The sequence below is a fragment of the Talpa europaea genome, assembly GCF_964194135.1.
Source record: "Talpa europaea genome assembly, chromosome: 1".
Taxonomy (NCBI): Eukaryota; Metazoa; Chordata; class Mammalia; order Eulipotyphla; family Talpidae; genus Talpa; species Talpa europaea.
In genome coordinates this window covers 131,219,483-131,479,730 of record NC_140073.1, presented here as the reverse complement: position 1 = coordinate 131,479,730, position 260,248 = coordinate 131,219,483, and the positions used below count along the sequence as shown (strand labels likewise).

At 37.9% G+C, this 260,248-nt stretch overlaps 5 protein-coding genes across 6 annotated transcripts; 4 read left to right on the top strand and 1 right to left on the bottom strand.

The window, feature by feature from the left end:
- Positions 1–21,509: 21,509 nt before the first annotated feature.
- On the top strand, positions 21,510–78,703 carry ALS2 (alsin Rho guanine nucleotide exchange factor ALS2; the record flags this gene model as incomplete). Of its 2 annotated transcripts, none has more annotated exons than XM_084245027.1 (33): positions 21,510–21,529; positions 22,726–22,880; positions 24,401–25,344; positions 28,394–28,751; positions 30,747–30,915; positions 32,027–32,123; positions 33,612–33,689; positions 34,897–35,079; positions 37,331–37,502; positions 39,343–39,541; positions 42,001–42,066; positions 46,742–46,904; positions 49,478–49,609; positions 49,788–49,916; positions 50,270–50,340; positions 50,668–50,734; positions 51,509–51,711; positions 51,831–51,896; positions 52,619–52,717; positions 53,549–53,713; positions 55,123–55,234; positions 55,471–55,548; positions 59,817–59,950; positions 61,358–61,522; positions 64,838–64,955; positions 67,692–67,849; positions 72,302–72,424; positions 72,891–73,067; positions 74,140–74,185; positions 75,559–75,620; positions 76,405–76,554; positions 76,764–76,860; positions 78,665–78,703. In XM_084245027.1, the coding sequence occupies 33 exons, from the start codon at positions 21,510–21,512 to the stop codon at positions 78,701–78,703; spliced, it is 4,995 nt and encodes a 1,664-aa protein (XP_084101153.1). The 2 variants fall into 2 exon arrangements, with proteins under 2 accessions (XP_084101153.1, XP_084101152.1); XM_084245026.1 differs by having other exon boundaries at positions 61,355–61,522.
- A 6,891-nt stretch (positions 78,704–85,594) lies between these two features.
- On the top strand, positions 85,595–121,650 carry MPP4 (MAGUK p55 scaffold protein 4; the record flags this gene model as incomplete). Its single annotated transcript, XM_084242803.1, has 21 exons — positions 85,595–85,670; positions 86,810–86,931; positions 90,424–90,501; positions 92,888–92,968; positions 94,052–94,183; positions 94,845–94,926; positions 96,917–97,002; positions 98,430–98,501; positions 98,953–99,149; positions 102,530–102,594; positions 104,345–104,362; positions 105,960–105,998; positions 108,978–108,998; positions 111,640–111,654; positions 113,031–113,072; positions 115,075–115,245; positions 116,995–117,075; positions 117,486–117,579; positions 117,969–118,077; positions 120,464–120,598; positions 121,421–121,650. 21 exons carry the CDS (start codon positions 85,595–85,597, stop codon positions 121,625–121,627), a joined length of 1,923 nt encoding a protein of 640 aa, XP_084098929.1. The 3' UTR covers positions 121,628–121,650.
- Positions 121,651–123,780: 2,130 nt separating this feature from the next.
- On the top strand, positions 123,781–141,922 carry TMEM237 (transmembrane protein 237; the record flags this gene model as incomplete). The annotated part of the gene is made up of 13 exons (XM_084259499.1): positions 123,781–123,798; positions 125,008–125,039; positions 125,663–125,673; positions 126,812–126,868; positions 128,710–128,847; positions 131,798–131,918; positions 132,660–132,817; positions 135,414–135,537; positions 135,834–136,025; positions 138,103–138,176; positions 138,817–138,910; positions 140,031–140,152; positions 141,855–141,922. 13 exons carry the CDS (start codon positions 123,781–123,783, stop codon positions 141,920–141,922), a joined length of 1,209 nt encoding a protein of 402 aa, XP_084115625.1.
- A 2,836-nt stretch (positions 141,923–144,758) lies between these two features.
- C2CD6 (C2 calcium dependent domain containing 6) lies at positions 144,759–235,603 on the top strand (the record flags this gene model as incomplete). The annotated part of the gene is made up of 15 exons (XM_084259488.1): positions 144,759–144,962; positions 149,462–149,551; positions 152,579–152,630; positions 154,243–154,298; positions 160,505–160,627; positions 163,908–163,952; positions 165,106–165,174; positions 167,059–167,138; positions 178,379–178,525; positions 182,041–182,146; positions 183,958–184,024; positions 185,000–185,043; positions 186,153–186,446; positions 222,579–226,247; positions 235,328–235,603. 15 exons carry the CDS (start codon positions 144,759–144,761, stop codon positions 235,601–235,603), a joined length of 5,322 nt encoding a protein of 1,773 aa, XP_084115614.1.
- Positions 235,604–238,755: 3,152 nt separating this feature from the next.
- Positions 238,756–257,709, bottom strand: STRADB (STE20 related adaptor beta; the record flags this gene model as incomplete). Its single annotated transcript, XM_084259479.1, has 11 exons — positions 238,756–238,899; positions 239,390–239,432; positions 240,146–240,390; positions 240,547–240,651; positions 240,945–241,116; positions 242,845–242,968; positions 244,038–244,146; positions 245,047–245,168; positions 245,980–246,079; positions 251,657–251,737; positions 257,620–257,709. 11 exons carry the CDS (start codon positions 257,707–257,709, stop codon positions 238,756–238,758), a joined length of 1,335 nt encoding a protein of 444 aa, XP_084115605.1.
- Positions 257,710–260,248: the final 2,539 nt, after the last annotated feature.

Below are 260,248 nucleotides of genomic sequence, written 5' to 3'. Positions count from 1 at the left end.
CAAAATCCATATATCATCATTTATTTCTGCCAACATCCAAGGAAGGAGGCTTTAAATAAAAGAACAATAATAATAACAGCAGCTACCATGTCAGAGCTTGGCCTGTGCCAGACTCCATGCTGATCCTCCAATTCCATAATAATTAAGTGCCATTATCATCCCCACTTTACCATGGGGATTCTGAGTCTTAGCAAGTTTAATAAAATTCCTCAAGGTTACTAAATTAGCAAAGAGTATAAAGTATCTATAAAAATCCCAAAATACTAAATTTTGTTTAGTGAGGAGACACTGATCTTTGTATTTGCACAAAGAACACAAAATCTCAGTTTGGTCACATTCATCATTAATTATTAGGCATAGATTAAAATTAGTTATCACTTTTAGAATGAACTACTTACAGGTAGCTGACTCTAGTTCATTACTTAGTTCATTAACTCTAGTTCATTAATTCGACCATCATCCTTGGTCCAGATAAAAGCTAAAGAGTACAATTCCTCAATCCTTCCTGGAGCACTTCCACTTTGCGTGCTGAGAGTGCTACCTGCTGACAAGAAGCTGAACTGCGAGCACTTGAGATGGGGTCTCCTTTGTTCTTTACACTCACGTCTTTGTCATATTATTATTGTTTAATAGCGTGCTATTTGTTTACTTGTATTTAGATTCTACAATGATGTTGATGTAAATTTCAGTGTTCTATTTTGTCTGCCTTCAAGAACCAGTAAGCTTCAAAACTGAGGAGTTATTGAGAATGTATATGGAATAAAAATGGCCTTATATCCAAATTTCGCAAGTCTTATTAATTTAAGAAAAGAATTTCTGGACTTAAAGGATTTCTGTTCAGAAATGACAAATGCCCCAGTTACCAGTTTTCTAGTTTAAATTCTGTGCTCTGATACTAAATTCTTATTTCAGATTCTTGTCACATGTTGGCCTTTACTTTAAAGACACAGTTTAGGGCCTCCCCGGTGGCGCAGTGGTTGAGCGCTGGGTTGCGAAGCTGCCGGCGACCTCTGCGGCGCTGGTTCGATCCCCGGCTGCTCCCCGGCCACCAGAGGAGGGTCCCACATAGCGCGCAGACCTCTCCTGCCGCCCGCTGCTCCCCTCAGCAGTGTACTTCGGTCCTTCTGTCTGCTCTACTCCCCGCTCTGGCTCTGGTGAATTCTCTTACCCTCCCGCGCTTCTGACTGTACCCAGTGCATGTATAAATAAAACAAACAAACAAACAAATAAATAAATAAAACATGCCTCTATAAAAAAATAAAAATAAAAAAAAGTTAAAAAAAAAACTAAAAAAAAAAAAGACACAGTTTACCTGTTGTGGATCAAAACTGTTAACTACAGGGCCTCCCTGGTGGCGCAAGGAGTTAGTGCAAGGAGTTAAGCATCAGCACTATGAAGCTATCCACAACCATAACAACATGAGTTAGGCCCCCAGCCAGGGAGCTGACCCACAAGGCACAGCAGACCTCTCCTATCTCCCCACTGCTCCCTTCAGCAGTGTATTTCAGTGGAGCTGCCTGTTTTGCTCCCCACTCTGTCTCTGGCAAATCCTCTCACCCCCCGCCCCCCATCTCTGGCCTGCACTCCAGCTCTTGTATGCATAAATAAGTAAAACTTTAAAAAAAAGTGCTCCCATAAACTTCTTTAACATTAATGGCTTTGAAGTTCCTTGCTCTGTCAGAGTAAAATGGTCTAACCTGGAAACATCCTTTTTCATGCACACTTCAAACATCTGCCAATACTCTTAAATATGTATGTAGTGTGGGTACATAAATACAAATAACCACAACTAACAAAATCTGACTTGTAAATTTCTGATACTCACAAACTGTGTGACTTATGCTCTGAAATTCCCTCTCCCTATCTGGACCTCAGGATGCCTGAACCTTTTCTATTCCTCATTCTGGAAAGTAGTCAGTCTTGTATCGACAGCACCGCTCTGTGGCCAAATGGGGAATTGACCAAATCAACCTTTCTTCCCAGCTTCTCTTTCCTCAAGAGAATGTTCCTTGAAAATCCTACATCATTCCTTCCACCACACATTCACCTCAATTATTTGAAGTGAAAAATGTGGACTTTCACCTAATTTGGACTTTGCCACTCATAGCCAAGGTGATTCCCCTCAGGCAATCTCTTTCTCAAATTTACACATCTCCTTTTTAAAAAATCTTTTTTCTTCTTCCCACCCACTTACTTCATAAGTATTTCTTGTTTCTCCAACTCTCTTTATCACATACATAGCAGTAACCAGAGCTGGGCCTAATGTTTTGAAATTTAGAGAGGGTTTAACTGTTGTGGGTTTTTTTTTTTTTAATAACACTATGTAATTTAGGGGAACAGGTTTGCATCTCCTCAGACGCATGTCACCATACCACACCCACCACTCATAGTCTCTTACCATGGACCACTGGGCCCCTCCACACTTCGTTTCCACCCTAACTCTCCCTCCCCCTCTATCAGCTCTAACCATGTTTTTTAAAAATCAGGTATTTAAAAAGCTGTGCAAAGGGATTAGGCCACTTCTCAGAAATACTGTCTCCCTCCCTGCTCCCAGCCCCCAAGAGCCAGTGGCCTGGTGGTCACAGAGCCTTCAGTAATAGCCAGGGAAAGTTGATGGAGCTTAAGAACCAAAGTAAGAGAGCAAATTTTGAAAAACTTAAAAATGAAAGGGAAGGAGGGAGGAGAGGAGGCAAGAGGGGAGTAATAGAGGAAAAAGGAAGAAAGCGGAGGAAGGGAGGGCTTAGCCTGGGTGGTCCCCTTGATCTGCTTCTTTCCTCTCTCCTTCCCTCTGCCAGTGCTCCATTGGGATGAAGGACAAAGGTGACATTAAAAAAAAAGGCCACACAGTCGTCAAAATGATCTTCATGTGATATTTTTAAAAATCACTAACATTTTAAATAAAAAAAACCTGAGGCTTTTTTTATATCCTGCAGTGACTGCAAAAGATCAGTCATCTCCAAACAGCCAAGTGGCTGTGGGTGCCAGGTGCCCCTGCAGGGTGGGTTGACAAGGGTTGGTAGTGGTATGAGAACCGATTGGTGGGGGTGCACATATAGACATTTTCCCAAATTGTAGGGCTTTGGTTAGCTTTTTCTGATTCATTTAAAATATGAGAGGATGCTCTGACCCATGTAAGTGTAAGGATACACGTTTTTCCTCTTGCCTCAGATTCCAACACAGTTGGACAGGTGCAGTTTCCCACTCACCCACCCATAATCCCTCTGATCTCCAGAACTCTACTGCATTCATCGAATTCGTCATCCCTGCCCCTTAAAAACTTGCTATTCTTTACGTACCAGCATTTCATGCAAAATGACTCACTCATACCAAGGAGTTTTTCTTCTTTTTTAATTACAAAGCACTGTAAAAGTTTTGCTCTCAGCTATATTTTCATTGCAAATGCACATTATCTGAACGGCTATTATAAATCAAATAACATTTGTATTTTAGTCAAGGAACTAAACCATTACTTATCTCACTCTTTCTATGAGAGAACGTGTTCTAAATTATAAACAATGCACTTGCAAATAAATATTTGAGACAACATTTTTTTTTGGTAGGAGCCTAAATGCTTTCTTTAAATGTTTATAACAGTTTACAAGTTATACATTGTAAAACATGAAAAGAGGCCATTTAGCCTAAACTACTGTTGTTTACATTTAGCAAAAATATAAAAGTGACTTATGATGCCCAGCTTGATCAGTAGCATAGCTTTTTCAACAAAACTGAGACAAGGAAAGAATAAGAGAGAGAGAAGTGTAACATTATTGAGCACATATGATATGAAAATTCCAATACAGAAATTTTCATTAAATTAAAACATACCTATATGTCATAATGTAAGACTTATAAATATATGCCTCAACAACTCTCAGATAGCCATGTGCTTTCATGCTAAAAATAACAAGTTAGCATCTGCTTACCTACATCTGGTGATTAGTCATTCAATCCACTAATTATTTTTTGGTATGAGTAAGAAGTATTGCTATTTAAATCACTCCCTCAATTTACAATATGTCATCAACAGGTCTCTGCTCCTTATTTTGATCATTATTTGTGTGCATGAAGTTCAGCCACATAGTTAAGTGTTCCCAGATGTCAGGAAGAGTTGACCCTTTTTCAGCCACTTGGAATTTAGCATCCATCTTTTAAAACAAAAGTCTAAACTGTTTTATTTATTTTTTAACTTGGGAGAGAAATGTAATCTAATTCAGTAAAATTAAACAGTGTTTCTGTCTCACACACAGCCTCTACTTTGATGGTTAAGTAGAAAAAGATACACAGCTTACAATTCTACTTTGAAAGCCCAGAAGATCTTTTTGTGGTATATTTTTAAAATTCTTCTTTGATCATTTCTGATTAAATATCTACAAAGACCCCCCCCCCACTTACCTATGTAATCAAGTCCAAATTCCTTTTCTTCACTTTTCTATCCTGCCCCATCCACCACACTCCAGTCAACCATTCTTCACTGTGGCCACGCCAGTAGCCTCACTGTCTAACAACCTTTCTTGCTGGTTAGACTGACCTTTTCGTGCTTTTTATCTGACATGTGTCCCCTCCTCTATTGTACCCATCCCTTCTTCAAGACCTGGCTGAGGGGCCATTTCTGCTCTGAACCTTTCTGTGCTTCTTTGATTCGTCCCTTCCTGCCCACCTCAACCAAGGCTGAATTCTTGAACCACTGATTGTCTGAGCTGTTCATTCTAATTGCTATTTTTATTGTTTTCTAACAAGTTGGTAAGTATGTTCTTCGACGGTATGAACTATGTCTTATATTCCTTTCAGATTCCTAACACATGGCTGTTAAATTAAAGAACAGCATTTATATGTGTGTGAACACATTCCTACTCCCACACAAGCATGCAAACATACAGAGGACGGGAGACTGGAACCACTGTCTACTAATTGTTCATAGTGATGTACTCTGGATCTACTCTATATGCTGGCCTCACATGAATCTTATTCTCAGTTTCAAACACCAGCCTTTATTGATCCTGTTCCTTAATTTCTGTCATCTTGATCATCTCTCTTTTGAACCCTACCTTTTATCTTAGTCCTGAACTCTTCAATACCTTGATCCAATGGGGATTGAATGGGGGAGGCAGGAGGCATGGACAGAGGGTTTGGAGTTTGAAAATATAGATTAGAGGCTTGGATTTGAGTCCTCTGCCACTTACAGTAGTTCGATTAATCTGGACAAGTCAGTGGGCCTCAGTTTCTTCATATGCATTTTAGGAATAATTATACTTATCATAGGGCTGTCTTGAAAATAAAATACATGTATGAACAGTGCGTAAATAAGACTAATGTAAAATATATCACATTATTAATATTTGCACAAACATCATTAATTTAATTTAATTTTTAAAGATTTATTTATTCAGGCATACAAGAACTGGGGTACAGGCCAGATGCGCGTGAGGGTGAAAGTATTCACCAGAGACAGAGCAGGCAGACTGACTGAAATACACTGCTGAGGGGAGCAGCGGGCAAGGCAGGAGAGGTCTGCTCTGCCATGTGGGATTCTTGCTGGCCAGCCAGGATCGAACCGGTGCTGCAGAGGCTGTGGACAGCTTCCCAGCACTGCACTCAACCGCCTGCGCCACCAGGGGAGGCCCAACATCATTAATTTTAGATGCTGCATCACATACCCCTCTCCAATTCAATCAGAGGAGTTTCCAAAGAGGGTAAGGTTTCCTTACCCCCCATCTCTGTGGATTATCCCAGGGTAGGTAAGCCATTCAATCCTTTGAGTCAGGGAAGATCTTTGTACTGGATAACCTTCAAAGATAGGAAAGTGGGCAATCAAAGATAGGAATCAAAGATAGGGCAATTAAAGATAGGAAAGTGGGCAATCAATCAAAGAATAAAAACTAGAACTAATAGTAACAGAGCAGCTGGCAGAAGAAGGGAGTACTTATGTCTTATTCTATGAACTGCATTTCAACAGATTGTTAAGTTGCTAGATCTCAATAAACAATTTTATTCAACAGTTACTAAAATGCAAGGCACTGTGCTAATCTCTAGAGAATTGAGAAATAAGAACAACACTGGGAGTTTAGCATTTCATAAGACATGTAGGGTTGTGCATGTAATACATGCCATGTAAAAGAGCCTATGTTTATATTTAACAGCACTTTATATTTATAAGTAAACCCAGATTGTGTGCTGACAGTATTGAGTCTATATCAATATATGGAGAGATATGTTTGGAAAGCACCCCTTCCTTGCAGGGCCAGATTCTTTCCAATAGGAAATCTAGGTTTGTTATCATTTCATCTAATGTGTTGTTTTAATGCTTGGGTTTTAGGTATCTATTCTATACCTTTACTACACATCCTTTCTGGCGATTGCCCTTGTGTTTTATTCCACTTCACGGTAAAACTTCTTGAAGGAGATGTCTCCCGTTAATCTCTCTTTAACTCACGTCCAGCAAATCTTTTGTGTCTACTGCTCTACTGAATCTGCCTTTGCCAAGCTGTCAGAGAGTCCATCTTTTCAAATCCAAAGGCTACTTCTCAGACCCTATCTTACTTATTTGCTTAGTGACATTTAATATCATTTATCTTGCCACCCTTCTTAAAAACCTCTTTGATTTTAGTGAAGAGGGTACTTCCCTAGTTTTCCTCTTACCTCTTTGGAAACTCCTCCGCAGTTATCTTTACTAATCCTCCTCTGGTCAACTTCCAAATTTGGGTGGACCCACTGCTCAGACCCTGTTTTACCTATAATTTCCACCTACATAATTTCTAGTCCATTTAGCTTTGAATGGCATTTACACACATTCTCAAATCTCTATCCCCATCATAACTTCTCTCTAGAATACCAATTACCAATTTGACATTTCTACTTGAATGCCAAAAAGGTACCCTAAAGTCAAAAAGGTATCCATGTCAGAAACATATCTCTCAAGCCACACCAAGATGCTTCACCTTAACCTAAGCCTTTAAAACAGAGCTAGATTACAACACCTTCTGTTCCAGGGCCTCCAGTGGTTCCCCATATCACTCAGATTAACCCAAAGTCTTTTCTGAACCCAAAGGACCCTCCCCATTACTAGATCATTATCTACCTGCCTTATCTTCTACCTGCCTTTCACCCTTTTCTCAGTCAGCTTTAGCCAAACTAATCCCCACCCCCTCCAACCTTGGCAACTACTTGTTCTCTTTGCTTGAAGAGGCAGATAACCATGGCTCCTGCTGTGCTTTCACTTCCTTTCAGATCTCTGTTCAGATGTCTTCTTACAAGACAGACTTTCCCTACTCCCCTCCCCATACATTCATTTTTTGTATAATGATGTTTTGGTTAATGATGGACCACATACAGCCAATAAGCTACACCATGCAGCCTACATGTGTAGGAGGCTATGTCATCTAGGTTTGTGGAGTTACACTTCATGGCATTTGCACAATAATGAAATTGCCAAATAATGAAATTGCCTAATGACATATTAGGCATTTATATAGCATGCATAGAACATTTATATAGCATGCATATGCTATTCTAAGCACTTAGAATATATTTAATCCTTACATCACTCTATCCTAATTTTATGAATGAAGAAATTGAGATATGTAGACATTAAATTACCTGTGTCAAGATCACAAAGTTAGTAAGTACTGGAGGTGAGATTGAACCTAGGCTGCCTGGCTCCGCATGTGCTTTTTACCTGCTACACTATTTTGCCTTTTTATAGTCTCAGTCACCACCACATTTCTTCCCAATTGCTTCAGTTATTGTTGCAAACCAACCATCCCAAAACTTGGTGATTTAAAGTAACGATTGATTATTTCTTAGAAAATAGGGTCAGGAATTCAGACAGGGCTTGATTAGCCTGTTTCTACTCCACTTCCACGTGACCTAAATCTACTCATTGTCTCATATCAGCTGAATTTTCTCTTAGTATATGGCCATTGACTTCTCCCAGGGGGTCCAGATGTTGCAAGTTCTTTTTAATGCCTTGATTCAGAAGTCTCAGAACTTCATTTCTGCCATTTTCTATCAGTTTAATAAAAAAATGAGCAAACTAGCCAATATGCAGGAGAAGAAATGGATTGAAGCCCTTGATATCAAGAGTATACATGGAGGGAGAAACTGATGATTGCCATCTCTGAAGACTATCTTCTGCCCACTAGAGTGCAAGTTCCATCACTTGCACTCTCTAGTGTCTAGAACAGTGCCTGGCACATAGTAAGTGTGCCATATTTAACTCATAAGTTTAAGGGACATGTGAAAAAGCCTGAGAACATAAAGGGAAGGTCTTTATGGAGTAGAAGGAAAACCCAGCTGGAGTTTGTCCTAAGATAAAACTGAAAACTAAACTCTTCTTCACATTGGAAAGTTGTAAAAATAAGTAAAATGTATATTTAGACAACATTTGTAAAGTTACTAATTGAAACAGTGCAGAGTGGCATAGAATGAAATTTTTTCCTCCAATTTTTGTTCCCAGTTCTCCTCAGTGTCAGTCATTTTCTAATGTATCCCTTTAGAGCAAAAGATGCATATACAAAGACAAAGATATATGTCCACTCTTCCCTTTTTTTTCCTCCCATGAAAACACACACACATACAACACACAAAGGTAGAACATCATATACATGCCTCAGCATGTAACATTTTTCCACTTAACCTAACTTCCAGATCATTCCATATCCATATCCATCTCCATATATAGCACACTCTTTCTTTTAAATAGAATGGTTCCAATCATAGGCTTCCAAAATTAGGAGCTGACTTCTGGTTTCAGTAGACTTAAAAATGTAAACATTGCAGTCTGGGTTAAGGAAGATTGGGAGATCAGAAAACCAAGGTAGAAAAGTAGGAAGCTAAATGTAGGGTAAATGGTTGTCAGGCTTTTCTGCCCTCCTGCCATAAGGATTGATGATGGATCTCTGCAGTCCTGAATGCATGCCTGGTGGTGGACACCTGGAGCAGGATATGGGCATACATAGGTGGGATTCACCTGGGCTAAGACTGAGCTTATAAGGATGGCATCATGGGGATGCCAGCAAGCAGAACCATCACAAGGAGGTAAAGAGTGAAGATTCCCCAGGGGTTGGGAGGCCTGCCAGTGTCCTGCCTCCCCCCACCCCATGTACCTGGTAAATGCAATAAAAGCCTGAAAAAGTCACTGAGGGCTCCAGGACTCTCCTTTACCTGTCTGCATAGGGTCATAGAGATCCTGCTCTGGCCCTTTCTGCCCCTACACAAAGGAAAGATGGGGCAGGTAGCAATAGACTTAGGTACTGAAGAGTAACTAGACAGGTGGACATTGAAAATACACAACAGAAGGAATAAATAATGGTGTCTCTAAGGGGGCTGGAAGTGATTCTGATTTTAGACAGAGGGATTAAGCTCGAGAGGAAAGACTACCTCTTTAGGGAGAGAATGAGGGAAAGGAAGGCTGTGGGGATGAGAAGGTTTTGTAATAGTGGCCTCTGGGAGATACGGAAATTCATCCCTAGGGATCTCATTTTCCTCAGAAATGTAGGAGACAAAGTTCTTTAGTTCTAATTTTCACCAAAGGGGGCAGTTGAGAAGAGTTAAGTAAGAAGTTAGGAGTTGGGAATAGCAAGGGACAGGACTAGAACTTCTGAGTAGGAATGGGTAGAGGGCTGTTTGAGGCTTCCCAAGTTTGCCTGTCCACATGGAAGACCTTACCAAAGTTTTGGTTTGTAGTGTGTCAACTCTCAGGATTAAGCATTTTCCAATACTGGCGCAAGAGTGGACAAGGTTAGTTGACTCCTTGCAGAATGATGATTTTGCAAGTCGCGGAAAATCAAAGAGGCAACTGAGTTGAGCGTGTTGGTGAACATGACAGACCATCTACGCATAAGCGCTTTGGACTCAGACTGTCCACCTCTCACTGTGATCTGAACACAAGCTTGCAGGTCCCGCGATGGTACACTGCCAAGCATCAGAGTTAGCACCCATTATGTGCCACGAGTGGCGGCTCCGGAATACCTTCTTAAGTGGAATTCGGGGCTGCAAGCTGTATTAGGCTGAGACTGTGGCTGCGACAAGATGGCTGTAGTAAAACCGTGCTGGACAAGTAAACTGTCTTTATTAGATAGCATGTTGGAGAAAGCAGAGGAGGGGCCAATTCCTTTCCTCCTACAGGTTCCTTACTAGGGGCTTGCAACTAAGTAAAAACAACAGTGTAGACACTCGGGCCAAGTGGAGCCGCGTGGCGATGACGTCATCGCGGGGGCGGGAAGAGACTACCGTTAGACTACAGTCCATACAAGCAGTTTGAAGATGTTTAGTCTTTGCACTGTACAGAGCAGCCGATTCATACTTCTATCTTTGTAGTTTAAAAATAACAAAATATTTGCAGCTCCCAAACACTCTCGCCACCCTGTTACCATGGAAGCGCGAGGGTAGCCAGGCCCCGACGACTCCATATTACGTCATCGCTTCAGCGCGTTTCCGGATTCGTGGCTCCGCCCTGTCCTAAGGGAGGGGTAATATACCCGAGAACTGCGCCCACAGTACCTTGAGCGCTCGGCTAAATTTGACCCCTATCGCACGCCGTCGACATCTAACCCCGCCTAACTCGGAGGGCGATCCCCGCCTGCCTTTACAGTCTCACGCCGCTCTGCAGCCCCGCCCCTGCCCGGGCCCCGCCTCCCGTGAATCAGCTGATCTCGCGGACCCTCGGGGCTGCCAATCCAGCGCCGGATGCAAACCGCGGTGCTGCCGGTGGGGCGTCAGGTGAGCGAGTGTGGGGCCCGGGCGGCCCCTTGACTTCTGAGGGCTGGTCGGTCGGGGCCTACTGTGGGCGGGAGGTGGGGCCCGGGAGCGCGCTGCGGGAGCCCGTGGACACCGCGCCCGCGTCCTCCCCATCCAGCGCCCGCCTGCTCGCCCTGTGCTGTCTGTCCGCCGTCCCGGCCCCCGGTTCTCCCTCTCGCTCCCGCCCTCCCTGCCCAGACAGGCGCCACTGCAGTGGTCTCGGGCGCGTGAAATTCCTTCACATACCCCCTTCCCGCCTCACCCACGCTGCCTTCCTGCCATTCATCGATGAGGATTTATTGAATGCCCACTCCAGGCGCTGGGCAGATAAACCCGGTCCCTGGCCGCGGACCTTGGTGAGTGTCTTTGGCGGGTTTGCTCCGGGGATGCAGGTCGCGGTGGAGTGTGGCTGCATCGAGGGCTTTGGTGGTTTGCAAAGGCGGTTGTGGAAAAAGAAAATGGCTTTAATATTGAGAATTGGTAGTTTTGCCAAGCCTTTGGGGTGTCAGTAGACCTATCAAGGATGTGGTTAGTTCTTTTGAGAAGCGGAGCAGCAAAGTAATGTAGGTACTATCATGAGGAAATGGTCCTAACGATGCTGTTTTTCTGGGTAATGAGGGTTATAGAGTACTTTGGAGATAAGCAACTGTAAGTTGGCAGATGTATTGTCCTATTGCTCAGGGCTTTGATGATGAGAGAAAAGGAAAAACACACTGGCTGAAGTCACATATCCAAGTTGGAAATGGAAATTACTCTTGGACATAAACGCAGAAACTTCGTCTTTTAGATTTGTTGGTGACTGTAAATGTTTTAAATAGGCCTTAAAGAATAAAGCGTGTGTGTATGTTCGTTTTGAACAGATACAGAAATTCAGCAAACCTATTGGTCCAATATTTTTCTTTTTTTCAACTTATAAATCAATTTATCATAATGATTTGGAGTGAGCATTTCACTTTTAAATTAACAGCACTTAAAGATTTATAAACTTTAGAAATTTTTCCTTTGCAGTGAATTGCAATGTTTAATCTTAATAGTATAACCATTAAGGTTAAGATCCTTCACTTTGGAACTGGACATGCCTGGAATCACATTCACTTACATCAGACTTTGGGCAAGTTAGTTAACATCTCTTCCTCAGTTTCCTTATCGCTAAATTGGGGGTAATAGTGCCTTTAGATTTAATGATTCATGTATTACATTTATTACACTGCCTGGTACTTGCATTCAGTATATTTTACTGAATGTTCAGTTTTATGAATTATGAATTTCTGTTTCCCTCATAATGCAGACTCATTTTTTACTAGGTGGTGGGAAAGAAAACTTGTAATTTTAAGAACTATAGCTCACCTTTAAAAATTTAGGCATAGTTCTCAGATAATTATATGATACATGGACTTATAGTTAGACAAAATATGGTTTCAGCTTGGTTTGCAGTAACAGGTATTCCATAAGAGCATTTTAATGTGGAAAAGATGCTGATGGAGTTTATATCTAGGTTAAATTTATTAGTTAACAAACTGTAATTACCACTAGTAGATTCAAGGTTTGTAGTTATGGCAAGAAAAGTTCAAAGCTATTTTGCAGTACAGGTTTTCCCCACTATCCAAAGGCACATTGTGCCTATTGATTTGGTTTGGTAAGGTATTTTTTGGTCTGACTGCTGTAACCATTAATTTCCATGGAAAATTTCCAAGCATACCTAGACCCCCCCCCACCCCAAAATAACCTACCAAATTATAATCAAATAGAAACATTCTACTTTTGCATAGTGGGGAAAACCTATGTTGGCATTTGAAGAGATGATGCAGAAAATTAAGTATCAAACAGCAGTTTGAGAGGAATATTTGAGTGGAATTTATTAAACCTTTTAGAATTTACGGTGTCAATTGAAATACTTTGGGCTAAGTAAAGAAGCAAATGGTATGTTAAGAATTCACTGACACCTGATTTTAATTTTTGCCTGATTATGTGGAAATGGTACTAATCTTTTACCATTTCATGAAAAACATAGGTGTAATGCAGTGTTGCTGGATCCATTTAAAAGATATTTCCAAAGTGTATGACTAACTTGTACAAACCTTTAATTCTGTATTAACATGAAACTAGAAGAAAGACTACTTAGTTACAGTGCTAGATTGAGCCCTTTTCTCAGACACTGAGAGGAATGCTATGAGATTTTAATGATTTCTAAATCATTTAGCTGTTTTTTTTAAGTTTGTGGAATTAAACTTACTGAATATTCCACTTGTTTGGGTTATAGAACTTTCTGGTAGAGTTTTATTTTAACAAAATCATTTTAACTCCTCTACACTGATGACCAATAATTCAGAGTTAGTAATAAAAAAGCAGTAGATTTCATAGGATATCATTCCTTAAAAAAAAACAACATGGTAACCATCAATAAAGTAACATCAAAATATGACTTGATTCTTCATTTTCCTATCTTACCTCCTAATTAATATGTAATAGGTCTGTCTTTGTATTATGTCGGTGTTTGCCTGCATCACATGGTTGGTAAAATAGCTGAACAGTTGATATGTAGCTGAACTAACTGATCCAAGTGGATCAAGTAATATTTAAATCACTGCGGTAAGGAGCACTTTTGGGGAGAACTCTTGTAGATTTACTCTTTTGTGGATTTTTTTTTTTTGAAGAAAATAAATACTTTTTCACCTCCAAGGAGAAAATTACTTTGGGACCATTTAGGTCAGTTAACTGCCAGCAAATTATGTCCAAGGAGATCAGCTTTTTAGTCTCAATAATTCCACAAATTGATCATGTTTCTTTTAATCATTACATATTACTTAAATATGTGTTTTTTGAAGCATCATACAATTCTTTGGTTCACATGCATTCCCTATAAAGAAGGTGATGGTTAACCCCAAACCCTAAATTTTTGTTGACTTGAATTCTTAACTAAACAATTGCTTGGGCAATTGCTCAAGCAAACATGTAACAAAGATGATTGCAATAGCTTTTAAAATAACAGCACTCTAGAACAATCGGGCTATACTTTAGTAAGGAAATAGATAAACTATGGTTTATTCATGTAAAGGAACACTATCCCCTAGTAAAAATGAATGAACTACATCGATGTTTATCAACCTGGCTACATCTCAAGTAGATAAAATTAAGTTAAAAAAAAAGTTGCCAAAGGATACATATAGGATGATACACTTACATAGGGTTTTAAAACAATATAGCATACATTGTTTATTGATACATAAGAAAGTGCATAAAAACTTAGGACAAACTTGGAAATGAGACCTTTAACTTTAGGAATAGTGGCTAACTCTAGAGAAAGAAGGTTTGAGTGGAGCTCCCTCATAGCTATGGATAAACTTTTTCTTCTATTGTAAAGATAGTTGAAGCAAATATGAAAATATGTTAATGTCTGTTAAAGCTCAGAGATGGGTACCCATATTACTCATTATTATTATTTAAGTTTTTGAAGCTAGCATTTTATAGTTTTTATTTATAATCAGGGCTCTTTCCTAACATGCTTTCTTTATTTTACTTTCTAGTCTCAAAGTAGTATATTCTGGGAAAACAATTATTCTCTCCCTACAATAAGAAAAGACTGCCATTGCAGCTCCACTGGTATAGCTTTTCTAAGGAGAGGAGACAGACCAGTTAGTTGTTTGTTAGTTTTATTTTGCTGTTTGAATTGTGCTCCTAGAAAAATGTTTTTCTTGGGAATGAGACTTGATCCTCCCAAAAGGCTGCAGAGTAATATAAATTCTAGGAACTCTTGGGAAATTCCTAGAATTCTGGTTCCTGGACACTAACTCTCAAAGTATAAGTAAGCAGTTTGTACCATAAAGCCCTGAAAGGGGTTTGGAGAGAATGATTCAGATACAAAATTACTACAAGATAGCAAGTAGTCCTTAATACTTATTTTTTGTACCAGTTACATTCTATTACATTTGTTGTAAACTTTGAGTTTATATTGCTGGTATACTAGTTATTGCTCAAAGAAAATTTTCCCTCTACAAGTAACTTAACTTTAGGAATAGTGGCTAACTTTAGAGAAAGAAGGTTTGAGTGGAGCTCCCTCATATCTATGGATAAACTTTTTCTTCTATTGTAAAGAAGTTAGTAACTTGACAATGTTAAATGATTGAGTAATGAATAGTAAATTTAATTGCTGATCTTTAATGTAACCTAATTGTTAAACTTGTTAAACAATATTTTCATCCTTAATCAAAAATACCATTACTAGTACTTTAGTGAAATGTTTTTTTGCCATGTATATTCCCTGTGGCTGCTTGATGTCCTTAAACACTAGATGTTATCAGCTAGTAAAATAAACCAACATACTTTGATCTGTGTTTTTGTAAATTGCCTTTTTTTTTAAAAAAAAAGTGGCCATTTTAATAAAGTAATATTAGTAAGATACTAAAGGAATAAACAATTTATATGAGTAATTATACTCTATTGTGTAAAAACAGGCACAAATTATTGTAGTACTGTAACAGGGTGGTCCCCAGGAAAGGGGGAGGTTCCCTGCCCCACCCAAGGGAGGGTGGAGCTGAGCAGGAAGAGGAGAAGCTGCAGAAGAGACTGAGAAAGGAAGGAGCAGGATGGAGCCAGGAGACATGTGAAGATCTTTTGATCGTGGACTGGGTGATACAGATGTGGGTGAGACCCGTGGGGAGGTGACAGTGGCAGCTTTTATCTTGATGTTGATTTTGCTCTTTTCCTTCCGGGCTTGTCTGGTTGTTTTTGACCCTTTTCTGTGGGTCCCCACTGGAAGGTGCTTTAGACTTGCAGCAGGCTTTGGGGCCTTGTTCTGGGCCAATCCCATTTGGATGGACTTTTACCCACGAGGGGACGGGTAACTTTGGGTGCTTGATTTAGAAACTAGACTCTTTGCCTTACCTGTATTGTTTCCTAGTTTTATTAAAGTTCCTTCCCATTAAAGTCTCCTATGTTTTGTGTTGATGCGGCGGATGGCAGAACCCATTTAGAATAGGCAGGTTTGTGGGGTTTAGGATGCCCCTCTCCCTGTCCTATAACAGTACCTGGAAATTTGAAAATCAATTACTAGCATTATAATATCTATCAAAATGTCTTGTGGGAATTATTAGTAATCCTGAAAAATGCATTTTTAAAATATGCAGTGGTTACAAAAAGGAACTGAATGGGCATTACTGGGCTTTTATTTTGTGGTATTGAACCTCGCCCCATTTGCCCCATGGATAATGTCCATTTTAGGGGATTCTCACAATCAGTTGAGTGCAATTTTAGTAGGTTTCAGGTTGAAATTAGCAAGTCATAAAAAAAGAGACTAAAACCTTAGTGTTTCTGTTTACACCAAAAATTGTCTCCTTGTGCTAAGGAGAAAGGGATTATTCTTTCTTGGGTTATCTAACATTTGTGACGTTACTTGAAATAACAGTGTTTTCCTTGTTAGGGAATATTAGCAAGTCATGTATGAAAGTTTCTATTATAAGAAGACACCTTCCTTTTATATCTTTAGAGACTGGAAATCTATAGATTGGAGATTTACATTTGTAGATTGGAATTTAAAACCAAGGGCTTTGTCTTCTAGTGGAGTACTCACTCAAAGGCTGCAGAGTTTGTATGAGTGGGTACTGTGGGTTCAAGAGTGCACCAATGAGTAAATCATAGTTTTTGACTTCCAGGAGTTTATCATATATGTTGCATCAATGACTTAGTAAGTAAGTGCATTATCATCTTAGTAACAACATTATAAATAATAAGTAGCTTTCTAGGCCAGCCTACTGACATTATTCCCTGTGTTAATTTACCGAATTCCAGAACTCTGGGTCAGGATGTAAGGAACTATTATTACATAGTGGTATCATTAAGGTTGAGATTTGAAGTGGTGGTTGCTGGTTGGTTTGTAGAACCTTCAGTGGAGGTGAGTCCTCCTCAGTCTTTGTTAGTGGATGGTAAAAGCTATAGTGGCAGGCTATCTAGAAAGGAGCAGTTGTTGGTGTATGGATATGATAAATCAGATGTTTGAATCAAAAGGTGCCTTAATCCATGTGCAGACACATTGACTGAGCCTCTAAAAGCAAATGTTTATTAAGCATTTGCTGTGTATAAAATATAGTCCTCGCTTATATTATTATTTACTGCATTTGTAACAGGGTGGTCCCCAGGAAAGGGGGAGGTTTCCTGCCCCACCCAAGAGAGGGTGGAGCTGAGCAGGGAGAGGAGAAGCTACAGAAGAGACTGAGGAAGGAAGCAGGATGGAGCCAGGAGACCTGGAGGAGGCGCATGGAGCCTAGAGACACGTGAAGAAACTGTGCTTGTCTTTTGGTGGTGGACTAGGTGACACAGATGTGGGTGAGACCCATGGGGAGGTGACAATGGCAGCTTTTATCTTATGTTGATTTTGCTCTTTTCTTTCTGGGCTTGTCTGGTTGTTTCTGACCCTTTTCTGTGGGTCCCCACTGGAAGATGCTTTAGACTTGTGGCAGGCTTTGGGGCCTTGCTTTGGGCCATTCCCATATGGATGTGTAACAGGGTGGTCCCCAGGAAAGGGGGAGGTTCCCTGCCCCACCCAAGGGAGGGTGGAGCTGAGCAGGGAGAGAAGAAGCTGCAGAAGAGACTGAGGAAGGAAGCAGGATGGAGCCAGGAGACCTGGAGGAGGCACATGGAGCCTAGAGACACGTGAAGAAACTGCGCTTGTCTTTTGGTCGTAGACTGGGTGACACAGATGTGGGTGAGACCCATGGGGAGGTGACAGTGGCAGCTTTTATCTTGATGTTGATTTTGCTCCTTTCCTTCCAGGCTTGTCTGGTTGTTTCTGGCCCTTTTCTGTGGGTCCCCACTGGAAGATGCTTTAGACTTGTGGCAGGCTTTGCGGCCTTGCTCTGGGCCAGTCCCATTTGGATGGACTTTTACCCACGAGGGGACGGGTAACTTTGGGTGCTTCATTTAGAAACTAGACTCTGCCTTACCTGTATTGTTTCCTAGTTTTATTAAAGTTCCTTCCCCTTAAAGTCTCCTATGTTTTGTGTTGATGCGGCGGATGGCAGAACCCATTTAGAATAGGCAGGTTTGCGGGGTTTGGGCTGCCCCTCTCCCTGTCCTATAACAGATTGACTTTTACCCACGAGAGAACGGGTAACTTTGGGTGCTTCATTTAGAAACTAGACTCTTTGCCTTTCCTGTATTGTTTCCTAGTTTTATTAAAGTCTCCTATGTTTTGTGTTGATGCAGCGGATGGCAGAACCCATTTAGAATAGGCAAGTTTGTGGGGTTTGGGCTGCCCCTCTCCCTATCCTATAACACATTCACACTATAAACTCTGGTTTACTTCGTTGTAATAAAATGTAGCCAACTCAAATGTTAAATAGAAAGTGTCAACGACTGTGTGAAATTTATCCAAGTCTCTCTATGTCCAAGTTCTTTTACGGCATTGTGATAAAATATGCTCCTCTGTTATTGTCGTCCTTATCTTAGTGTCTTGTCATTCTCATTGCTAATTGTCTTCCCATTTTACATTGGGGTTGCCCTGTGACAATTACTCTTGTAAACTATAATTCTTGGCGATTATTTTGCTATTAATCAGTTCATCTATTGATAGTTTAAACCGGTAAAATGAGACAAAAGACTAAGACTGGAAGGGCCCATCTGTAGTAGTTTAAGTCTCATGCCTTTTGGGTTCTATCTGCTTTATCAAGACATAAGGACAGAATATTTCTTAAGGAATACTCCTTAAGAGCAGGAACTTGATTATTCATAAAAACCTAGTCTCTCTACAGAGACTTAGTGAGCATTTGTAATATATCTGGACCATGCTAACCAGTTGGGATATTTCATTTGAATTTGGAAAAATGAGAGGTGGTGAGAAATCAGGTGGCATAAGGTGTACTCTAATTTAGGAAAACTTGATATTCAAAAATATGACACTATAAAAGAAAAGTTGACTATTCACTTTGCCATAAGATTCTCAACATTTTGATTGTCAGACAGTAGGTCATAATTCAGTTAATACACAGTGAATCAGTTGTGATGGAGGATAAGGGTAGAAACTGGAAAGGAGGTGCCATGAGATCAGAAACCTGGCTCACACAATGCCCAGAGCTGGAGGTGGGGGTAGAAGGAATTAGCATAGCCATTAACCCAGCTATAGGAACTGAGATCCTTAGGCGCCAATGCCTAGATCACAAAGCACAAGACCCAAGCAGGTATCAGATTGCTGTAGGGGATGTGTGGCCCCTTTCAAATTCTACAAAGTTTATTCAAAGTCCACAACAAACAAACCACTCCACTAGGGAGTGAGCCCCCCCTCCCCCCAAAGAAAAGGCTATATCAGTGCAGTCTCTGCATTGACACGGGTAGCAATCCTTTTGCCCACCTGTGCCTATGCAGGTGCTCCATTTTGCCAACTCCCTGTCGTTCTGCAATGCAGCAGCCTTCCTGCCTGCTTGTGGCATGTTCCATGCCAGGGTTTCTCTTCATGACCTCCCTCAGCAGAGGCAGCTCTCCTCAAGGCTCCCTGCCTGTGACCATGTAGGCCTCTCTCTTAGCAAAACTATTTCTTTGGGGGCAGCCCCCTCTGCCCATCTATGCAAGTGTCCTTTATTTTTCTCTCCCTTTTATAATAAGCCTGCCCTTTTGGATGTAACTAACATCTCTGTGTCATGGAGAAACTCGCCTGGGTACTCGCTGGTGCTGGCCGAAGGGGAGCTCTGGTGAAATCTTTCCCAGAGTGAACGCAAGGACCCGCACTCCAAACCCAACAACTCCAAAAAGGACATCAGTTGCATCAAGTGAGATATGCTTGTGCATAGCCACACCCTCCCAGTTTTTTCTGGTTTTGCTGGCTGTTGTTTTTAACTTTAGTCAAGGAACAGTTATTCCTTGATCACTGATAAACACAGGTTAGATCTTGCTTTAAATTTTCTCTGTATTGCAATGAACTGTACATTTTACTGAAAGTTAATTACTATTGCAACAGGGTGGTCCCCAGGAAAGGGGGAGGTTCCCTGCCCCACCCAAGAGAGGGTGGAGCTGAGCAGGAAGAGGAGAAGCTGAAGAAGAGACTGAGGTAGGAAGCAGGATGGAGCCAGGAGACCTGGAGGAGGCACATGGAGCCTAGAGACACGTGAAGAAACTGTGCTTGTCTTTTGGTCGTAGACTGGGTGACACAGATGTGGGTGAGACCCATGGGGAGGTGACAATGGCAGCTTTTATCTTGATGTTGATTTTGCTCTTTTCCTTCCGGGCTTGTCTGGTTGTTTGTGACCCTTTTCTGTGGGTCCCCACTGGAAGATGCTTTTAGACTTGTGGCAGGCCTTGGGGCCTTGCTCTGGGCCAATCCCATTTGGATGGACTTTTACCCACGAGGGGATGGGTAACTTTGGGTGCTTGATTTAGAAACTAGATTCTTTGCCTTACCTGTATTATTTCCTAGTTTTATTAAAGTTCCTTTTCATTAAAGTCTCCTATGTTTTGTATTGATGCGGCGGATGGCAGAACCCATTTAGAATAGGCAGGTTTGCGGGGCTTGGGCTGCCCCTCACCCTGTCCTATAACACTATCACAGAGTATCAAGGATCAGTTAAAAATCATATTTATTAAACTAATAGTGTTTATTAAATCTATTCAGCTATCTTTGGTTTATAAGACACCATTCATCCAACTTTGATTTAAAATCTTTCTAAAATATGTGACCAAGTGACCGAGTGGTTAAGGCAATGGACTGCTAAAATCTTTCTAAAATAAGCATTAGGTAGAAAGTAATTTCCTCCAGATATACAGATGGGAAACGGTAAGAAATCACAGGCAACCTGGAGTAAGCAGATGGATCTTACATCACTCCTACCGGCACAGGCTGTTTCCAGAGCACAGTGACCATGCCATGTCCTTTTCAGAAAAAGTCACAAATTTGGCCCCAGTGTTTTTTGTGGTCCACACCAATCAAACCTTATTGCCTTGATTTTCATGCCCTTAAAAATGTCAATTTTTAGTTGAAATGCACTGAGCATTTCAGCCACCTGTATGTTACTATCTTTATATTAAACATTGAGTTTCTAAACTGATGGGTCATGATAGCTGTTTTTTTATCACTCTTCTCTGTTAAATGGGAGATTTTAAAACATATATTTTAAAATTCAAGCTTTTTTTTTTCATGCTTTGTTTTACCATAAATAACCTAAAGGTCTTTATATATATGGTTTTGATTTAAGGTCAATTTGGGGGAAATGGTACTTAGTTTTTATAAATGGAAAACTTCCCATTTTAATGATTTTTTTGTGTGTGTATTACTGAAAAATATAAATTAAAACTACTGGAATCTGGTACATTCCTGAAGAATTTTACAATTTTTCATTTACTTGGTAATTATATATTCTTGTATTCCAGAAACATTTTAAAAGTAACCAGAATGCCTATGTGATGAACACACAACACATTAAGTTTACAAATTGCACTTCTTTATAATAAAATAAAAAATCTTTTGCCTGACAAAGTACAGATTAATCCAAGGTAGTCTTTCCTTCTTTGGCATTACAACTGATGGTCAACAGGCATTTCTATAAACTCAGTGGGCAGACTCAGCCTAGAAATCCCACTTTGGCAGGCAGGGTCTGAAATAGTTTAAATTCACTGCATATTTCTTGCCCAGTGAATGTGCACTTGTTAGAGATTGCCTTTCTTTTTTAAATGTAAAGGGTAAACTACTAAAGTATTCTTTCATTGCTCTTTATGCTTACCTGTGTTTTACTATTTAGGACTTTCTGCGTCATATGTAAGGAAGGAATGATTTGGTGATGGGGTGCTCCCATTGACTGATGGACTCAAAGAAGAGAAGGTAAAACCATTCTTCCTTCTTCCCTGTTCTTCCAGGAAAACACAACAATTCCACATTTGTGTAGTTTCTCTTCAGTTTAATTTTCTTGCTGATGTTTATAATGTAGGAATTGTGACTTTTGTGTTGACTGGTAAAGAGAGAGGGTTAAAATAAAGCTGATTAGTGAAATGCTTTGTTGCCAGATCCTTTTTTATGCTTATAAAGGCACTGGATGTCTTAGTTTAATCATTTGAAGCTTTGAAGCCACTTTTTGCACAAATAAATTCAGGTTTTCAGAAGTAGTCTTATTAATTGTAATCATCGTCTATCCTTAGAAAACTAGTCATAGAAGGCATTTAAAAGGGAGAATTAAAATTTGCAATTTCCCTGTCATCAAATTATGGTTATACCTAATTACAATTTAGAAGATTATTTAACAAGAGTTGAGAAATTCCTGGAAATTATAAAGAAAATAAAAAGTATTTCCTTGCCTTATTAAAATGTTGGCATCCATGTTCTATGAAATGTGTTGTGTTCTATGAATATGAAGTAAGAAACTATCAATGGCAATACATAGAAGATCTTTGTGAAAAAAGGAAATCCGGCTTATCTTAATGAAGCCATATGTTTTGTGTTTTTTTTTGTTTTTTTTTTTAAACCAAAGTCACCAGATAGAGTTCTTTGGCTAGAATGTGAATAAAGTATGAAGGATTTTGTTGGTAATTGTTACAAATTTGATTCGTAAATTTAAATAGTGATTATAGAGCATAAACTTAATGTAAAATGAAATATGGATCCCTAGTCTGTCTCACCGTCTGCTTTTTTTTGCCAAATTAAAAACTAAAATTTAAAAATAAGATAACCATTGAAAACATGGATATCATAGCTTTAATTTGTAAATAAGGAGTTACTGTATTAAGAAGTTAGAATCTTGACATTTTATGCTAGTAAATCATAAAACTCAAAAAAAGCCCAGATTTTGTTTGCTTCTTAGAGATAAGTAATTTGTTAATTTAGATTTTCTTGAGGCCTTTTATATAAATAGTTGTTTCATTTCCATTTCTGTGTTACAAGCAGAGCATAAAGTAGGTGCTAGTTAATCTATCTGAGCTAGTCACTCAAGCTCTAGTAAGAGGAACAGATCTCACAGAGCTATTAAGATCAGATACAGTTCTGAGCTGCAGGAGCCATTAAGCTGTTTTTCTTTGTGTTTGTAGCTCCACAGAGGCAGAAGGGTCCAAAGAAAGAGGCCTGGTCCATGTCTGGCAGGCAGGATCCTGTTCTGTAACACCAGAGAGATTGCCAGGCTGGGGAGGAAAGACTGTTCTTCAAGCAGCCCTTGGAGTGAAGCATGGTGTTCTTCTGACTGAAGGTATTGAAAAGAACTGCTTAACAGACACCAATAAACACTAACAAACATCTGAGGCTGAAAGAGAAAGTAAGGAGAGTTACTGGATACCAGGGGTTCTTTGTGAACTTTGTTGGAGCTTATGCTCCTTGTTTTCAAAAAATGTTCTTACTTCCTTTATCAGGAAACAGATTCTTAAATTTAAGATAAACCGTAACTAGAAGAAAAGGAAAAATTATAGTTTTAATTTTTTTTTTAAATTGGTGTTTGTTTGTTTGTTTGTTTTTAAGATTTATTTATTTATTTATACAAGCGCAGGGTACAGTCAGATGCTCAGGAGGGTGAGAGAATTCACCAGAGCCAGAGCAGGGAGCAGAATAGGCAGAAGGACCGAAGTACACTGCTGAGGGGAGCAGTGGGTGGCAGGAGAGTCTGCGAGCCATGTGGGACCCTCGCCAGGCTGCCGGGGATCGAATTGGCGCTGTAGAGGCTGTGGGCAGCTTCGCAACACAGCGCTCAACCACTGCGCCACCAGGGAGGCCCTATAGTTTTAAATTTTATAGTACTAATTAAATAAAATTTTATAGCAATAATTTTATTGTAATAAGTACAGGAAAAGTTAATTTTCTGAAAACTTGGTTAAAGATTCTTTTGCTATGACCATTTGCTCATTAAATGTATCACAATAATTATGCTAATAATCACTAGTGCTTATTAAACAGTTTTGTGTGCCAGGCATTGAACACTACTATTTACACTTAATGGGTAAAAACTGAAGATCAGAGAGGTTAAATAATTTTCCCAAGTACACATGGCTTTTAGAGTATCAGAGTCAAGTTTGGAACCTAGAGTCTGATCTCAAAGCCAGCTTTATAAGCCACTCAGCAGTGCTGTTTCTCAGTGCGGTTTCTCCAGGCATAAATAGAAGCTCATGAGAACATATAATAAAGGTCTAAATCTATAACATATAGAAATATAGGCCATCATTTATATAGAAAGTTGCCTTTAATTTTAATGACAATTTACTAACTAAATCATGGCAAATTTGACTTGGGCCAGGACTGCCATCAATGTTACTGTTATAAATTTCTGCTCTGTAAGCAAGTATTAAGGTTTTAAATTTAAGATATACCATTAAATAATGCTTCCTTATAGGAACTATGGGAAGACAGATTCTAGAAAACAAAGCTAGATCATTATCATTATTTTGTCTTTAAGTACTTGGAATCTACTTCTGTAATAGTCTATGATGGCAGCCATTAGTAGTGGATCAGTGCTAGAATTTCTAAATTGAGGCTTAAGGAAAGCTGTAATATCCTTTATTTGAGAATGGACTCCTGAAACTTGCAGAAATTTTTACTATATTTTACAATGTTAAAAGAGGTTATTAGAAGGTGGATAAATATGAAATATGCTTGAACCAAATCTCTAAATTGGCTCTTGAAAATTAAAAAAAATCCTATTTTGTTAAATGTAGAGGAAACTAGAAGTTTGCTAATAAAAGTTCTAACTCCCACCCTCCTCCCTTTTTTTTAAACATTCAGATGGTGAGGTCTACAGTTTTGGAACTCTTCCCTGGAGAAGTGAACCAGCAGATATTTGTCCGAGTAGCCCCATTCTAGAAAACGCCCTGGTTGGGCAACATGTTGTTACGGTGGCCTCAGGGAGTTTCCACAATGGAGCGGTGACAGAAAGCGGCATAGTATACATGTGGGGTGACAACTCTGCAGGCCAATGTGCAGTGGCTAACCAACAGTATGTTCCAGAACCAAATCCTGTCAGCATTTCTGATTCTGAGACCAGTCCTTTGTTAGCAGTCAGAATTTTGCAATTAGCATGTGGCGAGGAGCACACTCTGGCATTGTCAATAAGCAGAGAGATTTGGGCATGGGGTACCGGTTGTCAGTTGGGCCTGATTACCACTACTTTCCCAGTGACAAAACCACAAAAGGTGGAACATCTTGCTGGTCGAGTAGTGCTACAAGTTGCCTGTGGTGCGTTTCACAGCTTAGCACTTGTGCAGTGCCTCCCTTCCCAGGATCTGAAGCCAGTCCCAGAAAGATGCAACCAGTGCAGCCAGCTCTTAATTACTATGACTGACAAAGAAGACCATGTGATTATATCAGACAGTCATTGTTGCCCATTAGGTGTAACACTGTCAGAATCCCAGGAAGAAAACCAGGCCAGCACTGCCATCAGCCCCTTCACTGAAACCCTTGAGAGTCAGGGAGAAGTATTTGAGAATACTCCTCCTGTAGAAAAACATGTACCTGTTGCTACAGAACTGAATGTTGAAAATGTTCAGGCCACAAGTGGTGGTGATGCTGTTTCCTCCCAACAAGACGTCATGGGAACTACTGAAGTTTCTTCTGCCAGAAATACACCATCAAACCCTGACACTCAGGCTGTAAACGAGTACATGCGGAAACTGTCAGATCATTCAGTAAGAGAGAACTCAGAGAAAAGTGAAAAACCAGTGTCATCTCAGGTACCTGCTAAATTTTATTATATAAAGGTATTTCTGGAGTTGAACCATCTGAATTTTCTTTAGGAACTTAAATTGTGTAAGATTTGGTAGTGTTTTTAATTTTTGGAGTTTCTCTATAAATCTGTCTCATGTAAGCTTAGATAAAGAAAAATCTGGATAAATTCAAAATTATGTTGAAATTCTGGCTCTTTATGATGTTGAAAGAGGGCCTATTGAGCTAGTATATTAAGTAACAAAATCCCATTTTTTCTTCGTATTTCCTTCCATGGCTAAGGTACTGAATTTTGATGGCAAACCCTCTCCTTACGAGTAGTTTAATCTGTTTAACTATATATTTGCAAAGATCCCTCTGGCCTGTTTTGTGCTGTTCTTCAGATTTTGTAGAGAAAAGTCCTTTCTTTCTTTATCAGAGGAGGTTGCTATGTGGCAAGTCCCTATTGTGGGGCAAACTGTAAAAAATATACAGCATTACATATTACCTGATTTCTTTCTGCTATACCTGTGGGCCTTACTGGGCTTTATTGGATTGGGGAGAGGATTGATATTTTCTTCACCTTATTTAAACCATTCTCATTTGAACACTTACCAATGGAAAAAAGCTATTTACCTGTAGCATATATTAAAGTTTGACTCTCTGTGCTTAAAATTTTTTTTAAGGGATAATAAATTTTTTATTCTTAGTGTAAACCTTGTAATTTTGCTTTCATCAAAAGTCTAAGATAAAATGAAACAAAACAAGAACATATGATTGTAACAGAACTTTCCTGTGGGTTTTTCTAGCTTTTGAAACCTCTTGATATAGCCTCTTGATTTGTTATACCTGTTGTTTATTCTGTCAGAATGAAAACATGACTTAGAGGTGTTTTAAAAAGTTTTTATTTCACATTGTGCTCACAGAAGCTTTTGAGTATTTTTATTTTTTAAATTAAGAATAAACTGTTTGGAGAAAGGTGTTATAAAAATCTAAACAAAACAAAAATCAGATTTAAACAGAAACATATGTAGAAAATTCTTAATTCTTGTACATGGTTATAAGAAAGTTTGACTCTTTGAAAGTCATTTTTCCAATTTATTAAATATGAAGTTAAAAGTTTATTGTATACACTTTGATTATCATCATTGAAATTGCATTTTCCTTGGATTTACTATGTTAAACGTGGAAAGTTTTTGCCAGCTAACCTGTATTAATTTTGGCAGTGTGGGTTTATACTAAGTTTAATCTAACTTTTGTAAATAGCGTTTCAATCAAAAAACTAATTCATTAAATATATAGTTTAGGAAAAGTTTTTTTCTCTTCTGGCCAGATATAAGTTAAAGAGTACCTCACTTTTGTGAAATAAATCAAATATGTGGCAGTGAGGCTTATATCTCACTATTAATTTTTTTTTAATTTATTTATACAAGCACTGGGTACAGTCAGAAGCGCGGGAGGGTGAGAGAATTCACCAGAGCCAGAGCGGGGAACTGAATAGGCAGACCGATTAAGTACACTGCTGAGGGAGGCAGCGGGCGGCAGGAGAGGTCTGCGCGCCTCTCACTATTAAATTTTATTATAGGTTGACCCAGACTCCTAAAATTATGTCTTTTATCAAAATTCCTGTTTATTTTTTTGTTTGGTTTATTCAGTGTTGTTAAATATAAATCGAGGAACCAATTAGAACAATAGTTTAAAGCTTATATAAGGTAGAATTTTGCTGATTTTCTTCCACGTAATGGTAAGAACCATCTAAAACAGTCACCCCTAAATATCTTGCTGCTTCTATTAATAAGCCTTTGAATACAAAGGGTGGAAATAGTGATATAACTTGTTCTGTACACATCATGGGAACTGTATTATTACGGAAATAATAGATTTTATATTATTCTTTTGTTTTATATATTATTTTATTAAATATTTTAAAGATTTTCTTGCATAGAAATAGCTTTTCTCAATTTGGTATTTAGTCAACAAAATGTACTGAGTATCTACCACATGTCCTTCACTATGCTAGGTAACAGGAATTATTTCCTTTAAGAAAATGAGAAGTCGGTGTTAGTTTTTGTTGATTTTGCTTTTTAATGTGAGACAAATTAAGGAATGTATATATACCCTTTGGGACTTGTGGTTAGAATAGAAAGCAAATTTTCCATTGGGACCTATGCTGTTAAGCCAAGAGCTTTTTTGTGTGTTTAGTAGGTTTTATAATGACTTTTATTTTTAGTAGACAGTGGTGCTTGACAGCTCAGAGTAAATTTTAACTGATTTCCCCATAAGATATTAGAAAACTTTAGTTTGACTTTTCAAGTACAGCTATGAACACACTAATAATATTGGTTCCAAATGTTTAATTATTAACTCACCATGCTTATGCTCCTTGGTGGTAAGCGCAAAGGTGATCCTTCAGTTTACCTTGCCCCCCTGGGTCATGAAAAAGAGCTCATTCAGGAGATAGTAGAAACTTGAATTTAAGAATATAATTTAGGGACTGATAGGTCAGAGGGTTAACTTGGTTTTTGGCCTGTAAATTCTCTACCTGTAGTTCCTCTTATAAAACATTTTGGGAAAAGCATTTTCTTTAATAATTTTTTTTCCTGATATTTCTTAGCAATCTGTGAAAATTCTCCTACAAGTGATCAGTAATAAAGTTTGCATCTTCTCAATCTTCTACCCAGGGCTGTCACAGTGCTTTTCATATCAAAGGCAACAGTTTCTATACCTTTCTTCCCTCTCTTCTGTGCTGAATTTTATAAAGGCAGCTGAAGCTTATTTTAAAATATGATGGGAAAGCATAATACTTAAACAAAAGGAAGTACTTTTGAGAGGGAGCTGTATTTTGCATTTTCATTTCCATATAAAGCATTAAATCCATGAGCCAAAGGGGATCCAATCTTTAAATTGGAGATAGAGATCTTTTACTGTTGTTTTAGGTTCTATTTCCAAATAGTAATAGGTATTAAACTCTGTTTATATTGATTATATTGTTTATATTATAATAAAACTCTGTTTTATTGATTACTTGTATAATGAGATTACATTTTTATATACTTTTTTTATGTGTGTATATTTTAGCCTCTTGTAGAAGCAGCAGTTCCTAGTCTTCATAGCCCACCAACCACAAGCACCTCAGCCCTAAACAGCCTAGTGGTCTCATGTGCATCTGCTGTTGGTGTGAGAGTGGCTGCCACATATGAAGCTGGAGCCTTGTCTCTTAAGAAAGTCATGAACTTTTATAGCACAGCCCCCTGTGAACCTGGAGTTCAGGCAGGCGGTAGTTGTATAGGCCCAGAAGGTCTGAAAGATAGCAGAGAAGAACAGGTTAAACAGGAATCAATGCAAGGAAAGAAAAGTTCAAGTCTTGTGGATATCAGAGAAGAAGAATCAGAGGGAGGCAGCCGAAGACTCTCCCTCCCTGGATTATTGTCACAAGGTAAGCTGATACCCACATTTTGTGAATTGACTTTTGGTGACTCCAAGATGCTCCTGACACACAATTTATTATAAGTTAGCTTTCCTAATTGCTAAAGCTGACATTTTGATGTCAACTTTAATTTCGGTCATTTAAAAATTGCATTATTTCTCTGCTGTAGAAGTAACTTTAGAGCCTAATGTTTTCATGAGATCTGCTTCTGTTTATTAACCTTACGGATCTTACTGTTTTGGGATATAGCAATAGACTCCTTATTTCCTATTTGGACTCTAAACTCCAGATAGATGAAGTTATATGTGAGCATTGGATAAGTGAGGAGTTATTGTACTTGACCCTGAGAGTGAAGATTAAAACTTCAGTAATAAAGAAACTTCATTTTCTGAAACCATTCGTTAAATACATTTAGAGTATTAAGAGTACTGTGGAGTTGGTTCTTTGCATTTCTTAATCAGTTCAGAAATTTCAGTCATCTAGACTTGTGCTTATCAAAATGTGACTGCAGACCAGCAACATCAGCAGCATTTGGGCATTTGTTAGAAATGCATAATCTCAGGCTCTCCTCCAAGCTTACTTCATCAGAATATGCCTCATAACAAGATTCCCAGGTGATTGGTGTGTACACTAAAGTTTGAGAGTATTGAATTAGACCTGGAGTTATCAAATCTTTTCTGTAAAGAGCTAAAGAGAAATATTTTGTGATTTGTGGGCTACACAATCTCTGTTATAACCATTAAACTTTGCTGTTGCTTAAAGCCATCAGATAATACATAAATGATTGAGCTAGGCTACATTCTATTAAAACTATATTTACAAAACAAGTGATGGACTGTATTTGACCCATGGGCTGTAGTTTATCAACCTCTGCTTACTCTGTCTTGTCCAAAACTCTAAAGTTAGTCATCCTAGACTATATCGAAACTTACCTTTTTGCTCTGCCCAATACCATTACTCATTTTATTAACTTAGGCTACTGAGCTCTTCTGTTCTAGTGTCTCCTATGAGTTTCTCATTGCACTTGAATTTTCATTTATAAATAAAGCCCTTAGTCCCAATTAATTTGAAAATGTTTTGTCTGTGTGAAATGCCTATATACATAAACATAAATATGTGTATATATATCTGATCAATTAAGCGTGAAGAGAACCTCATGTCAGAATGTTCTTATTCTGAAATGTCCCTTAACATTTTCAGTCTAGGTATATTTGAGATCGCCCTGAACAATAACTGTGCAATGTTGATTTTTGTGATATTTTTGGACCATAGGGAATATGCTGCACCACTAATGGACTTATTTCCTTAGGTTAAATTTTACTTAATAATCCAAATTATCTTTGGTAAATATTTACATGTATTATTTCTTCCCTCTTTTTAAAAATTATCTGGAGCACATCTTTGAGTAGTAGGTTTATTTGAGTCTCCATATGTACAAAAGTGGATTGTACACTATTCTTCAGAAATGTTAATATTAAGATTACTTTTTGTTGCCTCCAAGTTAATGACCAATTTAGTAAATCTATACTTGGTAACATTTGATGATTTTCTTCAAAACATCCAGTCACCAAATTGACTAGAAAGCTTAACATTTAACCCTGCTTTGAAATGGGAAAAATGTCCATCAGCCTTAATGTAATATTATATTAAGTATATTCTTTAGAATATAAGGTCACACAGACATCCTACATAAGATAAATGTTATACAGAAAAGTATTCTGTGGCCAAGTGTTTAGAGGTTGGGCTGAGTTAAAGAAATTTTAAGTAGGGCTTTTAATTGTAGGACTTGTCAGAGTCTTTAGTATGTTAATGTGTATGACTCTACAGGGTAGGTAGTGGGAGGAGAGAATGTAATAGGCAGCATTTACTAAACTCATTCAACAATTAAATTCCCATTTTTTTGCAGAGAAAATTTTCACAGATACCATGTTAATGTTTCCTTGAAAATCAAGGTTATTAAAATGATGTATGTCCTCAGCCTATCTCTGTCTGGTTTGTTTTCAGTTTCCCCCAGGCTCTTAAGAAAAGCCACACGGGTGAAAACACGGACAGTGGTTCTGACCCCCACATACAGTGGAGAAGCAGATGCGCTTCTGCCTTCTCTGAGAACAGAGGTGTGGACCTGGGGGAAAGGGAAGGAAGGACAGCTGGGGCATGGCGATGTTCTGCCCAGGTGAGTGCTGTCACTGCTTACTGTTAAGAATTGGCTTAAACAACTAACTTCTCTCCTGTGAAGGTTTCTAAATCTCCATTTCCCTGTGGAGGAAATTTGGTTCCTCCTAGCTCCAGATTGTAACACACCAGGAGCTCTGATTAAAAACAAACAAACAAACAAAAAAAACCAAAAAAAACCCCTATCATCTTAGTTTTGAATTGTTCCCAATGATGAAGGACTTATCGGAGTGTTCAGGGTAAGATTGTGTATATTGGAACACTTGAATGCTTCAAATTTTTAACCTTTAAGAAAAAAAAAGACAGTTTTTTTAAAAAAAGATTTATTTATTCAAGAACCGGGGTACAGGCCAGATGTGCAGGAGGGTGAGAGGATTCACCAGAGATAGAGTGGGAAACAGAACAGGCAGACTGTCGAAGTACACTGCTGAGGGGAGTAGCGGGTGAGACAGGAGAGGTCTGCTGTGCCATCTCCGCGGCCGGCGGGGATCCAACCTGCACTGTAGAGGCTGTGGACAGCTTCACAGCGCTGCACTCAATCGCCTGTGCCACCAGGGAGTCCCAAGATAGTTTATTTTTAAACCTTAAAAATGTATCTCTAATGCTGCCAAAATAACTATAACCACACAATCATGTCTGTCCATGTATTACAACAGGGAAAAGCTGTAGTTTTTCTTTAAGAGGAACTCATATTAACAAATTAGGTATTTGTGGGTCTTGTGAGTGTGTAAGTGGAATGACTACTTAGCCAGTTAATAAAAATGTTCTTAGCAGAGTAAAGGAAACCATGGGATTAAGATAAAATGACTTCTGTGAGTATATTTCATTGCATTCTAATTCTACTCTCTACCATCATGAGTCATTCACAATTTTATGATTCTTATCCAGTTCTGAATTATGGTGGTTAATTAGTTACAGATTGACAAAGACTAAATTAAAACCATTCAGAATTTGTAATTTTTAGAAGCAGTTTGAACATATATCCAGTATTTTTAACATTTTCTTTTGAAATGTTTGTTTTTTCTTGAAAGCACTTTATAATCTGAGACAGGCCATGATTTTGCTGAGAATACTTATTACTTTGAGTTTCTGTGTGTGTTTCTTTTTTTAAGGCTTCAACCACTGTGTGTAAAGTGTCTGGATGGTAAAGAAGTCATTCATCTGGAGGCTGGTGGTTATCATTCTCTTGCATTGACTGCGAAATCCCAGGTAAGCAAAACTATTAAAAGCTGATCTTAATTTCATGTAGGCCAACATGCCCAGATTAGACCATCCTTTTGTTAAGTATCTGCAGTACATTTCAGCTAACAAAACTGTGTCATCTTTGATTTTTCTAATGTGTTAAGTGGTGCTATTTCCATTTTACAGATGAGAAAAGGGAGATTAAGAGAAATTATGTAACTAGTCTAAAACTAGGGCACCTGAAAGTGACTCCCTGAACCACAAAAACCATGCTCACATACATAAATTTTCTTAGGAAAAGTGATTTTTAAAAGTTATTCTTTCACCTTTATCTTTTGTGGGAGTCAATAAAGATTGTGAACCCTCTAATATTTTAAATTTCACATAATAAGCTAGTCAAAAATTTAATATAACTGTATAAATATAAATATAAGTAAAGAAAATGAGTATTTGTTGTTACTAATATGGTGAATCATCCTAAGGGCATAAAGAAGAGATTGGGAAGGTTTTCAGTTATAAAATAAACATAGAAAAATAAATGACATATAAATAAGAAAAAAAATGTTCATAATTACAACGAAGGGATTAAGGACATAGGAATAATTTCAATAAGAAATGTGCAGAGATGATATGATATAAACTTCACAACTCAGGTCAAAAAGAAAATAGGAATTCTATTTCTAGATGGACTAAAGGTATAGATGTTAAAAAAATTAAACCTTATTTATAAAACATAATAATGAAACCTTGTAAGAACAAATTTAGGTGATTTCTTTTCCCTATAACCTAAGAACTAGAAAAGAACATGACATCAAAACCAGAAATCAGAAAGAAGTTGTTTGTCTACATGATAATTCAATAGTCCTGAACAGCAAAAAACACCACAAACAAAATTAAGATACATCACAAACCAGGAAAAAAACATTTGCAACATATATGCAAAGTGTTGCTATTTTGCTACATGAAGACAACCAAATGATATTTATATGCCCTTCATAAAAGAACTAGAAATGGCTAGTAATGTATGGAGAGATATTTAATCACCTAGTAAGCAAATTTAAAACACCAGTTAAATATTTTCTCATTTAATACTGAGTGTTGGTGAGGATAGGAAAATTCCTGGGATTAAGACCTGGCTTTGCCACTTAGAAATTTGTGACTTTGGGTAAGTTAATTCACTTCTCTGGGCCAATATCCTTGTTTGTAAAAAGAGGATTGTTGTGAGATTCAACATTATTTAGTACACAGAAGTGTCAAGAACAACGCCTGGCAGGTGGTAAACACCTGAAAAGTGTTAGTTACTATTAGTCCTTGGACTCTGTCTCTTCATAACTCTGCCTTTTATTTCTGTGGCCTTGTTTTAAAAGTAATGTTATTAATATTTTTTGTTTTACTGTAATATGTGTATAACTATTGGTGTCTGTGTGTACATATGCAATGTATATATTATTAATGCCCAGAAATCACATGTAAAATCAGGTAACTTTTGCTTATTTTCTTGTGGTTTTCTGATAGATTTACTCATGGGGTAGCAATACCTTTGGTCAACTTGGGCATTCTGATTGTCCGACTACAGTTCCTCGTCTTGCAAAGGTACTTTTGTGAACGTGACAATTTATAGCAGCATGTTCCAGAATTCTAAGCTATAATACTTTATATTTCTCAAGTATATGTTTTTAAAAATTAGAAGAATTGTGTATCTGTAGCCTAAATTTGTTTCTATGTACATAAAAAATTTTTTTAGAAAACGTGAAGTCTCTTGTTTTCAGGCTAATTCTTTTTTGATGTATTTATATCTTGTTTTAGCTTCCATTGTTGATTGCATATTCATAGCTTTTGTCTTGTATAAAGTGAAAATGAAAAAAGTTCTTTTAAAACAAATGCCCAGGGACCTCCCTGGTGGCACAGTGGTTGAGCACTGGGTTGCGAAGTTCTGCAGTGCCGGTTCGATCCCCGGCTGCTCCCCGGCCACCGGAGGAGGGTCCCACATGGCGTGCAGACCTCTCCTCCCGCCCGCTGCTCCCCTCAGCAGTGTGCTTCAGTTCTTCTGCCTGCTCTGCTCCCCGCTCTGGCTCTGGTGAATTCTCTCACCCTCCCGCGCTTCTGACTGTACCCAGTGCTTGTATAAATAAATAAAAACAAATCTTAAAAAAAAATAAATAAAAATAAAAAGAGTAGTAGTTGATTTAAAAAAAAATTAAAAAAAATAAAACAAATGCCCACTCTTTGATATCATTTAATTTTGACTTTTGCATAATTTCACTTCAATATTACGTAACTTAAAAAAAAAATCACACATATAGGTATAGTGGTAAAATCTTTTTGTAATCATTTTCTGTAGTGAAGTTAAAAATATAGGTGGTTTATTTATTGTTGTGAATTGGCTTTAGTTTATATAAGTCTGTTGAGACATTGGTAGCTTCTACTCCCTTTGATACAATTTTAGAGCAGTGTTTCTTAACCTTTTTTCTGCCCCAAACCCTTGAGAAAATACTAAGTTCTCATCAATAATATTGACTCCTTATACAAGGTTTGTTTTGAGGTGAGGAAGTGGATGGGAATGTGCTTGGTGCTAGCTTCACAGAATGGAATATGGAACTCATGTATTTGTAAATTGATTCTGATATCTCCCCATCCCAAAACGTGCTCCTTCCACTGAGAGTAATAAAGACTAAAAAGGTTAATGTCTCAATTTCAGGAACAAGATCCAAATATAAGTTACAGTTAATACGTATCCTGTAGAAATGAAATTCTACCTGATGTCTTATTTTGGACAGAAAATATCTTGCTGTTTTTGCAGGTTAACAGTGAAAATGGAGTTTGGAGTGTAGCTGCAGGCCATGATTATTCCCTATTTTTAGTGGATACTGAAGACTTCCAGCCTGGGTTATATTACAGCGGCCGACAGGACCCTACAGAAGGTGACAACCTTCCAGAAAATCACAGTGGTACTAAGAATCCAGTTCTCCTCTCCTGTAGTAAGGTGAACAGGACTTGGATCCTAAGGCCTGAATTTTATAATACATGAGAAATCTTTTTGTTTCTGCTGTAGTTTATATGCCTAACGATTGTTAAGTATTGACTGCTATATTTAAAATTGTAAACTCTTTCCGATTTCCCTTCACTCTTTATCTTTTTCTGCCTTATTTCTCTCCGCAGTACATCTCACCATCTAATACACTATATAATTTGCCTATTTTGTCTGTTGCTTGATCTCCTTAACTATTAAGAGAACAGGGATTTTTGACTCTGTTTGTTACTGTATCCTCACAGTAAATACTTTATCAGTCTTTATGGAATGAATACCCTGTGTAGGAATGTTAAAAAGTACATTTCACAGTGAAGTTTCCTGACTGCATTCATAGAGCTCTGAGAAGTGAATTAGAATAGAAATAGAGTAGATGAATTTTTAACTTAGTGTAGAAAGTAAACATTGCAAGGTCCAGAGATGGGCTCCTGGTGGGCCTGGGACCACCAGCAGTGCTTTTTCCCATCTTCTAGATTTTCATTCGATTCACTTTTTCATTTGTTGATATGAATTTCTTTGCTTCCCTACTTCTCTTGTTTAAAAACTTAAACCAGTGGCCTGTTTCTGGTTTCCTTTCCCCTACTTCACATCCTCACAGTGGTATGCTGCAAGATTAACCTTCAAAGCTAGCATATTCTTGTTCTTACTGAATAACATATTCTTGTTCTTACCAAATAGCATAATCTGTTGACTGTTTTTAATCTTTTGTGTTTGTTTTTTTTGGCTAAGTACATAAGCTGCGAATGTATAGGGACAAAGTCTCTTGCTAAAGGCAACATTGGCTAAGATTTGGCTCTTGACCTATATATAGTCTATTGTTCCAGACATACCAACTGACTTTCTGTAGTTGCTGGCTCTGGCACCACATTCCTCATGAAACGTTCCACACACCAGGTTGATAAAAGGGGTGAGGCTCTAATATGTGTCTCTAGTTGCCACAGAATGTTAACAGTTTCAAGTCTACAACTTGGTTGCTTAGTTTAATAGGGATATATTCAGGCTTCTAGTGCTTTTGTTCATTGGCATCATAAACAAATGATAAAAAGTCCTTTTTAAAGAAAATCCCTTTAAGCTGACCATAGAACTGAGGCATACAGCAAAGGGGCGGGGGGGGGGGGGCAAAACCGAGAGGAATGAACACAAGGGGATATGGTAGCAGAACTATGGGGACTGCAATGATATAAGAAAAAAAGAGTTTATGCTGTACTTTTAAGAGATAGCTAGTGCCTTCATATTTTGATATGCAGTATAGCAGTCCTCTCTGCCTTATTTATCCTATTACATGCAAAAAAGAAGTCCTGAGACCTGTGTCTGTCACTGGGGTCTCTTTATATGTAGAGTTTCCATCTGTGGTTCTGTTATAGGGCAACCCCGATATTAAACGGGTTCCTGGCTGTGGGTCCTCACCCGCGCGCTTTAAAGGGACTTATGAATACTCCACTACAGACACACGCAAAAGGGTTAATAAAAGGTTTATTTACAAGAGAAAAAGAAATAAGGAAAATGTACAACTCAGGGAGAAAATAGGGAAATAAAGTCTTTAATGCGTCCTACCCGATCTGACGACCTGGAAACCCAAAGTCACTCTCAGAGCTGGCTGGACGCTGCGAGCTGGCTGAGAGCCCAAAAATGGAGAGCCCCCAAAGCCCACGTGTCTGCCTTTTGTATCCACCTGGCTGCTTAACCCCACCCTCAGGTCCCAGCCACCTTCCCTTTGGTGGTGATGGGATTTGGAGTTCCCAGTGTCTTTGGCTTTGACCTGGGGTGGGGGTGGAGTCCACAAAGCCTATATGGAATTTGCTTTGGGACATCCTTTTCCCCCTAACAGTTCCGAACACTTTTAATGTAAAAATAATAGGTATTGTGGCAATACATAAAAGTATGGCTGTATTAGTTTTTATGTGTATGTGCGTGTACGTGTGTGTGTGTGTAGAGGGAGAGATCGATCTAGATGTACATATATAACAATGATGTACTGGTAAACCAATTCTAAAACAAAACAAAAACGCTTCCCTGTAATGTTTGCCAGTTTCTTGATAATTTTACTATTTCCAGTTTCAAGCTACCGATGGTTTAATATATAACTTGCAAAATTCCTGAGCACTCACCATTTGGTTCTCATTAACTGATACAAGCCAGTTTCAGTGTCTAACTCGTTACTAACAAATTATATACTATCTTTAATCTTTTTCATCGTCTGTTTCAGCTTGGATATATAAGCAGAGTGGCTGCAGGAAAAGACAGCTATCTAGCCTTGGTGGACAAAAACATTATGGGATATATTGCCAGTCTCCATGAGTTGGCTACCACAGAAAGACGGTTCTATTCAAAACTAAGTGATATCAAATCTCAGATTCTCAGGCCTCTTCTCAGTTTAGGTAGGTCCTTACCTACAAGATAAAACAAAGTTCTTGTTTTGTCTGTTCTTCTTACCTATATGACAAATAAATCTTGAATTATGGTTTACCTCTTTTTTTGCTTTCTCTTCTGTTTGTCCAAAGGCAGTCAATATCTTGCAAACTATCTCCACTTTATCAATAGCCCAGCAGTCCCTGTTCCACCATACCACTCCCAGAGCTCTTTTTATTTGTGGAGGTAGAAATTGGAGCTTTCAGAATATTTGTGACAGAGAGGCAGAAACAACTTTGGGAAAGTTGATGCTCAGAACTATATTTCTGACCAATACTTCTAGCCCCTCTAGTCCTCATATTTATTACATGCCCTGAAGTTTTCATTTCCTTTGATCTAATTTTTAGAATTATATCAAGTAGAGATTGTTTGGATTTACAAGTAGCCTCTTAAAATTGTTGCTGAAATCCAGGTAAGGGTTTTAACCCACAATTGGCATGAGTTGATTAAACTGATTGCTTTTTCTTTTTTTTTTTAACCTTTACTCAGCGACAAAGAGATATTGAAGGTAAGGCAGTAATAAACAGAAAGTGGGTCAGTAGTCCTAGAGAGAATCTATTGTCTGGGGTCTCTAGGAGATTAGAATGGAATATAGAATAGACTGAAGGAAGGGTCTATTGAAGATCAGTTTCTTCTATTTCAGTTTTTCTAGGTTTGGCCTTGCATTCAGAGCATGGAGAGGAAGAGGTTTGGTTTGGTTTTGTTTTGTTTCCTTTTCCTCTGTGTGGGGGCCTAAAATTCAGACCAGCACCTGGTTCTTAAATTCTGCCATGTTTACTATGTCAATTTTGCCACATTACAATGACATTTGGCTTGTGTGACTCAGCTCATTGTTTTTAATGGGAGAACATTTACTTTCCAATCAATTTAGTCTTTCTGAATATAATCCCTATGTAAATTGGAGGTTATCTGCATTTGTTTTTGTTTTTAATGTTTTGTTTGGTTTTTGTGTTAGGGCATTAACCAAAACATTGTTTTGCCTTTTTTAAATGCAAATTACCTGTTCTATAAATTCCCCTCCAGTGTGTGGGCCCAGCATGCTAAGTCTTTGGCTAGGGGAAGGGGAAGGGAGGGATCCAAACTGGAAGCTTTCTGAATTGTTCTAAAAGGAAGCTGATATCTACCTTTTTCCTGTTCTGATTCCTGATTTCTATGTTAGTCCAATAGACCTTACCCTCATTGCTTGGAGACAAGTCCAAGAAATGAGAAACACTGACCTAGAATAAAGCAGATAGTTTCCCAGTGCACTCTATTAAGTTCAGAGCAAACTTGGCCATGATTTTTGGCTTGCCCTCCCTGCACTGAGGGTTGGGCTTGCCCAAGAGGGGAAAGGACAAAAGTCAGTACAAAAGTTGAAAATGTTAACTGGGATATAACTATAGAAATGAGTTTAATTCTTGGCTGTTGATAACCAGTTGTGTGAAATTAGATAATTCACTTCCCTTCTTCTGCCTCCAAATTATGTATCCTCAGAGTGAGAGGACAGTTGGATTAGCTAATTGGTTCTCAAATTTGTTGGATCTTCCGAATCACCTGGAACACTTTTCTTTTCAGTATATCGATCCTGGGACCTACTAATCCTAGTCAGACTGACCAGACTGAGACAGAATCTATAGGGTCTCCGTGAACGTATCTGATAAGTTCTCAAATGTGTAGATTCTGTGACCTTTGAAGTTGTTTGCTTTAATTTAACACTATTTGGGTTCCATACTTGAGATTACTTCTCAGGAATTCTTAGTTGTTCAAATAGTTATACGTTATTCAAGTAGTAAGTCATGACTTATCATCTTCATCTTCATTTTTCTACAGAGAATTTGGGCTCTGCAAGTACAGTCCAGCTGTTGCAGGAGGTGGCAAGCCGATTCAGCAAGTTGTGTTACCTAATTGGTCAGCATGGAGCCTCACTGAGCAGCTTCCTTCACGGGATAAAGGAAGCCAGGAATTTGGTCATACTGAAGCATGCAAGCCTCTTCTTGGATAGTTACACAGAGCAAGTATCCAGTCCCGTGTCATGTTCAATCTCTGCAGGGTTATTCTGCCAAGGAGAACAGCTCCTTAATCAGAGGAGACTAGATTAGGGAGAGTGATATAAGGTAATAGAAATTGCAAAGCAGTATTTTAATCTTAAGCCAACTCTAGTTCTGCATTGCTAAAACTTTAGTTTTTCTAAGGGGAAAAAAGGTTTAAATATAAAAAATTCTCATATTCTATATCGTAGCAGCATGATTGATAGTATACTTACATGAAATGTACTATAGTTAATATGGTTCTTTGGAGAACTATTTTGTTTAAATAAATCATACTAAATTTGAGGAAATAAGTAAGACTAATGGTTCATTGTAAATATGGAGCCGATTCAAAAATGAAACTATCTGAAAAATAAAAATGTTTCTTCCTTCATAAAATTTAGGATAGTTATACAACATTGTTTTATTTTTTTTCAAGTAAAGATATTCAAATTACATTTTAAATATTCTCACTGATTCTTAATTTGTATTTTGACATGATGTGATGCATAATTTGTGTTACTTTAATGGACTCAGTTATGCTATTGATCTGCATTTTCCTTACTTAACTTCATACCTCATCCATCTCACAAGTGATGACTGAGCACTCACTAAATGCCAGGCACTGAGTGCCACTCCAAATCCATAGCAACACAGCTTGGAGCCTTTGAAAAGCACCAGCCTTAAGGACTTCATGTTCTGTCAGTGTTGCATTTAGGTTATTTATAACATAGGTAATGTGTGTTTATTATCGAAAGCTATGCAAATAAAGACAATCAAAAAGCTAAAGTTACCCACAATCCTCCCACTAGAAGTAATCTGTTAATAACTGTGATCCTTTTCCCTTCAGAGTTTTACATATGTGTGCAGATAAATGTATATGATTTTGATTCTAAGCAAAATTGAATGTATTTGAAGCTATTGTTGAAAGAAAATACCTTGGTCAGAGTGTCTTCACTCTTCATCTTTAGGTTTGGCCCACGAATAAAACATAAGTTGATATACCAATTTACTTTTTTAAAACTACATTTATGTGAAAGTTTCAGCTTTTACTAGAATAGCTTTCCTTGACTTGTAATTATCTCCTGATCTGTTTCACTTTTTTTCCCTCTAATTCTTGAGGACTTATGCTCAAAAGTGCTTGTATTTTGATACATTGAGCAATTTATTAGCATTATAATTTATTTATATAAATAGGCCAAGTAAAAAATCCTAGTTATTTATGTATTTAAAAATAGGCTTAATTGTGATAAGTCATATAATTTACCATCTTTTTTTTTTTAATATTTATTTATTTATAGAACAACTGGGGTGTAGGCCAGAGGTGTGGGGAGTGAGCACATTCACCAGTGACAGAGTGGGGAGCAGAGCAGGCAGATCTACTGAAATACACTGCTGATGCAAACAGTGGGCAAGATAGGAGAAGGCTGCTGTACCATATGTGGGTTAGCTCCCTGATTGGGGATTGAACTCATGCCTCAGTGGCTGACGATAGCTTGATAGCGCTGAAACTTTTTAACCCCCTACACCACTAGGGAGGCCGTAACGTACCATCTTAACAATTTATAAGTGGCTAATACCTTAGGCTGTTTTAAATAGGAATTTGTTGGGTCTCCCCGGTGGCACAGCGGTTGAACGCTGGGTTGTGAAGCTGCCCGCAGCCTCTGCTGCGCCGGTTCGATCCCCGGCTGCTCCCCGACCACCAGAGGAGGGTCCCACATGGCGTGCTGACCTCTCCTGCCGCCCGCTGCTCCCCTCAGCAGCGGTACTTCAGTGTACTTCAGTCTTTCTGCCTGCCCTGCCCCTGCTCTGGCTCTGGTGAAGTCTCTCACCCTCCCGCGCTTCTGACTGTACCCAGTGCTTATATGTATAAATAAATAATAAATAAATAAAGCTTGCTTCTTCAAAAAAAAAAAATAAATAGGAATTTGTCTTTTCTCTCAAAGTCAGTTGATACCCTTTGTCATGCCAGGAGTATGGAAGAAAAATATATGGTTCAAAGTGGTATATCAGTACTTAACCATTCTAACACTGTCTTGCACAAGTTCTTTAAACATATTTTCTACCTTTTCTATTGGTCATTTAATTTAATTAATTGGAAAGCCTAAAATGAAAATTTTCATTAATAACCCAGCAATTTGAATCATATTTTCTCAAGTTTGTAAAGTTACCAAATAAAATCTACCAAGTAAGTTCTAGTATCCTTTGCATACCTTAAGGTGTTTTTAAAATTTCCTATTAAGTCAACATCTTTACTAAGTGACATTTTACTCTGTTGTGATTATAGCTTAATCTTCCCTTCTCTGCAGTCCTTTACAGTTCATGAATGTTGACATCACAAAAGTTCTGAAATTCATTAGTGAGACACCAGAAATATCTGTTCCAGATGCTGTTTGAAAATTCTGAAGAACTAATTTACATTTTAACACTAATGTACTTGTGTTTTCTTTTTTTGCTCAAGGTATTGCACATCTATTACAAATTTCCTGGTTATGGGAGGATTCCAGCTTCTTGCTAAGCCTGCCATGTAAGCAAATGCATTCTCAACAGTGATCATTCTAATAACCAAAGATCATGTGTTATAATCCTGTGTATTTTTGAGTGCCTAGGAAAAGCCTAAATTCAGTCATTTTGCTGAACAAATCAATAGGTAGACTTTTACTAACTGTCTTATAAAGGACAGATAATAGTAACCTCTGATTATCATTGGAAGTAGTATGGTGTTGCAAAAGGCACAGCATCTGTGTCCTTTAATGCTCCCATTATTATCCCTGATATTCTGGAGAACTCTCTTCACTTCAATGAACTTTACTTTTTTTTATCTGTAAAATGGGAATTTTCTCTCCTTGATTATGAGGAATAAATAACATAGGCACTGATACACAGAAAGGTGCAAAGTGTTGTGCAAATTTAGAATTTTGTGTATTTAGCTTCTAATAAGGAAAAAAGCCCCTTATATGAGCTTAATCTTTCTGAACTGTGTAGTTTCTTGACAATTGTTGACCTAACAACAAAAGCAGACTTTAAAAATTCAGTTATGTTTTTATTAGAAAGTATTTTAAATATGTACCCATGACCCAGATCTACCAAACACTGTGTTTTGCCATGTTTGTTTTTGATCATATATCCGAATAGAGAAATGACATCCTTATCTCCTTTCTGGTTTTAAAGGAAATGCTTTTAAATATTTAACCATAAAAGATGATTGCCTTAGGTGTTTGATAAATATAATTTATAAAATTAAAAATCTCCCTTCTCTTCCTAAAAGCTGAGGAGGAACTGATTTTATTGTTGATATTATTGAGTTCCCAAGATACTATGTATGTTAGTTTTTTTTAATACATTGCTTGATTCAGTTTCTAATATTTAAGATGTTTGCATCTACATGAATATGAGATTTTCCTTTCCTTCTGAATTTGCCCATTTTTGGTAACAGAATTGAATTAGCATTGTAAAGTAAATTGAGCAACTTTCTACTTTCTGTAGTAGTTTGTATAAGATAAGTATTATCTGTACTTTGAAGACTTAGTAAAATTCATGTATAAAATGTGTGGACTTCATGGGGGCATTTTTTTGTGGGGAGTTTTAAAAATTGCTTTAGTTTCTTTAATAAAAAGTTCTGTTCAGGTCTTTATTTCTTCTTACAGATTTTATTATTTAAATTTTTCTGAAAAGTAATTCATTGCGTTCCTATTTCAAATTTATTATCATAATATTTCCTACCTTTCTCTTAAAATGTTTTCACTTCTATAATAACTGTAGTTTTATCCCTTATTTTCCACTCTTGTTAATCTGTTCATCTCTTCCAACTTCATTAGTTTAACACTTAATTGGTTAAATTTTCAATCTTTTTATTTTTTGAATCACCTAAGGCTATACATTTCTAATTATTGCTCTAGCTATATCTAAAAGTTTTCAGGGCCTCCTCCGTGGCGCAGTGGTTGAGCGCTGGGTTGCAATGCTGCCCGCGGCCTCTGAGGCGCTGGTTCGATCCCCGGCTGCTCCCCGGCCACCAGAGGAGGGTCTCACATGGCGCGCAGACCTCTCCTGCCTCCCGCTGCTCCCCTCAGCAGTGTACTTTGGTCCTTCTGCCTGCTCTGCTCCCCACTCTGGCTCTGGTGAATTCTTTCACCCTCCTGCGCTTCTGACTGTACCCAGTGCATGTATAAACAAAACAAACAAATAAATAAATAAATAAAAACATGCCTCTATTTAAAAAAAAAAAAATAAATAAAAGTTTTCATAGTTTGCTTTTATAGTCATTCAGTTCTAAATGTCTAGTTTCCATCAAGATTTCATCTTGGCTGGTCATGTGGTTATTCATTTCCACAGTATAGAGTTTGGCCTTGTTTTTATTTTTTTATGTCAGAACAAAGGTTGTTATAGTTTAACTTTATGTACGAATTTTAAAATCCTTGATTTTGCTATTTTGTTGAATGATAGGATGACAATTTTAGTTTGCTTTCAGCCTTTCTTCATTGTATTGTAATGTTTTTGTATATTCCTTCTAAGCAGCAAATGGTGGATGGACTTTGTTGCTTTTTCAGTCTGAGAGCTTCTGATTTTTAGCTAACAAGCTTACATTTATTAGAATTTCTGAGTCTGCCTTTATTATAGATCTGTATTTGTAATCATTAAAATTTATTTAACCATGGGTATTGGTGAAATGCTGAACATTGGCCTAAGAAAATAGAAATGATTGCAGCCAAACCCATAATTAAATGAAGCAGAAAAGCTGGATAGTTATTTTTGCAAACAGTAGTGATGAAGAAAAGTAAATTGAATTACAGGAGGATGTAAGAATAGAGGGAAACTGGCATTTAAATGGAGAGGCTTCTGGACTTCTTGAAGGACCATGGCAGCTGCCTGCTGCCTTGTTATGTTTTTGTTTTTCTCTTGTATATCCCCATTCAATCTTGCCAAAATCAGACAGACAGAAAGCGTGAGGAAACCTTTTTTTGCATCTATAGTGGAGACCTTGGCCACAGACACCTTGGCAGCAGATATTAAGTTTGGAATTAGTCATTTCCCCAGTGTTGGTTAAAGGACCCTACCTTTTGGGTTAATAACCATAGTTAACTATGAATCTGGGGTTAATTAAATAGCTAAAGGAGTAATAATAGCTTTGAACTTTAATTTACAAAATCAGTATTTAAAATTTTTTAGAGAACAGTTTAAGAACTTCTAGAACATAGCTAGTGAACCTAGGTAGCAGTTATTGGTTTTGCTGTCAAGCTGGTTTATCAGCTCAAGCTGTCAGCTGGTTTATTCCTTAGCTACTCACCTCAGGCTAGCCTGGTGGTTTAATTATGTAGAGGTGTGTGGGTGTGTTAAAATATACATAACATCATTTTAAAACCATGCCTAAGTATAGAGTCCTGTGGCATCAAGTATATTGATGTTATATAAACCATCACTGCTATCTGTCTATACACAAAACTTTTTTATCATTCCCAGCAAAAACTTTGTACCCATTTACAACTTCACCTTCTCTCTGACCAGCACCTGGGAACTTCTACTTCTTTTCTTTGAATTTGTCTCTTCCAGGTACCTCATATTGGTAAAATCATACTGTATTTATCCTGTTTCTTGTGCCTTATTTCCCTAAGCATAATGTTTTCAAAGTCCATTTGTGTTGTACTATACACCAAAATTTCATTCCATTTGTGGATAAATAATATTCTGTCGTATGTTTGTGTATCTGTTTTGTTTATCCATTCATCTGTTGATGGACAGTTGGGTTTTTTCTATTTTTATTATATTTTTTGAGTAACAAGTACTACCTTAATCATTTAAATAAAGCTGAATGTTGCTATTATTAGATGAAAATCACCCAGGGAAGATAAGCTAAACAGTCTGTCTAGTTCAGATTTCCTAATAGTACATACGAGCCACTTTTCTGAAAGTATGTAGGCAAGGGCATGAGTGAGTCTTGAAAAGTAATACGTCTCACAAGCATTGGAACATTTCTGGTCTAGTACTGGACATTCAGGAGAAATATGGTCAGAGGGGGTTTGTGTTCACCATAAACTACCTCCTCTCGGGAGCAGGTCAAAGCAGAACACCTCTGCAGGGTTGAAGGTGAGCCCTCAACTGACATCATTAGAGCATGAAGGAAGAAGGAGGACCATATAAATAAAAATCTGGGCCATGCTGCCCAGCGTACTCTCTCAGATCTCTGAATTGCATTATAAACAATCCACTTTGTGTCATTGTACTTTTGTGTTCCTTGAAGTTCTACATATTTTTCCTCTTTCCAAGACAATATTCATAATTTCCAGATTAAACATCTCTATTCCATAACTATCTAAAGAATTATAAAAGGACTCATTGTTAGTTGATAGAGTGTGACATAGTTTTATTTGAGATCTTATAGGTAGGAGTTGTAGTGTAACGCCTGTAATGCACTCCAACTAATGCCTAGCACATGATCGTTGCTAATTAAGTAGCAGATAATTGCTACTATTTTATTATACCAACTCTTATTTTAAACCTTTTAAGAATTTTGATCTAGTGAACATAGTTTCAGTGAGTTCTCAGTAGCATTAACAATTGCAAAGAAATGTAATAGTGAAACTATATAAATATGAATATGAAACTGAATGTTGGCTTTAGTTTGAAGTGCTTTTGAAGATCTTGACATTGAAATCTTCATATATAATTTGCTTTGCTGTTTCCTGTTAATTGCAGGTTGTGCAGCTATTTTATTTTTCTCCTATAATAAACTTTCATTAGGCAATCAACAATTGAAGGAAAAATATCTAAGTATTTTAATATTCTTTGCCAATTCTTTTGGAGCAAAGGGCTTTATTTTTCCTATAGCATTTCTGTTTAGTACAACTGATGAGAGCAATGTGTTACCACCTTTTCTTGTTGTGACAATTGGCTTTGAAATTAACAGCTTATGTTGTCACCTGGTTTCTGATTACTCCCTGTGAGATGCATGATTCATTTCCTTCAGCATTAGGCATGAGTGTGTGATCTTTCATGGAGTTCCAATTGCTACTATTTGCTTCTTTTCATATTCAAAAAGTCCCATTGTATAGATGCTTTTAATTATATCTAACTCTTTTCATTGTATTTATCTTCCACTCTTATAGCCCCTAAAAATAGGTATAATCTGGTTAAATTTTTCTGTTCAATATCATGTGTTTGTCAATTCCTAAATGATTAACTGAACCTCTGTTTTTCTCTATCTCCAGTGATTTCCTAAATAAAAACCAGGAACTGTTGCAAGATTTATCAGAAATGAATGAGGAAAACACACAGTTGATGGAAATACTGAATACCTTGTTTTTCTTGCCAATCAGACGACTTCATAATTATGCAAAAGTTTTGTTAAAGCTTGCTACTTGTTTTGAAGTGGTAAGCACCCATGTATACCCTCCTTTGGACACTTGGGAATCTGAGGTTCACAGTTGTTTGTTTGAATTATGCCATCACAAGATCTAAAACCCCACTAATTTAATATTTGTCTAGTTAAATTTCTTGAAATATGTGTCTAGTTCAATTTCTTTTTCTTTAGAGAAATGAAAGAAGAAGGTATGACTGTAGGTAAATTAGTTTTCTTTGGTATGGAAATAGCTTCCACTGAGGACCTTATCAAGATTAATTATATTCATTTTATGAAACTGTGTCTAAAATTGAGACCTAGCTATGAGGGCTACTCATTCAGTAGTTGTTAAAGTTTATTGAGTACATACTAAGTATCTTTAAAACCCTGGCTTTCTGTACAAGGACATACACCTGTGAGGCAGTGCTATCACACCACCTGGCCTGGGCTTGTGATCACTGGTGCCAGGTGTTTGGGTCACCTTAGCATGTGCTATGAGAAATCACCACATTCAATTTTTCAAAGGTTGGCTAGTCTACTTTCTTGTAGAGTCCTAGAAATTAGGTAGAGTCCTAGAAAATTACCACTGCTCTAGGATCTGAATGCATTTTAAACATAGTCCTGAGGCTAACCTTTGAAATTATACTGAAATGTATAGTTTCGTTTTGTTTCCACACTGAAGGGTCCCTTACAGTTTAGAATCTTTTTAATCTTGGGATCTAGCGCCTCATCTGGTCACATTTCAGTCTCCATAGTAGCCCAAGAACTGATGTGGGCTTTCTGCATTTGGTTCCTCTGTGGCCTTGTGGTTTTTTTTCTTTACTTTCAATTTTGACAAATTGATACACTTTTAGCTACCAAACAACCCACTGAGATGCAGATTTCATCTCAAAATGTCCTCAATCAAAAATCTTCCCGTCTAGATCAGCTTGGAATTATCTATTATTGTACTACTTTCAATCTCACAGGCCCAACGCTATGTAAAAACATCCATATTCATTTAATTTGGCATTCAGGACCCTTCACAATCTGATACTCCTTTTTGTACTTATCTTGTACTCCATATCCTACAAGTTAGTTCAGATTCCTGGCATGTAGCACTCAAAAGCCTTTCTAGTTCCTTCCTGCAATACCTCTTCATCTATATTCATTATGGGAAATCTACATTTTTATTAGGTGTGGAAGTAAAGATGAATGGCTCCTTCGTAAGAATTAAGTCAGTGGCACCAAACTGTACTTAAACAGTCTGTATTCCTTGCTGCCATGCACTTGGTGGTTTCACTTAAAAATATTCTTGATGAAGCAGTAAAAATTATTACTTTTATTTAACTTCAACCATTGAGGATATATCTTTTTAATATTGTGTGTGATGAAATGGCAAGTACTGATAGAGCAGCTTTGTTGCATACTGAAGGATGGCAGTCTCTCAAGGAAAAGTGGGGCATTTGAGTTGAGACCTGCTGCTTTTTTCTTTAACTAGAAAGAGGAATTGCCAGATAAACTATGATTATTCAGAGTTGATTACTTGGCAGATATTTTCTCAAAAATAAGCAAATGAGCCTGTCTCTTCAAAAACAACTTATAGTATTTATTGACAATGATAGACTATGAACTTTCAAGGAAAAATTAGAATGTGGGAAGTGTATTTATTACAGTGATCTTGACAGTTTCCCAATACTTAGACTTTGATGACATTGGTTATGTTAATATTACTAGCATGTGACTTTATAGCAAATGTCTCAATATCTGAAAGATCTGCATAATTCAGTAAACCAGTATTTTCCAAATTTCTAAGCATATGTTACAAAAACATGCATAGATAAAGATATAGTCTGTTTAAGATAGAGCTGTGGATTTTAATTAACAAAGTATAGTAAGTTTGATGGATGTAACTTCATTCTACATTTGAACTATTCTTTAAGAAACTGCCACTTAACAAGTTTAATACAATATCAAAGGGGAGTATCCACAATTATTTGAAATGGCTGTTAAAATGCTCCTCCCTTTTCCAATTATATAAAGCAAAATTTTCTTCATATATTTCAACCATTTAACATACAATGTCAGAGTGAATGCAATAGCAGATAAGAAATTCCAGCTATCCTCTTTTAAACTGGGATAATAGAGATTAGAATAATTGTAGAACAATGTCACTTTCACACTAAGCAATGTTTTTTATTTTGTAAAATATTGTTATTGTTCATTAAAATGTTATTGTATTTGAAACAAATACTTTTTTTGTTTTCAATTTTCCTATGTGGTAAATTTCAATAGATATACTCTACCTAAGCAAAATAGCAGTATCCTAAGACCAAAACATTTGAGAACTCCTGTCCTATGCTGAGTTTTTTCCTACCCTCCTCACTGATAACTGCTAGTATTTATTTCTGTCTTCCTTGGGTTATTTCCCTATTTCATATGTATCTGTATGTAGTGGAATTTTACGGAACCAATCTCCTTTGCTCAACTCCATTTAGTGTGTCATGTCTGTTCATAGGCTGAGTTTTATCCCTAAATTTAATAGTACATATCTAACCACACTGGGGCTATGGATTCTGGACAATTGTTTTATTTTCTTTTCCTCCCTTTAATTATTGGTCTCTAGACATCTCCAGAATACCAGAGACTACAGGATTCCAGTTCTTGTTATGAGTCTCTTGCTCTCCATCTCGGCAGGAAAAGGAAAGAAGCAGAGTACACACTGGGCTTCTGGAAGACGTTTCCTGGGAAAATGACGGTAAACCATGCCAGCTGACATTACCCCAGCAAATAGCAGGCGTATCCATACAAGCTGTCTTGATTTTCCCTGTTCCTTACTTGTTTGTGGTGGTAGTGCTATAATGTTTAATGACCCTTTTTAGCTAAGGGTGCCCTACATCTCACAACCATGGCTTTGTATTTGTTTTTAATTCCAGGATTCCTTGAGGAAGCCAGAGCGTCGATTGCTGTGTGAGAGCAGTAACCGAGCCCTGTCCCTGCAGCATGCTGGGAGGTTTTCTGTGAATTGGTTCATCCTTTTTAATGATGCCCTTGTCCATGCCCAGGTAGGCCAGACTTGTACCTTAAAAGCCCTGGGACTTGGTCCTGTACATATTTAATTGTACCATTAGTTTGTGTTTTTTAAAAAAAGCTCTTATGATTTGCTCTAACTATTGAATAAAAGAGAATATTTAGCTTTCATTTGTGGTATGGGCCAGGCTTGAGGGAGTTTTTTAGTTTGCAGCCTGAATGGGTCCTTGCAGCAAAGATGGTGAGGCCACTGACATTAGCTGTTTATGGGGACTGTGGCAGAGATGGTGGCACATACAAGGACTTGACCATTTGAAGGGGGCTATGCAGTGGAGACGCTAGGGCTACATGGGCTTTCTCAGATGTATCTTGATGTTTTCTGTTTCAGTTCTCCACACACCATGTTTTCCCATTGGCCACTCTATGGGCAGAGCCACTTTCTGAAGAAGCCGGTGGTGTGTAAGTGTGCCTCCCACCCCACACCAGCTCTTCCCCTCTGCTTCCCAGATTATTTCCTTAAACATGAAAAACTGCTCAGGTCTCCCCATTCTGCATGATGAGACTCATCTCCTCGGCACATAGATAGTAAAATGGCCAGCTGTGAAGATCATGACATGATAGGAGGTGGGGGAAGGGCCTCTCTCCTTTCTAACATCCCCATTTTGAACACATTTACACTTAAGTGAGTGCTCCTTTAGAAATGATCAAGTCGCTTTTCATGTTTGAGGACTGATATAGTAATGACAGCTTGTCACACCTGCTGGTATTTCCCTATGAATGTTTTAGGAATGGCTTAAAGATAACTACACCTGAGGAACAGTTCACTCTCATTTCATCAACACCCCAGGAAAAGGTTAGTATACTAAGTTATTTTCTTTCAATCTTTGTCCTGGTTATTCCTGTAGCTTGCGGTAGTAAGAAGAAATAAAAATTACTGTTTAGCAAATGATTATGTTTGAAAAATCATTAAAAACAAAGACTTGATTATTTTATTTTATTTTGTTGTGACTTAATTCTAGAACAGTGAATTCCTAGAGCCAGTCATCATTACTTAAGAAAAGCATTAGGATGTTTATAGCAGCACTATTTATAATAGCTAAGCTATGGAAACAACCCAAATGCCCAAAAATGGATGACTGGATCAAGAAGATACACATACACCATGGAATATTACTCAGCATTCAAAAAAGATAAACACATGCAATTTGCAGCAACATGGATGGCACTGGAAGGGATCATGCTCAGTGAAATAAGCCAGAAAGAAAAAGAAAAATACCGGATGGTCTCACTCATAGCAGGAATCTAGAAAACTTAAATAAGGGACCAGGAAAAAGAATAACTATAAAAAAGAAAATAACAAAATCAACAAATAACTATGAACAAGAGACACTCTATGGGGGGCTAGGGGGCGGGAAAAGGGGGGCTTGGGGTAAAAATAAGGGGGTTATAATTGTATGGGGAATATAAAAATAAAATTTAAATTAAAAAAAAAGAAAAGAAAAGCATTAGGAGACAAAAATTATTCTTGCCACGGAAAACTAGCAGGAATTAAAGCAATGCTACACTGTTGCCCACTGGCATTTGCTTTTTGCTTTTAGACTTATTGACTTTTGCTTTTTGCTCTTAGACTAAGTGGCTAAGGGCTATCAGCCAAGCTGTGGATCAGGCTTTGAGGGGAACATCTGACCTTCCACCTTATGGAAGTGGCAGCAGTATTCAGAGGCAGGAGCCACCCATTTCTCGCAGTGCCAAGTACACTTTCTATAAGGATCCTCGCCTAAAGGATGCAACTTATGATGGACGCTGGCTTTCAGGGAAGCCTCATGGCAGGTGAAAATGTTTAAAATTTATGCCTGGGATGAGGGTGATAGTCTGGTTACTGAAGAAATGTTGATTATCTGAAATACTTCATTAATTGACCAATATTATTCTTTGTTTATGCATTCCAGAGGGGTTTTGAAGTGGCCAGATAGAAAGATGTATTCTGGCATGTTCAGGAATGGCTTGGAAGATGGGTAAGAAAATTGTGTAAAACATGAGGGTAAATTCAGCTTCAATCACAAATCATGTTATTTTGTGCTTAAAGTTATTTTTAGTGACAATTAGTAGATTGTTGTTTTATAGAAATGTATGCAGTATACTAGGGCTCATTATAATGCAGATGTGTGAACATGAGAGAGAAATCTGGGATGCAACCTTGATTTACCTAGAGCAAATAATATACCTTGATAGGCTTGTGAAATTTTGATGAAGTAATTTACTGTATAAAAAAGATTTTATGTAAATTAGGTAGGTGATTTTTTTTTTTTAATGTATGTGATAATTCAATTTTTATCTCTGTTAGGCTTTTGAAGGAATTTTAGAATAAGTAGAGACTTAGTTAATCTGATTTACCCCCATTATTATACAAATGAGGGTATCTGGACTTACTCAAGGTGATATGGCCAATTAGTGACAGAGAGTAATAGGACCAGGTTTTCTGTTTTCCATTGGACTTGTGATAAAATATCTAATCTCTTTTAGTGGAGATTGTGTCACTCCTCTAAAGCTTGTGAAATGGCTTAGATAATAGAGCTTAAACTAAGGTCCCACTTATCCCTTTTCTGCTAGAGGTAAATCTTTCCTTTGTCCTCCTTGTTAAAATGCTTACTGATGTGTTATCTATTGATTGACAGATACATTCAGAAGGGAAATTGTTATAAATGCATCTTCTGATGTTTTTTATTCTGCTTGGCAGGTATGGAGAATATAGAATTCCAAACAAAGCACTAAACAAAGAAGACCATTATGTGGGCTATTGGAAAGAAGGAAAAATGTGTGGTCAAGGAACCTACAGGTAATAACATTGGGAAGGTTGTTGGACTGATACTGCTTTTGCAAAGAATCATGTGAACTTAAATGTTTATGAAGCCAGAATTTCCAAGGAATAAATTATTCTCTTTTTTTTAAAGATTTATTTATTTATGCATACAAGAACTGGGGTACAGGCCAGAGATATGAAGGGCGAGAGGATTCACCAGAGACAGAGCTGGGAACAGAACAGGCAGACTGACTGAAATACACTGCTGAGGGCAACAGCGGGCGAGTCAGGAGAGGTCTGCTGCGCCATGTGGGTCTCCTCCCTGGCTAGGGATCAAACTCCTGCTGCAGTGGCTGCTGCTAGCTTCATAGATTGTGTCTTAACCCCTTGCACCACTAGGGAGGCCCCAAGTAAATTATTCTTATGACTGAATCTATATAAAGTCGTCTTTGAAGATCAGTCCCTCATCTTTCACAAGATGAAAATATTAGGTTATTTTTTAATTCTTAACTAAATTTTATAAACTATACATACTTAAGTTGCCTAAATATCGGTAAAATTATCTTATATTTGTTATATGACTCTAATGTGGACAAACACTTCATTCTCTCTTAGATTACTCACTATTTCCTTTTCCCATAAGGTACTAAACACATTTTTCTCCAAGTTAATGCAGAATATCATAATGTTTAAACTTCTTAGCCTAACTTATTAAAAAATGAGATTTTTGATTTGTGAAAATAACTATATAAAAAACTAATTATCATTGCCAATGAGACATGAGTATAGTTTTGAATTTCCTAAACTTGTCAATATGAGCATCAGAATTCAATGTGCTGTGATCTTTATCCATTCTTCTAACCACAGTTATGCCTCCGGTGAAGTGTTTGAAGGCTGTTTTCAAGATAACATGCGTCATGGGCATGGCCTCCTACGAAGTGGAAAATTGACTTCCTCTTCTCCCAGTATGTTCATTGGCCAATGGGTAATGGATAAGAAAGCAGGATATGGTGTCTTTGATGATATCACTAGGTATAGTATTCTGTTTGTAATGTCAAAGTTTAGTGTGAAAGGATAAGCTTCCTATACTTCTCCAAAAGCAGTGATGATTTTATAAAGAGTGTCTTAAGTTGACAGGTGTTGAGAAAATTTTTAATAAGACAGAGTTGTCAGGCATCATTTATTTTATCCTATCCATTTTCCTATGAACTAAGTAATAGGTTACTTGTTTACAAGATTAGGATCATTTTGAAATTTATATAGGTACCAATGTTGAAATTTTATTTATTTTATTTTTTTAACATTTATTATTATTTATGTATATAATAACTGGGGTGTAAACCAGAAGTTCTGGGGGTGAGAGGATTCACCAGAGACAGAGTGGGCAGCAGAACAGGCAGATCTGCTGAAATACTCTGCTGAGTGGAGCAGCAGGCAAGAGAGGAGAGGTCTACTGTGCCATGTGGGTTAGCTCCCTGGCCGGGGATTGAACTCATGCTGCAGTGGCTGGTGCTAGCTTGATAACGTGATGGCTTGATCGCGCTGAGACTTGAACTTCTGCGCCACTAGGCAGGCCCATGATGTTGAAATTTTAAAGCTTCATATTAGAAAGCTTCTGGTGTTTCAAATTTTCATTAATCTTACAGAGAAAATATTAATGCAGTCAGTTGATATTAGGGGTACAAGGTTGGGGACAAACCAAAGGAAGTTCCCTTTGAGGTCATAGAGTGATTTCTAACCACCTTTCTGCTTAGATCTTCCTCTCAAAGACTTGTTACATGCCAGCAACCCATTAATCAAACTTAATAAAATTTAATTAGCTAAACTTTAGAGAGGCATGTAGTTCTTTTATTTCCATAATTGATTTGACCTGATTTGCTTTTTGCTTTATACTTATTTCCCCCTTGGGTTATTATCACAACTGTCATAGAATTTTTTAAAGTTGCTGTTGTTAAAAGCTCCAAACAAACAGTTGTCTTTCCAGTGGAAATTAGTAAGATTTTGAGTGGTAAGAGTTTATTTTATGATAACTCCCTTTTTTTTTTTTTTTTTTTTTAGTTAATGAACTTTTGGTTAAGGAAAAATTGTGCATAGATTGGATTCTACCTATTACCTCTTGATTGAAGTTATTTAGAGTTGAATTCTGGTACTCTTTTTCAATGATATGTTTTAGAGTTATCAAGGAAGCGCATGGAGGATATACAGATCTGTGAGGTAGAATATGATATAATAAAGTCCTGAGAGAACATTACTCTGAATAAGAAATCTTTTACTATCATATTGTGTCATGTTTGAAGAGATAGTTAACCACTCTAACTAGAAAAATGAAACAGATTCCTACCTAAGGGTGATGCTTGTATTTCGAATGTAATGATTGATATTCCCTTCCTCATCCTTGACTTTTCTGTTTTCCTTTCTCTTCTCTCTCTATTTTTATTCAGGGGGGAAAAGTATATGGGAATGTGGCAAGATGATGTATGTCAAGGAAATGGCGTGGTAGTGACCCAATTTGGATTATACTACGAGGGCAACTTTCACTTTAACAAAATGATGGTGAGTGGCATATTTGCATATAGTTACTATATAGTAACATGTAGTTACTATTTACTTTTTAAAATGCCTGTGTCCTTAACTTTTTAAATCATCTTTTTATTAATGTTCTACCTTTTTAAAAAACATTTTTTAAACTCTTAAAATTACTTAAAGCTTTGGAGGATATGGTTGCATGTAATCTTAAATTAATCTGCATTTTTTGTGAATTGGGATTTTTATTTTGTTTCTTCAAACAGGGAAATGGAGTTCTTCTTTCTGAAGATGATACTATCTATGAGGGAGAATTTTCAGATGACTGGACTCTTAGTGGAAAGGTTGGAAAACTTTTTTCTCTCTGTTATACAATCTTTTTTTTTTTTTCCCCAAGATTTATTCATGCATACAAGAACCGGGGTACAGGCCAGATTCGTGGGAGCGTGAGAGGACTCACCAGAGACAGAGTAGGGTACAGAACAGGCAGACTGACTGAAATACACTGCTGAGGGGAGCAGCAGGTGAGACAGGAGAGGTCTGCCACACCATGTGGGTAGCTCCGTGGCTGGCAGGGATGGAACCGGTGCTGCAGAGGCTGTGGACAGCTTCACAGAGCGCTCAACCGCCTGTGCCACTAGGGGAGGCTCCCTCTGTTAAACAATCTTTTGCTGATTTTTTTCCTTGACTTTTTAAAATGCTACCTTACGTAGCAAAATAAACTCATCCATTTAAAATGTACAGCATATGCTCGTGTTCATGGCCCTTTGTTTCTGGGGAAATTTTTGATTACCGTTTAATATTGAGTATTTGTGATTGGTTTATTCAAGTCTTTTGTTTCTTCCTAGTTTAGTCTTGGTAAACTTCATTGTTCTAGAAATTGTCCATTTCTTCAAAGTTATCAAATTTATTGATCCATAGTTACTCATAGGTTGCTTTGTATTTCTGTCATCTCTGGCAATTTCTCCTTTTCCATTTCTAATTGTTTGTTAATATTTTCTCTTTTTTTAGTCTAGGTAGAGGTTAATCAATTTTTTTATATTCTCAAATAACTTCATTTTATTGATCTTCTGTATGGTTTTTTTTATTTCTACTTTTATTCCTTCTTCCACTAGCTTTGGGACTTGTTTGTTCCACTTTTTCAAGTTACTTTAGATGTATTAAGTTGTATATTTGAGTTTGAATTTTTTTTCCCCCCTTCTTAGTATAAGCCTATATTACAGTTATTTTCCCTCTTACAACCAATTTTTAATCCAATAGTTATTTAATTTGTTTTTGTTTACATATTTAAGATTTTTCCATTTTCTTTAATTAGTTGATTTCTAGCTTTTTGGCATTATGGTCAGAAATAGTACTTGTTATGATGTCAGCCTTTATAATTTTATTGACTTGTGTCCAACATACAGTTTATTCTTACAAGTGATGCATGTGCACTTTAAAAAAATGTACAAGCTGTGGTTTTGGGGTGGAGAGTTTCTTAGCTTCTCGTGTAACACTATTGTTGTCTTATTTATTCTCTGGCTTATTGATCTCTCCATAGTTGTAAGTGAAATATTAAAATCCTCTAGTGTTTTTATGTTGTTGTTGATATCTCTATTTCTGTTAATACTTGCTTTATAAATCTTGGTATGCCATCATTTGGTGTATATATATGTTTATGAGTGTTATTTCTTCTTGTTGTATTAGGTCCTTAATCATAATGTAATATCCATTTCTATCTCTTCCTATCTTTTTTAGTTGAAAATCTATTTTAGTTATGTAATTGCTCTTGACTTTTCTTGACTTTTCTTTCCATTAGCTTGTAGTATTGTCTTCAAGCCTCTAAGTCTTTGTTTATTTTTGTGGTCAGATGAGTTTCCTATTAACAGGAGAGAGTGGACTTTGTTTTGAAATCCATTCAGCCACTGTTCCTTTTAAAAATGGTGAACTCAGGGCCTCCCCTGGTGGCGCAGTGGTTGAGCACTGGGCTGCGAGGCTGCCGGTAGCCTCTGCAGTACCGGTTCGGCTGCCTGCGAGGGTCTCACAAAAAAAAAAAAAAAAAAAAAGAGGTTAACTCAGGCTATTTACATTTAAAGTGATTATTGAGACATAAGTGCTTGTTGCCATTTTGATATTTGTTTGACTTTTAAAATTTTTTTAGTTTGCCTTTATCTTTATTTTTTGACATCTTCCCTTTATATTTTGTTTAGTTTCCAATTCCATCCTCTTTCGTTTTACTTCTGATGATTTTTGGTTGAAGATTATATTGTGGTTTATGTATGATGGATTATTTGTGGCCCTTTGGGTAGTTTTATCTCAAATTTTTATGTTCTTACTCTCCTCCACATTGTATAATTTAGGTGTCTTATCAATAGATTAATTTCATGTTGCTTTGTAATAACCTCTGCAGTACTCTCATGTTCCACTTGATGTTAATTTAATGTAGTCTTTTAATTTTTGTTTTTTAGTGAAGCCTTACCCTTGCTTTGTCTTGAATGATAGTATGGTAGGATAAAGTGTTCTAAACTGAAAATCTTTTTCTTTGATTACTTTATATATCTCCTGCTATTCCATTCTTTCCTCTAAGTATTTCACTGAGAATTTCATGGTTAGTTTGATGGATATTCCTCTGTAGGCTTACTCTTCTTTCTTTCAGTGTCTTTAGTATTCTTTTCTTGCCATTGGCTTTCAACAATATGATTATACTGTGCCTTGGATTATGTCAGTCTGATACAATTGTGTTTGGAACACTATAGTTTGTTTACCACATTGAGATGGTTGTTTCTTTATGTAATTTTTCCATGCCTTTCTTTTTCTTGTTACCTCTGGGGCTCCCATGATTCACATATTATTTCTCTCCAGGTTATCCCAAAGAGCTCCTATACTGTTTTTGTTTTCTTTTTTTCCTCTATTCTGGTCTGTGCTGTTTACCAGTAGTACATTCAAGCTTCCTGTTTCTCTCTACAACTTAGATTTGTCTGCTGATGAGGCCCTGTGATTTTTTTAATTCAGTTGGATTCTTGAATGTATTAAGACTTCTTGGAATTTATTATTTTTCTCCAGAATTTGTGGAACGTTCTTCTGTCTCTTCATTTTTAGTTTATATAGGTTATAATAAGGAGTTCCCTTTTCTTGTCTTGATAAATATAGTCATTTACAAGTAGCTGGGTATAAGCCTAGGTTTTTTACCTAGGCTTTGGTTATCTGTTATTTCATAGACTGATGCCTTTATACCTGTTCAGTTGACTGAGGCACTGGTACCAGTAAGGGGTAGTAGGTAGGAACTGGGTCACTAGGGCGCCAGAGGTTCACCTCCAATGAGCATCAGGGATTCAAGCTTCTTACAGTGCTTTCGGTATCCTAGGTATATGATACCTCCTTGGCTAAAACATCATTATCAGTTGCTTGCAACCTCAACTTATAGGCTTCATGAAATAGTAAGCAGTAGATATAATACTGGGAGACTATAATTGAGACAATGCCACAAACTGGGAATTGTTCTCTTGCTTTTCAAATTTGTAGCCTTACTCTGGGATGTTTGTTTCTTTTCTTTTTTTTTTAAGATTTTGTTTCTATTTATTTATACAAGCACTGGGTACAGTCAGAAGCGCGGGAGGGTGAGAGAATTCACCAGAGCCAGAGCGGGGAGCAGAGTAGGCAGAAGGACCGAAGTACACTGCTGAGGGGAGCAGCGGGCGGCAGGAGAGGTCTGCACGCCATGTGAGACCCTCCTCCAGTGGCCGGGGAGCAGCCAGGGATCGAACCGGCGCTGCAGAGGCTGCGGGCAGCTTTGCAACCCAGCACTCAACCTCTTTGCCACCGGGGAGGCCCTGGGATGCTTGTTTCTGTTAAGATCCAGGTGCTTCAAACTCTGGTTAGGGAGAGCTTTCAGTCATTGTCTCAGTTTTGGCCCTGGGTGGGGTAAGGCATATATTTCACATATCACAGTCTCAGGCTGCATATAATAGTCCTCTTATGAGAAGACACAGGTGATGGATCTGGCTCCCCCTATTGGTTCAAGCTCCAACAGTTCTATTTTGGGAACCTCAAGCTCAAGCCAGTAATCATTACTCTGCACCCTTATTCCTCTAGATAGAATGTTCTGGAGAACTCACCAGTGACGTCAATGGGCCTGAGTATTACTTTGTGAGAAGTATTTGCATTTCTCATTCCATTTCCTTAGTTCTTACTGCTCTGTTCTGATTTTCCATTCAGATATTCCACGTCTTCTTGAGTCAGTTTTGGTAATTTGTGTTTTTGTTTTTTATTTCATCCAAGTTATCTACTTTGTTGTTCCCTTAGTATTCCTGTCTAGCCTTTTTATTTCCTGTATGATTGATATAATTCCATTTTATTTCTTTTTTAAAGGTTCATTCTTGATTTCGTAATTTTATTTATTTTTCTTGATCAGGCTAGTTAAGTATTTATTAATTTTGTATATCTTTTTAAAGAAGTAGCTTGGTTTCATGGACTTTCCTCTTTTTTTTTTTATCCTCCTCCTTTTGCTTTTTAGAATTAGGCACTGATAAACAGTTAATTAAAAAGGAACATGTTAACCATTTAATTTTTTTCTTTCTCCTGATTTTTTAAATTAAAAATCCTCTGATTCCACAATTTCTCTGACTTTACCTAGGGAACACTTACTATGCCAAATGGAGATTACATTGAAGGTTATTTTAGTGGAGAATGGGGATCTGGAATAAAAATCACTGGAAGCTACTTCAAGCCTAGTTTGTATGAAAGTGATAAAGACAAACCCAAAGTTTTGTAAGTAAACTAATATTAATTCTGGATTAATTATTGAATGTTTTCAGTTATCTTAAATATTTTAAATGTAGAACATGTCTTTTATATATCTTTTTAAAAAAAACAAAGTGTTATCTCCTTGAATTGTTAACTAATAATCCTATGTATGATTAAATCTATAATCTTGGCTTAGAGTATAGCTTTAGAGAATATATATTTAAAATAAAAATTAAAGTAATAGTTTTTTGTGTGGAGGGATGATTGAAAAGAGAGCATTCTTAAATGGAACCATAACACTTGATTTTTAAATGTAAAGGTCAAGCCTGTGCATTTACCAGGTAGAAGAGTTTACTGTGTACTTAAGGGGGGGGAGGCAAAATCTAAGTCTCTAAGTATATTATGTTCTTCCACCAAGTTTTTGGAAAATAGGCCTATTTTCCTTTATTGATTTAAGTTTTGTTTTTATACTTTGGTACCATTTCAAATTCTTTGTTCTGATGGGAATTTGATCTATTTTTTAATTCCATGTTTATTCTAGATAGGTAATGCATCTCATAATTCTTGTTTTAATAGGAGTCAACTTTACAAAATCAATTCTGTAAAATTGTAGAAAGCAAGGGAGTAAATTCTGATGGCCTTTGAACTTTTCAATTCAAACCCTTTAGTCAGTATCCAATAAACCTTTTTTTTTTAAGATTTATTTATTTATTTGTTTGTTTGTTTATACAAGCACTGGGCACAGTCAGAAGCGCGGGAGGGTGAGAGAATTCACCAGTGCCAGAGTGGGGAGCAGAGCAGGCAGAAGGATGGAAGCACACCGCTGAGGGGAGCAGCGGGCGGCAGGAGAGGTCTGTGCTCCATGTGGGATCCTCTTCCGGTGGCTGGGAAGCAGCCGGGGATCGAACTGGTGCTACAGAGGATGCGGGCATCTTCGCAACCTAGCACTCAACCGCTGCGCCACCAGGAGGCCCTAAACTTTTTTTTTTTAAGATTTATTTTTATACAAGAACTGGGGTACAGGTCAGAGGCACGGGAGGGTGAGAGGATTCACCAGAGACAGAGCGGGGAGCAGAACAGGCAGACAGACTGAAAGCACTGCTGAGGGGAGCAGTGGGCGCGAGAGAAAAGGTCTGCCGCGCCATGCGGAAATCACCCTGGCCGACTGGGAATCGAACCTGCGCTGCAGAGGCTGCAGCACAGCGCTCAACCCACTGAGCCACCGGGGAGGCCCAGTATCCAATAAACTTTGAGTAGTTAAATATCATCCCTTTAAAATTTGTAGTCCATGTTTTTAAAATAGAACAACTGTCAATCTAGGCATTTTTTGTCAAAGAACCATACCCAGTTATATATGAGAAAGGTTCTGTTCTTCAGGATTTGTATACAAAAGAAGTAATTAATAAAAGTTTGACCTAACTTTATTAGCAGGAAGCTAGGAAACCTAGCAGTGCCCGCTGATGAGAAATGGAAAGCAGTGTTTGATGAATGTTGGCGTCAGTTGGGCTGTGAGCACCCAGGCCAAGGGGATGTTTGGAAAGCATGGGACAATATTGCTGTGGCTCTGACTACCAGTCGGCGCCAACACAGAGACAGGTGAGTGAACACCTGCCCAGCATAGAGCAGAGCTTGGTAGGAAGAGGAAACTTTAACACCAAGTAGTCAGGGCTTGCTGCATTTGATGTAAAAGTATAACTTAATTTAGAAGTCAATGATGTACTTCTGTTTGTGAGCAAGATAGATAAAACACACACCCCTTTATCTTCTACTGAACTCAGCTATGAAACCCAGGAAGAATACATGGAGAACTATTTGAAAACTCTGAAAAGTAAACATCAACAAGTGTATTCAAAATGTCACTGAACCAGTGGTGAGTTTACTGGTTTTCTGTTTTGTTTTTGTTTTTGTTTTACTTAAGTTTCCCTCAACTTGAACACAGTATAACCAGAAATCAACAAGTAAGCACTATTGTGCAAGCAAAGATCCAAGAAGATCCCCTCCTTTTGGCTCAGAATATGGCAAAGAGATTCCTAAAGCTCAAATAGCAGAGCAGATACACTGGATTTTTCTTTTTCTCCGTTTTCTCATGCCCCAGCCTCCAGGGAGTTCTGTGGCCAGTGTAGTAATGGCAGAGCTGGAGCACTCATGGCCAGGATGTTTGCAAGAGTCAAAACTCTAGAAAGAGTGGAATCCTTTTCTCTCATTGGTGAATCCTCAGGCCCAAGAGTCATGGCCAAACCATATTGCCTTTTGGCTTCTCTCTGTTTTCCTTGCTGGCATAGAAGTAGGCAATTTTTAGCTAGAGAAACCAGAACATGTTGGGGAGGTAATGGAGAGAGACAAACTCTGGATACTAGCCCTGTAAAGTGGTTTATGAATTCCTGCTTTCACATCAGACTCATACTCATACTTACACTCGTACATGTGTGGATTTGGTCCTAAATAGCATATCAAGTACTTTGAGAACTGACTTAGTGGTTAGGCCCCTACTTGCATCCCAGACTGACCATTGAGAGGTGTACTCACAGATCAGACCCAAATAGGACTGCAAGGTATATGAGAAGTGAACTGACTTTGGAATCACAGTTCCCAGAAGTCTGAAACACAACTATCAGCTGTTCCAGAGATTCCCATAATCACCTACATGTTCAGTGATTCCCTAGAGGGGATCAGAAGACTCAACATATAATTGTACTCACAAGTAAGATATTGCAGTAAGGATCCACAGTCAGATTACAGGGGAAGAACACACAGAGTTTTGAGCAATCCACGTGCCAGCTTTCCATGCTCTCCCTTCTGTGAGGGGTCACTCCGAACACACTCCCCACTCAGTGGTAAAATATAAAAGGTACAATTTTTCTGCATAGGGAAGCCCAATAGAGATTCAGTGTCTAAGGATTTTACTGGATGCTGATTACATAAGCCCTCTATGCTTAGCAATGAGCAAAATTCCTTAGTCCCAGAAAGAAAGCATATGTTCACCATAAACTACATTGTTCAACAGATTATAGATAGCAAAATACCTTTGTCAATTAAGAAATGTTTCATATCAATACCGGAAACATTCAGAAGCATGGTTCCCAGATTTCAGCCCAAAGCCTACATTCATATCTTTCTAAAGAACAGTTCATGCCTACTGTGCTTATTACTCTGTTATGCCTGTCAGCATTCTCCACAAGGAGACCCAGAATCTCATATCATAACACTCAAAATGTGCAGGAGACAAGACAGTCAAAGGTAGTTATTAGACATCAAGAACAACCTAACACAAATTTTGGAACTATGTGAGAAGAACTTTAAAGCAGCTATTATTGAAATAAATAAGCAATCACAAACATCTTTGAAACAAGTACTGAAATTTAAAGTGTCAGCAAAGAAGTAGAAGATGAAAAGGAGAATCAAGTTAAAATTTAATTTTAAAATAAAAAAATGCAATAACCAAAATTTTAAAAAGCACACAGACCAATGGAATCGAATAGAAAATCCAGAAACTCAATAGCAGAATATACAGGGGAAAGCAGATGAATCTGAGACCTTGAAAATAGCTTAAAAGAAATTATCCAAACTGAACTTGAAAAAATGTGGCAAAAAATGAATAGAGCTTCAAGGACTTTTCCATTCTAAAAGCCTTATGTTTGTGTCCAGAAAGAGATGAGAAAAATTGTGGGTATTAGGCAAATATTTGAAGAAATTATGGTTGAAAACTTCCGAAGTTTGATGGAAAATATGAGCCTACAGATTTAAGAGGCTGAGCAAGCCACATCCTGGAGAAAACAGATATTCATATACAGACATATAGGGAAACAAAGCAACTCAAATGGCTGCATACTTATCATCAGAAACCTGGGAGGCCAAAGAGAAGTGGTCTAACAGTTTTGAAGAGCTGAAAAATGAATTACAGATGTGCTTTTTCATTTCTCTTTCTCTGTTCTTTATTTTCTCCCTTTTTTTTTTTTGCTTCTCTCCATCTGCCTTTCTTCACATTTACTTGCCTGAGAACTCCCACAAGTATTGTCTCGCATCTAACGAACTTGCTAATCCCTACAGTGTAGAAGTCAGTTGGTGGGTTGTTTTTTTTCTGTTTTTGAAATAATACACAAAGTTCATAATTTTTTACCTTCTATCATCAGTAGAAGAAATGCAAACTCCAAGAATTAATGCTACGGACTTGCCCTTATATAATGCAGACAGTCAGCCTTCACTGATACAGCCTGTTAGACATTGAGACTTCAGTCCTCCAGTTAGCTTTGATTGACTGTTTGCTGGGTATTTTCAAGAAGTGAGAGTGAATGAACATTTATATAAAAAATCATGTTGCTACCATATGTATCTTATTTGTTTGTCTAAAACAGTGGAGTGGTGATCGTGCACTGTTCTTAGCTGGTAATAATCTAATAATAGAGTGCCATTACTAAAAATCTCTGTTGATTACTACTTTTTTTTTTGTGTCTTAGTCTTTTCATCCAAAGCTTCTCTTTACCCTTTAGGTACTTGCTGTAGCAACCTTATTATCTCCTTACTCATTTTCAGTTCTTCCTTTGTCCTTGGATTTGTTTTTCTTCCTCCTTAGCTCTCCTTCTCCCTTTTATTCCCTTCTCCTGTGACTAAAATGTCTATTACAATTTTTCTCTTTAAGCTAATGTTATAATATTTCCCAATATCATGGTTTATGTTAGCACAAAATCTTTATTAATATTTTATAACTGATACAAAGTAATATAAAATGTAGCTTTGCATGACAGTTACATAGACCTTATTGCAGGTCAGTCACTATTTATGAGTTCATTTGGGCCAAACACTGCAAGGGGCTTCCCTTCATCCCTCATTGGTGAGTGTGTTTCATGTACACTTTATAGTTACCTAGCTTTATTGATGTGAATGTCTAACAGGCTTCCTTTTCCCTTTTTATAGTCCAGAAATACTAAGTCGTTCACAGACTCAGACACTGGAGAGTTTGGAATTCATTCCTCATCATGTTGGTGCCTTCTCTGTGGAAAAATACGATGACATCAAGAAATATTTAATAAAGGTAAACTAGGGTCACCAATACACTGGTATTGGTTGCATATTAACCAATGCAATATGCAACCACCACAGTGTGACATTCAAGTCTATTCTGCTACTCCAACCCTATTTTCACTTTCTTAGTATTTCTTTTGTGAATTCTTGGGCCACTAAATGCACATTTCTATATAACGACTGCACTGTTAGGACAATAGAACTTAAGTTTTCTAAAGTGTTCAAGTGGGTGCTTAAGAACTGGGTTAGTTTAAAATGGCTTTTTGCCATAATCATCAAAACTGCATGGTATTGGAACAAGAACAGACACACAGACCAATGGAATCAATAGAAAATCCAGAAATAAACCCACAGATTTATGGTCAACTAATCTTTGACAAAGGAGCAAAGACTATGCATTGGAGCAAAGAAAGTTTGTTCAATAAATGGTGCTGGGAAAACCGGGTCACTACATGCAAAAGAATGAAGCTTGACCACTACCTCACACCATACACAAAAATCAACTCAAAATGGATTAAAGAACTAGACATAAGACCTGAAACCATAAAATACATAGAAGGAAATATAGGCGAAACACTACGTGATATGCACATCAAAGACATCTTTACAGACACATCACCCAAAGCAGTGATAGTGAAGGCAAAGATCAACAGCTGGGACTACATCAAATTAAAGAGCTTCTGCACAGCAAAAGAGACAATAACAAAAACAAAGAGAAACCCCACCAACTGGGAGAACATGTTTGCACACAACACTAATGATAAAGGATTGATCAGAAAAATCTGCAAAGAGCTGATGAGACTCAACAACAACAAAGAAAATAATCCTGTCAAAAAATGGGCAGAGGAGCTAAAAAGAAACTTCTCTGAAGAGGAAATGCAAATGGCCAACAAGCATATGAAAAAATGTTCAACATCACTTGTAATCAGGGAAATGCAAATCAAAACTACCATGAGATACCATCTTACACCAGTGAGAATGGCACATATTAAAAAAACTAGCAACAACAAATGTTGGCGAGGGTGTGGGGAAAAAGGAACTCTCCTGCACTGCTGGTGGGAGTGCAAACTGGTCCAACCACTATGGAGAGCTGTGTGAAGATTTCTGGACCTACTAAAGATAGAGCTTCCATATGATCCAGCAATTCCACTCCTAGGTATTTACCCAAAGGACACAGAAACATCAATTCCAAAGAGCACCTGCACCCCTATGTTTATAGCAGCACTGTATACAATAGCTAAGCTTTGGAAACAACCCAAATGCCCAAAAATAGATGACTGGATCAAGAAGATGTGGTACATATACACCATGGAATATTACTCAGCATTCAAAAAAGATAAACACGTGCAATTTGCAGCAACATGGATGGCGCTGGAAGGGATCATGCTCAGTGAAATAAGCCAGAAAGAAAAAGAAAAATACTGGATGGTCTCACTCATAGTGTTATAGAGCAGCCCCGATTGAACGGCTGTGGGTCCTCACCCACGCGCGTAAAAGGGACTTATTAGTACTCCACTGCAGGCACACACAAAAGGTTAATAAAAGGTTTATTTACAAGGGAAAAGGAAATAAGGGAAATGTACAACTCAGGGAGAAAATAGGGAAATAAAGTCTTTAATGCATCCTACCCGATCCGCCGACCTGGAAACCCAAAGGCACTCTCAGAGCTGGCCAGACACTGTGAGCTGGTGGAGAGCCAAAATGGGGGGGGTCCCCAAAGCCCACATGTCTGTCTTTATACTCACTTGGCTGCTTAACCCCACCCTCAGGTCCCAGCCACCTTCCCTTTGGTGGTGATGGGATTTGGAGTTCCCAGTGTCTTTGGCTTTGGCCTGGGGTGGGGGTGGAGTCCCCAAAACCTGTATGGAATTAGCTTTAGGACATCCTTTTCACCCTAACAATAGCAGGAATCTAGAAAACTTAAATAAGGGACCAGGAAAATGAATAACTATAAGAAAGTAAAAATCAAAATCAACAAAAAACTATGAACCAGAGACACTCTATGGGGGTGGGAGGCAGGGAAAGGAGGGATTGGGGTCTAAATAAGGGGGTTGTAATTGTATGGGAAATATAAAAATAAAAATTATTAAAAATGAAATAAAATAAAATAAAATGGCTTTTTGTTGGTAAAATTAGCACCAGAGATTATAAATAAAATAGCCTGCCCTCATGCTTTGGTTATATCTCTCTATTTCTCAAACTCTTAAAGATCAGCTACAGTTTGAAGTATGACATACATTGATATGGGGAACAAGAAGGAATAGTAAAAGAAATCAAGGGAAGGCCTCCCCGGAGTTTTATGGGTTAAGTTTCAGCACCATCATCACTATGGCCTAAGTTCGATTCCTGGCCAGGGAACTAACCCACATATGGTGCAGCTGACTGTTCCTGTCTTGCCTGCTGCTCCCCTTAGAAGTGTATTTCAGTAGATCGCCTGTTTGCTCCCCATTCTGTCTCTGGTAAATCCTTTCACCCTCTGCACTTCTGGCCTATACCCCTGTTCTCCTGAACATGTCTGAAGCTATTTTCTCATAATGTTGAAAGGATTCTTTGATTAAAAATATTAGGGATTCCTAGTCTATATTATTTGAGTAAACTCAGCATTCTCAGAAAAGTTAAAAATACTTGCATTTTTCTGTCCCAAAGTTGATTTATAACATTTTGAAAATTGTTTATGAAGTTACTTAATGCTTAAATGTTTCTGTTTTCAGTGCGCATTGACTTCATTGATTCTCTTCCTGTTCAGGCCTGTGATACTCCTCTGCACCCTCTGGGCAGGCTCATGGAGACACTAGTTGCGGTGTATCGAATGACATACGTAGGTGTGGGTGCAAACCGCAGATTACTGCAAGAGGCTGTGAAGGAGATCAAGTCCTACCTTAAGCGAATTTTCCAGTTGGTGAGGTAAGAGATCTTTTCGTTTAAGTCTGTAAGTTGTGGAATCTTCACCCTGAATCTAGATATTACAGTTCTGTGAAGAATCAGTAAGGTTCCACTCTAGCATAGAAATTATTCATTAAGAGAATGGTTTTAGGGCCTCCCCAGTGGCGCAGCGGTTGAGCACTGGGCTGCAAAGCTGCCTGCGGCCTCTGTAGTGCCGGTTCGATCCCCGGCCACCGGGCGAGGGTCCCACATGGCGTGCAGGCCTCTCCTGCCGCCCGCTGCTCCCCTCAGCAGTGTATTTCGTCACTCTCCCTGTTCTGTCCCCTGCTCTGGCTCTGGTGAATTCTCTCACCCTCCTGCACTTCTGACTGTACCCAGTGTTTGTATAAATAAATAAATAAGTAAATAAATAAGTAAGTAAATAAATAAATAAATCTTTTTTAAAAAAAGAGAATGGTTTTACTAATGATAAAGTACTGATCACAAAAATCTACACAGAACTGATGAGACTTAAGAAAAACAAGGTAAATAACCCAGTCAAAAAATGGGCAGAAGAGTTAAAAAGAAACTTCTCCAAAGAGGAAATGCAAATCAAAACTACAATGCGATACCATCTTACACCAGTGAGAATGGCACATATTAAAAAAGCTAGCAACAACAAATGTTGGCAAGAATGTGTGGAAAAAGGAACTCTCCTGCACTGCTGGTGGAAGTGCAAACTGGTCCAACCACTATGGAGAGCTGTATGGAGGTTCCTCAATCTGCTAAAGATGGTGCTCCCATGTGATCTAGCAATTCCACTCCTAGGTATTTACCCAAAGGACACAGAGACATTAATTCAAAAGGGCACCTGCACCCCTATGTTTATAGCAGCACTGTATACAATAGCTAAGCTTTGGAGACAACCCAAATGCCCAAAAATAGATGACTGGATCAAGAAGATGTGCTACATATACACAATGGAATATTACTCAGCAATCAAAAAAGATAAACTCATGTAATTTGCAGCAACATGGATTGAACTGGAAGGGATCATGTTCAGCAAAATAAGCCAGAAAGAAAAAGAAAAATACCAGATGGTCTCACTCAGCAGGAATTTAGAAAACCTAAATAAGGGGCCAGGAAAAAGACTAATTATAATAAAGTAAAAATCAAAATCAACAAACAATTATGAACCAGAGAGACACTACTGCAGGGGGGAGTGGGGGAGAAGGGAGTAGAATCAAAACAAGGGGCGGTGGGAATTGAATGGGGACTATAACCAAGATGAAAATGCATGTATTGTGCAAAAATGAAAAATGATGTAAGAAATATATAAAATAATAAAAATAAAATTAAAAAGAATGGCTTTATGGCATAGATCCATAAATGGATTAAGTAATGAAAATATGTTTTTACTTTGTGCTATAATGTTTTTTAAAATGAGGCGTAGCCATTGTTACTTATCTCCTTTATGTCTTTCTTACTCATTAAGTATTATAGAAGACTAAAATGTGTTTTTTTGTTTTAACTTTGGTAGGAAATGTAGTTGTCTTACTTGGATAATCTTTAGGCAAAATCCTGTCTGTAGAACCTAACCACAGAGAAGATGCAGTCTTTTCCCTGAGCTTATGTGCTGTCCCTTGACAACACATTGTATTTGTTTATTGATTCAGCAAGTATTTATTGAGTGAATTCATGTTAGCCACCATTCAAGGCCCAAGAGGAATTAATCAGTAAATAATCCCCATCCCCTGCAAAGAAAATGTGTGCTTTTATGGGGCTTACATTCTAGTGGGGACCAAGAAAACAAACTATATTGTGTGTCAGATGATGATCAGTGTGACAGAGGGGAAGAGGAAGACACTGTAGGTAAGATGCTGCTGTTTTTTTTTTTTTAATAATAAATTTTATTGTTATATTCCCCATACAATTGCAGCCCCCCCATTCTGACCCCAATCCCTCCCCTCCCGCCCCCGCCCCCCTAAAAGTGTCTCTGGTTCATAGTTTTTTGTTGATTTTGATTTTCACTTTCTTATAGTTATTCATTTTCCTGGTCCCTTATTTAAGTTTTCTAGATTCCTGCTATGAGTGAGACCATCCGGTATTTTTCTTTTTCTTTTTGGCTTATTTCGCTGAGCATGATCCCTTCCAGCGCCATCCATGTTGCTGCAAATTGCATGTGTTTATCTTTTTTGAATGCTGAGTAATATTCCATGGTATATATGTACCACATCTTCTTGATCCAGTCATCTATTTTTGGGCATTTGGGTTGTTTCCAAAGCTTAGCTATTGTAAACAGTGCTGCTATAAACATAGGGGTGCAGGTGTTCTTTGGAATTGATGTTTCTGTGTCCTTTGGGTAAATACCTAGGAGTGGAATTGCTGGATCATATGGAAGCTCTATGTTTAGTAGGTCCAGAAATCTCCACACAGCTTTCCACAGTGGTTGGACCAGTTTGCACTCCCACCAACAGTGCAGAAGAGTTCCTTTTTCTCCACACCCTCGCCAGCATTTGTTGTTGCTAGTTTTTTTAATATGTGCCATTCTCACTGGTGTAAGATGGTATCTCATGGTAGTTTTGATTTGCATTTCCCTGATGGCAAGTGATGTTGAACATTTTTTCATATGTCTGTTGGCCATTTGCATTTCCTCTTCAGAGAAGTTTCTTTTTAGCTCTTCTGCCCATTTTTTGACTGGATTATTTTCTTTGTTGTTGTTGAGTCTCATCAGCTCTTTGCAGATTTTTGTGATCAGTCCTTTATCATTAGTGTTGGGTGCAAAAATGTTCTCCCAGTTGGTGGGGTTTCTCTTTGTTTTTGTTATTGTCTCTTTTGCTGTGCAGAAGCTCTTTAATTTGATGTAGTCCCAGCTGTTGATCTTTGCCTTCACTATCACTGCTTTGGGTGATGTGTTTGTAAAGATGTCTTTGATGTGCAAATCACGTAGTGTTTCGCCTATATTTCCTTCTATATATTTTATGGTTTCAGGTCTTATGTCTAGTTCTTTAATCCATTTTGAGTTTATTTTTGTGTATGGTGTGAGGTAGTGGTCAAGCTTCATTCTTTTGCATGTAGCGACCCAGTTTTCCCAGCACCATTTATTGAACAAACTTTCTTTGCTCCAATGAAGATGCTGCTGTTTTAAATACAAGATCAAGGAGGCCTAACTAATAAATGATTATCTGCACATAGACTTTGAAGAAGGTGAGGAAGCAAGATATTTACAAGAGCGTTTCAGCAGCAAACCAATTAGGAACTTGGAAACTCAAGATCTTTCATTGGGTTTAAGCCAACAAGTAGCTACTATATTGAGATATATATCTAAAAGTTTATGAATTTGTGCCAGAAAACTTTCTTATTATCTTCCAAATTGATAAATGCATTTGGAAATGTTTCCTGTTTTGAACAGGCACTATGATCAGCTAAAAAGGGTCACTGGGCTGGAACATTTCATCTTTGTTTGACATTACCTAGCGATGAGTAATAAAGATGTTTCTGCTCTTTTTTAGTTTTCTCAATTGTAAAATTCGAGGCAGGGGTAGGGCAAAGTATAAGTCTACAAAAGCAGACACATTACCAAAAAAACTACCTCTAAAGGGTTATGATTTAGGTCTGGTAAAAATAAAGAAATAAATTTGTTTATATAAAGCCCACCATTTGCATTGAAGAGATCAAAGATAAAATCTAGGGCAAGTTCAAAACCTAGGAAACACATCCCCAACAACTTAGCAGCTGGTCATGTGGAAAAATTTTTGACTTGACTTTTTAAAAAACATTTTAAAATTTTGCATTAATTTGGTTTTTTCCTTAATTTTGAATGTTTAATAAGTTTCCACTGATGTTTGTTTAAATAAAAATAATTGCTCAAAGAGTTAATACAAATTGAACTCAGATAAGATTTGTCAGGAAAACATGTAGATCAGAATTCTTCTTTAGTAACTAGACAAAAAAAAAAACAGCACATGACAATTCTTTTTTTTTTTTTCAAGGTTTAGTCTTTTTTTTTTTTAAGATTTATTTACTTATTTATACAAGCACTGGGTACAGTCAGAAGCGCGGGAGGGTGAGAGGATTCACCAGAGACAGAGCGGGGAACAGAACAGGCAGACTGATGAAGTACACTGCTGAGGGGAGCAGCGGGTGGCAGGAGAGGTCTGCGCGCCATGTGGGACCCTCGCTGGTGGCCAAATATCGAACTGGTGCTGCAGAGGCTGCAGGCAGCTTTGCAGCCCAGCGCTCAACCGCTGCGCCACCAAGGGAGGCCCAAAGCACATGACAATTCTCCAGTGGTATTAGTCATTAGCTACACTCTCAATTTTATACTATAAGAAACATCAGTTAAGAATCTCAGGGAATTAAAATATTTACTAGACAGAAAGTTTGATTTCATAGGTCCTTAAATAGGTTAAATAACAAAAGTGTGTTTTTGCACTCTTTTTAGCCACTCTACAAGTAAAATTGTGTAATTATATTTTTTAAATTATTCCTTAGGTTTTTATTTCCTGAGCTTCCTGAAGAGGGCAGTACAATTCCACTCTCTGCTCCTCTGCCAACTGGAAGGAAATCTTTTTGTACCGGGAAGTCAGATTCCAGATCTGAATCGCCAGAGCCAGGGTAAAAGGAGTTGGGTAGAGACAGTGAAAAAAGAAATGGGAACCATATGATCCTATCCAAAAAATCCCAAGGGAAAGCTTCTAGATCTGTTTTCTTATTTCTAAAATATGATTGGTGACTAGGTGACCTCAGGTCTCTCTTCGGTGTCAAGTTCTGTTAGCTAAACCACATAAAGGTACAGCCACAGATGACTGGGAGCCGAGACTCCTGAGCAAATTAACATCATATTAACCTAGAATAACTTAGAGAAATCAGCTTCAAAACAGAAGAATTCACATTTGGTTCAAGAGAAGATTCTGTGGCCATTAGTAAATTCCTCATGTTAATTCCACATATAAAAACATAGTAATATTATAGCTACTTCGTTGCTCAAGCTTTCCCATCATTCATCTTCTAGAAACTGAAGTTTTGTCTTTGAGACTGTATTCAATGTTAATATTAATTCTTCTCCTTCAATATTTTGTAGTTATGTGGTAACAAGTTCTGGGTTATTGCTTCCTGTGCTACTACCTCGACTCTACCCACCACTATTCATGCTTTATGCTCTGGATAATGATCGTGAGGAAGACATTTACTGGGAATGTGTTTTGCGACTAAATAAGCAGCCAGATATTGCTCTTCTGGGCTTTCTTGGGGTACAGAGGTAAGTGCAGTTGTTATGAGTAGAACCAAATAGTTTAAATTGAAAATGCAAACAGAATTTGGTGCTTTGATATCTAATTATGTATATGATTTGCAGTTTACTTAGTCTCATATCTGTCTTACTAAAAAATGATTTAATGCTTTTTCTGAGAAGTTTTGAAGATGAATATGAAAGTTGATTATTTTTCTAAATGTGTTTTCTATTTGTGTGTGTGTTTGTGTGAAAATTAAGTATGTGTTGGGCCTCCCTGGTGGCGCAAGGGGCTAAGTACAGCACTATGAAGCAATCCCCAGCCTCTGAAGCATGAGTTCGATCCCTGGCTGGCCAGGGAGCAACCCACATGGCGGAGCATACCTCTCTTGTCTCGCCCGCTGCTCCCCTCAGCAGTGTATTTCAGTTAGTCTGCCTGTTATGTTCCCCACTCTGTCTCTGGTGAAGCCTGTCACACCCCCCCCCCCCCCCGTATCTCTGGCCCATACCCCAGCTCTTGTTATGCATAAATAAATAAATCTTTTTTTTAAAAAATTAAGTATGTGTTATCCTCCCTGACAGTTTGTAGTTCTTTAAAGCAAAATCCATAATCACACATTCTCATAAAATACTAATTTTAGTCAGTCTTTAACATTCTTCTTTCCCATCTCTTTCCATCTTCCTCATCTACAATTTCTAGTTCAGAAGTTTTAGAAGTACTGTTATTCCATGGGAATGCTAAGTGATACGCTTTCTTTCTAGTGCTGTGGATTAAGTTGCTTATCCCATTACTCAATAATTATATATTGTGCTATAAAAAATGATAAACCTTATTTGGAAAGTAAGCTTTTTCAGTGAAATAATTTAATAATAAAAATGAACTAAAACTGAGTGAAGATTTTAGCCAATGTTTGGTAATATCTGAAATATACCTTAGAGACACTACAGAAATTGTTAAATTACTTCTGTAATGTTAATTACAACTTAGCCTATCTTTGGAACAGTTATTTTAAATTGGTGCAAAGAAGCCAATATAGCCAAATGTTTTGTTAATCTACCATAAGTAACATTTTGTATTAACAATTTATGGATTTCATTGTAGGAAATTTTGGCCAGTGACCTTGTCAATCCTGGGAGAGAGTAAAAAGGTATAGTAGATTTAGTTTCCTCAGCAAATATGCTTTTCCTTGGCATGAGAGATTTAGCATGGCAAAAAATCTACATATTACTTTGGGAGGATCTCTCCAAGTCTTACTTGTTCACTGAAGACTTGCCGTCAGTATCATTTATATTTGTTGTTTTTTTTTTTGTTGTTGTTTTTTTTAAATAATAAATTTTATTTTTATATTCCCCCATACAACTGCACATGCCCCATTCTGACCCCAATCCCTCCCCTCCCGGCCCCCACCCCCCAAAAAGTGTCTCTGGTTCATAGTTTTTTGTTGATTTTGATTTTCACTTTCTTATAGTTATTCATTTTCCTGGTCCCTTATTTAAGTTTTCTAGATTCCTGCTATGAGTGAGACCATCCGGTATTTTTCTTTTTCTTTTTGGCTTATTTCGCTGTGCATGATCCCTTCCAGCGCCATCCATGTTGCTGCAAATTGCATGTGTTTATCTTTTTTGAATGCTGAGTAATATTCCATGGTATATATGTACCACATCTTCTTGATCCAGTCATCTATTTTTGGGCATTTGGGTTGTTTCCAAAGCTTAGCTATTGTAAATAGTGCTGCTATAAACATAGGGGTGCAGGTGTTCTTTGGAATTGATGTTTCTGTGTCCTTTGGGTAAATACCTAGGAGTGGAATTGCTGGATCATATGGAAGCTCTATGTTTAGTAGGTCCAGAAATCTCCACACAGCTCTCCATAGTGGTTGGACCAGTTTGCACTCCCACCAACAGTGCAGAAGAGTTCCTTTTTCTCCACAACCTCGCCAACATTTGTTGTTGCTAGTTTTTTTAATATGTGCCATTCTCACTGGTGTAAAATGGTATCTCATGGTAGTTTTGATTTGCATTTCCCTGATGGCAAGTGATGTTGAACATTTTTTCATATGTCTGTTGGCCATTTGCATTTCCTCTTCAGAGAAGTTTCTTTTTAGCTCTTCTGCCCATTTTTTGACTGGATTATTTTCTTTGTTGTTGTTGAGTCTCATCAGCTCTTTGCAGATTTTTGTGATCAGTCCTTTATCATTAGTGTTGGGTGCAAAAATGTTCTCCCAGTTGGTGGGGTTTCTCTTTGTTTTTGTTATTGTCTCTTTTGCTGTGCAGAAGCTCTTTAATTTGATGTAGTCCCGGCTGTTTATCTTTGCCTTCACTATCACTGCTTTGGGTGATGTGTCTGTAAAGATGTCTTTGATATGCAAATCACGTAGTGTTTCGCCTATATTTCCTTCTATGTATTTTATGGTTTCAGGTCTTATGTCTAGTTCTTTAATCCATTTTGAGTTGATTTATATTTGTTGTTATTGCAAAAGATAGCTTTCCTTTTTGATCACTATTAATTTTCTTTTTGTAGGTTTTACCAACCACAAAAGATGCATGTTTTGCCTCAGCTGTGGAATGTCTCCAGCAGATCAGGTAATGTCTGATTTGATGGAAAATCATGTAATTAAAAATAGTAGTCTATTAAGATACTGATGAGATCTTATCTTTTTATATATATATTTATTTATTCATACAAGAACTGGGGTACAGGCCAGAGGTGCGGGGGGGGGGGTGGTGGTGAGAGGATTCAGAGACAGAGTGGGGAGTAGAACAGGCAGACTAAGTGAAATACACTGCTGAGGGGAGCAGTGGGCGAGACAGGAGAGGTCTGTTTCGCCATATGGGTTACTCCCTGGCTGGGGCTCGAACTCGTGCTGCAGTGGCTGCGGACAGATTCATTGATTGCAGCCTTGCACCACCAGGGAGGTCCGAGATCTTATCTTTACCTGTGCGCTGATTGCCGCCCTCCATATGGTGTCAAACTCAACATGGCGATCAGAAAGGTCATTTTGAGATGTTAGGGTTACCTTTTATGCTACAAGGCCCTTGTATTTTCATTAGTGGTGAAGAGCCTACCAGAAATTTATCTATACAATTGCATCTTCAGCCAAATGGAAATTTAGCAAACTTCTCACTCTGAGAAGAGGATATATTAGGAAAATAATATTCTATATGTGTGAAAGGAGACTTAGTGGAATTTCTCCATGTGAACCATATATAGTTGGAGGCTTTTCTCAGAAGGTCATTCCTTCTAGCAACTCACTATGCCTGATGTTTTCAACAGGAGGCCTGAGAGTCCTGAGGGAGTTTATTATTGAAATGTTAATATCAAACAGTTCTATGAGGAAAGTAATAGATTTTCTTTTTTAAACAATAGCACAACATTTACTCCATCAGACAAGCTGAAAGTCATTCAGCAGACTTTTGAAGAGATCTCTCAGAGTGTCCTGGCGTCACTTCAGGAAGACTTCTTGTGGTCCATGGATGACTTGTTTCCTGTTTTCTTATATGTGGTGCTACGGGCCAGGTGACCACTCCTTTCTGATTTTAATATTAGTAACTCATTACCTTAACAAGTATGCACTTAGATTTTTCTGAGCTAATGACAGAAATATGCTCCCATTCCATTATGGTATTCTTTTTGATGAGCTGTTCTTTCTTTTCCCCTCAAATAGATTCAGGAGGAAGATGCTCATATGAGCAGAAATAACTAAGTATCGCTTTCTCTTTGGACAGGATTAGGAATTTAGGCTCTGAGGTGCACCTCATCGAAGATCTAATGGACCCATATCTTCAGCATGGGGAGCAGGGTATAATGTTCACCACCTTGAAGGTAAGATAAGTATTATTTAGTGTATTTTTAAATCTTAAAATCTGTCATTAGCCATTTTGTTCTCTATACAAAAATTTAATGCAGGTATTAAATGCCTTTAAAGCATACACATTGTTAATATTTCAAAATATGCTAATTAAAGTGGAATGAGCCAGTTATTCTTCAGTCTCCTAAAGCAATTATTCATTATCCATCTTTTTAAAACTAATTCTGGGGAAGAAACAGAAAGGATCCTTTGTGTCCAAAATAGAAGTGTCCATCAATAGAACTATTTAATGGAGCTACCTTACAACTCAGGGAGCAGTATGTGTGTAATGAATCTGAATTGCATCTTTTTTCTTTCCTTTATATTCACTGTAACCAAGAGATTACAAATGAAATTCTTCTGACCTGGGTGTTCTCTACTCACTTCTCCCATCTTGAATTTTCTTGGAATTTGGTAGAATTATTGTGAAGTTTGTTGAAAGAACAGCATATGAAAAATAACAAAAACCACTTGTGAAGAATGAGAGGGAAAATAGACTCACTCTGCCAATAGTAAATTATTATAAAATTGCAATATTTAAGATAGTATGTTACCATTAAAGGAATAGGTGAATACCTGAACAGAAGGAATCGCCTCCATTTAAGGGCAGTATAATAATAAAAATTCACATATGAAAGTGGAAATATTGTTTACAAAAATGGAGAATTATTTAGTAAATGGTCAAAGTATTGGGATAACTTCTTATTCTGTTGGAATGGTTGAATTACTCACATGGAAAATTTAGATGCCTTAGGGTTTAAATATAGAAAAAGGAAGAGGGAAAAAGACAGGCAAATTAAAATGAGAAAAGAAAATAGAACTTAATGTCAGGTTTCTGGCTTGGGATAGATTTTTAAAAAATTTTTTAACTTAAATACCATCACATTCCTATTAAATAGATTGGAAAGGGTAAGGGGATTGAGGGAAATATTGACCACCAATGACTTATATGATTAGTATTTATGGAATATGCAGAAACCTCTCTAAAAACGACTAAAACCTCTTTAAATACTCAGCCTGTAATGAAGTCGTGCAGTTTTAAGATGTCATTTTGTCTGCTAAATTAGGAAAAAATGTTTCGAAATCATACCCACAGCTGGTGGGGTTATAGTGAAGTCAGTATTGTTCCCTCATTGCTGCTAATGTATGAAATGGCAATCATCCTTTTGAAAAATAGTTGTTAACACTGAAGTCATCAAAAATGTTTGTAAAGTGACTGAGTAATCTTACCCCTGGAGATTTATCCTATGGGATTAAACAATGGAAAACATTATATATTATTTGGATGAGATGTTCTTTGAGTGTAACTCCCAAACCTAAATACTTTTCAGAGTTACCTGGGCATACTTAATAATTATATTTCTGGAAATTCTGACTCATTAGGTCTGGCATGACACTTAATCTATATGTTTATTAAACATAGTGATTCTGATTATAGTTATTTGTATACCTTGTGATGATTAGAACAGTCTGAATGTGCAATTAATAGTGGTTTAGCAAAGGTATCGCATTTACTTAGTGAAGAATATTTTATAGCTTGTAAACACTTCTGTTTGTTTTAGAATTAGAGGAAAATGTACAAAATTTTATCTCTCCTAATTATAACTAGGCACAACAGACTTAGGGTGGGGAACTGGAGGAAAACAGAAAAATGAAAGCAATGAATTTTGTTGGGCTACTACTATTAACAGGATTTCCTTTCTTTAGTCCCATGTACATTGCTATGTTTATGTAGTTTCTTTCAAAGTAAATTTGAAATTGTTTTGAACTTTTTTCCAGGCATGTTACTACCAGATCCAGCGTGAGAAGCTTAACTAGGCTGCGTGACAGCTTGACAAGTGGATTATCTAATCAGTGTGTCACAGTACCATCTGGCATCCTCTTGGTGGTGTTGGAATTAGAATGTGTTATTTTGGTTGTTATTTCTGAGCCTTACTAATGATCATAGCCCTGAGCCTAGAAAAAAAAAAAATACTGTAATTTAAAGGGAGGATTGAAAAGGAAGCAGAAATCAGGTTATACAATTCTTTGGCCTATGTTAGGTTCCTCAAACATCTGCGGTTTGAAAGGAGAAGATATTCCTTCCTCCAGTAAAGAGTATGCCAACCATGTAAGGTTATAAGAAAAGTTCAGTATAACCTCTTACATTGACGAGGTTGTGAAATATTTTTTAATTTCTGGTTTGCCTGCAGTTATTCCAGACCCCTTTGCAAAGAGCAGATTGTACTTGAAACTACAGTAACCACACTTTGCCTTCCTAGATTCCTTGCAATCATGTGTGCATCATGCTTCTTTGCCAAGGAAGGGGAAAGCGGAACTTTCAAACTGCAGTTTTAACTTTTTTTAAGCTTTTCCACCAGGGGATGTTCATGATGGGAGAGGTTCTGTGCAGTGACTGCTACACCCACCCCCAAACATGGAATACATCCCAATAGGAGCCTCCTACTAGGAGGAACATAGGAATTGTGTTCTTAGTTTCCTAACAATGCTACAGAATGAATACACTGGAATTCAGACAATAGCTCTGGAACCCCCTTCATCCATGTGCACATGCTGTATTCAGGGAGCGCCTGAGGAACTTTTGCATGCAGGCTGTGTTTGGAACAGGACTAAAGACTGGGGACTATGGACACAATGAACTGCATCCATCCTTGACCTGGTGTTGATTCTTCCCTCTACCTCACACTGAACTCACGGAGGGGAAGAAAAAGGAAATAAGCTTTGGCTTTTCCCAGCTCAAAAGTATTGTGACACCTTACCATTTTAGTGTTTTGCTTTTTGCCCTTTCTTTTCCCCCAATGTCCTGTTGTAAGTTGTTGGTTAACACTGTACAAGTAACTCTAGTAGCTGTTTTGAATAACATAGGTGCTCTTCGTCATCTCATCCCCTACATGCCACGGTGAGCATTTGGACTTTCTGGTTTATGTGAACATCAGCATATCTGAATTAGGTTTGAAAAAGCATCATGGTTTCTGTTCTACTTTATAATCAAGATAAGTGTTTATTAAAATACTGTTTTAGAATGTTTGCTGTAATGTAACAGCAATTTTCATAATAAAAAGCATTCATCTTTATAAGGTGGTTTCATGATTGCAAAAAAAAAAAAAAAAAAGCCACAAAGGGCAGACAAAAATATGAAATAAACCCAGATTTCCTTTTTTTTTTTGGACCCACAGTGTAATCTGTGCTTCTTTGTATTGGCCTTAGAGGTTTTTAGAATAAACATTAACTTGTAAGTATAGCACCTTTGCTGGCAAAGAACAAATGAACTTTCTGATCCTAGTTAAACCCAAGGACAAGGGTCTTAGAAGAGATTGTTATTTCTTTGAATAAGAAGTATATTTTGATAGTTACTGGTTATTTTTTTCTCCTAAACAGAAGGACAGAGTGAGAATTTAAAATCCTGATTAGGAATATTAGGCATTAATTAAGCATATCCCAGTTGTAGTGTCTTCTCGGGAAACCTCTCCTTCCACCAGAATGTGCCTGCTCATCGTTGGAAGGAGACCAACACTTAAAGATTAGTTCATGCTGAACACCTTCCATTTCCATTAGGGAATGTTTTGACTTTTGAATAAACACAGATTTCACGTTTAGCTTTTAATGGGATAGTCACTGAATGTCTTTGATTCCTTGAGAGAGAGAGACAGGGATCATTGTGAAAACAGACAAAGAAAGGCTTGAGACCCACTGAGTAATTCTCACATGATAGTGGGCTATCTCAATACTAAGAAAAGCATGTTACAATTCCTCCTTTTATTGGTGTCTTGAATGACATTGTCCAGATACTTTAGACTCTTCATATTATTTTTGTGCTTTTTAGGTAACAGAAATAAAATTCAGTTCTCTTCGGGGAAAAAAGCCTTAAGTCTCTAGGCCAATGTCTCTAAGTGGAAACACTGAGCTTTCATGCAGCAGGATGCGCAGCTCTCTCCCATGCATGACCCACACCTGCAGCAGCACGAGGCAGGTGTCAACCCCTTTACGCCTGAAGGATTGGCTGTGGTTTGCTCACTGTCCAAGCAGAGTTCTTGTATCCTTTCCTATTGCAACTGCCAGAGATGCCGTCTCATAGCTGGGTTATGCATTAAAAGTTCATGAAGTAAAAACGAGTTGAAAATGAAAACTTCTAACATGATAAGTGCTTTTGGTAAAATATGCTTTGCTCAAAACAGTCACAAATGCATCACCTTCCCAGCTTGTGTTCTCATCCATAGTGGAGAGCAAAGGAAGTCCTTATGTTTAATTGAGGTCAGAGGGGGCTGAGAATAAGAGGCCCTTTGCCTTGCTGACAGCAGTATGCTTTCGTACTCTCTGTCACACATACCTTCAAACATTCTTCCCGCTGCACCTTCCTGCAGTATAAAATTTTCAAATAAAGAAGTAGCTCCAACCTGAGGCAGAATGGGCTAACTACTAAGTGCAGAACAGCACCTCGGTTAGGGGCTTTCCAGAAGGAACTGATACAGGGCTCATTATGGATGAAGCTCATTATGAAGAAGTTTGCCATCATTTTCTCACCATAACATGAGAAAATAAAACTTAACAGACCAAGTGACTCTCCAGTATCTCCACATTTTTTTCTTTCATTAAAATTTCTACCTTCTGTTGTGAGGTGGCTGTTACTCTGATATAATCAACACAAATAATTGTTTTTGGTTAACACAGTGTTAACTATGTGCTGGCAATTTGAGAGAAAAAATACTCAAGTGAAGGTTGAAAATATTAGACATTTCAGTGCAAGGGATACTTAAGAAGATTTGTGACCAGGGGGAGCTTATGAGTAACTTAGTGGTTAGGCTGGGTCAGGCTTATGTGGATTAAATCAGAGGATATACAAAGAGATTTTATCTAGAACAGTGAGGTGACTTGGGCAGTATTCTCTATGAACACTTTTCTCTGGATAGGAGCAACATTGCATGTTTGCAGTCTTGCAGGTAAGAGACCCTGCCAAATTATCCTCAGTTGCCACCAGAGATTTATAAATGTCTGGTCTCCTGCTAATTGTTACTAGCTAAAATAATTCTGAATAATTCAAATGGCTTAATTTTATAACTCAAGTTATACAGAGAATTGTATAATTTCAAAAGAACAAGTGTTTTGAGAAGCCATTTTTTTAAAGTATGAAATAAAATTCAGAATAAAATTCTTCTAGTCCTACTGAATGGCATTTTTTTTTTGAAAAAAAATTTTATTGAAGTAACATTGCATTATAACATAAGTTTTAGGCATGCATCATTAAAAAGCAACTTATGTACCTATTATTAATACATTAAATTCACTGAAAGTCCAATTCTTTTTTTTTTAAATATTTAACCAAATTTAATGCCAATACATTGGTGTAACAGTTTAAATTCCATTGTTTTTGTTTTTTTTTTAATTTTATTTTTATATTCCCCAGACAGTTGCAACCCCTTTATTTTGACCCCAATCCCTCCTCCCCCCGCCCCCCAACCCTCATAAAGTGTCTCTCGGAATGGCATTTTGACCCCGAGGAAGCCAGGTGTTTTTATATACATATCCAGTTTGCAAGTGTTTTTTCAGGCTCTTTCTAATAGGAAACTTTTTTTTTTTAAAGATTTATTTTTTTATGTATACAAGCACTGGGCATAGTCAGAAGTCCAGGATGGTGAGAGAATTCACCAGAGCCAGAGCGGGGAGCAGAGCATGCAGAAGGACTGAAGTACACTGCTGAGGGGAGCAGCGGGCACAGCAGGAGAGGTCTGCGCGCCATGTGGGACCCTCGCTGGTGGCCGGGGATTGAACCGGCGCTGCAGACGCTGCAGGCAGCTTCGCAGCCCAGCGCTCAACGGCTGCACCATGGGGGGAGGCCCAGGAAACATTATTTTGAAAAATGAGAGTATGGGGGTAGAAAGTGTGGCATTATAATTGTAATCACTACATTTTTTGAAAGTTTACGGAAATACAGATTAATTTTAAAGTAATTGTTAGGAAAAAATTCCTCAGGACTCAGTAACAGTAACGCAACTTCCAGGTTAATGGGCCATCCTTCCTGCTACTTAAAAGACCAGAATTGCAAACTCAACTGAGCACCTCTTTTTTGAGTATCAAGATTCCTTACCTATAAAATTAAGACTGCATTTGAGCACCTCCTAAGATCTCCTTTAACTCCCCATTTCAAAGTTTGAGAAGAAAGGAGGTGGAAGTAAGTATGACCAGACTGAGGAAGAGATAAACCTGACCCATAGATTCCAGCCACCTCTTAACTCCAGATTGAGGCTTCAGTCACCCGGAACTCCTCAGAGTTCTCAGCCTTTTACTTCTAGGTCTTGGCCTTCCGTTTTTCTGCCTCTTCTTTAGCCCTGTCACATGTGCTGAAACTACAGCAATGGCAGGACAAATGAGGTATCTGCTCTCCAGACCCTCTAGACATGACCCACACGGGAGCTGGACACTGAACAGGTGAATGCATGAGAGAACTGTGCAGCACGGGTTAAGTGTTAGGAGGACAACAGGTCACAATTTTCTTAGTTGCCTGAGAAAGGAAAGAGAAAATCATGTTCTGGCTGCTATGCCAAAAATACCAGAAACAGTGGCTTAAAGAACTGAAATGAATTTTCTCCATCTGTTTGTTCTGACTTTTGTCAGGCGGACACTCCCTTCTCAATTCCGCACCCTGGAGTATTCTAGGGAGGTAGATGAGTCTTATATGTAACTGCACTGAATGATTCAGTAGTAGCTCAAAAATTGGAGCACAAGAAAAGGCAGATTTAACTGATTCAGTTGGGGCTGGGTAGGGTGGGTGGTAGTGGACAAAGCAAAGCACGTGCTCTAAGTTCTCATAGAATCTAGCAAACTCCAATGTTAGCAAACTCCCAATGTGTATGGGAAAATTGCCTGAAACTTCATGGCAGTTTCCTGTGTTGTTCTCACTGTCTTAGAACTTAGAGACAACATAATAATGATCTGTTTTTTTCTGGACAGCCTCCCTGGCTCAACTCCACAATATGTCAGCTTCTAGACAATGGTTCTCAGTCATGTAAGAGTCAATACCTCAGTCTTTAACAACTCATTTGAATTACTGTAAAAAAAATTCCTGATTTATCCTTTATTAAGCTACTATAATAAATGTTCTCAGTGCCCAGCCTACACCCCCTTGGTCCTTATTTTTGGTGCACTCTGGGCCAACTTCCAATCACCAGTACCTGGGATCACTGAAAGTAGGCAGGTACTAGGCTGGAAGGGCCAGAAGTAATGCATTCTTCCAACAGCTCTCCTCCAGTGACTGGCAGCTCAGGTTATAAATGTCCCTTTTCCCTTATCCTGTGTTTACCTATGGGATCAAGCTCCAGTTGCCTGTGGCGGTCACATGATACACACTTTACTGGCCTTTCCCCTCCCCTACTGCTGTTTCCAAACAAATCCCCTCACTGGAATTCTTGTTCTGTGTCTGACTCTGGAGGAACCCAAATGAAGACACTTGATTTCCAAACAACTTCAAAAAAAAAACAAAACAAAAAAACTAGTACCCTACTAATGATAAAAAGGAGAAATTAAATATTACAGTTGACAAAGTATTGTATAATTCAATATGTAAATATGTGCTGTCACTACACTAAAAGATACAAAGGAGTAACACATTTGCATCTGTATAAAAGCCCACTTGTGTTGGCTACCCACTTCAGATGCAGGCACAGATAGTCTGATAATGTGCAGTGGTGGAGCCCTACTCTAGCAGCATTACCATGATTTTCTGAAATGGTGAGCAACTTTCTTGAAAAAGTCTAAGAAAAACGAAGTAAAGTCATTCCACAATTATGGTAATAGCATTCCACAAAATTCAATATATTAAAACTGTACAAAAATACATTGCTTTTTTATGTAACATAGGGTTCTAGGCTCAGATAATTAATCAGGTTTTAGCCCCAACAATATTAAAGTCCAATGGGACATTTGAAAGTTACACAGTATGTTAGGTGATTCCACAGTGTAGAAGGCAACTCCTGGGAAAGAGCAGAAGGCATGTGTTTCCTTTGGCCTCATTTTCTTTATTCCTTCCCTTATCCTGCTAGCTGAAATGTAGACGTGATGGCTGGAGCTCCAGCAATCTTGTTGGAGCAGGAGGATGAGAAACATCCCCCACACCCCGGGGGTCTGGGCACTGAGCTGAAGGAGGTTGTTCACTGAAAGCTTCTTGGAGTAAGGCAACCCTCCTAGCCCTGGAATCTCTCTGTCTCTGAACTTTTACATGAGAAAGATATAAACTACCCTGTTAAGCCACTATTATTTTGGGTTTCTGTTTCTTGAAACCAAACCTACCTAACGTATAGGGAAGGACTCCTAAGAGTGTGCTTCAGCAGTAACCCATAACTCTTGAAATTGTCATCAGTTACATGAATTATTTTACGAAAGGCAGGTTACAAGGCACCTTAGTGGAGTTGGCCAGGGAAGATTCTCCTGGGCTCTAAATGATAGGGAAATTGAGTTGGCAAAGAAAATAAATATAATTATCACTTGTTAAAAAAAAACAGAGGGCAGCAGGAGGAGTGTTTTAAAAAGCAGTAGTTTTCTCCTTCACACAACTGGTGATGGTTAATTTAGAAAGTTAATTTATAAGGCAGAACTTTTTATTTGATGCCAAAAATATATCCCAATGTGCAAAAAGTTGTTGACCAGCATGACTGAGTGAGCTATTTGATTTTATTAATCTGCTTCCTAGTTCTGAGTTCCTTCTAGAAGCTCGGGGGGATGATACAGTCAAACAAAGGAACAGATCCGCCCAAAAAGGACAAGAAACTTTCTACAGCAACCAATCCAGGGAACGGTATGTAGCTCCAGGATTCCTTCTTAGACCAGAACGGTCTTATAATATCACTCTAAATATGTCATCAAATGAGTGGGCAGAAAATCTGATAATGTTTACAGTGATTGCTATAAGAAATTTGTCATTCACTTCTGAGTGTCCTACTAAAATCAACAGTCTTAAGTCCAAGCAATTTTAAAGACAGGAAGGAAAGAAATTGACATAGTGAATTCATCATCTTTTTCCCCCAGCTCACAATGCTTTGCATAAACCTACCACTACCTAACTTGTTTACATTAAAAATACCACTGCAACAAATAGAATTTCTATGAAAACACACCAAAAAAGCATTTACTTAAAATATTATTTAGTCCCTCTAATCCGTGGAATCCTAACATTTGTAATAAAAGTCTATTGGGGGGCCTCCCTTGTGGGGCAAGAGGTTAAGATGCAACTTATGAAGCTATCTACAGCCACTGCAGCACGAGTTCAATCCCCAGCCAAGGAGATACCCACATGGTGCAGCAGACCTCTCCTGACTCACCCGCTGCTCCCTCAGCAGTTATTTCAGTCAGTCTGCCTGTTCTGTTCCCCACTCTGTCTCCCATGAATCCTCTCACCCCCCACACCTCTGGCCTATACCCCAGCTCTTGTATACATACATAAATAAATCTTTTTTTTTTTTTTTTTAGAAAAAAAAAGCTATCGGGAACTAGAGTGTTTGAGTAACATTTTGAATCAGAATTTTCAGAAAGGGTAAAGTCAAGTAACTATATTTGAGTTAGAGGAGAATCCAGGAAACAATAAATAAACCAAAGGCTGGTGAGATTGGAAAGGGAAAAGCATTATTACTTGTGTAAATCTTAACAACTGTGTGCTATGCTCTTTCATTCTATCTATGTTAGCAACAACCCTACGGGAAAGCTAGCTTATTTCCTTGTACCACAAGGAAACTGGGTTCCAAAGAGGTGACTTTCTGAAATTCACATGGCAAGTGATGGAACAAGGCTTGAAGGTGGATCTTTTGGCCTGAAATGCAGTTATTCCCACCCCCTCATGAGACCCTATGGCACATCCCAGCTGAGTTGTCTTTAACATTTACACCCGGCTTTCCTGACATCCTCACTGGACACCCCTTCTTTGCCCTCTCCCTTTTCTAGGTCTCTCCCACATCCTGAGGTTTGTGCTGCAAGACCTGGATCTGTTTTACAGCCGGGACGTGACTGGAGTGTGTCTCCTGTATGATCTCCTCCGTTCCCCCTGGCTGCAGGCTCTGCTGAAGGTGAGCACTGTGTTGGAAGCCTTGGTTCTGAGGACACAGAAACTGCTTACCCAATGCGACACCTGTCAGCAGAAAATTTCAACTTGCAATGAATTCTTAGAAGGCAATCCTCAGAGAAGTGCCACAAGCCTCTTAGGAAGGAATTATCAGGTAGAAAAGAATATGACAGCTCTTTTCTTTCCACCGTCCTCCTCCATCAAGGCAGTCCCACAGATGGCAGTTGGCAGTGCCCTTAGTATCTGTCTACAACTCTTTGTCTTTGAGGCCAACTCAGGAAAATGAAAAAATTTTAAAAAATATTCCTCATTTTTGAAAATCAGAAAATAAGGTATCTGTAGGTATGTTTAGGTATCTTAAGTTTTTCTTACCCTGAAAATTTCTTCTTGCTCTTAGTTTTGGCTGAAATTTCATACACTATACAACAGCATCTATTTTTCTACCATAATGTTCCTCTGAACAAATGTTATTAAGAAAAACCCCTTTGAAGTTATCTTTGGGTTATGTTTTCTTCACTTAAGTATGAAGTGTGGTCAGCCTTATGATGTATATCAATATCAAATCTTTAAAATAAGAGAAAAGTGGCAACATTTCTAGGATGAGTAAAGAAGTTCTCCTGACAGTATTTGCTTTAAAACACCCAATACCTTCACCTGCTCATCCCTTGTCATATACTTGGGTTGCTTTCATGTCTTGGCCATTGTGAATAATGCTACAAAGAAGTTGGGCCTCCCCAGTGGCGCAGCGGTTGAGCGCTGGGTTGCGAAGCTGCCCGCAGCCTCTGCAGTGCCAGTTCGATCCCCGGCTGCTCCCCGGTCACCAGAGGAGGGTCCCACATGGCGCGCAGACCTCTCCTGCTGCCCACTGCTCCCCTCAGCAGTGTACTTTGGTCCTTCTGTCTGCTCTGCTCTGCTCCCCGCTCTGGCTCTGGTGAATTCTCTCACCCTCCCTCGATTCTGACTGTACCCAGTGCTTGTATAAACAAACAAACAAACAAACAAACAAATAAATAAATAAATCTTAAAAAAAAAGTTGGGGGTGCAGACATCTCTTACAGATAGTGATCTCATTTCCTTCAGACATATACCCAGAAGTGAGATATACAATGGAATATTATTCAACCATAAAAAAGAAAGCCTCCGTTTTGCAACAACGTAGATGGACTTGGAAGGCATTATGCCAAGTGAAATAAGTTAGACAATGAAAGACAAATACTATATAACTTTACTTGCATGTAGGAATCTTAAAAAGTGGAACTCTTTGAATTAGAGAGTAGAATGATAGTTGTTAGGGGTTAGGGGTAGTCTTAAGAGGTATGGGGAGTCTTAACAGGTATAGGTTGGTCAAATGGCACAAACTTGCAGTTATAAGATAAGTTCTGGGGGATCCAATGGGCAGCATGTTGGCTGTGTTTATCACTGCTGTATTGTGTACCTAAAGTTGCCAAGAGAGTTGGTCTTATACATACAATGGTAATTGTGTTGGATGGTGGAGATGCTGACTAACCTTATAGTGATGATCATACTGTAATAAATACATATATCAGACCAGCATATTATATACCTCAAACTTATACAATGTTATACATCAATTATATCTCAATAAAGCTGGGGAGAAACTGCCTGATTTCTGTCAGGTATTTTTTCTCCTGAGATTAGCTAGAGCTGGAGTTTTAATGTGATAAAGCATCACCTTGGTCCTCACTGGTAGGCTGTCTGTGCTTTGTGCGCCCTGCATCAATTGTCACTTGAAACCACTTCCAGGTGGATCTGAGTGCTGGTGTTGAGGCAGAGCAGAGGAGCACAGACTCCGGGGGAGGGGGATGGGTGGGGAGGCTGAACTGAACTGGCCTCTTGTACCTCTTTTCTCTGTGAGAGAAACTACTTCCCTAAAACAAGATTAACAGTTGCACTTGGAGCAGGCCAGACTTCTGGGTACTCATATCAAGCCTAGAACACAGTGTGAAAAAAGTCCTAAAAGTCAGCAGAGACAAGGTTGGAATTTTTTTTTTTAAAGATTTATTTATTTATGCATAAAAGAACTGGAGTACGGGCCAGAGATGTGGGGATGAGAGGATTTACCAGAGACAGAGTGGAGAACAGAACAGGCAGATTGACCGAAATATTCTGCTGAGGGGAGCAGCGGGCGAGTCAGGAGAGGTCTGCTGCGCCATGTGGGTTGCTCCCTGCCTAGGGATCGAATTCGTGCTGCAGTGGCTGTGGACAACTTCATAGGTTGCATCTCAACCCTTTGTGCCACCAGGGAGGCCCAAGGTTGGAATTCTGATAGGAGAATCAAAGGAAACAAACAAAAGATAAGGGCAGAGTACAAACAAGCATATGTGTGCCCGGCCTCTTTTTCAGATCCTTTGGTGAACCTGAGCCACAGAGCTCATGCCCTGCCCACTGCCCAGTGCACAAGTTCTTCTAGGTCTCCTCCACCCAGTCACTACTGATCTCAGCTCTGGAAATGCCACCTTTAATTGGTTTATTTAACGAGAGTGAAAGTTTGACTTTCTTTTTATCAATGAGCTAGGTTGGGAAAGATTAATTCCCAGTGGCAGCCAACAATTAAGCCCTTGAAGCATGAGAGCCACCACACTTGACTTCATTTCTCTGACAACTAGAGACATTGTTGAAAGCTCACTGTGTGGCCATGGGAATGATTAAGTTCCCTCAAACTGAGAGGGTAATTTGAGTCCAAAGGATGAAGAAGGCATTTTATTCATCACGCTTAAAATTTATTCAAGGTAACTTATAGACAGGGTCCTCGATACTAGAGTTGTGGACAGGACCTGTGTGCAAGTCAGGATCCACACCGCCACCCACGACAGGGCTCTTCTTACACCCTGCTCAGTATATGTGGGCCTTTCTGTGTGAGACTAATGATGCCAGATGTCCAGAGGTGAGTCATTGCATCTTTGTCCCACCAAGATTAATAGAGCTGTGTATGGATCACAAGTACAGGTTGAAACATAAGGAAGAATCAATGAGGAAATTGTCTTCCCAGGGTAGGACACTTACTGGTCACAGGCCTGGGATGGTGTCAATATATTGAATACAAAGCAGTCCAGGGGCCTCCCTGGTGCTGCAAGGGGTTAAGCACAGAATTGTGAAGCTATCTGCAGCCTTTGCACCAGGAGTTCGATTTCCGCCCCATCAGGGAGCTACCCATATGGCACAGCAGACCTCTCCTGTCTCTCCCACTGCTCCCCTCAGCAGCGGATTTCAGTCAGTCCACCTGTTCTGCTCCCCACTCTGTCTCTGGTGAATGCTCTCACCCCCTGCAATTCTAGCCTGTACCCCAGCTCTTGTATGCATAAATAAATAAATCTTAAAAAAAAAAAAGGCAGTCCACTTGGTATTCCTCCACCAACACAGGTTACCCAGCTGCTTGCGCTGTTGCCCAGGCTGCTTTTCCCCTTGGAGAGCCTCAAATGTGAAGTGTTAATAGACACATTATCACTGACTTTCTCCCCACATTGCCCTGCTGCAGGTCTATGACTGCCTCCAGGAATTTAAAGAAAAGAAGCTTGTTCCTGCCATACTCCACACACAGGCATTATCCCATGAGGTGAGGATTTTTAATTCACACAACAGTAGCAATTTAACAGGACACCGTTTCCTGTCAGTGCTAGTTTAAATGAATTAGAGACTAATAGAAAGGTTTGATGGATGATTATGCTTCTAATCAGAATATCTAATTGAGTTTTCATAGAAGAAAGAAAATTGACTTGCTATCTCTCCCAGTTCAAACAAACAAACAAAAAATATTGTTAGCAATTGTCAGTTTCTCTTTTTTTCCTATACCTCAGACTCAACTTATCCTATATGAACAGGGTGATATTGTTATATTAATGAGTCCAAAATTGATCTCTAGTCTGGTTCTTTCACTGAACTCCAGACACATATCCAACTGCCTCATCCTCGTCTGACATAGATGTCTAATAGAGCCCTCAAACCTGTCCCAAATTGAGCTCCTGGTGATAACCCCTCTTCAATCCCAAGACACTCTTTCCATGGTCTCCTCCATCTCAGCACTGACTTCTTTGTTCTTGCAGTGCATTGGCCAAAACCTTTGGGGTCATCTTTGACTCTTTCTCTCATACCTCACACCCAATCTGTCAGTGCTTGTTTCAAAATAAATGCAGAATCTCGCCACCTCAACCATGCTACCTAGTATAGGCCATTATCATCTCTTACATAGGTAGTTGGAACATAGCCTCCTCCCTGATCTCCTGCTTCTATCCTTACCCTCCTATAGTTTGTTCCCAAAACAGCCATCAAAGAACCAAAGACAAAAAGGTGATTCAAATCGTGTCACTTCTCTGTTCAAACTCCCCTAATAACTTTTCATCTCGGAGTAGCCATCAAAATTTTAACATAGCCAAGCATAATGTAGCCCTCATCTCTTCTTTGCTTTGTATTGTCTGCCTGTCCTCCAGTTTACTCTGCTTCAGTCACGTTGATATCTTGTTGTTTGAACTAGATATACTCCTGCCACAGGCCCTTTGCACTTGCTATTCCCAGTGCTAGTAATGTGCTTGCTCATAAACAAACCCACATAATTTGCTTCCTCGTCTCCTTCCAGTTTCCATTCAAATGTTATCTTCTCGCCCAGGCTTTTCCTGGTCATTCCATTTAAAATTGCAATCCCCACACCATGGAATATTACTCAGCATTCAAAAAAGATAAACACATGCAATTTGCAGCAACATGGATGGAGCTGGAAGGGATCATGCTCAGCAAAATAAGTCAGAAAGAAAAAGAAAAATACCGGATGGTCTCACTCATAGCAGGAATCTAGAAAACTTAAATAAGGGACCAGGAAAATGAATAACTATAAGAAAGAAAATATCAAAATCAACAAACAACTATGAACCAGAGACACTCTGTGGGAGATCAGGGGTGGGGAAAGGAGGGCTTGGGGTCAAAATAAGGGGTTGTAATTGTAAGGGGAATATAAAAATAAAATTTAAATAATAACAAAAAAATAAAATCCATTAAAAAAATAAAACTGTAACTAAAGCATTTATTTAAAAAAATTTAAAATAAAATTGCAATCCCCTTGTAGGATTCCTCATCTACTCACCTTCACAGATGTAGAATGGATGAATAATATAATCCATTTTATTATTGATTGCCCAAACCATATTAAAAGAAATAGAATAATAAAAAGAAAAAACTCTACCCTTCAATTCTAGAAATGAACAACTCAAATTATTCTCAGTTGTCCACAGCAAAACAAACACATGCTATTTCATTCTGTTGTAATCCTTTTGTACTGACATAAATATTAGTAAACTGCTTGTTTTCATTTGACTCTATGTAATGATATTGACTACTGATGATATTGAAGATTCATAGGATGATTAGAATATTGAAAGTTTGATGTTTTGTCAGAAAGCAAATATACAAACATATACCTAAACCACACACATAAAAATAATAGATTTTATTGTTTAGCACTTTTTAATTGCAACAAACATCAAAATTGCTAAACAAATGATAAACCCTGAAATACAATTATTTTTCCCATATTTCAATTGAAGAATGGAGCATCCCATGGGGTTAAGCTGAGTTCTCCAGATATCTTGAGCTTGTACCTGGAGAAAAATCAGCTACATTAACCTGCCTGTGAAGCATTCACAGTAGCATACAGCTACCTTACTGGGGGACCAGTGTCTTAGAACCTATGAAATTATGTCAGTTTTTCCTCCAAGACGTGATGCACCCGGGCTGGTGCACTGGGGTTTAGGTTAACCCCAAATCTTACATTCTTCTTACTGTAGTGAAATTTTATGAACCAGAAAGGATCCTGGGTTCTGACTTTAAAGATGAAAAAGCCCTAAGAAAATCTATTACTGTGTCTGGTCAGTTCATCTGTTATCCAGCCTGGGTGAGGTAACTAGGTTGTAAAGAGTTTAAACATTTCAGAATGTTTGTGTTTCATCAACCAGGTCATGGAACTATTACATGAAACCCCAATTTCTCCTGAGATCCAAGAACTGAAACAAATCCTCCAGGCTCCACACTTTAAGGCAAGTGCTTGCTGAAAGAGATAAGAAATGTCCAAAGTCTGGAAGAAGAAACTGGAGTAGAAAGTGCACTCTCTGTAGAGCTGTTCTATTGCTGTACATGGGTGACTGACAGATTGTATATAAAGATGTGGGATTCAGATGTGACTAGCTCAGTGTCATCCAGAAATTTCCATGTCTAATTTCCCCCCAAAGCTATCATTCCTTTAAAATTGGGGGGAGGGTGTGGCACTTGGGGGAAGAGTAATACTTCTTTTGCAACTTGGGAATATTTAAAATTTTGGATAAAGTGTATGAAAGCCTTTGGAATATAGTGATGACTAGTTGTAGGGGGCAGCACACGAAGGACCTTTGATTGTAGAATAGAAACTTACTGTGCTGTCAATTTACCAACACATTAGAACTTTGAGAGACTGGCTCCATTTGAAACAATAGAATTTATGAGTCAAATTTTTAATTTACAAGATAACCCCAGTGATTTTCTCTGAGTTCCAGGAAATTCTGCTCAATACTCTCAGGCAGGGCTTTGGAATGACTACTTCCCCAACCAGTGAAGTAAAATTTAACACAGTGGACAATTAAAAAGGGCTCTTTGTATCCTAAACCAGGCAACTCCTACTTTCCATTCTGTTCCTCATGGGTCCTTGGGTATCACTGGCAAATTAAACCAGCAAGATGCTTTCCTTGCTGTCCCCCAGTCTGCCTTAAATAGGGAAAATATTACCAAGGTTGTTTTGTAGTTCAAACACAAAGGAGTACCCTGGGTTACATGGCTTTCCAGGAAATAAGAAAGTCTCAGAATAATGCATCTTAGCAGAAGTGAAAAGAATATATTATGTAATGCTTAGCCTATCTGTGCCTTCTTTACCTTCTTTACCTGTACAACAGGAACAGTAGATGTACCTGCCTTGCAGTTATTAAGAAGATTGAGTCAATCCCCATGACATAGGTGTGTTCGGCTCAGTGTGAGAACTGTGCCTGGCATACGTGTCTGTGGTCCTTGTATGTCTTACACACTGTTGCATCGTCTCCTTCTAGTTGTGTCCTGTGTGTGACATCTTTTCTCCTATTCCTTCTTCATCCTAGGCCTTGCTCAGTGCCCATGACACTGTAGCTCAGAAAGATTTTGAACCCCTTCTCCCCCCACTGCCAGATAATATCCCTGAGAGTGAGGAAGCCATGAAGATTGTTTGTTTGGTGAAAAACCAGCAGCCCCTGGTAAGGAAATCATTTTATCCTTTCAGTCAGAATGATACCAGAGTTAATTGTGAACTAAGTAAATGTTAACTGGGCAATATTCTTGTCCATGGTCACAGATAATAGTTGAGGCTTTCAGAAAACATGAGAGGAATCCGTGTTCACAATAGATGTCTATCAACTGTCTTAATGATTTTCACCAGTGGTTTCAAGCACACACAGTGTTGAAATGTTTTCATTAAGAAAGATTTTTTGCTTAATGTTTTCCTTTCTTGAAAGAGCTGTGGGAAACAAGTCTTGTAGATTTTATTTCAGATATTTGACTCTCTGACATGTATACTTATTTCACTCAATTCCAATATATTCACCTAAGTTTTTTTCTTCTTTTAATTGGAAGCTAAGTAAGGCATTAAATTGATTTTCTAAGAAGAGTCCCTTTGATTAGGTTGTAACTGTGAGAGCTTTCTCTGTATTTCAAAGGTTCTAAATATTCTTTTATGTCTGTGTGTGGAGGAGACTTCATAAGGCCAAGGTTGAATGGCCTTTCCTTTTTGAAAGCATGAATGAGCCTGGTCAGGCCAGAGCTGGAATGAGCCTGGTCAGACCAGAGCTCCATTGAGGTAAGCCACCTGAAAACTGACTGTGCAAGTAAGAAAGGGATTCCACTGTACTCTCTCCCCAGGGAGCTACCATCAAGCGGCATGAGATGACCGGGGACATCCTGGTAGCCAGAGTCATCCATGGCGGGCTGGCCGAAAGGAGCGGTGAGCTGCAGCAACAGGGGACAAGCATGACTGGACAGCTAGGAGGCCCGATGTTCAGTCTTTCCAGGGAATTCCTTCTTCCTACCTAAGATGGTGGTTTAATGTTGCTTGGTTAAAGCAATAAAGAAGGAAGGAATAAATGCTCCACAGACATCTGTTCCCTTCCTCCATTGGCCCCTCCCATTCTGGGCACCATGTTAATGTTCTCTTGGTTTACGTTCTCAAGGTAATCTTACTGACCTTATAAAATCAGGTTCGTGTGTCCTGAGACTCCATTAAAACCAAAATACCAAGGCAGAGAAAGTTTATACATGTTGACATGTAAGGAGACAGGAAGGATAAAAAAATTCAAACCTGCCTCCAAATTAAGAAAGGAAATGAATTTATATAGATTTGGGGGATCAGGGCTGAAAATGAAGGTGTTAAATTTTATTGACTGCAAAGTGGCCTTAGTGTGAAGAAACATGGACTTGGCTAGAGTTTATTGGCTAGTCATAGGGCACTTCATACACGGAAAAATAGGAAGAGGCTTTTCTCCAGATAACTGGAGTTTTGTGTGTGGCTGGGGGCCCTGCCTCTGGGCAGCCCACCTACTGACTGGCAGACCCTGGCCCTGTGGCCTTCCTTGGAGCTGAGTCCAAGGCAGTTTGCTTCTACCTGCTCAGGCTGGAGCGGGTGAATTGGGCTGTCAATATAGGCCTCAATGAGAAAGTTAGGTATGATTTTTTTTTTTCCTTCTGTGTTCTTAGGGTCTGAAAGCAATTTAACCATGGAGGCCCAGTTTCAGTAAAAATGATCATGCCATTTTATAGATGAGGAGATTGAGGCTCAAGAGACTGAGTAACTTGTTGGGTCCAAGTTGCATGGTTTGAGTCAGGATTCAAGTCCAGGTCTGCCTTGCTCTATATTCCCAGCTTCCATTCCTCACTTGGCCCATGTGCTTTCAAAAAGGCCTGACTCTCCTCATTCTGAAACACCTCTTACTTGTCCTTCCTGCCGGTGAGCTACATTTCCTTCCTTCCCTGTTTCTGAAATGAGCAGTTCTGTGCCTGCTTCCCTCCACACCTCCCTGCCCCGGGCCCTGGCTTGCCTCCAACAGTCTTGGGGACATTACCCCCAGGGCTTCCCAGCTGCTGAGTCCATTGGTCCTTCAGCCTCAGTTTTACTTTTCATTCTCTAGCACACTCCATTGTGCTTGTTGACCAGATATTTCTCAGCATTCTCATCATCTGTGGCTTCTGCTCCCTATCATTATCCTGCTTCTTGCCTCCCTGAAAGCACAATTGTCTGACCTCCTATTTCTCAAGGTTCATCTTAACTCCCAAATTTCTCCTGTTTCTTTTTGAAAGAATGTCCTCCCTTCCCTTTCTATTTATCATTTGCTCAAGACTCTGACATTTATTTTTAGTGTTTTTTTTTTAAGATTCATTTATTATTCATACAAGAACTGGGGTGCAGGCCAGAGGTGCGGGGGAGGTGAGAGATTCACCAGAGACAGAGTGAGGAGCAGAACAAGCTGATCTACCATATACACTGCTGGGGGGAGCAACGGGCAAGACAGGAGAGGTCTGCTGCGCCATGTGGCTTGCTCCCTGGCTGTCCTGGGGATCAAACTCGTGCTGCAGTGGCTGGCGATAGCTTGATAGCACTGTTTTTAATCCCTGTGCCACCAGGGAGGCCCTAGTGTTACCTTTTTACCAGTACTCTAGTTCCATTTTCTAATGTCCTGTTAATGACAATTAAAAAATCAATATCAGTTAATGCACAATGATGGTGGAAATGTGTAAAAATGCAGTTCTTATGCATGTTAGTAGAGGTGTAAGTTGGAATGGCCAGTCTGCTTTATTTTTATTATTATTATTTTACAATAATTTTTAAAATGGTAGTGCATGCTTTGGATAGTTTGTTAACTAGCTTTGGGATAGCTGCTTCTGTTTTGTTGTTGCCAATTTCTTTGTGTCTTCTTTGTTTTGTGTTCCTGTTTGCCCAGGGCTATTATATGCTGGAGACAAACTGGTGGAAGTGAATGGCATTTCAGTTGAGGGACTGGACCCTGAGCAAGTCATCCATATTCTGGTAACAGGCTCCTCTTCACCTTCTTCCTGACTTAGTGACCTGTCCTGTCAAGCCCACAGTGTGTGCACTATAAAGTGAGGGACACTTGCTCTGTCTCACAGCTTCCTCTTTCCAGTCCCCTAGACCTTGTCTGTTTCATGCAACTCCTCTCCCTTCCCTCTCTCTCCTCCCCCAGTTCTGGTCCCTGGGGGGAGACTTCCCTTCCCAAGCTTCCCTTTCAGCCCCAGGAAGCCCACCAGGTACCCCAGATCAGCTCGCTCATCACCTGGGTTTTGCCACTGGTGTCTTAGCCGGGGGTGGACAGGGTAACACTGAGCAAACCACCCCTTGCTCTCCTGATGGTTTTATACAACTGAAGCCTTTTAACATCTTCCTTGAGGCAGACTTGGGCTAGAAAAGAAATCACCAGAAGGCAGCATATGGGAAAAGGGATGTCCTTGCTGACCTTGCCACTGTCCTTGGTGGTTGTCGCTGGGGGTTAATGGCTTAATTCTATGAGCCTTTGCTCTCTTTTAAGTCCCCCATTCCTACCCTTCAAACCATTGCTTGCATCACAGACCAGCTGTCAGTAGCCATAGCAGCAAGCCTCCGCCTATCCCCCCTCATGCTCACCCCAAGTGTGGGGCCTGAGGTTGATCACTCAAACTGGGTTCCTGGAGGTACCCTGGATTTCATAGATGTGCCTCAGGGTCTGAGAGGAGGGTGTGTCATAAGGATTATTAACAAGCACCTAAACATTTTACAAACAACTGGAAGATCTGCATAGGGAACTTCAAGTGCTGACCATGACCATTGCACATGCCTCCACCTCATTCCCTTTGGTGCCAGGACAACAGGGTTGTGAAATTCCTAACTGTGAGAATGAAATCATGTGACTCTCAGTTCTCCAGAGCCTATCACAGGGGATTCTTGCCTCCCCCAATAGACTAAAAGGTTCTCTGTCTCCAACTAAGGGACTCTCCATTGTCACTAATGATTTGGGAGATTATCAGTCACCTCAGAAAACTTGGAAGCCCCTCTTCTTCCCCATCATGCTGGGCTGCTGGTGCAGAAACATGTGTTCAGGAAATAATCAATGACCGATGGTGTGAGGAGGGAATGCCACTCCAAGATCTCATCTGCTTCCCCAGTGCCTGTGAGAACATGGTCCTGGTGGCAGTGAAATGGGGGGCTCATGGCTGAGGCCAGGTCTTTGTGTGGGATTTTACAGACCAGTGTCCCCAGAGTCCTACAACAGGGCAGGAGCAAATTTCAATTCCTCCCTATTCCCATTTTTGGGTGGATGTTTAGCTGCTGAGGCCTATAGAAGTCCCTGTGGGAGATGTCACCATTACACCTGGATGTAGAGAGTTGTCATTTCATCTCCCCAACCCCAGTAACCCAGAGAACCCTGCGCTTTATCCTCCTCCAACTTTGACATTTTCTAGGCCATGTCTTGTGGCACTATCATGTTCAAGCTGGTTCCAGTTTTGGATCCTCCTGTTACTAGCCAGAAAATGGTAAGAATTTACTGAACCTTTGTATTCACATACAATAAATCCTGAAATAGCAATAATAATGACTATGTACTTTGCATCATGCTACTGTTTTCTATAATGGTTTGAACATTTGTTCAATACTGTGTTGGGTGTTTTTCATTATTGAGGACATGAGAGACAAATCAATAAATGGATACAAGAGGAGGTGGGATACAAGAAGTTACGAAGGAACATCAAAGAGTAGTGAACATTTTTCAAAAACTTCTTAGAGCTAAGAGATTCTATTCCAGAAGTCACCTTTTCTTCATGACACTTTGATTTAATTCCAGAGGCAACTCTCCTTTTGGTGAGAATGGAGAGGATATATAGGAACAGTGAGTGGATAGGTGGGAGAGACGATTTTAGTCTGGACAAGATTTCTTAGTCGTGGGCAAGGTTTCTTCTGATGGTGCCATTATGCACCTACTGTCAGGTGTATGTTCGCGCCATGATGGAGTACTGGCCGCAGGAGGATCCCACCATCCCCTGCATGGATGCAGGGTTGCCTTTCCAGAAAGGAGACATCCTCCAGATTGTAGACCAGAATGATGCCCTCTGGTGGCAGGCCCGGAAAATCTCAGACCTTGGCGCCTGTGCTGGCCTAATCCCTTCCAGCCATCTTCTGAAGAGGTAAGAAGAATCATGGCTCCTGGACTCAGCACTGGGCCATCAGGAAGTAAAATGTCTTCCTGAGGTTTCTGTTTTTCCAGTTAACATGAGCTAAAGAGAGATAAACAGATGGAAGAACACACAACCACACACATACACAGTGGTTTATAAATCCCAAAGTCAACTTGCTGATAGGTCCTAAGCATCTTATGTCCTAAAGGGACCAAATGATCATTTCAGCTGAAAAGAGAAAAGTATTTGGGACTCAAAACTAGACTTTTTTTTTTAGGAAAAGGAAAGTGGTTTAATTTGTTGACAAATGAGGAGGGCAGCAGACTCATGTCTGAAAGACAACCATCCTGTTTTTTGGCAGAGTGCAGGGTTATTTATACAAAGAAAAAAAAAGGGGAGATGGGCTAGGGTCTGCAAAGGGGAGGGGGAAGGGGTCAGCACAGAGATAGGAGGGCGTCAGCTTGCTTTCCCTCAATAGCTGATGTTTAACAACCTCTTCCTTGAAATGCAGGAGGACTTGTTATCTGAAGACCAACCTGTCAAACAAGGGGAAATTACAAGAAATATGGGGGAAAGACAAACTTGTCAAAACTAGACTTTAAAAGGAAGTTCTAGTCCTCTATTAATATTTCAAATCTGAATTGTCACCACAGTTACTGAATCTAAACCTTCCACCCTCATCTTTGTGCACTTGAGGTCCAAGGGAGTGGGTATAGGTAAAAAGAAGATAGAAAGATAGAAAGAAATCCAAGACTCAGCCAGTGTTAAGAGATCAAGAAGAAAAGGAGCTGGCAGGGAGGCTGAAAAGGAATAACTAAGGAGGCAGGAAGAAAATCAAGACAGTATAGTTTTCCTGACCAACAATGTCAACTACTCTGGAAAGGATTGAGAATTGACCCTTAGATTTAGCAATATGGAGGTCATTGGTGATTTTGATAAAAGTGATTTCAGCAGAAGCGTGGGGCCAAAATCCTAGAGAGTGGGATTTGAAGGAATTGATGACAAGGAGCATGAAAACTCTGAGACATTTTTGTCTGAAGCAGAACAGAGCAATGCAGAAATAGCTAAAGGGGAAAGTAGGGTGGTGTGAAGATTTTTTAAGATGGAGCAAATAATGCTCATGGGAATTATCCAGTGAGAGGGATAGTTTTTGTGACACAGGAGAAAGAAGAGAATTGTCAACATCTGTGAGCAGGCAAAAGGAGATATAGTATATAAGTAAAGGGGTTGGCCTTACATAAGATCACAAGTAGTTTGTCCACAGTAATAATACCAGCAAGGAACCTGGGGTATGTGGGTTCAGTGGAGGGTGAGTGATATGATACCTAAGTTCTCTCTCAACCAGCCTCATTTTCTCAGTGAAATAAGAAACAACATTACAAGCTAAGAGTAAAGGTCAGCAGGAGGTGTTGGAAAGAAGAGAGGAGAAAGCTTGAAAAGTTTCTCTGAGAACTGAGGAACAAGTAGATTGAATAAATATTTTATGGTCAGCTTTAAGGTTCTCCTAAGGATAAAAATCATAAATTTGAAATGATTCTGAGGGCCTCCTGGGGACACAGGTCTAGATTAGAAGGAGAGTATGATTTAACAGTAAAACAAGAGAAGGTCAAGGCAGTGATTATAATGCAGGACCATAGCATTTAAGCTTGTTAAGGAGGGAGATGAGGGGTAAGGGTCAGTGGAAAAGAAGTAAGATCAATGGATTATATGTCACGGTGGAGTAGACAGATTGGGGGTTGGGAAGATGGAGGTTTTGGTAGAAGAAAGGGATGCTTGAAGTGGAAATCATGGAGGAATTGAAGTTATTGGTCTTGAATAGATGAGAGTGGGAGGCAGTGGCTGAGAGATTGAGGGCGAGTCATTGGAGAGCAGAAATCAAGAAACGGAGGGGTCGGGGTGTTAGCAGGGATATTTATATGCCTAATAAAGTCATCGATAATTGTGGTAGAATAGCTGGAGAGCTTGAGAGTTAGGTAGGAGTCATCAGGGAATGGCTTCCCAAAGAGGAGTGGGGGGAATCACAGTTAAAGGGTGGGGAATTCTAGGGAAGAAGGAAAATTGTCTGGAGATGGCCAGGGGAAGCACAGTCACAGATAGCACCTCCAGGCCGTGGGGTGAAGGCCATGTGCCCAGTATGCCAGAGCTGGCTAACAGAGCCTGTGCTGACATCCGCGGTTGTTAAATAAGGGTGGTAACTGGAAATCTGCCTCCAGGAAGGATGGACACTAGAGAAACCAGTAAGCACTGCAGCTCAGGCTCCTTTCCCCCCAGGGCTGGCTTACCAGCTCACCACTGGGAGGGGGGGCAGGGTATGGCCCCCTCTTGAAAGGTTCAGGGGACCTTTCAAGTGACTCAGAGAGAGCTGGGTTTTCATTAGAACATGAAGGCATAGGGGCCTCCCCGGTGGCGCAGCAGGTTGAGCGCTGTGCTGTGAGGCTGTCCGCAGCCTCTGCACAGCGGGTTCCATTCCCGGCCAGCCAGGGAAAAACCCATATGGCGTGGCAGACCTCTCCTGCCTCGCCCGCTGCTCCCCTCAGCAGTGTCTTTGGTCTGTCTGCCTGTTCTCTCCCCGCTTTGTCTCTGGTGAATTCTCTCACCCTCCTGCGCGTCTGACCTGTGCCCCAGTTCTTGTATAAATAAATAATTTAAAAAATCTTAAAAAAAAAAAATAAGATCATGAAGGCACAGGGCAGACTCAAAGAGACAAAGACCTGGGGAGACTCCACAGAAGACTCACTGTGAGTCCCAGAGGGTGTGTGAAAGGGCTTCCAGGCAGGGGCAGGGGTGCTGGGTGGAGCCTTGCAGGGAGTCAAGTCAGAGGATAGAAATGGCTTGAGTTTTGGGGCTAAGGGCAGAAAGTGGTGTTGGGGAGCTGGGTTGGGGGCTTGCAAGGAGCAACAGAAATGGCAAGTTTATTGGCTTGTAACCGGTCCCTTACTGCCCTATATCAGGATTAGTACACAAATAAGGACCAGAGAAGGAACTGAAATCTGTGTGGCTCTAAAGGAACTGTAGAGAAGGTCAACAGCCTGGGAGGGAATCTAGGCCGCAGATTCTAAACCCGGACCACCAGCAGCAGCAGTCTAGCATGCCAGACGGGCAGGGCCTGTGGCTCATGTTCTGAAATGCTAGGGGCAAGTAAACACATAGATTTTCACTTAAAGTCCATGTGCCTCTGGAAAGATCCTGTGAAAAAGAAAAAAATAATTTAAAAAGTCAAATACATTTGGAGAATGTTTTTGACAATGTGCTTGGCAAGGAAATCTCCCTTTTCACTTAGGTGGGGGTAGAAGAATTCTAGAAAACCTTCTCCTGGTGGATTTCACCTGGGTTGATCTGCATCAATTTTTTTTTTTTTTTCCCCTCACAGTGTGTTTCTTTTTGCACAGAAAGCAACGAGAGTTCTGGTGGTCTCAACCATGCCAGCATTACGCCCACCTCAAATCAACCATGAGTGAGTATGCTGATACCTCAAACTTAGTGCGTGGAACATGGGGAAGCCTGCTCCCTCTCTCCCAATTCCTGACTAGGAGGGCATCCGCAAATGTTCCCAAATAACCTCTGGCAGCTCTCTGAAGTGCTGACATAGGCGTTCATTCCTTTGAATTTAGAAGACTTATAAAATGGAAAAGTTCTTGTGTTAGTGAAGCCTCAGTGATTGGTTGCTAGCCTAGATTCCCCTGAGAATTCCTCTGCTGTCTGTCTGTATGTCTGCCTGTCCATCTGTCCATCTATCCACCACCCATCTATCCATGCATGCATCCATCCTATGAATTATACACAGGTGTGTATATTGCACATGCATTGGTGAGCAAGGCTGCATAGGCGCACACAACACTTCATTTGGATTATTTGGGGATGGTAAATTTGACACGGGCTAAATAAGACCCTTCAGAAGTGGCCCTCAGGTAGCTTCCTGGAAAGGGTGAAAGAAGGGGATGAGGCCTTAGGAAGAGGGAGCATGGAAGATGGAAGGGCCACTTGGGGACACTGAAGTAGACAACAGCACCAATGCAACAGATTTGCTCCTGGCCAGTCCTCAACCACGTTATTCCTCAATTCTCTAAGGCAAAAAGTATTTTTCTATTGAAAAGATATGATGACAAGTATAGTGACATTTTTGAAAGAAGAAAAAACTTTCATAATTCCTTCACACCAATAATATTTTCCTATTATCCTCCAGTGTGGGATACATATTTTACACAGTGACACTAACAGCAACAATGCCACATTGTAATCACCTTTAAACTTAACATTTTTTCAGAAACACTTTTCGTGGTAAAATTTTTGTCTGATATTTTTTTCCCCTGTGTACTGGGAGTTTGTTTACCAGACAAAACTGAAATATTTCTTTAAAACATTTTCCTATTCCATATCTTAAAAGCACGTGCTAATAAAGCAGCCAATTATTATCTCATAACTAGTATGACCACTAGACCACTGTTTGACATTTAATTTGCTTGTGTAATTTAGGTGTGATTTATGTCAGACTTTGGAAAAGTTCATCCTGAAAACAGTTTGTAGCCCTTATCATTATCCTTACAAATCTCTAAGTTCAAGAGCCCCAGGGCTAGAGCCACTGACTTAAATTTAGATGATTAGGTCGTTTCTTTCTTTTTTTTTAAAGCCTTTTTAGCTGTTATAGATGCAGCAAAAATAGTATTATTTTGTATCTTTCTGCTCTGCTTAAATATTATCAAAGGGAAAAAAAATCTCAGGAGCAGGTTACAGAGTCAAGAGGTATAGGCAATTTCATTAATCATGAGTTATTAAAAAATTTGTAGATGATTATTAAGAAGATACTTTCTAAATATTCACTAATAGTTGTCATCCCTTTTTCTCCTTAACCTTCCCTTTCTTTTCTCCCTCCCTCCCTTCTTTTCTTCCTTCTACTGAAGGTATGAGTTCTTAAAATGTGCTGTGTACATTATTTTGTAAGTGAGTAGAAAGCAGCTCTTAGAATTTACTGGACTGGAAAGGAGCAGAAGCAGTTGGATCCGCATTTCCAACAAGCCTTATAAATACATTAGTTTCTATTCACTTATCATTTTGTTACTAAATCTCCACTGAATTTATAGAGACTAAGCCCAGAATATTAATTATTGTCATTTCGGTGCTTTGCTTTTCTTATTGTAAATTAATCCAAGTAATTATAGCATTTCATTCTCTTTGGTTTTCTGCTTCAATCATTTCTCTGTACCCAGTGATTTCTATGGACGAAGGTAAGAAGTAGCATTTGGGCATCTCCAAATATCCTTTCCAAAATCTCCTAGGAATTTGTTGCAGTTTTCTAAATTCACTTCGATTCAGCTACTTATTAAGCTCTTCTTGTGTACCTAGTAGTGTGCTAGTCGTCAATACCCTAATATATAAAAATGTCTCAGTTAAGAGTGTACCCTGAGGTGAACAAACACTCCTATCACTAAGAGGAATAAAAGAGAAGAGATAACATATATAGGCAGCCCCAGAATCTAACGTAAGAACACAATCCAAGTTGTGAAACTGATCAACTGTTGTTTCAACTGTTTTATACACAATGTCTAAAAACAACCTAGTATGGAAATTGTTACTGTTCCTATTTTAGGGATGAAAAGATTGAAATACAGGAGAGGTAAGAACATGGTCAGAAGTTGCAAGTAGTGTACCTGATTTAAACTTTTGTCAACTGGGGGCAAATGGGACTACGGCTTACTACCTCTCCCCTTCTCCAGCCCAGATACCCAGATGACTCATTATGATGTCACTCACTCACTCACTCACTCACAAAAGCAAGAAAGCAAGATGCTTGTCTACTTAAGCCTCACCTACCCACATTTTATCCCTGAAACTGGAAAAGGAAAAAGGCACATGAACAATTTTTGGACAGGGCTGCGTCTCTGTGGCTTTTGTGTCTCAGTCTGCTTGGGCTGCAATATCAAGATATCTTTAGACAATTCTCTCCACCCACCTCTTGTTTAATGAAACATAAATCTTCTCAGTGACCCTTCTGGTGCAGTCTTTGCGGGTCTTCAATATCCAAGAAATGCTCCAGTTTCATTCCATACCACAGAACCAGCTGGGTATAAAGCGAGTCTGTACTAACTTTCAGATTATTCTCCCAGGAGTGAAGCAAGAAACCACCTCTGCTACCAACTTGGTCCAGACTCTCTCTCTGACTTAAAAAAAAAAAAAAAAAAAAAACCCTCCAGTATATCCTAGAAACTAATGAATTCACTGCTGGTATAAACTATGAATCTAGAAAATAATCTCTAAGTGAATATAAAGAACTGAATGTTGTGAAATTCTCAACTATGTTTCCTATCTGTGTATTTGAAGCAGTAGAGATAAAGGGAACACATAAGCAAAGGGAGAGAAGAAGAGTTAGTGACATCAGCTCTAAAGGGAGATTACGATATGTGCAGAGAACCACTTTATTTCTGTTCCTTTTCTCCTCAATAAACTTTTTCTTTCTTTAAACAAACAAACAAAAAAAGTTATGTGCAGGAGAGAAATCTACAAAGTTGGTTTGTCGTCATATTGTAAAGGGTTTTGAATATTAGAATGAATGGTTTTCCAAGTTATATTCTTTTATTCTCTTTTATATACATCAATTTGTCCAGCATGCTTTTAAATTTTTCACCATTTTTATGTTATACAGCCTCTCATAACATAATTTTTTATTTTATATATAGCAGAATCTTTTTTATATCTCCAAGTGAGCAATAGTTGTGAGAGTAACATCATAAGGTGATCTGCGTTTTAGTGATATAAGTCTATGCATAGAGAATTTTGTTTGTCATAGTTTGTATTCTATTTTCCCCTTTCTTTGCTCTTTTATAGAAGATAACATGAAGATTGATGAGAAATGTGTGGAAGCAGGTACCATTTTCTCTTGATAGATTTATCACCACAAGAAATATGAAGTACCTCAGTCCGTAACCAACCTTCAGTTATAGATTATCTAAAGCAAATTCAACCAAAGCCTTTCTGGAAGAAAGTTGTGAAATAACCCCCTTCTTTTTTCTGTGGTCTGGCACTTGGCAGGTAAGCACAACTGTGCAAATATCTCCAGCCTCCAAAAGCACCAACTAGAAAGAGTTCTAGAGAGTGTGTCTTGGAAATGACCTCAGGAGCATTCATTCATTCAATAACATTCAGGTGGGACATGTGGAAACCACTGCTATACTGCCCTATAAAATCTTGAGCTATTAAAGTTAGAAACAACAAATACATATTTTGTTATTGTCTGACACTATCTTCTGGCAGATCCTGGTAGAGATAAACAGTAGTAGGTTCCATCACAAACTCAATGTCTTCCCTGTTTAGACATGTCCTAAATAGACCCAAATTTTTGTCAAAGAAAGAGAAGTTTATTATCTCCAAGCAACGGAGACAAAGAATTTGAAATTTTTTACAGATTCTCCCCCTGAGTGAGGGGTGTAAGAGGACTTTAAAGGAAAAGGAGAGCAAAGGAGAGCCAAAGGTGTTTTGGTGATTGGGTGTTGCTCGCCATCTGCCGGTCTTCTGAGCGTGTCAGAGGGGGCTCGTGTTTGCACATCGTATGTTCATAGATGGTGGTTCAACTCTTCCCTAGGTGGAGATTTTTTTTTAAATATTTATTTATGCATACAAGAGCTGGGGTATGGGCCAGAGATGCCGGGGATGAGAGGATCCACCAGAGGTAGAGTGGGGAACAGAACAGGCAGACAGACTGAAGTGCACTGCTGAGGGGAGCAGCGGGTGAGTCAGGAGAGATCTGCTGCCATGTGGGTAGCTCCCTGGCTGGCTGGGAATCAAACGTGATGCAGTGGCTGTGGATTGCTTCATATGTTGCTTCTTAACCCTTGTGCCACCAGGGAGGCTCTAGGTGGAGATTTTAGTATGATAATGAGACTGTGGTGAATTTCCAATCAGGAAGTAAGACTGCAAGGAGTCTTATTGCTCGAACGGTTTTTTTGTTTGTTTGTTTGTTTTGAAGAAATACATACTAATTAAAATTTTTATTTTATTTTATTTTTTATTGAGTTAACGTTGGCTTGCTTGCTTTTAGTGTCGAGGAAGTATAGGATCCCCCCGTCAGGTATAGTTACTGAGCGCACCTGTCACCAAAGCCACCCTCTGGATGTCTCAGTTCTAGAGTCATCTTTCAAGCATTAGTTTTCATGTTTGTCCATTCTTACCGGACAGGGGTGGTTGGAATCTGACTATCCTGACAGGCTGAAATATATGGTGTGGACAACATCGCTTTCCAGTAATCAGTTAGGAATTCTAACCACCCCCTGCAGGCAATAACAAATGATCTTGACCCTTTGTTTCCTGGTGTTTTGAGGTCCTGGAATGAATTTGCTACCCATTGTTTTGTTTTCCTACCCATTGTTTTCCTGGTTTGGCAACCACTCCAAATTTTTGAGAAATACATGAAAATATTTTACAATTCTATACTTAATTTTCTCTTGATAATTTGGGCAAAGGTTTTCTGAGTTTGGCGACAGAATTAAGATTGACTTAAGAATCACAAGTGATTTGGTTGAGAGACTAGTAGGAGAGTCTTTAGTCTGGTTTATTTTGGCTTTACATGGCCTAAACTAGTTTATAGATATTAATAAAATTATTAAAGAGATCCCAGAACAACTACAAAATAATTCTGACACTGTCTATTTTTCGAAGTACACATTCTGCTTTTTAAATTTGCAGTAATATTGATTTTCTTTTTATGATTTTAATTAAAATTTTTTATTAGGCATTACATTCATATATTTCAAAATTAGATAACTACAGAAGTATAATTTTTAAAAGTTCCTCTTTTAAATGTTCAGTTTTTTTTTTTTCTTGAGGCAATGTATATTCTCAGTTTCTTCCATATACTCTCCAGACATAATCTGGGCAATGGTGGATATTTTTTTTTCCTCTCCTCCACCCTTATCTTTTGAAAATAATACATAAACCATTTAATGGTATGCTTCATATACTGTTCTGCTCCTGGATTTTACTTAAATTATATCTTGGAGATAAATCTTAGTACATAAAGAGCTTCCTCCTACATATTTTTTAAACAGCTTTATGGTTAAATAATTTATGAGGCATTTATATAATCCCTTATTGGTAACCATTTACATTAATTTCAAAATTTCTTTATAAACAATGCTACAATGAACAGCTTTTTATCCTTTCACACATGTGTGAATATACTTTAGATGCAGCATTGTCTGATCCAAGGATGCATGCTTTGGTAATGTTGCCATATGCTTCAATTTATTCCTCATATAAATTTTAGTTTCTTAATCCTTAATATCTCTTTAACACACTAATAGAACTGTTTCCTTTGATGAGAAAGTTGGCTTATGCCAAATATTTCCCAGTTATCTAAACAAGTCTGCTCAGTCAAATCTTCATAAACTTAATCCTCTAGCTGTGGACCTGACTCCCTCCCAAATTTTCAGGCAGGTCATGTCCCTCCTACACTTGCAAGCCTTCTAGCAGCAAAGCTGTGCAATATTCAACAATGTATTGGAGTTTCCTGCAACATTCCACCTTTCCCTTCCCTCTGAGCCTCTTATTTTATTTATTCTATTTTGTTTCATTATTCTTATTTATTTATGTTAAGCCCCTGCCGCACCTCTGTTATCACTACAGGTCTATTGCTTGTTAGCAGGCATCTCATTATGCCATTGCTTATGCATTCCTCATCTACCTCAAAGAGATAACACTGACTCAGCCTTGCTATAGGAAAGAAAAATTAAAGGTGTTGTGCATGTGGAAGCTTAGGGTCTTGGAATTAAGCTGGTACTATATAGATTTAGTATGAACAGTAATGTAATGACACTTTGTTTCCCTCCTCCCCCACATGGGAAATCATAGATGAAGAAATATTTGAATCTGGTATGTAAAAAAATGAACATTTGGTACTGATTTTGAAATGTGTGTTACAAATTTTGGTATAATTTAAACATTTAGAGATATGAAACAAAAATTGTTTAAATAAACAGCATCGTTATGGAATATTGTAAATTTCACTCTAACCAGTACTTCTTACCAGGGGCATTTTGGAACCATAGGGGGGTTGGGGGTGAGGGGGGGAGGGCATTTTTTTGACTGTCATATTGACTGGGGACACTACTAGCCTTTGATTGGTAGCAATCAGGAATTCTTGACGACCTGCAGTGTATGAGACTGTGCTGCACAATCTTGAATGTTCTGTGGTCACAATCTATTATAATATAAATGGGTAGATCTTCAGTACACAATAGGGACAAAAATTTTCACAAGGTGTTAACTTGAAAAGTTCAGAGGTTTAAAAAATATTCATTAAGGAGAGAAATATTTAAACAGAACAGATGTTGCAATGCACTTATTGAACAATCTACACACTTTGTCTATACATACTGATAGTAAATAAACTGGAAAGTGAGGCATCTATACTGAGTCAGTTACTTTCTTTTTATTTACTATGTTATTTGTTATTATTGATGATCTATGGTATCATCAATGGTCTGTCCTTCAAATTAATGTTGACATTATAGGCAAGAAAGTAGACTCCACAGAATATTTTTGAAAAGCTGTCTGTCAAGTTTTGGGGCATGTTAAGATTACTTATCCACTTTCTATCTTATGTTTCCTCATATCCATTTTATTAATTTATGATTGCTTTAACATATTATCCCTACTTTAATTTAGGCAGTTTTCTTCTTTCTTTTCATATATATAAATAAATGTGGTCTGTTACTATTTATCAGAGCACTTTATTCTAGAGTCCACCTGTTACTTTGTTCTTCTACTTTACTTCATATAAGAAATATTTTCTGATCTCACTTCTTTTAAATCCATGCACTTCTTTTAAATCTTCGTTACAAGTATCTAATAGTATCTGTATATCTAGAGAAGTCATGCCCAAGGATTTCTATTTTGAAATAGATATTTTAAAAATAAAGTTGCTTAATTTATATTATAGTTAGAGCATTCTACTGATTTTTAAAATTATATATATATATGGTAGATTATATTCTATATGAATTTCATGTAACAGAATAGAGATGTTGCTACAAATAGTAACTATAAAAAAGATGACATGGAGATAAAAGGAATTGGGAACAACTTATCTGAATTATATACTCACTATTTATGTTGGCTCAAATTTCCTATTTTTAATTAGATAGTTGGCCTGTTATGGGTATCTACACTGGACTCAGTGTTTGGGATTGATTTAGTCTTTAATTTCTCTGGATTATAGTAATCTTTTTTTGCTCTGTCTGGTCAACTCATTATTTTGCTGGAAAGTCCTCCGAATGCTAAAACTGTGGTGGAGGCCCAACGCTATTTGCCAGGTGTGTGAAGGAGGAGGCAGTGTTGCATAGAGGTTAATGTCATGGACTGGAGCCAGATTGTCCAAGGATGTATCCTGGTCCACTAGTCACACTATGGATCCTCCATCACTTAAATTCTCTGCTCTGCAGTTTTCCCATGTCTGAAATGGGAAGACAATTTGTATAAGTAGTTGTACTGTAAGTACTACCTGAGTGTTAGCTGGCATTGTTATGAAATTTTTTCCTTTGGGGTAGTCAGCAGTTAGCTTTCCAGGAATAGCACTGCAGAGGAAAGTGCACAGCTGCCCTTAGGCACTGGAAAGCACCCTTCTGGATTCCTCTTAATTGAAAGAGTGAGAACTCTCAAGCACATTCTCAACCCATTTCACTTCTAGCTTACTTCTACTTCACATAAGGAAGTTACATTCACTTGGCATGTTATCTAAGTAAACACCCCTTGCCATTGATTCATGGCACTCAATTCTGTTACTTAGTGTACTTAATGTGCAGTTAAGTTTCTTTACTTCACATCTAAATTCTTTGATGAATGAAGTACCATGTAACTTCCTTGAATTTCTCTAAGAGATGGTAGTAGAGTCTAATTAGGAATGCCATTAAAAAAGCAAAACAGGGAAGATGGATGTTTCAAATGGCTAGAAAACATAATATATTGTGTTCACTCCCACCTGTCTTCAAGAGGCCAACTGCAGTCTGAAATGTGTGTACTATACCCAGGGAGGGGTAAGGAATGAGGACACACAACCAGAGGTGCTGTAGCACCTGCCCTGATGCCCTAGTCCCTTTTCCTCCCTTTTCTCCCCATCACAGGACTGTAGCCATATGGCCCCTGGGATGGAATAAGGCTCAAATAGGTTGCCTTCTTACAATTTCTCACTTTCAAGCCCCTCCCCTCCTCATTTTCTCCTAGCCAAATAGAGAGCAGTCTTCACAATAAAAGGTTTTCAGGAAGCGTCTAGGTAAATTTAGAAAAAGTTATTTAGCCGCAGCAGGGTCAGGTCAAATGAGTTTCAGAGTAGCCAGTTGTGTGGGATCCATTTGCCATGCAGGGTCTTAGCCAAGCACACCTGCTGAGGGTAACCTTTTGTCATTTGTCTTTAATTGATTGTTAACTTGATCTTTTGTCTTTAATTGATGGTTAACTTGATCTTCTTAAAGGTTTAACTTTTCATGTCTGTTTCTGCATTTACTCAAATATCCAGAGGAACTTTCAGAAGGTAATTGTTCCTTTTCATTTCCTGGGTAAATCAAATAGACTATGTTTAAACTCTTTTAGTGTCTCAAAGTGAATATTTGACAAGATAACTGTTTTTTGTTTGTTTGTTTGTTTAAAAAAATTTATTTATTTATGCTTACAAGAGCTGGGGTACAGGACAGAGGTGTGTGTGGGGGGGTGAGAGGATTCACCAGAGACAGAGTGGGGAACAAGACAGGCAGACTGACTGAAATACACTGCTGAGGGGAGCAGGGGACTAGGCAGGAGAGGTCTGCTGCACCAAGTGAGTCACCTCCCTGGCTGGGGATGGAACTCATGCTGCAGTGGCTGGCGATAGCTTCATAGCGTTGAGACTTTAACCCCTGAACCACCAGCGAGGCCCCAGGATAACTTTTAAGATAAAAGATATTTTAAGGGTGAAATTAATGATCAAACATTCAGCTCCATAGAAAATATTTTTAAATGAACAATGAAAGTAAGCTTTATGAATAGAGCCTTAAGTAAACATTTCCTTTTAAATGCATTGACATATTAGAAAACTGTTTGTTTATAAGAAGGTGGAATTGATATGGGCTTGTTTTCTTTATATTTTAAAATGTGTGTTCTTTTAAAATGTGGTTGAGAAAGAAAGGTTGTCTGTGTCTGAACAAATGCCATAGTATCTGTTTATGAACAAATGTTCTGTATTCTCTCAGGGATCAGGACAATTGTGGAAGTGAAAAGAAATAGTTTATTAAGAAGGGATTTACAAATTACATATTTAAAACCTTTTTGTTTCAAGTTTATAGCAATTTTCTGAGCCCCAAAGAAAACAGAAACAGGAGGTTAAACTAGCTCTAGACATTTTATAGCCAATGGTCATAGTTTCCCTCACTTTTGTGTCTCAACTTCCTGTCCAGTCAGGAACAACTGGCAGCCAGAAAGAAACTGCCCATTTAATACAGAATGAACTATTTTATAAGGAAGAAAACAGAACATATCCAACAAGGAGATTAAACATAAGACCTGCCTAACACCTTATCTGCACAGTCAAGTGGCTGCTTCTTTTATAAAACTGGTTTTCTTAGGACATGTTTTAAAATGTACACCCAATTTTTATATGTTTTTTACTATGCCTCAACATCTTTTTTATGTCTTTCAACAAGTCTAAAGTAGCATTTTGTTCTCAACCACTCTAGACAGAATATTTTCAGTGTATGCTAGACTTCCGAAGATGCCAGCAGCTAGTCTGGTAAGATCCTCTCCAGGCTAAGCAAGCAGCTGTGCTGCCATCTACTGCTTAGTCAGCTGAACACTGGAAGGTGATTTCACATGCACATTCTAAGCCATTTCCTTCTTCCTCCCCATGTTCTGCTCCTGCTGCTCTCTGTGTTCCAGACAAGGATGAATTTGTTGGCCATAGTCAGAAGTTCTTTGTCGGTAGGTAAAGATTAACAAGAGGTGTGTCTTGGTCATTACTACGTTATAGTCAACCCTGCTTGACACTCTTCTGAAAGTTGCTTTTGCTTATTGATGTTTCCAAACTTATTCCTTGTTCTGGCTTTCCTTGGAACTTTTTATTGGTCAGTGTTCTGATATATTGATCATTTATTGTAATCTATCCAGTTTCCACTGGATATCTCTTAGTCTTACCTATGAGACATAAATCTTTCATTTTTTTCTTCCAGACTGTTTCATGTATTTACCTAACTCAAAAGAGACCAACTCTTTGGCTAGTAAACTTAGTTTAATGGCCACATTTCCATAATCTGTCAACTGGACAGAACTTTCTGAAGGACCAGGAACTATACTGGGCTTCCTCCTCCATGAGACAGAGGGAGAACAGCAGGGCTGCTGGGTCTGTGACATAGATTGTTGGTTTCCAGGTCTGGATGCACATTGGAATTATTGGGGAGTTAAAAAAAATGAGACCACCTTATTCTGTCCCATCCAGAATAATTCAACCTAAAAGCCATAGGGAAACTGAGCAGGGCAGGTATCTGCGCTCAGGTGGGGAAGAAGCAGCCTGGGGTGGGGCATTAGCCTGAGCAGGGTGGGGCTGGCATCTGTGCAGGGGTTGATGGCAACAGGGCAAATTGTCAGAGGGGAGGCTAGGGGAGCACACAGCTGCCATCTCGTGGGCTCACAGCCTCTACGGGATGCTCCTCACCTAGCTTGGGCTCTAGCTCTTTCTGCCAGGCTACTCCGACTATCTGTCCCCCACCCTGCACAGGCGCTCTTGCTTGATAGGAAAAGTAAAGGTATTGAGGATAGTTAAGGGTCAGGTTTATCACTGTTAAAGAAGTCACCATATGGAAAGGGGAAGGTGAGGATGAATCCTGTCCTGTTGAATTGGCATTATAGGTATCAGTGTGAACTCATTGTTTTCAGCACATGTAGACACATAGATGTATGTATGTGTGTGTGTGTGTGTGCGTGCTTGCACATATATAGTCACCAGCTCTGTGTCTGAAGGAACTGGAGACAGCTCTGAAAATACCAGGAAGCCCTGTGATTTAGTGGGCAGGTTAAGCAGGATTCTAGGAGTTCAGAAATCACAACTAAGATGTCCAGCTCTGCAACTGATCATGCTGAGTGACCACCTAGCTATCTGGCTTAGTGTTTGAAACTGAAAAATATGAGCAGTAAGCCCGCTCCACGGTTCCCACCTGGGCCAGAGCCACCATCCTCCCTCCCCTGGGGACACTGAAGTAGTTTCCTAACTGCTCTCCCCCAGTCTACCCTTAATGCTTACATCCTCTCCACAGCAACCAACATAAATCAAATCATGTCACACTCATCTCTCCACCAACTGGTGACTTCCACTTCCACTTTGACCACAGGTTAACACGTGGCCGGGGCCCTGTGTGACCTCCCTGGTTTCTTCTCCAACCCATTTTTGACCACTCCCTCCTGCCCACTAATCCCAGCTACACTCCTCAAGCATTCTCAGCACGCTCCTTCCTCTGTACCTATGCAGTTGCTGTTTCCTTAGTTTGATTACTCTTCCCTCTATTTGCCTCCTTAGCGGGCTTCAATAGTTTATTTAGACACCTGCTCGAGGTGACCTTTTCAGAGACACTTAACTGAACTGCCTACTTGAAGAAACACTCTATTTTTCCCTATCCACCGGCTCTTCATCTAAGCACTTATTTTTATTGTTTATTTTCGTCTCTCTTCCTCCATAAAATGTAAATTTCACAAAGGAATGGGGTTCCTTGAATTGGCCACTGGATCCCCAGCACCAGCTACAATGCCTAGCATATAGTAGGCTCTGGGTGCAACTTAGAGGTAACTTGCAGGGGCAAGTTGTTTTTCCTTCATATTTCTTCCTAGCTTCTACCTTCAGACAGACAGACATTAATTAACACTTTGGTTCATTGAAGCAAGAAGTCTTCCTTCTGGCCTGGGTCTCATGCTCTATGCTTTGTTCCCTCCCCAGCTGGTTTCCGCCGCAGCATGCGGCTCTGTCGCAGGAGATGTCACCTGGGCCAGCTGCATGCCAGTGCCTGCTGTGCCAGCAGCTGCTGCAGTGCAGTGGGCGCCCCTTATGAGGAGGTGGTGAAGTACCAGCGACACCCTTCAGACAAGCCCCGCCTCATCGTGCTCGTGGGTATGTCCCATTTACAGTGTCCCCTACTCCCCCCCCACACAAGAAAGTTTTCCTTCTTTAATAGTTGTGCATTGAAATAATGGTAAAAGTAGAACTCTGTATGGCTTGCCACATACACCTTAAAAAAAAAAAAAAACACCGTTTCATATGCATTATAAGTAAAACCTTATTGCATCATACTTTTATTTTTTAAAAAGAATTATTTTATTTATTTATGCATACAAGGGGTGTAGGCTAGAGGTGCAGGGTCTGGGGGAGAGGATTCACCAGAGACAGAGTGAAGAGCAAAACAGGCAGATTGTCTGAAATACACTGTTGAGGGGAGCAGCGGGCGAGTCAGGAGAGGTCTGCTGTGCCATGTGGGTCAACTCCCTGGCTGGGGATCGAACTCATGCTGCAGTGGCTGTGGATAATTTCATAGTGCTGAAATTTTAACCCCTTGCACCACCAGGGAGGCCCCATCATGCTTTTTTAATTGTCTACATTGAAAGTGGTAGGCCATGGTGTCGATGAACCTGTACAATAACAAGTTGTATTAGTCTGAGGTTATAATACATTTTTTCCCTTTTTGGAATTTGTCCTATAAGGATTGATGAGTGCTCTCCCAGACAAGATCATTAGTCTGTATCAGAAAAATATCATTAAGATCCACTCCTCCCCCCCACCCAAATTTATAAGAACCTTCTTTAGAGAAGTGTCTAAAATCTTTTGGTTTGAGTCTTTGGTGCTAATGAACAGGGCAGATACAGAGCTGGGTGATCTGCTGTTGTGACTAAGATCTTCATGAGGCTGGTCCCTGCAGCGATAGGAACTGATGTCGTGCTGCCGACTTCTCTTTTTTTCAGCTGTGATCAAGCAGGCCCCTGTAGAGCAGAACAGCGTGCCTCATAGTAGGACCAGCTGCATAATATGCAGGGCACAGTGCAAAGTGAAAAATACATGGGCCCTTGTTCAAAAATGATTAAGAATGTTAACACAGCAAATGAAGAGCGTTAAACCAAGGGCAGGACCTTGGGTGTGGGCCTTGTGAGGTGGCACAGGGTTTGTGCCCAGGCAGTCAGCCTTGCCTGCAGTGTGCGTGGAGGTGTTACCTCAACTACCTGTCAGGAAACATGTTTCCGAGGCTACATGTCACAGAACCTGCCACTGTGGTGGCAGAATGACAGAATAACAGAAACTTCCTTTAATGCAGAAAAACAGGCTGCCCAAGATAAGCTGAAATAGTCCAGAAAATTCTTTTTTTTTTTTTAAAGATTTATTTATTTATGCATACAAGAACTGGGGTATAGGCCAGAGGTGCGGGGGGTGAGAGGATTCATCAGAGACAGAGTGGGGAGCAGAACAGGCAGATTGACTGAAATACACTGCTGAGGGGAGCAGACAGGAGAGGTCTGCTGTGCCATGTGGGTAGCTACCTGGCTGTCAGGGGATTGAACTTGTGCTTCAGTGGCTGCAGATAGCTTCATAGTGCTGTGCTTAACCCCTGTGCCACGAGGGAGGCCCCCAGAAAATTCTTATAATGTCCAACACTGGGTGAAGTTGGGCTGACAACTTCCCCATTTCTGAGTGTTGAAGTATAGGTTACTTCACGATCACCAGGAAAATCCCCAAGAATTGTTCCTGGTTGGTCCAGGAAGCTCTGTAATTTCCCTAAAACATTTACTCTGGTTCTTCAAGAAAAAGATGGAAAATTCTCCCATGATTTTAATTATCCACATCTAATCTCTGTATGTGAATTTTTGTGTTTAGGACCTTCTGGTGTTGGAGTAAATGAACTAAGAAGACAACTTATTGCACTTAATCCCAAGCATTTCCAAAGTGCTGTGCCACGTATGTTTATTTTTCTTACACAGTAGCTAATGTTTTGGTGACACATTCTCTGTCTCTGCAAATGTACTGATTTCACTACACTATGTGATGCTACCTTTGTTGTAAAACTCATAAACAATTTACTAGTGCCCCCTGAGGGCCTCCCTATCCTGGCTTATTACCTATTACATTTCTTGTCTACACCATAAGGACTTAAGAGTTTATAGATTAACTGATTTTGGTATAAGAACTTTTTCTTTCTTATCACCAATTCAGGCTCCCTCTTTTTCACTTTAGCATTTTATTTATTTGTTCGCTTATTTATTTATTCATTCATTCATCATTGGACATCTTTATCCAAATGCATAGTAGTAATAAATCAAAACATATTCAGGGTTCTAAAAGCATTTTCAAAATTCCATTTTGGACAGATACTACTCGCTCCAAAAAGAGTTATGAAGTAAATGGACGTGAGTATCACTATGTGTCAAAGGAAACATTTGAAAGTCTCATGTATGGTCACAGGTAAGCTAGATGTTCAGAATCTGATCCTTGCCTTTGGTTGTTTCACATTCAAAATATGTTCCCTATTCTTATGTAATGTTAAAAGCTTCTGGGCAATTCATCCTTTTTGTTTCTGAAGAGTAAAGCAAGAAACTACTGATATACTAGTATACCAGGGCACCAACTCATTGGGACACTAGGGGTAGAAGAATAGCAAATTTTAGAGAATTTAGAAAAGTGGTTAAGCCCTAGATGTAATTTCTCTCCTCCTGTTGAATATCCACTAATTCTTTTTGTGCTAGCAAAATTCATACATGATATTCTATTCTTTTGTAAATTATCTTCCTGTTACTACCCATGATATTCTACTTACAGAAGGAGTTCTTAGGTTCTTTGTCCCACCTTTGCAGGATGCTCGAGTATGGTGAGTACAAAGGTCACCTGTATGGCACCAGTTTGGATGCTGTTAAAGCAGTCCTTGATGAAGGAAAGATCTGTGTCATGGACTTAGAACCTCAGGTGGGTCTATGTTAAAACAGTTGCCATTTCCCCAAAATAATGAATGTCTATCATCCACTTTGTGTACATGATGTAGTTTGTAGTGGAGACATTTTATTGTTCGCATTTTTGAGGATAAGAGCAGTTACCATATCTAAGGGCCAGGATTTAAGTAAATGACCAATTTACTTAATATCTTGTGTCTAATTAGGGAAAGAGTCTTGCTCTTCAGACACAAAAACGGAATTGGGCTGGTGGCAATAAAGAAAAGTTAGAATCTTTTTGACCTTATATTAGAGGCATCAAGGCAACATCTTGCAAAGGGAATGAGATGTTTCTTTACACAGGCTCCTATGTTACGGTGTCTGTAGTTACCTCTGAGACCATATGTGGAGTGAAGCAGGAGTGAGCAAGTTAAGGAAGATAAAGAATACGTAATATGTAGATCCTGCTAGTTAATGATCATTGTGTTATCTTTGCATTTTCTGTGGTCATTTAAAAATACAGCTTGTTAAAAAAAATACAGCTTGTTTGCTAAAGAGATTAATATATCTTTTCTTACTTGAGTCAAAACTGGTAGTCAATGTGAAGATGTCAGCAGTCTGCAATGTAAGATTATGGAAAGAGGAAAGGGAAAGGAAGGAGAAACAGAGCTGTTCCACCTCAAGAATCTGTCTTTTCCTTGTCCTCTGAGACCATGTATAGATTCTTATCCTTAGATTTCAATACGGGTGTCATAGTAAGAAGAGCCAGGACTTGAATTTAATTTTGATTTGAGAATACCATCTCTTGGTAATATTAAAATGGCTTTTACATAATCATCAAAACCGCATGGTATTGGAACAAGAACAGACATACAGACCAATGGAATCGAATAGAAAATCCAGAAATAAACCCACAGGTTTATGGTCAACTAATCTTTGACAAAGGAGCAAAGACTATGCATTGGAGCAAAGAAAGTTTGTTCAATAAATGGTGCTGGGAAAACTGGGTCGCTACATGCAAAAGAATGAAGCTTGACCACCACCTCACACCATACACAAAAATCAACTCAAAATGGATTAAAGAACTAGACATAAGACCTGAAACCATAAAATATATAGAAGGAAATATAGGCGAAACACTACGTGATTTGCACATCAAAGACATCTTTACAGACACATCACCCAAAGCAGTGATAGTGAAGGCAAAGATAAACAGCTGGGACTATATCAAATTAAAGAGCTTTTGCACAGCAAAAGAGACAATAACAAAAACAAAGAGAAACCCCACCAACTGGGAGAACATTTTTGCACCCAACACTAATGATAAAGGACTGATCACAAAAATCTGCAAAGAGCTGATGAGTCTCAACAACAACAAAGAAAATAATCCAGTCAAAAAATGGGCAGAAGAGCTTAAAAGAAACTTCTCTGAAGAGGAAATGCAAATGGCCAACAGGCATATGAAAAAATGTTCAACATCACTTGTCATCAGGGAAATGCAAATCAAAACTACCATGAGATACCATCTTACACCAGTGAGAATGGCACATATTAAAAAAACTAGCAACAACAAATGTTGGCGAGGGTGTGGAGAAAAAGGAACTCTTCTGCACTGTTGGTGGGAGTGCAAACTGGTCCAACCACTGTGGAAAGCTGTGTGGAGATTTCTGGACCTACTAAACATAGAGCTTCCATATGACCCAGCAATTCCACTCCTAGGTATTTACCCAAAGGACACAGAAACATCAATTCCAAAGAACACCTGCACCCCTATGTTTATAGCAGCACTGTTTACAATAGCTAAGCTTTGGAAACAACCCAAATGCCCAAAAATAGATGACTGGATCAAGAAGATGTGGTACATATATACCATGGAATATTACTCAGCATTCAAAAAAGATAAACACATGCAATTTGCTGCAACATGGATGGCGCTGGAAGGGATCATGCTCAGCGAAATAAGCCAAAAAGAAAAGGAAAAATACCGGATGGTCTCACTCATAGCAGGAATCTAGAAAACTTAAATAAGGGACCAGGAAAATGAATAACTATAAGAAAGTGAAAATCAAAATCAACAAAAAACTATGAACCAGAGACACTTTTAGGGGGGCGGGGGCGGGAGGGGAGGGATTGGGGTCAGAATGGGGGGCTGCAATTGTATGGGGAATATAACAATAAAATTTATAAAAAAGAAAAAAAAAAAGGAGAGCAAAAGAAAAACAAAATAATGGGGGAATTAGAAGCACAAAGTAAGTGACAAATTTGAAATAAAATATATCAGAAATGAAAAAAAAAAAATAAAATGGCTTTTAGAGTTGAGGACACCAGGGCACATGAGATACTCTGGCTAGAAATAATTGTTAATTTCTGGTTAGATTAATTTCTGACTCTAGATTAGGACGTCCTTCTGCTTTTCTCTGTAGGGTATTCAGGTGACTCGAACCCATGAACTGAAACCCTATGTCATCTTTATAAAGCCGTCTAACATAAGTTGTATGAAGCGTTCTCGGAAAAATGCCAAGATGATTACAGAATACTTTGTGGACATGAAATTCAAGGTAAGACACATGGAAATGAATGAATGTGGTTTTTTTCCTAATTAAAGAAAATCACTGTATTTTCTCAAAACATCCCTTTGCCATGAAATGTAATTTTTATTTCTAACAAATAATGTACTTATGATTTATTCTTTTTAGTGGATATTATAAATATTAAAATAGTTTAATAAGTGTTGTGAGGCTTGCTGCTGCTGCTTCTTTTTTTTTTTTTTTTTTTGGATTAGCTTAAAAGTGAAAATAGCCCTCAAGCCACAGTTTGCAAAGTTACATAGAAGTTGGGTGTACACAAACCTGATACTTGTATTTAAATTACTAAGGTGAAGCAATTTTATTTTAAGTGAGTCATAAACAAATCCCTTCTATATCTTTTCAAAAAATAAATAAATGAATTACTTATTTTATGGAAAAGTTTACTTGAAAGTTTACTTTTAAAATGTTTTGCCAAATACAGTTGTATTATGTATTATGAGGTATCTATATATGTATATATGTTTAAACATACACAAAAAAGTTTATTAATGATGATGGTAATAATAGAGGGGTCCAGTAATGTGGGATTAATCAGTAAACTCTTCCTGGAAGAGTTTCTCCATTTTACTATGTATGTATGTTTGTATATATGTTTATGTTATGTATGTGTATGGATCTCTCTCTATATATATATATATAGTGTTTAATTAAATTTACTTTGAGCTATTTTGTCTTCACATGCATTCAACCAAGGTACTAAATTTTAAGACTCTGTGAATTTTTACATGTATGTGCACCCAGATAACCATAAGCTAGATGGAGATATTACATATTTTTCTATTTCTCCTAAAGGATGAAGATCTACAAGAGATGGGAAATTTAGCTCAAAAAATGGAGACTCAGTTTGGCCAGTTTTTTGATCATGTGATTGTGAATGACAACTTGCAAGATGCGAGTGCCCAGTTGTTGTCTGCAATTCAGCAGGCCCAGGAAGAGCCTCAGTGGGTACCAGCGACTTGGGTTTCCTCTGATATTGAGGAGGAAAGTACTGATACTTAAGGAGGGTCCTGTTTAATGCTGGAGTTTTAACAATGTTAAAGAGTTTTCCCTTGTTAAAGAGCTCTGAAATGGAGGTTGCATTCTAAAACAGCAGTGTTTACCCCATTATAATAGGTACAACTTTAAAAGTGCTGTAGTTTATGAATTCATCTTATCTGAAAAAAATTATTGCATAGATATATAGTTACCTATTCAGTTTGCAGGAAAAAAGGTTGTTTTTTTTTTTTTTTCAGTGATAGGTATACGTTTTATTCAGGCTCAGTGATAGGAATACCAAGCATATTCAGTGATAGGAATACCAAGTGTTAAGTCACTGAGTCTTTTAAGAATCTTTCATAGATTTCATATGGTGTTTGTAAGATTCCAATCGAAAAAGCTTTCCTGAATAAAATAAGCAGTACTGGATTTCAGAAACTGCATTTCATTTTATGAAGACTCTATTTTATGAAACTGGATTTTACAAAAAGTGCCTACTTGACTAATTTAACAAGAAAGAAGGGTTAATACACACATTTCACACATCACATCAAAGCCTACAGAAATGACTTGGCCATCACTGTTTACGCATCCGACTACAAGGAAAAATGGTTCTGACCAGAGCTGTAACAATAATTAATGTTCCTAAAAGTCAATAGTCACATTTATGCCTGAACTGGGGAACGGTAATGAAATCTGTCTTAGAGACCAATATTTGACACGATGAGAATGTTACTCCACGAAGTTTTATTTTCTTCCTTCCCTAAATCTGAGACTTCTATTCGCTTTTCCTGTCGCTAATTCTATTTATCTTCTTCATTATTCGCTAACTTGCTCCATAGCCACACCATCCCTCCACCTCTCCAGAGTGAGTGTTTAAAAAGTTTGTTGTTGTTTATTACTTAAAGTGATATCTTCTAGAAAACCCAACCAATCAAAATGAAGACATTTTTAATGCTACTTATGTGAACCCGGATTTGATTTCATGTTGGTTCCCCAAATTTGATTTGCCCCAACACACACACACACACACACACACACACACACACACACACACACGGCGGGGGTGCGGAGCGGGGGTGGGGTGGGGGGAAAGGCAGAGAGAGACAGAGGAAGTATGAGAACTGTCTGTAATAACAGATCCCATCCCACCCGAAACGTCGGTCCTGGAGGCTTACAGGAGCCGGTCCCTCCTAACTGGCGCCTCGGAACGCTTGGCTTTGCAGAGCTCAAGCGGGTGGAAACCTGGCCCCAAGGGGCGGCCGCTAGTACAGCGCCGCCGAGCCCCCGCCTCCAGCAGGCTGTGGCGTCGCGGGGAGCCAGGCTCGGGCAGTCGGCGGTTGCGCGACCCGCGGGGAGAGCACCATGAGGGCTGACTCGGGGCTTCAGCTGGAAGCACCGGTGAGCGGTGTGGGGAGAGTCGGCCACCAGAAGCGGCAGGGCGGAGAGTGGGGCCCCCAAGAAGCAGCTATGCCTGGGGCGGGGCCTACGCCAAAGACTGAGGCTGGGAAGGGGCCACTCGGTCCGTGGACCGCGCGCTTCGGTCCTCGCGGCGCTTTTAGGCTAGAACTGGGGCGGGGGCTTGAAGTTCGGCGATAGATCGAGGCCCCAAACTCTAGGATCCAGGCGAGAAGCCACGGGTCAGTTTCCTCCGGCTTGAGTTGCCATGACGACGGCACTTCTCCGCTACCCTGGCCGCCGCGGCGCCGGGGCTGCCTGCTGTTTCCACCCTACAGACCCCTCCGGAGGGCTTCTAGCTGCCCGGGAAAGAGATCGCTTTTTGGCAGGGGAGACTTAATCATGGTCAGCCCTCTAATCCCCCAAATCACTGCAACCACTTGGGAAACCATAGGGAAAACCGTGACCGCTGCCCCACGCCTACTGGAGTCTTTCCTCCCGGGCACCTTAGCCCCAACACGGACGCCCTTTTCCCCGCAGGGTAGACTGAACACTCAGAGCGGATTCCGGCATTGCCGGACCGCGGGGGAGACTAAGGGCCGGGGGTATCTGTGCGGCGCGGTTCGATGACGCACTGTGCCTGCGCCCACGCGCGCGCCCGGGAGTCGCGGGGAAGGGGGCGAGTTGGGAGGGGCAGGAGGGGCCGGCAGGAAGGATGAGAGGCTGAGCGCCCGCCGACTCGGGCACGGCGGCTGCCGGCGAGCGGGGCTTTAGACGAAATGGGAAAGAAGCAAGTGGTAAGCGAGCCTCAGTGACTTTTGAGTCATTAGGATTGTAGTCGAGCCGTTCTACTTTGGAGGGACGTAGAGGTTAGGTTTCTGGACCCGTGACACGTCATTTTTGCGGGACTTTTGAAATGTGGAGTTATCGTGTGAACCGAGCCCTTGGAAAGAAGCGATCCTTAGCATCCTTAGAACAATAGCCCCTTCACGCGATTGTTGTTCTTTTCCAATCGTAATTTTCAGGTCTGGGTAGTGGTAAAAACAGTTTACCTTGACCTGATCTTGTGACATTTGCATTAATATATTGCTTGCACGAATGGATTGCTAAATGGGACAGTTGTAGAACAAACTACGAGTGTCTAAAATTTAACTCTTTTGAATCAGCGTGCTCTGCAAACAGCATGAGGTACTTGGAACATAAACTGATTTTTAGACATTTCTATAAGTATTTTATTTTGGAAGTTTCCATTTTGCTTGATTGTAATCTCTGAATTGCAGACACAGCTTTTCTTATTCGTGCAAAATAGCATGTGTAAGGGTTTTTTAAAAAATCTGCCCTAAAATGCATTCATGCTGTATTCAGTGGCCTTTTAAAAGGGTTTGTTAATACGTGACTTAAAACCTCCATCGGTTTACCATGGACTTAAAAACAAAACTTAGATTCCTTCCCTTGGTTTTTACACTCAAATCAATCCCACCCCTGCCTACCTTTCATTGGTAACTGTGCTGCAGCTTACTGGCCCTTTTTTTTTTTTTTTTTTTTTTTTAAATGGAACTCTCCAAGCCGTATATCCCCTAAAAGCCTCTGTAGTTGCTTCTTTTTGGTTTCTTTCTTATTCAGGTCTCAGCTTAAATATGTCAGGGAGACTTTCCCTAAGTAAAATAGTATTGCTCATCTCCCTCATCTTAACAAACATATTTTTAAATGTTATCTTCCAATACTGAACCACTGGAGTGAAAATTCAATAAAAGCAGGTATCTCTCTGTTTTGTTCATTAATGTGTCCCTAATGCTTAGAACAGAGGCTAGCCAGTAGGTTAAAAAAAGAACTTAGGAAGAAAGGACTTGTGTATGAAATCTAGAAATGGTGGAACACATTTAAAATTGCCCACCTGATTCTCCTCAGTACTCCAGGGTTTCATTTGTTGGAATAATATTTAACGTGCATAAAGTAAAGATCCTACAAACTTTTATTTATAAGCAGTTTTCTTCTTTTGCTTATAGCGTCCTCCACGTGCTCTGCCACCTGTGCCAAGGTAAAAATAATTTACAGTAATTTTATTGAGTTTTAAAAATGCAGGATGGATAAAGTGAAAAAAATTGACAAGTACCATTACAAAACTAATTATTCAGAGAAGTCTTCTTGAACATTTTAATACAATGCTTCCTAAAAGTTTAAAGGTGAATAATTCTTGAATCATTTATTAGGATAATAGTTACAGTTAATGTTCTGTTTCAAAGCCTCATGTCCTCATGGTAGGATAGTGGATCCATTCTGAATGTCTTTGTGTCTTGTTTATCAGAATTCTGATCCTCTTTTGTTTGCTAGAATAGTTTCATCAGAGTTTAAGCTGATTTTAATCAGTGACAAAATAAGAGTTCTTAATCTGTTTAATCTACTTTATTAATAGACAGCAGAGAATACATATATGTGTATATAGGTTCAGAAAATATTGTAGTTATTTTGTTAGCCTAACTAAACAGTTTATAATTTATAAAATATAATAAGCTACTTTGTAAACCCACTGTGTGAAAGCTAATTTTATTTTAAATTTGTAATAACTTAAGTAAATTTTCATTCTGACAGTATAATAGATTTCTAATTAATACTTTCTTCTTTGTCTTTATCCTGATTAAACTTGGTCTGCGTCATATAAAGTACCATTCAAGGTAAGTTAGATCACTGTTAATGTAAAATTTTTTGAGTATAGTATTTGCTGTTCAAAAATTTGTTTGGTGGGCCTCCCCGCGGGCGCAGCCGTTGAGCGCTGGGTTGCGAAACTGCCTGAAGCCTCTGCAGCGCCAGTTCGATCCCCGGCTGCTCCCCGGCTACCGGAGGAGGGTCCCGCATGGCATGCAGACCTCCTGCCACCCGCTGCTCCCCTCAGCAGTGTACTTCGGTCCTTCTGCCTGCTCTGCTCCCCCCTCTGGCTCTGGCGAATTCTCTCACCCTCCCGCGCTAAATAAATAAATAAATCTTTAAAAAAAAAAAAAGTTTGGTTCCTAATGTTTCTCTTAAAATTGAATCTGTTATAATACTACAGTATCCTTTTATTGTAATAATAATTTCTGTGACTGCCATTTATAAAATGATGGTTGATAAGTAACAGTCATATGATTGAAACTTGACCTTATAGGTATAAAAGTGTGCATCCCTGAATGACATCATCCAGAACAGAACTGTTGTCTGGTTTATAGTTCTGTGAAAAGGGACTGCATCTTTCTTTGTCTCATATGGTTTGTATAGACTAGCTTATCTTACACTAAATCTCAGTGACTATATCATTCAGGGTTATTTCTGGTTAATGCAAAGTCCATTGTGGCAGCAATCTGCGGCAGTTTTCTTTCACTCTCTCTTCACTAATGGTGTAGTGACTCAGGTTACTTCCATCCTATGGTCCTGTCGTCTTATCATGGCCTCCTTAGTTGCCACTGCAAAAGAAAACTAGAAGTTTATTCACTGACTTTTTAAATATTTTGGCTCCTTAATGACACAGATCATGTCTGCTCACAGCTTATTGGACAGAACCATTTCTAGACCAAACCTGAGTGCTAAGGAGTTGGGAAATGTGGATGATCAGATAAATATTTGGTTAGCCCACCTTTTATGTCTGACCAGCAGTGAACTACTGGCACCATACTTTGGGCAGACTTTGTCAATTTTCTTGCCTTCTTCCCCTAATGTGTAGAAGTTGGCTGGACCCAGGGAAGAGAGAAAAAGGTCTCCCCTATTAAGTGTTCCCTTTTGACTGTTCTCTGCATTGAATTTTGGACAGCCTTTTTTATTATTGTTCTTTCTGTTTTATAGAGGATGTTCCACCTAGTCGTTCTAAGAAAAAGAAGTCCAGAACAAAAACCACACTTGGTAAGAAGTTCTTTTTCGTGTGGGATCACAGGTTTTATTTTTTTTATTTATTTATTTTTTAAAACAGCAAATTTTTTTTTTTTTATAGAGGCATGTTTTATTTATTTATTTATTCGTTTGTTTTGTTTATACATGCACTGGGTACAGTCAGAAGCGCGGGAGGGCGAGAGAACTCACCAGAGCCAGAGCAGGGAGCAGAGCAGGCAGAAGGACCGAAGTACACTGCTGAGGGGAGCAGCGGGCGGCAGGAGAGGTCTGCGCGCCATGTGGGACCCTCCTCTGGTGGCCGGGGAGCAGCCGGGAATCGAACCGGCGCTGCAGAGGCCGCGGGCAGCCTCGCAACCCAGGGCTCAACCGCTGCGCCACCGGGGAGGCCCGGATCACAGGTTTTAATAAGACCTTAGGCATGATAAACACCACAGATCAGAAAGAGCCAATTCCCAGCATTCCCAAGTCATTGTTGTGTTGAGGACAGAATCAAGGTCAGTTTAAAGTGGCAGGATGCCTGGTAGGGGAAGGCAGAAGACTGTCTAGAAGCATTCATGCTTAAAGGGTTGTGCCACCTAAACTTACTTCCACAACAATCTTAGACTCTTTGAGGTCTTTTATCCCTAGGCAATATAAATTATTTTAAGCTCTGATTGATTCCAGACACTTGAACAGGATACTAGAATTGAGACCCAAGGTTCCTGGATCCCTCATTTTAGTCAGAGAATCTCTATATTAGAGCATAAGTCTGAAGGCCATGATCCATGTATTAAAGCTTTAATCATGAGCAAATTTTGTGAATTCCTTTTTGTTTTAGTTACTTACTAATGATGTTCTGTCAGTAAAATAACTCAGTACATCCAGAATTCATCATCTTTGATAAATTTTACTTCTCACTTATAAATTTCACTTAATGGAACCCAACACTCACTCAGACTTGAAACCTTAAAATTAAGTCTGATTAGTTTCTTCACTTGCTGCCTCTCACAGTCTTATGTGGTATCTTTTATGTCTCTTTCCCCCTTTTATTTCTGAAACTAATGAACTTAAGTATCTTTTTGTTTATTACTGCATTTGTATCTCTTCTTTTGTGAAGAAGACAAGCAAGGGAATGTAGTTCAGTAAAATTAGAATCTGCCAAAGTGTCTCAAAATCTATTTAAAGATTTGATGAGAGGAGATATTGCAATGAATGACCAAATGAAAGATTTATAAATTGTCTGTTAACTCCAGTCATCCATGATAACTTTATACCATCTGTTATTTTGTTAATGAAGGACTAAACCATGTAGAGTTTAATAATTCCTAGGTTAAAGAACAAGTGAGCGTTATCTATGGTGACATTTTCTTTTTATTGTCTTAAGTTTTTTTTATTTGTTATTATTTTTATTGAGGCAGCACTTGTTTACAATCGTATATGTGATTCAGAGATGGGGCACACCTTTCAAGTACATGTCACACCACATCTACTGCCAGGGAACCAATAGTCCTCCGCCATTGGTGACATTTTCTGTTATGTTTTCATTTTCCTGAAAGTTCTGAGGCAATTTCTTTTCCTCACCTAGTTTTGTTGTTCTTTCTAGTTCCCCATTGTATTTTTCCCTCAGTTTTCTTTGTTCCATTTATTTATTTATTTTAAAATTTATTTTCTCAATTTATTTCTTTTCTCAATTTTATTAGAGCCCAAAGTTACATGTGAAGAAGAAGGAAATAAAGATTTGGTGGTACAACCAGTTCTATAAAATAAGAGGCTTTATTATGGGAAAGATTCTATTTCCCTTTCCCTCATCTTTTTAAGACTTGATGATCTTTACCTAAGTTATCCCATTTTTTTCCTACTCTGTTTTTCTGTAGCTAGTGCTTCTTTGGAAGGCCTTGTTCAAACTGCTGTTCATAGGCCTTCTGAGGGCAGTGAGCTATCAACTAAAGAATCCACAGAGCATCTAGAAGCTCCCATTCCAAGGAGAAACAAGAAGACAAGGCTACCCCTCGGTATGTGAAGAAACCAAGGTTAGGTTGTGATTGCAGTTGTGATTTCCAGGCTATGGTTGAAAACATATGTTTGTTTCTATTTTTCCCACCTCATAGCCCATTTTTTTTTTTTTTAACACTTTCACCACTATAGTAACTCTAATGGGTTAAGAATACTTTAGAGAGTCTCTTTTGAGCCTATGTATATAGATTATGAGGGAAAGGGTACAAATTCAGAACTAAAAAAGAAATTTAGTTCTTGTTGTATTAGAATTTAGTGTATGATGAAATGGTTAGTGGGAAAATGATAGATTCTGTATTAATAATATAATGAAAAAATAGCCAACATTTATTGAGTCATATTATGTTCCAGGCACTATTCACACTGTAAACAAATAATCTGTCATTTTATTTTGCCTATCAAATTAGCAGTGTTTTTTAAAAAATATAAAATCCAAAAGTGTTGGATATAGAAGTGTTAATGAGAAATGGGGACACTCATACACTACTAATAGGAATGTAAATTGGTATAGCCTGTTGGAATTCTAGAAATAGAAGTTACTACAATATTACACTAGTTAAAGGATGTTAACTGCAGTATTATTTATGAGTGAAAACTGGTAATAACCAAATACCTAACAATGTGATACTGGCTAAATAAACCGTATTTTATCTATTTAATGGAAACCAAGTACCCATTTAAAAAATTGTTAAAGTGAAGTAATGAGATGGAAAGCCATCAATAATATATTACTGATCAAAAACAAAGATTCTGAAATATCAATAGTTTGTATCAAAGGATACCATTTTTATAGAATATGTTGTGTTAATTTCCTAGGGCTTCCATAACATAGTACCTCAAATTAAGTTACGTAAAGTAACAGAAATTTATTCTCTGACAGTGTTGAAAGATACAAGTCTGAAATCAAGGTGTCTACAGGGCCGTGACCCCTATGAAGCTTTGTCTATCTTCTGATGGTTGTTGCAAGCCTAGGCATTCTTCAGCTTGTGGCAATATAACTCTACTCTGTGCCTCCATCTTCACATTTTCCCATTCTGTGCTTCCATCTTCATATTTCCATGTTTCTGTGTCCAAGTTTCACTTTTATAAGGATACCAGTTATTGGATTTAGGGTCCATCAAAATCCAGCATGACTTCATCTTGATTATAGCTATAAAGACCTTACTTCAAAATAAAGTCTCATTCACAGGTACAGAGTATTAAGATTTGAATATATCTTTCTGAGGGGACACAATTCAACCCTGAGCATAAGTATGTATACATATGTATATATACATAGTAAAAAGAATGGAAGGGTATAGCTCACTGTTAACAGTGATAGGTTTCGTGGAAGAAGGAATTAGAGATGATTTTTATTGTCTTTATTTTGGACCAATTTTTCATATATTGAGCATGGATGACTGTTATAATAATCAGAAAAAGGACAATGAGTTTTGTTTGAGTAAAACAAAGGGAAAAAACAAAGATTCGGAGATTAACTCTCTACTCTTACTATCTGATCTTATAAATGATTTATTACAAAAGAGTTTCCTTGACACATTATTCGTCCTCTGAGATAAGAACAGGTCCTGATTGGATGGAAGAATCATAGGAGTAGATGGCTAGGAACTGGAAAAGTCAAGAATGTAGAACACAGTTTTGAGAGGCAAGTTGAAGTAGGATACCATAGCACCCAAGGGCATTAGTATCTGTGAGGAGGAGCAGTGGTCAGAAGAGGGAAGAAGAACGGAGAAATAGAAATTATGCTCAGACAACTCTACCTACTCTGCAAGTTATTTATTATAATTCATTATGTTGAATTAAAATACTCTCTTAGTAAGTTGGTTAAGGTACAAATTTGAAAAATAAATATATAGTTCTATAAAAAGTGAAAAATGTATTGACAGAAATGACTTGACCAACATTTTTAGAAAATTCAGGACCCAACTAAGTTCTGTTCTGAAACGTGCCTTTCACTACCACTTGAGAACACACCCACCCATTAGGTTCACCTTTCTGAATTTCTGGGGTTTTAATTTTGTTTGATTTTTGTTTTGTTTTGTCTAGGGTGACTGTGATAGGCTCTACTGCTTGTATTTCCAGCCCATGCTGTATTTTATTAAAATAGACTTAGAAGGGTTCTGAAGACATTTAAGGGTGCCATTGCTAGTATTTCCAGATGGGAAGAGCAGATAGTAGGTTAGAAAGCTCTATGACTTAAACTTAATGCCCAGTGTAGAAAAGAGTTAACAAAGCAGGCAGGCTTTTGAGGCTACTCCCTTTAGAAGGGCCTTTTGGGAAGGCTGGCTTTTGACTGGAATCTGGGAACTTGACTGGTAAACATGGATATAAAATTTTGTCTGAACTGTTAGGGTGGTTCATTGTGTATTTGTGCACAAATGTGATTTGTGCTGAGCACCTGCCTTATTTCTGGGAATCTGGAGTTTTGGTATATGCCAGGCAGATAATTCTTTATGATCAGCCCCAAATAAAAACCAGCGATGCTTAGTCTCTAATGAGTTCTCCTTGGTAGAGGAGGTGTCACACATGTTGTCACAACTTGTTGCTAGAGGAATTAGCACATTCTGTGTGACTACATTGATAGAGGAGTCTTGTAAGCTTGCATCTGGTTTCTTCTAAACTTTGCTCCTTGAACTTTTGCCTTTTGCTGATTTTGTTTTATATCATTTCACTGTTAATAAACCATCTATGAATCCTGTGACTATTGTAAGGAAGTTACTGAATCTTGAAGTAATCTTGGGAGTTGGATTACTTAATTTTTTTCCCTTATTGTTTGGCATTGTAATTTCAAATTTTTTGAATGTTTGGAAGGGTAAAATTTTAAAAACTAACCATTTGTAAGGTTTGGCCTAATTAAAACTAAGTCTCAAAGTTCTCATCTTATAAAAAAAGTCTTATTCATCAATTTTCGTTTTACATTACAGTAATTTGAAAATAATCTATTTTCAGACTTGGAGACTTCTTTCACCCATAAGAAGATGTCTAGTCCATCTCTATTACGAAATGAAAATGGTGTTGATGTGGAGCCAAGTGAGGAGGCAGTTATTCAAAAGCCTCGAAGGAAGACAAAGTAAAAATCTATTTTATTTAAATCCTCCAGGAATACTCTGATTCTTAATTTGGAACTATTAATGGTGGCTTCTGATTAACTCTTATTATATGCTTGTAATTGTATATCTCCACAATAAGTAGTACTAGAAAAATATCAGTTAACTCAATCTAATGAAAAGAGTAAACCACTGAGACAAGTTAAATATTACACTTCAGTAAAAATTCTGAAGCACTGCCTCAAAAAAAAGAACACAAAATATTTTATGTAACTAGCAAATAATTAACAAAAACTATTATTAAATATATTTAAAATTAAAAGTGATCTTAATAAAATAGGCTATTGTGATTTACTTTTTCATGTTAAAAAATTCAAATTATTATTTCAGCAACAAATGAAATGTGTTTGGCATAGATAATTGTTAGATAAAATAGAGTGGCATACTATACTGAAGTATAAAAAAATTATATAGCACTGTTGCTTGTATTTGTAAATGGCCCTACAAAGAATCATTCATTTTTCAGTCTGGCAAGAACCTTACAAATCTGGTTTAGTCATTTCATTTTCCAGGTGAGAAAACTGAGACCTACAACAATATAGGCGATTTGCTACGCTTAGCAGCTAATCACAGCTGTTTGTGTAAAAACCAAATATTCAGCTTGAAGTCCAATACTCTTTTCATTATATTCACTGGTACCTCCTTAAGTAGGTCTGTAAAAATTCAATAATTATCCATTTTTCTTTCTTTTTCCTTGATTAAAGGAAAACCCAGCCAGCAGAATTACAGTTTGCCAATGAGCTGGGAGTAGAAGATGAAGACATAATTACTGATGAGCAGAGTACTCCAGAGCAACAGTCTATATTCACTGCACCTACTGGCATTAGCCAACCTGTAGGCAAAGTGTTTGTGGAAAAAAGCCGTAAGTGGTTCCTTATTTTGGAATGTGAATTCTTTAAAAATTATACAGGGAAATTCTTTGACCTAGGAATTATACTTCTAGAAATCTGAAATAAGCAAAAATATGGACAAAAATTTATACACAAAGATAACTCATCACACTATTACTCATGAGAGCAAAAAACTTGAAATAATGTAAAGCAAGAGGAGAGTGATATCTGTCAGTTATAGTACGTCTATGTCATAAAATTTCTGCACCATTAAAAATAAAGTTTAGGGAGAATTGTTCATTTCATGGAAAAATTCTAATGAAAAAGAAACATATACACATATAGAGGACTAAATAGGACAAAAAATGAGAAAGAAATATACCAAATATTAATGCTATTTGTTCTAGGTTATGGGACTATGTATAAATTTTAAATCTCCCCTATCCTTACCCACTTCTTTATTCTTTGTTATACTTTACCAGTTTTCTGCAATTGATAGTGGTGTTGGTGGGGCAGATAATGATATAAACTCTATAATTTAAAATAAATAAGAGAAAATGACAGTATTACCATGTTAAATAAGAAATAATACATTATAACTGTGTATTCTTTTGGAAAATAGTTCTGACATTGTGTAATATCCATTGGATATAAGGCTGCATTTGTTGTGTATAAGGAAATTCTATTGAAAGTTTGATGATGACTGTCTATTACTCCACAGGATATGCTAAGAATATGCTGCCTGAAGAACTCATATGAAACATAAAGATTAGACCATCCAATATATAATTTATATTTTACATAAATTGTTTTAGAATTCAGATTTCATAAGATCCCATCTAAGATGTCTTTACAGTTCTTGGCCATGGAGAAATATGCCATCCTGAGGATAACTTATTTACCCAGTGTCTCATGGCTGGTCAGTGCAGAATTAGGTCCTGAACCAAGATCTCATGACTAATAGTCAAGTGCTTGTATTAATTACCACGTGGCCATGTAACTTATTTCAGCCTGTTTTTAAGCAGTATCATTCAATCCTTTTTTTTTTTTTTTTTTTGGCTTTCCTTAGCACAGAAACTATCCTACTGGAGTATTTGACCATGAAAAGCATCCGTTACCTGCCCAGAAGTTTTTCCTTTTTTAGGGAAAATTAGCTGTCCTACCTCTGTCTTTCACCCTCTAAAATAGCTGAAAGTCAGGTTTGGCAAGGATAATTGAAATGGAACCTCTCCAACTTCCTAGTCCATTTGTGGATTAGAAGATATATAAGCAAGTGCCTCTTCATTAACAGTAAAAGGATAAAAGTCTGTTTACAAAGTGTTGTAGTACTGACACTTGAACTGAAACTTTTCACGTGGATTTTTTTTTAAATTTTTTAAATTTTTATTTTTTTTAAATTTTATTTTTATATTCCCCATACAATTGCAAACCCTCATTCTGACCCCAATCCCTCCCCTCCCACCCCCCACCCCCAAAAAAGTGTCTCTGGTTCATAGTTTTTTGTTGATTTTGATTTTCACTTTCTTATATTCATTTTCCTGGTCCCTTATTTAAGTTTTCTAGATTCCTGCTATGAGTGAGACCATCCAGTATTTTTCTTTTTCTTTCTGGCTTCTTTCGCTGAGCGTGATCCCTTCCAGCGCCATCCATGTTGCTGCAAATTGCATGTGTTTATCTTTTTTGAATGCTGAGTAATATTCCATGGTGTATATGTACCACATCTTCTTGATCCAGTCATCTATTTTTGGGCATTTGGGCTATTTCCAAAGCTTAGCTATTGTAAATAGTGCTGCTATAAACATAGGGGTGCAGGTGTTCTTTGGAATTGATGTTTCTGTGTCCTTTGGGTAAATACCTAGGAGTGGAATTGCTGGATCATATGGAAGCTCTATGTTTAGTAGGTCCAGAAATCTCCACACAGCTCTCCATAGTGGTTGGACCAGTTTGCACTCCCACCAACAGTGCAGAAGAGATCCTTTTTCTCTACACCCTCGCCAACATTTGTTGTTGCTAGTTTTTTTAATATGTGCCATTCTCACTGGTGTAAGATGGTATCTCATGGTAGTTTTGATTTGCATTTCCCTGATTACAAGTGATGTTGAATCACATGGATTTTTTTAAAAGAAGTGTATGGAACAACCCATTTTTTTCTGTCATCACAGAGAGTCATGGTATACACACTGGTATCTTTTTCCTAAGAAATTTAAACTGTTTTTAATAGTGACTTATATTTAAAGTGTTGGCATTGACACTTTAATACTTCTAAATCTCTAAATTAGATTTTTTTTTGGTAATGTCATGTTAAAGTTTTCTAGATTTTGTTCTGATTTGGGAGTTCATTATATTTCGTTAAATATAATTGATTTCTGAAACTGCTACTTTAACATTTATTTTTGGTTGAGAAGAAAGTGCATGAACATTGTTTGCTTTTCTTAAGGATAGAAACTAATATTTTTAAGCAATGAAACAAAACCTTCTGAAACAGGGACTGAATCAGGGAAAATTTTTAGATAGAAAAACAACAAAATTTCAATTTTAGTCTGAGGTCTTTAAAGGGTGGAATAATAAAAGGATTGCCAGAATCTCTCTTGCTAGTTACTCATAATTGTGTTGGTTATATGTCCTCAGGGCGATTCCAGGCTGCTGACCGTTCAGAGTTGATAAAGACCACAGAAAATACAGATGTGTCAATGGACATGAAAGCTTCTTGGACAACCCGAGATGTTGCACTTTCAGTGCACAGAGCTTTCAGGTGGCTACTTCTGTTGGGTGTTTCTTAAAACAAATGTTCCATAATTAAAAATTTTAAAGTGTTGATTGTTTAGCACTGTGAAAAAAAATTGACAACTTAAAATGGTGGGTAGGAATATTTTTTAAACGTTTAGTTAGAGTTAAATGACCTGCCTATCAGTGGAGGAGAAAGAAAAACCTTGTTTTCACTTTTCATGAAATGTTGAGTTTTATTCTTGCATGTGAGGAAATTTCAAAAATAATTTAGCTTTTTACTTTAGTAATTCTTGTATAATAATTAGAGCCTTTTCCATTCAGGATGGTTGGTCTCTTTTCTCATGGCTTCTTGGCTGGCTGTGCTGTGTGGAATATTGTTGTGATATATGTTCTAGCAGGAGATCAGCTTTCTAACCTCTCCAACCTTCTGCAACAATACAAGACCTTAGCGTATCCATTCCAGAGTCTTCTCTACTTGCTTTTGGCTCTAAGTACAGTTTCAGCTTTTGACAGGTAAGACTGTTAATGGTTGCAGATCCTTCTAAATTTTCTTCAGGAGGAAATATTGAGCAAAATCTATCACTGACTACCTACCACAGTTTTGGAGATAGAATTACAGGATACTACAGTAGTCTTTCTTCTACAAGAGGGTAAGTTCTAAGACCCCCAGTAGATGCCTGAAATCACAAATAGCACCAAACTCTCTCTATATATACTTTGTTTCTTATTATACATACAGACCAATGAAAAAGTTTAATTTATAAATTAGGCAGTTAATAAGTTAATATTTATTAATAACATAAGTTAATCTCTTATTAGAGATAAACACCAATAGCTAATAATAAAATCAATTATAACAATATACTGCAATAAAAGTTATATGAATGTTCTCTTTCAAAATATCTTATTGTATAATATAGGCCTCTCACAACAAGTGTCTGTTAAGAGCAGCACCATTCCTGCGCACGGCTGACTGTGCTTGGTCAACATAAGCCCCAACCAGTTGAAGCCAGAAATCAATATTGTATAATATCTCTAGACCACAGTTGACTGAAACTTCAAAGAATAAAACCATGAATAAGGGGGGACTACTCTATTATTACTGTATTTTACACTTTTTTTAAGCAAAGCCATTTTTTGGAGGGACGGGACTATTGTGAATAAGAACATTCCCCAAAATCTTAACCATTTCAGCATGAACTCTAAGTTCAAAATTTAATCCAAGGGGCCTCCCTGGTGGCACAAGGGCTTAAGACACAACCTATGAAGCTATCCGCAGCCACTGCAGCACGAGTTTGATCCTTGGCCAGGGAGAAGACCCACATGGCGCAGCAGACCTCTCCTGTCTTGCCTGCTGCTCCCCTCAGCAGTGAACCTCAGTCAATCTGCCTTTCATGTTACCCACTCTGTCTCTGGTTAATCCTCTCACCTCCCTGCCCCAACACCTCTGGCTTGTACCCCAGTTCTTGTATATATAAATAAATAAATCTTTAAAAAAATAATCCAAATATAATCAATACAAAAGGTCCTAAATATCATCTTCCAAATATTCTAAGTCAGGTATAGATGAGAGTCTGGGTATTATATTAGTTTCCCATGGCTCCCAGTTCAAAGTACTACAAATTAGAGATAAACTACAGAAGTTTATTCTCTCACAGTTCTGAAAGTTGGAAATCTGAAATTAAAGTGTTGACTAGGTTGGATCAATTTTGAGGCTTTGAGGGAGAGTCTATTCAATGCCTCACCCCTAACTTCCAGTAGTTTCTGGCATATAGATGCATCACTCCCATCTCTGTTTCTGTTGTCTGCGTTTATGTGTCTCTTGTCTATGTCTCTTCTTTAAAATATATGTCATGTTGAATTAAGACTCATTCTATGGCCTCATCTTAACTTATTTGTTTCTGTAAAGACCCTATTTCCAAATAAGGTGATGTTCACAGGTGTTCCAAATGCAACATATCTTTTTTAGGAACATAATTCAACCCATTAAGAAAAACAACTTTTTTTTTTTTTAAGATTTATTTATTTATGCATACAAGAGCTGGGGTACAGGCCAGAGATGAGGGGGTGGTGAGAGTATACACCAGAGACAGAGTGGGGAGCAGAACAGGCAGACCGACCAAAATACTCTGCTGAGGGGAGCAGTGGGTGAGACAGGAGAGGTCTGCTGCACCATGTGGGTTTCTCCCTAGCTGGCCAGGGATCGAACTCATGCTGCAGTGGCTGCAAGTTGCTTCATAATGCGGTGCTTAACCCCTTGCACCACCTGGGAGGCCCAAAAAAACAACTTTTAACCTAATGAAATGAGTAATACAAAGGTAGAATCTAATGAAATTTTATAGATGAAGTTTGTTTCTTCGGAATGTGTTAACTCCAAAGAATTGTGACTAAAATAGTCTTCTAATTATAGCTGACCTTTCATAAATACAATGTACTTTCATATGTGTTAAGCATAAACTATTTAAAGTTTAGTAATAGCCAATATATGTGATAGTATTAGAATAGAGAAGGAAAAAACTATGGGTGAGAGAGTCCAATTTTGTAAGAAGTTTACAAATGCACTGTGACAAGAAGCTTTTCTCTTTTCTAGGATTGACTTTGCTAAAACATCAGTAGCAATCAGAAATTTTCTTGCTCTGGATCCCACAGCTTTAGCATCTTTCTGTGAGTAGAGTTTAATTTGATAACTCTAAGATATTTGAGTTACACTGTAATTTTGAACCAGGAAAAATACAATTTTATTTTTGTATGATCTTACCATATAAACGTTGTTATACTTAGTGGAATTTGTAATTAAAAAAACATGGTGGGCATAATATTGATACAATTATTTTTCAATAGAGGTTGATCTAAGTAACTTAAAAGCTTAACTTGTGTATTGCTGAATTTTTAGCTTTTGCATTTTCTACTTTGCATTAAACAGATTTTGGTGGTAAAACATTTCAGTAGCAAATACTATTTTATATTTTGATAATTTACAATATATTTTATTCTAACTTGTGAAAATATTAATAAATTTAGTTTTAGGACCTTGAATAAATCGTTTACTTTCTTAAAACAGTTTCTTGGTCCTTGTCAATTGTGATGATGATATAGTAAGTATTTCAAAAGGCCTTTCTGCACCTGTAATCTTGAAAAATGATATAAGGCTCTCTAGTCTATTAAAATTGATCAAATAAGTTTCTTTTCATGTCACTGTTCCCCAAAGTGTAGATTTTTTTTGACCTTAAAGGGATTTATAAATTCAGAATAAAATGGGTTGTTTAAAATGCCTAATCAGTAATTTTATTTGTCTTTCACTCAGTGTACTTTGCTGCTCTTACGCTATCCCTGAGTCAGCAAATGACAAGTGACAGGATTCACCTTTACACACCTTCTTCTGTTAATGGCAGCCTCTGGTAAGAATTCACCATAGCATTAGGAATTGTTGATGGTATTAACAGCGACATGGTAGTATTCCTACTCTTCCACTCTCATGTGTTTTCATTTATGAATAATGAGGAGCTTGTTTTTGTTTAAATTATGGCAAGCAAATACCTATTCTGTTGGTTAATAGATAACTATTGTTCTATATAGCTGCATTTAAAATGTACATACATATATGTATGCATTTTTAATTAAATGTCTTCTTTTTATAAATCTGATTTAAATCTCTAAGTAATGGTTTTAAACTTAGTCATTACTTGGTGAACTGGAGGAGTGCTTCACCATCACTCCTAGTCAGGAAGCTTAATACCCCAGAATAGTGATAGGAGTGGGTAGCTGGGGGACAGAGTCCAAAAACCAAGCAATGCCAGAAAGAGCAGATTCCAGAGAGCCAATCTCTGCAGGTCAGTGGCCAGATGTGAAGGTGACAGATTCAAAATCACATGGCTGAGATTTCAGTTCCCTAAACTCAGAGGGACAGTCATTTTTCAGAGTGGCTGGAGGCATGTGGTACAGAGAAAAAGAAAAGATGCTTTTCTGTATCCATACATTGTATCCATAGTAGTTGTAAGAAAAGGGAAACTTAGAAAAAAAATTGGCAACTAAATTTACATCAGTGTGCAAAGTAGATTTGTTTACAGTTCCTTAAGCTGAAGCTTTGCTCTTATATATGTGGTATATATATATTTTAATGATTTATTTATTTATGCATACAAGAGCTGGGGAACAGACCAGAGGCATGGGGCAGGGAAGGGTAAGAGGATTCACCAGAGACAGAGTGGGGAACAGAACAGGCAGATTGACCGAAGTACACTGCTGAGGGGGGCAGCGGGCGAGGCAGGAGAGGTGTGCTGCGCCATGTGGGTTGCTCCCTGGCTGGCTGGGAATCAAACTCATGCTGCAGTGGCTGCGGATAGCTTCATAGGTTGCATCTTAACCCTTGCACCACCAGGGAGACCCTAAATATGGTATATTTTTATGTTTTACTTTAGATGAGGATTGCTTTTTTATTTTTTAAATTTATAAAATGTATATATTTGGATATATGAGCCAAAGTGAAGACATTTCTAATCAATATTTCTATACCTTTAGGGCAGCAGGAATTGAGGAACAGATTCTCCAGCCATGGATTGTGGTGAATCTGGTAGTGACTCTTCTGGTTGGATTGTCTTGGCTTTTTTTATCTTACAGGCCAAGCATGGATCTTAGTGAAGGTATTAAAGAAATCTTCTCTAATAATTTTATAAATCTTTTATTGGCTATTGCTTGGAATATTCCAAAGCAAAGACATATTAAAATAACACAAGAATAAAAATAAAGTGATGTAACAGAATGCCAAGAGAAATAGGAAGGAGTGAGTATCTAGTAGATGAGCTGGGTTCTTAATGTGCTTTGGGACTTCTATAGCCCTTGTATATATTTAAGAGGTATGTCTTCTCTTTGAACCTTTCACATATTTCATAGAAAGTCTTAACTCTTTACTTCTTAGTCTCCTGATCAACAAATCCCTTAATTTGCAATAAATCATTCATTTATGTAGCCTCTGTCAGACACATAAATCAAGTGAATTATTCTTACTTCTTCTATCTGGCACATACTGTTAATCCTTCATTCTTTGTCTAATGAATGTGAAGTGAGATTTACGAATCTCTGGTCTCCAGACCCCTTTTGGAAAACTTGAAGACGAGAGATCATATTAGGAAACTGCTGGTTTTCTTGCACTGCTTCAGGAACTGCTCAGTCTTGACCTAGGTGTATTTCCTTGGCAGATGTTCCACAGTTTCATATTTGAATCTCTGATATATTCTGGACTGTGATTATCAGTTTTATTCTTGATTTGTTAAACTTCTGAGCATTTAACTACAGCTTGATCAACTAATTACAACCTATCTGTTTCAGAAGTCTTAGAATTGAGAATCTTACCATTTCCATTTGTAAAAACCAAGAAAAAAATGTAATCTTATGTCTTTTCATTCAGTAGCATACTTTACTGCATTGTAATTCTCACGTTGCTTCACTGAATATCATGTTGCTTTATTCCTTTTGATCTATTTTAGGTATTTTTAGAAATCTCCTTAGGCTTTATGTATTTTGTAGTTTTTCTTTTACCCAGTATAGTTTTTAGTCATTCAAAGACTTTTTCATCTAATACTTATATCAGAGGACTTTATTTTATTAGATTCCTAGGTTTTTTCCCCCTGGAAATCTTGGTATTTTAATAAATTATGTATCTATACTATGTAATAGTTTAAATGTGAAAATATCAACAAATAACATGTCCCAGTGTAGTTGGGATTGAAGCTGCAGCAGCTGACATGTGCAGTGTTCAGTATAAATCACAAAGTGTGTGTTACTTACTAAATATTTTCAGAATCCTATTCTCCTTCAGGGCAGTATAAGTCACATAGCATTTTACTTCCATGTGGATTAAAAAAAGAAAATATAAAATGAGGGTGAGAAGACCTTGTATGTTGGGTTGTTAGCATGATTCCATAAGATCATATATTTACAATACCCTGGCACACACCACATGTTAGCTCCATGCCCTTCCTCCATATCTGTCTCCTGCACTTTAGATCATCCTGAACGCTATAGAATTAGACCCTTTTGTCTGTTGAATAATTCTGGATTCTCTAATAAGAATAAATAAAATGATCTTCTCAGTAAGAGTTATATTAAAATTATATGTTTTATTATTCAGGGATTTGTAATACATTTAAAACTCGAACACATTAAAATATAAAGCTTGTACATTTGTCACTAGCTCACTTTTACAATTAGATTTTACTATTAGGAATTTTCACTTGAGCCTCTCATATTGTAAATTTTGTCAATATTTTAGAGACTCTTTATATCTAAAACTCTTTGAGGTACTAGCAAATATTTTGAATATGATCTGTTCATTTTCTTTCCTAGAGTTAATGTTCTCATCTGATGTGGAAGAATATCCTGAAAAAGATAAAGGAATCAAAGTCTCTTCATAATACTACTTACCTTCAGAGTACTGATGACCCAGTCAGTAGTTAGAACTTTTCCCATTATTGTTTTTAAATGTATTTTTATAAGGTATGTACAGGTGTATTTGGAATTGATTGTTTTTATCATACAATACTGAAAATTTTCTGAAGATTATGGAAAATGGGGAATCTGTATCTGCAATTTAAAACCAAACTTTAATCTCTATATAGCATTATCATCTTAATGACAAAGGAGATAAAGAGCTAGAAACCGGCAGGTGAAAGTGTTTATTTCCTGTTCTCTCAAATTAGTTGAATTTATAATCACTACCTTAAAGACACTAATTTTGAAATAGCCATTACTTTAGTGTTATAAAATACATATCAAGTTTTAACATAAATTAAGATAATAGGGAAGGAGAGATAAAGCCATTATTTTTTGATACCTCCTTACTGAATAAATTAAAATATGCAATTTGTCTTTTTTTTAAAACAGACTTAGTGGTTGTATATCAGGTAATAAGTATAATATGTAATTTAGATTGAAAGATGCTTATTTTATGTTTAATAAAAAATGTACTTTTTTTGTTGTTTGAAATGTTTATTTCCCCTTAAAACCTGTACCTATGGTTCCAATATCTGGTTGTCCATCAGGATCATTTAGGGAGCTTTAAAAAATATACGTAGCAGCAGAGAAGCTGAGCAAGCTCAGAGCTCAGGGGAATAAAGTGGAGACCTGTGAGCTAAAACTCCACAGAACCCTTTCCTCTGCCTTTTTTTCCTTTGCATGACAAGAAATGAGTAGAAGTTCACCATTCCTATGCTCACATTATTTTTTGTCATGATCTTTGATTGTCAAGGAAATCCCGCTCTTGAGGATTGGCCCTGTACTGCAAAAGGTCTCTTCAGAACTGTATCCAGTGGTGGCTCAACTGGTATGAATCCTAGAACTCAAGACAATGATAAAACTATGGTGAAAAGTGTATCAAAGTCTCTTTCCCTGATTAGCGAGTGACTGAATGTTGTGGAACAAAAGGATTGACAAATTGATGCTAGAGTCCATGGCTCTAAGCATAGGTCTAAATTTACTGTGAATGCCAAATAAGGACTATCTTGCTGCTTATAAGGCTGGAGCTGCTGAAAAGGGAATCCACCCAGGAGTTACAAAATTGTGAATCTACAGGCAGTTCTGCAGTGATACTGCTCGTTTCAGCTTTCACTGTGATGAGTGATGGTTTTCAGGTTAAAGTACAGGAGTTCCCAATTCTCCTTGCTAGGAAACTTTGGGGAAATGGTGCTCATTAGAGCTGAGGCTTTCCACACCTGAACAATGAGAAATAGGAGAAAACCAGTGTGGGGGGATTGTGGTAGGCTGAATGATGCCTCCCAAAGATTACCATGTCACAATCCCTGGAAACTTATGTGGCAGAAGGGATTTTGCAAATGTGTCTGAATATTTCTGTACAGTTTGTGTGTGTGTGTGTGTGTGTGTAGGCTGTTCTTATTTCTCTGGGATAAATCAGGAGGCCAATTGCTGGGTTGTATGGTAGTTACATGCTTAGATTTTAAAAAAAACTGCAAAACTTTTTACAAGCAACTATTTACCATTCTACCTTCCCTGATGACATTTTTTCTGATAAACCCAAATTATTTTGTCTTTGAATGTCCCACCTACAATTTGTATTTGACCCCATCCCCCAATAGCATTTCCTGTAGTCTGGAAGTTATGCCGGAGGTTTGATTATTTTTTATATTGTTTCACATGAATCCCAATGAAATCAGAGTGTGATGAAGGACAAGTCTCACTGGGATAGTGATTGAATACCATACAGCACAAGCAAAAAGATAACAAACCTGTATCAAGGACCTGAGGTTATTGCTCTCTATCCCCTGAAAAGTAGAAGGTGAACATCAAATACTGCACCCAAAGAACTCTCTATCTTTTAAAATCAAATAGTGCCACTAGTGTGAGGTAGTAGGGAGTGTAGCTTGGAGACTGCAATTATCTCTGTTTTGGGGGCAAAAGACAACCGAAAGCTGAACTTTGAACTGGCCATTTAATAAAAAAATTATAGGTTCCAAATAGAATAGCAATAAATAATGATCTAAGGTAGCAGTATGCATTTGGAGGCCCTTCCATATTAAGGAATTTAAATTTTTTGGCAATGAAACAGTCTGAAATTTTTTTTTTTTTTAAAGGTAAACTTTAATACTGGACAGTGGAAAGAGTACCTGCTAGTAGGCCAGAAGACCCTTGCTTAAAGTATGGCAGTCAAGTGTGTGGGAGATGTCTTAGACTAGATGCCAAAAAGGAAGCATTGGGTTCAGACATTTAGGGTTAGAATTCAAGCAGCTTTTGTAGATATGACATTGCTACATTAAATGCGATTGGAACATACTAGAGGTTTGGGAGGGAAGATGAATTTGAATGTGTTATGAGTAAAGATATCTAAGTGGACTGGAAATACAACATCTAGAGCACAGGGGATAGTATAAGGAATTAGTGACTGCTATTGTTAATAGTCTAAGAATTGGTGCGGGGAGACGAGGGCTTGGGATGGCCCTGAAGGGGTCCTTTGAGGCGCTGACAAGCCTTGCTGCCCACCACCGTACTCTAACTTATTTCTAGAGGAGACTGAAACGGCCTGGGCCAGTGCTTGCAGCAGACCTCCATGTTTGCTAAGCTGACACTCCTCCAAATCCAGTACCAAGCAGGGGCCGGCCCTGAAAGCCCGGGTCCCCAGAGCTGTGGTTTTGCGCGGGAAAAGCTCCCGCGAGGGGCCGGGGGCGTGAGGAGTTCGCGCCTGCGCCGTGTAGCAGACCGTCAGTTAGGCTCAGACAGGCCCCAGCAGAGGTGGGAGGTATGGATCCGCCCCTGAAGCCGCCTAATCTTTCCAACACAGCTGTTAACAGAAATGGGCGGGTCCATGCTCTGTACGTATCCCCTGCGCTTCAGAATACTCTGCATTCCAACTTGGAAGCCGTCCCTGACAGAGAGTTGTTAACAGTCTATAGTAGTGCCCAGAAGGATAAGACCAAGGAGGGCCCTGCGCAGCGGCTGCTGAACGTAAGTGGGGACTCACAGGCGGAGTTCGCCCCCTCCTCAGACACCTAGAGGGCCAAGGAAGGACGAGGGGGTCCAGGCACGCGGAGGGTTGCAGGGCAGGAGGAGACCTACCCTTGGTTGAAAGTGGTGATGCGTGAGAAAGGCGTAACATGTGGCCCCTTGGCATTTACTTAGCTTGCCAGAACCTCATTTTATTAACGGTTGGGTGAAAACCGTAATCACTACTTACCTACTTTATATGGTTGTCTGGAGAACTAAATGAGAGAGTAACGTAAAGTGCTTCTTAACAGTGCAAAACAGAAAAAAACCAACAAATGTTGGCTACTCTCATCCTGAGGATTTCATTTCTTGAAATCTTGTGATTAAAGCTCTGGAAACTTTAGTTACATTTATTTTCAATTCCTGAGGTTCTTACAATTGAACCTGTAGGAGCAAATCTGCATCATGTCTGCAAAATGAATCATAGGCCTCCTGTTAATTACAAAGGTAAATTTATACTTGAAATGTGCAAAACTACTGAGTTTACCATGTAGTGAGGATGGAGACCTTCTCTCTTTAGGAAAAGGAGAATCAAATTGAAACATTTTTTCAAAGTTTACTAGAGGATTATTAGAAAATATTACATTTTCTTTTGATCTTCTGTTAATAACTTACTGTTATTAAAAACAGTTCAAATAGAAGTATCAGAAAACAAATGGTACACAAGAACATGATGTTCCTCTCTGTAAAATGAAGGAGTTGAATGACTTGATTTCTGAGGTACTGCTCCTAATTCCAAAACTTAGGATACTCTTGACATTGCTCTGATAAATTGAGAGTACATTAGATTAAGTTATGGAGTAAAACTTGGAAGAAGTTGTATAAGGGAGATGTGCTTACACCTCTTCTTGTTATGTGTCCTTCTAAGGAATTTGGACTTTATTCTGTAAAATGGTGATTTCCAATATTTTTTTGAGTATGAGTTTTTTCATGTGTGAATATGTTTTAAGAGTATGAGATCCATTTGATTGTAAAGAGAAAGAGAAAAATACCACACATAAGAATAGTTGGCTTTTTATTATACACTGATGAAAAATCTACAATGACAGAAAGTTACCATGTAGGCAGTGTTTAGAATTTGCTTATAGATACAATAGCACCTACATATATGCAAAAAAGAGCAGGGTATCTATATGCAGGGTACATTGCTTACTCAAGTTTGGTTTCCCAAATTACTTTACTGTGGATTGTTTCAATGTTTGACAGACCAGAAAGAGCTTAAGAAATTAAATATATGCTTGGATTTAGTTATAATGACTTCATCAATGAGTTTATGCAATACAGATGTTTTCTATACAATAAAATTAGAGTAATACAACTCTGTTATTAAAATTATGCAACAGCTACTATAAAATACATGATATAGACCATTAGTCATGGAATGGATGTGTTTCAATTTAGTAATTGCTGCCTCTGTATCAGTACACAGGTTAAAATTATACATTTGAGCAACAGGTAGACTTTTCTATAACTTCTTTGCATTTTTTTCGGTATATGACACATACTTTCTGAAAATTAGATTATCACAGGATAGTAAGAACAATTATGTAAATGTTTAGCATTTTCTGTACACAATATGTAATTTTTTTAATACTTGGAAGCAAATGTATCTCTCTGTGTGCCATCACATTAGTAAGTGCCAATTAATATAAGGAGAGCAGGTTTTTCTTTAGGGCTAGGAGGTAGGACTATCCTAGGAAAAGGATAATGGATTTTCAAGGAAAATGTGGAATAGAGGATGTAGCAAGGCACAGGGCAGGCTCTCTATGGACCCGGGCAGATGGGTAAAGGAGAGTCTTGTAGCCCTCGGTGGCTTTTTCAGGCTTTTTATGATCTTTCTGTACCATTTGTGGTGAGATAACCAGCTACAGGGCAGTCAGGAGGCCCGGGGGGCCAAGAGGCTTGCAGGCCTCCTGCCCCCAGCCGGTCTTCACTCTCTCTGGACTCTGGCATTCTCTCATGGTCTCTCCTGCACTCTGCCTCACAATCCTCTGCTGCCGCCCTTATATGTTCCATCTCTTTACTCAGCTCTGCCCACTCATGCACGCCCACACCCTACTCAGGTGCCACCATCAGGCATAGGTGCAAGACCACATGTGTCCATCATTGATGCTGATGGGGGGAGGGTGGAAAAAACCTGATCACTTCCATTTACCCTATAGAGGACCAAAAGGTTGCTGGGAAGACGTGCAGAGCCAAATGGGTTAATGTACAGATCTTTTAATAGAAATGCCACGAGGACTTCTACTCAAGGTGGAGGCCAGTGGAGACAGAGGAGAAAGGCGTAGTGGAACTGAAATCAAAATTATCTGTAGGTTCAGAAGAAATTCTAGATGGTGTTGGAGGCTTTATGAGACTGGTATTTAGAATGCCCATTCAAGATTCTAAAAGAGTTTTGGCAAAGAATTGTTTTAGTTAATGTTGCTTTCCTTGAAGAGAACTTTGCTAAGGTGAGGAAGGAAAAGTAAAGAGGGAGTAAAATAGAGAGGGAGGCAGATTTGCCAGGTTGTTAAGGATGAATTGAGTATAAGTAATCTAAAAGTGTTCCCCCGCCCCCACCTAGTTATCTTGTCTTTGCTGAAATGCCCATTCAATATATTTGGTTTCCGTGAAAAAAGTTACCAAGATATTAGAAAGCATGAAATGGTCCACATTAAATACAGATGGCTCCCTATATGGTAGTGCAGAAAAATTCTCTGTATTCAGTAGAAACTGAACTTTGAATTTTGGTCTTTGCCAAGACTAGTGATTTGTTACATGTGACTCCCCTGATGCTGGGCAGCAGCCACCAGCTGCAGCTTCTAGTCAGCATGCCACATAATCCCATGAATTACATGAGATATTCAACACTTTACTATAAAGTAGGCTTTATGTTAAATGATTTTGCCCAACTATAAGCTAACGTGAGTGATCTGAGCATGTTTGAGGTAGACTAGGCTAAGCTATGATGTTTGGTAAATTCTGTGTATTAAATACATTTTCAACATGAGATTTTTGAGTTACAATTGATTTATTGGGATGTAACTTCATCATAAATTGAGGAAGATCTGTATAGATATAATTGCCACAGTTTGGTGGTTTTTTGATAGTACAGTAACTGTCATTTATTAATCTTAAACTACAAATTAAATCTTTAATACACTTAAACCCATCAGATGCAACAATAACAAAATGATCCTACAAAGAACACTTTTTTAAATATAACTGAAGTATTCATTATATACTTTAAAAGAAAATTTTCAACATAACTAAGGATTTATTATATATTTGAAAAATTGAACAAGTGATTTTTAAAAGGTACACAGTGGAAAGATTTGGGGGAAGCTAATGCTGATAAATAAAAACAAGTTGATTCAAGTTCACCAAAGATATGATTCTCCTTTCAGGTTATATTTTTAATAGGCAATTTTCATACTCCTCTAATCCCTTCCCAAATATTCCCCTCCCTTTTAATCTACTTAAAAAAATCTATGTTAAAATGTCTTGTAATTTTAAAAGGTTAACCATCATGCATCATGACCAGAGCCTTTAAAAGCAAAGTTAAATAGAAAATTGCAAATGTCAGTTTGTGAAGTTACTCAGGAGAAAGATCACACAATTAAAAACCTAAAGAAAGCTATTTGTGCATTGTTCCAATGTACCTATTATTTCAAAGGAATAAAACACCCATTTCCTTCCTTGACTGATAACAGATGGTGTATTGTGTAGGGTAAGGAAAAATGTCAGGCTTTTCTGCCCTCCCGCCATCAGGATAGATGATGGATCCTTGCGGTCCTGAACGCATACCTGATGGCGGGCACCTGGAATAGGGTGTGGGCCTAGGTAGATGGGATTCACCTGGGCTAAGACTGCTTTTTAAGGGCGGTGTCACGGGGACGCGAGCAGAAGCAGAAGTAGAGAACGCCAGAGAGCCCAGATAGAGTGAAGACTTGCTGGGGGCTGGGAGGCCTGCCAGCCTCCTGGCCCCCCAGTACCCCTGCCTGCCATGTCTGGTAAACCCCAATAAAAGACCTGCAAAAAACCGCTGAGGACTCTGACTCCTCCTTCACCCGGTATGCATGGGATCAGAAAACCTGCACTTTGGTCTTCCTGACCTTTACAATTGGGATGACTTACAAGCAGTACCATTGCCTTTTGTGGAGTCCACATCAGATTAAGACAAGAATGTGATGATGATGATGCTCATTTTTAGTTAGCAAGGAGAACTCATTGTTCATGCTACCACTTTTCTCAAATGATCCCCTTAATTATTTTAGATTTAGTTGAGTACATTTTGGTCTTCTGCTACCATATAGATGAACTTAATCAAGGACAGGATGAGTTTTCTAGTCATATTAACATCTCACTGTCAAGAATAAGATCTGATACTAGATATTCATAAAATATTTGATGAATTAAAGGAATGTTTTTATCTAGTTAGGTGCTTTGCCATCTAAAGTCTTTATTTATTTATATTGTAGATGCTGAGAAAAACTTTTAAAGAGTCTGAATCTAAAATAGGGATCGAAGTAACACCTGAGGTGCCATCTTTGGTGCCATTTGGAGATGTGGTATGTATGACTAATCTTCAAAAAACTTGAATGAAAACTAGTTAGTATTTACTATCTGGTTAAAAAATGTGTAGAAAACTGTCCTCTTTGATAGCATTCTTGAATTTTTCATTTTGGGGGAGTCAGGAAAGCATTCTAATAATCACTGAAATTATGAAAAACATCTGATTGACAGGAAAAAAAAATGTTTTCTATGTTGGAGACTGGCAAACTCTAGTTATATCAGAATCACCTGGAATACTTTTTAAGACCTTTATTTTTGGGACTGACCTAAGATCTGATAATTTAACATAATAGACTAGGGCCTCAGAACCAGTGCTTTTATTGAGCTCCTCAGGTGATTGTATTTATTGTGAGATTTAGGAACCTTTGAGCTACAGTTTGAAAATTCACCCCATATCTTTCCCTCATCCAAGAAGCGCAGGCCCCCAGAAGCAAAGCAAATACACCCACCACTCACGCACAAACCCACAGGTAGGACCTAATTAATACCTAGGCAAAGAACCCGGAAAAAACTGTTCTCTTTTGGGTGCTGTTGAGTACAGGGCATTAGGATCTATGAACATTGAGAGCTGTCAAATATGATATTTTACAGCTATCTTTATTTTCTGAATACTGTTGTAATATTTCATTGGTATGAAATGAGAGTTTCTCTTCTCTTAACCCCTCTTCTCTAATTCCTGTTGTATACTGTTTTCTTTATTAAAAAATAAATAACAAATTTGACACCACTTTTTTTTCCAGTAATGGATAATACTATATTCACATGTATATTTTTGTTTTTATAAAATAGTCACAGTATATAAATATGTAAGACTTTCTTTCCCATGTCATAATGAAAAGTTGGAGTATCACAATGAAAAGCCTTCAACATCTGAATCCAAACTTAGAAAATATTCTTTGAAATCACTTTTGGCTGTAAGTGATTATGCATGTCATTATATTAACATTAATTTCTGTGATCCATACTCTTGAATATGACTTCATCTCTTCAGAATTGACATTTTGAAAAATATTTTATTTCACCTATACTTCCTAGCTTCGTATTTGTATTCCCTTATTTGAATTACATATTGGAAAGCATTAAAGAGCTTCTTTCAAAAGCTGGCTGAAAGTTTTCAACATAGAGATATCTGGCATGTGATTGATAGCTCCTCCTAAGGCATAATTCAGTCACATCATCATCTCTTTGAAAACTGTGATTCTGAGATGTTTGGCAAGATTTGTACATGTGTTTTCGATGATAACTGAGTCACAACCCACTATTCCAATTTCTAATAGTCACATTCCATTCTCACAAAAAAATGTGAAAAAGCTATATGTCTTAAAATTTGACACATAACATGCTTTGGTGAACAGCTTTCTGGTTGCTTTCCTACTTTAAATTGCTATTTGAGAGTATTTGGGAGGTGAAGGTATTGACGTGGTTACTGCTTTGGGTCATGACTGGATCCCAGAAATCTGTGGCAGTATTTGGTACCTGCAACCTGTGCTGATCATTTTACTTTTGAGTGTTAAATCTTTCTGTATATTTGAATAGAAATGTATTCTCTTTTTTATCGGATAGGTATAGTATGTAAAGGTATAAATATCTATTGAAATATAAAGTCAGGATAGTTGCTCATGGCGTCATGTTGAGATACTTGGCAGTGATTTGTGACAGATGTATAGAATTGTGCAATCCAGAATTATAACTATGCTTCTCTGCTTTATCCTCCTTTGAATTTTAAATTCCACTTTGATTATATAGTATGCATACCTCCCTACCTTTGAATTTGAAATCTTAGAACATTCCCTTTAACCTAGCATTTCATATCTATGAAGTAGGTATGAAATAGACTAAAATATTTTCTTCTTTCAGATTTCATCATTTAGATACAGTAGTCTTTTTTTTAATTAATTAATTTATTTATACATGCACTGGGTACAGTCAGAAGCATGGGAGGGTGAGAGAATTCTCCAGAGCCAGAGTGGGGAGCAGAGCAGGCAGAAGGACCAAAGTACACTGCTGAGGGGAGCAGCGGGTGGCAGGAGAGGTCTGAGCGCCATATGAGACCCTCCTCCGGTGGCCAGGGAGCAGCCGGGGATCGAACCAGCGCTGCAGAGGCTTCAGGCAGCTTTGCAACCCGGCGCTCAACCGCTGCACCACTGGGGAGGCCCTAGATACAGTAGTCTTTTAAGTGATTATTGAATGCTAACCTCTTTTTCTGTATTGTTTGAAAGTCATATCTTTAAAATTAGTTACATTTAAAAATATTATTTGTGCCATGTATTTTGTTTAATGTTTTTTAATATAATATTGATGTTGATTTTACTTGGTTTTAGGCTCAAATATAGTAACTATATTTGACTAACATTGCATATTAGTATTCAAGTGTTCCTGTATTCATTTTGTATTTGATTTTATGGTTAAACACAAGGTACAGTTTTCTTTAACACTTAGGAACACATTATATAAGAGAGAATGAATATTTCACAACCCTCAGCACCTTACAGTTGTTGAATGAATAAAGTGGTTTTATGGTTCTGTCTAAGAAAGCTTATCTGCAGAGTATGGTGGAACATTTTTGGTGCTTTGATGGTGGGTGTGCCGTGGTAGCATACGTCTGAAAGGATGCAAACCTGTGCCCCTAAATCATGTTCAATATTGTCAGTCAGCATTACCTCAATAAAAAATTAGATAGTTTCTTAAAAATTTATCTGAAGCAAGGCATAAAAATTTATCTCATATGCAAGGTACTATATTTTATCCATTCTCACCTAATGTTAAAATGATTCGGTGATGATAGTATGAGACATTCTTGTTATATATTCTTCATTGTAGGTTTCCTTTGAACAAATTCTATGTATTTATGCTTTCTGATATTTACCACTAACTAGGTATTTCTAATTGGAAACATAATTTCTAATGACAAAAACTAACTGGAGGATTTTTTTCTTTTTAAATAAAGTTTGGTGTAGAGAAAAATGGAAGAAAAGTTAACTTTCAAAAATTCATTTGCTGTGTTTTTATTGTTATTGTTATAGGTTGGCTGCCTGGCTGTTCATATAAAGAACTGCAAACATTTTGCAGCTACAAGTATCCTTTCTTTTGATTTAAGAGCCACACTATGATTTTATTTCATTGTTTATGTGTTGCTGCACTAGTAGCTTAAAACATTAACCATTTTGTGTTCAGTCACTATCTGCAGACATTAGGGGACACTTCTGCTTCAAGTTATTACAGCTGCTGCTGTAGTCCTCTGGCAGTTAAAAAGGTTGGGACACATGCCTGACACTTTAGTGAGAATGGCTGGAAGGCTGGGACTAGCTGGGATACTGAAGTGGTTGAACATTACTCTTTGCCCATGTAGTCTCAGGATCTGTTGTCATCGTTTTTTTCCCCCAGGATTAATTTGGATTTAAAAAAAACATGACTTTAAAATACCATTTATCTTGATTTTTTTAGGTAGTTTGTGTTCCCTTAAATTTTGCACCTTGGCTAGTACTTCTCTCACCCTTCCTAGTCCCAGCCATGACATGTCCATTATATGTTAAAGTAATCACAGGGCCAGGCTAGATTCAAAAGCAGAGGAAAATGAGTTTCCCTTTTTGATGTGGAGAGCGAGAAAAGATTTTCAACCATCTGTACCCATCTCAATTACCAAATAAGTAATGGAAAAAAAAAATGGATCTTCTTGGATAATACTACTAATTTATTTCTAAGTAATAAGTGTGCTTCTCTTAAGCTTTTTAAAAAGGATTTATTTTATATTGGTAATTTCACATAAACCGAGTGCTTATTATTAGATTTATCATGGCATAAAAACAATCTCATTATGAAGGTTTGGTTTTCTTTTACATAAGAAGAATCACTGAAGAGAATTCTATATAATGAGATTTTTAAGATAATTAGTTAAATCATAACAAAATTGTTCTAATGCATGGAAAGCTATGAATGATAATGCTACATACCAAAATAATATGAGTGAATCCTACAGTGGGATGCTACTTTAAGTTCTATTGCTTTAAAAATGATTACTCTCCAGTGATGTATTTTTTAAATTTCTGCATAATTATGCTTAGGGAAAAAAACCTATATTTGCATAAGTTTAGGCACTTTAAAAATAATATTTAGAAAAAGTTGCAAAGGAATTATAGAGGGAATATGAGGATAAAATTATGAGAAGTGGAGGTCTCCCTGGTGGCTCAGGGGTTAAAGTCTCAGCGCTATCAAGCTATCACCAGCCACTGTAGCATGAATTCCATCCCCCACCAGGAAGCTAACTGACATGGGGAAGCAGACCTCTCCTGTCTCACCAGCCTGCTCCCCTCAGTAGTGTATTTCAGTAGATCCGCCTGTTCTGCTCCCCACTCTGGTGAAACCTCTCTCACACACACTCACATACCCAGCCCCTTCCTCGCACCTCTGGCCTAGACTTCAGTTCTTGTATGCATAAATAAATAAAATATAACTTTGAGAAAAATATATGAGAAGGGATCTAAGGAAGAATCATCCTCATCTATTTGATTATAAGTTGGTTTCAACATAAATTGTTTAATGGATTAATTTTATGTTGTTATTGTTCAATCACAGCAAATTTTGTTTCCTAAATATCTATTTGCAGTTAATTTAAAATATCACAATAATTTGTTCATTCGTATCTCCATAAACAACATTGTAAAATTTACAAAAATTCGTGTAATCCCAGACAGTGGAAAGAACTTTACAGTTAAGTTTAATGAAGTGAAGTACTTTTCTGTACAGGTAATGTTAAAGTTATCTTCTAGATGTAAGAATGTATCTTTATAGTTTTAAATACTTTATGCTAATTATATTTTTTAGGGAAACATGAAAGAAACAAGAGCAGTGCTCCTTTTTATTTGATATTTTATAGTATTCTGTTTCCTAAGCTATGGGCTCTATCAGTGTGTTCTTTTTTTTTATAATAAATTTTATTTTTATAATCCCCATACAATTGCAACCCCCTTATTTTGACCCTAATCCCTCCCCTCCCGTCCTCTACCCCCCACAGAGTGTCTCTGGTTCATAGTTTTTTGTTGATTTTGATTTTCACTTTCTTATAGTTATTCATTTTCCTAGTCCCTTATTTAAGTTTTCCAGTTTCCTGCTATGAGTGAGACCATCCGGTATTATCAGTGTGTTCTTTAGAAACATTTATCATAAGGTGCCTGATGTTGGTGGTCTTCCCTCTGATCTTACTATCTGTAGTTCTGAGTGTTTATCAAACACATTATTTTTCTCTATCTTAATCTTTCCCTCTTACCTTGATCTTTCCACCCTTTCATAGTCAGTTTGGGCTGCTATAACACATTACCATAGAATGGGTGGCTTAAACAACAGATACTCATTTCCCACTTTTCTGGAGATGGGAAAGTTCAAAATCAAGGTACTAAAGGATCAGGTCTCTGGGGAGGACCTGCTTCCTGGATGAGCTCTTCTTTCTTGCCTCTCTTCTTATAGGGGCACTAACTCCATTCATGAGGGCTCTCTACTCTCGTGACCTAATTGCCTTCTAAACACCTCATGGGAAATTGAGGAGTCAGCATATGAATTTTGAAGGAATCTTCTCCCTTCCCTCTCTCCTCTCTTCTTACGTAAGCTCTAATTATCTGCATGGATTAACTTTTTAAATCTTTATAACAATCCCTCTACAAACATACATACATATATATACACACACACATGCATATATGTGAAATAATAATAGCATATATATAATGATCATCCTCCTTACTTTACATTCTTACTTCATAGATGTAAGTTCTTTCACTTTGCAAATACTTATGCTTCATGGCTAATTTAAAAAAATGTTCTGGAAATATGTCTATTTAAATAAAATCTGAAGGACAAGGTTATCATTTTGATAATGATGAATGACACTAGTACTAGCCCTATGGTGGTGGGTACAGGCGTGGTTTATACACTTATATTGAGATAGGAATTACTACCAATGGGTCTCCCCGGTAATGCAGCGGGTTGAGCACAGCGCTATGAAGCTGTCTGCAGCTTCTACAGCATGGGTTCGATTCCCAGCTGGCCAGGGAGATACCCACACTGCTCCCCTCAGTAGTGTCTTTGGTCCATCTGCCTGTTCTGCTTCCCACTCTGTCTCTGGTGAATTCGCTCATCCTCCCGTGCCTCTGACCTGTACCCCAGTTCTTGTATAAATAAATAAATCTTAAAAAAAAATTACTCCCAAAACTTTACTAGTATTATAAACCAACCTCAAACTATAGCCCTGACCATATATCTAATGCTCACACCTAGCCAATATTTTCCCTTTCCCAGGCCAAGTAGCAGGTAACTAGAGACTAAATATGTTTTTAAGTATCAGTAAATGCTTGATTAAAAATTTTTAAATAATAAAGTTAATATGTCCCCAAATAAGTAAATAAATAAAACCTGAAATGAATACTTAATATAATAAGGTGCTGATATTCATCGGCATAATCAAAATCTTTTTCCTATATTTATTTTAATAGCAACTATTATTTGAGCATACTAAGGAGAGTTTTAATGGAACCCTAATAGAATATTAGTGAAAGACTTGGTAATAATTTCATAGCAAACTGCACAAGCAAAGAAATAAGAACTGTAAGACAGGTTAACTCAAGGGATTTAAAAAATGATACAAGAAAGGAGATATGAACTTTGTAGCTGTATTGTTGAACTCTGGAAAATTGATATGTTTATATAATAACCTAAACATTTAGTACTGGCCAAACAAATAAGCATGGCATAAGAATATATTGGAAGAATGTGGGGAGGGGAATTGAAACATGATGGGGGAGTGTAGGGAGAGCTAATTTTTTCTTCCACAATAACCATTCAAGGGCTTCCCTGATGGCGCAAGGGGTTAAGACACAGCCTATGAAGTTGTCCGCAACCACTGCAGCATGAGTTTGATCCCCGGCCAGGGAGCAACCCACATGGCGCAGCAGACCTCTCCTGACTTGCCTGCTGCTCCCCTCATCAGTGTATTTCGGTCTATCTGCCTGTTCTGTTCCCCACTCTGTCTCTGGTGAATCCTCTCACCCCCCAAAACTCTGGCCTGTACCCCAGTTCCTTTATGTATGAATGAAGAAATCTTTAAAAAAAAATAACCAATCTATAGTATCAAAAACTAAAGAATCAATAATAATTTAAGCATGCTATTTAGAAACTTGATTTTATGGCAAAAAATATTAAAAAGTTAAAAATCCATTTAAATTTTTTTTTAAATTTTTTAAAAGATTATTTATTTATTTATTTATTTATACATACATACATACAAGCACTGGGTACAGTCAAAAGTGCGGGAGGGTGAGAGAATTCACCAGAGCCAGAGCAGGGAGCAGAGCAGGCAGAAGGACCGAAGTACACTGCTGAGGGGAGCAGCGGGCGGCAGGAGAGGTCTGCGCACCATGTGGGACCCTCCTCTGGTGGCCAGGGAGCAGCCGTGGATAGAACCGGCGCTGCAGAGGCTGCGGGCAGCTTCGCAACCCAGCGCTCAACCGCTGCACCACCGGGGAGGCCCTAAAAATTAAATATTAAATCCAAAAAATATTAAAAAGTTAAAAATCCATTCAAAAGTTTGAAAGGTGGCTTCTGAAAATAGAAGTTTCAGGGTGTGTTGGGTAGTGTTTTAAAATTATATCCAGGATTTAATTTATAGATATATAACTGAGTGAGGACATGGACAGTTTCTTGCTACTGAAAGAAGAAATTATTACTCATAGTTCCTGAGAAGAGGGGACATTACTATACAAAGCCACAGGGGAAGTATCAGGGGAGAAAGTACAGAGTAGAGTCAGATATTTAGGATGAACTAGTTTGAATATTTCCAGCAGACTTTGGGCTATAAAGGTAATCTCTAGTTGCCTGATACCTGGCCCTGGGATGATTTAGGAAAGGGGAAATATTGAATTGGTGTACAAGTTATATAAGGTGGTCAGGGCTGTAGTTTGAGGTTGGTTGTTTTGATATGAAATGTGTACTTCCAGCCAATTCCTAAGTTATCTTCTAGGAACTGGCTAGCCCAGGAAGGGGAAGTTTCTCTGGCAAGCAAGCTTTTTAAGATGTCAATACATCATAAAATACAGGGGCAAAAAAGAATAATGTAGGTGGGAGAAAAGAAACATTGTTTTCATTGTTTTGGCAGTATTAGAACTCTGACTTTTAAACTATGTTCTATGTAACTAGGATAAAATGAATGTAAACTCTGTATACCATAGAACTTAGTTTGCTAAAACTTACAAAATTGATCCAGTTTAAAAATGAAAACAAAACAAATAAACCAAAACATAAAAAGGAATGTTAGTTTAATTGTTCTGAAAAGTTAAGTAAGTTATGTTAAAACTCAGTGGGTTTCTGCTGTGACAATGCTGGAATAGCTGATATTGGATTTACTCTCACGTTCTAAACTATAAAACTGAGTGAAATATATGAAGGGATTATTTCCTTGTATTTGACAATGAAAATTAGAGGTCTGCAAAACTTAAGTGAAACATAAAAGGTAGCTAGCTACACATTTATAACAAACTTTCTGTCTGGCATTGATTCTGCACAAGAAAGTATAACCCAAGCAGAGAGTGGCATGAAAGACCCCAAGGAGCCAAAACAATCTTGAGAAAGAAGAGCAAAGCAATAGTATCGTGTACTTCCTGATTTCAAACTATATTACAGAGTGATGGTTTTCAAAATAGTATGGTATGGCATAAAAATTAATCCACTGATCAAAGGAACAAAATAGCCCAGAAATAAACCCATATAGCTGACCCAAATATGTTGGCTAACTAAAGACAATGTAGGCAAGAATGTAAATGAGGAAAGGACAATGTCTTCAATCAGTAGTGTTGGGAAAACTGGGCCACTGTCTTAAAGCCTACATAAAAATCAATTCAAAAGGATTACAGATGTGAATATAAGACCTGAAATAAAATCCTAGAAGAGAGCATGGGCTAGTTCCTTAATATCAGTCTTGGATTTGACACCAAAAGCAAAGCCAACAAATATAAAAATAAAGCTGTGAGACTACATCAAACAAAAGTTTCTGTACAGCAAAGGAACCCATCAAAAAAATGACAACACAAGCTACAGAATGGGAGAAAATACTTTCAGATCGTACATCTGATGAGAGGTTAAATCTGATATAGGTAAAGAGTGCATAAACTCAATAGCAAAATGCCAAATAATCCAGTTAAAAAATTAATAGAGGGGGCCTCCTCGGTGGCGCAGCGGTTGAGCGCTGGGTTGCGAAGCTGCCCGCAGCCTCTGCAGCGCCGGTTCGATCCCCGGCTGCTCCCTGGCCACGGGAGGAGGGTCCCACGTGGCGCGCAGACCTCTCCTGCCGCCCGCTGCTCCCCTCAGCAGTGTACTTCGGTCCTTCTGCCTGCTCTGCTCCCTGCTCTGGCTCTGGTGAATTCTCTCACCCTCCCGTGCTTCTGACTGTGCCCAGTGCATGTGTAAACGAACAAACAAACAAACAAATAAATAAATAAATAAATAAATAAAAAATACATGCCTCTTTAAAAAAAAAAAAATGAATAGAGGATCTGAATAGACATTTTCCCAATGAAAACATATAGATGGCCAATAGGACATGAAAAAGATGCTCACTAATCAGGGTAAAGCAAATGAAAACCTCAATGTGATTATCACCTCATACACATTAAAATGGCTATTATCAAAAAGACAAGAAATAACAAGTGTTGATGAAGCTGGAGAAAAAGGAATACTGTGCAGTGTTGGGAATGTAAATTGGTGCAGTCTCTATGGAAAACAGTAAAATAAGAGTTACCATATGATCCGGCTGTTCCACTTTTGGGTATTTGAAGAAAGCAAAATCACTATCTTGATATCTGTTCCCATGTTCTCTGAAGAATGATTTACATTAGGCAAGATGTGGAAACAACATAAGTGCCCATTCACAATGAATTTTAAAATGAAATATGAAAAAAGAGAAATCCTGCCACTTGAACAACATGAACGGTTATCTTTGGTGCATTTTGCCAAGTGAAATACAAAGGAAGACAAATACTTTTGATCTCACTTATATGTGGAATTTAAAAAGAAAAACCAAACTCAAAAATATGGAAAACAGATTGATGGGTCAAGAAGGGGGAATTGGGGAGTAGACACAGTGGGTGAAGGGTAGTCAAAAGATAAAACCTTCCAGTTATTTAATAAGTCCCGTGGATTCATTATACAACAATTATGGTGACCATAGTTAACAATACTGTATTGTACTGGAAGTTGCCAAGAGAGTGGGTCTTAAAAGTTCTCATGAGAAGAAAATAAAATTTGTGACTGGGTGATGATAGGTTTTAACTACACTTATTGTGGTAATTATTTCATAATATAGACATATCAAATCATGCTGTATACCTAAAAGCAATGCAATGTGATATGTCCATTACATCTCAAAAAAAAAATGTAAAGGCTTTTATAATGTTGGAAATGTGGAGGCAATGGGATTATTTTCTAATTAACAAGAAAGTGAATGTTAAAGGTCACATAATAATGGCATTGTGTTACAGAGTTCACGGATGGGAGAGTTTTAAAATGAGGCAATGGTTTAGATACAGACTGGAAATGATGTTGGATGTCTTGATATTGGATGTTTGCATCATCTAAAATATTTGGAATTGATATGGGTATTGGATTACCATTGATAATATAACAAGCAGAATATTGAGGCTGGACTTTTGTGTAGAGCTTAAGAGAATGTAGGCAGTGTTTTTTTTTAAAAGATTGTTATTGACATTAGATGTAATGTCCATGCTTTTTGTTAGCATTAGGGTATATGTTACTGTGTACTGGAAAGATACATAAGAACATACAAAGATAATCATTATATATACACTTCTTGTCATATAGTTTATGGATGTATTTATAAATTACATATGAAATTCAGACTGAATTTAAATCTCTTTTCATATGCATCTTTTCACATCTATATTGATATTAAGGTTCCTAGACGTCCAGATGATGAGCGGAATAATATTTACTTATCACTAATGCAGTCTGAAAATATAGACAGAGCTCCTATCTTTCTAGGGAGTGTTCGGGTACACCTTTATGAAGTGATTCAGGTATGTATCAAAATCATTTTTCCTCCTTGGAAAAAAAAGTGACAATCACATTGTCCGATTCGTGTCTGTTGTTATTGATTATATCTGATACTTCTATTAACTGCCTTCAAACTCATGTGCTTAGAAAGCAAAATCTCCCTCTGGCTTACAAAAAAAGTCTGCAACAGCATAACATTTTTGAATTTTTATTTTCTGAAAGGGCAATGATACAACCTAAAAAATTAAGTGTTTTGTTTTGTTTTCTGAAGTGTTTTCAAAGCATGACTCAAACCACAAACTGTCTCCCAGTTAGCAACACAAATTTCAGTTCAGTTGGTTAATCCTTAGGTGGCCTCCTTGCAAATTGCCCTGTACAAGTGTTGCTTAATGGCCAGCCAAAGGTTTGAACAGAGTTTACAAACATATTTGGTGGTATCTGATTGTGGTTTTAATTTGCAATCCCTAGTAGCTAATAATGTTCATTATTTTTTCATGAGGACTTTTAGATTTATTGAATTATTTCACTTTTTCTGAAGTGCTTATCTAGGTACAACAAAATATATAGCTTACTGCCCAGACTCCACCACAACTGATAATGAAAGATAATGGATAATTTTATCATCTAGAATGGTTCTAGCCAACAATCTGTGTGATCTCTAAAGCCTGAGCTGTATTCAGTATTTGTGTTCCTGGGAGGGGTAGACTGTAGGCCATTTCATTAGTTCTAGAACTGCTAACAAGGACAGATATCCTTATGCAGACTAGTAAAATCTAGTGCTTAGATGAGTTGGCCAGACACAAACTACCAATCACATTAGAAGCATGGAGGGGCATTTAATTGCAGTTATCCTGTGGGTGTACATTGAGAGGACACGAACATTGTTTATGATTACCAGTTAGTATCATTTGCTTTCTAAATGTAAATTGACCTGATTATGGAGGACAAAGACCTTGAATTGAATTAAATAAATCATATAATAGGTTTTGTACAGATATATAAAAAAGTCGATGTGTTGTTTGTATCACTAATTCTGTGTTCCTTCCAATCTCTGATATGTCTTGGGCTCTCCTTTGAGGCACTGGGATAAGCCAGAAACATCAGCAAACGATTAAGGCCTGGGGTCTAATTAAGGCATATAAGTATATTGGAGTTCATAATATTTGTTTTCATTATAAAAGGTAATGTGATTTTTTTTTTAAGACTTGGGATGAATTATAGTGCCAGTTGTGCTCACTGGTTTGACTATCGGACCCTTACCAGATGAGCCTAGGACTAAGAGATAAATTTAACATTTAGGCAGGAACATTGTAATTAAGAAAGGCAGTAGAGACTTTAGAATTGTAGAAAGTTGTTAGAGTAACTCTCCCTAGAGATGACACTCACTGTAGGTATACCTTTGGGTGATCTGCACATCACACCCCACTCCTCCCCCATCAGATGTAGCCTTGTAATTTGCTTTGGCCAGAGCAGAACCATATTCAGACTGAGAGCCAAAAGCTCATTGCTGCACACTGAAACTCACTGCTGAGCTCAGGGAAGGCACCTTGACAACTCAAGTGGATTTAGATGAAATGCATTCAGATTAAATATTTTAATTTGCCCAAATGAAAAAACTCGACTGTGCAAATCTCAGTGGAACCTCCAAAATTAACTCAAAGACATTTAAAATAGAGGTGTAATGGAAAGTTTAATTAAAGATAGGTAGATTAAGCAATAGGCTGCATTCTTTGATCAAAAGCAATGCAGTTTATAAAAGAAGTAAGCAGCCACTTGGGGACAGTGACCCCGCTTTTGTCAAAGGGAAACTGTCAAAAGCAAGAAGTTGTAAGAGCGGGTTGATAGGATCACTGAGGAAATCAATTTGTTATTTATGGATTTTCTGAAAAATCTTGGAAGTTTACTTGAAGAATGTATATGAGGTGCTAATTTTGTATGCCTGAAATTGTACCACCACCTAAGTGACTTCCTTCATTATAGTGTGTTGTACAAGCAAGCACAGGCAGGTTGACTGTCGATTTCAGGCAGACAGATAAGGAGAGTCCAGAAGCCCTTGGCAGATTTTTCAGGCTTTAATGTTCTCTCAGGGAACCAGGTACGCAGGCACACCAGTATGGAGGCTGGCATGCAAGGAGCCAGGCACAGGCTGGGCAAAGGGGAGGCAGGCAAGCAACTGAGCCTCCCAGTCCCTGCAAATCTTTACACTCTTTATCTGGGCTCTCTCTGGCATCGTACGTGGTCTTGCCTCTTCTGTAGTCACTGCCCTCGTCCTCTCCTAGCCATTCTCTGGTAGCCCTCTTCTATCTGAGTGACACGGCCCCAGTAGCCCAGCCTCGAGGCACAGGTGTCCACAGTCAGGCACCCATGCCTGGCACCCATGCTCCCAAGCGCCTTTTGCGTTAACACAATCAAGGCCACAGGTGATAGCCACAGAGGCTAGTGGCATTAAAAAGCCTGATTAATCCATTTAACCTAAAAATGCCTCATCAGGAACTGAGAGTGCCCGTTTAAATAGATTTACTTTTTGGGGAGGACAGAGAACATACAAGCCAGGTACCAAAGTTTTCACTAAAAGAGGATTAATGTTCAGAATGTCTGAAAGACATGCAAGATAGCATGAGACTTAAAGAAGGAAAATTGTATCTACCTGAAATAACATGATGAGCACGCATCATAGAAGGTCATAGAAGGTCACTCCCTGACTTTGAGGTATGTGAGCATTCACTCAGGAGAGCAGCGTCCTTTAGTGGTGAGCTATGTTCCAGGTAGAATAAAGGACAAATGTTCAGTGAATTTTAAGAATATTTATCAAGCAGGGAGTGGGGATTCCAAGAGCTACAGTGGGAAATGCTGGGGAGAATGGGAATGATGGGATGTTGGAACAGCTGGGTGAACTGACAGCAGAGCAGAGGTGACCAAAGATGGTTAACAAGGATATCAAAAGTTTACCTAATTAAGATTCCAATAGTCTTGGAGATGAGAAAGGAACTCTCATCTGTTGGGAATCAGGTCCTCTTGCAGGTTTATGTTTAAGTAACCTCCCAAAGGTAGTACAGGCATGATGAAGCCTCTGATATTTCCAAAATGGGCCACTGTAACTATTAGCGTCATTTATTTCTGTTCTATGTATCTAGAATTTTCATTGTCTTCCAAATATTCATTATATTTGTGTTTTACCTCTAAATTCATATGTGCATTAAAAATTATCACTGATATTTTTAAATTTCTGAGATGGTGTAGATAATATACAGATGACTCCACGAATGATTTTGTATTTAAACATTTTTATTATTTTTTTTCTAGAAAGGATCCTTTACTGAAGATCTTCAAGTGTACAATAAAAACACAGTAAGTACTTCACTAAAACTTTCAACATTTTTTGCATATGCTTAACATATCATATATCTTGACTCTGATATTGTTTGTAGCATGCCTGTTTTTATTCTTTTTGTTACCCTACAAGTCACTGCTGGCATTCATGGAAACGTACTAAATAGAAAGCAGAGTATTTGCTCACAAAACTTTCATCTCCAGCCCCTTTTAAATGCTATCTTATTGGCAAAAGATGAACAAGAACATTAGAAACCATTAGGTGAGAGCAAAATGCCCCAGTGCTGGTTTGACTGCGTAGCCCTGCAGCCTCACTTGCCGAGTGGAGGAAATGCCTTTTTCCTGGAGGAATTTCTAAAAAGATGCTTAGAGCTTTTACTTAAATTCCTTTTTATGTATTTAAGATTTATCTTTTATGTACTTATCTTCTATTAGAGAGGCTTCTGCCCATAGCCAAACCAGGGATAACAAGCATGAAAAACAGAGTGATGGACATTTGAAGTTAAAACCTCACTTCACATAAGAACAATGTGGAGTGCAGAAAGAGTATCACTTTTCTTTTCTTTTCTTTTTTTTAAAGATTTATTGATTGATTGATTGATTGATTGATTGATTTATACATATATGCATACAAGCACTGGGTACAGTCAGAAGCGCGGGAGGGTGAGAGAATTCACCAGAGCCAGAGCGGAGAGCAGAACAGGCAGAAGGACCGAAGCACACTGCTGAGGGGAGCAGCAGGCGGCAGGAGAGGTCTGCACGCCATGTGGGACCCTCCTCCGGTGGCCAGGGAGCAGCTGGGGATCGAACCGGCGCCGCAGAGGCCGCGGGCAGCTTCGCAACCCAGCGCTCAACCGCTGCGCCACCGGGGAGGCCCAGAGTATCACTTTTCTAAATTAAAATTATACCTGAAAATGTAAGTGGAGGTGGAAGAAGTTAGTAAGTACTTTAAGTATATATGTGTACATACACTCCTATGTGCACATACAATAAAGTATGTATCTCAGCACAGTCCTATGAACAATTTTAAATAGATGTTTTCCACATTTAAACTTTTAATATTAGCTTTAACATTTCAGAAACTTTGTTTTTCTGACTTAGAAATCTGCTATCACATCACCATTAAAATATCTTTCTGATCAAATAATAAAATTAATTGCCAAATGTTTAGTTTGTCTGCAGACTGGAGGTGGAATTTATGTTCTCATATGGAAACTTTGGTTATGGATATTCACACCAGGTTAGTTTCCCTTTTAAAAATTATTTTATTTCAGCTCATCAGTTCATTAGCTTCTGAGTCTCTATCCTTCTAGTTTTATAAATTTAAATTTTTTTTAAAGATTTATTTATGCATACAAGAGCTGGGGTACAGGCCAGAGGTGTGTGTGTGTGTGGGTGAGAGGATTCACCAGAGACAGAGTGGGGAACAGAACAGGCAGATTGACCGAAGTACACTGCTGAGGGGAGCAGTGGGTGAGCCAGGAGAGGTCTGCTGCGCCATGTGGGTAGCTCCCTGGCAGGGGGATCGAACTCATGCTGCAGTGGCTGTGGATAGCTTCATAGGTTGTGTCTTAACCCCTTGCACCACCAGGGAGGCCCAAATTTAAATGTTTTTTAAAGAATTCTTTCTCCAGCCTAAAGAAAATTAAGACTTTACCATTACTTATACATTTAAAATGATCTTACAAAAGATGTTTATTATAATAAAACTTGTTTTTGTGTGTGTGCACACATATTCATATAACTTTAAAAATTTATTTACATATTCAAGAAGTGTGCATGGATTTTTATAGCTAAAATACCTATTAAAATAGGATCATTGATGATATTCAGATATATTTTGTATTCTGATCACCTTTACTCCCTTTATTATTGTTTCAACATTTGGTATTACTTGAATCCTCCTTAATTCATGAAGTATTATGCCCAAAGAAGATATTTTACTAGTTTTGATTCACCCTTTTAAATTCACTACACATAGCAATGCTGCAGTGAAAATATTTTACAGTAACATATGTGCTTTTTCTTTATGTCCTTATAAGATTCCCAGAATGGAAATTGTTGTCCAACACAATGACCTTTTCAAGAATTGTTCTAAAAAAGTAGTGCCAATATATATTCTGACCAGTACCCCTAGGGTATATCAGAACTTGGGGATTTTTATAAATCTGGCCCATTAGTGCTTTTATATAAGGGAAATGACCCTTAACTTTTGCATATAATCTTTCATTTCTGGCTTTTGCTATTTTTTATAGTTGTGGGATTTTTTTAAATTAGAAATTGAGGGTGTGTTACCTGAGTTTTATTAAATAAGTCTACTGTTATGTTAACTGAGAAATCCTTGTAAATGTATTTTAAAATTTTGCCTACGGTATGTCATAATGACATAAGTAAGTCAGAAATAATACACACAAGAAAACCACTACACATACACTTGTTTTTTTCCCCCCTTCTTTACTTTGATTTTTCTTTCTTTTTCTTCTGCCTGTTTTCTGGGTTCTCTTTTCATGAATCAGGCCTTAGGGGACCGCTAATTGTTTTGTCCCTTATGTGACAGTTGTATCTTTTGAGCACCAACTTTAGAGGTAGAGTTAGTGTCTGACTATTACAATCCCATTCTTAGGGCTCAATGTTTTCAAATAAAATTGGGCAATTATTATTTTAGGTAGGTGGATTTTCTACTAAGAACAAAGAACAAAGGTATTATGTGGAAAAGAATGGTAAATGTAATAAAAGTTCAACTCCATTATTTTCAGCAATGTAGTGAATTTTACTTACCAATCATAATAATATAAAGGAGTACTACATTGGATGCAGATAATTTTGCATTCAAATCCTGACTCTCATGGCTATTGGGTAACCTTAAACATATGGCTGATGTTTAGTATTATCTGCAAAATATGTCATTAGCTACCTCATAGGATTGTTCAGAGGATGAGATAAGATTTAAGATATGTGATTCTTGGCAGATATATAGTACTCAGTGAATATTCATTCTCTCTTCTTTCCTCTTCTCCTTATATACATCGTTTAAGGCTATTCTACATATCCTGGGGGTAGTGGTATTAGGGTAAAATATAATTGTAACTAAACAGGGTTAAGACATACTTACTGTTTTCTTCAGTTAAAACCTCTTCAGAAAATGATCGAGCGATCCATGTTTCTGAATATTGCACCACCTCCAGAAAGAACAGATCCTGTAACGTAAGTATTTGAAGTCTTATACCATAATCTGCTCATGTGGCACTTAACACATTTAATCCATTGATAGCACATTTTTCTTTTCTTAAAACATGACTAGAATGTTTTAAGACTCTGAAGTAAAACAAGCAAAGATTTGTTTGCTTAATAAGGGGGGAGAAATATATAGTTTCTGCATGTAGTAGTGGAGAGAGGAGGTGAGGAGCGCTAACAATAAGAAAAAGGAAAGAAAGAGTGCCAATTTCATGACTGAAAGAGGGAAAGGAGGGGCAGTCTGGTGAATGATGGCCAATGAGATATTCCTTTTGTAGGAAGCAGGGAAGGACTTTTAAGATTCAGGTATCTAATAGTTGTCATTTTTCTGTTACCCCAACTTCCACACACACTAATTGTTGCTTTGAAATCTTCAGCAAAATGTCTATGGTCAAAAAATTCTTTAGCAAACTGAAAATAACTTAAGATGCAGTGTCTACTGTTCTTGAAATTTCAACAGTAAAAATAGATCAAAGAAAAATGAGCAACCGAGAAAGAGACTTAATCTACAGTGCTATCAATAATAAGAAATGGAAAAATTCTGAAATGGGATGGAGTGAATTAGACATAGTATATAAAATTATTTTCTCAAGTACTTAACTGTCTTCTTGTCTCACCAATATTGGGTATTATCATTAAAAATAAACTTAGTCCATTTGATAATTGGTGATTTGTTGAAATTAAGTTGAATGTTTTTCTTGTATTATTTCCTTACCTGTCTGTTGATTCAGTAGCTATTTATTGTATGTCTGTTGTACTCTCAAAGTATTGCAGATATAAAGATAAATGAGATCTGGCCCCTCTATCCAGGCTCACAAAGAAAACATTTAAAAATGAACTAATGCTTATCCTGCTAAAACTCTTTCAAAAAATTGAGAAAGAAGGAATGCTACTAAATACATTCTATGAGGCCAACATCACACTAATGTCAAAATCAAAAAAGACAACACAAAAGAAAACTACAGATCAGTCTCCTTAATGATCACTGATAAAATCCTCAATAAAATCTTAGCAAGCAGTATCCAACAATATATCAGTATCCAACAGTATACAAAAAGAATTATGCACTATGACCAAGTGGGATTTATTCCAGGGACACAAGAATGGTTCAACATCCAAAAGTCAATTAATGTAATTCAACACATCAACAAAAAGAAAAACAAAATCCATAGGATTCTATCAATAGATGCTGAGAAAGCATTTAATAAAGTTCAACATTCACTTACCATAAAGGCCCTGGAAAAACTTGGGATAAAAGGAACATATCTTAATAAGAGCCATATATGCCAAACCTACAGTCAGTATCATTCTCTTTTTTTTTTTTTTCAAAAAGTTGTAGGTGACTTTATTTTTTTTTTGAATACTTAAATATTTTATTTTATTTTATTTTATTTTTTTATAAATTTTATTGTTATATTCCCCATACAATTGCAGTCCCCCCATTCTGACCCCAATCCCTCCCCTCCCGCCCCCGCTCCCCTAAAAGTGTCTCTGGTTCATAGTTTTTTGTTGATTTTGATTTTCACTTTCTTATATTCATTTTCCTGGTCCCTTATTTAAGTTTTCTAGATTCCTGCTATGAGTGAGACCATCCGGTATTTTTCTTTTTCTTTTTGGGTTATTTCGCTAGAGCATGATCCCTTCCAGCGCCATCCATGTTGCTGCAAATTGCATGTGTTTATCTTTTTTGAATGCTGAGTAATATTCCATGGTATATATGTACCACATCTTCTTGATCCAGTCATCTATTTTTGGGCATTTGGGTTGTTTCCAAAGCTTAGCTATTGTAAACAGTGCTGCTATAAACATAGGGGTGCAGGTGTTCTTTGGAATTGATGTTTCTGTGTCCTTTGGGTAAATACCTAGGAGTGGAATTGCTGGATCATATGGAAGCTCTATGTTTAGTAGGTCCAGAAATCTCCACACAGCTCTCCACAGTGGTTGGACCAGATTGCACTCCCACCAACAGTGCAGAAGAGTTCCTTTTTCTCCACACCCTCGCCAACATTTGTTGTTGCTAGTTTTTTTAATATGTGCCATTCTCACTGGTGTAAGATGGTATCTCATGGTAGTTTTGATTTGCATTTCCCTGATGACAAGTGATGTTGAACATTTTTTCATATGCCTGTTGGCCATTTGCATTTCCTCTTCAGAGAAGTTTCTTTTTAGCTCTTCTGCCCATTTTTTGACTGGATTATTTTCTTTGTTGTTGTTGAGTCTCATCAGCTCTTTGCAGATTTTTGTGATCAGTCCTTTATCATTAGTGTTGGGTGCAAAAATGTTCTCCCAGTTGGTGGGGTTTCTCTTTGTTTTTGTTATTGTCTCTTTTGCTGTGCAAAAGCTCTTTAATTTGATGTAGTCCCAGCTGTTTATCTTTGCCTTCACTACCACTGCTTTGGGTGAGGTGTCTGGAAAGATGTCTTTGATGTGCAAATCACGTAGTGTTTCGCCTATATTTCCTTCTATATATTTTATGGTTTCAGGTCTTATGTCTAGTTCTTTAATCCATTTTGAGTTGATTTTTGTGTATGGTGTGAGGTAGTGGTCAAGCTTCATTCTTTTGCATGTAGCGACCCAGTTTTCCCAGCACCATTTATTGAACAAACTTTCTTTGCTCCAATGCGTAGTCTTTGCTCCTTTGTCAAAGATTAGTTGACCATAAATCTGTGGGTTTATTTCTGGATTTTCTATTCGATTCCATTGGTCTGTATGTCTGTTCTTGTTCCAATACCATGCAGTTTTGATGATTATGGCTTTGTAGTATAGTTTGAAGTCTGGGAGTGTGATGCCTCCATTCCCTTCTTTTTTTTTCAGGAGAGGTTTGGCTATTCGGGGTTTTTGGTGATTCCATATGAATTTCATCAATAATTGTTCTATTTCTTTGAAGAATGACATTGAAATTTTGATTGGAATAGCATTGAATCTGTAGATTGCTTTTGGAAGGATGGCCATTTTAATAATGTTTATTCTTCCAATCCATGAGCAGGGGATGTCTCTCCATTTCTTTGTGTCTTCTTCTATTTCTTTTAACAGTGTTTTATAGTTTTCTTTGTATAGGTCCTTTACCTCTTTTGTTAGATTTATTCCCAAATATTTTATTTTTTTTGTTTCAATAACAAAAGGGATGGTTTTTTTTGATTTCTTCTTCTTCAGATTTATTGTTTGTGTATAGGAAGACTACTGACTTTTGCGTGTTGATTTTGTATCCTGCCACTTTACTGAACTGATTGATGAGTTGAATTAGTTTTTCTGTGGAGTTTTTGGGGTTCTCTATGTATATTATCATATCATCTGCAAATAGTGATAGTTTGACTTCTTCTTTTCCTATTTGGATTCCTTGTATGTCTTTCTCTTGTCTTATTGCTCTGGCTAGGACTTCCAGTATTATATTGAAAAGCAGTGGTGAGAGTGGACATCCTTGTCTTGTTCCAGATCTTAATGGAATTGCTTTCAGCTTTTCACCATTGAGAATGATACTGGCTGTTGGCTTGTCATAGATGGCCTTTATGATGTTGAGGTATGTTCCTTGTATCCCAAGAATTTCAAGGGCTTTTATCATGAATGGGTGTTGCACTTTGTTGAAAGCTTTCTCAGCATCTATTGATATTATCATATGGTTTTTATATTTCTTTTTGTTGATGTGTTGGATAACATTGATTGATTTTCGGATGTTAAACCATCCTTGTGCCCCTGGAATGAATCCAACTTGGTTGTGGTGAATTATCTTATGGATACATTGTTGGATTCTGATAGCTAAAATTTTATTGAGGATTTTTGCATCAGTGTTCATTAGGGAGATTGGCCTGTAGTTTTCCTTTTTTGTGTTGTCCTTGTTCGGTTTTGGTATTAGTGTAATGTTGGCTTCATAGAACGTGTTTGGTATTGTCCCTTCCTTCTCAATTTTTTGGAAGAGTTTGTGAAGGATAGGCACTAATTCGTCTCTGAATGTTTGGTAGAATTCATTTGTAAATCCATCAGGTCCTGGGCTTTTGTTTTTGGGGAGGTTTTTGATTACCATTTCAATTTCGCTAATTGTAATTGGCCTGTTTAGGTGTTCTATTTCTTCTTTATCTAGCTTTGGGTGATTGTAGAGTTGTAGGAATTTGTCCATCTCCTCTAGATTGTTAAACTTGTTTCCATATAACTGTTCATAGTAGTTACTGATTATTCTTTTGATTTCTGCTGTGTCCGTTGTGATTTCTCCTCTTTCATTGATGATCCTGTTTATTTGTGCTTTCTCCCTTTTTTCCTTTGTGAGCCTGGCTAGGGGTTTGTCTATTTTATTGATTTTTTCAAAGAACCAGCTCTTGGTTTCATTGATCTTTTGGATTGTTTTTTTTAGTTTCAATTTCATTTATTTCTGCTTTGGTTTTTATTATTTCTTTTCTTCTACTGGTTTTGGGGTTTTTTTGTTGTTCTTTTTCTAGATCTTTGAGCTTCGAGATTAGGTTGTTTCTTTGCGTTCTTTCTTGTTTCTTGATGTGAGCTTCTATTGCTATATATTTTCCTCTTATTACTGCTTTTGCTGCATCCCATACATTTAGGATATTGGTGTCCTCCTTGTCGTTCAATTCAAAAAATTCTTTAATTTCTTCTTTGATCTCCTCATTAGTCCAATGGTCTTCCAGTAGTGTGGTTTTTAATCTCCATGAGGTAGGAAAGTTCCTTGCCTTCTTTTTATGGTTTATTTCTAGTTTGGTGCCTTCATGGTCAGAAAAGATGGTTGATATGATTTCAATCTTGGTGTATCTGTTGATGTTTGTCTTGTGCCCCAGTATGTGATCGATCCTGGAGAATGATCCGTGTGCGCTTGAGAAAAATGTGTACTCCGTTTTTTTGGGGTTTAGTGTTCTATAGATGTCTGTTAAGCCCAATTGCTCTAGGTCCTTATTTAGAGCTTTGGTTTCTTTACTTATTTTTTGTCTTGTTGATCTATCCATTGTTGATAGTGGTGTGTTGAAGTCTCCCACTACGTATGTGTTTTCTCTGATGTCTGTTTTCAGAGAGGACAACAGTTGTCTGATATATTTTGGTGCTCCTTCGTTAGGTGAGTATATGTTAATGAGTGTTATTTCTTCTTGAAGTATTGTCCCCTTGATCATAATGTAGTGACCATTGGGGTCTCTTTTTATCTTTTTGAGTTTGAAATCTGTTTTATCTGATATAAGTATAGCTGTTCCTGCTTTCTTTTTTGGTCCATTTGCTTGTAGGATTGTTTTCCATCCTTTAACTTTGAGCCTATTTTTATCTTTTGTAGCTAAATGTGTTTCCTGGAGACAGCAAAAGGTTGGGTTTTGTTTCTTAATCCAGGCTGCAACTCTGTGTCTTTTTATTGAAGAGTTTAGTCCATTTACATTTAGAGTTAATATTGATATGTTAACATCTGTATTTGCCATTGTGTTTGCCTTTCCTTTGATTTTATTTATTTATTCTTTTAATAACTTTTTTTTTTTGGCCTTCTTTCATTGTTATTCGTCCCTCTGAGGTTCTGGCTTTAGGACTCCTTGTAGTATTTTTTGGAGTGGGGGTTGAGTTGCAATGAAATTCCGGAGTTTCTGTTTGTCTGGGAAGGTCCATATTCTTTCTTCAAAGAGGAAGGAGAGCTTTGCGGGATAGAGTATTCTTGGTTGGCATCTGTTTTCTTGGAGTCTGTTGACTATGTCCCTCCACTCTCTCCTTGCCCGTAGTGTTTCTTCGGAGAAGTCTGATGTCAGCCTGATTGGTTTTCCTTTGAATGTTATCTGTTTCTTCCCTCTTGCCAGCTTCATTATTTTTTCCTTGTCCTGGATTCTTGGGAGCTTTACTATTATGTGTCTTGCTGTATTTTTCCTTTCGTCGTGGAAGTTTGGTGTTCTTCTTGCTTCTTGTATATCAATTTTCAGCTCCTTCTTCACATTTGGGAAGTTCTCTTCAATTATCTCTTTGAATATTTTCTCTGTTCCTACATCTCTCTCCTCTCCTTCTGGTATTCCTATAACTCTTATATTTCCTTTCCTCATGGAGTCAGATAGTTCCCGAAGTCTTTCTTCGTTCTTTTTCCTTCGTACTTCTCTTTCCTTTTCTGTTTTGGTTCTTTTTATTTCTGTGTCTTCAAGATTACTTATTCGTTCTTCCATTTCATCTATTCTGCTTTCATTGCTTTTCCCAGAATTCTTTAGTTCTTCCATTAATTCTTTGATCTCCTGCATTTCTTTTACTTCCCTCTTTAGGGACTCAATTTCTTTCTTCTGACCATTGTTTTCCCTCTCTAGGGACTCAATTGCATTCTTCTGATCGTTGATTATTTTTCCCTTATCATTGTTTTCCTTTATGACTTCTGTCAGTTTTTTAATCACGGCAATTTTAAATTCTCTTTCTGGAAGGCTCAGAAATTCTTCCAAGTTATTGTCGTTGCAATCTGGGGGCTGGCTTTCTTTTTGTGGTGTGCTTTTTCTCTGGAGAGTTGCTAGGTTGCGTGTGGTTCTTCTCCTCCCTACTGTCTGTTTTCTAATTTGCCGTATGCGTTGGGACACTGTGTTGTTGGGACTGGCCGGCATCTTGGGTGGGCTTCTCTGTTCCCCTCTGGTTCCTCCAGGAGTCATCTGTCAGTTTCAAGCAGTCTTTACTGGAGACAGGTCCCTGTTCTAAAATGCCGATGTGGGGACACACTCCCCTGTGCGTCTGGTCTGCCCCGGCGGTGGGTTCCTGCTCCCCTCTGGGCTTGGACTGCAGGCCAGAGGGGGTCTGGCGTGGGCGAACTTACCCCGCTCACCTCTGGCTCCTGAGGAAGCCTTCTGCAGGTAGTCTTTACTGAAGAAATGTCCCTGTTCTAAAATGGTGATGTGGGACACACTCCCTGCGCGTCTGGTCTCAGGCACACTCTTCTGCGCGCCTGGTCTGCCCCGGCTGTGGGTGCTCGCTCTCCCTGTGGGCTCAGACTACTTGTTCGGAAGGGGCCCGGTGTGGGCTAACTCCCCAGCTGGCCACTAGCTCCTTCAGGAGCCTCTGCTGGCTTCAAGTCGCTAGGTGGCGCCAGAGATCTCTCCTAGAGCCCTTGGGGAGCTGATTTTCCACCCCGTGGGGCAGGGAGCAGAGCGGGGATGGTAGGGTACACCTCAACGGCTTTGGGGTGCTGTGTCTGCCTTGTGCCCCACCGTCATGGGGAACGCACGCCCCTAATTTCGTGCCCCGGGTGTCAGTTCCAAAGCCCTCAGTTCCAGGACGCGGGCTGTAGCCCAGATCAGTGGCGCGGGAATGGCGCCTTTTGAATCCTGCTCCCCTGCCTGGGCGCCTGGTTCCTGCTCACTCAGGGAGGGCCTCCGGGTGTCTCCCCGCAAGCCTAGGTCGCGCAAGCTTACCGGGCGGCCGGGGCTGTGTGCTGGTGCTGGTCTCCTCCTGGGGGGCGGGGCTCTCTTTAATGGCGCCTGGAGCTCACCTCCGAGGCGGATCCTGCAGGGTTCTCCACAGCTCCCGTTCACGGGGTGTGGTGGCTGCAATAGTTCCTTTCCACTCACAGACCCGCTTGCTGCGTCCTTTGTTCTTGTTGGCCGTTTTGGTTTGTTGTTTCCCTCCTCTCTGCAGGTCAGAGAGTGCCACCTCTGTGGGCTGGGGAGGGGAGCAGGGTTCTGCGCTTCCCTCCCTTATGGTCCTCTTTTATGGCAACTTTCTTCTTTGGGCAGTTTGCTGGAGTCGTCCGTTTATCTTCCGTGTCCCAGTTCTCACTGGGACCTGCCGCTTTTCCTCCCTATTAACTTTTTTTAATGGGAGATCTTACTCGCAGCGTCTCCTCGCCGCCATGTTGCTCCGCCCCCCCAGTATCATTCTCAATGGTGAAAAATTGAAAGTCTTTCCAATTATATCTGGAACAAGACAAGGATGTCCATTCTCACCACTGCTTTTCAATATAATACTAGAAGTACTAGTTAGAGCAATTAGGCAAGAGAAAGATGTAAAAAGAATCAAGAAGTAACGCTATAACTATTTGCAGATGATAGAATAGAATCCCCCCCCCAAAATCAGTGACAAAAATTAATCAAAAACAAATCAGTTCTGTAAAGTAGCAGGTTACAAAATCAATATACAAAAATCATTAGCCTTACTACATGCAGACAGTCTGAAAAGGGAGATAGTAAGAAAGCCATTCCATTTACAATTGTACACCCCCCCCCAATTAAATGCCTGGAAATAAAACTAATAAAGAAGGTAAAAGAACTATACATAAAAATTTATAAAATATTGTTAAAAGAAATAAAAGATGCCCAAAAAATGGAAAGATATTCCCTGCTTATATACCAGAAGAATGAACATTATCAAAATGGCCATCCTACCCAAAGCAATTCCAGTAAAAATCTCAATGACATTCTGCAAAGAAATGGAACAAATATTGCTGAAATTTATATGGAGTCACAAAGATCCTGAAGAGCCAAAGCCCTTCTGACTAAAAAGGGAAACAATGAAGGCATTATACTGCCAGACTTCAAACTATACTACAAAGCCACAATAAAAACGGCATGGTACTAGAATAAAAACAAACTGACCAGTGGAACTGAGTTGAAAGCCCAGATATGAAACTTCACATATACAGTCAACTAATCTATGACAAAGGAGCAAAGAATAAATATTGGAACAAGGAAAGTCTCTTCAATAAATATGCTGGGAAAACTAGACTGTCACATGCAAAAGAATGAAATTAGACTATCTCAGACCACACACATGAATCAACTCAAAATGGATAAGAGACTTGGATGTAAGATTTATAGAGGAAAACATAGGCAAAATACTCTGTAACATAAACTTCAGAAACATCTTTGAGGACTTGTCTCCAGAAGCAAGGAAAGCAAATGAGAATAAACAGCTGGGGCTACATCAAACTAAAAAGCTTTTATACAGGAAAAGAGACAGCAACCAAATGAAAGATACCCTACTGTATGGGAGAAATACTTGCATACCATATATCTGATAAGGAACTGATAGTAAAGATCTACAAAGAGCTTATACAACTCAACAAAAACAAAGCAAACAACCCAATCAAAACATGTAGAAGCGCTAAGAAGACATTTCTCCAAAAAAGAAATGCCAGTGGCCAACAGGCATATGAGAAAAATGTTCAATATCCCTTATCAGGGAAATGCAAGTCAAAACCACAGTGAGATTTCACCTCACACCTGTGGGAATGGCCCATATTAAAAATAACAAACTACAAATTCTGGCAAGCTTGTGGTAAAAAAGGAACCCCTTTTGCACTGCTGGTGGGAATGCAAACTGCTCCAGCCACTATGGAAAACTGTGTGGAGGTTCCTCAAACACTAAAAATGGACTCATGACCGAGTGATTCCGCTCCTAGGAATCTATCCAAAGGACACAAAAACACTAATTCAGAAGGAAACCTGCACTCCTGTGTTTATTGCAGTACTATTTACAACAGCCAAGATATGTCCCAAAACAGGTGAATGGATCAAAAAGTTATGTATGTACACAATGGGATACTACTCAGCAATCAAAAAAACATAAACTTATGCTATTTGCAACAACATGGATGAGGTGGGATTATGTTAAGTGAAATAAATCAAGAGAAAAAATAAATACTGGATGGCTTCACTTATATGCAGAGTATAGAGAAACCAAATTGTCAGGAAAAGATGAAAGACAAAACTTGTAAGCTGACCATAGATTAGAGATATACAGCAGAAAAAGGGGTGGAGGGGAAGGAAGAGGGGTCAAAACAGGGGAGGGAAAAGCACAAGGGACTGTGGTGATGGATCACAGATGCTTTGGTGGTAGAACTATGGGGACTACACCAAAGGAGAGAAATCAGACTGTCCAAAAATTAACAATGATGTAAGAAAATAAAACATTATAATAAATCTTTAAATCCAGTACGTCCATTTCTAGTAGAAAAAAAGGACAATGATAGTCATGGCTTGATCTGGCAATAAACATACAAAATCACCATAATATTTATAAGAAGCAAAGATCTGAGTGACTGTGTATATAATACTTTCAGTTTTTAATAAAATAGAGAATATAATATTGACTGGGTGCTCATGTTGTAGGGTAGAATCAAGAAAGGGAAGGATGAGCTCACAGCTTCAAATTCCAAGATCAAACATTGCATAAATGATCTGAAAAGTCTTGTATATGGGCCCGAAGGAGATTTATTTCCTGTAGGCACAGGACTGAAATGACTGAAAATCAAATCTAGAATTTCATCATATCATTACGCCACTGAATTACAATGCAAGTTGACTTCCCAACCTTACAAGCTAAATACTGTTGAAATTAAGGAACTGATTGAGAATAAGTGGGATCCTGAAAATTGGAATGAGAATATTAGGAAATACCCCGATGAAGCTAGGGACATTGAATTCCTAAATTCTGATCTATTTTCTTTACTAGTGGAAGTGACCTCAGCAAAAGTGACATCACCAATTGTAACAGCCATCACAGTGCTTTTCTCCATCTGAGGGGATTAACACTGCATTGCTTAGGAAAACGTAATGGCCTCCTCTGAGGAAGTCACCATGCCAAACAATGTTGACCCTCTGCAGGACCCATCCCCACTTCCTTTCTTTGCTTCTACATTTTTAACCAGATTCAAGTCCCATCAGTGATGTACAAAATGTGATCCATGAGGAGATGCATTACACTCCCAAAAGAACTACTTGAGCTTCCTAATTTATAGAGACAGAAATCTAGGGAACATGTGTGGAAATAGATATTAAGGATGTGGGAGATTGGTGGAAGGAACATTCAAGTGGGATCAGGCTAAATTTATTGATATGAATTCACTAAGAAAATTATGCATTTAATGTTACAACATGGGGAGATAGGAAGGGCTCTAAGTTTGTTTGGTTTATTGACTGTGTGAGGACCCAAAGGTGGCCTACAATGAGCGAGTTAGAAATACCAGATCTTCTTTAGCTTAATGTAGAGGGTTCTACATTAGAAGGGATTTTAGGGCTTAGGGAGATTGGAATGTTAGAATGGATTTGTCACTTAATGTCTACTCATTTGCCTTGGGGGGCTCCAAAACACACCTTTCACCATGACTATAAGCAATAAATTTGTCAGGGGAGCCCCCAAATCCTTTAAGAACTCTGTGATTGCTCTTCTCAGTAGTCTGAACCTTACAGTTACTGATGAGAGACTACAATAAAAAATGATTCAGTGATACCTGCACTGAATTTAGAAGTTACTTTTATAAAATTTCAACATTTATTGCCATTTTGCAGAAATGTTATTATACCACGGTCAGTAGAATATCCAGCATTCTTATCCCCAGACTTGAATGTTACTGTTGGGCTGCCACCTGTAGTGTCCAAAACTAGTCAGCCATCTGTCCCCCACTTTGAAAAGCTTCACCAACAACCTCGGGAAAGGTAAGAACAAAACAAAAATATTTTCTAATTTATGTGCTGGCTATTAATTTTTTTTTGCCTTGAAACATGGGCTTATTATTGGTCCAGAAACCTTCATTGCAGTGATATTTCATGGGTTCAGAGGTTATTCCTGAATTTTAATTATCATATTTAGGTGTTTGTTTTAAAAAGTCAATGCTATGGCAAGAAAAAAATGAGAATTCACTTATAATATTTGCTCTGTTTTTTTCAGTCAACAATATATCCCACATGCCTCTTATGCTCATTTCTCTATTTCCCTTCCTTTTACCCTATGTTTCAGTCTAGATCTTTTCTTTAGGCCTATCTTATAATTCACTGATTCTTTCTTCTTCTAATCTTCCATTACACCAATTGAATACTTCAATTCAGTTATGTTCCTTCTCAGTTATGGAATTTTTCTTTGCATTATAGTTTCTACTTCTCTATCAAAAAACCCAGTCTTGTCTTTTAATTATTTGATAATTGCTGTTTCAAAGTTCATCTCTGATAACTCCATTGGACTGCGTATAAGTCTATTTCTAATGTCTTTTTTTCTCTTAGATTTTAGATAAATCTTATACTCTTATATATGCTTATTTTCCTTAAGTTCTAGATACTTTATTTTAAAATCTGTAGACTTATTTGAGGCTTTTGATTATATTTTTTAGTTAATTTTTTAATAAAGATTTATTTATTCATGCATGCAAGAACCGGGGTACAGGCCAGATGTGCGGGAGGGTAAGAGGACTCACCAGAGACAGAGAAGGGAACAGAACAGGCAGAGTGACTGAAATACACTACTAAGGGGAGCAGCGGACGAGGCAGGAGAGGTCTGCTGCACCATGTGGGATTCTTGCCGGCCAATCGGGATGGAACCAGCGTTGCAGAGGCTGCAGACAGCTTCACAGCACTGCTCTCAACCACCTGTGCCACCAAGGGGAGGCCCTGCTTATATATTCTTATACAGAAGATACACCTTTGTATATGGCAGCCAGCTAGGCTAGTGATACTAGCAATCTCAAATTGCCTTAATTATGATTGAGATTGAAATTATTTGGGCTTTAGCATTAGTCTTTTTCTGGTTTACTCTTAATCTTATTATCAGGACTGGAAGAACTGTTTAAGGAGGTACTTTTGGTGTATAACCCTTTAATATCCAACTAGGTGTTTACTGTGTCTTCTCATCTTTGGCAGGATCCAAAATCTGAGTTCCCCCATCCTTTTATATCTATCTCCAAGCTCATCTCCCCCCTCCATTTTATTGAATTACAAGTCATTTACACAATTATGTAATTTTGAAATTACAACTTCACACCTTCATATGTGAACATTTAACTCACCTTCCATCAAAACCTTAGTGCCAAGATGTAGTCACATTCCCTCCCTATCTTCTCCTTTCTCCTCTCCGTCCCCTCAGATAACCATTATATTTTCCCCTAAATCTAAGAATTATTTTTTTAACCCCAGCTAGAGGTCAAACTCTTTTATTTTTTTAATTTAAATTTTATTTAAGAATTATTTTTGGGCCTCCCCAGTGGCGCAGCGGTTGAGCGCTGGGTTGCGAAGCTGCCCGCAGCCTCTGCAGCACTGGTTCGATCCCCGGCTGCTCCCTGGCCACCAGAGGAGGGTCCCACATGGCGCGCAGACCTCTCCTGCCGCCCGCTGCTCCCCTCAGCAGTGTACTTCGGTCCTTCTGCCTGCTCTGCTCCCCACTCTGGCTCTGGTGAATTCTCTCACCCTCCCGCGCTTCTGACTGTACCCAGTGCTTGTATGAATAAATAAATAAAAATAAATCTTAAAAAAAAAAGAAGAGATAACTGGGTATTTGTTTCAAAAATAACAGATTTAAAAAAAAAAGAATTATTTTTGTTGTGTTTTCTAGTTTGCTTATTTGTTTATATTCCACAAATGAGTGAAATTGTCTTTCAATTTCTGCTTTATTTCACTTAGCATAATCACCTCAAGAGCCAAAGGCACTATTTCATCATTTTAATATCTGAGTAGTCTGTTGCACGATTTTTTATCCCGGCTTAGAGTCATGGCTGTTCAGTTTGATCATTCACAGAAGTGGAAGTTCACTTTTAGTTTTTCCCACGAATCCTTTGTATATACCTACTACTGGAATGAGTAAAACCCGGTTACAACTGCTGTTCTCAAACCGGTCCAGTTTTCTTGTAACTACCTGTTGACTATTTTTCTTAATCTCAGGTTTATCAGATAACCCTTTTATGACTGTCACTTTTATGCCATCCGCATACTGAAACTCAGAAGGAGGTGCTTATGAGTGCGTACACACACACACATGCACACGCACACATGCACACACACACATTGTTGTAAATGTTTCTATAGAATTTTGGGTCTGCTACCTCGATACTCTTGAGTGTTTTTATGTAGAGCCTTGAAAAGACTCAATTTCTATGGTATTCCTACTGCCATTGTCTTCTCTGGACTCCCCTCTTTTGCTAAATTTTCATATTTCTATAATACTTTATAGTGTTATATGGGGGGATTTATTTAAATAATCATATAATCTATAAATAACAAATGTTTTTTTTTATTCCCAATCCTTACTCTTTATTTTTGTTCTGTTCCTGATCTTTAAACAAGAGAAATATTTATATAGGTATTTTTGGACTTTGCCAAATGCTCTTTCACTTTTAATATACTAAGTTATATTTAGATTATAATTTTCTAATTTTCTAAAGATACCCTTTTTCCCTGGAATAAACTCAACTTATTTGTGGTATATTGTCTTTTATCATTTTATTTTTGTATTAAGCCATATTTTACTTGTAACATTAGCATCTAGGTTCATGAGGATGATTAATTTTTCTTTTGTTGGAATGTTCTTATTATCAAAGTCATAGTACCCTCATGAAATGATTTGATAATTACTCTTTTCTATTTAATTCTCATCAATTGCATCTTTAGATTTAAAGCCTTTTGAAGTTTCTTGGATTAGAAACTGCCTATTTTTTCATTTGTTTTATTGTGGGAGATATCATATATGTGCTGAATAATTTATAACATAAAATATATACACATAGTTTAAATAATGAAGCGATATGTATTGAATAATATATGTATAGATATATGATCAAGTAATATATGTGACATGTTTTACATATGCTTGAGAGATATACAAATATTTTAAAAACATGTTCTAAAACATTTATATATAATTTAAAGATAATAAGACCATTACCTAGATATTCACAAATCAGGTTAAGAATATCAGTGATGTGTTTTATGTGCTCTTCAGAGATTACATTCCTCTCCTCACCTTTCCCATGTAACCTCTACCCTGATTTTTGTTGTAATCATACCTTTTCCTTTGTGTACCTAAGTGATATGTTATTGGCTTTCCCCTTTTTAGAACTTTTTAAAATGGATCATACTGTTTGTATTCTTCTGAGAATTATAGTCTATATATTCTTGTGTCACTTTTTAATAGCTATAATCTATCTAGATCCTTATATAAGTATAAATTTATAATTGATTTATTCCTTTAGGCTTGAAAAAATGAAGAAGGAATATAGAAATCTGGGTACTTGGAAAGAAAAAGTTAACTATTTAGAACGTATTCTTACCCCAAAATTGGAACATAAAGAATCTGAGGTAATTAACATGTTTTCCCTTACATAACTTTCAATACTTTTTGTTTTTAAAAAAGATTATTATAATTGAAAGTGAGGATCAGAATTGCTTATTTGTTCTCAACATATAAAATGTCATTCATGGTTCATGTACTTTCTTATTTGATAATTGACATTCAATACATGTTGATTGATAACTTATGAAAATTCGTTTATAGTGTCTGTGCAATATATTTCACATACTAGTCACCCGTTTACAGTATATACTTCAGCGACCTTTAGTCTAGTCATAAAATTGCTATAATCAATTTTAGAATATTCTCATTACCCTTAGAAGAAGCCTCACACCTTAGCCAATACTCTCCAAATTCACCATTCCCCCAGGCCCTGGGCAACAACTAAAAACTAGATGTACTTTTTGTCTCTATAGATTTGTTTATTCTAGACATTTCATATAATGAAATTTTTTAATATGTAGTCTTTTGTGGCATACTTCTTTCATTTAGCATTGTTCTTTTTTTTTTTTAATAAAGAAAGGAGTCAGGATTTCTTTTTTTTTTTTTTTTTTAAGATTTTATTTATTTATTTATACAAGCACTGGGTAACAGTCAGAAGCGCGGGAGGGTGAGAGAATTCACCAGAGCCAGAGCAGAGAGCAGAACAGGCAGACTGACGAAGTACATTACTGAGGGGAGCAGTGGGTGGCAGGAGAGGTCTGTGCACCATGTGGGACCCTCGCCCAGTGGCCGGGGATCGAACTGGTGCTGCAGAGGCTGCGGGCAGCTTCGCAACCCAGCGCTCAACCGCTGCACCACCGGGGAGGCCCCAGCATTGTGCTTTTATGGCTTGCCCCTGTTGTAGCATGGACTTGGGGCCCTTACTGAAAGATCAGTATTTTATAGGCATTAGTGATCTCTCTACCTTATAACTTCTTGAAATTCCTATAGATTTACACCACTTAGCAGCTCATTGGCTATGATGTAGTCCAATAGAAAAATAATGTTTCCTGAGGGATTTCGCCTTTAAGTTACAGTATGTTATTTGTCTCACAATTATTTTTTCCTCTGGTACATTCATCATTCAAAATCTTATTGGTTCTTGAATGTCTTCTCCCTGAAACATCAACTCCTAATCAGGATTAGGAGTTTAAAATAGTGTGTGGCTTGGATTGCTCTTCTCACAAGCCTTTATTCTTTTGTTTTCTGTAAATTAAAAAAATGCATTAAGGGCCTCTCCTGGTGGCGCAGTGGTTGAGCGCTGGGCTGCAAGTCTGCCCGTAGCCTCTGCAGCGCCGGTTCGATCCCCAGCCACATGGGTCCCACATGGTGCGGTAGACCTCTCTTGTCACTCCCGCTGCTCCCCTCAGCAGTGTGTTTTGTCAGCCTGCCTGTTCTGTTCCCCGCTCTGGCTCTGGTGAATTCTCTCACCCTCCCACGTGCTTCTGACTGTACCCAGTGCTTGTATAAATAAATAAATAAATGCACTGGGTACAGTCAGAAGCATGGGAGGGTGAGAGAACTCACCAGAGCCAGAGCGGGGAGCAGAACAGGCAGACTGATGAAACACACTGCTGAGGGGAGCAGCGGGCATGGCAGGAGAGGTCTGTGAGCCATGTGGGACCCACGCCGGTGACCGGGGATCAAACCGGCACTGCAGAGGCCGCGGGCAGCCTCGCAGCCCAGAGCTCAACCACTGCACCACTGGGGAGGCCCAAAATAAATAAATCTTTAAAAAAAAAAAAAACATTAAAAGAAGATACAAAGGCAGAGAAAAATGTTTTAGTTTTTTAAACATTATCCGAACATATTTTCCTTCTTTCTTTTCTGCTTCTAGGAAAGTATTACCAGTGAGGAATTTGAAAAGCAATATAAAGAGATGTTGGAAGATTCTGCAACATCAGGTTAAGAAACTAGTTTATTTCTATATTTAATGTTAAATAATTAAAAATAGTGTGGTCACATTACAAGAAAATGGATTTCATTTTGTTAGAGAGTAAGTATGCCTTTAATTACAGTTTTGGTATACAGTATTTATTTTATAACATGCCAAAGACAGGCCCAATAGGAATTATATTTATTTTTTAATTCATCTTTGCTCCTTTAAGAGTACACACAAAAGTGGGGCCTCCCTGGTGGCACAAGGGTTAAGATGCAACCTATGAAGCTGTCAGCAGCCTCTATAGCACAAGTTTGAACCCCTGCCAGGGAGCAACCCACATGGCACAGCAGACGTCTCCTGACTCGCCCTCTGCTCTCCTCAGTAGTGTACTCCAGTCCATCTGCCTGTTCTGTTCCCCACTCTATATCTGGTGAATCCCCCACACCTCTGGCCTGTACTCTAACTCTTGTATGCATAAATAAATAAAAAAAGTACACACAAAAAAAGTTTAAGTCTCAAATATGATCTATGAAAAGGTATTTTTGCTAACATTGTAAACTAAAGCTGTTGGTCTCTTTTATGTAGTGGCATGAGGAGAGACAGGAAATAAATTAGTAGTCAATTTGAAAGCTTACAACTTTATTCTAGTCTCCTTTTTCAATCACAAACCCATCACTGGCCATCGGTGATTTATTTCCTCTTGACTGTTGATAAAATATAGTCTATACCTGTTCTTATGTCTTACATGAGTGGATCTGAAATCTTATCACAATGTTTTCATTTTATTTCCATACTTGTTCATTTGCCACTCCCCCATATTTCCAGAGATTCACCAACCTGTTTTTACTAAGTATTTATGTTTAAGCAGCTGCTTTGATTTAAATTGCTCTTTGTTCTTCATGAGAAAAATTACAATAGTATTTTATTAGTATACATACATATAAATTGTGTTTATAGTTTTATGTATAATAAAATACTCCTATTAATTTCTTAACAGATGTCCCTCTTTTAAAGGAAGAAGCTAAAACTGTTCCAAGTAAGGTGAGTGAACTTGAAAGAGAACAGACTAATAGTCACTAGTTTGTGAAGAGATGACATATTTATTTTATAAATAGAAAGAAAAAAGCACTCAAGTTATTCAGGTTTTCATGATTATTTCTGTTATGGCAATTTCTGTATTGTATTGTTACAGATATTTAAGTTAAAGTACACTCTTCAAAGGGAACTTTCAGCATATAATATTCCTTTAAATAACATTTAAAAATATACATAAAGATTAAAAAAGAGGAAAACAAGAATAAAAAAGGCATAAATTCTGCTTAATGTTCTTGGAAATGGATGCCAGAGATCTAACTACATTCTTTACTCTTTCTCATCTAAATCTTTTAACGTTATAAACTTTTATGGGGTAATCTATTTTATAATAGAAATAAATAAAAATTCAAGTTCATGTAATCCTTGCTTCTCAGCTAACTTCACAGAAGGTACTTATTCTGTAAAGCAGTAGATCATTACAAACACAAATCAAGAGAGTAAAAGATTCTTCAATACTTCTTAGCAAATAATAGTTAATTATTTCTATCCCTAGGTCAGTGATTCCCAAATACCAATTGAAGATTCAGTATGTGCTGCTTTCCCCAATCCAAGTAATTAGAGAAAAGTAGACACTACAGAGAAATTTTCATACAACTACATTTAGCTTGACAGCTGTCCTTTATTTTACAATGCTGTTCCTTGTACTGTTTTTGTCATTAACATTTCCTTTATGATATATTGTGATTTTATGCTATTTTTTTTGTTATTTTGCTATTTAAAAAATTCCTTTATTATCTATTAGTGACACTATCATAATATAAAATGTTAAACACCTCAGTTTTCTAAGATGTCGATATATAAAATCTTAATATTTGAGAACCGCTGCTTTATAAAGCAATATGATCATTTTTATGGATAATATTCTATAGCCCATGGTTTTAGGCAAGGGAATTGCTCAACTCTTTTAATAAGGAATGCAGCAATTTACCAATACTGCTGGTAACTGATTATGATAATGGGTAGAGGGTACAGATGAATATGTCTAGTTTTATTCATTTTACATATTTTCTAGTCAACAGAATTTAATCGGTAGCTTGTTTATTGACGTTTTCTAGTTACCAGAGAATGATGATAACAAAGACCAGACTTCACCAACTTTGAGCCAGTCACCTGAAAATAATTCAGATGCTCTTACTCCTGAAAGTGATGAATCAACAAAACAAACAGACACTCCACCGTCCACTATTCCTGACATAATAGTAACCAGTGAGAAGATAAAACCTTTAGAAGAAGACTTATCAAAAGCCGTACCAGATGAAAAAACAAATGAAGTAGTAGTGCCTCCGCCAGAAGAAAGTATGAAAACTAGCGCTCCAAGTATTATGGAAACATTCTCATCTCCATCAGAGGTAAAGTTGAAAAGTATCTATATAAATCCAGGTAGAATAAAGAAGAGGGACTTAGATTCACCTCTGACAAAAATTAGGGGGCAAAACAACAATCTGAGCTTACTTAGAAGGAAGAGGACAAATGTTGTCTTCCCAGAATCAAAATCAAATAGTAGCTTCCAAAACCAAGATCCAAAGGAAGACCTTGAAGTAAAGCTATCCGTCCTCGTATTAAAAATATAAGACTAGGAAAAACAGAATAATTCATTTTGAAAAAGAAACTAAAAATAAATAAATTGAAAAGGCATTAAAATGTCTCTGAGTTGAAGTGTGTCTAGTATATTAAGCCCTACTTCGACTGATAAAGTAAGAAGGGGAAAACCTTGGAAGAAAAAGCAAAGTGATATGGGATACCACTAACACAAACTAATTTCATGGATTGGTGAAAAATTTGGCTGAAAGTATAACAACAACAACCAAAACCATATAAATTCTAAGGAAATTTAAAAGTCTGGAGAGTTTTATTAGTGGAAATTTTTTTTAATTTCTTTATAATAAATTTTATTTTTATATTCCCCATACAATTACAACCCCCTTATTTTGACCCCAATCCCTCCCCTCCCACCCCCTACCCCCCATAGAGTGTCTCTGGTTCATAGTTTTTTGTTGATTTTGATTTTCACTTTCTTATAGTTATTCATTTTCCTGGTCCCTTATTTAAGTTTTCTAGATTTCTGCTATGAGTGAGACCATCCTGTATTTTTCTTTTTCTTTCTGGCTTATTTTGCTGAGCATGATCCCTTCCAGCGCCATCCATGTTGCTGCAAATTGCATGTGTTTATCTTTTTTGAATGCTGAGTAATATTCCATGGTATATATGTACCACATTTTCTTGATTCAGTCATCTATTTTTGGGCATTTGGGTATAAACATAGGCATTTTGGGCATTTGCTATAAACATAGGGGTGCAGGTGTTCTTTGGAATTGATGTTTCTGTGTCCTTTGGGTAAATACCTAGGAGTGGAATTGCTGGATCATATGGAAGCTCTATGTTTAGTAGGTCCAGAAATCTCCACACAGCTCTCCATAGTGGTTGGACCAGTTTGCACTCCCACCAACAGTGCAGAAGAGTTCCTTTTTCCCCACACCCTCGCCAACATTTGTTGTTGCTAGTTTTTTTAATATGTGCCATTCTCACTGGTGTAAGATGGTATCTCATGGTAGTTTTGATTTGCATTTCCCTGATTACAAGTGATGTTGAACATTTTTTCATATGCCTGTTGGCCATTTGCATTTCCTCTTCAGAGAAGTTTCTTTTTAGCTCTTCTGCTCATTTTTTGACAGGATTATTTTCTTTGTTTTTGTTGAGTCTCATCAGCTCTTTGCAGATTTTTGTGATCAGTCCTTTATCATTAGTGTTGTGTGCAAAAATGTTCTCCGAGTCGGTGGGGTTTCTCTTTGTTTTTGTTATTGTCTCTTTTGCTGTGCAGAAGCTCTTTAATTTGATGTAGTCCCAGCTGTTGATCTTTGCCTTCACTATCACTGCTTTGGGTGATGTGTCTGTAAAGATGTCTTTGATGTGAATATCACGTAGTGTTTCGCCTATATTTCCTTCTATGTATTTTATGGTTTCAGGTCTTATGTCTAGTTTTTTAATCCATTTTGAGTTGATTTTTGTGTATGGTGTGAGGTAGTGCTCAAGCTTCATTCTTTTGCATGTAGTGACCCAGTTTTCCCGGCACCATTTATTGAACAAAATTTCTTTGCTCCAATGCATAGTCTTTGCTCCTTTGTCAAAGATTAGTTGACCATAAATCTGTGGGTTTATTTCTGGATTTTCTATTTGATTCCATTGGTCTGTATGTCTGTTCTTGTTCCAATACCATGCAGTTTTGATGATTATGACTTTGTAGTATAGTTTGAAGTCTGGGAGTGTGATGCCTCCATTCCCTTCTTTTTTTTTCAGGAGAGCTTTGGCTATTCGGGGTTTTTGGTGATTCCATATGAATTTCATCAATAATTGTTCTATTTCTTTGAAGAATGACATTGAAATTTTGATTGGAATAGCATTGAATCTGTAGATTGCTTTTGGAAGGATGGCCATTTTAATAATGTTTATTCTTCCAATCCGTGAGCAGGGGATGTCTTTCCATTTCTTTGTGTCTTCTTCTATTTCTTTTAACAGTGTTTTATAGTTTTCTTTGTATAGGTCCTTTACCTCTTTTGTTAGATTTATTCCCAAATATTTGATTTTTTTTGTTTCGATAATAAAAGGGATGGGTTTTTTATTTCTTCTTCTTCAGATTTATTGTTTGTGTATAGGAAGGCTACTGACTTTTGCATGTTGATTTTGTATCCTGCCACTTTACTGAACTGATTGATGAGTTGAATTAGTTTTTCTGTGGAGTTTTTGGGGTTCTCTATGTATATTATCTCATCTGCAAATAGTGATAGTTTGACTTCTTCTTTTCCTATTTGGATTCCTTGTATGTCTTTCTCTTGTCTTATTGCTCTGGCTAGGACTTCCAGTATTATATTGAAAAGCAGTGGTGAGAGTGGACATCCTTGTCTTGTTCCAGATCTTAATGGAATTACTTTCAGCTTTTCACCATTGAGAATGATAACTGGCTGTTGGCTTGTCATATGGCCTTTATGATGTTGAGGTATGTTCCTTGTATCCCAAGAATTTCAAGGGCTTTTATCATGAATGGGCGTTGCACTTTGTCGAAAGCTTTCTCAGCATCTATTGATATTATCATATGGTTTTTATATTTCTTTTTGTTGATGTGTTGGATAATGTTGATTGATTTTCGGATGTTGAACCATCCTTCTGTCCCTGGAATGAATCCTACTTGGTTGTGGTGAATTATCTTATGGATACATTGTTGGATTCTGATAGCTAAAATTTTATTGAGGATTTTTGCATCAGTGTTCATTAGGGAGATTGGCCTGTAGTTTTCCTTTTTTGTGTTGTCCTTGTTCGGTTTTGGTATTAGTGTAATGTTGGCTTCATAGAACGTGTTTGGTATTGTCCCTTCCTTCTCAATTTTTTGGAAGAGTTTGTGAAGGATAGGCACTATTAGTGGAAATTTTTAATAAAACTGTAATCTTACAGGAAATAGCATGTTCTCCCTGTTACAGTCCACAGAGTTCTAATGAGAATGACACAAATATAAATTTAAAGGTATACCAGGATGAAACTTTCTCAAAAGTGGCAGCTATTCTACTCGCATCCTGACATCTTGGCTGAATCACTGTTAGCGGTATCTCAGGTAGTGTCACCATGTATCCTGGAGAGTAGGTGAAGAGTTTGAGGTCTAAATAAGTCTCTGCCTCTAAAAGCTTTAAAATTGAGCACCTACATCCTCTTGGGCACCTATTTCCTCATCTTCTTAATGGTAGATCAAACTAGGTAACTTCTAAATTCCCCTCCACATTTCAGAAGGTTTCATTTTATTAAATACAATTTTATTAAAAATGTATTTTTATTCACTATAGCTAGGGAATAATTCTTGATTACCTAGATCAATAGCCTGACCCATGTAACTTTAAAAGAATAAGATTTCTTGCTTTTACTGATTGTGAAAGTATATAGTCACTATAGAAAATAAAAGCATGAAAGAGAAAATAAAAATAGTTGTAATTCTACTGCCACATTTAACAATTGATTTCTTCTTAGTCTTTGTTATGTGTATAGAGACATGTTTTGTTTATTTTAAAACCTTAGATTGACTCTGTAATTTCCTATTTTGTTTTTTAGAAGTTAACATTATGAGCATATTACCTAAATTATTTAAAAAATTGCAAATGTAGAATATCCTTAAATATGAATATGCAGTAATCCTTTTAAACAATTTCTACATTGTTAGACATTATGTTTGAAATTATTATCCTTTTACTTAACTATTCGCATCTGTTAGTCATTTGTCATATATTTATACAAATGACATTGACAAGTTGCTCTCCAGAAAGATTGTGCCACTTTTCATCTCTCTAATTATGGTATTTGAGTATTAATTTCTAAAGCAATGATTAAAATGTTTTCATGCTTATCAGTGATTTTGATTTTTCCCTTCTATGAGTAGACACAAATCACATCCTTTGTCCATTTGTAGTCTATTGAGGACTTGGTGTTATTTAGGTTTCATAATGAGCTGTTTTTACTATAACGATATTAATTATTTGTATATTTATGGCACTTACTTTTTAACAGTATGTACTTTTTCTTTGAATTTCTTTATTGGTCTTCCACAATATTTACTTTCCCTTTGATAATTGAGTTATTTATTGCTGCATAACAAACCACTCCAAAACTTTAAAACTAACCATGTTATTATCTCTCAATATTATGTGGGTCGGCTGTAATTTGCTAGGCAGTTGTTCGCTACAGTTGATTTTAGCTGAGCCTATAGTCATCTTAGAGCTTGACTGGACTGGTACACTGATAGTAGCTCACTTACACATATGATACCTTGATGGGAATAGCTGTCACCTCTTTCTCCTCACAGAAGAGGGCTATTATTTGAAGCGTGAGGTTGTGATATTTTAAATACCTGCCTTATCCCCACCCAAAACTGAGATAGCAAATGAGTGTCCTCTCTAACCAGAGTTCGAAGCATCTGGATCTTAACAGCAGGAGCCAGTGACCCAGGGTAAGGCTTCATGCTCTGAAAACAAAAAGAACAACTCCCAGCTGGTGGCTCAGTATTTTTATTTTTTTAAAGATTTATTTTATTTATTCATACAAGAACCGGAGGCACGGGAGGATGAGAGAATTCACCAGAGACAGAGCAGAGAACAGAACAGGCAGACAGACCAAAAACACTGCTGAGGGGAGCAGATGGCGAGACAGGAGAGGTCTGCTGTGCCATGTGGGTATCTCCCTGGCTGGGCTGTGGACAGCTTCACAGTGCTACGCTTAACCCATTGTGCCACCAGGGAGGCCCATCAGTCTTAATGATAGTCCCCATCCAGTGCAACATCTATAGCTTAACCACAATATAGAGATAGGCTGCATTGACACTGCTTGTGATGTTTTGGCTAAGGGGTTGGGGAGTTGACCTGGGGGAGGGAATCACTGTGAATCCCCACCACACACCTAAGGTACTCACACCACTTTGGGAAGCCTGACCCTTGAGGCTGACTGGTGGTGACCTTTTAGTGCCCTGCCATGCCAGTCCCTTCCTGTCTATTACCCTTTATGGGCACCAGTGCCATGAACATCTTTACAGGTACAAAGGTACTGGTCTAGGAAATAATAAAGACCTGAAATTCCTGGGTAAAAAAACTAGGATTATATCCAACTTATTTTCAGAGGGATATAAAGTCAATTTATCAAGATAAAAAAATGAGGTAACCCAATTAATGAATGATCAACAGGTATGCACCAACAATTTACCAAATAAGACATATTCACCATTGCTTTTATTAAGGAAGCTGCAGGTCAACACCACAATAAGATAACATCTCACACTTGTGAGAATGACACATGTTAAAAAACAACAACAACAGCTGCTAGAGAGGATTCAGAGAAAGAGATATCCTATTACATTGTTTGTGAGAATGTTAGGTGGTGCAGCCATTTTGGAAAGCAATCTGAATTTATCTTAATACAATAAAAATGGCATAATCATATGACCTAGCAATCCCACTTTTGGGCATTTATTTCGAGAACATGAAACCATTAACTCAAAAACATGCTCTACCCTGTTATTGCAGCATTGTTTACGTTAGCTAGGACGTGGAAACAACCTAAGTACCCAGTGATAAAGGTTTGGATTAAGAAGACATGGCATAGCCACACAATGGAATATTATTCAGTCATAAGAAAATGAAAGGAGTTTGAAGGAAATCTGTGTAGTAAAGCAAGTCAAAATGACACAAATACTGGACATTTATTCAGTGGACAAACTTGACAAAGAAAAATACTTAGACGAACTAGTGGACACTAATAAAGTGAGGCTTCACAGATTTAGAGGGTAGGACAGGAGAATGGTTTGAAGATGTAGAAGGGATGATGATAGGGAAAAAGTAAATCGGTGCTAAACAGAGGGAAAGTAATCATTATATATCTCCAGTAATTTTAATGTCACTGCATTGGGTTTTCATTTGTCTGTGAGGAATAGGAAGAAAAAATACATCACTTGAAGCAATACATAGCAAAGAGCATCACTGAATTTTGACAGTATTTCCATATTCACTGAACCAGCACTCTAAGATGGACACCCAGAGTAATTGTAGGTGCTCTGAGCTTGAGGAGTTGTGTTTCCACTGGGAGGTACAGGCTTCAGTCTGCTTTTAAGTCAGACTTTTATGTAAATATGAAAAATTACAGATTGGTCAGCCCTTCAGTTTTTCTTCATCTAGTGTATATCTTGTAGAAACGTTTTTGGACTGTGGACAGTACATATGCTGTCCCTGCCCCAGCACCCCAGTTTTTGCTCCCCTCCTTCCTTCATCGTGACCCCTATGTACTGCCTCACCAGGCTCTCCCTCTGGCTGAATTCTAGTTAGGCCAAGCCAACAAATGAAATATGATCTGCTAGAGGGGAGATAAACTGTGGGGGTTTTCTGGCCTACTTTCTTCTTGTTTTGGTGGTATGATTCTGACAATGGGTTTTCCTTCACATCTGTAATCCTGCTGGGTGGCCCCACTTCCATCCATGTCTTCAGCTACCCCTGGCTCTGACTGGAATGTTGACATCTCAGTTGCCCTCAGCATCACTTATTGGTTTCTCATTTGTAAACACACCTTTCGTTTACATTAAAGCTTCCTTAGTTGGACCATTTTAAAGGAGTTGTAATTCCTTCCTAAGTTTAGTAATTTTCCCAGTTTTCTAGTATGCATACAGATTTTCCTCTATTTTTACCTCTCATTGCACAGGGACTTTGTCAAAACTCAAATTTTCTTGATCTCAGTTTTCATATTGCATTTTTTGAAAGTATAAGAGTTGACATCTATAAAAAAAATGAACTGTTGCCATTTGTGACAAGAAGGGTGGAAATGGAGGATATTAAGCTAAGTCAGTCAGTCAGTCAGAAAGAGAGAGACAAATACCGGATGGTTTCACTCATATGGATTATAAAGAAACAAAACAAAAGAAAACATGTGACTGTAGAATCGAGGCTACAGATGGGACAGAGGAAAGGTGGAGAGCAAAGTGGGAGGGGGTCCAGTGGACTAAGTGGAGAACTATGGGTGTGGTGTGGAAACATACATTTGAAGAGGTGTGACCCTATACCTCTGAATCATATACAGTGTTGTAATGCTATCTCAATAAAATGAAAGAGTTGAAAATGACCCATGCTTATTATTAAATTTCAATTAACCCTCCCCCCAATGCAAGTAAGGAGGAGCCTATAATTCTTCTTCAGAAATAGCCAGGGTTAATAGGTAGTATTTGGTGAACACCATCCCCTAGGTCTTTCCATTATCATGGGGTGGAAATTCTCATAAGTCTCTCACATTTCTACACCTCTTGCTGAGATTCAGAATTCCGGAGTTTCCTATATCATAAGCCGTTGCATTTGCAGTTCTTATCTAGCCATCTTCATATTACCTTGTAGGATTTAGGTATTGAGAAGCTGATACAGAAATGTTTATACTGTAACTGCTGCAATTACTCTCATTTATAAACTGTCCTTTGACTCAGGAGGTGCTCGTCTTCTATCAGCATCCAGGCTACTACTCAGCCTAACTTGTTAGCTTACAAGTAGGCTATGTTCTTGATAGCTTTGGGCACAATATGGAACACTGACAGAAATGACTTTCAGAAAGATGAATGACAAGGACCTTGTGGTCTGATGGGTTAGATTTGAGGAAAACCCTTGGGAATTGGTAGTAAACATGCTGAGCAAATTGCATGATAAGTCAGGCAATAAGCAGTCTTCTACTTTATTGCATATTAAAGAAGGAGAATCATCTCTCTCTATTCCACCTATCAGGTAATTGCAAGCCAAGTGTAGGGAAGCAGGTTCAAAAACAGCAGCTTCAGAACAGTGCCTTGGTTGTTACAAACTTCTAGATAGGGAAATTTCCTTGCCAATCTGATGATCATCCTCCATCTGTGCCATTTTAACAACAGTATGATTTATCCTAAGTGGGCAAAAGATTCTGCTCTCTAGAAGCAGTTACAGAGATGCATACCTACACCAGAGATGACAGGATGGAAATTCATGACTGCTCTGGACAGAAACCAAGTGATTCATTAGACCTTTGGCTGGTTTTCTTGGGAGGTGAGGGTGCAGACTTTGTACTTCCTATCAGGGAAGGATGACAACAGCTGACCTGCCTTCTGGCCAACAACTACTGCAGCATACAGTGTGCATCTTACATCCATTCCAAAGCAACATAAAAGATTTCAGAGTTTTAGGTAGTGGCTGCTATATTGTAGTTTCTTTGACTCTCTTGAGGAGATTTCCCTGAGACATATGAAGTCTTGTGGAAAACCATACATAGGTAGTGACTGATGTTCAGGCTCTTACTATCTAAACTGTAATCATGCTGGTAAAACTGATCTAGGAAATAAACTGATCCAAGGAAGTATAAATTCTTGCAGTCAGCTCTGGTGCCCTGGAAAACTCCCATAGCCTTTATACTGGCCCCAAGCAAGAATTTGTGAGATGTCATCGTGGTAATTGGACTGCAGATGCCTTGGATTGAAGTGGACTCCACAAATTAGGTCACTGATACGCAAGCCAAGCATAAGTCACCCAAGGATACGTAAATCTCATGACTCCATCCAGAAAGAAGTGTGGCTTTGAATGCTGAGTCAAGGAATCCAAAAATGAAATAGGCGATCTCAGCTATGAAGACCTTGCTGCCAACAAAATTAAAAGTTCATTTGATTGAGCCATGAATTGCTGATATACATACCACTGAAAATTGAAAGTAAATATGATGTCTTGTTAAACAGCTTTTTGCTTCTGCACCCCATGGCACCTCCTAGTCTCAGCTGCTTTAAGGAGAAACATGACTAGAGGCAAAACCAAAGTCTTCCATTTATAAAGGGGATAAGAGACTTTATATAGCTAAGCTTGCTGTTGAATTTTAGAGGATGAGGTAAGGACCCAATCTTAGATGACTGTGGGTGATGTGTTCCCGAGTTTCTGTCTTACCTGGTCCTGTGGAAGAAGAAGTCACTTGGATTCAGTCTAAGGGGTTTGGGCAGGGTTCACAATAGGGAAGGGAAATTACAAAAAATCCGAATGGGGCTCTTTAAATGAAATGTACTGTTGTTTCTACATCTGAATGTGTAGTAGGAATTATTGTGTTGTGTACTTGTCCATCTCCATCCCAGAAGTGCCAGAGAAGTTGGAAGAGCCACATGTAGAGAAATGCTGGTGGAACATGTAAGTCTTATCCAACTGTCTTCCCGTACCCTCCCAGATGGTCTGATGAAAACACTATGGTATACTAGGAAGACCAAGGAAAATCAGTCTTCACTAAGGGCCTAAAGCAAAAGGGAAGGTAAGAGAGGCATTATCTCAGTGTAACGTCTCTGCATGGCCAGTGACATTTTTAATGGAGTTAGAGACTTGCAGTGGGTTATCACTAAGTGAATTTAGCTGCTCATCCATGTCCAGAGACTGGGGATATGGAAAGAGTTCTAGATAATGTGACTAGAACTGAATCCATTACACAGATTTATAACACTTGGTTTGTTATCTTGGAATTGCCAACACCATCTTTGCTATACCAGTGACACCTGTGGATCAAGATGAATCTGCATATTTTTTAGTTCTCCCCTCAGAAATACCTGCTCACCTGCCATTTGTCATCAATGGATGGATCAGGATTGGGCATGGATGCGACTACCCTCTGATGTCCACAGCTTTCTCCACAGAGATGATATCCCATTGGTTAGCAAGTAAAAAGCCTTAGTCTCAGCAGCCTTGAGTGTGGTTTTGGTTGTGGTGTTATCACATCCTCATCAATAGAAATGGCTGACAAACTCTGAAAAATTAAGACTTCTACTGACCAGGTAGATTATTGGAACTATCTGTGTAGATTCATAATGTTCAATCCTCCTGCAGTCAAAGAAAAAATGTCTCTCTTGCCCCCCTTCTCCTAACTACCATAAAAGGAGGCCCAGTGCCTTGTTGGACTCTGGGTGTGGGAGTGCAATATTTGGCCATTCTGCTTGGTCCTTAACAATAGTAGAATTTTCAAGCTAACCTAAAAATCAGCATCCACTTAGTGAGTCCCAAAGCAACAAGTTGAGTTAGCAGGCTGTGATGCACTATCTTTAGGGCCCTATGGTCCTAATGACTCCTTTGAACTATAATTCTCTGTGCTGATTGGAGCCCCTATCTAAAGACCTGTCTTGAGGTTTTGGATTTTTTCTTTCTGACACACCTACCAGCTACAGCTCTTTTGAAAAATAGTTATTTTCTTAAGTACCTAACACTGAGAGCTACGAAGCTCTTGTCAAACATCAACACCTTCCTGCAGAAGCCTTGTGATTTTTCGGCTTCCTATTTCCATTTGGTGATGATAGATCAAGTTGGATTCTGCAACTAATAGGATGGAAAGAGCCTAATAAACCTTGCTTATTGAGTGGAAACAGTATATTCAAGAGCAGAGAAAACCTGGACCCAGCAGTTTCTCAAATTTACACGAAAATGTTGCAGTTATCCCTTCCTGGAAAACCTTACCTCACCCTTCTTCCCTTGGAGAAAATCATTGACTCAGTGGGGCTTTTGCCATAAATAATAACAAAGTCCATTGTCTTTGACTCAGAAGTCTTCTGTCAGCATTCATGAAACTGGCAGGATAAATAAGAGCTTTTTAAGAAGGATAAGCCCTTTGAAACTGTATAGCTCCTGGTAGTTATGGTATTGAGAATGGGATGCCGAACAAAGATGTGACTTTCTGGAAAAGGAAGGAAAAAGGACCCTGTAATCTGGGTTGGGGAATGTGAGCAGATTTACCAGATTTTAGTAGCCAAATGGTGGTGAGGGTGGAAAGGGAGTGGGTAGTTAAGGGTCTCCCACTTGTCCTACCTGTTAAAAGCTGTGTAGAGACTGAGCAGAGCAAGCCAGGATTAGAGTCGGCCACCAAATGGCGCTTTCTATTTTCCTCACTCTCCTCTGAAGATGGGGCTAGGGTCAGGGAAGAAAAGGAGGACCTCAGCTGATTTCAGGAAAAGGCCTGTTGAGCTGAGGAAATTCTGGGACTTGAAGGGCACACACAAACTCGTATAGCTCTGTTGGCTACAGGCACCATAGACTCCAAGTGGAGCATGTGCCAGAAAGAAAGGAGGTCCTGAACCCAGACACACTGTAGGAGCAGGGAGGTGTAGAGGGGAGGGGGGCGGGGTAACTATAAGGAGCCTTCCTGCTGCTCCAGCTGTTCCCCACAGACTAGCTCCTTGCTTTCTCTGTGCTCCCTCTGTAAGTAACCCCCCCACCCCACCCCGGCAGCTATGATAGCTATTATAGTCCCTAACACACAGGTTAATCTGTGTTATAGAAGTGGGGGTGAGGGTATGTGTGAAATAGCTGAAATCAACTGATAGGGTTCCAGCAAAACTTTCAGTGTGGAAAAAGAGCCAAAGTGACCTTATTGGTAGGGGCCTCTGCTGATTCAGGAGTTGTAACTCAATGCTAGTGGTGTCATGAAAGTGATGTGTTACATGTTTATACTGTAAATACTCATGTACAGTGAAAGAGGAAGTTCTCCCATTCAGGGCACTGGTGCACAGAGAAATCCTGTCATGAGGCATGGGTGGATGGATCAGGATTTAAGTTGGTGCCTCCACCCTCTGATTTCTAAATATAGATTAGGTGATGCCTGTTGATTAGGAAGTCAAATGTCTTGATCGCAGTGGCCCTGACTGTGGTATTATCACTCCTTTACTGAGGTAGCTGACAAATTCAAGAGTCTCATGCCAAATAAATTTTCTTGGGATTATGTGGACAGATTCACAACACTCATTTCTTTTGACAGTCAAAGAAAAAGTGCTGTCTCTGGTCACCCAGTGCCAAAGGAGGCCCAGTGTATTTTTTTTTTTTTAATTCTTTGGGCATAGGGTACTATATTTGGGCATTGTACTTAGTCCTTTATATTGGCTAACTTGCAAATCAGCAGGCTTAAAGTAGATCTAAAACATCAGGCTTTGCTGGCCAAATGGTCGTGTAACAGGGTGGTCCCCAGGAAAGGGGGAGGTTCTAGGTTCCCTTCCCCACCCAAATGGAGGGTGGAGCTGAGCAGGAAGAGAAGAGGCTGCAGAGGAGACTGAGGAAGGAAGCAGGATGGAGCCAGAAGGAGATCTGGAGGAGGCACATGGAGCCTAGAGACTCGTGAAGAAACTGCGCTTGTCTTTTGGTTGTGGACTGGGTGACACAGATGTGGGTGAGACCCGTGGGGAGGTGACATTGGCAGCTTTTATCTTGATTTTGATTTTGCTCTTTTCCTTCTGGGCTTGTCTGGTTGTTTCTGATCCTTTTCTGTGGGTCCCCACTGGAAGGTGCTTTAGACTTGTGGCAGGCTTTGGGGCCTTGCTCTGGGCCAATCCCATTTGGATGGAGTTTTACCCATGAGGGGACAGGTAACTTTGGGTGCTTGATTTAGAAACTAGATTCTTTGCCTTTCTTGTATTGTTTCCTAATTGTATTAAAGTTCCTTCCCATTAAAAAAAATTTAAAATAATCAGGACATCCTTTCCCCCTAACAGTAGTAGTGTGTTCATGGGTACATCTGATCCAATCCTCACATCGTTTTGTTTTTTCAAGAAAAAGTGGCAGCTGACAATTTCGGCCAAACCTTAAACTCATTCTCACATCAACAGCAAAGCCACTGGTTCTCCTCTAGCCCTGGACTCACAGAGGTCCCTTAAATGCCTAAATTAGTTTCACTAGTTGTTCAGCTAAGCTGGAACCTGATGGCTAGACTGGGCTACTGTGACTGTTCAGCCTCTGGCCAGCTTTGCAAATGCAAAAATGGATGTGGTTATTCCACTAAGGGGATAAGAGACCTTATATGGCCAGAACTTGGCAATACTCAGCTTGAAGAACTTTGTTATAGCTTTACTTACTTTGGGCCATTACCAAGGGCCTAGATGCTTAGTTTGCCTTTTGGAAAAATACATAGTAGCAGATTAAAGACATCCTTCTTTGGGGCTACAAACTGTAGAACCAAACTGCTGCTACTGAATGAATCATCTGGATTACTTATGTGAATGTACCCAGTGAGGGCATGTTGTTACTAAGACTAGCTGGAAGCAAGCTGCCGACTGAGCTTCTTCACCCCAGATTGCCACCATTGCTGCCTGGATTTATCATTATACTGGAAATGGCAGCACATCCACCACCATAGCTGGGCACCAAGTAAAGAAATCAACTTTGGCAAAGGTTCTGATGCAGAGACTGCCACGGCTTGCCAGACTTGACTCCTGTCAAAAGTTGACTCATTTGTCTCTTGTGCTGGGAGAGCTTCCATTGCACATAATCTACTCTTCACAGTGGATTTTGTGAGTAATTGGTTGATACTTTTCAGGGTATGGGATTATTTTCAGTGCAACCAGATGACTCTGTTTACTCTTCTTGACGTGATTCTAAGTCATGTCTTTGGCTTTCTGGATCATTTGCAGTCTGAAAAGAATATATGAAAGTCATTTTAAAAAAATGGTCTGATAGCCTGAAACCATAAAATATATAGAAGGAAATATAGGCGAAACACTACGTGATTTGCACATCAAAGACATCTTTACAGACACATCACCCAAAGCAGTGATAGTGAAGGCAAAGATAAACAGCTGGGACTATATCAAATTAAAGAGCTTTTGCACAGCAAAAGAGACAATAACAAAAACAAAGAGAAACCCCACCAACTGGGAGAACATTTTTGCACCCAACACTAATGATAAAGGACTGATCACAAAAATCTGCAAAGAGCTGATGAGACTCAACAACAACAAAGAAAATAATCCAGTCAAAAAATGGGCAGAAGAGCTTAAAAGAAACTTCTCTGAAGAGGAAATGCAAATGGCCAACAGGCATATGAAAAAATGTTCAACATCACTTGTCATCAGGGAAATGCAAATCAAAACTACCATGAGATACCATCTTACACCAGTGAGAATGGCACATATTAAAAAAACTAGCAACAACAAATGTTGGCGAGGGTGTGGAGAAAAAGGAACTCTTCTGCACTGTTGGTGGGAGTGCAAACTGGTCCAACCACTGTGGAAAGCTGTGTGGAGATTTCTGGACCTACTAAACATAGAGCTTCCATATGACCCAGCAATTCCACTCCTAGGTATTTACCCAAAGGACACAGAAACATCAATTCCAAAGAACACCTGCACCCCTATGTTTATAGCAGCACTGTTTACAATAGCTAAGCTTTGGAAACAACCCAAATGCCCAAAAATAGATGACTGGATCAAGAAGATGTGGTACATATATACCATGGAATATTACTCAGCATTCAAAAAAGATAAACACATGCAATTTGCTGCAACATGGATGGCGCTGGAAGGGATCATGCTCTAGCGAAATAAGCCAAAAAGAAAAAGAAAAATACCGGATGGTCTCACTCATAGCAGGAATCTAGAAAACTTAAATAAGGGACCAGGAAAATGAATAACTATAAGAAAGTGAAAATCAAAATCAACAAAAAACTATGAACCAGAGACGCTTTTAGGGGGGCGGGGGCGGGAGGGGAGGGATTGGGGTCAGAATGGGGGGCTGCAATTGTATGGGGAATATAACAATAAAATTTATAAAAAAAAAATAAAATAAAAAAATAAAAAAATAAAAAAGTGTGGAAGTTACCACAGTCACAAAATCCATTGCCAAGTTTAACTCTGTTCTTAGAGATGTTCCAGTACAATGGAAAGAAAGAGAGATTTGTTTACTAAGAAAGTGAAAGACAAGAGTTCTAACATTTTTTTTTGTTATTATTAAATGAAATGAGGGAAATGAAACCAAGTAATTGATCCAAAGTCACAGAGCCAGTGAACCACAGTAGACTTGAGTCTTAAACCTACCATATAGCCTCCTAAAGAAGTGATTTTAAAGAATGAGACAGGTACTTAATAGGGCACTATGAGAACAGAGAAGACAATATCAGATTTTATCATAAGAAAATATCAAAATGAATAATCCCAAAATGAAAGACTAACACAAAACCAGTAAAATATGAAGGTCATATGCATTAAATCTTTCATGATTAGGGGCCTCCCAGGTGGTGCAAGGGTTAAGCACAGCACTGTGAAGCTATCTGCAGCCACTGCAGCACAAGTTTGATCCCCAGTCGGCCAGGGAGCTAGCCACAAAAAAAAAAAAAAAAAAAAAAAAAAGGTCTGATAGTCAAGGTATTTGTGGGTCTTTCATGGTCCCTACCATCTGCAGGCACCTTGTACTGTTGGCCATTAGAATAACCTTTAAAAAAAGAGACTCGAAAAGATTTCTGACTCTATTGTTTTTACCCCCTCCAAGGTCACACTCCTTAGAATAAGGCGGTTTGATCACAGATTGCAGTTCTCCCCAGAAAGATCATTTCCTCTTAACTTTCCCCTGGGTGATGATTTGGATAAAGGGAATGCAGGAGCTTATAGATCTGTGTGAAAATTTGAAATTCTACTTTGGCCATTCCAGGACACAATACTTCTTTTCTCCCATTAAATGGCATCCTTACGTTGGCTTATTTTGTACACTGTGTGGAGCCAAGATAAAAGGGCCTCTGGGATCCAAACAGTCTGGTTCATAGGACTTTATTCATGGGAGCAGCATCTAGACCATTTTAAGTCTGATGTGCTGCTTGAAAGAGTGGAGAGCTTGAATGGTAATGAGTGTGTTTTGCATTTGAGAAAGATGTGCCTAATCATGGGAAAGAAGATAGACTGTGTTAGAATGAATTTTTGGCCTCGACACTTTACCGTGCCCTGTATTCGTGCCCATTTCCTATTCACTTTTTGGTTTTTCCTACTAGGGTGGAATGTACTTCTCCGCCCCTTGATTTCGAACTTAATTTGATTCACACCTCTTTACAGGGACAACCAATATCCAAAGATGAGTCATTCCAAAGCTTGATCACTTGCACCAAATTAGAAGAACTTTTAAGAGCCATGGGCCTACCCGGTGGCGCAGCAGTTGAACGCTGGGCTGGGCCTACGGGGAGGGTCCTACATGGCGTGCAGACCTCTCCTGCCGCGACCACTGCTCCCCTCATCAGTGTATTTCATCAGTCTGCCTGTTCTGCTCCCCGCTCTGGCTCTGGTGAATTTTCTGTTGCCTTCCCACGCTTCTGACTATACCCAGTGCCTGTATAAATAAATAAATAAATCTTAAAAAAAAAAAAAGAGCCTTACTAACTCTAGGAGTCCCTGCAGGGTCTGCTGAGGCCACCATTGAGACTAAGTGGTAGCTTGACTTCTCTTTCTGTCCAACCCTCTTTCTTTCCTCTCTCTTCTCAGATGTTGATCCCAGTGCTACTCCCTAATGTCTTATACATATATTTCCACCTCAGTGGTTGCCTTCCAGAGAACCAAAACTGTTAAAAGCAACAATAGATAACAAAGGGATAGTAAATGCTAAGAGAAAACTAACCCTAGAATCCCATTCATCTAAGTGACCACTCGAAAAAATCAATAATACATGTTAAAAACTTAAGAAAAAATAATGAAAAAGGTATATACTCCTCCAAATCTAGTAGAAAGGGAGAAGAGGAAATTTAAAAACCCATTCAACCTCATAGATTATAGGAAAGGAATATAAAAGGACTCTAGAAAAAAGCATTTTAATAGAATTAAATAAAATGGTAGAAATTCAACATGAGCTATCACAATAAATCTATAAATTAACTCAACCTTTTAGTTAAAATATTTTCAGATTTCAGTGAAAACAACAGACATCTAAAGATAATTCAAGGATTCTAAAAAATGAAACTAATGAGAAAAAAGAACTGGACAAATATTAACCAAAGGAAAGCTTTATATCACTACTGATAAAAGATTTCTATTTTATAAAATTATTATTGGGAGAATAAAACAGTACAACACTATTTAAAATAAAAACAACTCATCAAATATAGATAATTCTGAAGCTATACAAATATTGATATAACTTCAAGATGTATACAGCCTACAATAACATAATTTCAAAGAGAAATTGACAAACTGTAGTGAGATAATTTAATCTGATACTTTTTAAGATTAGTATTTCTGCCAATTAAAGCTACTTGGCAAGTAAAAAAGTAAGGATATAAAAATATGAACATAATTAACAACTTGATGTAGTGGACATATGATAAAGACTCTCCAGCAATAAGAAGATGTAGACCTTTTGCTTTGACATAATACCAATTGCCCAATTTTGCTTTTATTTCCTGTGCTTTTTGGTGTCATAGTCAAGAAAACACTATAAAGATCTATGTCCAGAAACGCATCTTCTAGGAATTTCATGGTTTAATGAATTATATATTTTAGTGTAATTCATTTTGAGCATGGTGTGAGTATGGTCCAATTTCATTCATTTGCATTGGATGTTCTTTTCCCAACACCATTTATTGAAGAGATTATCCTTTCCTCCATTGTGTATTCTTGGACTTTTTTCAAAGATTAGTTGACCATATATTCTCTATTCTCTTCCATTGTCTATATGTCTGTTTTTATGCCAATACTCATTTGGCTACTGTAGCTAACAATCTACAAAATGAAAAGGCAACCTACAGAATGTGAGAACATTCCAAGCCACATACCTGATGAAGGGTTAATATCCAAAATATATAAGAACCTCCTACAACTCATAGCAAAAAATAAAAATAAAAAACAAATTAGAGCAAAAGAAGTGAGTAGCCATTCACCCAAAGAAGGCATCCAAATTACCAATACCTACATGAAAAGGAGCTTTTCATCAGTAATCATTAGGAAATAACTTTTGTATGCATTAAGTCACTTAGTTCTGGCTCCTTTCAATTCTGTCTTTGTCTTTTGTCAGTTTACTTATGTATCTTTGCACATATTTCTTTGCATTTATTCTCCTTGAAGTCTGTTGAACTTCTTAGATATGTAGATTTGTGTATTTTATCAAATTTGAGAAGTGTTTGGCCATTATTTCTTTGTGTATTCTTTCTGACCCTTTCTGTCTCTTCTGTGACCTTCATAATATGTATGTTTGGTAAATTTAATGGTTGTCCCCCAGTTTCTTTAGGCTCTGTTAATTTTTCTTCATCTTTCCTTCTCAGACTAAATAATTTCAACATCCTACCTTCAAGTTCACTGATTCTAATCTTCTGCCTGCTTCAGTGATACTACTGAAGTCCTCAAATGATTTTTTTTCCAGTTTTGTACTTTCTGATCCAAAATTTCTATTTAGTTCTTTTTTATATTTTATATATGTTTTTATTTATAGTCTCATTGTTATTTTCTTGGCTTCCTTTTGTTTATTGTTTATGGTTCCCTTTAGCTCTTTGATAATATTTAAGAAAGATTTAATAATTTTTGTTTAGTAATTCCAATATCTGGGCTTCCTCAGGGGCATTTCTTTTTTTTTTTTTTCTTCTATGGATAGGCCGTATTTCCTGTTTCTTTGTATGCCTTGTAAATTTTTGTTGGACATTGAGCATTTTAAATGTTAAAATATTACCTTTGAAATTATATCCTTCTCCTACTCCTGGGATTACTGTTATTGATTTTTGAGAGCTACAGTTATCTGTTTCTTTAGTGACTTAACCCAACTGTTTTTGCAAAGACAAGTATTTGTGGTGAGTCACATTGGACCAGATGTGTTCCATTATGTCCATAATGTGTTTCATTATGTCCGTAACCAACTAAAGACATGACAAACACCAAAATTTAGCTGCCCTTTTCTTCATTAAACCAGTCTCCTGGTTGCTGTAAATTCTATATTAGATTCCGGAATTTGAATAGTTGATCTGTCAATCTTTGACAGTTTATATTTGTTTCATGGGAGGGATCCTACTCCACCATTTTCCGTGATGTCACTTCTACCTTCACTTTTGATATGTGGTTTCTTTGATATTAATTTTATTAATAGTATCTAAGTATAGTATGTATAGTGTATATATAGTATTATTAATAACATACTAGGTAGGGCCTCCCTGGTGGTGCAGGCAGTTTAGCGCAGCACTGTGAAGCTGTCCACAGCCTCTGCAGTGCCAGTTCAATCCTGGCTGGCCTGTGAGAGTCCCACATGGCGTGGCAGACCTCTCCTATCTCGCCTGCTGCTCCTCTCAGCAGTGTTATTTCATCAGTCTGCCTGTTCTGTTCCCCGCTCTGTCTCTGGTGAATCCTTTCACCCTCCCATGCATCTGACCTGTACACCAGTTCTTATATAAATAAATAAATAAATAAATCTTAAAAAAAATAACATACTTATCCAACACATCAACAAAAAGAAATATAAAAACCATATGATAATATCAATAGATGCTGAGAAAGCTTTCGACAAAGTGCAACACCCATTCATGATAAAAGCCCTTGAAATTCTTGGGATACAAGGAACATACCTCAACATCATAAAGGCCGTCTATGACAAGCCAACAGCCAGTATCATCCTCAATGGTGAAAAGCTGAAAGCAATTCCATTAAGATCTGGAACAAGACAAGGATGTCCACTCTCACCACTGCTTTTCAATATAATACTGGAAGTCCTAGCCAGAGCAATAAGACAAGAGAAAGACATACAAGGAATCCAAATAGGAAAAGAAGAAGTCAAACTATCACTATTTGCAGATGATATGATAATATACATAGAGAACCCCAAAAACTCCACAGAAAAACTAATTCAACTCATCAATTAGTTCAGTAAAGTGGCAGGATACAAAATCAACACGCAAAAGTCAGTAGCCTTCCTATACACAAACAATAGATCTGAAGAAGAAGAAATCAAAAAAAACCATCCCTTTTATTATTGAAACAAAAAAAATCAAATATTTGGGAATAAATCTAACAAAAGAGGTAAAGGACCTATACAAAGAAAATTATAAAACACTGTTAAAAGAAATAGAAGAAGACACAAAGAAATGGAAAGACATCCCCTGCTCATGGATTAGAAGAATAAACATTATTAAAATGGCCATCCTACCAAAAGCAATATACCAATTCAATGCTATTCCAATCAAAATTTCAATGTCATTCTTCAAAGAAATAGACCAATTATTGATGAAATTCATATGAAATCACCAAAAACTCCGAATAGCCAAAGCTCTCCTGAAAAAAAAAAGAAGGAAATGGAGGCATCACACTCCCAGACTTCAAACTATACTACAAAGCCATAATCATCAAAACTGCATGGTATTAGAACAAGAACAGACATACAGACCAATGGAATCGAATAGAAAATCCAGAAATAAACCCACAGATTTATGGTCAACTAATCTTTGACAAAGGAGCAAAGACTATGCATTGGAGCAAAGAAAGTTTGTTCAATAAATGGTGCTGGGAAAACTGGGTCGCTACATGCAAAAGAATGAAGCTTGACCACTACCTCACACCATACACAAAAATCAACTCAAAATGGATTAAAGAACTAGACATAAGACCTGAAACCATAAAATATATAGAAGGAAATATAGGTGAAACACTACGTGATTTGCATATCAAAGACATCTTTACAGACACATCACCCAAAGCAGTGATAGTGAAGGCAAAGATCAACAGCTGGGACTACATCAAATTAAAGAGCTTCTGCACAGCAAAAGAGACAATAACAAAAACAAAGAGAAACCCCACCAACTGGGAGAACATTTTTGCACACAACACTAATGATAAAGGACTGATCACAAAAATCTGCAAAGAGCTGATGAGACTCAACAACAACAAAGAAAATAACCCAGTCAAAAAATGGGCAGAAGAGCTAAAAAGAAACTTCTCTGAAGAGGAAATGCAAATGGCCAACAGGCATATGAAAAAATGTTCAACATCACTTGTAATCAGGGAAATGCAAATCAAAACTACCATGAGATACCATCTCACACCAGTGAGAATGGCACATATTAAAAAAACTAGCAACAACAAATGTTGGCGAGGTTGTGGAGAAAAAGGAACTCTCCTGCACTGTTGGTGGGAATGCAAACTGGTCCAACCACTATGGAGAGCTGTGTGGAGATTTCTGGACCTACTAAACATAGAGCTTCCATATGATCCAGCAATTCCACTCCTAGGTATTTACCCAAAGGACACAGAAACATCAATTCCAAAGAACACCTGCACCCCTATGTTTATAGCAGCACTGTTTACAATAGCTAAGCTTTGGAAACAGCCCAAATGCCCAAAAATAGATGACTGGATCAAGAAGATGTGGTACATATATACCATGGAATATTACTCAGCATTCAAAAAAGATAAACACATGCAATTTGCAGCAACATGGATGGCGCTGGAAGGGATCATGCTCAGCGAAATAAGCCAAAAAGAAAAAGAAAAATACCGGATGGTCTCACTCATAGCATGAATCTAGAAAACTTAAATAAGGGATCAGGAAAATGAATAACTATAAGAAAGTGAAAATCAAAATCAACAAAAAACTATGAACCAGAGACACTTTTTGGGGGGTGGGGGCCGGGAGGGGAGGGATTGGGGTCAGAATGGGGCATGTGCAGTTGTATGGGGGAATATAAAAATAAAATTTATTATTAAAAAAAAATAACATACTAAGTATAGTATTTATAGTATCTAAGTTACTACTTTTTGTTTCCTGGGGCTTGGAGATAACCAGAAGAGGTCAATAGTATCCAAAGCAATATCTTCTTTTTTTCCTTGCTATTTTCTGCCTCAACCACCTATGAATACAATGTTTCAGCCATACTTGTTATCCCCATACTTCTAGTTTCACTGGTTAAGTTGTAAATGCTTTCTTTTCATTAGATAAGATATAATAAAATGGTAACATTGGATCTTATTATTTTAGCCATCAATAATGCTAATTTAAAAGATCATATTGATATTTAATTATTTTTTCTATTCATTTTCTCTGATCTATTCTTATTTCAGGGTTCAAAATATCCCACAAGCATAAGTAAAAGACCTAATACTATGGCTACTTTTGTAGGTAAGATATTACTTATATATATTGTTATAATTTTAAATATTCATCTAAATTGAGAATTTGAATTCATAAAATAGCTATTATCAAGATTTTCCTTGCAATGTAAATTACTTTATTGTTTTGAGATTGTTGGCAAGAGAAATTTATGGAATTATATTATTAGTGGAAAATTGAAGAATGGAAAATACACCTGACCTTAAAATTCTAGATAATATTTATTTTGCATGTACTATAATATTGTTTTAATAAACCATTTGTTGTCATGTTAGAAAAAATAACCATTTTCAATGACATGCAAGAATTATAAGACACTTTAGGAGACTGAGCTACTTGGGTACCCATAATATGATTCCTACAAAACTTTAATTCTAGTATCCTTTGGATTCTTTTAACCATGGAAGAACTTTTGGAGTAAAATTTGGTGGAGCATCCAGCAAGATCCTTAATATATTATTTCCAAGTATTTCTTGAAAGGGGAAAATATTCTATCAACTATAAGAAAATATAAATTGGAGGATTAACTGCTTCTTGCCTTGTCTTATCACTATCTTTGTAAACTTAGGCTATTGTTTGTTTCTCAAAGTCTCAATTTTCCCATTTTAAAGTTGAAGTGAGGGACTAGGTACTAAGAATAAACATTTCCATAAGTCTTTGCAGTGCCTCATGTCTTCATATCTTTGTAAATAGTTCCTATATAGTAATTTGTTTAATCTTTCTACAACCCTGTAAAGCTGACACTATTATCCTAGTTTTATAGGGAAGGCAACTGAGACATGGAAAAGGTAACTCATGTTAAAATTCTTTAAAAGACTGTGAGAAATGTCTGTGAACCAGTCTCTGATGAGCAAAGTCTTTATAAGCAGACTTTATAAGCAGTCCAAATCAATTTCAGAATTGGATTGAACACCTATGGTGTATCCTTTTTTTCAAAAGTAAATGCTTGTTTTTAATTCTCATTTTATCTTGCTCTTGGGCAGGCTATTATATCTTCTTCACCCTTTCTCTCCACCCCCAATCTCAGAAACCTCACTTGTTTATTGGAAAGCAGTTAATATCACCACTATATCTTACTTGTTAATTGATATCCACTAGTTCAATATTTTACTTTGTTCAATCCTTCTCTATGTAAATGTCCAATATTTGTCTTTAAGCTGACTAGCTTGACTACACATAATTCCCTCAGACATCTTCCATTTTGTTGTAAATAGCAGCTACATAGTATCACATGATGTGGATTACCATATCTTGATTCAGTCTTCTATTGATAGTAATTTAGTTTGCTTCTGCATGTACATTTTAGCCCAGAACCACAATTCATTCATTGAAGGCCATAATTGTTTCGATCCATATTTTATAAATTCTTTTGGTTTATTATGTAAGAATCCTCTCTACATTCATAAATTTTCTTGAGGACATATACAACTACTCATGAAACAAACCTGGAATGCAAATTGTATCCATAGCTTTACAGAGTAAGGTATGTCTAACAAGCATGTGATGGAAGATTAGCCATTGGTTGCTAGAGGACAGGTTGAAAGGAGATACCAAGAAGGATAAGTAAGAGCATGTCTTTTAAACATCTAGTCAAGCATAGATGTTAATAACATACATAATCCTTAAGAGCCACAAAAACTTTCAGAAGCAACTAGAGTACAGTGATAAGATTTTTGCTGTTTTAGTTTTTATTTTATTTTTGGAACTGGCATTATCAGCCAGAAAAGTAGAAGTACTAATACAATCATTTAGTAAAATCTAACTAAAAAAATGATCTTTTATGTACAGAGCATGATGACATTTAATTTTAATTATTTAATGTATGTACATTAACAATACTATTAAAATAATAATTAGATAACATTTATTTTACCATAATCATTGTAATCTATTAGGTGACAAACCCAAGGGTCCAGTGCATCAGGGGTCAGTGGAGAGGAAGAATTAATGATGATAACAGTAACAACACAATTGGCATTTATTTTGTGCTTTAGCCCTTTATAGCACAATAATCCTGTGAGAAAGGAGCTTAATCTTTCCATAGATGATAAGACAGAGAGAAGCAGGATAACTTTCCAAAGTTAGACGGTTGGTGATTTGCAGAGACTGAGTCCAAGAAGCTTGGCTTCAGAGCTTGTGCTCTTAGCCACTATGCTACACAAGCATCAGTTAGAGACAAGTCTACAGGTCATATCAAATGCCACACATTCCAGCTTATATTATCAATTTTTTCATTATTTTTCAGACAAATTAATGAAAGATAAGACTTATGCACCAAAAAATACAAATGTAAAGGGGAAAAGTGTAAGTATATTGCTATGTCTTTTACAAGTCATAGTTAACCTTTTGCATTGTTTTGAAGAAATTAATATTTACTGACCGTGCTTGTCATCAGGAAAACATTTTATTATGAATTTATAAGTTCATTTTAAATCAATTATCTTTTTACTCATAATTACAAATTTATAAATGATTATAAAATAATGTTAACTTTAGACTACACCATTTAATTCTTTACTTATGCCTCCTCCAAAATAGTTATTGCTTAGTAAGCCAATTACAATAGCACCAGAACCTACTTGCCCCACTGTCACAAAGAAGATATCAGCAGGGTCAAGGGGATAGCTCATTGTTTATCTGCAACAAGGCAGTGTGAGCTGTTGCCTCACTTTTGCTGGGGAGAGCTAGTGGAAAAGCTGAATATACATACTATATGGCTTGCCCCCAGGCTGCTCCCCAAGAGAGTGGCTGCCTGCTTAAGAGATTTTAAAGGATCCAGAGCCCTCTCCTAATATAAGATCCAAAGTGACAAGGCTGGGCCTCTCTGGTGGCGCAGGAGTAGAGCGCAGTGCTGTGAAGCTGTCCGCAGCCTCTGAAGTGCCGGTTCAATCCCCACCAGCCGCGGAGCAACCCACATGGTGTGGCAGACCTCTCCTGACTCACCCACTGCTCCCCTCAGCAATGTATTTCGGTCATTCTGCCTGTTCTGTTCCCCACTCTGTCTCTGGTGAATCCTCTCACCCTCCTGCACATCTGGCCTATACCCCAGTTCTTGTATAAATAAAATAAATCTTAAAAAAGAAAAAAAGATTTAAAAAAAACACAAAGTGACAAGGCTATGGTTGAAAACCACTTGACTAAGAGCCAGGAAAATCACAGTATCAATGAAAGAAAAAATCATCAGCAGATGTCAACAAATATGAAGCAGATATTGAAATAATCTGACAAGAATTTTGAACAATCACCATAGAAATGCTTCATCAAGCAATTATAAAATCCCCTCAAGCAAATGAAAAACTAAAATTATCAGAGAGAAGTTGTAAAAAAAAAAAAAGATGAAATGGAAATTATAGACTTGAAAAAGACAATAACTAAAATAAAAATCTCACTGATAGGATTCAGTAGTAGAGGGCAAATGACAGAGGATAGGAGAAGTGAACCTGATGCAGTATCAATTTACCAACATGACTAGCAGAGAGAAAATAAACTGGAAAAAAAGAGAACAGTTTCAGAGACTGTGAAACAATAACACAATGTTAATATTCACATATTGACACTCCTTCTCAGAAGGAGTGGAGAGAGGAGAAGGACAAGAGGAGAGGGAAAGAGAGGGAGATAAAGAGGAGCGGGAGGAGGAAGAGAAATAAAATATTCTGAGACAAAGGAGAAGCAGCGGATTTGTTGATAGGAAACATTCACTTAAGGAATGGCTAAAGAAATGTCTCTAAAAAGAAAGAGATAAGGGGCGGAGCAACATGGCAGCGAGGAGACGCTGCGAGTAAGATCTCCCATTAAAAAAAGTTAATAGGGAGGAAAAGCGGCAGGTCCCAGTGAGAACTGGGACACGAAAGATAAACGGACGACTCCAGCAAACTGCCCGAAGAAGAAAGTTGCCATAAAAGAGGACCAGAAGGGAGGGAAGCGCAGAACCCTGCTCCCCTCCCCCGCCCACAAAGTCGGCACTCTCCCACTGGCAGAGAGGAGGGAAACAACAAACCAAAACGGCCAACAAGAAAAACGGACGCAGCAAGTGGGACTGTGAGTGGAAAGGAACTATTTCAGCCACCACAACCCGTGAACAGGAGCTGTGGAGAACCCTGCAGGATCCGCCGCGGAGGTGAGGTCCAGGCGCCATTAAAGAGAGCCCCGCCCCCCAGGAGGAGACCAGCACCAGCACACAGCCCCGGCCACCTGGTAAGCTTGCCCGGAAAGCAGCGCGCTGATCCAGATCGGATCGCAGCTGCCCAGGTCCCCGTGCCTGCGACCTAGGCTTGCGGGGAGACCGTGGAGGCCCTCCTTGAGTGAGCAGGAACAAGGCGCCCAGGCAGGGAAGCGGGATTCAAAAGGCGCCATTCCCGCGCCACTGATCTGGGCTACAGCCCGCGTCCTGGAACTGAGGGCTTTGGCACTGAGACCCGGGGCACGAAATTAGGGGCGTGGGTTCCCCACGACGGTGGGGCACAAGGCAGACACAGCACCCCAAAGCCGTTGAGGTGTACCCTACCATCCCCGCTCTGCTCCCTGTCCCACGGGGTGGAAAATCAGCTTCCCAAGGGCTCTAGGAGAGATCTCTGGCGCCACCTAGCGACTTGAAGCCAGCAGAGGCTCCTGAAGGAGCTAGTGGCCAGCTGGGGAGTTAGCCCACACCGGGCCCCTTCCGAACAAGTAGTCTGAGCTCACAGGGAGAGCGAGCACCCACAGCCGGGGCAGACCAGGCGCGCAGAAGAGTGTGCCTGAGACCAGACGCGCAGGGAGTGTGTCCCACATCACCATTTTAGAACAGGGACATTTCTTCAGTAAAGACTACCTGCAGAAGGCTTCCTCAGGAGCCAGAGGTGAGCGGGGGAAGTTCGCCCACGCCAGACCCCCTCTGGCCTGCAGTCCAAGCCCAGAGGGGGAGCAGGAACCCACCGCCGGGGCAGACCAGGCGCACAGGGGAGTGTGTCCCCACATCAGCATTTTAGAACAGGGACCTTTCTCCAGTAAAGACTGCTTGAAACTGACAGATGACTCCTGGAGGAACCAGAGGGGAGCAGAGAAGCCCACCCAAGATGCCGGCCAGTCCCAACAACACAGTGTCCCAACGCGTACGGCAAATTAGAAAACAGACAGTAGGGAGGAGAAGAACCACACGCAACCTAGCAACTCTCCAGAGAAAAAGCACACCACAAAAAGAAAGCCAGCCCCCAGATTGCAACGACAATAACTTGGAAGAATTTCTGAGCCTTCCAGAAAGAGAATTTAAAATTGCCGTGATTAAAAAACTGACAGAAGTCATAAAGGAAAACAATGATAAGGGAAAAATAATCAACGATCAGAAGAATGCAATTGAGTCCCTAGAGAGGGAAAACAATGGTCAGAAGAAAGAAATTGAGTCCCTAAAGAGGGAAGTAAAAGAAATGCAGGAGATCAAAGAATTAATGGAAGAACTAAAGAATTCTGGGAAAAGCAATGAAAGCAGAATAGATGAAATGGAAGAACGAATAAGTAATCTTGAAGACACAGAAATAAAAAGAACCAAAACAGAAAAGGAAAGAGAAGTACGAAGGAAAAAGAACGAGGAAAGACTTCGGGAACTATCTGACTCCATGAGGAAAGGAAATATAAGAGTTATAGGAATACCAGAAGGAGAGGAGAGAGAAGTAGGAACAGAGAAAATATTCAAAGAGATAATTGAAGAGAACTTCCCAAATGTGAAGAAGGAGCTGAAAATTGATATACAAGAAGCAAGAAGAACACCAAACTTCCACGACGAAAGGAAAAATACAGCAAGACACATAATAGTAAAGCTCCCAAGAATCCAGGACAAGGAAAAAATAATGAAGCTGGCAAGAGGGAAGAAACAGATAACATTCAAAGGAAAACCAATCAGGCTGACATCAGACTTCTCCGAAGAAACACTACGGGCAAGGAGAGAGTGGAGGGACATAGTCAACAGACTCCAAGAAAACAGATGCCAACCAAGAATACTCTATCCCGCAAAGCTCTCCTTCCTCTTTGAAGAAAGAATATGGACCTTCCCAGACAAACAAAAACTCCGGAATTTCATTGCAACTAAACCCCCACTCCAAAAAATACTACAAGGAGTCCTAAAGCCAGAACCTCAGAGGGACGAATAACAATGAAAGAAGGCCAAAAAAAAAAGTTATTAAAAGAATAAATAAATAAAATCAAAGGAAAGACAAACACAATGGCAAATACAGATGTTAACATATCAATATTAACTCTAAATGTAAATGGACTAAACTCTTCAATAAAAAGACACAGAGTTGCAGCCTGGATTAAGAAACAAAACCCAACCTTTTGCTGTCTCCAGGAAACACATTTAGCTACAAAAGATAAAAATAGGCTCAAAGTTAAAGGATGGAAAACAATCCTACAAGCAAATGGACCAAAAAAGAAAGCAGGAACAGCTATACTTATATCAGATAAAACAGATTTCAAACTCAAAAAGATAAAAAGAGACCCCAATGGTCACTACATTATGATCAAGGGGACAATACTTCAAGAAGAAATAACACTCATTAACATATACTCACCAAACGAAGGAGCACCAAAATATATCAGACAACTGTTGTCCTCTCTGAAAACAGACATCAGAGAAAACACATACGTAGTGGGAGACTTCAACACACCACTATCAACAATGGATAGATCAACAAGACAAAAAATAAGTAAAGAAACCAAAGCTCTAAATAAGGACCTAGAGCAATTGGGCTTAACAGACATCTATAGAACACTAAACCCCAAAAAAACGGAGTACACATTTTTCTCAAGCGCACACGGATCATTCTCCAGGATCGATCACATACTGGGGCACAAGACAAACATCAACAGATACACCAAGATTGAAATCATATCAACCATCTTTTCTGACCATGAAGGCATCAAACTAGAAATAAACCATAAAAAGAAGGCAAGGAACTTTCCTACCTCATGGAGATTAAAAACCACACTACTGGAAGACCACTGGACTAATGAGGAGATCAAAGAAGAAATTAAAAAATTTTTTGAATTGAACGACAAGGAGGACACCAATATCCTAAATGTATGGGATGCAGCAAAAGCAGTAATAAGAGGAAAATATATAGCAATAGAAGCTCACATCAAGAAACAAGAAAGAACGCAAAGAAACAACCTAATCTCGAAGCTCAAAGATCTAGAAAAAGAACAACAAAAAAACCCCAAAACCAGTAGAAGAAAAGAAATAATAAAAACCAAAGCAGAAATAAATGAAATTGAAACTAAAAAAACAATCCAAAAGATCAATGAAACCAAGAGCTGGTTCTTTGAAAAAATCAATAAAATAGACAAACCCCTAGCCAGGCTCACAAAGGAAAAAAGGGAGAAAGCACAAATAAACAGGATCATCAATGAAAGAGGAAAAATCACAACAGACACAGCAGAAATCAAAAGAATAATCAGTAACTACTATGAACAGTTATATGGAAACAAGTTTAACAATCTAGAGGAGATGGACAAATTCCTACAACTCTACAATCACCCAAAGCTAGATAAAGAAGAAATAGAACACCTAAACAGACCAATTACAATTAGCGAAATTGAAATGGTAATAAAAAACCTCCCCAAAAACAAAAGCCCAGGACCTGATGGATTTACAAATGAATTCTACCAAACATTCAGAGACGAATTAGTGCCTATCCTTCACAAACTCTTCCAAAAAATTGAGAAGGAAGGGACAATACCAAACACGTTTTATGAAGCCAACATTACACTAATACCAAAACCGAACAAGGACAACACAAAAAAGGAAAACTACAGGCCAATCTCCTTAATGAACACTGATGCAAAAATCCTCAATAAAATTTTAGCTATCAGAATCCAACAATGTATCCATAAGATAATTCACCACGACCAAGTAGGATTCATTCCAGGGACACAAGGATGGTTTAACATCCGAAAATCAATCAACGTTATCCAACACATCAACAAAAAGAAATATAAAAACCATATGATAATATCAATAGATGCTGAGAAAGCTTTCGACAAAGTGCAACACCCATTCATGATAAAAGCCCTTGAAATTCTTGGGATACAAGGAACATACCTCAACATCATAAAGGCCATCTATGACAAGCCAACAGCCAGTATCATTCTCAATGGTGAAAAGCTGAAAGCAATTCCATTAAGATCTGGAACAAGACAAGGATGTCCACTCTCACCACTGCTTTTCAATATAATACTGGAAGTCCTAGCCAGGGCAATAAGACAAGAGAAAGACATACAAGGAATCCAAATAGGAAAAGAAGAAGTCAAACTATCACTATTTGCAGACGATATGATATTATACATAGAGAACCCCAAAAACTCCACAGAAAAGCTAATTCAACTCATCAATCAGTTCAGTAAAGTGGCAGGATACAAAATCAACACGCAAAAGTCAGTAGCCTTCCTATACACAAACAATAAATCTGAAGAAGAAATCAAAAAAACCATCCCTTTTGTTATTGAAACAAAAAAATCAAATATTTGGGAATAAATCTAACAAAAGAGGTAAAGGACCTATACAAAGAAAACTATAAAACACTGTTAAAAGAAATAGAAGAAGACACAAAGAAATGGAGAGACATCCCCTGCTCATGGATTGGAAGAATAAACATTATTAAAATGGCCATCCTTCCAAAAGCAATATACAGATTCAATGCTATTCCAATCAAAATTTCAATGTCATTCTTCAAAGAAATAGAACAATTATTGATAAAATTCATATGGAATCACAAAAAACCCCAAATAGCCAAAGCTCTCCTGAAAAAAAAGAAGGGAATGGAGGCATCACACTCCCAGACTTCAAACTATACTACAAAGCCATAATCATCAAAACTGCATGGTATTGGAACAAGAACAGACATACAGACCAATGGAATCGAATAGAAAATCCAGAAATAAACCCACAGATTTATGGTCAACTAATCTTTGACAAAGGAGCAAAGAATATGCATTGGAGCAAAGAAAGTTTGTTCAATAAATGGTGCTGGGAAAACTGGGTTGCTACATGCAAAAGAATGAAGCTTGACCACTACCTCACACCATACACAAAAATCAACTCAAAATGGATTAAAGAACTAGACATAAGACCTGAAACCATAATATATATAGAAGGAAATATAGGCGAAACACTACGTGATTTGCACATCAAAGACATCTTTACAGACACATCACCCAAAGCAGTGATTGTGAAGGCAAAGATCAACAGCTGGGACTACATCAAATTAAAGAGCTTTTGCACAGCAAAAGAGACAATAACAAAAACAAAGAGAAACCCCACCAAGTGGGAGAACATTTTTGCACACAACACTAATGATAAAGGACTGATCACAAAAATCTGCAAAGAGCTGATGAGACTCAACAACAAGAAAGAAAATAATCCAGTCAAAAAATGGGCAGAAGAGCTAAAAAGAAACTTCTCTGAAGAGGAAATGCAAATGGCCAACAGGCATATGAAAAAATGTTCAACATCACTTCTCATTAGGGAAATGCAAATCAAAACTACCATGAGATACCATCTCACACAGTGAGAATGGCACATATTAAAAAAACTAGCAACAACAAATGTTGGCGAGGGTGTGGAGAAAAAGGAACTCTTCTGCACTGCTGGTGGGAGTGCAAACTGGTCCAACCACTGTGGAAAGCTGTGTGGAGATTTCTGGACCTACTAAACATAGAGCTTCCATATGATCCAGCAATTCCACTCCTAGGTATTTACCCAAAGGACACAGAAACATCAATTCCAAAGAACACCTGCACCCCTATGTTTATAGCAGCACAATTTACAATAGCTAAGCTTTGGAAACAACCCAAATGCCCAAAAATAGATGACTGGATCAAGAAGATGTGGTACATATATACCATGGAATATTACTCAGCATTCAAAAAAGATAAACACATGCAATTTGCAGCAACATGGATGGCGCTGGAAGGGATCATGCTCAGCGAAATAAGCCAAAAAGAAAAAGAAAAATACCGGATGGTCTCACTCATAGCAGGAATCTAGAAAACTTAAATAAGGGACCAGGAAAATGAATATAAGAAAGTGAAAATCAAAATCAACAAAAAACTATGAACCAGAGACACTTTTAGGGGGGCGGCGGCGGGAGGGGAGGGATTGGGGTCAGAATGGGGGGGCTGCAATTGTATGGGGAATATAACAATAAAATTTATTAAAAAAAATAAAAATAAAAGAAAAAAATATATATAAAAAAAGAAAGAGATAAACAGAAGTTATGGGACTTCAGAAAGAAAAGAACATCAGACTGGGAAAAGTTTCCCTTTATTTGAGTGACTACCCTGCTTTTCATGCATTCTTAAAGAATCTGTAATGGTTTAGCAAAAATATAACCCCATCTGCTGTGATATCCAATGTAAGTAGAGGAAATAATGACAGTTTTTAAAATAGGGAACATGAAGGGATTTAAGTGGAAGGAAGATATCTGTACTTCACGTGAAGAGGTAAAATATCTATACCAGTAGATTATGATAAGCTATTTAAATATGTTATAATACCTAACACAAACACTATAAAACAACTATAAAAGCAATAGCCTCAAAAAAACTGTAAATAAATCAATGTTGAAACTTAAAAAAATATTCAAATAGCCCACAGGGAACAAGTATTTGATAAGATTCAAAATCCATTGATGATTAAAAAGAGAACCTAAAAAAAATGAGGATAGAGGAAACATACCTCTAATTATTTATTTTTTCTTTAATAGTTTTATTGTATTATTTTTTAGTGAGGTAATGTTGGTTTTACAACACTGTATATGATTTAGAGTTATAGGTTCTCAACTCTCCAGATATATGCTACCACATCTCAAAATAGTTTAATTTAAAAAAAAAAAAGGATAACTTACCTTAATATTTTCCTTACCAGAGATAGATCTTCATATGAGAAAAAACTAAATTAAATTGAACAAGACTATTTACCTGGCAACCCATAAAGCACAGGTTGTCTACAGTCAAGAGACTTAGAAAATTGAAAGAATCTATCACCTAGGGCAACAAGCTTGTAAACTGAAGACCTAGCAGAGTTCTAGAACAAATTCCTGAAAGTCTAAGCTAATTGCTTCACAAACAAGTTGCAAAATCTTCTGAATTCTGATAAAATAAGCTTTGAAGTTGTTTCAAGTTAAAAGAAGAGGTTTTTGTTTGTTTGCTTCTTTGTTTTATGAACCAAGGTAGACAGTGTGCTAAAGAAATGCAGTATTTTGAGACAAGCATCTGAAGTGCTAACCTGATTTGCAAAGGACTAACATCTTTTCCATTTTATAGCTGATTCAGGTGACAGTCTTTCAATAGTTTGTTCACATTTTCAGAGCCTCTGCATAAGTTAAGATGCTCAAGATATAGCTTGATTAGTTTCTATTTAACCCTTCACAATGACTGGGGACTAAATCATTTCCCCAAACGTCAGGGTGGAAGAAAGGTGGGGAAGAATAAAGGATTTAATTTTCCCTATCAATAGAAAGTCAGTGTTTGGTGATAGTAAAATGACTAGTTTTGATACAGGAAAAAAGAAAAAGCCTGGTAATTGCCAGGGATAGAGGGATCGGAGAAGGGGAAATTGGTATTTAATGAGTATAGTTTTTATTGTGCAAAATAAAGTTGTAGAGCTCTGTTGCACAATGATAAATATACTTAACACTTTTGGACTTTATACTTAAAAGTGGTCAATTGTTTTTATTTTTATTTTTTAAACTTTAACTATTTTTTAAACATTGTTATTTTTTCGCAGTGTAGGATTTCTCACTTCAGGTGCAGTCACCAGTTTCCCCACCACCATGTTATGTGTTTTTATTTTTTCTATTTAACTAAGCATTCTGTTTAGTACATGTTATGTGTTTTTAGTCACAGTACAAATAAAGTGAAAAAAATTGCTGGAAATGCATACTCACTATTTGTAATTGCTCAAAGTTTGGCACCTTCATTTACCTTAATTTTTTAGATAAAACTAATAATTGACTTAACTAACTACATTTGTTACATTAAATAACATTAGTATGATTTCACACTTTCTTTATACAAATTTGAAATCTCCTACCATTAACACCCTGCTACCATGTTTTATTGTCCTGTGGTTCTCCCAGCTTACATGAAAGACTTTTGTTCTTTAGAATGAAGGAATAAATTAATTTTGTTAGCCCAGATAAGTTTCTTTTTTAAATTATGCTAGTTTCTATAATTTGCAAATGAGAGCCTTGACTACATAGATCATTTCTTCCCACTAATTTGAAGTATAACCTTTATTATTTGCTAAAATTACTTATTAACATGTCTTGTTTCAATACTCTGTATTCTGTCCCAGTAGATGATTTTGCTGTCTCTACTACATTGTTATACTACTTTAATTACTATGGCTTAAAACCCATTTTACTATCAGTAGGGAATTTGCATATCTACTTTTTCATCATTTTCTTGATACTTCTTATATATTGTTTCTCACCTATGAAGTATTAAAATTATCTTGGCAAGTTCTATAAACTCTGAGGTTTTGATTGGAATTATATCTGCCAATTAATTTGGCATGGTGTGATACCTTTTTGAGAACCACTGAAAATGCTAACTCAATATAGTGTCTAAAGCATTTTGCAACCTTTTAAAATTACATCAGTGTTAAAAAAATAAGATAAAATAAAATAAAATTACATCAGTGTTAAAAAATAATAACAATACAAAACACAACAAAACAATAACAGACAATTATAAATCAGAGATATCCTGCAGGGGAGGAGGTGGGAGAGGGTGGGAATGAGGAGCACAGGGGACTGTGGTGATGGTGCACGGGTGCATTGGTGAGGGAAATTCTATGGGGACTACACCTGAGGGGGGGTAGTGGGAAGCAAATACTGTTTAAAAATGAACAATGATATAAAAAAATTAATATCCTGAAATTTCAATTTTTTGCTACTTTTATTTCTGCTTGAACCTGCTATACATTATCTTGGGAAATATACTTGCTTTACAAGCAGTCTAAAATTAATAATTCTCTCTTTATAAGGTGTATTTTTCACCACAAGAATACTGTCCACCATATTTCAGATCAAAATATACAGAATTCAGACCAAGACTTCAGGTGAGTCCTGAGTTATCCTATGACAATATTAACTATACTTCAATACTAGGTTTCTCTAATACATTATTTAATTACGTATTCTAATACATAATTCAATGATTCCAAAACCAGTCTACTTATTAGAAACACATAAGAGTATGTATTTAAAAATATATATTCTGAGGTCCCACCTCTGACCTAATGAATCTCAATCTGGAAATGGAGTCTGGGAATCTTAATTTCTCATCATTTGGGTATCAATTTGCATTTGAAAAACAGAGTAAATTGTATTCATTAAAATAGAGTTTGAATTACTAATTTAAATAAGTGAAAATAAATATTAGGTGATTATTTCACATTTTGCTTTTTTCAATTGGATAATGTAGAGGTTGTATGAAAAAAGAGTTTGAATAAAAGACTTCATTTTGAAGGCTATTTCAGTGATTGAATAGCCTAATCCCAGAAGCTATAAAACTGCCTGTGGATATTACACTGGCATTTTACTATAATCTAGAATTTTCTGAGGCCTAACTAATATTCATCAAAAGGCAAGATTCTACTGTGACATGCAAACAACTGGGTGGAGCACACAAATCATTGTTGTAATTCTCAGACTTAAAAGCAGGTTATATATGACCCTCAAATCAATCTTTAAATAGTTTTATGATACCTTTAGTGAAATAACTACTACTACTACTTGCTTTGCATTTTTTAAAAATTTCCTATATTGCTCCTAAAATGGGTAGGACTTAGATCCTAATGCTATTGTCTAAGCAAATGCATCTAACACTGGAAATTGAGTTCTGAAAAAAACTGTGAGTGCCTTTTAAATATTTTTTAAAATTCCAGGTATAAAAATTCCAGTCATGAATACAAAATAATATCACAATTAAGAGTTTTAAAATTATACATCAAATTTTTATTTCAATTTCAAATATTTTACATAATTAAAATTGACTTTGTAGACAGTAAGAGGATGAACAAATTGACAAATTGCTCAGTGAATATTCAGTAGAAAATTTATTATAAATTCAAAATAAATGCTATAGAATTTCTTACTTTTTTTAATATTACAGAAATTCAACATTAAGGATGGGTTTGATCCTCTTCTAAGGGATATTAACAACAAAATGTCAGCCAGAAAAAGGAAAGACCAAGATATATACAAACGTAGAGAGAGTTTAAGTGCCGAAGTTATAGAGCATGAAGACCAAGATCCTCCTTACCCAACACATTCAAAAACTGCAAGACCAATTAACTTAGTCTTCATCCGGACCCCTGATACCATCACAATAAAGGCTTTAGACACTAAGAGTAACTTAGCTCATGATCCTGATATCACCCCAGTAAAGATTACAGATATTAGGAGTAAGTTAGCTGGTGGTCCTGATGTGGCCCTAGTAAAGACTCCAGACACTAAGAGTAAGTTCGCTGGTAGTCCTTATATCACCCCAGTAAATTCAGTAGACATTAAGAGTAAGTTATCTGGTGGTCCTGATACTGACCCAGTAAAGACTCTGGACACTAAGAGTAAGTTAGATGGTGGTCCTGGTATCCCTCCAATAAAGACTCTGGACACTAAATGTAAATTAGCTCATGGTCCTAATAGCACCACAGAAAAGACTGTAGATACTGAGAATAAGTTAAAGGAGAGAATACCAAGTGTATATTCACCAAACTTTGAAGATTCTCCATCAATGATTGAAAAAGCAAATACATGTTGCCTTTCAAATTCATTAACCCTTACTCCCAGCATAGAAAATTTAAAACAATCAATACTTTTCAAGTCAATTTTAGATAAAAATGTGGAAAACCCTCTGGATACTTTCTTTTCTAAAGGAGAAGCTCCTATAGAGGGCAGTGAAGCAAGAGAAGAAAGTCCTCCTTCTCCATTTCTATATGTTTCTACTGAACCAAGAAATAGTTTGCAAGACCAACTACTTGAAAACAGTCAAGATTTAAAGAGCTGGGTTTTAGAAAGTGATACTTTAAAGTCTCATTTAAGTCAAATAATTAAAAATGTTGCTACAGATTCACTTTCAGAAAGTAGACCAAGAAGCTCTCCAGAAGTAGAAAGAGAACTTGTCACTGGAAAACACTTTGAGGCTGGTGAGGTAGATTTTCCAGTTAAAAAAAAGAGTAGTTTCAAAAAGAAACATTTACAAAGTGAAGTATCTGTCTCCAAACCAGGTTTAAATGGCATTGCAAATGATTATGATATAAAGCAAATATTCACTGCACCATACTTCTCAAAGATAGGCTTGAAAGAATTGAGTGATTCACAGATGGACTTGCAGAGTCAATTATCTGCAGCTTGGGAGACTTTATCTCCAACTATTTTAGTTCACTATAAAGAAAAAGAAGAAGAAACAGAATTACAACAGGCCAAATCTGTTATAAGCCAGATATTACAGTCATTTCCTATAGATACTCTTGTAGAGTCTGGGATAATCAAAGTGGTAGAATTAGATAAAGAATACCAGAAGAAAATTTTGCCAGATACAGAGACAGCCTTTGCTGAAGATAATTTAAAGCGTTCCACAGAGGATTATTCAAAATCTTTTGGAGAGCAGAAAATACCCATCATTTACAAAGAAACCATTCCCTTTAATAATGTTGAGTTTATAGACAATGGTCAAACCATGTCTTCAAAAGATTCAGAATATCAGTCAACACCCGACAAAAAAACTGATTTGCCAAGTAATGGTCAGAGGCTTGATAAAGAAGAAAATGACCTAAGCTCTACTTTTGAAAATTTAAGTAATTTGTTAATGGGTAACCTTCATGAGTCAGATATTATAGCTTTAAACTCCCTTTTAAAAAATATACTTAATGTTTTTTTCAAATATGGTCAGTCTGAAAGAAGAGCACCAGAAAAAGAATTAGAAAGACTAATTCACCATTCTTTTCTAAATAATACAGAAGACCTTGAAGCAATAAAACAATTTGATAAAACAGATGATACAGACAGAAAACCTATTTTGAATCCAAAGCTGTCTGCATTTCTAGAAGAACTCTCAGAGTCAGAAATAAAACATTTTAAATCTGAATTAAGTAAGCATATCCAGCATTATCTTTTAGAAAAACTTTCAGAATCAGGACATATCACCAAAGAGGACTTACCAAAAATCTATCACAATCTGTATTTGATGAATAAGAAAACAGAGCTGGAAGTGCAAAGTGTTTTTCTGGAGAAATATTCAAAAACTGTAAAAGAAATTATGTCTTTCGTAAACAATTTCAATCATCATTTTATAGATAGACATTTGGAAATAAAGCTAAGATCTTTTTTAACTGAAATTCTCCAAAACCATTTCCTAAAAAACCTGTCAGAAAGCAGTTTATTTAAAGAGACAGAATCTGAGACTATACACTCAAACATTTCATCTCTAAGAACTAAAAGTGCCCCAATATCTTTTCGTGAGTTAGAACAAGATATATCAAGGGAAAGTTTTGGCAGAAGACGTGACATAAATATGAAATATCCTTTAAATAAATCTCTTCAAAACTATCTTAAAACTATATCAGAAAATGACCTATTAAATATAAAAGCTAATTTAAGGAAACTCCTCCAGAGCACTTTTATAGAAAAACTTGCACAATCAGAACTAATCACAGAAAGTCAATTAGAGAAGATCAACCAGCAAATAAATTTGATGAATTCTAGTTCTAAACCATTAAAAAGCATAAAGCCAGTTTTCTCTTTTGGAGATGAACATCAGTTTATGGAGGAACATTCAGAGAACCAAAATGAATTTTCAAAAATTGTTCAGAAACCCAAGGATTCTGAGGATAGATTTGCAGAAACAGACAGAAAGGAAGAAAAGGAATATTTCCCCTTGCACAATATTAAAGAAAAGTTATCAGTTATTAAGGAACAGAAAAGATATCATCCAACAGAAGAATCTAAAACACTAAATGTAATTAAAGTACAACCTGCTCCCAACAAAAAGATCCAGATGATTTCATTAAATAAGTCACCAGAAAGTCTTACTGATACAATGTTTAGGAAACAAAGGACAGAAATTGGCTTCATGCAGCTTCCAAGAGCAGAAAATACTGTTTTGAAAACAGAGATTCAAGACCCACATAGTTGGGGTGGTAAATCAAAAATTACTCAGCCAAATACCTGCTTTGAAAGAACACTGAAAACGAAGTTCTTTGAGAAAAATGAGCATAATGACAGCTATAAATTGATGCTACAGGAAAAACATGAAACAGTACTGTTGCCAAGTCCAAGAATCCCTAACTGCAAAATGCTAAATAAAGAATATGTAAACAAACTCACTTTTGCCCCCAGGCAGAATAACTCTTTAACTCATTTCAATTCTGAGGCTGGGAGAGTAGATGATCAGTATTGTCAGAGATTGAAAGGAAATAATAATAATAATAAAAAACAACATTTTGTAACATTTTCACAATACAAAAAAGAAACACAAACTCTCTATACAAACCCAAATGAAATTTACAATGAAAAATATGACATGGTCCTGGAATCACAACCATTTAAATACAAAGTTGTGGAATCGGAGAAAAGCTCAAAATCACCCCTCTTCCCAGAAGTATTTAAGAGAGAAAACCTAAAGCCTAAGGTCCACAAAGAAAGAGACCATGTCAGCAAACAAAAGAAATCACTTAACAGGATGGCTAGGATACTACCAACCACATTGTCCTCCCCAAGAACTATTCTAAGGAAATCTGTTCCAAAGACATTGCTTCACTGGACTGCAAGAAGAACTATACATGTAATAATGTTTTTCTAAATTTTCTACTTCTGTAGTTGGCAAATTTCTGTAAATAATCTACTTTAGGTTACATATGTCTGCGTGCAAGTGTGTGTGTGTGACATGCATTGCCTCAAGATATACAGGCCTTTCAATTAAAAAAAAAATTCTTCTGACTTTCAGATATCACCTCATTTGATTAAAAAATGCAATGACAAGACCAGGGGACTGTTAACCCACTTAGTGCCTTGTATAAAATGAAGGACACCCTCTGTGGAGCATGAATTAGAAAAAGCTGCCCTTCCCCCTGAACAGACAATTTAGGCTGACAGTAGAGCTGGGACAGCCAGCCCTACCTGAATTTTAGCCCCAACTTACCTCTTGTGTTATACAGGCATAAACCTGTAGAACCATTGACAGCAGCTGTGAACAATGAAAACAGCTGGAATTATCTTTTCATGTAGATAGAAGTCATCTTTTTTCAAGTCACAGAATTAACTTTGTTTCAGTGAACAAATGTAAAGCTCCTACTATGTGCCAGTTACTCTGCTAGCAGTAAGGATATGCAAAATTTATAATCTATTGTAATATAAATTGTATTTTTTTTGACTTTTTAAATTTAACTTTTCTTCTGACCACCATCTCTCTGCTATATCATGTGCTGGTAGTCTTGTGGATTCAAATCTATTTTTAATATTAATATAAAGCAACTAGGAAGGTAAATCCTGCTACTAGGCCTTATACAAACTAATTCTAATGCAAAGTTAAAATCTAGGAATGGATGGAAGAGACTAATTTTAATTTTCTTAATAACTGCTCTTCCTTGTTAATATATAAGCTAACATATTCTTCATTTGTGAAAATTATAAAGTTTAAAATTGATAATGTGGATAATTCCATCTTTAAATGAGAAGATAGATCTAATTTCAGAATGGTTGCTTAGAATTTGTTTTCCATAGTAAAACAAATTACTCGTTTTAGTAAATGCTAAAGAAAATTAGCAGCAAGTTAAACATCATCAGCATAGCCTATAATCTTTGGATTTCTCTCTTCTATTTAAATTCAGTAATTTAGTATTGAGTGCTTATGTGTGTGGAGGTGCATGTACATATTATATAAAAAAGTAGAAACTAGGTTCATAGTTTTTGCAAAAGAAACTTTCTGAAGTTCCTTTAGACAACTGGAATCTTTAATATCATTTTTTTTCAAACAAAACAAGAAATTGTATTTGGTATATGGTATAAGTTCCTATAATATTTCAGAACCTTTATCCTCAGAGCTGGCAAGGGATATAGAATTGTCTTTACTCCCCTCTGTTAAAAACCAATGATGCCTAATTTTTTTTCTCTCTAGTGAAGTTGACAACAGAGAATTGAATGGTAAGAGGGCATTTGTCAGATCATCAGAAAGACTTTCACATCTGATCCTCCAAAATTCAAAAATCTCGCAAAGGACTCAAAACAGAGGACAGAGAAATTGAAGTAGGAGCATTCAGAAAATAACCAGTGGTGTGAGTCTCCATGTTCTTCCACTGGCACTCCAGTAATCAGTTGTATCAACTGTGAAGCAAAAATTATATAATTTTCAACACCATAGCAGGAATTCCCTTATATATGGGGTTTACCTAATTGTTTGATGCATATAAGAAAGAAGAAAAATGTTCCCTTTTCCACTGCAAAATCCAGGCAAAAATGTAATGTACATAGAATTTGTCTTCTGACTCTTCATAGTCTATTTTTTGTAAATTTCTTTCTTACTGTCCTAATTCTTCCTGGTCCGGCATTCTTCCCCTCAGCCTTCAATTCTATTAATCCACTCCCTCCTCTCCAAATCAAGCAGACAATTCCTTTTGAGTGACCATCTCTGCAAAAGGGACAAGCTGCTCAGATTGCAGAGAAAACTAGTTTACACTAATATGAAAATAATTAATAGCTCCCTACCCTTTTAGGGATACTTGTGGATTATTTTTTTTAAATAATAAATTTTATTTTTATATTCCCCATACAATTGCAGCCCCCCCATTCTGACCCCAATCCCTCCCCTCCCGGCCCTCACCCCCCAAAAAGTGTCTCTGGTTCATAGTTTTTTGTTGATTTTGATTTTCACTTTCTTATAGTTATTCATTTTCCTGGTCCCTTATTTAAGTTTTCTAGATTTCTGCTATGAGTGAGACCATCCGGTATTTTTCTTTTTCTTTTTGGCTTATTTCGCTGAGCATGATCCCTTCCAGCGCCATCCATGTTGCCGCAAATTGCATGTGTTTATCTTTTTTGAATGCTGAGTAATATTCCATGGTATATATGTACCACATCTTCTTGATCCAGTCATCTATTTTTGGGCATTTGGGCTGTTTCCAAAGCTTAGCTATTGTAAATAGTGCTGCTATAAACATAGGGGTGCAGGTGTTCTTTGGAATTGATGTTTCTGTGTCCTTTGGGTAAATACCTAGGAGTGGAATTGCTGGATCATATGGAAGCTCTATGTTTAGTAGGTCCAGAAATCTCCACACAGCTCTCCATAGTGGTTGGACCAGTTTGCACTCCCACCAGCAGTGCAGAAGAGTTCCTTTTTCTCCACACCCTCGCCAACATTTGTTGTTGCTAGTTTTTTTAATATGTGCCATTCTCACTGTGTGAGATGGTATCTCATGGTAGTTTTGATTTGCATTTCCCTGATTACAAGTGATGTTGAACATTTTTTCATATGCCTGTTGGCCATTTGCATTTCCTCTTCAGAGAAGTTTCTTTTTAGCTCTTCTGCCCATTTTTTGACTGGGTTATTTTCTTTGTTGTTGTTGAGTCTCATCAGCTCTTTGCAGATTTTTGTGATCAGTCCTTTATCATTAGTGCTGTGTGCAAAAATGTTCTCCCAGTTGGTGGGGTTTCTCTTTGTTTTTGTTATTGTCTCTTTTGCTGTACAGAAGCTCTTTAATTTGATGTAGTCCCAGCTGTTGATCTTTGCCTTCACTATCACTGCTTTGGGTGATGTGTCTGTAAAGATGTCTTTGATGTGCAAATCACGTAGTGTTTCGCCTATATTTCCTTCTATATATTTTATGGTTTCAGGTCTTATGTCTAGTTCTTTAATCCATTTTGAGTTGATTTTTGTGTATGGTGTGAGGTAGTGGTCAAGCTTCATTCTTTTGCATGTAGCGACCCAGTTTTCCCAGCACCATTTATTGAACAAACTTTCTTTGCTCCAATGCATAGTCTTTGCTCCTTTGTCAAAGATTAGTTGACCATAAATCTGTGGGTTTATTTCTGGACTTTCTATTCGATTCCATTGGTCTGTGTGTCTGTTCTTGTTCCAATACCATGCAGTTTTGATGATTATGGCTTTGTAGTAGAGTTTGAAGTCTGGGAGTGTGATGCCTCCATTCCCTTCTCTTTTTTTCAGGAGAACTTTGGTTATTCGGGGGTTTTTGTGATTCCATATGAATTTCATCAATAATTGTTCTATTTCTTTGAAGAATGACATTGAAATTTTGATTGGAATAGCATTGAATCTGTAGATTGCTTTTGGTAGGATGGCCATTTTAATAATGTTTATTCTTCCAATCTATGAGCAGGGGATGTCTTTCCATTTCTTTGTGTCTTCTTCTATTTCTTTTAACAGTGTTTTATAGTTTTCTTTGTATAGGTCCTTTACCTCTTTTGTTAGATTTATTCCCAAATATTTGATTTTTTTTGTTTCAATAACAAAAGGGATGGTTTTTTTAATTTCTTCTTCTTCAGATCTATTGTTTGTGTATAGGAAGGCTACTGACTTTTGCTTGTTGATTTTGTATCCTGCCACTTTACTGAACTGATTGATGAGTTGAATTAGTTTTTCTGTGGAGTTTTTGGGGTTCTCTATGTATATTATCATATCATCTGCAAATAGTGATAGTTTGACTTCTTCTTTTCCTATTTGGATTCCTTGTATGTCTTTCTCTTGTCTTATTGCTCTGGCTAGGACTTCCAGTATTATATTGAAAAGCAGTGGTGAGAGTAGACATCCTTGTCTTGTTCCAGATCTTAATGGAATTGCTTTCAGCTTTTCACCATTGAGAATGATACTGGCTGTTGGCTTGTCATAGATGGCCTTTATGATGTTGAGGTATGTTCCTTGTATCCCAAGAATTTCAAGGGCTTTTATCATGAATGGGTGTTGCACTTTGTCGAAAGCTTTCTCAGCATCTATTGATATTATCATATGGTTTTTATATTTCGTTTTGTTGATGTGTTGGATAACGTTGATTGATTTTCGGATATTGAATCATCCTTGTGTCCCTGGAATGAATCCTACTTGGTCGTGGTGAATTATCTTATGGATACATTGTTGGATTCTGATAGCTAAAATTTTATTGAGGATTTTTGCATCAGTGTTCATTAGGGAGATTGGCCTGTAGTTTTCCTTTTTTGTGTTGTCCTTGTTCGGTTTTGGTATTAGTGTAATGTTGGCTTCATAGAACGTGTTTGGTATTGTCCCTTCCTTCTCAATTTTTTGGAAGAGTTTGTGAAGGATAGGCACTAATTCATCTCTGAATGTTTGGTAGAATTCATTTGGAAATCCATCAGGTCCTGAGCTTTTGTTTTTGGGGAGGTTTTTGATTACCATTTCAATTTCGCTAATTGTAATTGGTCTGTTTAGGTGTTCTATTTCTTCTTTATCTAGCTTTGGGTGATTATAGAGTTGTAGGAATTTGTCCATCTCCTCTAGATTGTTGAACTTGTTTCCATACAACTGTTCATAGTAGTTACTGATTATTCTTTTGATTTCTGCTGTGTCTGTTGTGATTTCTCCTCTTTCATTTGTGATCCTGTTTATTTGTGCTTTCTCCCTTTTTTCCTTTGTGAGCCTGGCTAGGGGTTTGTCTATTTTATTTATTTTTTCAAAGAACCAGCTCTTGGTTTCATTGATCTTTTGGATTGTTTTTTTAGTTTCAATTTCATTTATTTCTGCTTTGGTTTTTATTATTTCTTTTCTTCTACTGGTTTTGGGGTTTTTTTGTTGTTCTTTTTCTAGATCTTTGAGCTTCGAGATTAGGTTGTTTCTTTGCGTTCTTTCTTGTTTCTTGATGTGAGCTTCTATTGCTATATATTTTCCTCTTATTACTGCTTTTGCTGCATCCCATACATTTAGGATATTGGTATCCTCCTTGTCGTTCAATTCAAAGAATTTTTTAATTTCTTCTTTGATCTCCTCATTAGTCCAGTGGTCTTCCAGTAGTGTGGTTTTTAATCTCCATGAGGTAGGAAAGTTCCTTGCCTTCTTTTTATGGTTTATTTCTAGTTTGATGCCTTCATGGTCAGAAAAGATGGTTGATATGATTTCAATCTTGGTGTATCTGTTGATGTTTGTCTTGTGCCCCAGTATGTGATCGATCCTGGAGAATGATCCGTGTGCGCTTGAGAAAAATGTGTACTCTGTTTTTTGGGGGTTTAGTGTTCTATAGATGTCTGTTAAGCCCAAATGCTCTAGGTCCTTATTTAGAGCTTTAGTTTCTTTACTTATTTTTTGTCTTGTTGATCTATCCATTGTTGATAGTGGTGTGTTGAAGTCTCCCACTACGTATGTGTTTTCTCTGATGTCTGTTTTCAGAGAGAACAACAGTTGTCTGATATATTTTGGTGCTCCTTCGTTAGGTGAGTATATGTTAATGAGTGTTATTTCTTCTTGAAGTATTGTCCCCTTGATCATAATGTAGTGACCATTGGGGTCTCTTTTTAATTTTTTGAGTTTGAAGTCTGTTTTATCTGATATAAGTATAGCTGTTCCTGCTTTCTTTTTTGGTCCATTTGCTTGTAGGATTGTTTTCCATCCTTTAACTTTGAGCCTATTTTTATCTTTTGTAGCTAAATGTGTTTCCTGGAGACAGCAAAAGGTTGGGTTTTGTTTCTTAATCGAGGCCTCAACTCTGTGTCTTTTTATTGAAGAGTTTAGTCCATTTACATTTAGAGTTAATATTGATATGTTAGCATTTGTATTTGCCATTGTGTTTGTCTTTCCTTTGATTTTATTTATTTATTCTTTTAATAACTTTTTTTTTTTGGCCTTTCATTGTTATTCGTCCCTCTGAGGTTCTGGCTTTAGGACTCCTTGTAGTATTTTTTGGAGTGGGGGTTTAGTCGTAATGAAATTCCAGAGTTTCTCTTTGTCTGGGAAGGTCCTTATTCTTCCTCATAGAGGAAGGAGAGCTTTGCGGGATAGAGTATTCTTGGTTGGCATCTGTTTTCTTGGAGTCTGTTGACTATGTCCCTCCACTCTCTCCTTGTCCATAGTGTTTCTTCAGAGAAGTCTGATGTCAGCCTGATTGGTTTTCCTTTGAATGTTATCTGTTTCTTCCCTCTTGTCAGCTTCATTATTTTTTCCTTGTCCTGGATTCTTGGGAGCTTTACTATTATGTGTCTTGCTGTATTTTTCCTTTCGTTGTGGAAGTTTGGTGTTCTTCTTGCTTCTTGTATATCAATTTTCAGCTCCTTCTTCGCGTTTGGGGAGTTCTCTTCAATTATCTCCTGGAATATTTTCTCTGTTCCTACATCTCTCTCCTCTCCTTCTGGAATTCCTATAACTCTTATATTTCCTTTCCTCATGGAGTCAGATAGTTCCCGAAGTCTTTCCTCGTTCTTTTTCCTTCGTACTTCTCTTTCCTTTTCTGTTTTGGTTCTTTTTATTTCTGTGTCTTTAAGAGTACTTACTCATTCTTCCATTTCATCTATTCTGCTTTCATTGCTTTTCCCAGAGTTCTTTAGTTCCTCCATTAATTCTTTGATCTCCTGCGTTTCTTTTGCTTCCCTCTTTAGGGACTCAATTTCCTTCTTCTGATCATTGTTTTCCTTTATGTGTTCTGTCAATTTTTTTAATCACGGCAATTTTAAATTCTCTTTCTGGAAGGCTCAGAAGTTCTTCCAAGTTACTGTCGTTGCAATCTGGGGGGTGGTTTTCTTTTTGTGGTGTGCTTCTTTCCTGAGGAGTTGTTAGGTTGCGTGTGGTTCTTCTACTCCCTACTGTCTGTTTTCTAATTTGTCGTATGCATTGGGACACTGTGTTGCTTGGACTGGCCAGCATCTTGGGTGAACTTCTCCGCTCCCCTCTGGCTCCTCCAGGAGCCATCTCTGGCTTCTGAGGGAGCTTTCTGCTGGTTTCAGGAAGTCTTTACTGAAGAAATGTCCCTGTTCTAAAATGGCAACGCGGGACTCAGTCCCTGAGCATCCGGTCTCAGGCACACTCTTCTGCACACCCGGTCTGCCCCGGCCGTGGGTGCCTGTTCCCTCTGTGGGCTCAGACTGCTGGTCGGAAGGGGCCTGGCGTGAGCTAACTTCCCAGCTGGCCACTGTCTCCTCCAGGAGCCTTCTGCCCTTTTCAAGCAGTCTTAAGAAATTTCCCTGTTCTATGGGGTGTTTGTGAATTTTTTTTTCTGGTCGCTAGGTGGCGCCAGAGAGTTCTCCTGTTGTCCTTGGGGGGCTGTTTTTCGCCACCCCCCACCCCGTGGGACAGGGAACAGAGCGGGAATGATAGGGTAAACCTCAACGGCTTTGGGGTGCTGTGTCTGCCTTGTGCCCCACCGTTGTGGAGAACCCACACCCCGAACTTCGTGCCCCGGGTCTCAGTTCCAAAGCCCTCAGGTCCAGGACGTGGGCTGTAGCCCAGTTCAGTGGCGCGGGAATGGCGCCTTTTGCACCCGCTCCCGTGCCTGGGCGCCTGGTTCCTACTTACTCAGTGAGGGACTTTCACCTCAGTGAGGGCCTCCGCGCGTCTCCCCGCAAGCCTAGGTCGCAGGCGCGGGGACCTGGGCAGCCGCGATCCCGATCCGCGTTTGCTTTTCAAGCGCGCCAAGCGCGCCGCTTTTCCGCGCAAGCTTACCCACTGGCCTGGGCTGTGTGCGGGTCTCCAGAGTCTCTTTGTTCTTCTCTAATGGCGCCCGGAATCCTGCAGGGTTCTCCACAGCTCCCGTTCATGGGGTGTGGTGGCTGCAATAGTTCCTTTCCACTCCCAGTCCCGCTTGTTGCGTAGTTTGTTCTTGTTGGTCGTTTTGGTTTGTTGTTTTCCTCCTCTCTGCTGGTCGGAGAGTGCCGACTCTGTGGGTGGGGGAGGGGAGCAGGGTTCTGCGCTTTCCTCCCTTCTGGTCCTCTTTTATGGCCACTTTCTTCTTCAGGTAGTTTGCTGGAGTCACCCGTTTATCTTTCGTGTCCCAGTTCTCACTGGGACCTGCCGCTTTTCTTCCCTATTAACTTTTTTTTTAATGGGAGATCTTACTCGCAGTGTCTCCTCGCCGCCATGTTGCTCCGCCCCCCTATTTCACTTATCGGATTATTTTATTTTTATTATAAAATATAGCCAATGATGACTGGGCATCATTGAGATTGTACTATAGACTACTGAATTGTACACTTTAAAATAATTAAGATGGTAAATTTTATCTTAATTTTAAAAAGAAATTGCTTATGGAAAATTTCACACTAAATTCAAATAAAGAAAACAAAGCAGTAGCCATATTATATAAAATTTGAAAAAGGATAAAACAACCCATAATCCGACCAGCACCTTAACACAAGCACAATTTTTTTCTTTTATTATTTTGGTGTGTATCAAGTTATTTTCCTGAATGTTTTACTTATTTACTCTCCAAATGTACACAGATTTTTATTTTAATGCAAACATTATAACCATATTCTAGATGCTAGACTTTGTGTGTGTATTAAAGATATTTATTAGCTATTTATAGTTGGATGAGATAAAAGTAAAATATAAGAGTACATAATTTATATTTGGGTGAAGGGAGAGAATTTTGGAGGAGATAAATTGTGGAATAGATTGACTAAGAATTTGACCCCTAAGAATAGCACCTCTTAAGTTTTTCCAGCCTCATATATTCCTTTTCTTTGAAATAACAGCTCTTTTGAAACAACACACTCTTCTGAATGTATGATTTCTTCAGTAGTATTTAATGAGAGGCATTGGGTAAGTAAGTGTAGGGTCTGAATTTGGGAACTGTCTCTACAGCATTTATCGTCTATTCATTGATAACTGTTGATATTACAAACTTTAGTCCTTGTAAATTTAAAATTTATTTTTAAGAAACTTAACTCACCAACCTGATCTTCTATTTTAATATTTAGGATTGTTCGGATAGATTTGAGGATCTACCCATGACCTCATTTCAGCATCTTGAAAAAGCAAAATCAAGAGCAAGGCTTTTAGGAAAGAGCACAGATGATAGCCATCATCAGTTAAAACATTTTGCAAGACCATATACTGCTCCAGAGGTTAACAAAAGACGAGAAAGCTACACTGGAAAATATACAAGTCTTCGAATGGTTTCAGCAGGTTTAGCTCATACAAACGATACAATCCCAGGTTATGAAATCCATAAACTGCAGCAAAAAAAAATTTAAGACTTGAAAAATGTTCAGTCATTGTTGATATTATCTAAATGTTAAATAAGTAGAATGCTTGTGAGACCAACCATTAGATTATCATTTCTCCAAATAACAAAATGGTGTGGGGGTCTGTTCTTTTGTGTGATCAAAGTCAGCAACTAAATGTCATCCTACTAGAACCATTTTGTTTTAATTAAAATGAAAAAGAAACACTTTGATGTAAATGTGCTTTTGTTTATGAATTTTAGGGAACAAATCCTATTCATATTCAGTTCCTATTCATTAGTAAAGTTTTATTTCCGAGTTTTTCTGCTTTTCTACTTCATATTCATATAACAATCTCATTCCAAATTCACAGTTGACTTCCCAAATCTTGTTATGATTTAAATTCTACCTGTCCATATAGTTCTCTAGGTCTCTTCTAGCACTATACTTTTTATCTTTTAGCTCTGTATTTCTAGATTCAACTAAACACATTTCTCTAGACCTACAGAGCTTCTGTTAATTTAGTATCATCTGACATTATAGCTTTTTACACTATAAAGATAATAAAGAACAGATTGAATACTTATTTCTGAGGCATCTCCTCAGAATGATGGAGTGATGTTCCAATTAACTTGAGAAACTATGATGGACCTCTTTAATAACAAGAATCTATGGAAGTGGCATAAAAATATAAAAATAGCATACAGTAATTAGTTAAATCAACACAGGCTTTAAAAGACTTGAGATTTGGCTCTATTCCTAGCCAGCTCTGCATTTGGATTTTGTTGATCAATTTATACAATTTTTGTCAGTTTCAATTTTCCTACCATAAATCATAAAGAACATGGGGCTTAAATAGAATAGGTTAATGGAAAACATAATTCCTAGTATAATCAAGGTAGCAAATTTTTTTGGAGATCAAGTATTTCTAGCAATCCTCAAAGTTGTCACCACTTGTATCACTCGGAGTATAAATGGGAAAACCAAATATCTCTGGATTTTTTCAAACAGAAGGAACATAGGAAATTATTATTTTTTTTTTTTGGCGGGGGGAGCAATGAAACCAAGGCTAAGAAACCAAAAGGGATGGTAAGGCAATCCAGACAATAGCAAGAGCAGGAAGTGCTACCACCCCTCAGATGGAAGGGAAAGCAAGAAAAGGTTGTTACCAAGGTCCCAAGACTGGAAGATAAAGACACAACCACTGGCAGACCACATGGGGCAAAACGTGAGAAATCCTCCAGTCTAACTGCCTTCAAATTATGACAGCAGCATTTTCCTACCTTTGGACTTGAAGTGAAATATCTGTTCCCCCGGGTTCTTCGGCCTGCCAGTTTGTGGACTGGAACTACACCTTTGGTTCTCCTGAATCCCAGCTCACTCATCTTGTAGATCTTGGGACTGGTCGGCCTCCACAATCATGTAAGTAAATTCCTTACAATAAGTCTCCTATTGGTTGTTTCTCGGAAGAACCCTAATACATCCACAATAGATCTGAGAAGCAGTTTCCTGACTCCCACAATCCACCTGTTGCACTACACATAGCAACTCTCCATACAAATTTGAGAGAAACTCCTCTCTAGATTGGTCTTGTGAGTATCTTGTGCTGAGAAGAAATTTAGAAGGAGGTACGTGGAATGAACTATAGTCCCCACCACTACAGCTTATGTAAGGGCCTCCACTGGTACTCAGCTCCTCTCCCTCCTCAGATACCTAAGCAGGTCTTCCTGGCTTACTGAAGTAGCCTTTATTCTTGAGGGGTGCTGGGCAATAAACACAAAAAGGTTTATGCTTCAAATTATCTATAAATTTGTATATTATTTGTCTCATCAGTTTGGTTTTTTTAATTGTAAGACTTTTAAACAATTTTAATGTAATGCTAAATAAGAATATAAGGATTGGGCCTCCCTTGTGGCACAGGCGGTTGAGCGCCACACTGTGAAGCTATCCGCAGCCTCTGCAGCGTGGTTTCGATCCCGGCTGGCCAGGGAGTAACCCACATGGCACAACAGACCTCTCCTGCCTCACCATTGCTCCCCTCAGCAGTGTATTTTGTCAATCTGCCTGTTCTGTTCCCCACTCTGTCTCTGGTGAATCCTCTCACCCTCCTGCACATCTGGCCTGTATCCCCGGTTCTTGTATAAATAAATAAATCTTAAAAAAAAAAGAATATAAGGATTAAGAAAATCCACCAGCTGACGTAGGTACCAATTTACCACAGTTCAAGCTACATACTCTTTTTGAGACAGCATCTCTCTTTTACTAGACGCAATAACATTAAGATCTCTATGTTTCATATACTGTATCCCTGTAGGGGCAAGGATAAAATAAAAGGCCAGGATATCTTCTTCTGCCTCCATTGAATCAAACACTGTTCTCTCCAATTCTCTAGGTTGTATAAATAAATCTTGTTTGCTTGAGAAAAAGATATCCTTGGCAAAACAAATTAGAATCTACATTTCAGCTTTGTCAAGCCACACAAAGAAAAAAAGTAGAAAGTCCATTCAAGATATCTTTATTGAGCTCCCACGGGGTGCATGAATTTAGGATCTATAATTTACATTAGTAGAAAAGTGTTACTTTAGCCCCTTAAAAAAAAGCAAATTACAACCTCTATATATTTCAAGTGAATTATTTAATGTGAGTGAGGCTCAGTTTCATATTACCCTAAACATTAACAGAAGAAAATGGGAAAGTATAAACATCTTTCCTTCTACCAAAAGAAGACTTGATGCCAGGATAGCCAGCCTATTGGTCTAACAGTAGATGATCAAGAAGGCTAGAGAATCTGAAAGAAAATAATGAACTTGGAAGCACTGCCTCTGAGGGCTTATTCCCCTAAGGACAGCAAAATGCTGAAAAAGTTAACTGGCTCAAATGTTATATGAGAGATCAAGAAGAAGAGTTAGTCACAGCTTGGGAGAAAAAATTGAAATTAATGACATTAAATGTACTTCGATTAATAATTCTGAAGTTTCCCTGGAATTGTAATAGCACTCTGAGCTGATCAAAAGGGCTATCAACTCATGTTCCTTTGAACAGAGTGGTTTTTAAAATGACAGATTCTCCAGTGCACCAACTGTATTTTCAAGTATAATTCTAGTATTTGTACCTAGCAATACAGAAGAAAAAGCAGCAGGGAAAAAATGTCAAGTAATAGGACACAAAAGGCCATGGCAGCCCTAGAATTCCCAGTCTGAGTCTTTTTCATCAGGAAAATCACATTCCGGCTCAGTCCAAGCTGTCCCTGGAGGCAGTGATATTGATGGCTTGTGATAAGCAGGAGGCAACAGTGAAAGTATGGAATCCTGGCTTTCTTCTTTCATCTGTTAAAGAAACTCAAAATAAGACTGTAGTACATAAATTCACTATATTAGTTTTGCTAGCAATAAGTAAGTTTTAGAGAAATCATGTCAAAAGTGTTTAAAATTGATTTTAATTGTTTAAAATTATTTTCACTAAAAATGCCTTTGATTCTGGTCATATGAAAATAGGAAGAAGTAACAAGCAAACTGGTTTTTATCAGAATTATTTTGTCCTTTCATCATGTGTAACCAATATAAGAAAATTTATTTTCTAAATCAAAATATAAACTGAGGATATAGTAAAATAGGATGATAATCTGCTTTTATTTTGTTTTGTTGGATGGAAATATTTTATGAAGTTTTTAACTGAACTACCAAAAATTTTTTTCTGTTTTTGACTTTAAAAGAAAGTTATTATTAAGAAATCTTGGCAACCAAACTATCCCATTAAGCCAACAAAATGAAATGAATATTTCTAATAGTATTTAAAAACAGAAGATAAATTGCTCACCTGTTTGAAGAAAACATGGGACAATAAACTGCTTGCTGATGGCCTGAAATTTTTTAAGAAGTTATTAAAAAATAGAACCTCACATTAGAATGTAAATTTTTCTGTGTAAAAGTATCTTAGAAATTAGGTTTACTGCTATAAATCTCAAAACTATAAAATTAAAAGGAAAAAGACTATGTAAGGAAGTCTAATTCTTAGCTTCAACCTTGACTATTGAGAATTAATTCTAGAGATATCCTTCAATTAGTCCACAATATAACATTCCTTGGGCATTTCCTATTTATAAGGAACTATGCTAGGCAATTAAAGGTGCTGAAAAAAGATAAATGACATACACCTTAATCCAAAATACTAATATTTGTATGATATATATTATATGATATATATTGTAATGATAATATTTATGATAATAATTTATATTTTTATAATAGAAGCAACTAACATTTTTGTAGGGCTTAGATGTTTCTAAAATGTATATCAATCTAGTAATTCATATTCAGAAAGACTGCGTTTTACAAGGTGCCTTGGTTGGGAAACGATGCAGCTGAGACTGGAGCCAAAGTCTTCTAACTTTGAATTCAGTGTTCTTCCCTTTTGCCTATTACTTCTACTTGTTTTTTAGCACTGGCATTTTCTAGATTAGACTAGAGTCTTCCGATCAAAAGATTGACAAAATATTTGAATTCGGCAGGAAGGAATTACCACAAAGCTTCACAAAGCACATGTTTTATGCTAGTCAGGAGTAATCAATATTACCTTTTCTCAGGATCTTGTTGCAAACAGAGCTGTACCAAGCTAAAGAAGGCCGGAGAGAAAGTTTTTGAGGATGGCGTTTGCAGTCTGTCACTATTTACTGTGCGAGTTCCACTGGAGGCAAGTACACTTTCTCCAATCCCAGAATCGACACCAGATCGGGAATTTTTCATTCTGGATTCTGACTGAGGGAAAATACTGATATCTAGAGGACTATAAGGAGGACCTTTCAGTTTCTGTAACAGCATCTAAAAAAAAAAAAAAAGAAAATTTCCTTCAATGCTTTTCAGGCAAATTATTAAAACAACAACAAAGTTCCTAACAGGCTATGGCAGTTAGGACTTATCTAGATTGTAAGGGCTCTTATGAAAGGAAAGCAGTTCCAGGATTTTCAGAGCATTTACCTGAGTCCGGTGCATGTCCTGGAAAGGTACCTGCCCACTGGCCAATTCACATGCTGTAATCCCAACACTGTAAATGTCCGACTTTACGTTATAGCCGTGTAAATCCTGTAGAATAATTCATTTGAAGGCTTTTAGTGTAAATAACTTAAAAAGTTATACACACGCTTTTTTCATTAAAAAAATGGAGAACAATAATGGGGAAAACTTGTTAGAAATCAAGATAGACCTAATATTTGGTATACATTTTAAAATTCTTAACACAATTTTGACAAGAAAGAGAAAAGAAGTCTTACAGTAGGCCATTCACCAATCTGAATATAAGGGCACAAATGTCCTCTAGTCAAACTCGGAAGACACTTGAGACACACAGACAACCCAATGCAATGGCCACACCTGACCTGTCTCAGTAGTTCTGGACTCAGCCACGGCTGCACTGACGTGCTGAACTGTGGGAACTCAAACACAGCCCTATGCCTCTGTCCATGCTTAACCAAACTATGCAGATGGGACATGCCAGAGAGGGTCACTAGGCCATCACCAGAAATGAGGATGTGGCTGGCTTTAATACTCCTAGAACAAAAAGAAAACAATTCTAAATACTAGCAAATTGGCCAGTGGAAGAAAGAATAAAAATCTGGTCAAAACAAATCTATATATTCTCTTGGAAATGAAATGCACTTTATAAACAGCAGCACACTCTTATGTATACATACACATATGAAACATTCAGGGAATTAAGGAATCTTTTCCGTTATTTAACACAGATTAGAATAAGAGAAAATATAACATAAAACTACATGTTTAAAAGTGAAGATTTTTTTTCAAATTAGGAATGGAATCAAATGATGAATATCACTATTTTATTATGCTGTTGTAAAACACCTAAGGAGAAATCTAAAAATTCACTAATATTTGATGCATAAAATTATAATTTATTTATTTTTTAAATATTTTTTGATTTTATTTTTATATTCCCCATACAATTGCAACCCCCTTATTTTCACCCTAATCCCTCCTTTTCCTGCCCCCCATAGTGTGTCTCTGGTTCATAGTTGTTTGCTGATTTTGATTTTTTCTTTCTTATAGCTGTTCTTTTTCCTGGTCCCTTATTTAGGTTTTCTAGATTCCTGCTATGAGTGAGACCATCCGGTATTTTTCTTTTTCTTTCTGGCTTATTTCACTGAGCATGATCCCTTCCAGCTCCATCCCTGTTGCTGCAAATTGCATGGGTATCTTTTTTGAATGCTGAGTAATATTCCATGGTGTATATGTATCACATCTTTTTTTTTTTAAATAATAAATTTTATTTTTATATTCCCCATACAATTGCAACCCCCCCATTCTGACCCCAATCCCTCCCCGATGGATTTACAAATGAATTCTACCAAACATTCAGAGATGAATTAGTGCCTATCCTTCACAAACTCTTCCAAAAAAATTATAATTTAAAAGTTAAATGCAGTATCATCCAATGAAAGTTTCATTGTATGTTACTATTTATAAAGCTATGTCTTATATTAAAAGTTCCCTTTATTGCCAAATTATAAAATAACATTGTTTTTCCATCCAAAACATTGAAGAAACTAATAGAGTAGAATAACCAGTAGTCAGGTAAATTATAATTAAACCTTGGTTAATTAGAATAATTTGTTAGAAATCTTCAATTAAGAGGAATGCTGCTAAAAAAACAACAGTAAAATAAAAAGGTTTAAGGAAATGGAAATGAATAAGAAAACAAGATTATCTAAAAGTAAAGTAATTAAAAAGGAAAAAAAAGCCCCAATGAATCTTAGAACAGTGCTGTTTTTAAGTTAGCCAACTACTTCAGGATCTACAGTTTGGAAATAGTGGAACAGATAATTTAGTATTACAATCTCAAGGTGCTACAAAATATTTAAGAATTCAAAAAAATGTCTAGTTACAATTTGTACATGATATAAATATGAGATAAAGCTGAAAAGCAGATAAAGAAGTTCCTTATTTGCTTAAGCAAATGAAACAGGAGGCCCTATAGTTTTTATACCAAATTGACTCGTTTTTACCTCCCTTGCTAGACTGAGACCTGAGCAACACATGGGCAGGTACTCCAACCCAGCACTAAGTACAGCACTGGGCACAGAAGAGGTAGCCCAACAGTTTTGGTGAATGAACAAAAAATAAAAGCATTTACTGCAACTATCTAATGTAACATCCTCCCCCAACTTTCATTTACAAGTTTCCTAATTCTCCTTTCTAACACTCAAGAGCTCTTTCTTTAAAGATTTCTTCTTTTTTTGCAAAATACAAATAAGAAAATACCTGTGAATACAGCCATTTTGGTGCAGATAGTTCAGCCCTCTCACTGCTCCAAAGAGAATGTTTCTTATTAAAGTTTCACTCATTCCTTCAGGAAAATAAGTTCTTAAGAGTTGACTGGCTGAACCTGAAAGAAATCCCTGAGATCTTTAAGTGAACATTGAGAGTGATTTTGCTTCTGTGTCTTAAGTGTTCTTTTAACAATAAACATACACATACTCACACATCTGCTGCTTTTTAGAGTTTAACCAATTATCTATGCAAAAGTCTTTTAAAAAATTTCTTCGAATGAGGCCTCCCTGGTGGCACAAGGGGTTAAGTCTCAGCACTATGAAGCTATCGGCAGCCACTGCAGTACCAGTTCAATCCCCGGCCAGGGAGCTACCCACATGGCACAGGAGACTTCCTCTGTCTCACCTGCTGCTCCCCTCAGCTGTGTATTTCAGTAGATCCTCCTGTTCTGCTCCCCACTCTGTCTCTGGTGAATCCTCTCAGCACCACCTCGCCCCCCACCTCTGGCCTACACCCCAGCTCTTATATGCATAAATAAATCTTTAAAAATTTTTTCTTCTAATGATACTCTAGATATTAAGAAAATGAACAATTCTCAATATTACTGAAAAAACACAACTCTACACACACACACACACAATCCAAAGGCAATTCACAAACGTTGTCCTAAATATCAAAGCTCTAGAATACATTCATTTATTTATTCAACAGAGTTACTGAATACTACTTTGTACTAGGTACAATGTGAGCACCTGGGGACACCAAAATGAAAAATATATTTATGACCCCTGCCCTCAAGAAGCTCAAGTCAAGTACAAGAGACAGGTACATGTAAATGTTTACAACATATTGAAATAACTTTAGGATGTAGTGAAGCAGGGACAGGGATGCTGTGCATAGGTGGAAAAACTACTTCTGCCTGGAAGATAATAGCAGCTCTTCATTGAGAGAGAGAGGCAGAAAGTGAAGGGACAAGCAGCTTGTGCAAAGCAATGGACTTCTTGGTGAAGCAGTGGTGGTTTCAGAGATCACATTCATTCTACATTTTTCAGAAGACCAAAATCAACATTAACCAGTAAAAATATATCATAAAATCTAGAGCTTATCATCAAATTTATAATTGAAAGACATGAACTCTAAATCTAAGATCCTATTCATATTTTGTCTAAAATGAGTTTTCTTACCATAGGCCATGAATGGAGAAATAACCCAAAGCCAGCTGCCAACAGTAAAAACTGTCCAGTAGGTTGTAATATTGGGATGCCGGAAAAAGTGGGACAGAATCACTGCTTTCTGGGACAGACACACAAAAGACAAGATATTTAAAAGCAATGTTTTCCCTTCTTATGATGCAGATAAGAGCAGCAGTGGGCAGCTAACACTCAATGGGGCTTTTCAGAGGTAAGTACTCAATAGTGCCATCTTTTTACAACTCATAACCACTGCAGCAAGTATATGATACTATGATTCTCACTTCATTTATTAGAAATAAATTAGAAAGCTTGCCCAAGAGCACATATTAATATATAAGTGGAAGTGTGATGTAACCTTAGGTAATCTGCTTCCAAAAGTCATATTCTTAAATAATTATATTTTTATTAAACATTTAAAAATTAAAAATAAAGATTAAAGTCACTTCTAATCCTGTATCACAGAAAGAAGCACTCTTAGCATTTTGGTATTATTTCTTCCAATCTTTTTTCTGTGCAATGTACATTTGCACATATAAATATTTTAAAAATTAGGGCAATAAAAAAAATCCTTACCTATTTTTTATAAAAAATGATTAGTGGCAATGAAAGTAGTTAATAATATATCTGCAATGCAATTCTGTTAAAATTTATCAATTCAGAAGTTAATTTTATTTAACTGGATGAAAAGAAAACTTTGCTTTTTCCTATTTTTTTTCATTTCCCAATATGATTATTGAGACCGGAGTGTTATAAATCTCTAGACCTGCATATTGAGTATGATAAACATTTGAGAGGATTTAGTTACCAAAGTTTGAATATGTTTGTTCTTTTACAGATCTGCTTCCAAGTATTCTTTCCAATTCCATAATTCCTTCTTAATTAGAAGAAACCTAACTTTCTCTAATAGAAAGAACTATTAATTTGGGGATGGGGAATTCTTACGTATATACTCTCCTCTGATAGACATCACAATAAATGTATATATTTTTAATACTGTTACCTGTAAAGCTTTCAGGCGTTCTTCAGTGCAGTTTTCCAAATTTGTAATTTTGATCGTCACCAGGGTTCCTGTAGGGGTATGCCGTGCAAGATGGACAGAAGTCAAGTTGTCAAATCCTCTTCCTATAACCAGAGGTAAAACTTGTGTTAGCAACCAAAGGGAAAAAATTGATAATTGATAATTGATGATAATTCTGTGACTTATCAATTAATGTTCAAAAGAGTCCTTTTTTCTTAAATTATTTCCTCTTGTTTATAATAAAATGCAGATTGGAACATTTAGTAAATTTTTCTTCATTCTTTAGTACATGTTCTTTTTGCTATCTTGACCCAGAGGTGGTTAGTTATATGTGCCATCTTCTTTCTTCCCATGACACTCAGCACACACCTCCACTACAGGGGCCTCTAATACATTAAACAAAGCTTCCTTATGTGTTCACCTTCTCAGAGGATTATTCCTCAAGTATTATATATGGCTTTATAACCCTCACACCTAATAGAGTGTTTAACTGATGTTTCTGAATAGTCAGAGCAAATATTTCACATTTGTAAGGATCAATTTAAAAGAAAGTAATTTGGTTAAAGGACTGTGACTAAAAATATTTATGTGATTTGCTTAATTCATACCCAGTATAGATTATAGCCGTAAAATGAGAAGCCTCTGATAATAGAGACACAAAGAAACTAATATTTAGGTTATTCAATATCTTCTTCCTCTGGTCACACTTCATGAAAAAGTAAAGTTTTAACCTTAAAAATTGGGAAACTATTTTAGGATAGACATAATTAGTATTTCCATTTGGCTGACATAATTAACATCTTGCTTTATTCTGTAGGTGACATCAGAAAAAAGACATGCCTATAAAATAATCTTTTGTCAACAATTTCATTTCTCACAATAAAGGGTCAATTATGTGAAATCCAGGATTGTTACCTATTTCCACTTGGAGCTCATAGTGAGAAACATTGGTGGAACAAATCACTTCACTGGCTGTTGTGGATGAAGGCAGCCAAGAAAGGTTTGGCTCATCAACCTGCATTGTTTTAAAAAGATGAAAGCAAAATAGGTATAAACTTTTTGGGTTCCCCAACTCAAAGTGAAATACTGATATTTTCAAACATACAAGTGCTCATTAGGAAGGCATTAAATGTTAGCTTTAAGAGACTTTTAAAATCTAAAAAAAGTTTATAATTGATGTTAGAAAGCTATCAGCCTATAAAGGGGAAAAGGGCAGGAAAAGCAGATTTATAGGTAGTGATGAGTACTTTCCAGCATAATTTCTAGTAAATTCTTCAGGGCATCTAATATATATATCAAGGGAAGAGATGCAGAGACCTGTGAAGGACATTCTATGCCAAGTTCTTGCCTCAAGTACTTGTCAGTTGTATCTATTACACATACGATGCTTGCTAGCTAGTGGTGGTGTTGACAGTCATGGAAAACTTCCACAGTACAGCCTATTAAAATTGCTGAAGCAATTTTTCACATGATTAAATGAATCAGAATGTGATTGAAAATAAAAACAAACCATAAGAGATAGGAGAGTAGGTACAGACCTCAGACCTCCTGAGTTAATTTAACTGTGTTAATATGGGGTCTCACAGGAGGATGTTAAGTCAGAGCTGAGGTTTGTGCCAGATCCCAGTGGCAGTGAAATAACATGCATACAGAAAGAAGAGGTCACATCCCTGGTGTCATATGATAGCTGTAAGGCTCTCCCAAAGGATACCAGTACTCCAAGACACGTAGGAGCTTTTACAGGCACTAGCAGGTGGTAAGAATCTTGTTACTGCCTTCGAGAAAGAAGGGGGTTAGAAATGACATTACTATGTACTAGGAATTATGCAAACTATTTTTATATCCTTGATGCCTTTTTTTTTTTTTTAAAGATTTATTTATACAAGAACCAGGGTACAGGCCAGATGCATGGGAAGGTAAGAGGATTCACCAGAGAAAGAGCGGGGAACAGAACAGGCAGACTTATGAAATACACTGCTGAGGGGAGCAGCGGGCGCGACAGGAGAGGTCTGCCATGCCATATGGGACCCTCGCCGGCCTGCCGGGATCAAACTGGCACTGCAGAGGCTGCGGACAGCTTCACAGCACGGCGCTCAACTGCCTGTGCCACCAGGGGAGGCCCTATCCTTGATGCTTTTAAGGTAGCAGAAAAAATATAATTATAAGCTCATAGTTAAAGAGGAATAAAGGTGGATATTATTTTAAAAAATGATGATAGACTGTAAAAAAGAAATTCCACATAATTAGAAATAATTCCAATGAAGAAAAAAAGAAATCTATACAAATCAATTTAATTTCTTTAAAACAGGTTGTCTTCAAATAAACTATGATTTAAAGACTATATATTTGTAAGAAATAGAAAGAAGAACACATAGCAATTTTCTTAACTTGAAGTTATAACCTATAGATCTGTGATGAAGGCTAGAGTCCAGAATAAATTGAGCCTTCCAGTTGACTGCTTGAAAAAAATTGCATGATATTACCAGATGATGGAGTAAAAGCAAGCTAATCAACCTCATTTTGTTTCTATCTCTTACTTTAGAGAAAGTCTTTAAACTTAAAAGGAGGACATGTGTTATAAAAGTGGCTGACACCCAAAACTGGTTGTTAAAATAGGTTCAAAACTCCAGAACACACCTATATCTAGGATATTAAGTTTGCAGATATAGTAGAACTCAGACAAGAAACCATAATGGAAACAGCCACACACTGACCTAATTTTCAGAAAGGGAAAAACCTCAAAGGAGCAAGTTTGTCGCAGCCACCCAGCAAAGTCTAATATCAAATTATTAAATTAGTAAATTATGAACACTTAATAGCAAGGTAATAACAAGACAACAGCATAGGTTTACCAAGAGTAAACCTCCCTTCACTATTTGTTAAGCATTTTAACAACTTTCTAAAAATGCAAAAATCTGCTTATTTAAAAGTATGGATCATGCATTACTAGACATAGATAATTCTTAAAGAACAAGTCAGAATTCAAAATCATCTTGACCAACCGAAAGAACAGGCCCAGGCCAGTACAATTTTACAGAAATAAATGTAAAATGTCACATTTAAGTTTAAAAAGGTCAACAGTCTAAATACAACACTGAGGACACCAGCTTTACAACCTGGAGGTTTCAATCTAATGGAGATGGCATTTACAAAAGTAATTCGAGCAGACTGAAGGAGAGAAGAGTCTCACTATATTCTACAATGATTTATCAATATCTGGAGTGCCATGCACAACTGGGACACAAAGCTACAGTGGCACACTGCAGACTGGATTCCCAGAGAAGGTCAGCCACGTTGCTAGGAGTCCTGCAACAATAAAGGAATTAGGAATATTTAATGTGAAAAAGAAAATATTAAGAATATAAAGAGAGATCATTTTCAAATAACTAGAAGACTAATGCTGAAGGGTAAATAGAACTGTTCAAAGAGCAGAGCTGAAGTCAACAGACTGAGGCCACAGGAGGCAGATTTCAGGTCTGGCATCAGATTGCCTCCTCTCATCAGCCCCTTGTCCTTTGCAACAAATGATGTGGGAAAATGGAATACCCACATGCAAAAGTATGAAGTTGGACCCTTTCCTAAAGCCATATACAAAAATTAAGTCAGAATGGATCAAAGCACTAAATATTAAGACCTAATACAGTAAAATTCTTGGGAGAAGACAAAGGACAAAGAAGTTTAATAGCATTGTATTTGGCAATGATTTCTTGCAGATGACACTAAGGGCACAGGTAACAAAAGAAAAAATAAATTAGACTTCATGAAAATTTAAAATTTTTGCACACCAAAAGACACCATCCATAGAGTAAAAAGGCAACATACAGAATGGGAGAAAATATTTGCCAAATCATATATCTGATGACAGACTAATAACCAGAATATATAGAGAACTCTGAAAAGTTAACAACAAAATGAACAACCCAATTCAAATATGGGCAAAAGACATTTCTCCAAAGACACACAAATGGTCAATAAGCACATGAAAAAGATGCCCCCAGATCACTAATTGTTTGGAAAACGAAAATCATATCTACAGTAAGATATCACACATTAGGATGGTAACTATCAAAAAACAGAAAATAACAAGTGTTGGCAAGGATCTGGAGAAACTGAAACCCTGTGCAATGTGGGTGGGAATGTGAAATAGCACAGCAGCTGTGGATAACAGTATGATGGTTCCTCAAAAAATTAAAAATAGAATTACCATATGATCCAGCAATTCCACTTGCTATACACCCAAAATAATTGAAAGCAGGGTCTTGAAGATATATTTATACATCCATGTTCACAGCTATAATATTCACAATAGTTATAATATGGAAATAATCCAAGATTCCATCAACAGATGAATGCATATATGAAACATGGTATATACAAACAATGGGGTGGTATTCACTCTGAAACAGGAAATTCTGTGATATGTTACAAAACAGATGAACTTTGAGGATATTATGCTAAGTGAAATAATCCATTTACAAAAAGACAAATACAGCATGATACTACTTATATGAAGTACTTAGAGTAGTCAAAATCATGGAGACAGAGTAGGGGATGGGGAAGGGCAAAGAAGGGGTGTTACTGTTTAATGGAGACAGAGTTTCAATTTTACATGATGGAAAGAATCATGGAGATGGACGGTGATGATGGTCACACAATTTTATGAATGTATTTGATACTACTGAACTGTACACTTAAAAATGATTAGAAGAGTAAATTTTATGGTATTTGTATTTTACCATAATACAAATGAAATTCCAAAAAGGAAGCACCTGTGGAAGTTTCTTGAGTTCTAAGCCTCTCTCGGCAACAGCAAGACGACAACAACAGAAGTTTTTGGGTTATTTTTAAGATTTCTTTTATTTATGCTTACAAGAGCTGGGGGCTAGGCCAGAGGTGTGGGGGGTGAGAGGATTCACAAGAGACTGAGTGGAGAGCAGAACAGGAGGATCTACTGAAATACACTGCTGAGAGGAGCAGCAGACGAAACAGGAGAGGTCTGCTGTGCCATATGGGTTAGCTCTCTGGCCGGGGGATCGAACTCATGCTGCAGTGTCTGCTTATAGCTTGATAGTGCTGAGGATTAACCCCTTGCGCCACCAGCGAGGCCCAACAACATAAGCTTTTATTCTGTGAACACCACCTCAACCTGAAGGAAACACCTGAATAAAAATTAGAGCTGGATATTACATCCTATTATATAAAGGGGAAGGTAAACTGGAATACTTTAGAGTTTTGATTAATAAAAAGTTAAATTTCAAGACAAATGAAGATAGGATGGGAATAAATTATAAACAGGATTTAAACTGGGATTACCTTTTTTTTTAAATAAGAAACAGGACATTTGCAAAGCAGATTCCATCTTAGAGTTGAGAATTGGGGTAGAAAGTAAGGATTAAGTGGAGAAAAGACCCAAAGAAATATTTATTCTCAAGCATGTTTATTTATTTAGGCAGGCATTACCCAAGGAAGACAAAGATATAAAAGAAAGGATACCTATATTCTAATAGCTACAGAGTCACACATCAATCATTGTGAGATACAGTAAACGCTATTTTATAGGAATGTCTAAGATATATAGGAGCATAATGTAATAAAAGGTACAAGAGCAAAGCCTTCATATATACAGCATTTCAGCCAAGTCTTTAAAGATGAGAAGGAACTTTAGAGGCAGGAAAGGGTATTTGAAAAGCAGAGAGAAGAATATATACTAAGACTGTAGCAAGAAATAAAACTCAAAAATTAGACATGTTTTATTATACTGTTAAGAGTCCTTATACCACGCTAAGATACATGCTGAAGCTTTCCCCCCTAGGTTTTAGGAACCAAAAGGAAGTTTAAAAGCTTGAAAGTGATACAAATGGGTCTGTAAGGGTAAGAGTGTTGAATACTGATCTGAGAGGTGTGTGTCCATGAAACTAGAGGTAGTATGTCAACCTGCAACAGTCCAGGTGAAAGAGGATGAGACTTGAATAGTAGCAATGATTAGGTGTAGGAAAGGATGGACTCAAGGGCATTCCAGAGACAGATTCATGAGACTTGGTGTAGAACAAGATGTGGGGGCTGAGGTAGAGGCACTGTGAGGATAACTGCAAAGTTTCTAGTTAGGATGACTAAGTGGACAGCATTCCTTTAACCAAAGTAGGAAACACAAATGCAGGTAAAATTTCAAAGAACATTTAGGTTTTACTCAAATTAAGTAGAGATATCTTTGAATATTCTAATCAGAAGATTCTCTACAGGAGAATCTTTGGAGATTGGTATCCAGGAGAGAGTTTGGAATTGCAGGTGAAAATCTGAGTATTAGTCCTATTTGATGGCAGGATCTTCTCATGAGCTAAAGAAAAACCTGAGCAGCTCTAGGACAATCTGATATCTGAGCAACTGAAGTCAAGAGGAATAGATGAGAATGCTCAGGGAGAGCCTGTTTAGGAAGAATAGAAGATGCTAGTTATAGCCTTTTGGAGAATAACCAGAGTACAAGAAGAAACAGTAAAAGACACCACAAATAAAAAGAGATCTAGGAGTACCAGGAGTGAATGGTGTTAACAGAAGGTAAGTGAGGAATATTAAGAGTATTTAACCATTTTCTTACCAAGTATTGATGAATACTGGATTCAGACTGTTTTTCAGGTCTGAGTGATTCAACTTGTGTTCTTGAAGTGCAGAAACAATCCTGGAAATACAGAATTGCATTAAATAAGTGAAAAATGAGTCACAAAATAAGCTGGGGTTATGTGTAGAAAGACCAGGGTCTGGTGACTGGCATGGAACAGAGAGAAGAGGGCACAATGCAGGAACCTGGAATTGATGTCAGGAGCTATCGTGTTATGGTAGTCAGTAGGAAGGGGGAGATAGCAGGGCATGCAGAAGACAAATTTCTTACCTGTTACAATTTTACATTTGTCCTCTGATCCTTGTCCTCTTATCTCTGAATGCCATAATATCAAATCATTTTTATTGCTGGTCTTAATTTTTAAGCTTTTCATTATCTTTGTGGTTTTATTCTAAATAAAGCTAAAGATTATTCTGTTCTTCTCTTACAGTCATTTTTATTTTTTTGATCTTCAGATTTTATGTGTACAAACCATGTTCATCTACATTAAACCACACACTGAGTGTATTTGGAACCAATTGTATTTTTTTTTTAAAGATTTATTTATTTATTTATACAAGCACTGGCTACAGTCAGAAGAGCGGGAGGGTGAGAGAATTCACCAGAGCCAGAGTGGGGAACAGAACAGGCAGATTAAAGAAATACACTACTGAGGGGAGCAGTGGTCACGGCAGGAAAGGTCTGTCACGCCATGTGGGAACCTCGCTGGTGGCCAGGGATGGAACCTGCGCTGCAGAGGATGCTTAGCAGCCCAGCGCTCAACTGCTGCGCCACCAGGGAAGGCCCAACCAATTCTGGTTTTTGGGTTTTTTTTTTTAAATTCATTTATTTATTTATACAAGCACTGGGTACAGTCAGAAGCGTGGGAGGGTGAGAGAATTCACCAGAGCCAGAGGGGGGAACAGAACAGGCAGACTGATGAAATACACTGCTGAGGGGTGCAGTGGTCGGGGCAGGAAAGGTCTGCGAGCCTTGTGGGACCCTGGCCCAGCGCGCTGCAGAGGCTGCGGGCAGCTTCGCAACCCAGAGCTCATCCGCTGCGCCACAATTCTGTTTCTTAAAGTGGTAAACATCTTTAACTTCAGCTCAAAGCAAATAGAGACTTAGTTCCATTATCACAATTTACATATTCCTGAATTTCAACCAATGATCCTACTATCACATATTGCCAGTAAAGAAATGTAATATCTTCATGTGACTTATTCATTATCAATTAGCAGAGTGAAGCTGATCGTATTTTATTTAGGAAGGTATGTCAAACGAAAAATATAAAGAAATTGAAAGACACTTTTGTAATAAATTATTTTCAAGTACTTCATGGACACTCATTTTTATATGAATTATCTATTATAGCACTAAGTGATACTATATCAAATAAGTCATTAAAGACAAAAGCCCATTCATGTCTACTTAACACTTTGTAGTTGATTACTTAAAAGTAATGAAACTTCCTTTCTTTTAAAATATGCCAGAATTTCCCAGGAAAAATAAGTCATTTTCTCAATTAGCCTAAATTACTGAATATTTTAAACTAAATTCCTACAGTCAGTGTACTTTATAATTCTTGTCACAATTTGATACATATTTCCCGTTTTATAAAACTCACCCAGAAAAACTGAAGCTAACAATGACAAGGTAAGTGTAGAGTCATTTCCTTTGCAAATTTTCTACTGGCTTGTCTAGAGTGAATGAAATTGACAGTAAAACAATTTTGAAGATACTTATCGCTGTTGCTCATATTAAAAATAACCATGTTAGGTCATTTATATATTACATTTGGTATTCACATATTTTTGCAATATTTACCCTGAATTTTTCACAATGATTATTAATACCATTGTGCATTCTTAGGCAGCACAATGATTTAAAACCATCCAGAAGAAACCTCCCGTAAAATATTTTTGAATGAAAAAACTATGTATTTTTAATATAACTTTTTTACACATTACCACAAAAACTAAGTGAAAAGAAGTTGTACCCTATGGAAAATACTTTATTTATGCTGCTTCCTTTGAAAACACAATTCCTTAGCTCTCAAATAGAGGGGAAAACAGGAATGGGGAGGAATACATTTTAAATAAAAATATTAATTTCATCTCAAGTTGTACAAAGATCTCATTTAGGAAAAAACATTAAAATTTTGACTCAAGGGATACTAAATATTGCATCATTGCAGGAAGAATATAATTTAAAGTAAAATTAAATTGAGCTAATATGTATCAACATTATCATATTCTATTATTTTTTACAAAATCCATAATTATGGGATAACAGATTTAGTAAGACACACTTTTTTCCAAAAATTGGGAACACTGGGCAACCACACAGCCCTCTGAATCTCATGATCTTCATCTACCAAATGCCCTTTCACATCTCTTCCAACTTATAAACTGATATTAAATTGTTACTCTTAAGTAATCTTTTAGAGCAGGGGTCAGCAAACTGTCCACAAGCCACATCTGATCCACCACCTGTTTCAGGAATCAAGTTTTACTGGAATACAGACAGGTTCATTTTCATTCTTTTACTTACTGCTGATGGCTTGCTTTTACACTATTAACAACAGAAGAGTAATTCAGCAGAGCACACAAATACTATCTGACCCTTTACAGAAAAAGTTTGCTGATCTCTCCTTTAAAAAATGAGGTAGGTATTTCACTTCCATATATTTTCCTGATATTTAGTTCTCCTTTTAAGTAGAAAAGCTTTACTTTAAATATAAAGTAAATGCAGTCTGTATTTTCCATATAACTAACAATACAGTTTCCTAGTTTCATAGCTCTGCTCTCAGACTTGGCAAATGATGGAGTGGTTTGGCAGACATGAATTTGAGCTCTGGCTCTAAATCTTTGCAATCTTGGGCCAGTCTCAAAATGAGGATCATAACATCTATTCTGCCAATCACAATTTTAAAGGCTGAAAGAGCTATAATATATTAAACTATTTATAAACTACAAATCATCATACAAATGTACCTACCACTTTTTAAAAGATCACTGACTTAAAAATTCAAATATTCAATATTGTATTATAGTCTATATAATATACAGTGAAAGTCCTAAAAAGACTTAATCCAAAATAGATACTATGGATCTAATATAAACAAAAAACGAGTTGGCATCTTTACATCATTTTATACAGTGATCCAAATGTTTTTTGTCTGATGGTTTATTTAGTCACGGGGATTTTAGCTTGTATTTAGTTAGATACACATTAATAAATGTGATTTTTGAGAGATTAAAAGGCTAAGTTTAACTGGATGGGAGAGGCATATCTTAGTACAGCATATATATGAGAAAAGTGGGTACAGGACAAAAGGACAGAATAATGAGTATATCAGAAAAGTATAGAGAAGCTCTTTATCAAAGAAACAAAAATCAGTAAGAAATTAACTCATTTTTTATGACCCAGAAGTCATTCTGGTCAAAATAACATCTCAGAGGGTAAAACTATACAACCAGTAATATAGAATATACCTTTTATTCTGGCTTTGCAGATAATGTCTAAGTACTCTGATGGTACAAAATTAGATCCATGTTAGAAAAACTTACCAAAAGAGACATTGAATCGCTTTAGTTCACAGAAAGTGACAAAAATCCATTTATTCCAAAAGAGAGTTTTGCTTTATCTTCAAGATGCAGAAATATCCTATTAAAAACAAAAAGCAAAATAGTTTAGATTTACATAAAAGATCCTGGAAGAATTTATTGATATAAAACCATGCAATATTTAGGCAGCTGTTCTTTGACATAAGGTGTCCCTAAAAAGTGTTGTTAAAGAGAATTTCTGTTTACTGAACACTATTTGGTATCTGACATCATAACAGAAAGGGAGAGTGTAGTTAAAGAGAGGAACTGAATATTTCCAAAGCCTCGAAATACCTGTCTCTCCTTCCCTAACTTTTCTGTACTGCTTTTATTTAGAGAACTGTAAGCAAATGGGAAAAGTAATATATAAAAGCAATATTGGACCCACTTTTGATATAAATGGTGCCACTTGCAAATATACCCCAAGAATTTCCAACGATCTATTTATCATTAATTTTGAAGTTTCCAAGGCTTCCTAATTGGAAAAATTAAAGACTGATTAAATTATTTGAGGTCCTTGATCAGCAAATTTAGAGAAGCATCAGGATTAGTAATAAACTAGGAATTAATATTTTCTTGTTGCCATGTTTTAAAAGATAATTTTTTTCCAGTTTTCATGTGAAAATATTTTCTGGAGGTTAAATATTTTTTACCTTATGATTCTGAGTTCTCATTTCTATTATTGGTTACTGACAGATATGAAAAATATGCAGATTATTATACAAATCATTCCTATCCACTCTCACCAACAGTTTTAATCTCAATAGTTTATGAAGACTCTGCAACATATTCAGAAGTTTTAAATAGTAACTTTTAATTCAAAGGGCTACAAAAACACCTCCAAAAATTTCCAAATCTTTCCCATAGCAAGGTGACAATATTCTAACCTTGCTAAAACCTGACTATTTACTTACACTTAACCAATATTTTTGCCTCTTTCATCTAAATTGAACTTCATTATTTCATTTTAATGAAATCACCAGGTTTGATCAAGGTGCCTACAAATACCAACAAAATAAGAAAAGATTTTGTAAACCATAGCTACTTTATAGAGCAACAGCCTATCTCATTCTTAAGAAAAGATGTGGATTTAATCAGGGTCTTCACTACAAACCAAAGGTAGAGAAGCAGAAAAAGAAGATCCTATAAAGATGTAATTATTTTGTCATTCACTATCATCAATTTTAGATACTAGAGTTTGCTGCATCACAAAAGGGGGAATAAAATGTCTGCCCTGCCCACCTTCCAGGGTAACTGAGATCAAATGAGATACTTTATCTGAAAGTGCTTATAACTACCAAATACTGTGTGTTATGAGCTTGAATATATGTGTGTATGTGTGTGTGTATATATGTATGTACATGTGTGTATGTGTGTGTATATGAGTCTGAGAAGATGCTCTGAAAGGTACACTCAAATATTACTGGTAGCGCAAAGTGGTAAGGGTCACTGGGAAAGCGAGCTGGCAATGTTTTCACACACCATGCAAAATGGTCATAACTTTTGAATCAGTAAAATTCTTATTTCCAGTCATTTATTCTAAGGAAATAGGTAAAAGAAGAAACCACATAACACAGAAAATTATTACACTGTTATCTGAAAGAGCCTTGCAGTCAACCCACAAGTGTTTAACGAATGGCTACCCTGGGTCAGGAGCTATGGGCCCTGGAAAAGGCACCAACACCTGTAGTTTAAAGCAGAAAGTATAGGGTTGTCATGATTAATGGAATTTTCTGATTATCAGAATTTTGTTTCCTGCTTTTCCACTTAATATCAGTGAAGTTCTTACAGAAAAAAAAACCCTTAACCCCCATTTACATTATCTATTTTTCAGAAAAACTCAGAAGAAATGGATACAATTTGTGAGAACTGTTACTACTAAAAAGAGCTGTCCCTGCTGGTGGTTTAATCCCAAAGGTTTTTGTTTTAGATATGCTAGACTATTAAAAGACAAATTTACAAGACATTTTGAGGTCAAGGCAGCAGCTGCATCTGGTGAGAGGCAGTGAAGAGAGAGATTTACTGTCTTAATTTTCTCCTGCATGCTCTTTCACTAGGTATGAATATAAATCCCTTTTAAAAATATGATATTTAAAAAAACCTTTATTTCTAAATGTATTCACGAATACTTCAGTGTGGTCTCCTGCTTGTATCTAAAAAAACTAATTAGAATAAAGCTTTATAAATAACTTAAATCTTACTTTTGTACAATTTAATCTGAAATGTCAACATTTTCTGTGAAAATCAGAGAGGGCATCTACGGAACTCGGGTTCTGAGTTAATTTAACCATCCAACAGAGGCCATTGTTACAGGGAATGCAAAAATCCTATTTCTTTGTTGCTCTTTATAATTACTGTAATTTTCAAACTGATCTCGGGAACCCGTAAAATCTTAAAAATTACAGCGACGCACAGCTCAGGAGAATTTTCCAAACTTAGTATCATGACTCATGCTTTAAAAAAAAAATATTTACTAAGCGCCTACTGTATGCCAGGCTTGCTGCCGAGTTAGGCGCTGGGTCACAATTCCTGATCAAGTTTTGAGGGAAAAGGTATTTGACACAACAAACCCACGAGGGCAAAACAGAACGGTGAACTTAAAGCCGAGGTCAAAAAGCAGACTGAGCACTGAATTTTGCAAAAGGTGCCCTCCTGGTCCTGGCAGTGAACTCGCAGACGGTGGCAGGTATGCTGACCGCATCGGAGAGTGTCTCGGGCTGGGAAACTCAGCGGGGCGCGAGCACCCACCCGCGGGAGGGAGCAGCCCGCGCCCCGCGCCCCCGGAGCCGCAGCCCCCGAGGCGCCAGGTGCCCCCGGGCGGGCGAGGGGCCGCGGCTCCGGGGGGCTGCGCGGGGCGCAGGGACAGTCCCCACGCCCGGCCAGACCCGGGCTGAGGCTGGAGACCCCGCAGCGCGTTCCGCCCCCGGCTTCCCGAGGCGTGCGCGGCCCCGCAGCGTTCCGTCGCGTCCCCGACCGCCCTGCGAACCTGTCCCTGCCGGGCCGGGCCTCGCCTCGTTACCTGGTGTGTCCACGCGCAGGGGCCGGGGACCGCGAGGGCGGTGCAGCGGGGCGGCGCGGGAGCCCGGCCCGCCGAGGGGCAGGCGGGCGAGCAAGGCCCGCTCCCGGCGCTGGCCACCAAGCGCGGCGGAGCGGCACGACCCGGGCTGGGGCTGTCGGCCTGGAACTCTGCCCCAGCCCCAGGCAGCCAGCCTGGACGGGACTCGCCCCTCCCGGGCCCCCGGGGTAGCGGCCGCGCCTCCCGCCCCGGGGCCAAATAGCAAGGGGCGGGGCCTTCGGGCGAGGGGCGGGGCCTAGGCGAAACTACAACTTCGGAGGGCGAGGGGGCGGGGCCAACAGGAAACTACAATTCCCAGCAGGCCCTTTGCTGACGCCGCGGAGGCTGCTGGGAGAGTGGGTCTCCCTCGCTCTTCCCCGATTGTGTAGGGGTTGCCATTGACCCGGCGTCGCAGCAAAACTGAAGTCGCCGAGTGATGATGTTGTGAAGTCTCCTGGCCGTCTCTGCCACGCCCGAGCGGTTACTGGCCGCGGCGGCCGCTTCGGCTGCTGCTCCCAAGCTGCCGCTGCGTTAGAGGCTGCTTGTTGGCGAGCGCGGGCGGAGGACGAAGGACGCTGGACTATTCCGGTGAGTAACCTTCCTGCGCACGACCCGAACTTGCCCTTGCCAACTTCCCCGGCGGGCAGAGGCGCTCCTTGCCCGGTGTTTCTCCGGGTGCTTGGAGGTCACTCGCGGACAGCCGAGCTGGAGGCTAGATATGGGAGGGCTGGGTCCTCCTTGGGTCCCCACCCAGCGGTGGGAAGTGGGTTGTTTCGGAAGAATGGGTGCGAAGAGAGGAGCGAAATTCACCTTGCTGCACGTCTGAGGAGTGGCAGCATCTCAACCTCTGCGGTCCTGCATCCACCGGGAGCCCCATCCTTCAGCGATGAGCCGCTTTAAAACCTTAAGCCTCGGTGACCATCTGTGATGTGAGCGAGAGGAAACGATACTCGAAAGAGCTTTCTAGGTTGAGTCGAATTGGGGTTTCCTTGTCATTGATCTTGAGCCAGGAACCACACATCTTTTAAAATAAACGATTGACTTTAGTTCCAAGCATAAATAATGCAAATTGGCAGATATCCTTTTTAGTGTCACCATAAAGGAACCTCCCAAACACTTAAAAGATTTCTGGGTCATAATAAGAGTGGTGAATTCACCTGCTTGCCTACGCACCTTTTATTTAAAACTGCAGTTTCTGCTCTGAAACCCAAAACAAACCAGTAACTTACAAATGGAAATTCATCAAGCTAGAGTGGCCCATAGGAATAAAACGAATGATATAGTCTTACTGTTCCTTATCTATTTAGTACATTTTTCCCGACCTTCAGATCGTTGCTGTAGTATTGGAAGTCTGAGCTACAGTGATCTCCAAATAGCATGTTAGTGGTGGAGGTGATGGTGACACTTAAAAACAAACCGTGAAGGACATTTAGTGGCGAGGAAGGGCAGAGATGGAGACAGTTTATCATCTCACTAGTTATTCCAACTTTCTATTTTTAAGATTAGGTATCTTTCAACAAGTGTCAGACAGTCAGCAAGCACATATGAAAGACAGTGTTCTATTAATTTACAGAATTCTGTTCCATCTGCCGAATGGCAGAAAAAATGTAAAATTGCATTAACTTTAAGTCAGGGACCAGGCACCTCAGTTATGAACTCTGCATACATTTGATCCTTTAATCACTGTAATAATCCTGTTCCACTAATCTGAGGCTCAGAGATTTTGCTTATGTAACAAGTGGAGATTCAAACCTAGATCTGCCTTACTTCGAAGTTACAGATTGGGTAACTTGTACCTACTTCAGAAATTACTGGCTTTAAATTTGGGTGATTAAAAAGTATTTTCCAGTTTCCTAATACTGGTTCCTAACCAGTATTTGTACTTGGACACTTAGAATAAATCCTGACCCTCTGCTTTTTTGTACTTGT